We start from the raw sequence: 288,358 nt of genomic DNA, 5'->3' as shown, positions 1-288,358 counted from the left end.
CAATCCGTCAGTTCTGTTAGCAGACACTTAGCAAAAAACTTTGCTTCACAATCCATTAAAGCTATAAGTCTATATTTAGCAGGATCCGAGACTTGACCAGCTTTGTAAATCGGAGCAAAAATTGAGCCCCTCCACTTGTCTGGGACTTCTTCCTTCCATAAAACATTATTGAACAAGTTTGACAAGGTATTTGCCCAATATTGTGGTTTTTCTTTAAATAGTGCTTGAGGGAGGCCATTTGGCCCCGGTGCACTACTCCGTCTGCTGGAACTTATGATTTTTTTCCACTGTTGTCCGCTGGATCATTTGCTGGGTGTTTTTCCTTTCATTATCATTAACCTTTGTATTTTCTACTGAATTTACTTCTGTTAGCTCTATTCTATTTCTGGTGTAACCCGTCATTGATCCCAAATGCTTCTCCCAAACTTCTTCCAATATATTTGTAATAAGTTGTTGTTGTTTCCCACCATTGGCTTGATTGACCAGTCTCCAAAATTCACGTGCATCTTTACGTTTTGCTGCATAATTAATTTACACCAGAACAGATCAAGCTCAGATTTTGTTTGTATCCATGTTTATAGAGTGACCACAGTTTTGGTAATATCTTACTCCTGACATTAGAGGATGGTCGATTTCTAAGGACCCTCAGCGCATTGTTCAATTTTCTTTTTGCTATCTTAAGTTGAACAGTCATTTTTTGGGGAAAAGATGTAGCTGATATTACCATGCCTTTTGAACGCACAGCATTTTTCTCCACTAGATTAGTTATGAACTGCTCCCAGTGGGTCAATGGATTTTGCTCTTCTTTTCCTTTTTTCCTAGATGTTTTTTTATTACTTATTGTGTTTACTTGTCCTTTATTATGCTGTTTTTCTTCATTCACCTTGTAGATCAGGTATTTATTAAATGTAATGTTGTTGATATAATTCAGAGTTATTGCATGGAATATGAAAGGTTTTAGTAATCCCACACAATGACAGAGAGGTCTTTCGCATTTGGGTGGGTTTAACCCAGACATGGCTCTTCTTCAGGAAACTCATCTTACTGAATTAGAAGCTTTGAAACTTGAATGAGGTTGGGGGGAATGCATCTGGTTTCCCCTATCCTTAATAACAAAAATGTTGTTATTACTCTTTGTAATAAGTGATTGAATTTTACTATTGTTTCTCAAGACATCGATAGTGATGGCAGATGGATAATTGTACATTTTTTGATTAATACCATTTCTTTAACCATTTTAATGAATGTGGCCCCACTAAGATTGATCAAAATTTCTGGACTGATGTGGAAGGAAATGCCTTCAGTATGCAATGACTATTTCATACTGGGAGTTGACTGTAATCATATCATCTACCCTTTTCTTGACCGGCAATCATCCAGCAAATGTTTAACACACTAAATTCATTAACAATTCTATGCCATTGTCTCTCAGAGAGCAATGATCGACTCATGGAGGTTTTGTAAACCATACTTCCAGATAATATATACTTTAAACTCCATTGTTCATGGCACTCTCTCTAGCTTAGATCATCTTTTTATTTTGGAGCAAAAGTTTATATCAAAATATTGGCTCTTCTGAAATTGGGTCCATTCTGATTCCAGATCACACCCCAGTCATTGTTGATTTGAATATGATCCTGGATCAAAAACAAGAAGGAAGATGGAGGTTTAATGATGGTTTCTTAAAAGACGGATAATTTTCTTCATAGCTTTCCTCATCTGTTCTGGAGTTGTTTCACATTCACAATGATCCTAATCTATCTGTTGAATTGGTATGGGATACTTTTAAATCTTTGGCTCTTCAGGCACTAAAAGCAACTGTAGTATCGGGTTTCCAAGGCCTACATGCTCCGAAGATAACCCACTTACATCGAAAGAACTGTTGGCACGGAAACTGAAAAATTCAAAGAACAAGTTTATTAAGACCCCATTGGCTGGTGGTACATGCCTACAGCACCCTTCGGTAATGCAAGAAGTATCACACCGAACATCGGTGTGACTCGCTCTTTTATACAATTTGCAGGTAATAAAACAATAGGCGGTACAAAGTTACAAAGCGTTATGTACATATATGGTCATCTTTTGGAACACAGCCAGCTCATTGGAGGGGTTACAACTCCGCTGGTCAGTTTGGCGGCACATTCCTGAGGGGTGACTGGTCAGTGGGGACTGCGCATGTACGGGCTTGACCAGTACTAAAAATAGCCTGTTGCTGGGCAAACTCGAGAGGTCAATGGCACGGACAACGGACTAAAGGCCATGCTGGCCACGAGGCCGCTTATGATCTAAGATGGCCGCCGTAACACACAAAATGGCGTTTCCGAGTATAGTCAAGTTAAGCGGGAAAACGTGTAGCACAGCTAAGCGCTAACTCGGCCATCGCCAAATTACGACAGACGACCCTTTTAGCGTTTAGCTGAAGCTACCTCATAGTGAACATAATCAGGGTGTTCATCTTCAATATCGATTAGCATTATTTGGGTTACTTCTTTATGAAGCATCATTTTATCATGGGCAAGAGCTCGTCTTGATGGTATGTAAGCCGATAAGCACATAGAACATAAAGCAGGGCCACATTGAATACATAAGCATACACCAAACAGTATCCCCACAATGATGCATAAAATTGTTAGCAATTTCCAACCCCAAGAGGTAAGCATTGACCAGAACCACCCTGAAAGAGTCCAAGTTCCATTATCCGGGTGTATTTCAGCAGCTATCTTATGCAATTTCGAAATGGCATCATAAACAGATGGTGAATTGTCAGGTACATATACACAACAGCTGCTTCCGATGATTCTACATGCCCCCCCACGGTCAGCTGGAACTACATCTAGAACCATTCGGTTCTGGAGCGTAACAATCCTAGAAATCTGAAGTTCTTCAGTAATATTCCCTAATGCGATGGCAGTATCGTTTGCTACAGCCTCAACTACACGGGTCAGTCGTCGTATCTTTCGACTATTTAACGCAGCCCCAACAAAGGAAAACAGTCCCAAATTGAAGTCCACATACTGTTGCAAAGCAGTGTCCGTCTGGTCGATGTCGTCCAGAACAACAGCACGTTTAGCACGATTCAGCACGAAATCATGATACAGAATATAATCATTATGATACATCGGTGGGGCAATAAATACAGGGGATAGTACAAAAGATACATAGCAAGTGCCTAACCATCCCAACGGGAGCTGATGATAACCCTTCGTTCCACAAATAAAATACGTATTTCGAGATGCTACAAACGATATGCCATTCGGGCTGTCAAACGTGAATGTAGTATTGCATTCGCTTTTCCCAACCGATATTGTACCTTTACTGCGTATACACAAATCAGCTTTAGTGGCAATAACATTAATAACATGTGAGCTAGAGACATTAATGTTACGTTGGTTGCTGTAAACACGTGGGGCAGACACATTATCGGGGCGGTACTCCTCCCATTCAAATCGAGTACCCTCAGCTCGTGGATACCCATCCCGGTCATGGTAACATACTTTATTCAAACGGAAAAGCACCCACCCTTTTGTTGGCCATCTCAAAGTGAAGAGGAGAGTATACCAGGCATTGCAGGATCCATTATGTGAGAACGGGAGTGGAATGAGTGGAGTGCCCCCTTTCTTCTGGTGCCCAGGCAACATCCCACACACCCAGCAATTAGACGTGTTTGTCATGTTATGCGTATGATGCAGGATTTGAATAAAACTATTGTTCAAATAAGTCTGTCGGTGCCGTTCTTCATGGTAAGGCAAAGTGAAATGAAAATGTTCAGATGGAGCCGGGGTAGTCGGCAGCAAATGTTCACGTGCAGGCACCACAAGTTCAACTACCCAAGCTATCACTGCTATTACCACAATCGTTAAGACAAAGAGGATGGCACCAAGTATTCTTTTGTCCCGTGATGCAGAAGACGCCATAGTTCAATTATTTTCCAAAGTCTTAAATAGTTCAGAGAGTTCACAAATTCTCAAATGTACATATGTGTGTATTACACCTAAAAAAGAAAAATACGGTGCTGAGCTCCAAGGTAGCCGTTGTTTTCTTCTCCGGGGTCAAGACGGGTGTCGCTACTCTTGGCAGAACTGATCCCCCCCCCTTGAGATTCCCGGCTTCCGTTTCACAAACCCCAGAGCGGTAACCAACCAGTCTCGAAAACCCCAAAAATCTTCTTATCGTGGCCGCAGATTATAGCGCTCTCGTCCAGAAGCAGTGTGGTCCGGGAAGGCTCCCTCAACTTCGGCCAATGTCACAGCTGGGCTCTTTTCTTTCTCCAAAATCTCTTGGAAGTCGGTCAACACAGCAGGATTCACCAGATCAGGAGAGACACGACGGCAGTGTGTTGAATGTATCCACCGCTTCCTATTGGTCACTCGTACAGCTGTTCGAGTCGCCAGGAGGACCTGCTCGGGGCCTTTCCACCTCGGTTCCAAGCTGTTCGCCCTCTCAAACGATTTAATCATGACGTGGTCACCAGGGCGAAGATCATGGCCTTCTCCAGTAGAGTTGTCAGGGAGCGCTTCTCCAACCTGTTGGTGAATAGAAAGTAAATCATTTGTTAATCGTGCCAGATAATCGTTCATCATTATACAAGGCACATCATGTATCAATCGCGGCTTAGGCACCCCCCAAATATTCATAGGCCTTCCAAACACCACTTCATATGGTGTGAGGCCTGTTCGAGAGTGGGGGACCGATCTGAGAGAGAGCAATGCTAGCGGTAAGGCATCCGGCCATTTCAATGACGTGGACGCCACAATCTTAACCAGTTTTAGTTTCAACGTGGCATTATACCGCTCGACAAGACCTGCTGACTGAGGGTGGAACACAGCATGAAACTTCTGCTGAATCCCCAAGCCTTTCAACACATACTCCACAATTTTCCCGACAAAATGAGGCCCATTATCGCTCCACAAAAATTTGCAAACTCCATATCGAGGGAAATACTCCTTGAGCAAAACCTTAGCTGTTGTCAAAGCTGTATTATCTTTCGTGGGGAAGGCCTCAACCCATTTGCTAAAAGCACACACCACCACTAAGACATACTTAAGGTTATTGCAGCGCTCAAGCTGGATGTAATCCATTTGAAGTACCTCGAATGGTGCAGAAGGTGGAACAAACCCTCCTTTCGGAGTATGGGTCCCCTTTGCAGGATTGTGCTGCAAACAAATCAGGCAGGTCTGCACTACTCTCTTGGCAGTATTAGCAATCTCGGGATGCTCCCAAACTCGTGTTAACAGTCGAGTAATTGCAAGAGCCCCCACGTGCGCCAACCCATGTGTCATCTGGACCATCGCTTGCAAGTAAGCTGCAGGCAATTTCCATTTCTCCATGTCCTTGCTTCTCCAACACCCTTCATCATCTAGCACCCCATCTGCTGCCTATGCCGCAAGTGCTGATTCAGTAGCTGATTTCTGAATATCCAATATCTCCGCTCTAGCATCATTCCATCGCTCAGCTTGGGATTTTGTCACGTACATGGGGGAGTCAGTTCGGGACATAGCCGTTTGTCTCGCTATACTGTCCGCAAAGGCATTTCCTTGACCCACTTCATCGGTGATCTTTTTATGGGCGCTACATTTTATTATCGCTACTTTCTTTGGACAAAGCAACGCATTTAGGAGATCACGCACCAATTCTCCGTGCATAATGTGTACTCCATGAGAAGTCAAAAACCCACGCTCTCTCCAGAGTAGGCCGAAGTCATGTGCTACTCCGAAGGCGTACCGGCTGTCTGCGTATATGTTCACACATAGGCCAACACTCAGTTCGCAGGCTCTTGTCAAAGCTATCAGCTCTGCTGCTTGAGCCGATTTCTGTGGTATTCTAGCTGTTTCCACCACTGTCTTAAGTGTCGTGATCGCATAGGCTGCGGAAGTCGTGCCATCTGGCAGCCTTAACCTCTTGGCTGCTAATGACAAGGGTAACTCGTCATGGACTTTCCATTGATTTCAATGGAAAACAAAGAGGCCTTCAAATCTTGCCTTAGCAGTAAAGGGGTTAAACACGACCCATCAACCCACAGTTCCCCATCCACATCTGGAAGTGGCATATCCTGTAAGTCAACACGACCCTTTGTCTGTTCCTCGGTCAGGAAAACACAGTCATGATGTTTTTCTTCCTGACCCTCCTCGACCGGATAGGGCAATAAAGTGGCAGGGTTCAGGGTAGCACATCTTTTCAATGTGATATGTGGCGCCAACAGTGTAAGCTCATATCCTGTTAACCGTGCACTCGTGAGATATTGGGTCTTTGTTTGATTTAACAGGGCATCTACTGCGTGGGGAACTAACACCAACAATTTGTGCGATAACACTATTCCCTCACTCTGCCGTATAGCTACTGCTGTTGCTGCAACTGCTCGAAAACACCCTGGTAACCCTTGTGCTACAGGATCAAGGATGGCAGAAAAATACGCACATGGCCTCTGCTTGCCCCCGTGTGTCTGCACTAACACTGATAACGCGCACCCATCTTTCTCGTGTACGTACAATGTGAAAATCTTCGTGTAATCTGGTGTACCTAATACGGGGGCAGAGCAAAGGGCCTGTCTCAATTGTTCAAAAGCATTTTGACATTCATCTGTCCATTCAAGAGGCATTGGCGTAGCTTTGGACAGTAACGCTAGCAAGGGTTTTATAATGTGCGAAAACCCCATGTTCCACTGCCTACAAAAGGACGTTAACCCTATGAAGGCGCGTACATCTCTCTGTGTGCGGGGGACTGGTGTATCTAAAATCGCCTGAATTCGATCTGATGTTAATGCACGCCCCTCCTTAGACAAAAGATGACCGAGGTAGGTCACCTTGGGTCTACAGTATTGTAGCTTTTTCTTAGAAACCTTGTGATTATTCTGTGCCAGAAAAGAAAGCAGCGCAATCGTACTCTCCTCACATTGTGCATAACAATCTGCAGCAAGCAGAAGGTCATCCACATATTGGATAAGGACAACCCCCGATTGTAACTCAAAGGAATCAAGTTGTCTTTTCAAAGCCTGGCTGTAGATACTCGGGCTCTCAGTGTAACCTTGAGGAACACGACAAAATCTATACGATTTATTATTTAACGTGAAGCCAAACAGATATCTGCTATCGGGATGGACAGGGATGGAAAAGAAAGCATTTTTCAAGTCAATTACACTAAAGGTCGTTGCCGTTGGTGGTACCAACGTGAGCAAGGTCGCAATATCGGACACCACCGGGTATTGGGGAATGACAATTTTGTTAATTTCCCTCAAGTCAATAATAAACCGATAGACTTTGTCATCAGTATCTCTCTTAAGGATCGGAAGAATGGGGCTGTTACAGACATTATAAGGAACTTCTTCCACCACTCCTGCAGTTATCAAATCTTGAACAATATGAGTCAGGGCAATTTCACCTTCCCTCGAAATCTTATACTGTGGCACCCGTGGCAGAGAGGCTCCCTCCTTAACAGTAATATGAATAGGTGGAATACGCATCTCCCCCACATCCGTGTCTGAGGTCGCCCATAACGTGTGCGGGAGAGAGGCCAAAGCTGGAACGTCTAGTATAGTATAAAACCTATTTGGGTCAGGGTAATTGTCATTCAGGATGACCCGCACTCCCTCAGGAGCACACCGTATCGTTGCTCGAAAATATTTAAGCAAATCAATGCCCAGGATATTATCTGGTGTATAGGGCGATAGCAAAAATTGACCAAAACTAAAAAATTGGTCAAGACAGAGTGCAAGGGGTTTTGACAATGGGCTAGGGGAGGGTGTGCCATCGAACCCTACACATGTTGCGCCAAGAAACCGCCCAGGTGTACGTTGCGCTTAACAAATATTTTAAACTTAAACTATGTTATCATTTCGCCAGACAGGGGAGCCCTCGGAACCAATTTCTTTGACAAAGCGCTACGAGTAGCTCCGGTGTCGACTAGGAATTGATCAGTAGAACCCAAAATGCCCGCTGTTACATATGGACCCTCCTGATCTACCGGCACTTCAATTGGTTCCGCACCCCATCCTACGCAGTCCTATGCATGCACATAATCCTGGTGCTCCACATTCTCACCCTCCAATATCTGATATTGGTTTCGTCTATCAAAAGTATTTCGTTCGTCCTGGCCACGGCCCCTCTCCTCAGCCCTTCCACGATCACCTCCACCACCTCTCGCCCCCGTATAACCGCCCCGCGACCTACCGCCTCCTCGCCCACGCTGGCTACGTTGTTCACGAAGTACCGGACAATCCTCAGCCCAATGCCCAAACTCTTTACAATAAGCGCATTGATCCTCCGCTATATCCGTACGACCATATGACGTATTTCCTCCACCTCGTCTACCTCTTTCATTCCCTCTACCCTGTGTTCCAGGAACCTGTGCCAACATCACCTTCGTTTTCAATTCTTTCGCTTTTTTATCAACACTTTCTTTAGCCTCCAACTCCTGCCGCTCATAATACTGAGCCATAGTCAACAAAGACGCAGGGGTCGCCGTGGCCCAGGAACTCTCACTCGATTTTAATCGCTTTGCAATCTCCGGCAGGAGATTGGCCACATACTTATCTACAAACAAATGCCGACCTGTATCGTCTGTTAAAGATTGACCACTGTAATCATGAAACGCCTCTTCGAAGCGTGTAAAGAAATCTGAAACCGTTTCATCTGGCTTTTGTTTGCACGAGGCTAACATAGTCCAATCGATCTTTTTAGAAGGTACGAGCGTTTTTAATTTAATTAAAATAGCCGCCGGGAGGTCTAAAATCAACTGGCAAGGCTTACATGCCGGTTCCCTATCTAAATCAGCTGCATTTATTTCTTTCCATGTTCCCCCAAGTATTGTTTCATCATTATTTTTACGAATTTGTCTCCACATATCAGGCGGAAGTATTAACCCAAAAAACAGGTCTATGTCAACAAGAGTCATCACACAAGACGAAATAGCCCCTTCCACCCCTTCCTAGAACGCTGCCGGATTTTTACGAAGGTCAGGTAAAGAATTTTTCAACGCCATAACATCCGCTCTATTCCAAGGCGTACACACCCAGTTATATATAAAATACCCCTTCGCATCCTTTGACATTTAATCATCATCTGTACCTTCCCCTTTTGGTGGAACATACAAAGGTGCGGCTTCACGCATAGGCATAACATGCATCGCAGAACTCTTATCTGAACCCCGGAGAGAACACTCCTTAGATTACCCACTAGACTCCGGCCCGGACTCCTTATTCTTTTTCCGCTCCTCCCGCAATCTGGCAGTCTCATCTCGCAGCTGGATCAGTTGCTTGTAAAAGGCATCGACATCTGCAAAATCAAATAAACCTTTATCCAAATTCTCATGATGAAATGACACAGCCTTAGGTTCTAATGTAAAATTGACGATATGCGGTAACAGCTTCATTTGCCAAAGTAGCCAAAAAATACAGTAATTCTTGTTCTGTCCAATTACCCCTTTCAGTAACAAGTTCAGACTGAGAAACAAAATTCGTATTCACTCTACGAGCCCAACTACGTAAATGTGCGGATCTCTCCGCAGAAAACCTGACACCAGATACACCCTTCTTTCCCGGCTTATCCTGTCCGTCCTCGTCCGAGTCTGCAGTTGGAGCAGTGGGCGAAACGTACGGAGGCGGTGATCGATCTAGCAATGAAAAATCATCAATTTCATTATTAAGGACAGGATAAAGTGGTCGACGAATAGGGAATTGACCAGTCGTTTGCAATTTGCGCTCCCGTTCCTCCCTCTCTTTCTGTTCCTGAGCCTCCTTTTCCTCAAGCTGTAAAGCCTTATCTCGAGCAGCCTTACGCTGCTCTTTGTCCGCCAAGGCAACTTCACGTTTCATTCGCTCACGCACCGCTTTCTCCCACATTCGTACACAATCAAACATGTTTTGTCTAGACCTTCGTTGAAACAAACATTGCTCCACAAACTGTACTTTACGCAAATCGAACGACCCATGTAGAGGCCATTGCAATTCAGGATCCGATTTAGTGTACTTATTCCATAATTTACTGTACATTATATGTGGAAGGCCAAATTTAATATACATGTCCCTATTTGGTGTTCCTTCTGGGGGAGCCGGCTGTGCTTCCGCTAACCTAATTGTGGTACCATTTCCAAGACAGCACATCCCTCGGAGTGTGCTTAAAACAGGCATGTTCAAAAAGTATCACGAAAGCGCGATACCGTATAAAATGGCACTTACAGTTCTTCACACAAATGTGCCGCTCAAAGGAAAAAAACAAAATTAGAGAAACATCTCTACATGCCTGCCTATGTGAAGTGCACTACACATATATATTCAAAGTTCACAAATTCACAAATGTTAGCTAACTCAAATCAAAGTCATAGGTCAGAGAACTTCGGTAAGCGTCCGAGGACTACCTTACCGATCACAAATCATAGAACTTCAGTAAGCATCCGCAGACTACCTTACCGATCACAAATCTTACCCAAAGTATCAAAGGTCCAGGTTCCAACTGCCAAGGTCTTTTTAATCGAATCAGCCAAACGGCACTTTATCCAGCAACACAGACGATCGAAAACTCAGTCGGAGACCGGCGCCACCTGGAAGGTCAGATCGGAAGGGAAGGAAGAAACACCGTGGTTGCCAAGACTCGGGTCACTCAGTGGCAGCGCGCGTCCATGGCGAGTGTCCAAACCTTCGTCACGACCTCTCCTTCGGGCATCCGAGTCGCCGATGAGTCCCTTCGTGGTCGCCAATTTGTAGTATCGGGTTTCCAAGGCCTACATGCTCCGAAGATAACCCACTTACATCGAAAGAACTGTTGGCACGGAAACTGAAAAATTCAAAGAACAAGTTTATTAAGACCCCATGGGGTGGTGGTACATTCCTACAGCACCCTTCGGTAATGCAAGAAGTATCACACCGAACATCGGTGTGACTCGCTCTTTTATACAATTTGCAGGTAATAAAACAATAGGCGGTACAAAGTTACAAAGCGTTATGTACATATATGGTCATCTTTTGGAACACAGCCAGCTCATTGGAGGGGTTACAACTCCGCTGGTCAGTTTGGCGGCACATTCCTGAGGGGTGACTGGTCAGTGGGGACTGCGCATGTACGGGCTTGACCAGTACTAAAAATAGCCTGTTGCTGGGCAAACTCGAGTGGTCAATGGCACGGACAACGGACTAAAGGCCATGCTGGCCACGAGGCCGCTTATGATCTAAGATGGCCGCCGTAACACACAAAATGGCGTTTCCGAGTATAGTCAAGTTAAGCGGGAAAACGTGTAGCACAGCTAAGCGCTAACTCGGCCATCGCCAAATTACGACACAACTGTCAAAATCATTGGTTTTACTCTTTCAAATCCATTCTAATACTAAAGGAACTAGTTAGATCTAGTAATATATTACACTGAATATTCTTCCTTTGAACAAATGTAGGTATAACAATAACAAATGTAATAATAGCTTGAAACTGTTGTTATAGGCAAGAGTGTGCCCCTGAAATGAAATCTCGATGTGAGGTGCCTCCGCCATTCTTCTCAAAAGTAGTGCTTATTATTATAGGGGTTCTAATAAAGCTGGTGAGTTATTGGTAAATTATTTGAAAGTTAAACAACAATGGACAAGAATATATCACTTGCAGGATGCTCAAGGTTCTTCTATTTTCAAAGAACAGGAAATCTTTCTGAATTTGAACATTTCTATAAATATGTATATAGCCCAGATATTATTCCTCAACAAGGTGATATTACTAATTACTTAAGCACAGTTGTATGTCCTACAGCTGCAGATGTCAATTTATCCTCTCTGGGATCAAATATTGCCTGACAGAAAAAAATTCAGACCATCTCCTTACTTAAAAAGGGCAAAGTCTCTGGTCCTGATGGTGTCACAGTGAAAGTGACGGAGCACGGCGTTCGCCTGCTTGGCTTAAAGCAGTGCTCTGCCACTCTTGAAATGCAGGGCTGCACTATATTTAGAACAATACGGTGCAGCCCTGCGTTTCCCCCTGGTGCTAATTACAGCTGCCTTTTGCCAACGCAGGCACCTTTGCACCATGGTGCAAGGTTGTCTGAGTTGTGGGACTGGTTGTTTATGTACAGGAAGGTGACCCTTCCTGCACAAAACAATCTTAAATGGTGATTTGCAGCTTCTATGTGTGCTGCTTTGTGCAGCACACATAGAAGTTGCAACTCGTCATTTTCAAAATGATTGTTTATGTGCAGGAAGGAAAGACCTTCCTACACATAAACAATCATGCATGACATTTTGCTGATTTTATGGGTGCTGCACAATGCAGCACATACAAAAACAGCAAAAATTAGGATAAATATAGCATTGCTCCTCAGTGCGCCAGGTTAAGACCAGGTTTTTTTGGTCTTCATTTTGGAGCTGCCCCATATTTAAGCCACCCTTGTAAATATGGTGCATCATCAAAACCAATGGGCATTGAGGCGGAACGCCCACCGCAACACCCATTGCTCACCCTAAGTATAGCATTTAAGGGTGCCATATTTACAAGGCAGCGTTAAGCCAATTCAAGTGGTTTAAGGCTGCTTGTAAATAAGGCAAAGCCCATATCGCCACAGGAACGTCAATAAAAGTGATTTCCTGTGGCAATAGGGGCTCGTAAATATGCCCCTATATGTCTTCTTCCTGAAAATGTAAGGAACCTACCTTTTGTAAACATGAGTTCCCCAACTCTCTTGTTAGCGTTGATTATAAAATAAAGGCAAACATTTTGACTTTGCTTCTAGTCTCCTTTTTACCTACACTAATTGGGAAAGAACAGTCAGGGTTCATTATGGATAGACTAGCATCCAATACGCATTTATTTTTCAATGTTCTTGGTTAATCTCCCAATTTGTCTTATGCATTAGCAGCAAAAAATTATTGATGTGGAGAAAGCCTTTGATAGATTGTGTTGAGGTTTCTATGCTGTCAGGCTTAAGATGGCATGGTTTTGGACTTTATATCCTTATATATATCTAGAAAAGCTTCTCTGATAGTGAATGGCATAGTATCTCTCTACTTTTCACTTCTGAGATGTGTCTGCCAAAGCTGCCCTCTTTCGCCACTTTTCTTCTTGCATTGGAACCTTTCCTTTCTTCCATTGGGAATAAATTGCTGATATTGGGCTTTAAATATGGTGATAATCTCTTTAAATTAGTAGCTTATGTTGTCTCTAATCCTGATACCTCACTCCCAGCTTTACTGAATTAGTTGTCATTACCCTCATTGATATCTGGGTATGAAATTGATACTAATAAAATGGAAATACTCCCTTTAAATAGTTATGCACTGAACATCCTTTGGACTCCTCTGGCTTTCTCTTGACTTCTTCCATGATCAAATACGTGGGTCTTTGGCTCACTAATTCTATCACTGAGACAAAACGCATTAATCCTAAGAATATTTTGTCCACATCAGCTTTCCTTCATCCGAACTGTAATCCTCCATTTCTGTCCTGGTGGGTTGCTTAGATGGTATCAAATTACTAAAGTTACCAATTTTACTCTATACGATCTTAATGATACCTGTGAAAATTCCTGTACCTCATTTCAAGAGAATTGACTCCTTTATTACTGCCTTTTTATGCCAGAAGAAACATTCTCAAATCTCATTGTCCTTACTCCAAAAACCTATATGTGAGGGAGTAGTTAACCTACCTGACTTCCGTCAATATCAGAAGGCATTTTGCCTTCGCTAAGCTTCGTTTTGGATATGAAAGACTTCTTCTCATTTCTCCCCTCTTTGATTTACAGTTGAGAAATCCTTACTCACCCCTTCTCTTTTGAAGAAGGTATTTCTGTTTTCGTCTAAAACTGTGGTTGTCAATCACTCTGTGTTTAGACACACATGTTCACTGTTGTCCTCATGTTTCACCTTGACACCCTCATCTGCCACGTTTTTTCTCAGATTTGTTATAATAAACTTATTAAACTTCATAATAGACAACTCTTTTGGGAGACATGGAGAGAACAGGGCATTATCTAGGGTTTGGACCTCCTTCAGGATGGACACCCTATCTCATTCCCTCAATTTCACTCACATTTCTAATGCCCCATTAAATTTAAATCTAAGTTCTTCTTTCTAAAGAATTTAGTCTTAGATGTTCTTTTATCTTTGGAGATTACTTCTGATATATATATTCCTACAGGTGGTCTGCCTCAGCTTTTACATTCTCTCCCCAGAGCTCCCTTATATATAAACTTCTTTCCTCTCCTCCCCAACTAAGACCAACATCAAGGATTGGGCTTTTCTGGGAGAAGGGAGAAAGATTATGACCTTGTCTGTCCAACTGCTCTTTCGGACAAACTATGGCTTACACCATCAGTATCGCTACCATATTTCTAGGTAGTTTAGCTGATCCCACATATGAGCACTCACTTAACAACAAATAGTCTGATCTTTTATTTGTTATCTCTTTCAACAAATAATGTTTATTTGGAAGGTTTTCTCAAATATGTCCTTTAAAGCATGGTGTCTTGCAGTTTGTTATCATCATGTTCTTGTTCATAGAGAAAGTTATGGAAGAATGTGGGAGTGGGGAGAATTCTGGGAACTGACAGTTCGAGAACTGCTGGCAGGCGAGCTGGAGGTTGCTGTATCTTAGAAGATATTAGAAGATTAAACAGTACATTGTGTACAAAGATTATTATGGATTCTTTTCAACTACAGGTCTAGTAAAGAGGAAACTGAGGTTTTTCTCAGTGGTTCCGACTCTGAGTATACTTTCGGCCACTCTTTAGTTTGCAGTGATGTTACACTTCACATCGCTTTTAATCCTTCAAGAGCAAACTTAGCTTGTTATCTGAAGGATTCCCTAGCTGCTGTAATTCGTCTGTCATTCAGATTACTTTCTAATGAAAGTTATTTGATGTTCAACGTCCAAGGTTGATGTGGGATGACATCGGGAGTACCCTATGTAGTCAGGGGTTCCTGGGTTGTGACTTGTTGTGTTAATGTGCTTTTTTTCACTGGCTAGAACAGTTAGAGGCGTGACGGTTTTGCTTTCAATTACTATTTTTAGTGTGAACTTTGATAGTCTGAGCAGGCTGAAAGCCTTATTGTTCCAGAAGGAAGTTTCTTTAGCATCTGCAAGAGATACTGTGAGCTTCAAGTTGTAAGGTCTTCTTAAAATACAATTGTTACTATGCACTTACCTCCCTTGAAACTTCAGGGAATTTGTGCACTGCATATTTAATGCTTCAAATACTGCGGGAGTACATTAATGTTTTTCAAAGCGGTTGGGTCTGGATATGCTAGTACCTTCCAGACTGTCTTCGGAATGATTCCATCTTTTATACACTCCTTGGTTTCCAGTGTTTTTGGGGGCATACCTCTTATTCCATTTCTGGATATCGGGAATCTCCTACTATTTTTGCTTCTCTGTAATGGATGTTCTACCATGCAGCCAAATGGAAACGGCACTACCACACGTGCTGATTGCTCATCACTACATGGTACAGTACTTTGGCACACTCTTACTTCAGTACTTGAATGACAACTGGTCCTAGTCCTTTCGACGTGTATCGTTACATTGCATACAGCCTTTGTTCCACTGTCTGCTGTTCACTGTTGAGTGTGTCTTGGATATGTGCTTTGGAATGCAATCAGTACAACCTACGGGTGTGGAACTGCTGATCTGTTAAGAATCCATTTTCAAAGATTTCCTATGAGATTTCCGTTGCTGAAAAATACATATTACGAGCCTTCTGTGGATGCCTTGGCTCCGGATTTTTAGGATCCTGGCTCATCCACTGTGGAATCACTACTGGCTGTCAAACCTTCAGTGGCTGCTGATTGGGCTGGAAATTATCATGCTTGTTCTTTGGAACTTGTGATTGAGGTACCAATGAGAACATCGTTTACGGAAACTAGGAACACCATGGTTCCTTATGACTCTCGAAACATTTGAAAAATTCTTGGAGTTTCCAGAATTTATATATTTGAATTTTGTTATTAGGGCAGGCGCCTGTTCTGCACCAGACTGGTCTCTAGATGAAACACGAACACACATAAATGTGGAGTTAGACCCCTCCAAGGTATCCTGCAAAACCACATTCACTCTATGCTCTCTGGGATAGGAAGTACTAGACAGGAATCTATTACACATATTCATGTATTTACTGCAACAATTATAAAGGTTGAATTATTCATCTTTCTCAGCATTCATGTAATGTTGGTTACAATGATCTGTTTCCGTCTACTATCATTGCAGTGCACATATTTTACACAAGAATCCAACTACTTCAAAAATGTTTGAAATGCCAATTTGTGTATTGCTTGTGTCTCCTTCATACCATAGATAACGATAAAAGGGTAGATCTGTTTAAACAATTTCCTTAGGGGTTTTAGGGTTGTCATGTTGTGAGGTTGCAGACACCATGCACTACCCTGTGAGGTGAAGGGGTCCAGATGGCACACTGTGAATTAGCCAGGAATCAGGCCAACATAATCTGATGGTATGAGTGGACTCAGTCCCCATGGGGTTGACACTTATTTTGCCCAAACAGACAATCTTACTGAATTAGTAGGAACTGTGTGACACCAGAAACACTCTCTGATCTGGATGGATCAGGGAGCCTAAGTGCTATAATTTTCATAGAGTTCATAATCTGCATTTAAAAATCTAATAAGCCAAATGAAACCGGGGTATACTGCTGATTTATCTTTACTCAAGATACTAATAAGAATCAACTCTGAAAAAGAAGATGGCACTAGAACCCCCTCTAAGACCGAATTAAAAAGTTTAAAACATAATATACCTTGAAGCTTGGGGAAGAAAATCTTATAAACTTTTATTAGGAGTCCATGGCTACACACCTCTTTCCCATTCTCATGACTGTCTAAACTTAGCTTAATTTATTTTGCTGAAATTGAGCCCATAAGAATTGAGCTTGGGGTTGAAGACAAGTTAGGAATTGTGAGATTTTGTAAAAAATCTGAGATTCTATTGTGATCCCTGGTATTATTTGCATTGTAAAGTTCTGTATAGTGATCTAAAAAAACTCTGTATAAGATGAGGATCAGATACAAGCTGTTTAGTTTATGCATCCTAAATTATTTTCACAAAGTTAGCATTAGTTTTAGCCTTAAGGGAGAATGATAGTAATCTTCCAGCATGTTCACCCCTCTGCTGTCCAACACTTTCCCTACTGTTGCACTCACCGGAGTGGGATTAACATTTTTTACTCCTCTGCTATCCAACACTTATCCTACTGTTGCATTCAGTGGAGTGGGAATAGTAGTTTCTACCCCTACGCTATTCAACACTTTCTCTACTCTTGCACTCTTTGCAATGAGAATAGTAATGTTTGTCCCTCCGCTATCCAACACTTTCCCTACCGTTGCACTCACTGGAGTGGGAATAGTGATTTTTACCCCTTCGCTATCCAACACTTTCCCTACTGTTGCACTCACTGGAATGTGAATAGTAATTTTTCCCCTCCACTATCCAACACTTATGCTACTGTTGCACTCAGTGGAGTGGGTATAGTGTAGTTTACCCCTCCGCTATCCAACACTTTCCCTACAGTTGCACTCTTTGCAGTGGGAATAGTAATTGTTACCCATCCGCTATCCAATACTTTCCCTACTGTTGCACTCTTTGGAGAGGGAATAGTAATTTTTTCCCCTCTGCTATCCAACACTTTCCCTACAGTTGCACTCACTGGAGTTGGAATCGTAAATTGAATTCCTCTGCTATCCAACACTTACCCTACATTTGTACTAATTGGAGTGGGGATAGTTATTTTTACCCCTTTGCTATCCAGCACTTTCCCTACTGTTGCACTGATTGTGTTGTGAAATGTAAGTTTAAATATTTTTTAATAGTTTCATATTTTAATTTGTTATAGATTTTAGTTTTTTTATATTTTACATGGTTAATATGAATTGTTATTTTTTATATTATTTTAAACTTTTAACATGAATTAAAAATAATAGTTTATTAATTGTTTAAAGTAAATATATATGTATAAATTATTAGGTGTGTGTTTCTTTTTCATAATGTTTATTTGTTATATATTATTAAAATGTATATTAAATGTATTTTATTTTGATAAAATTATACTTAATATTTAATATATTTTTTTTATTTTATATTTATATAAAAGTCAATATTTTATACATCTATATTTTTTACATCAATATTTTTTAGTCAATATTTTTGTACTTACCTGTTTAAGTATAGGAGTCGATATTTTTGTTGTCTATATTTTGTACTCAATATTTTCTACTATCTTTTTACATCAATGTTGTGTTAGTGAACCTGACCATAGGAAGTCACTAGATCCTCAAAGGTCAAATCCTTTCTCAACAAACACAGCAGCACCGGACAGGGGCAAGACACCAACGATCACCATAAACCCTTGAAGACCAACCCACAATGAAAGTCAAATTACCACGATCGATCACGACAGCCTCCACGCTAGGAGCTAATTGTCACAATCAGCAAGAAATAGTCAGAGAAAAGTTGAGAAAGACTGCTGTGCCAAAAAACAAAGGGGAATATTCTACTACATCCACCCAACTTCCACTCACAGCTCCCTTAAATGTAACTCTCCAAATAGCTGGAGCTCACCACCTAATCTAGTAAAAAGCCTGATGGTCCCCTCACAGGATAGAATGCCTTACTTAAGATAACTGTTACTAAGATAATGGATGGTGAATTATCAAAATTCAAACCTCAAGTCTCTGGAGCACACCCCTCATCCTACCTGCACCAGCAGAGATCCCAGATTCTCTGAATCCACAATACAGTAACCTACTCCAAACCATTTCCAAGGCCACACTTGATCTGAAGAATATTGTGCACCTCACAGAAAACTCACTATCCTAATTCAAGAGTATTCAAGAGGCAGTACTCTCAATACATAACAATATGAAAGCTACACCAATGTCTCTATCAAAGAGATAACATTTGCCACGCAAACACCCCAATTATCTATCTGAGGAGGAAACGCAAGTCCTACTGCAATCCTACAAACCACCTCAGACCACAACCAATGTATCCAACAAGTGCGATGAAAATATAATCAGCTCCATCCCAATCAACGCCTTTAGAGAATTCAGGCCTAGTAACAGAAAGCTAAACTTGAATAACCTTGAAGAGAATAGCGCTAACCAACTTGAATCAAGACACTACCCTGCATACACAGAAACTGCTCACAGGACTACTAATCAACTACTGCTCAGCAGTGAAATATGCGTCCAACATCACTGATCTTATCTTGAATCAGGAGATCAACGTAGCAATCCTATCTGAAACATGGCTCACAGAATCATCCTTGTCATGTTTGGATCTATTGGGGCCCCCCTACTATAACATTGTGAGGCTAGCCCTCTGGTTACTAAATTACCTTCCAAACTTCTTGGCTCATCTGAATTCTTTGCACTTTCCATAAAAAACACAGAGAAACATACATGCAAGGGCCATGCCTTCTATCACCCACCCGGAACCTTTTATTGACCACCTAATGGAGATCATCAGTGATCACAGTAAACTCCTTCCCAGACTCCAATGACATATTCCTAGGGACTGCAACCTCCACTGGAACAATCCTAGTGACCTCCAGGTCAACATCATTAAAGACTTAGCAGATCAAAACCTAGTGCAAGCATGCATGCTACTAACTCACAAGAAAGGCTCCACGCTAGACTGGATCATCTCCAAAGAAAATGCTGTGAACTTAACCTCAATTGTGCCTTGCCACTGGTCAGTAAGGAGTTACAATTTAGCAAGAGATAACAATATAGACCACATTCAGTACTATATTTTTCGACGCCCAGCCGGGCGAGGAGTAGTTTATTCAGGAATAACACAGAATTTCATTGACCTGGAGAGGGTCAAATATGAACATCAAGATAGGGTACAATCCTGTACCTATCCCAAGAAGGTAGAAAAACCAAAAGAATCAAGAAAGGTGGAAGGAAGGAAAGAGGTTTTGCAGGCAAGAAAAAAGTTCTTTGGAGCCAAAGAGTGGCTTGCGATTTCAATAAACAATTCCGCAAAACACACTCAACAGTGTCAACAATTGAATATATACACTAAGTTACATGTTACACTGTTTTAAAGCGTCAACATTTCGATCCCTAAAGGCTCTTAGTGAAACGGGATCATCATCAGGACAATTTAAGATCACTGCCTGTTTACAATGCGAACGCCTTCACGGTTCCTGGGTCAAGGTTGTGATGGCATGATTGTTCCTCGTTGGGGAATTGATTGAGAAGTCAGCATTGAGCCTGCGGACCAATAAAGGAGGCAACCTACTCCACAAAACGGGAAGAAACCATTGCGTTCCACTTCCCACCCACGGCTGCTCAAATTGTAGCCAGCAATCAGCTCCCAGAGCCGGAAAGAGAATTGAATTCAACACCTTCCCCTCTGTATCTCTGTCTTTACATGCTAAAATGCATATAGCCATTAAAGTGAAAATGAAAATTTAGCAAGCAGTGAGGTGATGATTTTGAGATCCTCCCTAACCTAGGGAGAGAACCAAGCAGATGCCTTGAAAACAAAGAGCACATCCTGCTGAACGATTGGTGGTCCCATCCTCCTAGGACCACCCCAAGCACAGTTATGGGCAAAAAAACAATCCCAACCAAAGGCCCTGCAAAGCATTATGGGTCAAGATTAGCAGTGGGCAGTGAATATTATAGTATCCAATATCAAAATAATTCTACAAAGAGCTGCAGTTCAACTAGTCGTTACTAGGTGTCCCTCACAAGTCAAATGCAAAAGCATTGAAATTATTACATCAAGCTGCAGTTCAACTAGCTGTTACAAGGTGTCCCTCACGTGTCAAATGCGAAATCATTAAAACCCTTTCATGAAGCTGCAGTTTCACTAATCGTTACTAGGTGTCCCTCTTGAGTCAAATGCAAAAGCATTGAAATTATTACATCAAGCTAGAGTTCCACTAGTCTTTACTAGGTGTCCCTCACGAGTCAAGATAGGTTGGAGGGTTTTGTGTGTGTTCTTGGCAGTGCAGAATGCACAACAAATGTACAAACTGAATGTTGATTCATAATATATTTGGATTTTCTTAATTTTAAGGTTTGTATGATTTCCCAATCACCCAGGCGTAGGGATGTATACATACATAGATTGATGATTAAAATAATTGGCTGTTGCAAAAGTATTTTACCTTCCATGCTTTTCCTATGCTTTAGAACATGGATGTGTTCTACTTTATGTTATTTTTATTGTTTGTGGGAGCTTTGGAGTACATCTTAATATATCAAGTGCAGTGACATATACTTGCCTCCTTCCGTCGGCAGATTGCAGCTATATACTGTTCATACTAGCCTTGAGTATTGAAAATACCTATATTTAAATTTTCTTTCCCTTTCTTTTATTGCCTATTCACTATTTTCTTGTTCCCTAGAACTTAAAATTCCATAAATGTGTTCATGAGAAAGAAATACTTGTATGTGTGAATCAGACACTATAGGGTGAGTAGAGCATGGGGATCTTTTTGTTCAGGTAGGGACACCGCCTGGCATGTGTAATATGGAGTTTGGGAAAGGAACAGACAAGTTTAGTAGGATGTAAAGAAAATGATGAGATGGGAAAGGGACAGAAAGTAGGAAAACATTTTATGTGATTGAGAAACTGAAGTAGATGCAGGTGGGTGCAACAATGATATTGATATGGACATGGACTATGCAATAATGGTTGGCTTTTCACGTTGATTTGCTTCTCCAATTCTATCACAACTTATTCCTTCTCAAGTATAATTCGAGAAGTTTATGTTGCAAATATTGCATCCAGCAGTCACCAGAGAAAGAGAAGTAATAGAGTTACCAAGAAGGAAATGGAACGCGTATCTGTTGAAATTGAATAGCAACAAAAGAGAAATGAAACACAGATCTCAATTTGGCCTAGCACTGACGTCTACATTAATATGCCTCTACAGGAGACATCAGCCAGTTCAACAAAACCTGCTGAGCTGCCACAGATAGATTAAACTGCATCTGCCTTTTTCATCGGTTTTTACACCTTCTCTCTGGATCTAAGTGAACCTGAGTCAACGCCAGCTCCAGTTTCTTGCAAGAAACAACTTCATGGTTTCTACCTTTGGCTGAAAAAGACATACCTTGTTTCGCCCTGGCTACAGCTATGGATAGCAATTGGTCTACTGTTCCTAGTCCTCTGGATAGGATTAGTAACTGTCTTTTTCTTACTACTGAACGGATATTATCTCCTAGAACGCTACGCAGTATAACATGTGATCTTGGTCCTAAAACCACAAGCATCATCCCATCGTCAAGAAAGAGACCTGCCCTTTGTGAACATTACAGCAGTTGCTTTTCCTGAAGGAATAGTTTGGGATAGGGTTTCATATAATGTATTTGGTCCCACTGAACTTTGAAAATACTGCATGTATTTAAAATTTCTTTGATTGATAGCATCACCTCCAGTACATTCTCTGATGATTAGGACATGGAAACTGTAAAGAGTATGCTGTCTGATTTAGAACAATCTGCTGCATTCTCAGAAAATGAAATATATGATGATATGTCTGATTTTGATACCATGGGGCAGATTCACGAGTACGTGCCACGGCGCACTTTCAAAGCACAGGAATGCAACATATTTACAATAATATGTTGCATTCCTGTGCTCTCCCATGCACTGGCACACAAACAGCTGCCATGTGCTGTTGCAGGCACCCTTGCACCATGGTGCAAGGATGCCTGTATCATGGGGAGATTGTGTTTATGTGTGTAAAGGGGTTGTATTTACAAGGACAGGAAAGTTACGCAGGGTGGCTTTTCCTGTCTTTGTAAATATGGGGCAGAGAAATGCGCTTTCAGTATGTCACAAAAATTAACCTACTGGCAGTGCAAGGGGCTTGTAAATCTGCCCCCATGTATTTTTAACAACATTATGGTCATCATTTTTTGCATAAAACAAGTACTCCATGTAATGTTTTCACATACCACTAATGGGAACATTGCCCAACACCACAAACATTTGCGCAGAAGTATGCTTATTTTTCTGGGCTTAACACATCAGATCTGTGCTCATATAATTATAAACTTGCACCTACATCTGCAAAGAAAAATATGCTCTTGAACAGGAAACAAATACCCTCTGCTTCCTTTATTTCCCAACTGTCTGAACAGGGTTTCGACTTATGGAAAGAAACTATAGACATAAAATCGTTCTAGGGAACTACAGAATGGCAGGTTCAGGGAACTGAGGTATTATTTAGAGCGTGCCTCACACCACAGCAAATTACCTTTCTGAATGAGACCGTGCAACAAAGTTCCTTGGACTTCAACACACCTCGTATTCCCACAATTTCATCCTTTGAGGGATGGCTTAATTATAGAGAACATAGTGGGGGTATGCTAGATTACATCATGCAATCCCGGATTCCCCCCACTGTTGCCCACATTGTCGGGAGGATGAGGCTGGACTCCTCCACATGTTATGGACATGTCCACATTTGCAGAGTTACTGGGCGGAGATTTGTCAGGCTCTGCGTAACGTGACTAACCTGCCGGAGGAAGCTTTGTACTGTCTAGTGGGGTCCCGTAAACGTCCCAAAGCACAAAAAGCTAAACTGAAATTTCTAGATTTGGCGCTATTACTAGCAGTCAGAGCATTGCCGATGCGATGGAAGTCCCCCAGACAACCTAGAACGTCTTTGTGGCAGACAGATCTAGTGAAGTGGGACAAGGCGGAGGGTGTGGCGCTTTGACAGGAGGAAGAGAGAGGCCAGTGGAAGTATCCCTTAGCACAGGACTGGGAGGTCATGCTGTTAGACTTAGAAGGGATGGAACTGGTAACATCACAAGTAGATAGGCCGTAACAACGAATACATTGTGCGGCTGAATGTGTAGTTGAAGTGAGTAGAAGCCCACATACGCGCAGGCTATTCGACACCCTTACAATGTAATGTGTTTGTTCGACATCACTGTTGAGGAGTGACACATACTGGATTTACCGCAACCAGGAGGGAGGGGTCTGAAATGCGGGGTGGAGGGAGAAATGGGGGTTACGGTTCCTTTGGTTTTTAAATGACGTGTTGTACTGAATAACAACGCTCCTGCTGGTGATATTACGGAGAAATGTCTTGAATGGTATACCACTTTTAGCTACCCGATGTGCCATGATGTTTATGTAACTGGTCATTATGTTCAGTTGGGAGAAAACGAGAAAATGACTATGCTGTACAGAATGTAAGTTCGACATGATGTAATTAATATTGTGCAGTCGAGAATAAAGAGTTATAAAAAAAAAAAGATTACATCATGCAAGAGGTTTCATACAATTCATCGGACCCAATTGAAAGGGATGGGTATTTTGACCTATTGACACAAATAGGTGTCAGTCAAGATTCAAGGGTGCCACCAAAGGGTTTAGTATCCACAGGCTTGACCTACGATATGTACAATGAGAACATCCGGGGGTGGCGGCATCATACGGTTTTGGGATGTTATGCCTAGATTGGCTAAGCACCTCAACACTATCTTAGGTGAAACAACACTTGTCCTTACTCTCAGATGACATGGATTTAGGAGATTTTTTGCTAGGTTCCCGGAAACCATGACGTAAATGCTTCTTATAAGCTATTTACAATGAAGTTTGTAAAATCTCTCAACAGGAAGGTGCAGAGCAATTGCGTGAAATTGATAGGGTTAACCTAGAAAAGCCTTTGACAGTGGTCGACAATGGCATGACCAAACTAACATCCAGAATGTATTCACTCTGCAACATTGTGTCTTCTGCTATATATATAATGGAACAGGATCTGTTCGTCCTATAAAATGGGGAATTGCAGTTACGGTCCATTCTATTATTATGTTGGATGCTACTATCATTGCGCTCTGGTTATGTGCCCTGGCGATATATTAACAGTATGTTTCTGTTTTCTGCATATAAACTAACAGTACGGCAGCCAACAGTGGCACAAAGAAATGCAAGATATAAAATGCTGCACATTGAAAAACTGGACCAATTACCTTTTACTGTTGCAGAGTCACCGTCCACAGAATGGTTAATTCATACTCATATTACATTGCCGGTAACAACATTCTAATTTAAATATTGCCTAGACAACCACTGGGTAGGCAGGTATGAAGCAATGGGAAAGGACTACATCCATGAATTTTGGGAGTTACCAGATAGATTCAGATGCAGAAATGGGGACACTGAAGTATTTCTCAGCGGTACAGATTGTGAGACTTCGTTAAGTGGGTCTCTTATTTTTCAGGCTATTATGCTTTACAGAGCTTTTAATGTTTCAGTTGCAAACTTATCCTGTCATTTAAAAGGATCCCCAGCTGCCATGGTTAATCCAGTGTTCAGGCTGTTCTTGAATGGGAGTTACTTAATGCTGAATGAACAAGGTTGTTGTGGGATGCTTCCAGGCATTCTATATCTTGTCACAGTAAGTTCCAGGGTTACTTGTTGTATGCAAGTATTATTTAAACCGACCCACACCATCAGGGTTGCGCCGTTATGACCTTCACTGAGTCAACTGAAAGCCATGCTTTTACAGAAGGATGTGCCCTTAACAACGGCGTGGGAGACTTTTGATCTTCAGGTTGCAAGTTCCTCAGCTGAATACAGGCACTAGTACGAACAAATTGCCCTTTCCATTTCAGAGAAATGGTACACTGTATTTTTAACATGTCTGATACGAAGTGAATAGTACACCTATTTAAGACCATAGGTTCTGGACAGTTAAGCACATTTCAGACAGTCTTTGGAGTGATTCCAGCTTTTATACACTCCAAATTAGGAATTGTTTTTGAAGGGCTTCAGCTAATCCTGCTACTTGTATTTGGTATCCTGAATTTAAGTTATTCTGCTACGAAATGGATGTTCCGATCACCAGAGAGATGGAAAAAGTGCTCTGAGAGCAACGTTGCAGTGACCGCATGGTACTCTATCTGGGGGCACAGCTCGGCTTCGGGAGCTAAGTGAGTTTTGGTTCCTATCATTCTGACCAGTCTGGATTGACTGTGTTTTGCCTGTTCTCAGCTGCCTAATCTGCGGGCAAGAGTGTGTGTTGGACCTCTGTCTAACACTTCCATCGGTTATGCCTCCTGACGTGGATGTATTGCTAGACCTGGTAAAGTCCCAAGTAGTGCAGTGTTCTCAGCATATTCCCATGTGGATGTTGGCATTCTTAGAGTGACCACAGTATGCATCAGCTCCTGTTGGTTTGGACACTGGCTTTACTTCAGCCACACAGGCTTTGGATGTTGCAAATACTTCCCCAGGATCAGCTGTGGGAACAGGAGAAGATCACCTTTGCTCTATTGACCTGATCAATGAGGTGGTACAGGGACCGTCATCTGTGAAGGCAAGCAGCAGTGATTAGATGTGCACAAAGAAAAGGGGCGGGTTTAACAGATTTACCCCATACAACAATGAGCTGTTTCCATCACAGTATGACTTTTTCTGCAGACCCTCACAAGCTAAGAGACTACAAGACTTATTAACACCATTAGATTAGGATTTTCATTGTATTAGAATTTTTCCCCAAATGTCTGCAACAATTACAATGAACTAGAGATATACTAGGCAAAAGCACAGTGGACTTGAAGTGTGGCCATATTAAGGAGTTCTTGAATTCTAACAATGAACCAGCGTTTTTTTCCAAAGTGATCAAAGGTCTATGCAACGGGCTTGGGAATACGCAAAAGTGCCCTGTGCCTATCATCCTCCAGCAGCAGGTGGAGCAAGAATTGTGCATCAACTGAGCTGTCCTGGATTGATGGACTATCACTTGTTCTGACCCCACACACAACTCCGACCTCATGCTAGACCCCATCTTCACCTTCAGCAACCGTATCAGGTACAGCCGCACCACATAACATAACATCACCAGCTCACTTACTTCCACCCCCAGTTTGCCCAATGCACCCAACCACAGCTGGTGCAAAGTCTCAAAAGACACATGGATCAATGCCCTCAACACTACCTGTCCCATCTCCTCGCACGCTCTAGATCGGCAGCAACATCCACAGATGGTCCACCAAGCAGGATAGCCGGTACACTGAAGACCTCAGGCCTGCTAAACGAAACTGTAAATTAATGGAAAGGAGATGGTGTACCAGCAAGAACACCTTCAAGAAAGCCCTCAATCTCTACCACAGACAGTTGAGAGAAGCAAAGCCTCAGTCTCATGCATCGACTCAAGCTCCAATTATGGTAAAGAACTCTTCAACATTGTCAAAGAATTTTCAACTGCACAGCCGCAACAACCAACATTACCAGCTGAAATGCCCAACTAATCTATAATCCACACCCAAAAGGAGGTAATTGGTAAAATTGGCCGCCATATTACTTGTATGGATGCGTGAGTACAGGCAATAGCGAGAGTCGCAAACGCTATTTTGCGAGTCACTGACTCACAAAATAGTGTTTGTACGTGCCAGGATCCTTTTTTTTGTTCGCAAACGGGCCGATTACCCGATTGTCATACATCTGGCCCTAGGGGTGGTGTTTGGGTTGGTGCTAAGGGTAAGACTAAAGGGTTGGACTGGGGTGCACATTTATACCTAGGATTGATGACCTGTTATTCCAATCATGGATTTAACAGGTCTTTTATATGGTTTACAAATATATATATATATATATATATATTTTTTTTTTTGGTGATGTTTGGTACCCTTTGGAACACACATCACTGTCTCCTAGTCGCCTTATCTTTCCGAAGTGGGACTGGGGTGTGCCTTCATTGTGTCTACCAACCCTATTATGGCCGTATAATTTTGATCGGTAATAAGGCGTCCATTTTTGACGACGCTCCCTTAACACCGGATGCATTCACCCCGTTTAAATATGTTATTCGTTTTGGGTACCTTTTATCCCAACAGGCCCCTTCCACCTTGATCAAGGATGTCGCGATTTGTTATCCATATGCATGTCTGCCTTTTATATGTTTACTTGCCTATCCAATGGATATGGACGCATCCATACATGCAATGTGTCGGCTGATTATACCAACTACTTCCTTTTGTGGTGTGGACTACAGATTAGTTAGGCGTGCCCATTTACTCAGGTGTGCCACATTCTGTTTCCTACACTGGAGCCTTTAAATTGAACCCGTCATTGAAGTTCAGCTTAGATACTCTAATCATCAGATGAGCAGGGGTGTGACAAGTAAAGATGGACACATGCCCGAACTGGCTGTTGCGGGCACCGGCCAATCCCCCGGTGCGCCGCACGGGTGGGGGTCGGTTTTGGGCCCAGGGGGCCGTTTTTGTTACAGGGCTGTTTTTGCAGCATAGCTGCAAAAGCTGCCCTGTAACAAAATCGGCCGAAAACCGGCTCGACAAAGAGCTTGGTCGCACCCTCAGGGGGTTGGCCGAGCACTTTGCCAGGGCCGGTTTTGGTTCTTAGTCCGCCCCTGGGTGGACATGGTAAGCGGAGTACCACTACGTGGAATTCTGTGGAATTAATCAAAAGCTCCACTCAGCAACTCCGATCTGTCTCACCCTAATTAATAAAACAGAAACCTCACACACCCTTAATAATACAAGTAACTCTATCATTACATAAAAAATACATATAGTCATCTCACAAAAGTGAAAATGAAAATTGAGCAAGCAGTGAGAGAGGTGATGATTTTGGTGTCCTCACTAACCCAGGTAGAGGACCAAGCAGATGCCTTGAACATAAAGAGAAAAGAAGGATTTTTTGCCGGGCGCACAGCGTTTTTTAATAAGTTTTTAAGTTTGTGTGGATCTCCAGAGTATCGCCTTCTGTCTAGAGGCGTAGTATACTGAAAATAAGGGTTGCACTCTCAACACTGAGAGATGTCCTCTAGGATCCAGAAATGTCCTTGAATCAAGGTTTCACAAAAAGATTATGACTCTACTCCAAAAGTTGTAGTCTGAATATTTTATTCACGTATGTTCATGGCTTGTTATGTTCACAAGCATTTGCTACTGTTCCTGTTCCATTAACATTTTGCACTCATACCATCCCAATGCATTTCGGCATTTCCATTATGCCTTCATCTGGGGATATATTTCTAAAAACGAAGAAATGCTTGTATTTTATATCATGTAAAAAAAATGGTTCATAGGCTACCTAATGCATGCTAAATAATTATACATCAGCAAGTTCATGCGGTGTAAATGGTGAACAAACTGGTCTGTTACAATAAAGGGTGATATAGCGTGAAAGAAACAATAAAGTCTAAAATGCGAGGTAAAAATAACATGCGCCTTATGTGGCTAACTCGTGCTGTTAGGAAAATAACGCGTGCATTTCAGCTGCTTCACTAACGTAGACGGAGTGCTGTGAATGATGTAAAAGTATAGGCGAGAATTTAACATATGAGATTCCTTAAGCTTAGCATTAATTAAACACCTCGGTGTCTTGCAGATTCCGTGGCTAAGGGAAACGCTTACCGCAAAAGTATAAATGCGCGTCTGTGACGGTGAAAGCTGTAGCTGGGTTCGGCAAAGGTCTGTGACCCGGAACTGAATATACAAAAAAGGTTGCGTGAGGGCGCGACCTGGTAGGGACTGTGTACAAAATAAAACACACAGGTGAAAACGGGTAGGGAGTGCATTAAAAAAGTCGGATATTTAAAGATGGTGAAAAGACGTTTTGAATGAAAACCGGTGGTTTGCTAGGAATGACAATTAATTATGATGCTAAAACTGACATGTAGTATAATAATATTAGGCCATATGAACAAACTAATATGATTAAACATGAATTACAGGCTTTGAATGATAAAATGAAAAAACCACTCTGCGCGGATAAGGAGTCATTGGCTGGGGCCCCAGCTCTTCAAAGATAACATAAATATTCCACTCGGTCATTTAGGCCGAATGGTTTCATGCTGCTTAAGGTGAAAATCCAATAATTTTCCCTTTTTAATAATTCCTGGTGATTGTCTTTACCCTCTTGTTGTTTCACAGTTTCCAACACACAATATCTTAGCTGGCTGATGCCATGACCAGCTTCCAAGAAATGTTGAGCTACGGTGGATGTAAGACGTTTATTCCTTATGTTAGATTTATGCTCGTTCAGTCTTATCTTGAGTTTTCTCTGGGTTTGTCCGACATAAATCTTGCCGCATGGGCATTTCAACATGTACACCGCGTTGCTGGTGTCGCAGGTTGCTGTAGCTCTTACTTTGATCTTGTTGCCCCTCATGGGGTGGTTAACTGTAATCCCTTGGATGACATTATTGCAGTGATTGCAGTTTCTGCATGGGATTGTTCCTTTGTATTCCATGTTGGTTGAGGGAGTTTTTAACAGTTCTCCTAGGTTTCTTGCTCTTGTAAAAGCAAAGGTAGGTTGAATGTCAAAGATTTTGTTGAAGTCAGGCTCTATCCTTAAGATTTCCCAATGTTTTCTGATTATTTGTTTGAATTGGTGACTTGCTGTAGAATATTTAGAAACTATGGTGATTGCTTCTGTATCAGTTGTTGCAGTGTAAGACAGCAGTTGACTTCTGGTTTTGGTTTCCGATCGTTGGATAGCCTGCTCGAGGACATGGTGTGGGTACCCTCGGGCTTTGAATCTCAGTAGAGTAGTTTGCATCTCTTGATGGAATTGATGGTTTTCCGAGGTGATTCTTTTGGCTCTGATGATCTGACTGTATGGTAAGTGATCTTTTAATGGTTGTGGGTGAAAGCTAGAATAGTGTAATGTGTTGTTCCTGTCTGTTTTTTTCCGAAATAGACTGGTGGTGAATCCTGTGGGAGTATTGGTGATTTTGACATCAAGAAAAGTTATAAATTCCTTGTGGAGTTCATATGTGAATTGAATACGTTGGTCTATGGTGTTTAATAGTGACAGTTGTTCTTGCAGGATGTTTTCAGGGCCTTGCCAAATCAAAAAGATGTCATCTATGAATCTCACAAATATTTTTAGGTGATCCGTCCATTCAGTTTTGTTGAGTATGTGGTCTTCTTCGAATCTATGCATAAAAATATTTGCATAGGCCGGTGCTGTAGAATTGCCCATAGATGTTCCTGTTAATTGCTGGTACCAGTCATCCTTCCATGTAAAATAGCTGTAAAACAATGTAAATTGGAGGAGTTCCATGAGAAAAAGTTTTAGATGATTGTCCAGATCACTTCTCAGTAAACAGTACTCAATGGCTTCAATTCCCATTGAATGTGGGATGGATGTATATAGGGACGATACATCAACTGTGCACAAAAATATTTGACCATGATCATCAATTTGTACTTGGTTTAGTTTGTTGATAAAATCCGTGGTGTCACGGATGTACGTAGGAAAAGAGATAACGATGGGTTGAAAGTATCTGTCAAGAAATTTACCCACAGGATCGTGGATGCTGCCACATGTCGATACAATAGGCCTGCAGGGAGGCGTTTGTGGATTTTTGTGTATCTTGGGAACCAAAAAGAATTTTGGACTTTTAGGATGCTTGGTAGTGAGATACTTGTTAGTTTTCTCAGAGATTGTGCTATTCTCAACAGCTTTGTTGAGTATTGTGTCAAGTTTTTCTTTGAATTGTACGGTGGGGTTATTGGGTAGTTTCAAATAAGTCTTGGAATCCGAGAGGTGAATCATCGCTTGTTGATCATAGTAAGAGGTGTTCAGAATTACTATGGCGCCACCCTTGTCAGCTTTGACACATGTCACTTGCTTGTTATTAGCAATGGATTTGATAGTGCTGATCTCCTTGACAGTGAAGTTTTTGTGTTTAGGTTGACGGTTACAGTTCAATTTGGATAAGTCGTTTCGAACTAAGGTCTCATAGGTGTCGAGAGTCTTATGTGAGACTGGTGCAAGAAAGTTGCTTTTGGGACGTAGTCCTCTGAGTTGATCTTCTTGGGGGTCTGTAGGTGTTTGTACAATGTTTTGAAAAAAGTGTTTTAACCGAAGTTTCCTCATGAGCTTGTAAAATGAGATTTCTAGCTCTAGTTTGTTGGTTCGGGCCGTAGGTATAAACGAAGTTCCTCTTTGTAGGATTTTCATTTGGATTTCACTGAAATGATAGTCCGAGATGTTGATTACCAGGTTGTCAGTTATTTCCCTTTGGTCTTCTTGATTGTTGCTGTCCTGGTTTGTGGAGGTTCTCTTGTTTTTTCTTGTTCTTTTGGACCTCCTGGGTCTTCGCGTTGATCCTGGCCTACCTCTAAAAAAGGGTCGGCTGATGTTGATGGTGCTTCCGAAGAAATTGCATTATCTGGGGGGTTAGGTGTTGTTTTCTGCGGTGGAGGTCGATTTCGTCTTCCTTGTGGGTTTGTGATGTCATCTTCGGAGGAGGAAGTTTCAGTGTTTGCTGTGTAGGGTTTGTTTTGTCGCCGTTTAGCATAAATATCGGCCCATGTATATACCTCGCCCATTTTATAATCTATGGTGTCCCTTTTTAGTTTACGGATCTTACGTTCAGTGACTTCAGCAGTATGTTTGGTTAGTTGGGTATTTATATCTTCCATGATCTACACAAACTTAAAAACTTATTAAAAAACGCTGTGCGCCCGGCAAAAAATCCTTCTTTTCATCTACATTAGTCTGTTCTACTGCTGGACAGCACGCACAGAACATGGAGGAAATATTTAATCTTACCGATGCAAGAGCAGAAACATTTGCGTATTCCAATGAGGAAGTCAACAGAATATACGCACTCATCAGCGAAGAAACTACTGAATCAACCGCAAACTGCAGTAAGGAGCAAAACATTAAACAATTATTATACCTGTCAAAGAAAATAATCAACGAACGCCTGCATGCGAGCACCATGGTTAAGTACCATAAGGCACAGAGAATACCGAGAGGCTTAAGAATACCATTAAAACCATCTCTATGCAAAAACGTCCAAAGATTCAAGGATAGATGGTATGCCATTCTTAATAAGTGCAGCCTCGACTTAATATTGTTGATTATCGAAGAATTATCAACCATCTTGGAAGAACTTGCCACTGAAATCTCTCACGTGAAGACAGAATTGGAAAATAGTTACACAACTGAAGAACTTAACAAGATCATGGAAGATATAAATACCCAACTAACCAAACATACTGCTGAAGTCACTGAACGTAAGATCCGTAAACTAAAAAGGGACACCATAGATTATAAAATGGGCGAGGTATATACATGGGCCGATATTTATGCTAAACGGCGACAAAACAAACCCTACACAGCAAACACTGAAACCTCCTCCTCCGAAGATGACATCACAAACCCACAAGGAAGACGAAATCGACCTCCACCGCAGAAAACAACACCTAACCCCCCAGATAATGCAATTTCTTCGGAAGCACCATCAACATCAGCCGACCGTTTTTTAGAGGTAGGCCAGGATCAACGCGAAGACCCAGGAGGTCCAAAAGAACAAGAAAAAACAAGAGAACCTCCACAAACCAGGACAGCAACAATCAAGAAGACCAAAGGGAAATAACTGACAACCTGGTAATCAACATCTCGGACTATCATTTCAGTGAAATCCAAATGAAAATCCTACAAAGAGGAACTTCGTTTATACCTACGGCCCGAACCAACAAACTAGAGCTAGAAATCTCATTTTACAAGCTCATGAGGAAACTTCGGTTAAAACACTTTTTTCAAAACATTGTACAAACACCTACAGACCCCCAAGAAGATCAACTCAGAGGACTACGTCCCAAAAGCAACTTTCTTGCACCAGTCTCACATAAGACTCTCGACACCTATGAGACCTTAGTTCGAAACGACTTATCCAAATTGAACTGTAACCGACAACCTAAACACAAAAACTTCACTGTCAAGGAGATCAGCACTATCAAATCCATTGCTAATAACAAGCAAGTGACATGTGTCAAAGCTGACAAGGGTGGCGCCATAGTAATTCTGAACACCTCTTACTATGATCAACAAGCGATGATTCACCTCTCGGATTCCAAGACTTATTTGAAACTACCCAATAACCCCACCGTACAATTCAAAGAAAAACTTGACACAATACTCAACAAAGCTGTTGAGAATAGCACAATCTCTGAGAAAACTAACAAGTATCTCACTACCAAGCATCCTAAAAGTCCAAAATTATTTTTGGTTCCCAAGATACACAAAAATCCACAAACGCCTCCCTGCAGGCCTATTGTATCGACATGTGGCAGCATCCACGATCCTGTGGGTAAATTTCTTGACAGATACTTTCAACCCATCGTTATCTCTTTTCCTACGTACATCCGTGACACCACGGATTTTATCAACAAACTAAACCAAGTACAAATTGATGATCATGGTCAAATATTTTTGTGCACAGTTGATGTATCGTCCCTATATACATCCATCCCACATTCAATGGGAATTGAAGCCATTGAGTACTGTTTACTGAGAAGTGATCTGGACAATCATCTAAAACTTTTTCTCATGGAACTCCTACAATTTACATTCTTTTACAGCTATTTTACATGGAAGGATGACTGGTACCAGCAATTAACAGGAACATCTATGGGCAATTCTACAGCACCGGCCTATGCAAATATTTTTATGCATAGATTCGAAGAAGACCACATACTCAACAAAACTGAATGGACGGATCACCTAAAAATATTTGTGAGATTCATAGATGACATCTTTTTGATTTGGCAAGGCCCTGAAAACATCCTGCAAGAACAACTGGCACTATTAAACATCATAGACCAACATATTCAATTCACATATGAACTCCACAAGGAATTTATAACTTTTCTTGATGTCAAAATCACCAATACTCCCACAGGATTCACCACCAGTCTATTTCGGAAAAAAACAGACAGGAACAACACATTACACTATTCTAGCTTTCACCCACAACCATTAAAAGATCACTTACCATACAGTCAGATCATCAGAGCCAAAAGAATCACCTCGGAAAACCATCAATTCCATCAAGAGATGCAAACTACTCTACTGAGATTCAAAGCCCGAGGGTACCCACACCATGTCCTCGAGCAGGCTATCCAACGATCGGAAACCAAAACCAGAAGTCAACTGCTGTCTTACACTGCAACAACTGATACAGAAGCAATCACCATAGTTTCTAAATATTCTACAGCAAGTCACCAATTCAAACAAATAATCAGAAAACATTGGGAAATCTTAAGGATAGAGCCTGACTTCAACAAAATCTTTGACATTCAACCTACCTTTGCTTTTACAAGAGCAAGAAACCTAGGAGAACTGTTAAAAACTCCCTCAACCAACATGGAATACAAAGGAACAATCCCATGCAGAAACTGCAACCACTGCAACAATGTTATCCAAGGGATTACAGTCAATCACCCCATGAAGGGCAACAAAATCAAAGTAAGAGCTACAGCAACCTGCGACACCAGCAACGCGGTGTACATGTTGAAATGCCCATGCGGCAAGATTTATGTCGGACAAACCCAGAGAAAACTCAAGATAAGACTGAACGAGCATAAATCTAACATAAGGAAAAAATGTCTTACATCCACCGTAGCTCAACATTTCTTGGAAGCTGGTCATGGCATCAGCCAGCTAAGATATTGTGTGTTGGAAACTGTGAAACAACAAGAGGGTAAAGACAATCACCAGGAATTATTAAAAAGGGAAAATTATTGGATTTTCACCTTAAGCAGCATGAAACCATTCGGCCTAAATGACCGAGTGGAATATTTATGTTATCTTTGAAGAGCTGGGGCCCCAGCCAATGACTCCTTATCCGCGCAGAGTGGTTTTTTCATTTTATCATTCAAAGCCTGTAATTCATGTTTAATCATATTAGTTTGTTCATATGGCCTAATAATATTATACTACATGTCAGTTTTAGCATCATAATTAATTGTCATTTCTAGCAAACCACCGGTTTTCATTCAAAACGTCTTTTCACCATCTTTAAATATCCAACTTTTTTAATGCACTCCCTACCCGTTTTCACCTGTGTGTTTTATTTTGTACACAGTCCCTACCAGGTCGCGCCCTCACGCAACCTTTTTTGTATATTCAGTTTCGGGTCACAGACCTTTGCCGAACCCAGCTACAGCTTTCACCGTCACAGACGCGCATTTATACTTTTGCGGTAAGCGTTTCCCTTAGCCACGGAATCTGCAAGACACCGAGGTGTTTAATTAATGCTAAGCTTAAGGAATCTCATATGTTAAATTCTCGCCTATACTTTTACATCATTCACAGCACTCCGTCTACGTTAGTGAAGCAGCTGAAATGCACGCGTTATTTTCCTAACAGCACGAGTTAGCCACATAAGGCACATGTTATTTTTACCTCGCATTTTAGACTTTATTGTTTCTTTCACGCTATATCACCCTTTATTGTAACAGACCAGTTTGTTCACCATTTACACCGCATGAACTTGCTGATGTATAATTATTTAGCATGCATTAGGTAGCCTATGAACCATTTTTTTTACATGATATAAAATACAAGCATTTCTTCGTTTTTAGAAATATATCCTCAGATGAAGGCATAATGGAAATGCCGAAATGCATTGGGATGGTATGAGTGCAAAATGTTAATGGAACAGGAACAGTAGCAAATGCTTGTGAACATAACAAGCCATGAACATACGTGAATAAAATATTCAGACTACAACTTTTGGAGTAGAGTCATAATCTTTTTGTGAAACCTTGATTCAAGGACATTTCTGGATCCTAGAGGACATCTCTCAGTGTTGAGAGTGCAACCCTTATTTTGAACATAAAGAGCACATCATGCTGAACAATTGGTGGTGGTCCACCCCAAGCACAGTTACAATCCCAACCAAAGGCCCTGCAAAGCATTATGGGACGAGATATCTAGAGTACACTGAATATTATAGTATTCAGTATTAAAACATTCCTCAAGGGGCAGGATCTCCAGGCTCAGCTGAGAGCTAATACTATAATATTCACTGCACTTGAGAATCTCGCTTTGGTTGGCATTGTATTTTTGCCCATAACTTTGCTTGGGGTGGTCCTAGGAGAATGGGACCACCACAATCATTGACCATTGAAATTATTACATCAAGCTGTAGTTCCACTTGTCGTTAGTAGGTGTCCCTCACAAGTCAAATGCAAAAGCATTGAAACTCTTTCATGAAGCTGCAGTTCCACTAGTTGTTACTAGGTGTCCCTCATGAGTCAACAGTTTTATGTAATAATTTCAATGCTTTTGCATTTGACTCGTAAGGGACACCTGGTAATGACTAGTTGAACTGAAGCTCTTGGTAGAATTATTATGATATTGGATACTATAATAATCACTGCCCACTGCTAATCTCGTCCCATAATGCTTTGCAGGGCCTTTGGTTGGAATTGTATTTTTGCCCATAACTGTGCTAGGGGTGGCCCCAAGAGGTTGGGTACACCACTAAATCGTTCAGCACGATATGCTCTTTGTGTTCAAGGCATCTGCTTGGTCCTCCCCCTAGGTTAGGGGAGACCCCAAAATCATCACCTCTCTCATTGCCTAATATGTTTCATTTCCAAAGTTCACTTTTGTGAATTGGTTAAATCCTTTTTAGCATGTAAAGTTGCTTTATCAAAGGATTTGTGGGTGCAGTTTAGCAGCTGACTCTGCTACGTGGAGGAACAGAGTTTTTGCCTGAATTCTGTGTTTTTAATGGAATGTGTAGTAAGCAATTCTACACAAACTCTAGTAGGAGCAGAGTTCATTACCTAGGGTTAATCTCCAGCCGACTGGACTATGGAAATGCTCTATCAGCAGGGAAATGCAGCTCCCCTGCTCTGATGACTACAGACCATACAGAACCCAACAGCCAGACTCGTCTTGGATCTCCCTAGACAAAGCTACATCACCCCGACCTCAAGAGAATTTCACTGGCTCCTTGTACAGAGAAATGCAGTGCAAGCTCCTGACCCATGCACACAAGGCCCTACAGTACGGCGGACCTGCCTAATTGAACCAGACACCTCTGCTCTACATCCCTCTGTTTAACGCCCACCCCCTGCATTCAATGCAGCAAATGGTGAGGGCACTCCACCTCCTACCTAGCAGTGAAGACATGGAACGATCTATAGTTTCAACTACGGATTTCCACATCACTTTCAGAGTTCCAAAAGTCCCTGAAGATCTGGCTGTTTGGCTAATCAAGTGGGCCCTTCCAGCACCTGGATACCCTCACAGATGACAAGTAGCACTCTACAAATCTACTGATTGATTTAATCCCCCTACGGTGCGTGCCCTCCTTTGCCACCCTCCTTATCCACACCTAGGGTGACTCCAGGAGTCTCCCAAAAACCCAGGAGCCCTGGGCATGGCCTTGAATCCGGCATGAGTAGGCCTTTCTTCCCTGCCTCTCTGGGGATGATACCCCAACAGTGTGTGCCCTCCTTTACCACCGTCTTTATGCTCACATGGTGTGGTCCCGGGACCCTCCACACCCCAGGAGCCCTGGGCCTTGCCTGCAGGATGGTCCCTGAACTCCCTGCCATGAGTTTGCCATTCCATTAGTTTGCTATTTTCACTCTTACATCCATTCACAGAAAAACCATGCACTGTTACTTCACTCTCCGAGGCACTGTTCGTGAACACATTCCTCCTCCTTGGTTTCCAATTATTTAAATGAGTCACTTTGATTGCAAGAATCAGAACGCAATTATGAAAGTGGCAACTCATGCATTCCTTCCCTGGCAGGGACACCTCACGCGCCCTGGAGTGCAGTGCAGCAGGGAGAGGTGCCCTCATGGCAGGACAGCTCCTTATCTCCACAGCTCTGTCACCAGGAGGCCTCTCCCACTCTATATAAGCACTCTCACCTGGCACAGCTGACACTTGGCCTGGGTTGCTGGGAGGGATACTCAGAACTCACAGCACACCAAGGATTTACCTCCTGTTCCCAGCAGAAGACAGAAGAGGGCAGCACACACCGTCTGCATCCAGGTAAGAAGTCGGTTCTATGTGTATTTACATAGCGGTTAAGCAAACCGTCCTACTTCTAGTAGGCATTTTAGGGCACAATCCATGAGCACCCCAATACTAAATGGTGTGCCATATCGCTTGACACTGTTTCCTGAAGTCCCAGTGTATCCTGCACTCTAGGCCACACCACCCACATGCACATCTTTGCCACAACATTCAAGGGCAAGAGAAATCAATGTGTGGGAAAACTTGGGCACATGCCCATCCTTGCTCCAATGCGGATGCCTGTGTCCAGGTGTGCCAACGCTTGGGAGGGATGGAATTAGGGCAGTGTAGTATGTAGTCTAGTCAATGTGGGTGGACATGTTTTATAGTATTTCCTGCCATTGGCTTTCAGCTTCAAAGCACTATAAGTAATACATTTTAATCAACCACAATCAGCAGCAATCATTTTATCTACTGTAGCAAATCAAAGGCCCAATAAACATGCTGGAGATCCAAACTGAGACCCAACAGGCAGCATACAGACCACAGCAGCAGGCACCGCTCCCACTATGCTACTTTCCTCCCATCCTTGTGCCAGACAACAGATTGGTGGGGGCACACAGAGCATCTCTCAGGGCTAGTAGAGAGGGGGGGTCAGCACATAGAGGCATCTCTCTAGGGTCAGCAGAGAAGGGGGCAGCACATAGAGGCATCTCTCTAGGGCCAATGGAAAAGGGGGGCACATGGAGATATCTCTCTAGGGCCAGCAGATAAGGCGGCACATATAGAGGCATCTCTCTACTAGTGGCAGGGAGGAGGGCAGTACGTAGAGCATCTCTCTAGGGTCAGCAGAGAAAGTGGGGCACATAGAGGAATCGCTCTAGGGCCGGCAGAGAAGGGGGGGGGGGCACATAGAGACATCCTTCTAGGGCCAGCATAAATGGAGAGGGGTCACATAGAGATATCGCTAAAAGGCCAGCAGTGAAGGGGGGCAAATAGAGGCATATCTCCAGGACCAGCAGAGAAGGGGGGTACCATATAGAGACATCTTTCTAGGTCGAGCAGAGAAGACACAAGTATATAGAGGTATCTCAATGGGGTCAGCAGAGAAGGAGGCAGCACATAGAGACATCTCTCTAGGGTCAGGAAAGGGGGATACATAGAGAAATCTCTCTAGGGCTAGCAATAAGGGGGACAGCATTAAGCGCATCTCTCTAGGACCAGCAGAGAAGGGGGCAGCACATAGAGCATCTATCTCTCTAGGACCAGCCAAGAAAGGGGGACACATAGAGGCATCTCTCTAGGGTCATGAAAGGGGAATACATAGAAATATCTCTCTAGGGCTAGCAATAAGGGGGCAACATTAAGAGCATCTCTCTAGGGTCAGCAGAGAACGGGGGCAGCAAACAGAGGTATCTCTCTAGGGCCAGCAGTGAAGGGAGGCAGCACATAGAGCATCTCTCTAGGACCAGCCAAGAAGGGGTGGCACATAGAGGCCTCTCTCTAGGGCCAGCAGACAAGGGGGCAGTACTTAGAGCATCTCTATAGGGCAAAGTCACAGGACATCTTGAGAAAGTCCCAGTGTGCTGCAGGAGGCAGCCTAGGCCTGGAGCCATAGAGTGAGCCTCAGGAGATAGTCTGGTTCGGAAGTCATAGAGTGTGCCTGAGGAGCCAGTCTGGGTACACAGTCATAGCGAGTGCCTCAGCAGGCAGGGTGTCCCTGGGAGAATAGAGTATGTCTGAGGAGGCAGGGTGTCCCTGGAAGAATAGAATGTATATGAGGAGATAAGCTGTCTCTTCGGGCATAGAGTGAGTATGATGAGGTAGGCTTGCCCTAGGGGCATAGTCCATAGGTATCAACACATTTTCCCATAGACAAAGAATGGGAAAGAAACCCTTTCATGCATCTGACCCATAGAGTTTGTCTAATGAGGTAGGCTAGACCTGAGGGCATAGAGCATATCTGAGGAGGAAGGATGGCCCTGAGGGCAGAGGGTATGTCTGAGAAGGCAGGCTGGCCCTGGTGGCATAGAGGTCCCAGTGATACCTCTGTGTTCTTTGTTTCATTCAACATCCCTGGTAATATCTAAGTGTGCTTTGTATTCTTGAACATCCCTGATGATACCCCATGTGCTTTGTTTTTTTAAACATATCAGGTGATACCTCTGGATGCTTTGTTTTCTTAAAAATATCAGGTGATACCTCTGGGTGCTTTGTTTCATTGAACATCCCTAGTGACCTCAGTGAGCTTTGTTTCCGTGATCCTCTTTGGTGATAGTTGGCCCTTTGAACATCCCTGGTGATAGCTCAGCATCCTTTGTTTCTTTGATCTTTAGTGGTGATACCTCAGCAGGCTTTGTTTCTTTGATCTTCAGTGGTGATACATCAGTGTGCTTTGTTTCTTTAATCTTCAGTGGTGATACCTCAGTGTGATTTGCTTCTTTGATCTCCTGGGGTGATACCTCAGTGTGCTTTGTTTCTTTGAGCATTTTTGGTGATACCGCAATGTGCTTTATTTCATTCACTTTCCACAGTGATAGCTCAGTGTGCTTTGCTTCTTTGAATATCCTCGGTAATACCTCAGTGTGCTTTGTTTCTGTGAGCATTTTTGGTGATACCACAGTGTGCTTTGTTTCATTGACTTTCAACAGTGATACTGCAGTGTGCTTTATTTCCTTCAACAGCCATGCTGATTCCTCAGTATGTTTGTTTTATTGATGTCAGTGTTGATAACTCAGTGTACTTTGTTTTATTGAACATTCACGGTTTTACTTTAGGGTGCGTTGCTTCATTGATTTTCCATGATGATACAACAGTCTGCTTTGTTTCCTTGAAAATCTGTAGTTATACTTTGGTATGTTTTGTTTTCTTGATCCTCTGTGGTGATACCTCAGTGTATTTTGTTTTCTTGATCCTCTGTGGTGATACCTCAGTGTGTTTTGTTTTCTTGATCCTCTGTGGTGATACCTCAGTGTGTTTTCTTTTCTTGATCCTCGGGGGTGATACCTAACTGTGCTTTGTTTCCTTGACAGTCCATGGTGATACCCAAGTGTCCTTTGTTTTATCAGCTCATTGAACCACAGTTGCATTGCTGACCTGTTTGGTGCCAATCAGTGTCGGGGCAGGTTACCGGGAGGGGGCTCTAAGTAGAGTGCCTTGCCCTGGATTTTTGGGTGGTGGGGAACCAGTGCAGTGAAGGCAGGGCAGGGCCTTCAGGCTATTTCTGATATGTAATAATGATTAATCACCAACCTAATTAAAAAGTTTTGATTACGCACATCAGCAGCTGTCATTAATTAACGCATATGGTATGTGCACAACGTTTACTGGTGCCGGAATGCTACTCCTAACCACTCCCTCTGTACTGACAGATAGAGACAGATAGAAATGTTCCAGAATCACACAGTGAGTCATTTGGTAGCAATGAGTCCTAGCATCTGATAGAGACTTCTAGCCACAGATTCCTTACTTTAGAATTATTCCCAGGTGTCAGACAAGATCCATCAATTGTTCATGAGCAGTACCCGTGCGCTTTATTTCCTTCAGCATCCACAGTCCTTCTGTGGCCTGAGGAAGGTGAATGATTATTCTGTGTCTCACAGAAATGTTCATCAGCATGGAAGCAATATAAACAACTGACTGAAGGATGACAACAGGGGTTACAACAGATTTATAACAAAGGAAAAGGATCAGTAGGTGAAGACGATATAATAACCAGAGGGTATAACGGGTTATGAATAGGTAAAGAGGGGGATATTTTTCACTTGATGACAATCCCCATTGGTATATGATTGATAATCGTATAATTAAATAAAGAAATACTTTTTTGTTAAACATATTTATTTGAAATATATGTATTGAGCTGTTTTGTGATTTTAAGTGCTGGTTGAATGGAGTATAAGTGGTATGAGTGGATTTGATTCATGGGTGTGATGGCAGGGTAAGAGAAAATGAGAAAATCAAAAATGAGTCAATCTGTATTATTTATGATGTTATGAATATCATATGAATTCAATATCAATATCTTTGTATAAATGTGCATAATAAATGATGAATCATTAATATGTAGTGAAATATCTGTGATTTCTTTTTTGATGCTGTATATAGTAATGGAGGCGGGTGTTGTATTTGTTGTTTTCTTTGAGTACCCCTCTCTTTTAAATCAGGGCCCCGCTTTTTCTCTTTGATATTCAGGTGCTTGGCCTTTCCATGGCCCCTTGCTACTCCCAGATTGCTTTTTGCTCCTTTTGTGGCCAAGGAAGGAGCTTCCAGGCACGCCACTAGCCTCACAGCCACCACAGCACACAAGCTTCTCAGCCCCTGCATGGAAGAGGATGAGGTGCCCTCAGACCACGTGGGTCAGGCAGCCAAAGGTCTGTGGGGTTCACCCCTCACCCCTCAGCCACAGCCTCTAAGCTTCTTTAGTTTACCCTACAACCATCATGGGCACCCAGTGAAAGGCAGCATACACCATCACCTGCATTGCTGGAGATCAATAACATCCGACAACTGGGTTCTACAGATTGTCCCAAGGGGCTACTCTCTCCTCTCTGTGAGTACCCCGTCCCCCACTTGTGACAGGCTGATGGAGGGCAGTCTTTCCATACTCAAGCAGGAAGTGGCTGCTCTCTTGGTCGAGGGAGCTATTGAGGGGGTACCAGCAGCAGTAGTAGGTTGTGGTTGCTATTCCTGCCACTTTCCGGTGCCAAAGAAGGACAAAGGCCTTTATCCTATCCAACACCTTTGCCATCTCAATATCTTCCTGAAAAAGGAGAAATTCAAATGTGTACGTTCACTCAAGTCCTGTCTACCCAGGATTTGAAGACTGGATGGCAGTGTTGAACTTGCAGGACACATACTTCCACATTCCCTTCCTGCCTGCCTGCAGACGTTACCCGCAATTCATGGTAGGTCATGAGCAATTTTAGTTCACCATTCTCCCTTTTGACCTTACCAGTACTTTTTCATTGTTCACCAAATCTTCCTCTATCTCAACCACTGGCTGTTGAAGGCATGCTTGTCCCAGGCAGTCGTCTTCTATCTGCAGGCTACGGCAGATCTCCTGCATTCACCAGGGTTCAGTATAAAAGTCGCAACTAATACCTTCTCAAATGCTCCCTTTCATTGGAGCTGTTCTGGGCTTAATGTGATTTAAGGCCTCTACTCCACAACAGTGAGTCCGAGATATTTAGGCTATGATACAAATGTTTTAGCCTCTATCCTGGTTTTTGGTGAGACTGACTCTGAAGCTGCTGGGTCTCATGGATGGCCTGCTGCATCCTGCTTGTGACACATGCCTGCTGGCATATGCGGGCCCTGCAGTGGGACCTGAATTTCCAGTTGGTGCAGCAATGAGGGAATCTGTCCGACATGGTCCAGATCTTGCTAAAGCTCTAAAGTGGTGGTTAATGACCGGTTATTGGGTCAGCATCAGACCCCACTCTTTTCACCCACCAGATCTGACAGTAGTGACATATGCGCCATTCCTGGGATGTGGTGGAGCTCAGAGGCCACTATTCTCCTGTGGAATGCGGATATCACATCGACCTGTTGGAGCTCCGAGCGATCGAGCTGGCATTGAAAGCCTCTCTACCCCACTTCAAGGGAAGACCAGTGCAGGTATTCTCGGACAACACCATCGCAATTTGATACAGCAACAAATAGGGATGGGTGGGGTCGTGGACTCTTTGTCAAGAGGCCCTGTGCCTCTGGAAATGGCTGAAACATCAGGATATTTCCCTAGTGGTTCAACATCAGGGTGGGTCTCCGAACCTCAGGGTGGACGAACTCAGCCAAAGATGCTTAGCAGATCATGACAGACGTCTCAATTCAGCAGTGGGAGAGTTTGGTTAGCTCTGTTTGCCACCGCTGAGAATGCGTAATGTCAACAGTTATGCACAATGGAGTTTCCAAGGCTGCTCTAGCTTGGAGACACTTTTTAGCTCAAGTGGAGCTCAGGCCTCCTGTATGCCTTTCCGCCCATACCACTTCTGCCCAGAGTTCTCAAAAAGTTTCGGAATGACCGGGCCCAAGTCATCCTTGTGGCACCAGACTGGGCTAGTGAGACTTTGGTACCATGAGCAGTTGAGCAGGCTGCCTCTTCAGGAGGATCTACTGTTGCAGCATCAGGGGAAGTTTCTTCAACCGAACCGAGCAACCCGCCACCTTCATGCGTGGAGATTGAGTGGCAACAGTTGACCGCTTTTGACCTTCCACCCAAAGTCTGTGACATTATCTTGGAAGTTTGGCGTGCCTCTACCAAAACGGTATATGCCGGCCATTGGAATAAATTAGGGACGTGTTGTGCTGAGAAACAGATTGTTCCCTTATCTGCTCTCCTTTCCCAAATTCTTTTGTTTATCCTTACCCTGGCCCAGCAGGGCTCTGCATTGGGCATTTGAAAGGCTAATTATCTTCCATCTCTGCATTTCTGCAGCTACAAGATCAACCTTCTCTCTGTCTTCTAAATAGGGTCATTAAAGATTTACAGCATGTTTCCCCCAGATCCCTTTGTATTGTCTCATTGGGACCTTAACTTGGCTCTTACTTTTTTAATGTGCACTCCCTTCGACCCAATTCATTCTATTCCTTTTAGGCTCTTCACCACCAAGACAGCCTTTCTGATGGCATTTATATCTGCCCGAAGGGTCAGTGAGCTACAGGCACTGTCCTCTCAGCCTCCCTACATCTTGCTTTTACCTTTCAAACTGGTCATTTTGAATTAAGCATCCTTCTTGCTGAACGTAGTCACCCAGGTTGACGTAGGCCAGTCCATCATTTTACCTAAATTTTTAGCTCTGCCTCATTCCTCTAAGAAAGAGAAAAAGGCTCCACCAGCTGGACCACAAAAAGCGTTGTGATTCTACCTTGAATGCACCAAACCATTGCAGGTGCACAGTCAACTCTTCGTGGGGTATGTTGGGCCAAGAACGGTAAAGCCATGCAGAAATGGACCATCTTCTGATGGATTGTGCTCTGCATTAAAATCTGCTATGCATTGGCCAAGAAGCGACCCCCCCCCATGAATTTATATGCTCATTCCACCAGAGCAAATGCTGTGACCACTGATCTAGCTATGCAGAGCTCTTAGTTCAATAGTGGATTCTGATACTGGGTTATCATATTCGACCAGTGGTGTTTGTTCCCATATTGTGGCAAAATCATTTGGTTCCGTATTAGGCTCCCATACTCTGGCCTAAAACTTAGTCAGTTCCAATACCCTGTTCTCATACTCTGATTCCATACTTTGCCTTCCAACTCAGTTCCATACCCGGGCCTCATACTCGGTTCTTCTACTCCTATCCCACAGTCTGATTACAGCCTCAGCTTTCATGCTCAGTTCTCAAACTTTGACCCCATATCTGGCTTCAATCTCAGTTCCCATGCTCAGTTTTCATACTCAGGTCCCTTACTAAGGCCTCAAACTTGGCTCCTATTTTCAGGTCTCATACTCAGGACCTACAATAAATTCCCATACTCTGGCCTCCAATGTGATTCCTACATTCACTTTTCATACTCAGGTCCCATACTCAGGCCTTAAACTCGGCTCCCAAACTCAGGTCTCATACCCAAATCCCTTACTTGGTTCCCATACTTCGGCCTCAGACTTGATTCCCATATTCAGTGTTCATACTTGTGTCCTCAGACTCGGTTAGCATAAACAGATCTCATACTCTGGTTCCAAACTCCCTTACTGTACTCCGGCCTAAAACTTGTTTCCGATATTCTGTTTTTATACTTGGGTCCCATACTATGGTCTGAAACCTGCTTCCAACACTCATTTTTCGTAATCTGGTCCTGTACCCAAGTCCTATACTCATTTCCCATAGTATGACTGAGGCATCCGTTTCCATAGTTTGATCTCATAGGGCCCAATTCACAGAATGAACTTAAGACTCAATCCTAAACTTACTACTATTTTGGTATTCACAGAATGCACTTACTAATTTTGGCATTCAGAGAATGCACTTACTACTTTTGGTATTCACAGAATGAACTTACTACTTTTGGTATTCACAGAAGTTAGGATTTTGTCTTAAGTTTGTCTTAAGACAAACTTAAGACAGACTTAAGACAAACTTAAGACAAAATCCTAACTTCTGTGAATTCCAGAAGTAGTAAGTTCATTCTGTGAATACCAAAAGTAGTAAGTTCATTCTGTGAATACCAAAATAGTAGTAAGTTTAGGATTGAGTCTTAAGTTCATTCTGTGAATGGGCCCATACTCTTTGATCATACTCTCATCATAACTTCTAACACTTGATTCCAATAGTGGGTTCTAATATTGGGACCTCATACTCGACCCATGGTCTCTGTTCCTATATTCTGGGCCTCTAGTCAATTCTTAAATTCTGGCCCCCATCCTTGATTTGCATAAACAATTCCTGTACTCTGGGCCCAAAATTATGGGAGAGACTTGTTTCCTTAATTTTAGCCCATGCATAGTCACTTTACTTGTTTCCCATATTCTTTTTCTGAAATTCATCTTCTGTATTCAGTGGGGGAGCTTCTATATTGTTCCCAATTCCTCATAACTTTGGTTTGGTTCTCATGTTCTCAGTTCACACTTGGATCATGTTGGAAATTGGGTTCCTGTCAGTGATGGGCCATCCAGGCACAACAAATCCCTCTATTGCGTGGCTGTCTGGGAGGAATAAACAGAAAACTACTGCCATCTACACACAGTTATGTGAAACACTTGATAGTTAACAAACAAAACAGGTGATGGACCGAATGTGGATCAATGTCACACATTCATCCCAGTCAAAAGATCTGGGCCCAAATCCATCGTTTTTTTGCACTCCACACCACCCTGGGTTAGACAATGGCGATATGCAAATCAGCTCTGACCCTGTGCCCCATGGGAACAGTCCAGTCCGAACTACAAAAGCCATGTCCTTCCCAGAACGGAATCAAGCATCCGATGACCGGACCGGTTTCGAGGTAACACCTCTCATCAGCCCGGCTAGCTTGACTCCAGTGGTGTGGAGTGCCTGGGACCCACTTCTGAGCATCCCCAGCGCACTTATGGCGGCATTTGCAAACAAAACAGGAGATGGACCGAATGTGGATCAATGTCACACATTCATCCCAGTCAAAAGATCTCGGGGTGGTGTGGAGTGCAAAAAAATGATGGATTTAGGCCCAGATCTGTGGACTGGGGTGAGTGTGTGACATTGATCCACATTCGGTCCATCACCTGTTGTGTTTACACTTGATAGTTAAGGCAGGAAAATGCCAACTTTCTAAGAGAGACATTTTCAGAATTGTGACTTAAAATCCGACTTTACCATTAAAGAGGGTTTTAAATTACAATTCTTTAGAGACCAAACTCACCATTCCTACTTGCTCCCAATTGAAAGTTGGCACTTATCAAATGTAAAAATTTTACCCAATGGTATCCCATGGGAGCGGTAGGCAGTTGTGAAAAATGAATTTAAGGGTTTTTCACTACCAGGACATGCAAAAGTTAAAAGTACATGTACAACTTTTTAAGTACACTGTGGGATGCTTAGGGCCTACACTGGGGTAACTTGCATGTATTAAAAAGGAAGGTTAAGGCCTGGCAAAACGTTTATTTTGAACTGTGGACCCAGGCTGCAATGGCAGGCTTGAGAAATGTTTAAAAGGCTGCTCAAGTGGCTAGCACTCAGTTCTCTTACTCGATTCCCCTGGCCTTTTTCCATACTTGGTTCTCATGTCTTTGGTTCACACTTGGATCTCATAACGGTTCTCAAAAATCAGTTCTCATACTGGATTCCCATGGCCTTTCACCATACTTGGTTCTCATGTTCTCGGTTGACAGTTGTAGCTCATATTCAGTTCTCACACTCTGTTCTCATACTCGATTCCCATTGCCTTTTTACTATACTTGGTTCTCATGTTCTCAGGTTGTAATTGGACTCCGTACTCTGTTCTCAAACCTGATTCTATTACATGGTTAATACACTCAATTCCAGTGGTGTTTTCTCGTGCTTGGTGCTCATGTTCTTAGTTCATACTTAGACCCCCTAATTTGCTCTCATACTCGGTTTGTATACTCGGTTCTTAAACTGGATTCCCACTGTTTCACCCAGACACCCTTCTCATGTTCTCGGTTTATACGTGGATCTCATACTAAGTTACCATGCTCAGTTCCCATACTTGGCTTCCCTACTATGTTCCCATACCCAGTTTCTATACATTGTTTCCAAACTTGATCCCAACTCTCTCTTCCCATACTCGCCTCCCTTGCTTGTTTTCCATACTTGGTTCCTTACTTGGCTCCCATACTCGGTACCCCTATTCAGTCCCCATACTCGATTCCCATGCTCAGTTCCCATACTTGGCTCCCTTACTCAGTTACTATACTTGGTTCACATGATCATTTCCCATACTCACTCCCATACTCGGTTTTCTTACTAACTTCTGTTGTTACCTTAACAGTCCTGTAGGAAAGTGCCTCTTTTGAAATGGTCAGCCCCACGTTTTGCTTGATGCCTAGCGTGATTTTGAACTATAAGTGTACTGTGTTTCTGCTGGCCAGGATCCCAGTTTCAGATCCTTTTCCAAAAACTGTAGCATGTTTGGCATAATTTCAGTCACCTATGTAAGTTTCTAGTAAAAGGTACCCCCGGTGCCTAAGGCATGGATACTGAAGAGGTTCCTGTAGGGCTGAAGCATGTATTATGCCAACCTAGGGGGACCTCACCAAGACCATGCACACTGCTACTGCAGGCTGCGTGTCTAGGTGCAGAGAAATCCAAACAGTCAACATGGCACATACACAACATGAGATATAGGTAAGTCATCCCCCCTGTAGGCCTTTCAGTCCTAAGTCAGGGTGCACTATATCCCATGTGTGGACAATTCTGGATGAGCAGATATGACAATGCAATATTTGAGTCTTTCTTGGATATTGTAAGTGACCAGGGAAGCCATAAAGAGTACACAGGCTGGATATCTGTCATTACGTGTTTCCTGGCTCCAGGATGGCTTCACTGTATCATAAGATGTTTGGTACAAAACAACTTGTCTTAATACATTCTCACTGAATCCAGTGTGGGGTGTATTAATAAATGCACACAGGATACCCTTTAGAGGGTCCCCTGAAAACCTACCAAGCACCGGTGTGGTCTCTGACTAGTTATAGCCAGACTGCCACCACCAGACATGTTTCTGACCTCATGGGGTTAGTCTGTGCTCTAAGAGGCCAGAAAAAAAGCCTGTTCTAGGCAGAGATGTTTCACACCTCCTCCAGCTTGGAATGGCCTTCCAAAGCATGGAGCTTTAAAATTGTTGCTGACTTTGAAGTTCAGCCCAGGCTTCCCCAAATAGTGGGGGATGCCAACCCCACTGTCCTGCTCCACATTTGGCACAAACGCATGTCGGAATTTAGTTAGATGAGGAGGAGTGTTCACATTCAGCAAGCAAGGTGTGGCAAGCAATGTGAACCCCTCTTCTGAAAATCCACCATCTTGAGATTGTGGAGAAACAACCTATCAGGTGTAGGTAGTGTTTCTTCTCACAGGAAGTGGTCACTTAGAGTTTATAGACACCCTAAAAGTAGGCAGCCCATTGGCTACTACCTGTCACTTCATTTAAGGTCCCTAAATCTAGTATTTAGGTGGCATCACTAGACGTAGAAATCTAGATATGGTAGACAAGAAAAAGAAAAGGACAAAGAAGACCCGCTGCCCGAGAACTGAAGCCCTGCTACAGAAGAAATTGGTGCCAACCCCTGCCTGCTGCCAATAGGACTCAACAAATTGGGTGTGCTGCGTCATCCTGAACCTGTGAAGACTCCTGGAACCCCAGAGCTCCTGCTGCCTTCAAGAAATCTCCAAGAATCTCCCATGGAGTGAAGGTATCACTGCCTTGCACACCGCAGACACCAATTCCGCTGAGTCCAGTTTGTTGACGCGCCGCTACCTGAAGACTTTGACGTAGCACCCAGACCAAAAGAGGTACATCAGCTCCAGAGGGTTAGATATGTCAGCCCACAAAGTTTGGAGACACATAAACCCATCTGAGCTGCACCGTACAAACACCCGGGCGACCGGACCCCCTACAGCAAACAGCGAGCCGAAGACTCCAACTACCACAGAAGCAGGCACCCGTCAAGAGATGTTGAGACCCCTGAGACCCACATCCTGAGTGGCCCAGCTGTCCCGAAATTCCCTCTCACGGTTGCATGCTCTTGACTGCGAGGGCCTGTCCCACTGGCCCTGGTAGCGATGTACCAGCTGTGCTCACATGGTCCTGCAATCCTTGTGACCTCCTCCCTCCAGTGAGACCCACTGGACCTTCCTGTAAGTCCTCCTGCAGAGTGTCTCTTCAGGTGGCCCCTTTCTTCATAGAGCACCAATTACCAACACCTTCTGTACCCTGCTCCTGGCTGAATCCGGGATGATCTCAATCTTCTGCTGCTAGACCTTTGGTCCTAGTCCTGCTATTGACTTAAAAGGAGAAGAGGAACTTCGTGAAAGCATTGCCTGATTTTATCTGAATTTTTCTGCTTTTCGCTATTGACTTCAGTGGTGTGTAATTGCGCACAAAAGTGATATATTTTCCGAACTCTTTAAAATCGTAGCTCCAACAGTACTTACTGTAGTTCAAAGTTCTTGGTATTCACAAAATACATAAAAATCGCCATTTTTTGTTTAATTGGTCTGGGAATTATTCTTGAGTGTTTGTCTCAGTTATTGCCTTTGTGTGTACAACAAATGCTTAGCACTGCCCTCTGATGAGCCTAACTGCTCGCCCACACTACCACAAATAGAGCGTTAATATTATATACTTTAACCCGTGTACCAGTAAGGGATCCGCTGGACTCTGCACAGTGTACTTGGCATTAGTATACTATATAGCGAGCCAGCTTCCTACAAGTCCTCTGAATTCACTCTGCGGCTTACAGGGCGCAGAAAGAGACTTTTTCGAAGTAAGACATTTTCATGTATCAGGTACAGAGGTGGAACCTTGCTGACCGAGATACCAAAAACAAGCACCGCCAGCTGCTTTAGGATTCACTGAGGCCCCAAATCTCGGTAGATTATAAGCACCAATCAGAGCTGCCCACCAGAGAGGAGGATCCTGCGAGTTTCACTTGTTCATGCAGCCAATGGGACAAGAAGACAGGAGAACTGCTAGTGAGGGGGTGTGTGGGGGAGGGACATCAGCAGAAGCATTGTCTCATTCTGTCATGTCTCCCAAGGTCACAGGGGTCAGAGCTAGAGTAAGACTGGAAGGACTGAGCAAAATGATCCCTCTAAAAGCAAAAGGGATGCAATCCAGCTCTCCTCTTAAATTCCATTAGTGGCCAAGATTGGGTTTTACATGACCTTCTAAACCCACTCTGCAGAAGCAGGAAGACAATTGAAAGGAACCGGATGCTGTTCATAAACCAAGAACACCGTCCGCCCCAAGCTGGCTGTGCCTCCATTGGCCAGCCCAACAGCCATTCAAAACGGCCTAAACACAGGGACCGATTCTGATTGGAAGGCTCATGGAAGGAGGCTATCTCAACAAGCATTGCAAAGTCAAAGGGCCTGGATTGTATTGTGGCTGCCAAATGCCTTGAGGACATTTTTTAAAATGTTTTAAAAAAAAAGAAAAAAGGATAATAAAAAATAAACTAACGGTTGTATATAATACTCTTACTGGCCTAAGCAAAACATGCTACTATTGGCTTTAAATTACTGTACCCAGAATACATAATTTAATCACTCAAGGATAATTAAAAAAGGTAAATAATGGAAAGAAAAAAAGCATTGGTGATGTTAAATATTGGCCCAGAAGCCCTGGTATTGAAGTGCACTGCTTTTCATGGAGATGCTCACTTGTGATCAGGCAATATGCCATCTCTTACCGCGCCAGAGAGCTCATTGCTAATGCGGACGGACCCAGTGGATCATGAGTATGCTGTGGTGGGCAGAAGCAAAATGTGAATGAAAGTTGAAGAGACCAATGAATGAAGAGGACTGGTCCTAAGCACCTCTATGCCTGTATAGAGGCCTATATATGTATGTATCATTGTCTGGTGAGGCATAAGCCAGACTTAATCAATCCTTCGGCAGTAACAACCAAAAGCAAAAGAATGACTACTTTTTCAATACAATGCATCTATGAGATAAATATTTCATGTGACATTATTCAGTGTACTTTTGAGATGTAAATCAATGCAATCACTCCCTGAGAGGAGGAATCTTACATCGAAAACAGCCAATAGGATGTGAAGAGTCCAAATTCGCTCTATGTATTTTTTGAGGAATGGTAACAACAGGTCTTTGAAGACCTGTTCTGTCAAGCTAGACTTGGTCAAGAGAGGTGCAGACTGCCCACAGATATTCTGATTGGCTACCCAGCAAACGAATAGCCAATCACAAGGATTTAAACAGAGCAAGCTGTTGATAGCCCTATGAAAGGAGGAGTTTGCATTATAAAATGATCTACCTTAGGAAGAAGCTGCCTGCATAATCCATGCACATGGCTAGTCAACATGATAACAAAGGGGCCAATTCTGATTACTAGCCCCTTACAAGGAAGTTGTCTTATAAATTGATCTCCCCCGAGGAGCATCAAAGTATTCGTACCAGCCCGGGGCGCAGAACAGGCTACCCGTGGTCATGGTGCCAGTCCTCGGTGGCCCTGACCACCCCATAGGCAGCAATAAAGTGTAAAAGGGTGCAAAATGGTGCTTATGCCGCAATGAGTAGACTACACCAACATGAACAAAGAAGCATGAAGTTAAGACTTGTTCTGCCTTGAATCTCCAAAACTTGAAGCCTGCCAACCCTAGAACCAATCCTCCCCAGGTGTGGCGACTGGTTCTGGAGGGTCCCCTTCCCCCAACAGGACTTCAGACTCAGGCCTCACAAATTCAAACTCACTTTTCTCGCCACTTTTTCAACTGATTGAAGTTTCTCTTCCTCTGCTGTCAGTTCAGTCTGTTTGCTCATCGCGCTCTAAGCAATGAAACTTTCCCGTGAACTTTGTATGTTACTAATTGTTGCTTGGCTTCGTGCATAGCTCACTAAAGCCCCTATGCTGCAGATGCGTAAATCCTTCTGTAATACAGATCACGCTGGCACACGTGCTCCAATACAATCTGAAGGGGCTGTTCCCTCATTTGCATGGGGGGTGCTTACTTTGCCTCTTCGCCCATACCGTATTACAAACACGGGTGCAGAGGCAAAGCTGCTGTTAAGGAGTGCAGTCACTGCACTGCATTGAGTGGCTGCACCCACCTGCAGGGGAAGGTCTGGGACCTCCCACGGACCCTCTTTCCCCCCTTCAGTGGGTGTCCTTGGAAACCTCACTGGCTGTGCACCTCTTCTATCTAGTGCACAGTCAGTGCGCCTCCTAGGGGTGTGTTTGCCTCTGTCCCACATCTGTAATATGGCGCTGGCGCAAAGGCAGCCTCCTCTTGAGATCAACGGCGCAAAATGTGCACAGTGCAGTCCGCATTGTGGAAGGAGCAATTTAAGCATCTGTGACCCCTTTTATAAGACCATAGTGCCCCAGTGATGCAAGGAGAGGGCTGAAATGCTTGTTGCCCCCCCAGGGCACTTATCGTAATATGCCCTAGGTGTTCTAATGCAAACTATTTCACCTTGATGCCACAAAGAGCAACGTACTGTCCTTACTAACCCAAAAAAAACACAACATACCTCCTGAGCTTTGGCAGAAGAAGGGCTCCATGATGGGTGCTGCCCAAGGCGAAGCAAAGTCTGGGTGCTGAGCCGCCTTTGGGAAGTGCCTGTTTCATCCACAGCGGTGAGACCTCCCTCAGAGATGGTGTCTGGTTCACTTTAGAAGACTTCGGGCACAGAGGAGGACATTTTACCGGATAAGAAGGATTCTGTGAGGACAAGAGCAGCCTGCATGAATATAGGTCAGTGAGGAGAAGGAAGCAGGACTTGGACCGGGTCACCGCCACTGGGTCACCACTACAGTGTCACCATAATTGGATCATCACTACTAGGTCACCGCCACTAGGTCACCACTACTGGGTAACCCCCACCAGATCGCCGCTATTGGGTAGCCACCACTGGATCACCACCACAGAGCACCCTCTACCAGGTTACCACTACCGGGTCACTACTATTGAGTCCCAACTACCAGGCCACCACCATCGGATCAACATCACCAGGTCACCACCCCGGGTCACCACCGCAGGCTCACTGCCATTGGATCACCACCACCAGAGGACCACTAATGGGTCACTGCCACTGGGTCGCCACCAGCTCACCGCCATTGGATCACAACCACCAGAGGACCACTAATGGATCACTGCCACTGGGTCGCCATTGGATCAGCACCACCAGAGGACAACTAATGGGTCACCACCACTGGGTCGCCAGCGGCTCACCGCCATTGTATCATAACCACCAGAGGACCACTAATGGGTCACTGCCACTGGGTCGCCACCGGCTCACTGCCATTGGATCACCACCACCAGAGGACCACTAATGGGTCACCGCCACTGGGTCACCACCGGCTCTCCGCCATTGGATCACAACCACCAGAGGACCACTAATGGGTCACCGCCACTGGGTCGCCACTGGCTCACCACCATTGGATCACAACCCCAGAGGACCACTAATGGGTCACCACCATGGGGTCGCCACCGGCTCACCGCCATTGGATTACAACCACCAGAGGACCACTAATGGGTCACCGCCACTGGGTCGCCACCGACTCACTGCCATTGGATCACCACCACCAGAGGACCACTAATGGGTCAACACCACTGGGTTGCCACCGGCTCACCGCCATTGAATCACAACCATCAGAGGACCACTAATGGGTCACCGCTACTGGGTCGCCACCGGCTCACCGCCATTGGATCACCACCACCTGAGGACCACTAATGGGTCACCACCACTGGGTCACCGCCATTCGATCACCACCGCTAAGTTACCATTACCAGGTCACGATTGGCTCACTGCCATTGGAAGACCACAACCAGGTCGCCACCACTGGGTCACCACCATTCAATCACCACCACCAGGTCACAACCACCGAGTCACTGGTACCATGAATATCAAGATGTCTGATGTCATGGTATGAATTAATGAGAGTTCGAAGGGCGTGAACGAGGAGATTGAGTAAGAGGACTCAGTTAATTAAAGAGTATTCTGTGCTACAAATAATAATCAGCACTCACCAGGTATGATTGCAGTTTATGACAGCGGTGCCTGAGCTAATGAGGCAATTTTTAGAAAGTCACTCGTTAGCGAAAAGGGTGTGCACAGCTTTTAATCCAGCTATAACATTATTCACAAAGGTTATTTGAAAACTATCTGCTTCTAAAAGGATTCTTTTAATGATGTTTTGTAATTCTCACTTTCAGTCTTTCCAATGAACTGTTATCAAGAATTACATATTTTGCTATGTCCAATCACAGCCCTCTGTGGTAGGCCAGACCAGCAGGGGATATAAAATCACAGAACAAGAGCAGCATTGACCCAGAGAGAGTCATTGAGTTGAGGACACACAGGTTGGAGAGTGACAGACACCAGATCACAGGTGATGAAGGGGTAACGCTGTGACTTCATCCTCATCCTGCTCTCCTGCCTCTCTCCAATGAGATACAAATCCAGGAAGCAGGGGGCCTGCAACAACTTCACTATGAAAAGCTACAAAGATTTCAGCCCTGTCTTGAGTTGCTGGGACAGCGGGTGAGGCACTAGGACTGGGCGGTGAGGCGCTAGGACTGAGCGGTGAGGCAGTAGGACTGAGCGGTGAGGCACTAGGACTGAGTGGTGAGGCACTAGGACTGAGGGGTGAGGCGCTAAGACGGATCTGTGAAGCGCTAGGACTGAGGGGTAAGGTGCTAGTACTGAGGGGTGAGGCGCTAGGACCAAGACATTAAGCCCTAGGACTGAGCCGTAAGGCACTAGGACTGAGCCGTAAGGCACTAGGACTGAGCCGTGAGGCACTAGCACTGAGCCATGCGGCGATAGGACCGAGGGGTAAGGTGCTAATACTGAGGGTGAGGCGCTAGGACCAAGGCAGCAGACGTTAGGACTGAGCCGTAAGGCACAAGGACTGAGATGTGAGGCACTAGGACTGAGCTGTGAGGCGCTAGGACTGAGCTGTGAGGCGCTAGGACTGAGCAGTGAGGCGCTAGGACTGAGCAGTGAGGCACTAGGACTGAGCCGTGAGGCGCTAGGACTGAGCAGTGAGGCGCTGGGACTGAGCCGTGAGGTGCTGGGACTGAGCAGTGGGCAGGACACTAGCATAAGTGCTGTCAGGCACAATGTCTAAATAACCTAATTTGTGATGTGTGATGACCCAGCCCTTGGTCCCAGAGCAGCATTACTCTGTACACTGCACACAGGTAATTGGTTAGGGAAGCAGGGTAAGGAAGCAGGGGCCCCCAACCGATAATGATAGGTGCCAACGTCTGGTGGCCACTGGCCAGCTCTGGAAACCACCTCCATGGCGTTTCAGGGCCCAGGCTCTTGGTCCCACAGGAGATTTGCACTGTACATAAGACACAGGCTACAGATAGGGAAGCAAGGTAAGGAAGCAGGGGCTCCCAAGTTGATAATGAGAGGTGGCCACTTCTGGTAGCTACCTCTGGAAGCCCTAGCCATGGTATCTGATGACCCAGGCTCTTGGTCCCACAGGAGATTTGCACTGTACATAATACACAGGCTACAGATAGGGAAGCAAGGTAAGGAAGCAGGGGCTCCCAAGTTGATAATGAGAGGTGGCCACTTCTGGTAGCTACCTCTGGAAGCCCTAGCCATGGTGTCTGACGACCCAGGCTCTTGGTCCCAGAGGAGCATCGCACTGTAAACAATACACAGGCTACAGATGGGGAAGCAAGGTAAGGAAGCAGGGGCTCCCAAGTTGATAATGAGAGGTGGCCACTTCTGGTAGCTACCTCTGGAAGCCCTAGCCATGGTGTCTGATGACCCAGGCTCTTGGTCCCAGAGGAGCATCGCAATGTACACAATACACAGGCTACAGATGGGGAAGCAAGGTAAGGAAGCAGGGGCTCCCAAGTTGATAATGAGAGGTGGCCACTTCTGGTAGCTACCTCTGGAAGCCCTAGTCATGGAGTCTGAAGACCTAGGATCTAGGTCTCAGGGGAGCATCGCACTGTACACAGCACACAGGCTCCCGATGGGGACCGCTATAGGGAAGCAGGGGTTCCTTAGAAGAAAATGAGGTGGCACTTATGGTAGCCAACTCTGGAAGCCCTATCCGTGATATCCCATGACCCAGGCTCTTGGTCTCAGGGCAGCATTGCAGTATACACCACACACAGGATCCAGATGGGGAAGTAGGGCAGAGAAGCAGAGGGTTCTAAGTAGATAATGAGGTACATATTACTAGCTCTGAAAGCTCTATCCATGATATCTCATGATCTAGGCTCTTGGTCCTGTGGAAGCATTGCACTGTAAACGGTACACTGGATCGTGGCGGTGAAGCAGGGTAGGGAAGCAGGGGGTCTCGAATAGATAATGAAATGTGGCCAGTTCTGGAAGCCCTAGCCATGGAGAATGAGGAACCAAGCTCTTGGTCTCACGAACGTGCTTCACTATACATAGCACATGGGCGCCAAATGGGGAACACGGTAGAGAAGCAGGGGCTCCCAAAAGACAATGAGGGGTGCCCACTTGTGGTGGCCAGCCCTGGAAGCGCTATCCATGGTATCTCATGACCCAGCCTCTTCGTCTCAGGGAGCATTGCACTGTACACAGCACACAGGCTCCATATGGGGAAGCAGGGTAGAGAAGCAGGGGTTCCTAAGTAGATAATGAGGTACATATCACCAGTTCTAAACGCCCTATCCATGATATCTCATGGCCCAGGCTCTTGATCCCATGGAAGAATTGCACTGTACACATCACACAGGCTCCATATGGGGAAGCAGGGCAGAGAAGCAGGGGTTCCTAAGTAGATAATGAGGTACATATAACCAGCTCTGGAAGCCCTATCCATGATATCTCAAGGCCCAGGTTCCTGGTCCCATGGAAGCATTGCACTGTACATGGTACACTGGAACCTGGTAAAGCGCGGGCCTGTCCTGCACCCGTCAGCGCCAGGAAGAGGCAGAGCTGCCCCCCCATAATATCTCCTAGCAAAGGTACTGGCACCTGCACATATGTGCACAAAAACGTGTGGGTGTATCATTATCAGCGTGATAGACTCTTTGGGGGACTCTGAAAGGCATGTTTTTTTAAAACTTTTTTAAATCTTTTTTATGAGCATTCTTTTATGTATGTTTATGCAATAGCACAATGCACTTTATGTGATGGGAATCCCCCTCAATCTATGCTGCACCTTTTTCTTAAACCTATTGTAGTTTTATAGGGATCTTCATTTAATAGCACAATGCACCTTACGAACCTATTAATACAGGTCACTTTGATTGTTTTGCATATTTTATCAGGACATATAATATCAGTTTGCACTTTTTTCACCTATATGACATAGGTTATTATTTGCACTACGTATTATGTAATGTGTATTGTACGTTGATTTATTGACTGAGCTGACACGTTGTTGTTTTTAAATTCGACTGTATACTCTCAGTTTTAAAAGAAAAATTGTAACCGATCCCTCCGATTAGAATGCTTTTATGGTGGTATACTTTGCACCGAATAAAGTTTGTTTGACTTTGACTTATACTAGAAGGCTGTGAGTGCTGGCTGTTTTATTAGGTTTCTTGCAAGGAACAAAACCCTTTTACTAATGGTATGATATTTGTAGTGGGTAATAATTGTTCTGGCATAGGGAAATTATCAGCATTTTCCAATTGCAATTTTTCTCTTCCCTTACTTAACCCTCTTTTCCCTATATTTTGTCAACAAACATGGGCAAAAGGAAGGCAGGAGAGGGTGTAAGTGGTCCAAGAAAAATGAAGAAAATTACAAAATAATTAAGAGCAGCAGGAGGCAATTGTGGAATTGATCATATAGACGACCTTTTTGGTTGAGTGCGAAGAATTATTAAATCTTGACCCAGTGCAGCCTACTGCTGCCTGCCTAATGAGGGAATCCCCAATGTCAGTCATTTCAAATCCACAAAAAGTACAAATTCTCAACATGCTTTGAATTCTAAAAATCAGACTCAGATAGCACCACTCAACTGGGCCCTAATATAAATCTTCTACTGCTATTTCCTCATTCCATACTTCCCCCCTTGGAGGAATATATCTCTTCACAATGCAGATTTTACTCTGCGCTGCAAACACAACGTGGTCGTCACAACGCATTACCTTTACAACGCAAGTCGTTACAACGACTTACGCTACATGACGTACTGGACATAGGAATAGTATGATTTACTATTCCAACTCCAGTGTGTGCAACACTAGGGAAAGTGTTGGAATATCCTACTATTCCTTATCCTAGAGCGCCATCTAGTGCAAGTCGTTGTAATAACTTACGTTGTAAAGTTGTGCGTTGTGACAACGCGGTCGTTGTAATGACTGTGTTCTGTTTGCATTGCAGAGTAAAATATGCAATGTAAACGTTGTTTCCTCCCTTTGAGTCGTTCTCCCTTACGGTAATCGGTTTTTACCAGTGCTTGAGTTAACTGACGAATCATTACTCTCTTCTACGTGTTCTCCCATCGCTGCAGTAGTTCCTTCCATTCCTTCTAACGCTGATTGTATCTCTTCGATCATGGAGCTGAAGGCTGAGGTGGGAGAGCTTAAAACCATTATTTATCACCTACAATAAAGAAACTCCAGGTGATTAAAGATAGTAATGCGCCTATCCCTCAGCTCAATGTTCAGCCAAAGGCTCAGCAGACGAAACCACAACCGAACACCGCACATTTACGTGCTGTAACCAGTGCAGGGCAAAGTGCATCAGGGCCCGATTCACAAAAGTAGTCTGAGACAAAATCCTAACTTTACGACTTTCGGTATTCACAAAAGGCATTTAGGAGAAGTATAGTTAGGATGTTGTCTTAAGTTTGTCTTAAGTTTTGGTCTTAAGTTTAACTTAAGTTAGGATTTCATCTTAAGTCCAAAACTTAAGACAAATTTGAGACAAAATCCTAACTTTACTACTCCTTAATCGGGCTCATAGCAAGGAGTAATCTTGATTGGCAATCAAAGAGTACGTTTGAGCATGTATATTCTAGCTGTGAATGGGCTACAGGGGGGTGGAGACAAAAGCCAGCTGTTTATTCTGTTTGGAGGCACAATTACTTTAAGAAAAGAATTGCAAAGATTAAAAACCCGAAACCACCTTCTCATGGTAGACCCTCTCATCAACAAGGTAATACACTGGATTAGGCACGTTAGGGGTTGCCGTTTGGTGATTCGCGAAGATATTCTTAGCGCCTGGAGGAGTCCAACAGAGACTCCACTGTACAATATGATCGAGCTGGACTTGAAAGATGGGAGGATAGGGGATCATTTGGTTGCCTTTGATGTAGGTGTAGCTGAACCAATATGTAACATACAAGGACCCCCTGATAAAGGTAGATTTCCTGGGTCAAACAGAGAAAATAACGCACCCAGGCAAAAACAAATATACTGGCGAGGTTCAAGTAACGACAAATTAGTAAAAGATAATCAGGCACAAAATTAGCATTTGAGGATTTAGTTTAATAAAATCGATAAAAGGAGTCCCGAGGATAATCAATGACATGCGAACAAAATAAAAAATTACAGTAAAACTCTTTCATTAGAAGTTCGATATATGCAAATTATCGTGTGTACAAAAAATCCCAATGATCTGAAGGGAAGATGGTTTTCATCTACGCGTTTCAACACATGAAAAGTGTCTTCCTCCGGACGCTACCATCTTGTAGCTAAAAATAGATAAAACATATTTGAAAGAACTGTTTATGTTTATGCTAAAAATGTGCACATGATCAATACATCAGCTTAAGCATATAACTTGAACATATTGGCCAGAGAAATGATAGTATCACATGATGTACCGCTTTATAACAATTCATTGTACAGAACTAATTGTGAGATATAGTACAGTGGCACACATCAATATCATTTGGTTGTACAGGAAGTAAACATTATACCTAAAGGACAAAAGAGGATGTGCAGGGATCAAGAAAAATATAGACCAGAAATAAGAAATTAGTTATGCAGCAAAGATGACTAGTTGAGCTCAAACCGACAAAAATGATGTTTTATTTTATTTTGTTGAATGAAGAATTCCCTTTTACCCTGCCTATTTAAAGGTGTGTCAATTATTGAGATATCTATGCTTCCTTTTAAATAAATCTAATTAGGATTAACTGTATTTATGCCATAAGAGTGACTCACACTGAAAAATAATGGCATATTTATTTTGTTAAGTTGGAAGTTATTTTTCCTACTTGTTTTGAAGTGTTCTAGCTATTGGACGATAACAGCATGGAAAGGCTCCTCTTTTTGAATAAATATGGTGGGGGTTGGCTATGATATTCATAAAGCAGAAGAGAAAAGAGAGTACTTACCATATATAGGTGCTTTAAGATGTTGAAAGAAAAACCATGTAGAGACAGGTCCAACCGGGGTCTCTGCACCAGATCTTCTGTGGGCACATGCATCATTGTAGGAATTTGCATTTCCTAAATTGCGAAAATTAAGGAATCGCAATTTAAGAATTGCAAAATCCTATGCATCAAGAAATCCTAACATTTTTTAGGAATTCCTAATTTTTGGAATTTGCGATTCCTTAATTGCGAATCGCAATTAAGGGATGGCATTACATTGATTCCTAGAGGCCCATAGTAATCAATGCCGTTTTGCATTTCTATTTTTTGGAATTCCCAAATTGTTGATGCATTGCAAGGGTGCAGAGGGAGGTCCAAAGGACCCCCCCTGCACCCCTGAAATGTATTTTAAAGTGCATGTTTCACACACACATGTCCTAAGGACATGTGTGTCTGTAACATGACACTTTCCAAAATGCATTTTTGTGCTTTTTTAAAGAATTTCGCAAATTAACACAAGGGTCAACCTTGTGTTAATTTGCACTTCCTATTTCAAAATTCGCATTTTAAAAAAAATTGATGCATTGCATTTAAGGAATCGCACAAATGCGATTCCTTAAATGCATTCACATTTTTAGGAAATGCAAAAAAAAGCGAATTTTGAAAAATTGTTTCATGCATCCCAAAAACGTATTTAGGAAGCGCAAACGGCCGAATTTACCGATTCGCACCGTTTGCCCTTCCTAAATAGGTTGATGCATGTGCCCCTTAGTCTATATGAGTCCGCAAAAGAAAGTCAAAGGCCAACAGGTTAACTATTCTGTTGGTATTGAAGTGAAAAGCTCGGCCTATCTGATTCAGTGAAAGGGCATATGTTTATAAAGTCATAAACTGAAAAAATGTCTAACTGAATGCCTGATCTCTTTCATGTGGTTGTTGTTAAATACGCGCCTACCTACAGGGAATAATTGCCAACCAACAATTCTAGCTTTCAGTTTCAATATTGTAGACCCGGCAGTGACCTGCTCTCTGGCCCAGCATAGAGCGAGTATGCTAACACAACTGACAGATAACTCGATTGACTTGAGGCATTCACTCATCCTGCACCCCAACAAATACCTTCAAGACCTGAGGATTCTTACAGACAGACTGGAACTGGGTCCGATAGCCTTTCAACTCTTCGGTCTTGCACCAACTCTTCTGATGCTGAGTTTAAATCGTGTCACTTTCTTGAAATGTGCAGTTCTACTGCCCTGAGTGGCTGTAAGCATTGCTCCATTTACTGAGAATCTTATTGTCCAAGAGGTTACTCCTGTTCCTGAGGATCTCCTTCCCCCAGGGCAATCTTCAAATAATGCATGCCAATCGACAATGTTTTTTTCATTTAAAAAGCCCAGTGATGTCTCATCTACTACCTCTCTTAATTCAAAAAAAATCACTAGTAATGGCCTTATAAAGTTCATTTTATCATTGATGCTAATTACAAATTTGAAGGCGGGGTCTCTTTTTGTACTGTTGCGGTAGACCCTGAAGTTCATTCTAGCCTGTCCATTATTTCATGAAATTTGGCAGGGATTTACTCAAAATCTCTGACCCAGGGTGGTTTACTTTTATTGAAGGAAATTACATTTGCATCTTCCAAGAGACATGGGCTGGTGACAGGCTATTTTATTGATGGCGACACCACATATAGGGCCATATTATCAAGGACAGGCGATACATTATCGCCGCTTTTATAGGCAGGAAACTGCCGATAAAGCGGCGATAATGTATCGCTTGTCCTTGATAATATGCCCCATAGTGTTGCAGCACCAGCTCCAAAAAAATCAGGAAGAGCCAGCGGAGGCCTAGACATTTCTGTAAAGAATCCCGTTGCTTGTGCCCAGAAACAGTTGCTGATTAAATCACATGATCTAAGGGGGATCCAGATAACTTTTCCTCTATACTTAGTTTTGACTATTTTCAATGTTTACGTTAGGTCTGTTTCCAAAGGGACCGATTCACCAGTTTTGACTATGTTAGATGATCTGATCGGTACTCTTCAGCACCAGACCTACATTTTGGTAGCAGGGGGTTTCAATGTTACGTTTGAACCATCTCCTTTAATCAGTATTCTGACCGAGAACGAAGATGAGTTCCGAGGAATCCTCAACCTAACACATAGAGCAGGCTGCCATCACTCTACTAATGCTGCCTTCCAGCTTACGTCACTGATTGTTGGGAAGAGCCTACGAGCTTGCAATGATAGGACTCGATCAGACCTGGACAGGCAGACTACCGTCAAGAGAGGTTTTAGTCTTAGTGTTATTGATTACATCCTGGTGGACGTTAGAATTTGGCAACTGGTGGGTGACATCATAATTCCTTTTCGGCCCAATAGCGACCACAACCCCCTGATTTTAACTATGGGAGGTACTCCTTTCAAAAGGAAGGCAATCAACACCACAAGAACCCCTACTAACAAACAATGTTAGAAGAATGTCTTGGCCTAAGATCCAGGAGGATAGCAAACTGCATTCAAAGATATACGATTTATTCTTACAATATTTTACCAATGTAGATAAAGACATCTTATCACCTGAGCTAATTTTAAAAGCCCATGGAGAATTGTTCGAGGCATTGAAAGCTGTGTTTCAAACAAAACCAGCTGGGAAGAAACTCATTGAAAGGAGGCAATGTATATGCTTCAACCTCGAGTGCCAACAGGCTAAGCATGAGTTGTAGATGGCTATGTTATGTTAATATGTTTTGTATAGCGCACAGCTGCCTCAGCAAAGAGACGTTCCAGTGCTGAAGCCGAACATAGAGGCTGGAAGTCAGAAAAAGCACGCGGCTGTGGTGAAGAGATGGGTTTTAATAGCTCTGCGAAAGACCATGTAATTCTCCATGGCACGCATGGAGTATGGTAGAGCATTCCATAGCTTAGCACCAAGGGACGGAAAGAACGTCCGAGAGGATGGTTGCCTAGATGTGGTACTGGCATGAAATAGATATAAATCTGCCCTCCCTAGATCTAAGCCTGATTGGGCCGATACGAATTGGCAGGACTTGCTGGCTGCTGCCGGGTGTAATGATAATCGCTCGTTCTGGCACATTATAGCCCATGGGAGCTTGTATGGTGGTACTACTCCTTGTTATTACATCCAGCAGGAGAAATGGGTTGACCATTTTACCACGTTTTCTGACAAGGGAGAAGTTATTCCTCCTGAGGATGTTACTGGGGACCCAGTCAAACATCCATCTATTGGTACGGCCATTAAAAACTGTGTATACTCTGTATGCCAGCTCGGGCCTCTTACGGTTTCTGACCATCCTGAATGTCCCCTCAACCCTTACACAGACATACATACTGTGTAATATTTAGAATTGTATGATGCAACCATGATGCAGTGGAATTGCATCACAGTTAATGTTCCAATGTTAACCAGTATTGACTTGTACAGCTGAGGGTTGCTGCATGATATCTGTACTCCATTAAGAGTACTTTATGAACTTATATAAAGCTTCATGCGTGGATTACTACACATACCTTTAGCACAACCTGTATAACACCTCGGCCCTCTTACGGCTTTTGCAGTTTCTGTTGTATGTAATGATCTGCCTAGTTGTGTTCTTAACCCTGTAATTACTTATGGCTGAATTGTTTATCTTAAACCATCTATAACTTGCATGCAACGAAATATCTCTCCTGTAAGGCACTCTAGCACCTTTGGGTAATGTCTGAGCAGCATAAATATGAATGAAAAAATTAATGAAGAAATGGATTACTCGAGGTGTGGGCTAACGTACACGTCTCTCTCTCTCTCTCATGGTGCACGTTGCTGTACCTCGTTGACCGGTTTCGTCTGTGAATATCCCTTTATTGTGTGGATATTGTTGTGTTGTGCTGATACTATTGCCTTGCAGAACTGTTGGGTCTTGTGTTTGCACTCCGCTACTCGATGCTGCAAGTGGGTTAATATTTGAGGTAACTGCTCCCTGTAGGGGAAGGTGTGTCTGTGCGAGTGTACGAGCGAGTGAGTGGCAATATGCGCGCCCACGTACGTGCGAATGTGCTTGCGTGATTGTGTGCGTGTGAGTGTGCTCGCGCGTGCCCTCTCTCCAGGCAGTTGCAGTGCGCTCCTGTAAATGCTTGTTCCGTCTGCAGGTGTTTGTGCCATCTGCTTGTGAGTGCGTGTTTAGGCGTGTGTGCCCTCTCTCACGGCAGTGGACCCCCTGAAGTTGTTGGCTCTGCACATGTGCGTGCCATCTGCTTGTGGGCGAGTGTTTGTGCGTGTGTGCCCTCTCTCCCGGCAGTGGACTCCCTGCAGTTGTTGCCTCTGCACGGGTGCCTGACGTCTGCTTGTGGGCACGTGTTTTTGCGCGTGTGCCCTCTCTCTCGGCAGTGGACTCCCTGCAGTTGTTGCCTCTGCACGTGTGCGTGCCGTCTGCTTGTGGGCGCGTGGTTGTGCGTGTGTGCCCGCTCTCCCAGCAGTGAACCCCCTGCAGTTATTGCCTCTGCACGTGTGCGTGACGTCTGCTTGTGGGCACGTGTTTGTGCATGTGTGCCCTCTCTCCCAGCAGTGGACTCCCTGTAGTTGTTGCCTCTGCACGTTTGCGTGCCGTCTGCTTGTGGGCGTGTGTTTGTGCGTGTGTGCCCTCTCTCCCGGCAGTGGACTCCCTGCAGTTATTGCCTCTGCATGTGTGCGTGCCGTCTGTTGTGGGCGTGTGTTTGTGCGTGTGTGCCCTCTCTCCCGGCAGTGGACTCCCTGCAGTTGTTGCCTCTGCACGTGTGCGTGCCGTCTGCTTGTGGGTGCGTGTTTGTGCTTGTGTGCCCTCTCTCCCGGCAGTGGACTCCCTGAAGTTGTTGCCTCTGCACGTGTGCTTGCCGTCTGCTTGCGGGTGCGTATTTGTGCGTGTGTGCCCTATCTCCCAGCAGTACACTCCCTGCAGTTGTTGCCTCTGCCCGTGTGCTTGCCGTCTGCTTGCGGGTGCGTATTTGTGCGTGTGTGCCCTCTCTCTCTGCAGTGGACTCCCTGCAGTTGTTGCCTCTGCACGTGTGCGTGCCGTCTGCTTGTGGGCGCGTGGTTGTGCGTGTGTGCCCGCTCTCCCCGCAGTGGACCCCCTGCAGTTATTGCCTCTGCACGTGTGCGTGCCGTCTGCTTGTGGGCACGTGTTTGTTCATGTGTGCCCTCTCTCCCAGCAGTGGACTCCCTGTAGTTGTTGCCTCTGCACGTTTGCGTGCCGTCTGCTTGTGGGCGCGTGTTTGTGCGTGTGTGCCCTCTCTCCCGGCAGTGAACTCCCTGCAGTTGTTGCCTCTGCATGTGTGCGTGCCGTCTGTTGTGGGCGTGTGTTTGTGCGTGTGTGCCCTCTCTCCTGGTAGTGGACTCCCTGCAGTTGTTGCCTCTGCACGTGTGCGTGCCGTCTGCTTGTGGGTGCGTGTTTGTGCTTGTGTGCCCTCTCTCCCGGCAGTGGACTCCCTGAAGTTGTTGCCTCTGCACGTGTGCGTGCTGTCTGCTTGTGGGCATGTGTTTGTGTGTGTGTGCCCTCTCTCCCGGCAGTGGACTCCCTGCAGTTGTTGCCTCTGCACGTGTGCGTGTCATCTGCTTGTGGGCGCGTGTTTGTGCGTGTGTGCCCTCTCTCCTGGCAGTGGACTCCCTACAGTTTTTGCCTCTGCACGTGTGCGTGCCGTCTGTTGTGGGCGTGTGTTTGTGCGGGTGTGCCCTCTCTCCCGGCAGTGGACTCCCTGCAGTTGTTGCCTCTGCACGTGTGCGTGCTGTCTGCTTGTGGGCGCGTGTTTGTGCGTGTGTGCCCTCTCTCCCGGCAGTGGACACCCTGCAGTTGTTGCCTCTGCACGTGTGCGTACCGTCTGTTGTGGGCGTGTGTTTGTGCTTGTGTGGCCTCTCTCCCAGCAGTGGAGTCCCTGATGTTGTTGCCTCTGCACGTGTGCGTGCTGTCTGCTTGTGGGTGTGTGTTTGTGCGTGTGTGCCCTCTCTCCCGGCAGTGGACTCCCTGCAGTTGTTGCCCCTGCACGTGTGCGTGTCGTCTGCTTGTGGGCGCGTGTTTGTGCGTGTGTGCCCTCTCTCCCGGCAGTGGACACCCTGCAGTTGTTGCCTCTGCACGTGTGCGTACCGTCTGTTGTGGGCGTGTGTTTGTGCGTGTGTGCCCTCTCTCCCGGCAGTGGACTCCCTGCAGTTGTTGCCTCTGCACGTGTGCGTGCTGTCTGCTTGTGGATGCCTGTTTGTGCTTGTGTGGCCTCTCTCCCAGCAGTGGAGTCCCTGATGTTGTTGCCTCTGCACGTGTGCGTGCCGTCTGCATGGGGGCGCGTGTTTGTGCGCGTGTGCCCTCTCTCCCGGCAGTGGACTCCCTGCAGTTGTTGCCTCTGCACGTGTGCGTGCCGTCTGCTGTGGGTGCGTGTTTGTGCGTGTGTGCCCTCTCTCATGGCAGTGAAATCCCTGAAGTTGTTGCCTCTGCACGTATGCGTGCCGTCTGCTTGTGGGTGCGTGTTTGGGCGTGTGTGCCCTCTGTCCCAACAGTGGACCCCCTGCAGTTGTTGCCACTGCACGGGTGCGTGCCGTCTGCTTGTGCGTGCTGTCTGCTTATGCGTGCTCTCCCAGCAGGTGCATGAGCACAGAATCACCTTGTAACGACCTCCCTTCCTTCCTTTGCAGGGCTGCACCCATGCCCCTCTGCAGGCATCTGAGATTCACACTTACAATGAGGGGGCCGAAGCTCAGAAGCGCCTTGATTGCCCTCTTCTTGTCAGGTAAGCGCTTTTTCACACACTGGCTCTTTGTGGCGTCTATGTCACTCAGTTTGTTTTCACACACTGGTTCGTATTGGCGGTAATGTCATGCTGTGTCCTTGCAGGGCACTGGCTGTTTGTATCAGCTGCATCACAATTTGTCACATTCATATTTGAGCTTTTTTTCATGACAACCATGCCAACCGTACACATCTGCGTGCTGCCCACTTCTGACAGCCATGTCACTCTGTGTCATATATGCACACAGGCCCTTTGTCATGACCATGTTGCTCTGTGTCCTAGGGTGTGCTGTCACGCTGTGTCCCGTCCGCACACTAGAATTTAGACATGTCACTCCGAGTCCCGAACGCTCACTAGGTATTTGTGTAGGACATGTCACTCTGTGTCTGCCTTTGCATCACGCGGGGTGGCACAAGGCAATGCAACAGCTTCAGTGAGATTTAGTAAGCCATGCTAAGCCACTTTGTGTTGCCCTATGTGGCTTAGTAAATCTAGAGTACCACAAGGCAGCGCAAGTCATCTGTCTACACACTGTTTGGGGCCGCAGCAGCACTCTGGTCCTGCCCGCACACTAGTTCGTTGTGGAGGCCAGGCGTGTCTGCAACCTGGCATTTGTGGTGACAATATCATTCAGTGTCCCGCCCACATACTATGTTTTTGTGGCTGACATGTCACTCTGCACCCTTCTCCCTAGTCGGTGTTTGTGGTGGATACATCACTCTGCAACCCATCTGCACACCAGCTTCATGTGGTGGACACACCACTCCGTGCCCCATCTGCACACTAGGTGTTTGTGGCTGTGATGTCACTCCGTGTCCTGTCTGCACTCTTGGGGCCCGATTCACAAAGGTAAACTCAGACCAAAAGTTAAAGTTTTCAACTTTCGGTATTCACAAAGGTAAACTTAGACGAAAAGTCTACGTTTAGGACTTTCAGTATTCACAAAGGTAAAAGTAGACCAAAATTCTAAGTTTACGACTTTCGGTATTCACAAAGGTAAACTTAGACGAAAAGTCTACGTTTAGGACTTTCAGTATTCACAAAGGTAAAAGTAGACCAAAATTCTAAGTTTACGACTTTCGGTATTCACAAAGGTAAAAGTAGACCAAAAGTCTAAGTTTACGACTTTCGGTATTCACAAAGGTAAACTTAGACGAAAAGTCTAAGTTTACGACTTTCAGTATTCACAAAGGTAAAAGTAGACCAAAAGTCTAAGTTTACGACTTTCGGTAGTCACAAAGGTAAACTTAGACCAAAAGTCTAAGTTTACGTCTTTCAGTATTCACTAAGGTAAGTTACGATTATTATCTTTACGTTCAAACTCGGGTGGAATCTCTGCCCAAGTGCGGAGATCCACTCCACACCCGAAGTGGAGTCTGCACACTTGGGATGGAGTTGGAGATTCCTCTCTGGGGCGGGGTGGAATTCCCACACTTAGGGCTGAGATTCTATCCAAAGTTTGGAGATTCCGCTCGAGTGTGAACATAAAGATACTACTCGTAACGTGCCTTTGTGAATACCAAAAGTCCTAAACTTAGGGGCATATCAACATAGTGCCACCAGAGAGTCACCTTTTCAGATGCCCAGGTGACGCTGTGCCCTGCTCCATATTTACATGGCGGCACTAAGCTTAATGCAGCTTGTAAATAAGGCCCTCCACGAATGCAGTTTTCTGCAGCAAAGTGGTGTACAATGGGAAGTGGCGGCTTCTCTTCTGCCAGCAGTCAAAAAAATAAAAAATAAAATGATAATTAACCTGTTTTATCATTGTTTAATTTTTCTCCTTATCGTCATCTAGTGGGTGGGGACATAGGAATGACAGGCAGAGGGGGAGTGGTAGGTGCACTGGTTGTCAGTGTGCATGACGTTTTGCCCGGCCGTCTGAAGTTGGCCAATCCATCATGAGCACTGAAGCTCTCTCCAATCCGAGCTGCATCGCCGGGTTGGAGAGAGCAGGCACAGGCTCCCAGACTCACTGAGAGTACAAAACATTGGCACGCAGGCAAATCCTGATTTTATGCAGCATGAAATCAGCTCCAGGGTTAGCCCAGGGGATTCTGGGAGCCTATGCCTGCAGTAAACGGTGTTGGTCACAGAGAGGAGTGTCGGACCGTCGAACAGGTAAGTTCTTTTATTATCATTTTATTTTGGGTGCGTCCTAGGTCCCCCCTCTTCCTCTGTTACTCTGTGTTCAGTCGACACACTAGATGTTTGTGGTGGATATGTCACACTAGGGGCCAGATGTCCCAAAAAATCAGTTTGTGATTTTCTAAATGCAAAATTTTGTGATTCGCAAACAGGAAATCGCAAACACCCATGCACAGAGCGTGTCTTCGACACATTTTGCAATTCCCACTGGGTTGCAAATAGACCTACCTCATTGACATTTATGAGGTATGTCTCGCTTTGCGACCCATTGGTATTGGCCTACACTCACAAGTAGGGGTGGGCGGAAGTAGCGTAAGGGACTTTCGCGGAGATGCACGGAGATTGAACCAATCTGCGTGCCTCTCCGCAAATTTCCGTTTCGTGGCACCCGCCTCCCGCCTGCCTCCGGCCCGCAATATTAAACAGATTAAAGCCAAAAATAAGATTTAATAACACTTACCTTATCGGGTGGTCATCTTCCCGGTCTATCGCGCCTTCTTCTTGAAACTGCGCATGCGCGGGAGCCTGCCCATGCGCAGTTTCAAGAAGAAGGCGCAACTTCCGTTCCGCCCCCGACTGTGCAGAGATTTGCTTGTTTTTCCGCCTTCTTTGCGGAAGGCGGAAGGGGCAAATCTCCGCCCATTCCGTGGGCGGAATGGAAATGTCTGCCCACCCTTAACTCACAAGGATGGTGGCCTGTTGGGGTCAGCAGGCCACCATGTCGTGATTACTTTTTAAATAAAGCTATTTCTTTTTTGCAATGCAACCCCTTTTCCATTAAGGAAAACGGGATCCATTTCAAAAACAAAAACGAAAAGCTACCTTTTCATTTCATAAGAGTAGGCACATTCACAAAGTTGCGATTGGGTTACCACCAACTTGAAGTTGGTGGAAAGTAGGAATGTTTTGCAACTACATTCTCGTTTGCACATCATTCCTACATACCCTTGTGACTCGCTATTGAAGAGGGAAACCCTTCACTCGCCCCTTCCTAATAGGCTCTCACAAACCCTATTTTGCGAGTCGGTAATAGGTAATAGGTTACCATTGGAAAATAGGGTTGGTAAATGGCAAAATGCATTATACCGATCGCAAACAGCCCAATGGGCCATTTATGACCTGTAAGATGCTTCGTACATATGGACCTTGATGTTTGTGGCGGACATATGACTCTTTGTCTCGTCTTCACACTAGGGCCCTGATTACGGGTGAGCCATTAAATTCCAACCAGTATTCTTAATATGATTATCCAATGCGTTAAATACCTCAGCTCTTGTTAGATTTTGGCAGGTTAAACCTGTTGAAATTTAACAGGGAAAACTGTACGGTATTTACCGTAACATGCAGATTTTGGTGCATTAAACACCAGAATTCACATGGTATTCCCCACAAACTCATGATAGGTGATATTTATCGCACGTGACAAATAATATACTCTGTGGTATCGTTATTTATCATGTGCAATAAATAACCCTTAAACTCGTAATCAGGTTCTAGGTAGGTGGTAGACATGTCAGGTTCTAGGTTTGTGGTGCACATGTCACTCCATGTCCTGTCCACATACTAGCTGTTTGTGGCAGACACATCATTCTGTGTTCCATTCACATACTAAGTGATTGTGGCAGACATGTCACTCGATGTTCCATACACACACTAGATGTTTGTGGCAGACATGTCACTCCATGTTCCATACACACACTTGATATTTGTGGCAGACATAGCACACTGTTGCATCACTTCTGTGAGGCAGCGGCGTCGTAAACAATGTGCCATCATGCAACAGATTTACAACGTGACACATCTAGTGAGATGCATCACATTGTAAACACCTGCACTACATTATACCTGCGTCAGGTATAATATATGCACTGTGGGTGTTCCGTCGCAAGGAAGACCTGTAAAAGCGATGCAGTGAAATCAACAAAATTTCACGGAGTCACTTTTACGTCCTGCAGCGGAAAAACCTTACACCTGCTTGAACTGCTTGAAGCAGGCGTAAGGAGTGACGCAGCACTTTCAGTATGGGCCGCCCTGAGCAGTGTTAGAGTTGCGTCGCGCTTGTGACACAACTCCAGCACTACGTCTCCTATACGCTGGCAGATGCGTCACACATTTGTCTGTCTTTGCACCACGGTGCGCCGCATTGTAAATACGGCGCATCCATGGTGGCGCAAGAGGTTCCTAATGTCACGCAAAATAACTAGCGCAGCCCTGCTGATCTGTAGGGATGCACCTGTTATTGTAAATCTGCCCCAATATGTTTTTCTGGCAGACATATCACTCTGTGTCCCTTCCACTCAGTAGGTGTTTGTGGCAGTAATGTCACTCCATGTCCCATCTGTGCATTGAATGTTTGAGGTGCACGCAACACGCAGTGTCCCACACCCATGTTTATGTTGGTTACGTCACTCCAGGACCCGTCCTTGCACTAGGTTTTTGTGTTGGTGACGTCACTCCATGTCCTTTTTGCACACTAGGTGTTTGTTCCAGACAAGTAACTCTGCGTCCAATCTACAAACTAGGGGGCTTATTTACCAGTCACCACTGGGTCACTTTTAATACAGCAAAAAGTGATGCACTGGCAGAGCAAGGGGCTTGTAAATAGAGTTGCAAACTCTTCCGATTTAATGCAGGTTGATGCAAGTTCCCTTTGGGTTCTGCCTTGACCTCCTAAGTTCCTGCTTGAATGTTGTGTGCAGAGGCCACAATAGCCTCCAAGACACAATTAGGCCTGGGCGGAGTTCGCAAACTTGTGCTCACGCTCGTGAACTTACAGTTCGCAATTGCATACTTATCGTTCGCACTCGCGAGCGGGGAAAAAAATCCAATGCAAAACGCCAACCCCGCGTGGTGCAAAAAACTCCACAAACTCTGCGAACCGAGCGAAGTTCACCGCCAAGGCCTACAGACGATGTGCAAAGAAACAAAAAAGCATGCAACATGCCTTGCCCATCTTTGAACCCAGGATCTGAAGTAAAATCAACATATATGGCAGGAGCGCCGCAACCCTGCTCCAGTTTAGAAGTACTTTACAAAGCGCCACATCACGATGCAGGAACAGCCCACATCTGTTCCCAGAAGTCAGCCAGCTCTCCAGTCACCTCTTGACTGCATGGTGGTCTCTGACCCTAAGCTGTGCTCCAGCCTTTTGTCTGTCTTTGTCCCCTACAAGTGACACATGCACAGGTACACACCTACTATAGGTTCAACAGACTGTGGCCTTTTTTAAGATGTGCCCATTGGACAAGCAGAGGCAAAAGAGAAGCATGAATTGCAGTTGCATATATTGCTTTCTTAAAGAGACCATACACTCATATTGCTTTTGAAAGAGCTGTGCATTGAACAACACTTTCAAATTGTGCAAGGACTTTTCCACGAGGGGAGAGGGAGTAAAATGCATATAATGATACCATTATGTCATTAAAAATTCCAGGCCATTCTCTAAGGAGAAGTTCCTTGAGGTCTGACCTGATGAATTAGTCCTTACAAAAATTCTGAATTCCTCCTGCAGTAATATATATCACATGATATTACACCAGTAGTGGTAATTGCAGCCTGGACAGAAGCCCAACCCAGTGGTATTAAGGAGACACTTAGATGGACAGCTATAGAACAGGATCTTGTGACCAAACTGTGCAACATGCAACCCCAAACATCACATTTGTTTACACAGATGAGCCTACCGACAGTGGCCACCCATTACCAATGCTAGCAACATCCAACACCACCTACCAATGGGCAGCTTAGTGACAGAATAAGTTGGTTTGCACCCATTAGGCAAAAAATGTTTTTTTAATGCTAAGGAACACTTTAGAAACAACTGAATCACACAATAAAATGTAAAAGTAATATACTTGGAGGAAGTTCATTATTAAACTGTAACAAGGAACAACACATTGCAAATAAGTTATGTGGTAATCTCAATATAATGGGATGTTGTACAAACCCCAAATATAACACAATTAAAAGTATAATAATTCTTGAGAGCATTTCTAGTTGTCCAAACTTTACATGTTGTCAACGTTTCGGCTCACCAAAGATTAGAAGTTGTCATCATCAGGACATCAACGGTTCCTGTATATGTGAGGGTACAGACATACAGCTGTAAAAAGAATTAGTTTATCACTAATAGTAGGGTTCCGTGGATGTCTGGGAATTCTACACTAGAAACGTTTACTTTAGTCCAAACCTCAAAATGTGGTAGGAGTCATCACAAGGTCCTCTGAGACGTCTACCTCAAAAAACTCCTCCTGCGGGAATTTGATTAAAACAAAAGGGCCTTTAAAATTAGAGCAATAAAAGATGACAAATGTACTTGAGCTGTAGGCTCCCCAATGGTTCAGCTGAAAAAAGGTTACAGGGAAAGACTGATGGTTTAAAAAGCGATGGACAGGATGTGAGATCATGCAAGAGAAATAGTGGTGCGAATCTGGCTCCCAGGAGCATATACATTTTCCTTCTGACCTTGGGCCAGGTCCCTGAAGACATGAGCCCTTTAGTATCCTCTGTCCAAGGGTATAGAGGGAAATCTTGTGAGTCCGGCGACCATCAGCGTTGTGTCCCCTGTCTCAGAGCCGCGTGCCCTGGTAATGTCTGTGGATGCGGGACAATAAAGAGACACAGGGCCATGCTGTGGCCAGCCTGGCCTACTCTGACAAAACTTCCCAGAAATAATGTCTAAAAACCTCTTACACCTCGGTGAGCAGAATTGAATATTCTCCCACTCTACCCAAACCAGGGTGACCCTGAGGAGGAGTAACACCACACCTCCAAAAATAAACACGGATTCCTCATGTAAAACACTCCTTGGTCTGAATGAAATGCAAACATATGATAGGGCCCTATCAGGGATATATCTATTCAGTGCCTGTGCGCAGGAGCAGAATGGAGTTGCATGCCTGTTTCTAAAGACATTGTGCCTTCTACAGGCATTAGCATCCAACTGGTACCCAGTCAGTACAGATACAGGCAGGAGCAGGGCCTAAAGACACCGAGCAGTGGTCACCACTCTGAGTTTCCTAGCTATGATGTCTTGAGCTCATAGTGCCTAGTACGGAATCACTAAGTTCAGACGTTCTTCTTTCTCCCAGCACAATTTCTTCAGAACGGCGCAGAGCTCTCTTCAGCGCCTCGGGGGTCACTTTGTGCAGCATTTGCGCACTTGCCGTCAACAGCAGGGACCACCACCCTCTTCCCTCACACATGCAGCTTCATCAATACGCATGCACAGATTTCCAAACCAGTGCATATGAGTGCAGCAGAAACATGTGCACTGGAGTCCAAGAAAGACATGGTTATAAGAGGATATGGGCACTATTTTCCCACAAATCCACACTATAACTACTGGTGCTCAGTCACACTGACAGCCGTGCTCTTGGGGTTCCCAGTGAGACCCCAAAGTAAATACCAGAGGACTGATTTACAAAGGAGGTTTCAGGTCTAAGGCAGTGTTAAGACTATCAGAAAAGAGAGTCGGAGACTTGCTGAGCCAGTAAGGAGAATCTTAATACTGTAAGACAAGGCCTCGCATATATCAAGACAGTCTTAGGCTACGGAAACTCTTCAGTAAATCCGGTGTGGTGTCTGCTCGCCTCCCCGGCCCTAGCAGCGGTCAGTGGACAACACTATAGTGACTCCACACATCCCATGTCATACCCTGGTATGTGGCCATCCCTTGCACATAGCCTGGCTTCTTCAGACAGTAAGGTTCCCATGTGAGGCTATCATGGTAATGTGAACTTTCTTGTTGCCCATCAGTGCTGTTAATGCTTGACATTTTTACATAGACTCATTCTCATCTTTCTCTCATGTCCCCCCTCCCTCCAGGACTGCTCTCAGGAACACAGGCCCAGAACACCTCAACAACAGCACCAACAACAGTCCCAGCAACAACAGCTGCAACAACAGCTGCAACAACTGTAGCAACTACAGCTGCAACAACTGCAAAAACAACAACTGCAACAACAGCAGCAACAACAACTGCAACAACTGTAGTTACAACACCTGCAACAACTGCAGCTGCAACAACTGCTGCAACAACAGCTGCAACAACTGCAGCAACAACAGCTGCAACAACAGCAGCAACAACAGCTGCAACAACTGCAGCAACAACAGCTGCAACAACTCCAGCTACAACACCTGCCACAACTGCTGCTACAACAGCTGCAACAACTGTAGCAACAACAGTTGCAACAACTGCAGCAACAACAGCTGCAACAACTGCAGCCACAACAGCTGGAACAACAGCTGCAACAACTGCAGCAACAACAGCTGCAACAACTGCAGCCACAACAGCTACAACAACAGCTGCAACAACTGCAGCAACAACTGCAGCAACAACAGCTGCAACAACAGCTGCAACAACCCCAGCTACAACACCTGCCACAACTGCAGCTACAACTGTAGCAACAACAGCTGCAACGACTGCAGCAACAACAGCAGCAACAACTGCAGCAACAACAGCTGCAACAACTGCAGCAACAACAGCTGCAACAACAGCTGCAACAACTCCAGCTACAACACCTGCCACAACTGCTGCTACAACAGCTGCAACAACTCCAGCTACAACACCTGCCACAACTGCTTCTACAACAGCTGCAACAACTGCTGTAACAACAGCTGCAGCCACAACAGCTGCAACAACTGCTGCAACAACTGCTGGAACAACAGCTGCAACAACTGCAGAAACAACAGCTGCAACAACTGCAGCCACAACAGCTGCAACAACTGCTGCAACAACAGCTGCAACAACAGCCACAACAACTGCAGCAACAACAGCTGCAACAACTCCAGCTACAACAGCTGCAACAACAGCTGCAACAACAGCTGCAACAACTCCAGCTACAACACCTGCCACAACTGCTGCTACAACAGCTGCAACAACTGCCGTAACAACAGCTGCAACAACTGCAGCAACAACAGCTGCAACAACTCCAGCTACAACACCTGCCACAACTGCAGCTACAACTGTAGCAACAACAGCTGCAATGACTGCAGCAACAACAGCTGCAACAACAGCTGCAACAACTGCAGCAACAACAGCTGCAACAACTGCAGCCACAACAGCTGCAACAACAGCTGCAACAACTGCAGCAACAACAGCTGAAACAACTCCATCTACAACAGCTGCAACAACAGCTGCAACAACTGCAGCAACAACAGCTGCAACAACAGCTGCAACAACTCCAGCTACAACACCTGCCACAACTGCTGCTACAACAGCTGCAACAACTGCAGTAACAACAGCTGCAACAACTGCAGCAACAACAGCTGCAACAACTCCAGCTACAACACCTGCAACAACTGCTGCAACAACAGCTGAAACAACTGCAGCAACAACAGCTGCAACAACAGCAGAAACAACAGCTGCAACAACTTCAGCAACAGCTTCAGCAACAACAGCTGCAACAACTCCCGCTACAACACCTGCCACAACTGCTGCTACAACAGCTGCAACAACTGTAGCTACAACACCTGCAACAACTGCAGCTGCAACAACTGCTGCAACAACAGCTGCAACAACAGCTGCAACAACTGCAGCAACAACAGCTACAACAACAGCAGAAACAACACCTGCAACAACTGCAGCAACAACAGCTGCAACAACAGCTGCAACAACTCCAGCTACAACACCTGCCTCAACTGCCGCTACAAAAGGTGCAACAACTGCTGTAACAACTGCTGCAACAACTGCAGCAACAACAGCTGCAACAACAGATGCACCAACTCCAGCTACAAAACCTGCCACAACTGCTGCTACAACAGCTGCAACTACTGCTGTAACAACAGCTGCAACGACAGCAGCTGCAACAACAGCAGCAGCAACAACAGCTGCAACAACAGCTGCAACAACTGTAGCAACAACAGTTGCAACCACTGCAGCAACAACAGCTGCAACCACTGCAGCAACAACAGCTGCAACAACTGCAGAAACAACAGCTGCAACAACAGCTGCAACAACTGCATCTACAACAGCTGCCACAACTGCAGCTACAACAGCTGCAACAACTGCTGCAACAACAGCTGCAACAACTGCTGCAACAACAGCTGCAACAACTGCAGCCACAACAGCTGCAACAACAGCTGCAACAACAGCTGCAACAACCCCAGCTACAACACCTGTCACAACTGCAGCTACAACTGTAGCAACAACAGCTGCAACGACTGCAGCAACAACAGCAGCAACAACTGCAGCAACAACAGCTGCAACAACAGCTGCAACAACTGCAGCAACAACAGCTGCAACAACAGCTGCAACAACTCCAGCTACAACACCTGCCACAACTGCTGCTACAACAACTGAAACAACAGCTGTAACGACTGCAGGAACAACAGCTGCAACAACAGCTGAAACAACAGCTGCAACAACAGTAGCAGCAACCGCTCCAACATCTGCTACAACAGCAGCAGCCACAACAGCATTAACCACTTCGACAACAGCCGCAACAACAGGAACAACAGGTGGGTCTACAAAAGGTATAGCTGCTGTAGAAATAGTTGGAGCATCAGCGCTTACATAGACCACATACATAGCAGTCCTTTAGAGGCAATTCCAAAGCACACTGACATTTCAGAGAGACTACTTTAAACTGATTTGGTTGGCTTTGGGTTTTATGAAGTGTAGCTTCTATTTCTTTTCTCTAATTAACGCAATCTTTTGGTTTTCACCACCTTGTGTTTTCTCTGAAATAGTGGGATTTATCTGTTTTACTGCAGTGTTCAGTTTTAACCATAACTCTACCTGATGTTTTTTCCTAGCAACATATATCGCCAGCCTTTTTTACTGAAAAACTACTTTTCTTAATTTTTGCCCCATTTGTCAGTATAGGGACATAGCCATTATGGCTCAAGCGTTTAGAGGGACGTTTGCATATGCAGTGATCACTGTCATAACATGAACATTACAAACAAACCTTTGGCTGCATATGTTTGATTTTCATACTATGTTCAAGCCTATGGCAGTTCAATATTCTATGTATTAAGCGATTGCGCATTCCTTCTATTTGCTTACATAGGATCGGATATATCCATGATCATGCTGCATGTGGTGGTTTTTTGTTTATTTTGATTCTTCATCCACAATACAAAAAACACAGCCAACTTGTTTCGCCTTTCAATGTCTTCCTCAGGGCAATATTATCAGTTCACTGATTTTCCAAAGTGAAAGTCTGTAAATATGCTTCAGTCAATATGTTCCACTTTAACAGCCATAACATCGAAGGATGCATTTAAGCCAGGAGTCCGTGGTCAATCCTCACAAATAATTTATGTGCATAAGAAAATAAAAAATCTCATAGTATTATATCCACGGTTTCTCTACTAGACTTTGCAAAGGCGCAGTGAGCACAAAGGCCCCCTTACCTGAAGGTTTGAGGGGTCATCTAGTGCGGATGTGTACGGCACAGACAGTCGCGATCCAATATGGTCCACTGTAGTTGTTGAAGTAGTGTTATGAGTTCTTTTTGGAGAACTAGCGAACTGATAATATTGAAAAAACACAAAAAAAGAGAGACAAGGGAGTGAGCCTTCTCTAACTCCCCTCACAAAAGCATTGAAACTCACAAAAAGAGAAGGACTACGAACTACAACAGAGACCCTGCTGCAATGCGCTACGTCCGTGCCTCTATCCTAAAATTGTCAATACAAAGAAAGGATTAAAGAAGAGGGATGGAAAGGAAAAACAACAGATTGTTTAATACTGCCCTCAAACTAATAATATTGCCCTGAGGAAGCTTTTGTAATGCAAAATGCGCCTGCTACATTTTTTCTATTGTGGATGAAGAATTAAAATAAAGAAAAAACTACCACTGCGGCAAGGACCTACGAGTCACAATTTGCGCTCATTGCTAAAATATAATCAGATGTGTTTGTTGCCTCTCTTATTTGTGAAAACAAGTTTTTAAATGTATGGTCAATGAGTAGCTAGCCATTAAAGGTGGTCAGTGTGGGTATACTGATACTGTGATTACTCCAGGCAATGCAGCATTTGGTCCCCTGGCTGCTTTTTTGTTCAGTTACTACTGAGATCATTGTGTCAACAGTAGACAAAAGTAGTTAAATCAAGCACTAGCCTCTCATCCTTCTATAGTCAGTCAAGTCAGTACCAGGTTAGATAGGAGTTTAATTGTGTGCAGAAATTCTTCATGTAAAGAGCCTGCAATGTGCCTTCCAAAGAATACATACAGTCATAAAAGCCATAGAAAGGTAGATATCTATATAAGGGATTTATTCCCACGTAGGGGCTACAATGTAGATTTGATGGTAGAAAATTGTCTTTTTCACAGCTGTCCATCTACAATTTGAATTTGTGAATTCCCTGCTCCCAAATGCAATCTAACAACATGAGCAGTGGTATACCGCCACAACACAAAGATATGTGTGCATTGGAATGAAGGGCGGGCGTGGGGGTTAAAAATAATTTTTTTAAATGTAGCTTTTCCTAGCAGCCTCTGACAGCTCCCACAGCCTTGGATCTCTCCCTGCAGTCTCTGGGAATGCAGAGGCTGCTCAGCCAACACTGGTGCTGCTCTGGGAGACCAGCGCCAGGATTGGTCTGAGTGGTCTGCTCTGCTGCTCAGCCAATACTGGCACTTCTCTGGGAGACCAGGGCCAGGATTGGTCTGAGTGGTCTGCTCTGCTGCTCAGCCAATACTGGCACTTCTCTGGGAGACCAGCGCCAGGATTGGTCTGAGTGGTCTGCTCTGCTGCTCAGCCAATACTGGCGCTGCGCTGGGAGACCAGCGTCAGGATTGGTCTGATTGGTCTGCTCTGCTGCTCAGCCAATACTGGCACTTCACTGGGAGACCAGCGCCAGGATTGGTCTGAGTAGTCCGCTCTGCTGCTCAGCTAAAACTGGTGCTGCTCTGGGAGACCAGCGCCAGGATTGGTCTGAGTGGTCTGCTCTGCCACTCAGACAATGCCCGTGAGCCTTCAGAATTTCTCGAACCCGACTGTGAACACAGCTGGGTTAGAGAAATAGAAGTACGCATGTATGTTTAGCCGGCCTAGGACGGCCAGCCAAACATGTATGCACACTTCTAAGTGTCACCATTTGCCTGTCATGACCCAGCAGCCGCCCTGCATGCAAGTCAGAATCAGTCAAAAAAAAAAAAATTATAATAATTCCTTGTTGATTTATTTTTCTCTGACTGACTCTGACGAGTGGGCGACGCTCCTCCACCATTAGGAAGGAGATGCCCCAGGACATGAGTCTGGCTCGCAGAAGGTGAGTAACAAGGCTGTTCCCATTTCTGGCAGCTTGCAAAGTGTTCTGCCCTCTTAACTTTACATAATTTAATAAAACTCAGTAGATACTGTCCTTTCACTTTCACTTTCACTACCACCACCCTCTAAGCCAGAGGTCTTTTAGTGGTAAGGCGTGTCCCCTTGGAGGTCTGTGGCTGCATTCCCAGGTCATCTTCATTTACATGCAGAGGGTGAAGTGCAGAAGGAAGTGTGGGGACTGGGATCTTGAGGGCCCTTGGGCTGGATCAGTGAGGGGGTGGTGGGGGGTCAAAGATGTGACTACGAGGAAATGTAACTATTGTGTTATTTTTTCACTATCAGGTAACTGCATATAACTATATATATATATATATATATATATATATATATATATATATAAATCGAGTTTGGATTGAGATTCATGGTGTCAGCGCCTTCTTCGTATCGGATGAGTTTGGCAAGATTGGATATATATATATATATATATATATATATATATATATATATATATATATATATATATATATATATATATATATATATATATATATATATATATGTATATATATATATATATATGTTAAATGAAAAATTACACATTACATTAAACATTAATGCAAGTTAAACAAATCGGTGGAAAATGTGCTCTTGTACATTGTGAAACCTCAGTTGGCTAATGCAGTCAGTGCAGATTTCTGTGTGTGACCAGAGAGTCACAGAATTGAATCCTGGTTGGCGCAGAGAGTAGCAGCCTGTGTATTTATAGTGCTTTGAGGTCCCAGCCTGTTTCATAAACTAATGTAAATCATTATTTATATCTATATATCTTAGTAATAAGTAATCAGGCTATACCTATATACATCTTTATAAGCGTCCATTAAAAGGACTCACTCCAGAACTCAGTTGGACCGCCCTTTAATTATCTCTCAAGAAGGATAAATGGTTGTCACGGTGCAGCTCCACGTGACTCCGCCAGTTAAAGCCTATACTCACTCCAAAGCAGCCTTTCCATTTGCTGATTACAGAATTATACACATTTACATTTCTTTTAGGTAGCAAGCACCCTGGTAAGGAGAGTTGCCTCTTCTTTAGTTTTCTGTCCCTCCCACAGATTCCCAGCACAGAACCTCCAACCCCCACCCCCGAAGAGCTTTCCCCTTCAGGCAGAGGCATCACAAGGTCAATCTTAACCTTTCAGGTATGGTTGATTTTTGTAAAGGGTGATTCCAGGGCAGTTGATTAGCAAAACTTGAGGGGGCGCCCTCCTGCAAGGTACATGGAGGGATCCCCGTTCCGGATGTAATCAGGAGCTCTCAGGGCAGACTACTGTTTTTTTTGTCAACTTTATTTCTATTGCGTTCCAGAACATAGTGCAGCAATCGAGCTGGGCCTTATCTTGCCTCCCACCTGCCCTCCAAGTAACTACCTGAACCAACGGGAGATCCGCTCGTTCGTTAAATGTACCGGATTGCCGATGGAGCCACTGCATAAGCTAGGTTCTCCTAGCGGAAACTCACTTTCCCAAAAAGAACTAAAAAAAGGAACCCCCAAGACCCCTCCCCGTCCCACCTCACCCAGAACCGGTGTGCCCAAGGGAGTCCCATTGTGGGTCCATCCATACGTAGCAAGTATCCACCTATCCCCTCGTGTTTCCTTCCGGATTAGGAGAGTCAGAGAGCCTGAGCAAACGTACGGATTTCGGGCATGTAACTTTATTGAATTCTGACGACAGGAGTGCAAGCATCAGTTGCCAAGTGGTCACAAAAGTTGACAGGGACTGGGTGAGGGAAGCCTGGATACGCTCCATGCCCGCTATGTACCAAAGTCTGTGAAGCCACCCTAAGTGGGTCGGCCATTTCTGTGTGCCCCAAAGTGATAGTATGTGCTGTACTGCTGCTCCCAAGACCAGGCCCATATGTTTGCCTCAAATGGATTTCAGGGGAAAAGTAATTTTGGTGGGTAGGCCTAGGAGTGTGTATGCTGGAAACCTAGGTATTTCGGTGTCAAAGTGTCTGTCAACTTCATTGAGAACTTCTTCTCAGAATTCCTCCACCTCCCGACAACGCCACAGCAGATGGGTTAGAGTGCCTTCCTTCCCACAGCCCCTCCAGCAATCAGCACTCCGGCATGGATTATCCCTATTCAAACGGACCGGGGTCAGGTACCAGTAGGTGACTATTTTGACCGCCGCCTCCCTACTCGCAGTGTTCCTTGCAGTGTGGTTTGCTCTGTAGTATATGGCCTGCCATTCCTGATCAGAAAGAGCCCTGCCCAGTGCACTCTCCCACCGCTTCTGACCCGCGGAGCGCGATGTGGGGGTCTCAGGGTAAAGCATACGATGGATCTCTGAGATTAGTTTCCGATCGGATTCCTTAGTGATAAGCCACTTCTCGAGGGCCAACAATTTCCGACCCACCAGCAGGTTTACCTCCGGATGCATCAACCAATGTCAAAGTTGAAAGTACTGGTACCTGTGTGGGTTGGGAAGGTCATAGTACCGAATAATGTCTGACAATTGCATGAAGCCTTCAAGATCGAATAGGTGGCCAGCGGACCTACATGCGGATGTGCGCCATTGTGGGAAGGCCAGCTTATACATCCCAGGCTCAAATTCCAGGTTCTCAAACAGCGGTGTCAGCAGAGAGGGAAATGTAGTGAGTCCCTTCCAGGAAGCGACAGCATCCCAAACCCGCATGATTGTGCGCGTTACAAGGGATTTGTTGAGATATTTCGGCCTATCCACGTGCCTCAAGAACGGAATCCTCCATAAGGCAGTTTGTGCCATTGCACAATCTTGAAAAAGCCACTGCTTTTCCGACTCAGGCCGGCTCCATTCCACCAAATACCGGAGTTGGGCTGCCTGAAAATACTGTAGGTTAGGGATACCCAGTCCACCCTCGTCTGGAGGTCGATGGGATAAGTGCCTGCGCAGCCGCGGCCTTTTCCCTGGCCAGATGAACTGTTGAATGGCATCCTGTATGCTCCTGTGTGGGGCCCAACTGGGATGGTTTAGAATACGTATAAGATTTTGGGCAAGATGGACATCTTTATCGCTGCAATGCGACCCAGCAGGGACAGCGAGTGTTGTTGCATCCTACGCAGATCTCCTTGAATTTGAGAGATGAGCTGCCCATAATTTGAGGAAACTGGTTTCTCTGTGGATGGGGTCAAAGTTATTCCTAGGTAAGGGATTTCTGGGTAAACGCGCAAGACCCCAAAGTCCGAAGGGGTATGCACGGGCCCTGAGGCATTGGTACCCAAGGGAAGAAGCATGGATTTTCCCGTGTTAACTTTAAAACCCGACACCGTCTCGAAGGCTTCCAGTTCTCATAAAAACGTGGGCACCGACCGCCGAGGTGAATCCAGAGCTGCCAGGATATTATCAGTGTAGTGACTGAGCGCGTGCTTCTCCCCCCCAAAGGAAACCCCCTGGATGTAAGGGTTGTCCTGAATTCGTTGGGCGAGGGGTTCCACAAAGCGCGAACAAGAGAGAGGACAAAAGGCACCCTGCCTCGTGCCCCACTGGATGTCAAATGGTCTGGAAGTCGTGCCATTCACCCAGATCGATGTCCTCGGCCTATCGTAACAACTCGCGACCCAGGCCCTGTAGGGATCTCCAATGCCAAAGTGTGCTAGCATCTTGTCTAGGAACCCCCAGTCCACCCGATCAAATGCCTTCTCAGCATCAATTGATAGTAGCATGGCATCCGATTGATTATAATGGGTTTTATCAATAAGATAGAGGAGGCGCTTGGTATTGTCGCCACATTTGCGGTTCGGAATGAAACCAGACTGATCCGGCTCAATGATGCCAGGGAGACGTGGACCCAACCTGTAAGCTAAGCCCCCTGTGACCAATTTTAAGTCAAGGTTTAGTAAGGAGATGGGGCTATACCCGGAGCATTGAGCGGCATCCTTGCCTGGTTTAGGCAGCACAATAATGTCCGCTTCTAACAAATCCGGAGGGATAGAGTCCGGCCCCTGGAAAGAATTGAAGAGCCGGGTTAAAATTGGCTCTAGCAACGGGCAAAGTGACTAGTAGAAGCACGCCGAGAAGCCATCAGGCCCCGGGGATTTCAAAGGTTTGAGTCTAGATATCGCTCCGATGACCTCCTATAACCAGATAGGTGCACCCAAATCTGCCGCCCCGGCAGCGTTGATGGCCGTGGTCGCCCCTTGACTAAGATAGGCCTCTTTCGCTGTGTCTACAGTCTGATCCCTGCTGTACAGGGACGTGTAGTACTCCCTAAAAGCATCAGCAATCTGATTGTCGGTGGCGACCTTCGCATCCCGGATGGTAGTAACCTTGGCTTGTTAGGTACGGGCTCTAAGTTTGCTTGCCAGAAGTCGCACTGTTTTGTTGCCCCCCACATAATAGGTGTGTTTAAGCCGCAATGCCGCAAATTCCGGGCGGTCTAAATCTAAACCCACTAGCTGCACCCTTGCCACCTTTAATTGCCGCAAGACCCTAGGGGCCTTGGCCGTGAGGAGTCCTATCCGTTCCGCACGCTCCCTCTTTTCAGCTGCGGAGAGTGCTATCAGCTCCCCCCTCACACTGCTTTCAGTGCCTCCCACAGTGCTGGAAAGGGGACATTGGGCTGATGATTAAGTGAGAGATAATCGGTGATACCTTACCTAAGCTGCTGGAGCACCTCATCTCTGTGTAATAAGGATTCTCGCAACCTCCATCTGTCCTTAGGTCTATGTGTATGGGGGTCTGTGAGGGAGAGTGACAAGGCATCATGGTCTGAAAGTGCAGCAGGAATTATTTCCACATCATCTATCAACGGGTAAAGTTCTGAGGTACTGAGGAAATGGTCAAGCCGTGCATACGTGTGGTGTAAGTGTAAGTAGAATGTATATTGAGTACTCTGGGGGTGGACCTCCCGCAAAACATCCAAGAGCCCTCTCTGGCTCAACCAAGCCCTCCCATCAAGTGAAATCGCCCCAGTCATGCCATAGCGGTGCCCCGACCTGTCTCTGTCCCGGTGCATAACAAGTTTGAGGTCTCCCCCTATCAGAACATATTTATCTTGAGACTGTAAGATGTCCGACACTGCACCCTTAAGAGAGGATTCCTGCCCTGCGTTGGGAACATAAAGAGATCCCACTATTATAGTTATGTCTTCCATTGTGACCTTATGAGCCAACAGCCGACCTTTAACCTCCGCCACGCTCTCCCCCACCGAGCCCTGGAAGTGTTTGGCCACCAGAATGGCAACCCCCATCTTTTTATCTGCAGTGGAGGAGTAGTATTGATGTGGAAAGGTGCGAGAACGTATCCTGTGCCAGTCCTTTGAGAGTAAGTTTGTTTCTTGAATGAGACAAATGGAAGCACCCGAGTTCTCCAGGTATGACAAAATGGCTCTGCGTTTGATGGGATTATTGAGACCCTTAGCGTTGAGGGTCACTATCTTCATGGTGGGGCCCGACACAATGGCATGACCCGGCAACCTCGCAACCTCCAGGGGGACCTATGCACCTTAAGCCACCCCAAGGCAGATCCTCCCTCCTGCAGACACACCGGTTCAACCTCCCCCTTCCCACCCCCCAGCCTTTGACCCTGCCCCCGCCCCCCAGACCCACTCCTTCCCCCTCCTTTTTCCCAACTCCTCCAATCCCCCACTCCCCCACCCTAACCCCAACTGAACATCCCCAACAGTCAATCAGTGTCCCATGTCTACCGTCCAACCTCGCAGACATGTGGAAAGGTAAGTGTTAGCGGGTGCAACCTCGACCCCTAGCGGCCCCCTACTCCCACCCCAGCCGCTATGACTTAGTGCTACTGTGGCCCCCGCTAGATGTTCATTCAGGCTTCAGGAGAAGTGTGTTTGAGTTCCGCCATCACCGCTGCCTCTCGTACTTGCGACACGGTGGCCAGGTCAGGTTTCAAGCTTGTTGCTGGTGAGGATTGTCGTCTGCGCACAGTTTGCCATCCGCCATCGCGGGGTTGCTAGGACCGGGGTGGCGAACCCCCTGAATCCGTGTGGCCGAGACCCAAAAGGTCGCAGGTTTCCCGGAGGGCCCTCATCTGATTCAGCATGCCATACCACTTAAAATCTGTCTGAACGGGTGGCCCTAGGCATATGCAACTCTTTTTCCTCTGAGAAAGGATGTGACCTCCTTGAACGCCTTTCTTTTCTGATGTTATGGCGGAGAGGTCTTGAAAGAGTGCCACCGCTTGCCCCCGGTATTGTAGTGGTTGTTTCCGCCTAGCTTCCTTGAGAATCTTTTCTTTCAGGGGGCAATCCGGCAGAAAAGCGAGGATGTCCGGCGGAGGGGTCGAGGCCTGCCGTAGCTGGCCCACCCTATGCGCCCTGTCAATCCGAATGTCCACCTCCGAGCCGGCACCAAGGATGTCCCTGAATAGGCCCTGTAGGTAAGAGGCCACCTCAGATCCTTATGCGGATGATGGAACTCCCCGGAACTCGTATGTTGTTCCTGCGTGATCTATTCTCAAGATCCTCTGCATGGGCTTGCAGATCTACCTGTTGTTCCTTGAGACAGATCAATTTCTGTTAGAGTTGTTCCACTTACGCACTCCTGGCTTGAACATTGCCTTCTAGTGCAGCCACTCTTTCCCCCAGACCGTCCACTTCTCGTCGTATCTCCCTCACTTCGCCTGCTACCTCTTGTTTGAGCATCTGAAAGTCCTCTCTAAGTGAATTAAAGAGCATCTGAAGAAATGTACGGGTGATTGAAGCCTCCCCTGTAGCGTCCTCCGGCTGCGGCTTGGTTGGGGATGCGGCGGGGGGGCCTTTATCACCTTTGGAGTGGCCCTTGACAAGTATGTCCGTGAGGGTTCGCTCTCTTTTTTTGCGCACCGAGGACATGATGGTCCAACCACCACCAGCGGCAGGCGCTCAAGTCTCTTGTGGTGGGCCTCTTTCTGTGGGTCCCTTCCTGACGGAGACCCTAAAGGCTGCTGCCAAGTAGACCTGGTGGTCGACACGGGTGCCCAATGGCCACAGTTATCAATCTGCAGTAGGCTATGGCCCCCCTCTAAGGCGCGTGGTCCGACCTCCACCACCGGTCTAGGACACCTCCTCTGTGCGTCCTGCTGTTATGAAAGATAGCAGGGTGGCCGGCAGTGCGGGGAATTGTGGACCAGCCCCCCTCTATCCCTGCAAGTGATGGCTGCTTGTGGTGCGGGGGGCGAGAAACCCACAAAGAGGCGGCGAAAAGCTGGGCCAGCCGCCAGACTATGGGCCCCCGCGGCCCGGTCACCAGAACTCACCGGTCTGTTCTCCGGGTGTTCACCCCTGTGGGCCCTCCACCGTCTAAACGCTCTCCAGCGACGTAGCGCTCCTCCGGGAGTAATGCTGTGGGGCCTCGTTCAGGACAATTACAATTGCGGCGGGGCAGGTCTTGCTGTACCTGACCTGCGGGTCCACCTCTCTTTTCGGGCCAGGCCCCCTGCTCCAGCCGATACCAGCACACCACCACACGGGGGTCCCTTCCTCCGCCCGGCCCGCTACAACAGGCAGCTCGTCTCAGCACTGCAGAGAATTACCCAGGCAGGGGGGAAACAGTAAGGCCCCCCCCACCGATGCCAAACCTCTCGGGCACCCCCAGCGCCATGCTGTATTGTTAGGATCCGGTCCGGCGGCGCCCTGGCCTTCATTCAGCCACCATTACAGAGACCTTGCGGGATGTCTGCCATGGATAGGCAAAGGAGGCCTATGCGTCAGCTTCCCGGGACCGGGCCATCCCCGCCTAGAGGGCCGCGGTGCCTGGCTACGGCTGCTTGCTGTGTCTCTGGGCTTCTCAGAGCGTAGCTGCGCTGTGCTGGTGTCCCAACCCCAGGCATGATGGGCGTCCACTCCTCACCTCAGGGTATCGCGTAGGGGCAGGTGCAGCCGGAATCCAGAAGGTCGGCCGCCTATAGGCTGGCCCGGCAGCCTCGGCCTCGATTTTCACGACTCCGGCGATAGGAGCCAGCAGGTCCCTCCAGCTTCTCGTGTTGGGCGGCAGTGGGGTCAACAGCACACCCCTCGCCACCTATTCGCCGCTGCACTCTCGCCACCTCTCCCGCGATGATCAGGCACACAGAGGGGGCGCAGCCAGGCTCAGGGGTACCTCCGCAAAGCTGAAGTCCGCCACCCCGCAGTTTCTCAGATGGTGGGCAGCATGATGCACAGTGCAGATGGCCCCATCAGCCGCTTTGTCGTCTCTCAGTGCCCCAAAGCCCGCCTCTGTGAGTAGCTCCCACACCTCCACATTCCAAAAAAACTATACTTTTGGGGGCAATAAAGCTAGAATTGGCCCAGGGAGGGAGCCTGGAGCAGGGAGCCTCACGAAAGCACGTCCGACTAATCCACCATCTTCCAGACTACTGTTTTGAGGAGGTCCCCTGATCTCTGCCCCCCCGGCACTGATGGGGGCCTTGAGGGCCTGTGTTACGCCACTGTTGCAGGGGTGCAGGGAGTAGCTCAGCAGGGTTGCATTTGCCTTCAGAGCCCTGCTCCTCCCGGACTTGGGGGACCTGAGAGTAGGGGTGGGCGGAATTTGCATAGTCGCGCTACGCAAAGCTCCGCGAAATGGTAAAAAATTTCTACGAGCACACAGAGTTCCGCGGACACGCAGAATTGCTTGTTTTGCCCATTCGCTATGCCTAATTCCTGTTCACGAACGCTGTTTGCGTGCTTGGGGAGAAATATCTTACGAATATGCATTTTGAAAGCGCGAACAAGGAAACAATTACACAGATCGCAGAACTTTTAGCAATTCTGCTTTCTCCACAGAAAGCGAAATTCCGCGAGCAGAACGGAATTTACCGCCCAGGCCTAACTGAGAGTAAAAGCCCAGGCGCAGATCCATGGATTGTCAAAGAGATGTGGGGGCTCGTTTGTTTGTTTTAAATGGACACAAACAACATGCTCTGAGAAATGCACTTGGGGAAAGAGGGGCAATATATGTAGTCTTTTGTTCAGGGGGCATTCACTACTAGTAGTGCAGCAGGTGATGTAGCACTGGTGCCAGGCGTGTTAGTGGCCTTGGCACCCAAGGTATGACTGTCTTACTACCAAAAAGAGGAGTGGGGTCCATTTGTTCCTATTATAGCCTAGGTCATGCTTCCTGAGTACGGAACAGGCCCAAGCAATGGTGGGTGGTGGAGTTGCAATATGTGGGTCTTTTTTCCTTGTTTTTCTTTTTTTTGGATAAGGGGGCAGAAAGCCTTAATTTCTGCCTACAGCCTAGGAACGATGGTCCAGTGGAGTGAGAAGAGCTGGCTGCCTGCTTCACAGAGCTGTAGACAACATTGGTGCTCCAGGGTATTGCAGTAAGAGGGGCAAACTAAACCCCAGTTATGACAGTTTTACAATCCTTCCTTGCAAGTATTAGGGCCCAGTGCACAATTTCAGGACCAGTGTTGCTTTGGGGTTTCCCGTAGAGGTGTGGAGGCAAAATTGAAGGGGGGGAGACATCTTAGTTTGGGCATCAGAGAGATGGCAGGGACCAGCACTTATTTTTCTTCATCAGACTTTGACCCAGAGAACAAGGGTGAAAATCACACAAGGGGTAAAGAAGAAAGAGAAAGCTTGAAAAATTATGACAAAGGGAGAAAGCAGGAACGAAAAACAACCCACAAGAATGAGATAAAGGAAAAGGGAGTGACTGGTGGTAGAATCAAGACTTTACAGCCTTGGTACCCTGCATGCCAACATTCAGTAGTGCCCACAGTGGGATTCTGAGCAAAATCTTGGGCCCGGTTCTTATTCCTGGAATTTCTAGCACTGATTCTGTATCACTCATATCCAAAGGCCACGTCAAATTCTGACCCTTCTGTCCAAAGAGTCACGTCAGCCTCTGAGCCTTTTATCCCCCTCATATCCAAACTTTTCACACCAGCCTCCGACCCTATAATTTCCCTCATTTGTAAAGATCCACCCCTCCCAAGCTTTCTGTTCCCTTTATATCCCAAGGCCTACACCCCCTCCTAGCCTTCTTCCTTCCTCACATCCAAAGGGCCACACCCGAGCCTTCTGTCCTCCTAATACAAAGGTCCACACCCCTCTCGTCATACTTCATACCACAGCAATGATACAAGATAATAACACCCCATGCTCTAACTTTCCATACCTCAGCAAAGATGTAAGATAGTAAAACAGTAACACTCCATACCTCACCAATGATCTAACATACTATACTAGAAATGCTCCATACCTCACAATGATGTAACATGCTATACTATTATCTCTCTATACATCACCAATGATATAACATAAGGATGTAATATACTATACTAGAAACACTCCATACATCGCCAATGATGTAGCATGCTATACTAGGAACTCTCCATACCTCAGCAAAGATGTAAAATAGTATAACAGTAACACTCAACAGCAATATTCAATCTGTGGCCTCAGGAAGGCATCGCTTTCCGCTCTAGAAGCTGAACAATAGAGGACTTCAGCCAATCAGAACTCTGTCTGCACCAGTGTATGGCAGACTGCTTTCTTGACATGAATGCATCAATTAGGAGTGCAGACGAGGGGCACATGTCCATGTTCATTCTCACTGTATTAATGTAATCGACCCACACTGCAGCTTCCTTTACATTTCCTGTTGTGGTGAATGACCCTTCGCTGCTCCGAAAAACGTAATTTCCTGGGTCATAGTCTCCAACCCCTCTTGTGGTGCGGAGACCATCACTTGCACTAATGCACACATACCCCAAGCAATATGGTGTCCAGATTCTCAAGGTGGAGCAGGGTCCATAGGTTTGTTAATGTAAGGGCGCCCGGTGTCTTATCATGTGCAAACTTCTGCTGGAAGTAGGAAGCATAAGTTCACTAACGCACTGATCCCCCTTGGAGAATCGTGTCCAGTCAGTCAGTCAATGATACTTTTATTTAATTTCGTTAAAAAAATCGTAAAAGATTGTAAAAACACGTTATACACAGTAATTAAAAGCAATGATTTAAAAGATGCAAAGAGGTAAAAAAACACTGCTGTCATTACGCAATCCCTGTTAACATTTAAAATAAGAAATGTTATGTTTATAATCAGTGCGGTATTAAAGTGCTAGGATATTTCGTTGAGGAACGATCAAAAATGAGTGCATGAAAAGGTGAGGTCCATCAGTCTGTCTTGTGAGGGCCACTCACGTTGATTCTTGTGATTTATCTAGTTCTTTGGCTGCCATTTCCAAAAACGTCATAGCTTTGCAGGACCGTTGCACTGACAGGCCTCCCAGACTTTCTATGACAGCAGCTCTGCATGTCCTTAATTGTTTTTTCCTAAAAAACTCACGAAGGATGATTTTCCGGCTTTCTAAAAGCGAGGGGCAGATGCATAAGAGGTGAAGTAGTGTCTCATCTCCCTGTCCGCACAGTCTGCATTCTTTCGCCGGCCATGTGCGTTTCCATTTCGGGGTCAAATCCTTCGTGGGGAAGTGTCCCAACTGTAGCATCGTCAGGTAGAGCTTTTTGTGGTATGAGAAGTGTTCTGACAAGTATTGTTGTGGTTTCAGCGTCTGATACGATTGAAACACTGCCCATGCATGTTTTTTTGTTGCAAATGCTCTAACAAAGACCTTTGTTTTGCTGCCGTGCTCGCCACTTTTTGAACACAAAATAGGAGGTGATTGTATGTCAGGCCTCTTCAAGGTGTAGGTCTGCAAGTGATTCTTTTTGTATGCTGACGATGGAATTATTTTGTCTCTCTTGCTGTTCAATTTCTGCCCAGCAAGAGTGGGCTAAGGTGTTTTCTTCTGCTTGCCTCATCCGCCAGTAATATTTGACCACCACTCCTTGTCGGGCTGGTTTCTGTTTTTTGAGCCCATATTCCAATCGAATCTGTGGCTGAGAGATGTATCGTGGAATTGAAAATAGATTCTAAAAGATAGTCGACTGGGCTTGGTTTAAAGCGGCTGCATCTTTTGTATTCATCAGTTCTGAGCAATAAGAAATAGTTGGAATGAATTTTGCTGCAATTACCTTTAACAGGTGACCCATTGAGCAGCCTTTTAACTTCCTCTTTAGAATTTTAAAGGCGTAGTGGAGTTGTTTTGCCCCATTTTTTCCTTGGTTCAACTAGTTGTTAAAGTTGAGGTTGTGTTTGAGTTGAAACCCAAGGTATTTATATGAATTCAACTGGGATATTGGATTGCCCTCTAGATTCCAGATGAATTTACCTTTTGACCCTGTTTTCCGATGTTTGGAAAAACATAGCACCTTTGTTTTCTTGTGATTTATTGTTAATTGGGCTGTGATCATGTATGCTCCTAGTTGGGCCATCGATCGCTGCAGGCCCATAGGTGTTTGAGATAGGAGAACAATGTCGTCTGCATATTGAAGGCTAGTGATTGGCGTGTTGCCCAATTTAGGGGGTTCGGTTTGAACTTGTTGGAGATGTTTCTCAAGGTCAGTAGTATAGATGTTAAAAAGGCAGGGGGCCAACACACACCCCTGTTTTAGTCCATTTTTTGTTGGAATCTTCCTTGTTATACTGCGTCCGTCTCCTTTCTTTACTTGTAATCACGTTTTTGTACAAAGGTTCATTATCGGCGCCAGAAGTTTGGTTGGTAACCCCCAATTTTGCATTTTGGCCCATAACCTTGCTCTTGGTACTTTATCGAACGCTGCTTTAAGATCGATGAAGCACGCGTGCAGAGTCCGTGATTTTGCGTCTGCTTGTTTCGCTAGAAGAGTAACCACTGAGATGTTTGTGAGGGTGCACATTCCAGTCCGAAATCCGGATGGTGTATTTGCCATTAGATTTGTATGGCTCACCCAATTCTTCTAGATCTGCCAGCAGGTTCGAAGCATAAATCTTTGTCTCAACGTCAATTAGTGCAATCATTCTATATTTGCCGGGGTCCGAGCGTGAGCCTGATTTATATATATGGTTGAAGATGCTTCCTATCCAGGAGTCAGGGATTATGCCTGATGTTAGCGCGTGTGAGAAGAGCGGAGTAAGAATACCTGACCAGAACAGGGGGTTGTGCCGGAATAAAGCGTTTGGCAAACCGTTGGGCCCTGGATCTCCTTCAGGCCTTAGATTTTTTGTGATGTTTAGGACCTGCTCTTGTGCGATCTCCAATGTGAAATCAGGGTGTTCTGTCTTTGCTGTGTCATGGGATATTCCTACATTAGAGACTCCGTAAATTGCAATATTGGTGGGTGGAATGGCGTTGTATGTATGTTCGATGTGTGCTCTCCAGGCATCCTCCATTATTTCTGAGTTGAAATGGCGATTCTTGCCGTTTGATATCTGGTTAATGACATCTCAGAAGCGCTTGGAGTCTCTTGGTTTGGTGGCATTATGGAGTTTTGCCCAAAGCAGTTCACTATAGTTTTTCTTAGCCACCTTGATGTCCCTTTTTAAGTTTTTCTTTAATTTTGATATTAGGGAGAGAATGCCCTCTGAAGGGTCTGAACCTCGAGTTCGTAGTTGTCTTAAATGTTTATTCAGTTGTTTTTTTTGTTTCCCTAAGTTATTATTAAACCACGCTGACTCCGCTGACCTTCCTACTTTGTGGCCGATGTCCTTTCTTGTGAATTCCATATTTAGATCATGTGTGAAGGATACCCAGGCTGTTATACATGATGGTTAGACCTTAAAGTTTTCCAGAAGGGCAGTGCATGTGGCCATGATATTGATGGAGCGGTAATTTCTTCTGGTAATTTCTCAATGCAAAACCCTCATGCTACCTCTAATTTACCGCTCAAAAGGTGTTGGGCCCTTCACACCATGTAATACCTTCAGGAGACTTTAAATAAAGATGAACAGTCAAAAATGCAATTATTATTTTAAGCCAATAAAGAGAGTTGTTGAGTGTTTAAAGGGTTTTATTTTCTAGTAAAAAGTTAATTTTTCTCTGACCCTTTATTCATTAGTAAAATATCAATCAGGTTACAGAATTTGAAAACCAGGAAAAATAGCATTAATACAGAACACATTACAGTCTGCATATAGGCATAACATGTAGGAATGTAGCGCAAAATGTCATTCAAGACTCAAGGAGTTTCTAAGAAAAATATAGTCTTGCAAGGCTAATCAAAAATCAAATAGTTTGCAAAAATCTCCCATTAAGAAAATAAATGCATAAGTCAAATAAATCTTTTCAGACCTAATTAATTTGTCTAAGCATAACTTGAAGTTTAGCATCTAATTCTATTTAATCAGCTGTTCTTCTGCATCTGTCTGTGTCTAAAGAGCAAGCAGGGAGGGAGACAGCCCGCCCTTCACGAGACCTCAAAGGAATGTGGCCAAGATATGACGTGGACGCAAGAAACCTCCCCCTGATACTCCTCGGACGCAAACCCTCAGCAATCTCCCGGGACGTTTCTCGTACCTAACCCATAGAAGCCTAAGCCAAAATGAGCAAGAAGCCAGCTGAGCTGAGAAAGCCAGCCCCTGTCAGTTTATATACACACAATTTTGGCAGACTACACAAAATGTTGCTTTTCAGGAAAACCTGTATGTTGATTGGTCAATCATGGTGGCATGAGTTTTCATCACCCTGACGCATTCTAAAAACCTGACCATGCCAGTTTTTAACAAATGAAGCACACATAATAAATACATTTTGTAAGTTTGCAACAATTGCTAGGGAAAATTTTCAATAGTCTTCCTTCCTGCCAAAGCGCAGTCAGATGGACACTTTTAACTAACACTGGTACATTTGCAGAATCACAAGGATGTACAGTTCAAGGTGTTCTTGACTTCTTGGCATGAGGAAAGCTGCCACAGTCTGCGCATGCTCCCTTCTCATTCAAAGCAAGCCATAGCTTTTGATGGTTTCACAGGCAGCCATTTAATGGTAGGCCCCAAAAATAAACAAAAAGATAATGTTAATTTCATGTAAATCAGCACATTATGTTTCCAAACTCCATACTAATACTCATTATAAATGTTTTCCTAGCCAAGCTACTAGTGTAAAGCAGCTTTTCTATTATTTATGACAACATGTAAAATAAATGTGCAATGTGCAACAAAGTAAAAGAGGTGTTATTAACTGAAAATATTTATCAAAATATGCAACAAGTCAAAGTCTATTAAGACAGAAATAGTAAATTTAGACTGCAAGGGATGAGCTGGGAAGAGAGAAACACATTCTATTAATCTTCAAAGCTAAAAAAGGCCACTTTTCTCTACATTGCAAAAACACAGGTTAATTCAGCAGAAGCATTTCAGACTAAATAGGCCTCACTTTCATGTTTTTCATGTGCCATGTTTTTAACTTGCACCAAGATGTGCGTGGCAATTTAAATGCAGTCTGTCTGAAGCACAAAAAATAAAACAATGCCTGACTGCAGATGAAATCCGCTCCATCAATCCACCCTTCTGATGATTCAAATCATAATAAATTGATTTATAATTCATCACACATATTTCATTTTCACAAGTGACATTTTTTAAAATTGCAAAAGCTGAGCATATAACAATTTTACTTCTATTTCTAAGGCAAACACAAGTCTATCTGTAATCAGATCATATATAGCCAAGCTCAAATGTTTTAGTGCAGAGTTCTGTAAGTAGCTTCTTGGAACAGTTAGTCTTCTTTAAAATAAGTAACTAAAATAATAAAAAAGGAATTCAACAGGACAGTTTCAGAATTTCTTTTCTCTTTGTCATCAGCTTGCCATCAGAATGGCTCATTGGCATTCTGTACCTTTTTCAATGCAAATTAGACTACTTAGGTGCTGAGAAACTCGGACAGAGCACCATCAATCCTTGGCACTTTTTCAATCAATGCCTTTCACTCTTATTTTCACTTTGATCAGATTCAGATGATTCACCACTTCATCTCTCAGACCAAAGCCGTTGCACCATCCATTATGCAGATCTTGTGTAGCAGCTGCAATCTGGTGAGAAACTGCACACTGTACATCAACCTGACCTACACAGCCATGGCTAGTGTTCTCCTCAGTATTTTCCACAAGTGCATTTGCATATGCATTGGTGAGACACCGTCTTTTGCAAAGGTAACTCAGTGCTGCCATTGTGTTGCTTTATTATGCTTGACATTTCTGGCAGATAGCTACAATCCATTCCTTGTCCAATCTGTTGTTCTGCACTAATTATCTTTGAGACCTCATTATAATCTGATTTCAGAGAAACTGGCAATCTATACCTGGGCATCAGTCTTTGCAATAACACTTTTGCCACTTTGCATTTGTCACTTTTCCCAAAAATAGTTCTGATACAACCCTGTTGTGCTGCTTCAAAAACATTTTCTTGAGCCTCTTTTAATTCACCTGTGAAGATTCCATAGAATGTACATGCTAATAGAACACAAATGTGTGCAACTGAATAAGCATTTCTCTCTCCCATGACAACAGTGACTCTCATTTGAGCAGATATACTGCATGTTATGGTAAGGGCAATCAATTTCGAATTTTGGGCTGGGGCAACTACCGAGAGCCATGAAGCTTTGACAACATAATGCATAAGGAGCACAGCATGTGCTGCTTTTAATGTGTCACCTTTCAAACATGGGCCATCTACAAAGTGGACATTGTTGGGCTGACTCAGACGTTCATCATTAAAGTCTGAATTTGGCTTTATGCATATTTTCATGATATTTAGACACTCATAATCATTATCATCACAAACCAAATCATTTGCTGACATTTTTGTAAAGTTCGGGTCAAAGGTCATTGGGCAATACATCACAGACCTTTGAACACAGTCATCTTTTTGAATAGGCAATGAGAGAGTGCAGCCCTCCCTCTCACTGCAAATTGGTATATTTTCTTTTAAATAAACTTTCATTCCTAGTGCTGGGGCGCAACATTCTTTCTCTTTCAACTCTAGGAATGCTTTTGTGCAATTGTTGTCCAATGGAAGCGGATCAGACACATCCTCATGTGTCAGCCTCAGTAAAGGCTTAGCCACTAGGGAAAGGTTTGGTAACCACTCTCTACAGCAGCTAACCATTCCCAAAAATGTCCTGACTTCTTTCTGAATTTGAGGTGGATTCATCTTGGAAATTATTTCCACCCTCTCTGGTGACACCTTTCTACCTCCCTTTACAATTTTGTGTCCCAGGTATTCGTCTTCTTTTTGACAGTACTCCTTACTATTCTCATGCATTGGCACTGTTACATGGACTTTGCAAAAATCAATAAAAGTAAGCCATTCTTCAGCACATGGAATGTGAAAAAATATATTGGCTGGATTCGGTACCACAGGACAACATGGAAAAAATATGCTTTTAATCTCCTGCACTATTCTGTTCTTTTCATTTATTTTCTGTGAACCTGTGATCAGAAAGTTACACAAACTTCCAATCAAGTCCATCAAAAATCCTTTTATTGGTAAAATTCCTGCAACTGATGGTATTCTTGAATACATGTCATTTGGTTCTAATTCTAATAAGACATGTTCTGCACATTTTATTAATTTGGCATCCTTCTCTGCGAACTCTCTTATTTCTGTGTTTATTATTTTTTCAAAATCAGAAGGTAATTTTTCAACTGTCTTTTCTGAAAATAATGCTACATCAGTTTCTTGTTGGGCCGTTTTAAAATGTACATCCTCATCAGGAAACTGAAAAATAACATTATCTGATGTACAGTAATCTGTGCTGCTTAGTTTGCAAAATAATTGTTTTTCTGCTAGGCCAGAGTCACAGACAACAGTTTTGCAGTTTTCCTCAAATGGGCCTAATTTTGGTGCACATTTTTCTAAAACTGGGTTTGTAATTTGTTTGTTTAAAACTCCTGCATTTGAATCTGGGCTTTCCACTGCCTCCACAATGGACTTGGTAAATTCAGAATTGTGAGGGTTAAAACTCTCATTTTCAAACACAGCAACCTGATGGACTGGGTTCTTATTTTGTCTCTGGAAATAATTCACATTTGCTCTGGACACCTTATTTAAATTAATGTTAGCATTTTCCATATTTTGTGGGACCATCTTTGCTTGGGCTTGGAAAATTCCTGCCATATGTACCTGTCTCTGAACTGACATTTGCATTTGCTTAGCTTGCATATTTTGCATCTGCATTTCTCCATGTTTTTGTGCATCATGTTTAAATTTATTTTTCTTCTTCCAATGCTCAAATCTGTCATAAAGATGGCAAAAGGACACATTTTCCAGCAGTACAACATCCATACATGAATTTTCACAAACCAAAACACATTTACTTCCATCCTGTGTTCTTTTAATCTGTACCCAATCAACATCCTTTGCCGGCACTCCACCCTTCAGGAAAATAATCACTGCTATATTTTCCTCCATAACAACAGAAAATGATGGTGCCTTCATGCAAACCCTTTTCATTGTCTCTTCACCTGGCCCTTGAACAACATTAGATTCAAACCACAATTTAGTCAGCATAGCAATGTAAAAGAACATTTCCAAATTAATGCACAACTCCTTTAAAATGTCAACAAATCCATCAATTTGTGGATACCACAGCATAATTCCGTCTCTCAAGTGTGGGAATGTGTTCAGAAATGCTGCAAGTTCACTTTTATTCTGTAGCATAGGAACATGCACTTCTCCTACCATTTCTCTCAATGAGTAAGCAAAAGCTTCTCCCTCATTCTGCTTATTAATTTTCTCAACTAAATCCGGTGGCTTCTTTTCCTTATCCAGTCTCCTTGCTAGGTCTGGTGGTTTCTTTTTCTTCTCATGTTTTCTTGCCCATTTGTCTCCTAATTTCTCAAACCCATTGCAATTAAAAATATACTTTATTTCTGCAATGTGCAATTGCATTCCTGAAGAACACATTATCTCATTTGCTTCATCATCCATATGTACCCTAAAACTTTTCTGAAATGGGAAACTTCCTGAAACATCAATTTCATAATTTTGAGCCAAATCTGTCAGGCCATTATGGGTAGTTAATGCACATGCAACTGTTTCCTTACTCAGGGAAATTAATTCTTTTTCCTGACACTTGTTCACATTTTCATTATTTAAACAGCATGGACTGTTATTTTCTCCATGTTCAAGTGCTGAATTTAAAACACTACGCTGTTTCTCTTTTTCAGGGCCTGTGTTAATATGTTCTCCCATGTTTTCTATCTTTTTAATCACTGCTGCTTCCTCTAAGCAGGTTTGAAAAATAACATTTTCAATTACATTTATTTTATTCTGAGCTGTAGATGTTGTAAAGGCCATTTTTCCCTCACCCTTCAGTGCTTGGGGTAATTTCTGTTCAATAATCTGTGTATTCTGAGTTTCTGAAATAAACTCTGCCATAATCACTCCTTCTGCAGCTCTTTGAACCTTTTCAGTAGGGACCATATTAATTGGGACAGTCATAATGTTTCTATGCATTATCTGTGCATCTGCATTTTGCAATTCCTGGACTGAATCAGGCACATTTGAAGCAGTAACACCTGGAGGTATCACTGTCAGTGCTGAATCAACAGGTAATGGGTCAATATAAAATGTTTGCACAGTTTTCTCAATCTGTGTTTTTCTCTGCTCAACAGAAGCAGTAGCCACTGTAGTGCTTACTAGTACACTATTTTTAGTATTTTTAATGGGAACCACATAAAGTGGTGGACACTCAGTTAACAATGCATCCATTATTTTATCCCCTGAATCATTATTTATTTGAAGCACTTTATCATCATTAATTCTCTTCTCCTGCATTTGGTGCTTTACCTTTTTATCCTCACTTGCTTTCTCTCTTGCTGTCTTTTCCCACATGCTTAAGGCCTCAAATTGTGCAGCTTTAGATGGTGTATTTATTTCACATAACACTTCCCTTAATTTGTCAATAATTTGCAGTTCAAAAGTACCATCTTTTGGAAACCTCAAAATACCCTCTTTTTCAGTAATCTTGCACCATTGGTGAACCCACATACATGTATTTTGTCCCGAATTGGTAGACATAAAATGCACAGGTGTTCCTTCAGGAGCATCACCAATAAAAAACGAATTTTTCACTTTACCTCCTAACAGCTTCTTTAAACCTTCAAACATTTTCATTTTTGCAATAGTTCAATGCAATTTCTCTTTTACAAAGCTGTCAGTCTCAATTTCAGTCAGTTTTACTCCTACTACTGAACCTCCACAAAATCTTACTGCAATATTTCTCTGAATCAATACCTCTGTTAGTAACAACATAAATACATTCGCTACTCTGTCTGTTGTGCTAAATAAAGGATAGATTTATATTCACTGCGAGTAACACATTCCGCTTACCCTTCACAAAGTAAGACCTTCCGTTTACTCTTCAAACACTACAGGTAAATCCCTTCCGCTTACCTGTCACACAAGCTCAGAAGAACCTGCTACTCCTTTGGACTTATCCTTCAGGATATATCTTAGGCCAAAGTTTCACCAGCGAACCCTTTTGCTGTCAATCAAGCTCAGAAGAACCTGCTACTCCTTCAGTGTGACCCTTTCTAGGTGATATCAGACTAAAGTTTCACCAGCGAACTCTTTGCTATCAATCACTCACACAGAAAATAGTCCCTAATTTAACACTGCCAGCCCTACCTAGCTTCTCAGTGTTATTCCAACAGACGAGTAACCTCAGTGCAGTGTGGCTTCCATTTACCACCCGCTATTCCTTCCCGGGATTCCACAGGTGTGCATACCTGCGTGTTCCAGACAACATAGAACAAGACCCTTACTTGCATTAAGAGTTAAAACATGTAATCAATAACCAAAAATTATGTCCTATGAAATTACCAATATAATCAATAACACCATCAATTCAAAATGAGCAAAATGTCACCAACAGTAAAAATCCTTACTATTTTCAACACTTCAAAAATACATCCTAGCATATTAACAACATTTCACAACCCTATTGATACTCACACCACTTCTTGCATCACCTTCTAGTACTGCTTTGCCAGTCTTCAGGTTCTGAGCATTGGAGTCAGGAATCAGGACTTGGACATTTATCTAACTTGGGCAATTATTTTATTTCCCTCTTAAGGTCAATGATCCATTAGTTGAGTAGTTGATGGTGAAATCAATAATCATTAATCACCAAACTAATCAATAATGACCATCCTCTGATTACCAAAAACTGATGGAGCGGTAATTTCTTCTGGTAATTTCTCAATGCAAAACCCTCATGCTACCTCTAATTTACCGCTCAAAAGGTGTTGGGCCCTTCACACCATGTAATACCTTCAGGAGACTTTAAATAAAGATGAACAGTCAAAAATGCAATTATTATTTTAAGCCAATAAAGAGAGTTGTTGAGTGTTTAAAGGGTTTTATTTTCTAGTAAAAAGTTAATTTTTCTCTGACCCTTTATTCATTAGTAAAATATCAATCAGGTTACAGAATTTGAAAACCAGGAAAAATAGCATTAATACAGAACACATTACAGTCTGCATATAGGCATAACATGTAGGAATGTGGCGCAAAATGTCATTCAAGACTCAAGGAGTTTCTAAGAAAAATATAGTCTTGCAAGGCTAATCAAAAATCAAATAGTTTGCAAAAATCTCCCATTAAGAAAATAAATGCATAAGTCAAATAAATCTTTTCAGACCTAATTAATTTGTCTAAGCATAACTTGAAGTTTAGCATCTAATTCTATTTAATCAGCTGTTCTTCTGCATCTGCCTGTGTCTAAAGAGCAAGCAGGGAGGGAGACAGCCCGCCCTTCACGAGACCTCAAAGGAATGTGGCCAAGATATGACGTGGAAGCAAGAAACCTCCCCCTGATACTCCTCGGACGCAAACCCTCAGCAATCTCCCGGGACGTTTCTCGTACCTAACCCATAGAAGCCTAAGCCAAAATGAGCAAGAAGCCAGCTGAGCTGAGAAAGCCAGCCCCTGTCAGTTTTTATACACAAAATTTTGGCAGACTACACAAAATGTTGCTTTTCAGGAAAACCTGTATGTTGATTGGTCAATCATGGTGGCATGAGTTTTCATCACCCTGACGCATTCTAAAAACCTGACCATGCCAGTTTTTAACAAATGAAGCACACATAATAAATACATTTTATAAGTTTGCAACAATTGCTAGGGAAAATTTTCAATAGTCTTCTTCCTGCCAAAGCGCAGTCAGATGGACACTTTTAACTAACACTGGTACATTTGCAGAATCACAAGGATGTACAGTTCAAGGTGTTCTTGACTTCTTGGCATGAGGAAAGCTGCCACAGTCTGCGCATGCTCCCTTCTCATTCAAAGCAAGCCATAGCTTTTGATGGTTTCACAGGCAGCCATTTAATGGTAGGCCCCAAAAATAAACAAAAAGATAATGTTAATTTCATGTAAATCAGCACATTATGTTTCCAAACTCCATACTAATACTCATTATAAATGTTTTCCTAGCCAAGCTACTAGTGTAAAGCAGCTTTTCTATTATTTATGACAACATGTAAAATAAATGTGCAATGTGCAACAAAGTAAAAGAGGTGTTATTAACTGAAAATATTTATCAAAATATGCAACAAGTCAAAGTCTATTAAGACAGAAATAGTAAATTTAGACTGCAAGGGATGAGCTGGGAAGAGAGAAACACATTCTATTAATCTTCAAAGCTAAAAAAGGCCACTTTTCTCTACATTGCAAAAACACATGTTAATTCAGCAGAAGCATTTCAGACTAAATAGGCCTCACTTTCATGTTTTTTTTAAGTGCCATGTTTTTAACTTGCACCAAGATGTGCGTGGCAATTTAAATGCAGTCTGTCTGAAGCACAAAAAATAAAACAATGCCTGACTGCAGATGAAATCCGCTCCATCAATATCACCTATATTTTCCCTATTCCACGCGAGTCATTTCAGGTTGTAACATTGTGTTTGTTGGGACACTGCTTTGTCTGGTATTGGAATTGCCGTGCTTATGTGCAAGGAGAAGGTTTGAGGATAATGGTCACTTTCTGTCCTTTCTATTATTTGGAAATTTGAGATGTGTGAGAGGATGTCGTGATCTGTTAATGTATAATCAATGGTAGATCCTGTTTTTTGCGTGACTCTGGTGTATGCTGGGAGATACCCCAGCGAGACTTGTCCGTTTAATATGCACATAGACTGTTCCTCCAGCAGGGATGCGCATCTATTACCGTGAGTATCACCTCGCTTGCTAGGTCGAGTGTGGCCTGTTGATCTTTTTTTGCTGACTTGTAGTAGATTCATGTTGAAATCTCCTGACAGTATGATATTGGCCTGAGGGTGGGCAAGTTTAAGGGTAGCTAGTGTTGCTGATAAGGTCTCGATACATGCTCTCTTTTGTTTCAGTGATGGATGGATGTAGACATTCAATATTAGCAGGCTAAAAGAGGGTGCGGCCTCTAGTTTGAGATATAACATCCAAGCTGAGTCGAGGTCTACTTCAGAAACTTGCCATGAGATGTATGTCGAGACAAAGATAGAAAGGACCCCTTTTGCTCTTCCGTGTTTTGATTCCCTTTTTGAAGGAATTAGATATTCTTTGTATCACACCATTTGTGAGGGGTTTATCTGCCACGTCTCTTGAAAAAGAAGAAGGTCATACTGTTGAATGAATTCCATGAAGTCGGGATCTTCTAGTTTTGTGCTTAGGCCATTGACGTTCCAGGAACAAATGATACAGTCTTTGTCTGGTTTTATTCCTCTGGTTGAATTTATTCATGCCATTCTGTTGATGGTTCCGGTTGTGTTTGTCTGCCTATGACCAGTATGCTTGTTTGCTTCAGGATGAGCAAACGTGATGGTGCTTTTCCTTCCAGTTTGGATTGTGCTCTTTGTTGTACTGTGTTCATCCGGGCCTTTCGCGCCTCTCAGCATACTCTCTGGTGGGTTTGATAGTTGTAGCGGACTCGGGTAACGGGGAGGAGACTGATTTTTTATTTCTATGCCCCATTTTGCAAATGACTCCTGCTGCCGCCAGATCCGCTCGATGGTAGGATTATCCGTGAAAGTAGCTGTGGTGATTTAGTGGCCTGTTGGGTCGGATTAAGCTTAAACTCTAAGCTTTCTAGGTTGCTGGTGTTGATGTGACTCAAGGAAGGAAGTCCTTTAAATAGTTTTAGTAATACACTTCTATTAAGAATATTGTGGGTTCCACTTGAGAAGTAGTGGGGGATAAAATCCAACTTTTTATAGTCAATGATGAGGTCAGGCGAAACCAGCCTCTGTTCAATTTCCACAAGGTTTCCGATTTGTTTCTCCTCCGTGATTTGTCCCGGAATGATCGGATCAGGATTATGAACATTTTGATCATTAGATGTACTATTTTGGTTGTATGTGTCATTATACTTTACAATCGTTGCTGCGCCACTTTCCCTGCGGTGATTGGCTGTTATTTTATGATTGGTCCTGACCTTGTTGTCGCCCTCCTTGTGCGGGATGGAATCCTTTGCACTGGTTGAGGTGACTTCTGACGTATTTAGACCCATTGTGGTGGAGGTTTTTATCGTTTGTGTGGCCTGGGTTGATGCGTGAAGTTTCTTTTCTTTTTTTATGGGCTTGAATATGCTGTATATGTTTGGTGACTGTGAGTGTCCTGTTATGGGTTCGATTTGACTTATTGAAATAGAGATCTTATTAGTGGATGGTGAAGTTTCAACCTCTAGGCTCACACCCTCAAAGTTTTTTGATATTGTCTCAACTTCGCTTTGAGTCTCGTCTTGCGTCTTCGTGATGCTGGATGCGTGCTGTGCCTGTCTTTGTTTTTTCACATTTCTAGCATTTCTCAAGCGTTTTCTTTCCCGCTTGGATAGTGGAGCTGTTCTTTTTGGTCACTTGGTGCTATGATCAGTTGATGAAGTGGCCGGGGGGCCTGGGTTGCTTATGACTTCTGTTGGTGGAGATTTATTAATGTTTCCCGGTGTTTGGGCTAGGTTGGACTCCAGTGCTTCTGCAATTTGCTCCTTTAGAGGGCTAGGACAAGCCGGTTCCTCTTCCCTCAGTGTTTCTTTCACTTTGCTGACCGGTGGATTGGTCTTTAATGCGATGTCCCTGGAGACCCCAATAATTCAGACATTAAACCTGGGACTACAGATAATTGATCTATTATTTGAGTGCAATGGCAATGATATATTTGAAAAGTGGTTTCTTGGTCTTGCCGCCCCCTCATGATCATGTCACTGAATTTTGCCACTTTTGGTCAACACCCTGTACGTGGGTAGCTAGGATGCTTAAGAGATCCACTTGGGTGTCTAACTTGTCAGTGTGATAGATCATAGCTTTACCAATGGTGTCCAGGGTATTTAACAAGTGCGTCCAGACTATTGTCGGTGGTGATCTAGCTTTCTCCTCATGTGATAATTGGAGTTCGGGAGACAGTAAATTCAGTGAATCCGGAATCGTACTTGATTTTTCCCTTTTTTGTGAATATGGCACAATGGGGGAATTTTCACAGTTTTTAAAATTGAAGGACGTGTCATCATATGGGTTAGAAAATGGGAGATCCTGGCCACTTTGACACACTGTTGCCAATAAGTGTTGAGGAGTAGTGTGTTGGTATTGCTTCTTGTTATTTATTTCAACAAGGTCCATGTCGTCTATAGGCGTAGGTATATGTTTGTTTCCAAATGGACTGAGGATGTTTAAACTCGTCTCATGTGTTGGAACTACCTCATTTCTGCAGTGACGGCTAAGTGCTGTTTGTTTTTCCTGCTGCAAATGAGATTCTGAAATGAGTGGGTGATAATGGTAGTGTATTAATGCCTCTGTGGCTTTGGTTTTGTGGCTTTGTCCCCTATCTAGAGGACTTTGGTTATGTGGACTTTACTGTTTGCCGCATTTTGGTGGCCTGGACCCGTTTCCCGAAAATCCCTTATTTCATGATTTTGGCTCTCACCGCTGCTTCTCTTCCGGAGAGGCTTTGTGGCGACTTCACTTTGAGTGCCAGAGGTATGTTTGCTGATTTTGTAATATTCAGGGCGTTCGAGTTCGGTCTGATCCTGTTTAGTCTTGATGGTTTTTGTCGCCACTTTTAAGAAATCAGTGATCAGTGCCCATTTACTGCTACTCGGGCATGAATGGTGCCTGGATGGTACCGGTGCAGTGCCTTTCTTTCCACCTTCGAGAGCTACGTGTGGGGCTGACTCATTGAATTTTTTGCTGGTGATAGGCTCGATGCTTGTCTTTGCAGGGGTCCCTGCGCTGATCGTTGATGAAACTCCAAACATGTTCTGCTTGTCGCAGTTTATTTGCGTTGGCTCTGTTTGGATCACTCCTCCCAGCGAGGAGCCAGGTAGACTGCCGGTTTCCTCCGCAGTCAACACCGGGGTGTCTTCCTTTTCCGCGTCTTTTTTGGAGTTAGCTAACAAATGTTGGTCTTTTTTCTCCCCACCTCTTGTCCTTCCTGACCTCATGGTGCATTTGATGCCCTTTCACCTAGTGATTCGTGATTGTGTGCTTGGTCAGTGTCTCTTGGGGAGGGGTTTGCTTGACTAGTTTTGGTGTTTGGGTCGCTTGCCGGAGCTTCCTGCAGCTTCCAGTGACTCCCGTGATACAAGAACTCTGTACCTGCTCCACTAACTCAGGTCTGTAAGGTGCTGAGGAAGTTTTTCCAGAGTGAGATGGGAAGTGAGATAAGTGAGATGGGGAAAGTCCAGTGCTCACCTCACCACGGGCCTCAGCACTTTAGTTTTCACTCAGGGTGTCCTGGTTAGGGCTCTGGTAGGGATTCTCCAAAATGGGTCTTTCCCTATGCCTGTCTGACTGCCTTAGTTCCTGATGGTTGTGCCACCTGGCTAGTAGAGCAAGATGGTGGAGGGTGCAGACCAGAAGGGGGTAGAGGCAGAGATTTCCAGTCTGTTGTTTGTTCACTCCTACTACCCCCAGTTGCCCCGTAATCTCACCTCAGTTCGCTACGCGGTGTGTGGTGTGGGGTGGAAGACGGCAAGCTGGGGGTACTGCTGCTAGGGCCCTCGTTGCCCTCACTGCGGCTGTTGTGGCTGCTGAAAATACCTCAATTTTCCGTCCGTCGCTGCTGCTGCTCTTTTAATAGTTAGCAGCAGGTTTCCTGTTTCCTGTTTCCAGGTTTCCTCTGCTTTCCTGTGGCTTGCAATACCGGGGGTCTGGAGCCTGGGCACCACACTTTGTGTCCTCCTTTTCCTGCACTCTCCCACTTATAGCGCCCAGCTCCTGGCGCTCCAAGCGATCCACAAGTCCTGGCCTCAGCTCCTTGGAATTGACAAAGCACGCTAAGTGCGCACCCGCGCCGCAGGACACAAGCCCCCCTCGCAGCTCTCACCTCACCTCACCTCCGAAGCTCCAGGAGTTAGATTCAACCGCTGGCACTGCTGGTCGCCTGCACTGCAACACCATACTATCCAGTCCGCGCCAGTCCGGTCCAATCTGGAAGGCAGTGGACGTGTGACGGCAGGGAAGGGGTGCCAGGCAGGTTGCGGGCCGCAAGCAGTGGGAAACTGTGAGTAGCGGCAGGCAGGGTGGGGGGGTGCAAGCCGCAAACAAACTGAGCAGCAAAGGCGGGCGTGGGCTGCAACAGTGATGGCGTGTGACTCCTCCTCCTTCGATTTGCTTCAGCTCTTCCTTGGCAATGTTCCAAAGATGCATATGTATAGAAGCGCGACATTTCTTCACTATTCTCCACTGTTCCTGCACACTGGAGGACTGACTCCTGACAAACAGTCAGCAGTCTGTTGTATCAGGCTTTTTGCGGCCTTCAGCAAAAGGTCGCCCTCAGCACAGTCGCAGTTGGTCCCAGGCCTGATCCCAGGGCCTCGGGCTGCCGCGGTACGGTTTTCGGCCGATTTTCGGGTCGTTTTAGGCCGTTTTCGGGCGATACACTCTTTCCACGTCTCCTGCAATTCACGGCTCCCGTGGCCCCTCCTCCTTGCGTCAGTACGTCTCACGTCTCAGTACGGCAGACAATCTTCAGTCTAATAGGCTTGCTGGATATACAAACATCTCTTCAGCATGAAGCTTTAACAATCTAAGCTACCTTCAAGGGAGGTTTGTTTGTGACCAATATAGTATGAGAGCCGGAGTCATAGTGTCCAGACCCTACTCTGCAGCAGGAGCACTTACCGCAGACCACGCTGTATTGTGTGTCTGGCCCTCTGCTACAGTGCAGGAGCCATTACTGCTTGAATGAATGTGACCCCTGGTTCATCCTGTGCAACTCAGAGTGGGGAACATGAAAGCCAGCTGCACTAATGCATGGCTCCCTCTACTGCACCATATCCAAATCATAACTGTATGAATGCACTGAGTCATCCTATCCAATGTCCTGCTGTGGAGCAGGAAGCGGTGCTGCACCAATGCAAGGGATCCCCTGGGTCTTAATGGCCACCCCCTGCTCTGAGCAGGAAGCACTGCTGCATCAATGCATGGGGTCCCCTGGGTCTTCATGCTCACCCCCTGTTCTGAGCAGGAAGCGCTGCTGCGCTAATGCATGGGATGCATGGATCTTAATGCCTAACCCCCCTTTGTGAGCAGGAAGCACTGCTGCACTAATGCATGGGTTCCCGGGTCTTCATGCCTACCCCCTGCTGTGAGAAGGAAGCACTGATCACTGCTGCATCAATGCAAGGGATCCCCTTGGTCTTAATGGCCACGCCCTGCTCTGATGCTCTGAGCAGGAAGCACTGCTGCACCAATGCAAGGGATCCCCTGGGTCTTAATGGCCACCCCCTGCTCTGAGCAGGAAGCACTGCTGCATCAATGCATGGGGTCCCCTGGGTCTTCATGCTCACCCCCTGTTCTGAGCAGGAAGCGCTGCTGCGCTAATGCATGGGATGCATGGATCTTAATGCCTAACCCCCCTTTGTGAGCAGGAAGCACTGCTGCACTAATGCATGGGTTCCCGGGTCTTCATGCCTACCCCCTGCTGTGAGAAGGAAGCACTGATCACTGCTGCATCAATGCAAGGGATCCCCTTGGTCTTAATGGTCACGCCCTGCTCTGATGCTCTGAGCAGGAAGCACTGCTGCACCAATGCAAGGGATCCCCTGGGTCTTAATGGCCACCCCCTGCTCTGAGCAGGAAGCACTGCTGCACTAATGCATGGGATCCCATGGATCTTAATGCGTAACCCCCTGCTGTGAGCAGGAAGCACTGCTGCACCAATGCAAGGGATCCCCTGGGCCTTCATGCTCACCCCCTGCTCTGAGCAGGAAGCGCTGCTGCACTAATGCATGGGATCCCATGGATCTTAATGCCTAACCCCCCGCTGTGAGCAGGAAGCACTGCTGCACTAATGCATGAGATCCCGGGTCTTCATGCCTACCCCATGGTGAGAGCAGGAAGCAGCGCTACACTAATGCATGGGATCCCTGGGTTTTCATGTGTATCCCCCTGCTGCGGAGCAGGAAGCACTGCTGCACTAATGCATGGGATTCCTGAGTTTTCATGTGTATCCCCTGCTGCGGAGCAGGAAGCACTGCTGCACTAATGCATGGGCCCCCTGGGTCTTCAGGCCTAACCCCTGCTTTGAGCAGGAAGCGCTGCTGCACTAATGCATGGGATCCCTGGGTCTTCATGCCCACCCCCTGCTCTGAGCAGGAAGCACTGCTGCACCAATGCAAGGGATCCCCTGGATCTTCATGCCCACCCCCTGCTCTGGCAGGAAGCGCTGCTGCACCAATGCATGGGATCCCTGGGTCTTCATGCCCACCCCCTGCTGTGAGCAGGAAGCACTGCTGCACCAATGCATGGGATCAACCTGGGTCTTCATGCCTAACCCCCTGCTGTGAGCAGGAAGCACTGCTGCACTAATGCATGGGATCCCTGGGTCTTCATGCCTAACCCCCTGCTCTGGCAGGAAGCGCTGCTGCACCAATGCATGGGATCCCTGGGTCTTCATACCCACCCCCTGCTGTGAGCAGGAAGCACTGCTGCACCAATGCATGGGATCAACCTGGGTCTTCATGCCTAACCCCCTGCTGTGAGCAGGAAGCACTGTTGCATCAATGGTTAGGACCCCTGGCATTTCATGCCTTTCCCCCTGCTCTGAGCAGGATGCACTGCTGGACTAAAGAGTGCTACAGTTGAAGCCACGTCCCTGATGGAATGCACCCTCTCTCTTCACTGGAGAGGACGCTTGGCTTTGGCATGATAGAAAGAAATACAGAGAGCCACTGAGCTTTCCCCTGTTTGGACAGGGCATGACCTTTTCGTGGTTGACCAAACAACACAAATAGCTGTTCTGATGAGTGTATGTCTCTTGTCTTGTCTATATAGAATATGAGACATCTACACAAGTCTAGAGAATGTAATGACCTTTCTGTTGTTGGAAATAAGGATTTAGGCATGACAGGTTCACTTAGGTGAAAGCCAGGAGGAACCTTTGGAATGAATATAGCGTTGGTTCTGAGAATTACTTTGTCCTTCATGAACTGGAGAAAAGGTTCCCTGATGGGGAATGCTTACATCTCTCCCACTCTCCTGTCAGATGTCAGAGTAAGGAGTAGTAATCATTTTCATGAGACAAATTTTAAGTTGCTGTATGTATAGGCTCAAGAAGAAGCAACATCAGCTGACCAAGGACTGTATTACGTTCCCTTAGAACCAGAGGATGGAAATGCTCTATAGAGCCCTTTCATACACTGTTTAACCCCTTGCATGCTGATGACGGCCCCCAGCCATCATGCACTACGGTGCTCGTGTGCTGATGACGGCTGGGGGCCGTCATAAACCCGCCCACTCGCGATTCTGCCGCACAGGCGCAGAATCGCGGCCGCATGGAAGGGGTTAATGATTCTTTGGGAAAACAGAGTACACGTGGATGTTTAAGCTCTCCTAAAGTTTGAGAGTGCAGCAAGATGGACGCTGACTGAAGAATAATGGAGCTCACTCTTGGCTAACTTTAACAAATACGGAAAGATTTCAAAATGTTTTACTTGAAGTGGATGACAACCATTATTCCTGCCAATGCCAAAGTTGGAGAATTTGAGTTACAGGAAAGTGACTAATTTCTTTCATGCAGCGGGGTAAGATCTTCTGCTGCATTGATCAGATGGCCCCAGGGTAATCCTTAATTTGTTTGAATGCATTTATGTTGTTTTTTTGTAGTGCTGTGAGACCCAACACCCTGTTGTGGAGCAGGAGCCATCGCTGTAGGGGAAAGGGAATCAAGGGCCCGATTCACAGAGCTAACTTAAGACAAAATCCTAAACTTACTACTTTTGGTATTCACAGAAGTTAGGATTTTGTCTTAAGACAGACTTAAGTTAGGATTCTGTCTTAAGTCTGTCTTTTTTTTTTTTAAACCTTTATTTTAATTTTGCAACAATACATTTGTGGGCCTACAACCACAGGGGCCGGCCGCCACTAAAATAAAACAAAAACTTGGTATTGCATCAATACACAGCTCTTCAGCCGACAGCCCGGGGGCCCGGCAGTGATTCAGCATACAGTTCTTGTGAATCGTAGGATATTGCACAGGATGAGGCTAAGGTTTTACATTTTAAATATACATATTTAAAGAATAAATAAACCAAAACTAACGAGGCAAAAGAAGCTATGCAGTAGGTGTCTGCTCCAGGGGGGAAGAGCCGCGCCAAGAAACAATGTATGCAGCAATAATAGTTGAAAAAGTGGGAAAGGGGGCAGGGAGCAAGTAATCACAGTGTCAACAAGGATCTATACAGTACAAGGAATGCTCGGTTATGGGGACTGCGACATTTCCAGAGTGTCTACAAAAGGAGGAGTACACATCTCCCCTCGGTATGAATTCCATTGGTCCCATATTCTCCCCCACTTCTTAGGTCTACCACGTGCAACATACACTGTTTTTTCCCTGAACATGCACCAGTCCATGTTTTCTTTCCACGCTGAGATCGTGGGTGCTCTTTGGGACCCCCACAATTGTGCTATATCTCTTTTATATACCATATTCCCAAGGGTAGCCCATTGAGTCTGTGACATATTATAATCATTCGGTTCCCATACATTCAATAGACAGCGTCGGGCTTCAGGCAATAACGAAACTCCCGTAACCTCTTCCATAACTGCATGCACACGGTTCCAGAACACAACCACCTCTGGGCATTCCCAGATGATATGGAGAAAAGTACCCATCAAACCGCACCCACGCTTACACAACCCATCCACGGAATAACCCATAAGGAGCAGACGGGGACCCGTTATATAGATACGATGTAGGATCTTTAATTGCACCAGCCGGAGACGGGCCGGGATCGTGACTTCTTTAGGAGAGGATATCGCAGCCTGCCAGTCTTCATCATCCAATTCCAGTCCAACCCTGATCCAAGCCTCCCGAAGCTGCAGTAGTAGATCCCTTCGGTGGTTAATTAACATTTTGTATAGTAAAGAAATAGTGCTATCCGGGACATGCCCATCAAGCACTCTATCTTCGAGAGGTGAAGATTCTGGAATCGCGGTCCCGGCTGGGAAAACCGAACCAAGCGCGTGACGGATCTGCAGATAGCGAAAATACTCCCTATCACTGAGCGCATACTCCGACTGCAGCTCTTCAAAGGTCTTAATCCTGTCCTTGACCCAAAGATCCCCGACCCTACTGATACCGATGAGGTCCCACTTCTCAAAGCCCTTCGTTGTCCACAAGCTACCCAGTCTTTCAGCCACGTAAAGCGGGGTAGCTCGGGTCAATATGTCCGACCACCCCATTGCAGCGTTCACGCTATGCCACACCCGCACCGCCACCCCAGTGGGTCCCAGTCGCTTCCTGCCAGCTGATTTAGAGTATAACGCCCTGTTATAGTTCCCACCCGGTAACTGCCACTTATCCATTTCAAAGGCGAGATTTGACGTAGGGCCGTACATGGCATGATTGATTGCACTCAATTGAGATGCCCAGTAATAGCGCTTGATTTCCGGTAACGTAATGCCCCCATCGTACCAAGGCAGTGTCAATTTCGCTAGGGCAATAAGAGGACGCCCGCCCCATACCAACTGTCTCTGTAAGCTCTCTATCTCACGGATATAACTCGCAGGTACGAGATCAAGCGTGTTTTGAAGGGCATACAGAAATCGAGGCAGGGACATCATCTTAAAAAGGGCTGCCCTCCCGACCGGGGACAACGGCAAGCCACACCAGGCCGCTACGTCGGATTTAAGCCGAAGAAGCGGAGGAAGCAGGTTACGTTCATATCGAACAGCGGGGCTTAGTGATATAAAAATCCCCAAATATTTAAAACCAATCTGTGATATCTGTATCGGACAGATACGCGGCAAGGGGGGTGTATCTCCAGTGAGAACATAGCCACAGGATTTAGCCCAATTAATCACTAGACCAGAGTTCCTTCCGAATGAACTGAGCACGTCAAACAGTACTATTAGTGACTTCGGGGGGGAAGTGAGGTATAGCAGAATATCATCTGCGTATAGCGATATGCGGTCTTCAATGTCAGGGGTGCACCTAATACCCTTAAGCGATGGTTCCCACCGCAACCAAGCAGCTAGGGGTTCCAAGGCGAGCGCGAAAAGCAAAGGAGACAATGGGCACTCTTGTTGCGTGCCCCTCCCGAGAACGAAGGATTCCGAGACCCTGCCGTTTACAACCACCTGGGCCAGCGGTTCCTCATATAGGAGTTTGACCCAACCGATAAACCCTGGGCCAAAACCGAACTTTGCGAGGGCAGCCCACAAATATGGCCATTCCACAGTGTCAAAGGCCATCGTGGCATCCAAGGAGACCAAGATGGCCGGCTCACGCAGCGACTCCGCTCTCGCGAGGACGCCATGAAGACGACACAGGTTCAGCGCGGTATTACGGTGTGGAATAAACCCAGACTGGTCCAGGTGTATCAAGTCGCCGATCACTTTTATTAGCCGATTTGCCAGCAGTTTTGCCAAAATTTTAGGTTCAGCATTTGAAAATGATATCGGTCTGTAAGACGCACGCAGGTCTTGGGGTTTCCCTTCTTTATGGATCACAACAATGGATGCAAGTCTCTGATCTCGGGGAGGTACCCCACATCTCGCGACTCCATAAACATCTCACGGAGATACAGCGCCATTTTATCTGGGCGCAACTTGTATAGCTCAATGGGGATACCATTTGGGCCCATAGCTTTCCCAGAGCGGATGGAGCGGATAGCGAGCGCTACTTCATCGTCGGAAAATTCTGCATCCATAAGCTCTCTATCGGAGTCAGACAAACAAGGCAGCGCAATATCTCTCAGCAATAAATGCGAGTCCTCCTCCAGTCTGTCTGAGACTGGCGCATACACCTTTTGAAAATGGTATGCGAAACACTTTACTATCTCCACGGGGTCCACACCTCGCACTCCATCAGCTCTCTCAATCACAGGCACAACACGATTCAATCTTTCCTTTTTATCCAACCAGGCAATCAGCTTCCCTGCTTTATCCCCAACATCATACAGCCGCCCCTGTTGCTCACGACTCATAGCTTTAGCCGCATCGGTCACCAAGGCTCTATAGTCAAACTATTTGAGGTTTAGAGCGTGCAGCTTATCCTGTGTGGCACCAGACTCCAACTCTCCCTCCAATTCAGTGACTTCAGCCTCTAGCCGTACTACCTCCTTATTCTTTCTTTTCTTTGTGCAAGCAATCAACGACAAAGCTTGACCACGGATTACCGTCTTGAAGGCTTCCCATAGTGAAAGAGAGTAGGATACCGACCCCACATTTTCAGTGAAGTAGTGATCAATAGACTTAACTACTCCCGCCCGGGTCTTAGGGTTACGAAGATGCCAGGGATTAATCAGAGCCACTCGACCCGCCGCTCCCAGCTGTATATCAATAGAGAGCCACAGTGGGGAGTGGTCCGAAATACCCCTAGCTAGGTGCCTGACCTCCCTCACTGAGACGACCTGTACTGCCGGCATAAGGACATAATCGAGCCTAGCAAGGCTCCTGTGTGCACCAGAATGAAAGGTGTATTGTGCCTGTCCAGGGTGCATCAGTCTCCAACAATCCACCAGACCCAGTGTCTCCGGGAAGTTGCCCAGCCAAGACTGCGATCTCGCAAGGTCCCTAGTGGGGCTGCGATCCTCCCTACCACAGACAACAGAGTTGAAGTCTCCACCCACAACTAAGATACATTCGGGGAGTCCCAACACCACTCTCCCCAAATCAGCAAATGTCATAGTTTGCAGGCCTGGCGGAACATACACAGAGAGTATGGAAATCGTCTTCCCCTCCCATCTGCCCGTGATGGCGGCATAGCGTCCCCTGTCATCTAGGATGATATCATCTAACTCCAAGGGGAGGGAACTCCTGATTAGGATACCCGCCCCCCTAGATCCAGAAGTGAATCCTGAATGTGCAACTAAACGATAACCTCGCCGGTTCATTGCATGGCACGTGTTCCCTATCAAGTGTGTTTCCTGCAGCAATACTATATCAGGGGAAAGACGGTTCAAAAACTGTAGTACTACCCCTCGTTTTATCCTGTCCCCCAAACCATTGACATTCCAACTTAGTACCCTCAACCCCCTACCCCCATCCCAGAAATGAAGGCAGACTCCCTCCCACAGCGAACCAGACACCAAAATCAAAGTATGCAGTGATATATTGCCCGTAAACAAAAAGGAATAAAACAAAGTCCCCTCCCCCACCCCCCAGGAAGTCCCCTGAACACACCCCCTACCCTGCACCCCTGACTAAATAGCCACCCCAACTTGCAGTGTGCCTGTCGCCCTGACATAAAAACGAATCTACAAGAAGAAAGAACCCTGGAAGGAGAGAGAGCCACGTCTCCCCTACCGCCTCTGGGTATATACAAGTGTATGTAGAAACACAAAAAGTCATCAAACCACTGCTGCGAAGTCCATACATTGCTCGTGCCGGTCACCTTTCCCTACTCCGTTTCCAATGGGCCTCATTCTGCGCCCCCGAATGCTCCGGGCGGTCTCGATGTGTCTGCAGGGTGTCAAGCCAGTCACTAATGACCTCAGGCCGATCAAAGAAGAATGTCCGTTCGTTGTATTCGACACGCAGTCGAGCAGGAAAGAGCATTGCGTACTTCAATCCCATGTCTCTTAATCTCCGTTTCACCCCCAAGAAACCCATCCTCTGCTTCTGCACGGATTGAGTGAAGTCTGGGTAGAAGCTAACCGTCACATTCTCAAATTTCGTGGGGCCATTGGCCCGCGATGCCTGCAGGATAGCGCCTCTGTCTCTAAAGTTGAAGATTCTAGCAATTATGGGCCGTGGTGTAGCGCCTGGTTTATGCTTCCCGCCCGGTACTCTGTGGGCACGTTCAACAGCAAAAAAGTTACTGAGGCCCTTGGGGGCCAGATGATTCAAAACCAAGTCCTCCACTAGGAAATCCGTAGTCAACTCGGTGGACTTCTCCGGAACCCCGATGATATGAACGTTATTGCGCCTTGCTCGACTTTCAAAATCTTCCAGCCGGCGGGCGAATAGGTCGTTGGAGGATCGTAGATTGCGAACCTCTGTTTGGAGATCGGACATGTCGGTCGTGAGGCTGGAGGTCTTGATATCCAGAGACTGGACCAGTTTGTTGGTCTTCGCCAGATCAGTCCTGATCAGGTTAACATCGATAGCCACAGTATCAAGCTTTAGAGCCAATGTCTCATATTGCTGGCCCATGGACGTCTTCATGCCCTCAATGGCGCCCATGACGTCTCGCAAAGTCAACTCACCCGTCGCTGAGGAGCCATCCCCGGTCTCTTCCAAGGTTTTACTGACACCACTGGGGGATCCTTTATGCCGAGTGTACCGATCCATGACATTTGATTGAATTGTGCCCCCTCGGTGCGTGACTTTGGTCGTCCGCTTCTTGCTATCTGGCTTGCTCGCCATGTTGAGCGATGTGCCCCGGAGGGGCCTCTGAGACTTGGTGAGAATGGCTCCTCACAAGTCGATCTTGGGAGAGTCTAGATATGAGACGCAACAGGCGACCGCACAATCCGAAGTTCAGTCCATGGGCCGCCGAAGTCAGATGGTGGCAAGTTTCGATAGGCAAAATCCAAAAATGAAACCGAAAGTACCTCAAGGGCACTGGTCTACTTCCACTGGCCATTGTTATTCAACTATCACCTGGGTCTCTCGGGGACTCGAGTCCCTGGCTGCTCCTCGGTGTAGGCCGTCAACTTTCGGAGTGGAATAAGTCTGGTTCCCGGCATCCAAATCGATTCCTGAAAAGAGCTTTTATGTCAGCAGGGTCATGTCCTTAATAACCCGTCGTCTTCATCAGGACTAGTGACAGGATATATGCGGGAGGCGGAGAGGGTCTCGGGAGCCCTGTGCTCAAGCGACCATCTTGGATGCGCGCTAAGCTCCTCCATCTTAGGTCTGTCTTAAGACAAAATCCTAACTTCTGTGAATACCAAAAGTAGTACGTTTAGAATTTTGTCTTAAGTTAGTTCTGTGAATCAGCCCCCAAGTTCTCAGGGTGGCGATTTCCAATAAACCCTATCTCAGGAGCAGTTCATCTGAGAGGAGGAACTCCAGATCCACATATTTTGTGCTAGAAAGACTGCCATGCAACCGCCTAGGCCATTGGAAAAGGTGCAAGACTCAATAGTACTATGCAAAAACCCTGCCACCGCTGACTGCGGACAGGCAGAGGCCTCAAGAGCCCAACCCCAATGGTGAGCCACCACGCAGAGGCAACCCACTGCAAATGCAACGTTGACACAGGGTGCGATGGAACGTCAGAAGGCTCCCTTGTCCCCCCTTATGGCACACATCTGTCAGGGTGTTCCAGACCCTTCAAACCATCCACCATCTGGTGCAGAACCCTGTATGGATGACACAACTACAGACCAGTGTCTGCACAAAGATCAGAGAGGCCAAGTCATTGGTGAATGCCACACTATACAAAAATCCAGTAACGTAACAAATTAATTCATAAAGCTCATAATTAAAATCTTGAATTGTCGAATTTGGCATGTTTTAGATTACAGGGTAACAGGGAAAAATCAATGTATGTGAAAGAGGGGATTAGACATCATTTCTTTTTATGTTAGAAGTTGCTGAAAAAAATCTAAACATAAAATCGTCCCCAAAATGCTTCCAGCTAAACCTACCGAGCTGCTCAACTCTGGTAATGGTGCAAGTAGTGCTTAATATGTAAACAATTAAGTCCCAGTACCCCTGTTTTTTTCACAGGGGTGCACTGCTGCTGGCACCACCCATAGCTCATGCCACTGCTGCAGTATGCCAATGCCAGTATTACCTACTAATGATCACATTCAAATAAGTGGGACATTTTTGAATATTGAAGGCCATCCCACACTGTAGGGGTGGCCTGGGAGAGCTGTTTTTCAACTAGTTACACACTCCACTGATGCACTCTCCTATAAGCATGGGCGAATTTTGCGAATCTGGCGTTAGCAAATTTGCGTATTTGCGAACTCGCAATCCGCAAAATCCTCAAATTCTCGCGAATTTGCAGATTTTGTTTTTTTTTTGTTCGCAAGGGTTTCTGCCAGTTCGTGAGGGTTTTGTACCAGTTCGCAATTGCGAACTTACTTGTCGGCTCGCAACGGTCGCGACTATGTTGTTTCTACGTCTGGTTCATCATCACAGGTTCCCAGCACCCTCTGTTTCACCACTGCCACCCTCTGTTTCACCCATGCCACCCTCTGGTACATCAATGCCACCCTCTGGTTCATCATCACTGTAGATTATGGGGGGGAAAGCAAGCACACCTGGCCTGCTTCAACTGACATGAATTAATTTGGGGTTGATTTATTAATGTGTCACTGTTTTAAAATTCCAGTCTGGCACCTGCTTCCTTATCTGTAATTTGCTTTCTGTTGCAGTGCAATTTTTTTTTCCAGGACCTTTGAGGCCTACTTGTAGCTATTCTATGAGCCTGCTGTGAGGGTCAGAGCAGGGTCATAAAATTGTTGCAACTAGCAACTGAACTCTGGAGGGGCCCCAGTCAGGAAGCACAACAGGGAATGGTTACTATTACTAATGATGAGTTTGAACTTTTGCACCTGCTGAGTGCTTTCAGTTTTGCAAAACTCGGTTTTCTGCAGAACAGCAACTGTAATGCCCCAAACAAACATAGGCAAGTGAACTCTGGAGGGGCCCCTCAGGAAGTACTACAGGGAATGGTTACTAATGATGAGTGAGCTTTTGCACCTGCTGAGTGCTTTCAGTTTTGCAAAACTCGTTTTTCTGCAGAACAGCAACTGTAATGCCCCAAACAAACTTACTTGTGAAAGTTGATTTCTGATCCAAAAGTGATCCAAAGAAAGTCAAAGGGCCTCAAATCCAAAAAAGGGCAGGCAAATGTCAACCTGAGGAGTTATTCTGATAAAATCATCATTTTCAGAAGGTCTATGCTGCTTGCTAGTGGATTTCTTGTGCAGAATTGCAAATTTTGTAATTTCGCGAGTGCGAGATTGTTGCTGCCCGCCGCACCTACATGTTCGCAATTGCGAACTCTCGCGATGCGTCGCCAAACTCCTGCGGGATCCCGCAGCAAGATCCAAAATGGCGCAGCACTCGCAAAATATCGAGAAAAACAACTCGGCAAACGCTGAATGACGGTAAGTGAACGCCGCACGCCGCAATATTGTATCACCAAGAAAAAAAATCCGCTGCGTGCGAATTTGCGGATTTTCGGTAAATTCGCGAGAGTTTGCGAATTGCGAATTTACCGAAAATCCGCAAAATCCGCGAGCGGAACGGATTTTCCGCCCATGCTTACTCTCCTACACAAACTAGCTACATAGCGCCCCCATGCTGTGGACTCTTACGTGTGCTAGTGTTCAGAAATAAGTACCGGTGTTGAGCACACGCAAACACCAGCATAAATGAAGCACTGAGTGCAAGCATGGGTGGAGAGCCCTGGCTGCCTGCATTTTACTGTGAACAAGCTTTGACCGTGTGACAGTAAACAAAGCCTACACTCTGTTGTGAACAAAATAGGATTGTGTTTTAAAGAGGGTTATTTCATACTGTAGGTCCAGTGAGGCTTCACTCTGCCCTGAACATGCTCTGATTGTGAAGCAGTAAAGGTTAACTCACAATGCAGGTCACTTATGTGCACCCCTCTGTGAGCGACCTCTGATTGTGTGACTGTAATGGTGAGCCCACAGTGCAAAGTCATCTAGCCTGCACTCTCCCATGAGCAACCTCTGATTGTGTGACAGTAAAAGTAAATTCACACTTCAGGCCCCCTAGATTGCACTCTGCTGTGACCAAGTTATAATTATGCAACAATGGCGGTTAACCCATTCTACAAAGGGAGGGGCCTGTAGTCTGCTGTGTCTAAGTCCTGCTTGTGTGGTGATAAAGGTGAACTATAGAGTTTGCAATCTGCAGTAACAAAGCTCTGATCGTGTGACAAGGAAGTTTAACTCACACTACAGGCTGAGGGACTTGCACTCTGCAGTGACAAAGCTCTGATCGTGTGACAAGAAGTTTAACTCACACTATAGGCTGAGGGACTTACACTCTGCAGTGACAAAGCTCTGCTTGTGTGACAGTAAAGGTGACCTCACAATACAACACTACAGAGGCTGCACTCTGCTGTGATCAACTTCTAATTGTGTGAAAAGGAAACTTAACTTACACTGCTGGCCCCCTGGACTGCACTCTGCTGTGAAATAGGAAAAATTGTGAGAGAGTAAAAGTGAGCTTACAGTGCAGTGACATTTAGGCTACTTCCAGCCTTCAACAAGTTCTGATTGAGCTGCAGAGTCGTTTAATTCTCATACTAGCCCATGGGGGTATTTACACTCACATAGGCTCGAAGACAAACTTCCTTTCTGCTTGTATAATATTTCTGTCATGCTATTGCTTATGCCAAAACATGTAAGGGGATAAAAAATAATCAGAGTACATATTTGTGTTTATTAGTCAATTAGTTCACACATAAAGCACACTCTCCAAAATTGACTGTATGTGGCCAGGTTTAACAGGTGTGAATCTTAATTATTATTCCTACCCAAATCATCCCACTACAGGTGTACCCTATAGTCTCCCTACAACTGCCCCCACAACTACGACAGCCTCAACTACAGAAGTCCCAACATCTGGAGCTACGGGCGGTACTACAGCAGCAACCACCTCAGGAACAACTAGTGGAACCACAGCAGCTTTAACCACTGAAACAACATCTGGAACAACAACCACAGCAATGAGAACCACTGGAGAGAGCATGTCTACATCCAGTGCAGCAACAGGGACTAGTGGGAGCTCGACGCCATCACAGGAACCCACCACACCCACCTCAGAACCCACATCTGTATCCAGTGCACCAACGGAGGCTGGTGGGAGCTCTACGCCATCACAGGCACCCACCACAGCCACCTCAGGGCCCACATCTGTATATGGTGCAACAACGGAGGCCAGCGGGAGCTCGACACCGTCACAGGCACCCACCACAGCCACCTCAGGACCCACATCTGTATATGGTGCAACAACGGAGGCCAGCGGGAGCTCGACACCGTCACAGGCACCCACCACAGCCACCTCAGGACCCACATCTGTATATGGTGCAACAACGGAGGCCAGCAGTATCGCCACACCGTCACAGGCTCCCACCACAGCCACCTCAGGACCCACATCTGTATATGGTGCAACAACGGAGGCCAGCGGTATCTCAACACCGTCACAGGCACCCACCACAGCCACCTCAGGACCCACATCTGTATATAGTGCAACAATGGAGGTCAGCGGGAGCTCGACACCGTCACAGACACCCACCACAGCCACCTCAGGACCCACATCTGTATATGGTGCAACAGCAGAGGCCAGCAGGAGCTCGACACTGTCACAGGCACCCACCACAGCCACCTCAGGACCCACATCTGTATATGGTGCAACAGCGGAGGCCAGCAGGAGCTCAACACCATCACAGGCACCCACCACAGCCACCTCAGGACCCACATCTGTATATGGTGCAACAATTGAGGCCAGCGGGAGCTTGACACCATCACAGGCACCCACCACAGCCACCTCAGGACCCACATCTGTATATGGTGCAACAACGGAGGCCAGCGGGAGCTCGACACCGTCACAGGCACCCACCACAGCCACCTCAGGACCCACATCTGTGTATGGTGCAACAACGGAGGCCAGTGGGAGCTCGACACCGTCACAGGCACCCACCACAGCCACCTCAGGGCCCACATCTGTATATGGTGCAACAGCGGAGGCCAGCGGGAGCTCGACACCGTCACAGGCACCCACCACAGCCACCTCAGGACCCACATCTGTATATGGTGCAACAACGGAGGCCAGCGGGAGCTCGACACCATCACAGGCACCCACCACAGCCACCTCTGGACCCACATCTGTATATGGTGCAACAACGGAGGCCAGCAGTATCTCCAAACCGTCACAGGAAGCCACCTCAGGACCCAGATCTGTATATGGTGCAACAACGGAGGCCAGCGGTGTCTCGCCACCGTCACAGGCACCCACCACAGCCACCTCAGGACCCACATCTGTATATGGTGCAACAACGGAGGTCAGAGGGAGCTCGACACTGTCACAGGCACCTACCACAGCCACCTCAGGACCCACATCTGTATATGGTGCAACAACGGAGGCCAGCGGGAGCTCGACACCGTCACAGGCACCCACCACAGCCACCTCAGGACCCACATCTGTATATGGTGCAACAGCGGAGGCCAGCAGGAGCTCGACACCATCACAGGCACCCACCACAGACACCTCAGGACCCACATCTGTATATGGTGCAACAGCGGAGGCCAGCAGGATCTCGACACCGTCACAGGCACCCACCACAGCCACCTCAGGACCCACATCTGTATATGGTGCAACAGCGGAGGCCAGCGGGAGCTCGACACCGTCACAGGCACCCACCACAGCCACCTCAGGACCCACATCTGTATATGGTGCAACAACGGAGGTCAGCGGGAGCTCGACACTGTCACAGGCACCCACCACAGCCACCTCAGGACCCACATCTGTATATGGTGCAACACCGGAGGCCAGCGGGAGCTCGACGCCGTCACAGGCACCCACCACAGCCACCTCAGGGCCCACATCTGTATATGGTGCAACAACGGAGGCTAGCGGGAGCACGACACCGTCACAGGCACCCACCACAGCCACCTCAGGACCCACATCTGTATATGGTGAAACAACGGAGGCCAGCGGGAGCTCGACACCATCACAGGCACCCACCACAGCCACCTCTGGACCTACATCTGTATATGGTGCAACAACGGAGGCCAGCGGTATCTCCACACCGTCACAGGAACCCACCACTGCCACCTCAGGACCCACATCTGTATATGGTGCAACAACAGAGGCCAGCGGTATCTCGACACCATCAAAGGCTCCCACCACAGCCACCTCAGGACCCACATCTGTATATGGTGCAACAATGGAGGCCAGCAGGAGCTCGACACCGTCACAGGCACCCACCACAGCCACCTCAGGATCCACATCTGTATATGGTGCAGCAGCGGAGGCCAGCGGGAGCTTGACACCATCACAGGTACCCACCAAAGCCACCTCAGGACCCACATCTGTATATGGTGCAACAGCGGAGGCCAGCGGGAGCTCGACACCGTCACAGGCACCCACCACAGCCACCTCAGGACCCACATCTGTATATGGTGCAACAGCGGAGGCCAGCGGGAGCTCGACACCGTCACAGGCACCCACCGCAGCCACCTCAGGACCCACATCTGTATATGGTGCAACAGCGGAGGCCAGTGGGAGCTCGACACCGTCACAGGCACCCACCACAGCCACCTTAGGACCCACATCTGTATATGGTGCAACAACGGAGGCCAGCGGGAGTTCGACACCGTCACAGACACCCACCACAGCCACCTCAGGACCCACATCTGTATATGGTGCAACAGCAGAGGCCAGCAGGAGCTCGACACTGTCACAGGCACCCACCACAGCCACCTCAGGACCCACATCTGTATATGGTGCAACAGCGGAGGCCAGCAGGAGCTCAACACCGTCACAGGCACCCACCACAGTCACCTCAGGACCCACATCTGTATATGGTGCAACAACGGAGGCCAGAGGGAGCTCGACACTGTCACAGGCACCCACCACAGCCACCTCTGGACCCACATCTGTATATGGTGCAACAGGGGAGGCCAGCAGGAGCTCAACACCGTCACAGGCACCCACCACAGTCACCTCAGGACCCACATCTGTATATGGTGCAACAACGGAGGCCAGAGGGAGCTCGACACCATCACAGGCACCCACCACAGCCACCTCTGGACCCAGATCTGTATATGGTGCAACAACGGAGGCCAGCAGTATCTCCAAACCGTCACAGGAACCCACCACAGCCACCTCAGGACCCACATCTGTATATGGTGCAACAACGGAGGCCAGCGGTATCTCAACACCGTCACAGGCACCTACCACAGCCACCTCAGGACCCACATCTGTATATGGTGCAACAACGGAGGCCAGCGGGAGCTCGACACCGTCACAGGCACCCACCACAGCCACCTCAGGACCCACATCTGTATATGGTGCAACAGCGGAGGCCAGCAGGAGCTCGACACCATCACAGGCACCCACCACAGACACCTCAGGACCCACATCTGTATATGGTGCAACAGCGGAGGCCAGCGGGATCTCGACACCGTCACAGGCACCCACCACAGCCACCTCAGGACCCACATCTGTATATGGTGCAACAGCGGAGGCCAGCGGGAGCTCGACACCGTCACAGGCACCCACCACAGCCACCTCAGGACCCACATCTGTATATGGTGCAACAACGGAGGTCAGCGGGAGCTCGACACTGTCACAGGCACCCACCACAGCCACCTCAGGACCCACATCTGTATATGGTGCAACAACGGAGGCCAGCAGGGGCTCGACACCGTCACAGGCACCCACCACAGACACCTCAGGGCCCACATCTGTATATGGTGCAACACCGGAGGCCAGCGGGAGCTCGACACCGTCACAGGCACCCACCACAGCCACCTCAGGGCCCACATCTGTATATGGTGCAACAACAGAGGCTAGCGGGAGCTCGACACCGTCACAGGCACCCACCACAGCCACCTCAGGACCCACATCTGTATATGGTGAAACAACGGAGGCCAGCGGGAGCTCGACACCATCACAGGCACCCACCACAGCCACCTCTGGACCTACATCTGTATATGGTGCAACAACGGAGGCCAGCGGTATCTCCACACCGTCACAGGAACCCACCACAGCCACCTCAGGACCCACATCTGTATATGGTGCAACAAAGGAGGCCAGGGGTATCTCGACACCATCACAGGCACCCACCACAGCCACCTCAGGACCCACATCTGTATATGGTGCAACAATGGAGGCCAGCAGGAGCTCGACACCGTCACAGGCACCCACCACAGCCACCTCAGGATCCACATCTGTATATGGTGCAACAGCGGAGGCCAGCGGGAGCTCGACACCATCACAGGTACCCACCAAAGTCACCTCAGGACCCACATCTGTATATGGTGCAACAGCGGAGGCCAGCGGGAGCTCGACACCGTCACAGGCACCCACCACAGCCACCTCAGGACCCACATCTGTATATGGTGCAACAGCGGAGGCCAGTGGGAGCTCGACACCGTCACAGGCACCCACCACAGCCACCTTAGGACCCACATCTGTATATGGTGCAACATCGGAGGCCAGCGGGAGTTCGACACCGTCACAGGCACCCACCACAGCCACCTCAGGACCCACATCTGTATATGGTGCAACAACGGAGGCCAGCGGGGGCTCGACACCGTCACAGGAACCCACAACTCCCACCTCAGGGCCCACATCTGTATATGGTGCAACAACGGAGGCCAGCGGGAGCTCGACGCCGTCACAGGCACCCACCAGAGCCACATCTGTATATGGTGCAACAACGGAGGCCAGCGGGAGCTCGACACCGTCACAGGCACCCACCACAGCCACCTTAGGGCCCACATCTGTATATGGTGCAACAACGGAGGCCAGCGGGAGCTCGACACCGTCACAGGCACCCACCAGAGTAACCTTAGGGCCCACATCTGTATATGGTGCAACAACGGAGGCCAGCGGGAGCTCGACACCGTCACAGGCACCCACCACAGTAACCTCAGGACCCACATCTGCATATGATGCAACAAAGGAGGCAAGCAGGAGCTCGACACCGTCACAGGCACCCACCACAGCCACCTCAGGGCCCACATCTGTATATGGTGCACCAGCGGAGGCCAGCAGGAGCTCGACACCGTCACAGGCACCCACCACAGCCACCTCAGGACCCACAGCTGTATATGGTGCAACAACGGTGGCCAGCGGGAGCTCGACACTGTCACAGGCACCCACCACAGCCACCTCAGGACCCACATCTGTATATGGTGCAACAACGGAGGCCAGAGGGAGCTCGATACCGTCACAGGCACCCACCACAGCCACCTCAGGGCCCACATCTGTATATGGTGCAAGAACGGAGGCCAGCAGGAGCTCAACACCATCACAGGCACCCACCACAGCCATCCCAGGACCCACATCTGCATATGGTGCAACAACGGAGGCCAGCAAGAGCTCGACACCATCACAGGCACCCACCACAGCCATCTCAGGACCCACATCTGTATATGGTGCAACAACGGAGGCCAGCAGGAGCTCAACACCATCACAGGCACCCACCACAGCCACCTCAGGACCCACATCTGCATATGGTGCAACAACGGAGGGCATCGGGAGCTTGACACTATCACAGGCACCCACTACAGCCACCTCAGGACCCACATCTATATCCGGTGCAAAAACGGGGGCTGGCGGGAGCTATACCTTATCAAATGCCCCCACCACAGCCACCTCAGAGTCAACAGCTGCATCCAGTACAACGGGGGCTGGAGGAAACACATCACCATCACAGACACCCACCACAGCAACCTCAGAAACTGCAGAAACAACAGCTGGAACCACTGCAGAAACAACAGCTGCGACAACTGCAGCAACGACAGCTGCAACATCTGCCAAAACAGCAGCAGGCACAACAGCTCTAACAACAGCATCAACTGCTGCAACATCTGCCACAACAACAGCATCAACCACTGCAACAACAGCCGCAACAACAGGAACAACAGGTGGGCCAACACAAAGTACAGCTGCCTTAGAAAAAGTTGGAGCATCGCCGCTTAAACAGCCCACATGCATAGCAGTCCTTTAGAGGCAAATTCCAAAGCACACTGACATTTCAGTCGGTCTACTGGAAACTGATTTGGTTGGCTTTGGGTTTTATGAAGTGTAGCTTCTTTTCTTTTCTCTAATTAACACAATCGTTTGGTTTTCACTACCTTGTGTTTTCTCTGAAAGAGTGGGATTTTTCTTTTTTACTACAGTTTTCAGTTTTAACCATAACTCTACCTGATGTTTTTCGCTAGCAACATATATTGCCATCCATTTGTACTGAAAAACAACTTTTCTTAAGTAATGCCCCATGTTTCAGTATAGGGACATAGCCACAATGGCACAAGTCCTAATGAATAAGTGGATGTTTGGAAGGGTGTTTGCATATGCAATGATCACTGTCATAACATGAAAGTTACATACATACCATTGGCTGCATATGTTTGATTTTCATATTATGTTCAAGTCTATGGCAGTCCATGATCATGCTGCATGTGGTTGTTTTTCCTTTATTTCGATTCTACATCCACAAAACAAAAAATGCAGCCAACTCGTTTCACCTTTCAAAGTCTTCCTCAGGGCAATATTATCAGTTCACTGATTCTCCAAAGTGACAGTCTGTAAGTATGCATCAGTCAGAACGGCATGGAGTCGAAGGATGCATTTAAGCCGGATGCCCGTAGTCAATCCTCACAAATAATTTATGTGCATAAGAAAACAAAAAAACTCATGTTATAGTGTCCACGGAATCTCTCCTAGACTTTGCAAAGGCGCAGTGAGCACAAAGGCCCCCTTACCTGAAGGTTCAAGGGTTCATCTAGTGCGGATGTGTACGGCACAGTCGCGATCCAGTATGGTCTACTGTAGTTGTTGAAGTAGTGTTAGGAGTTCTTTTTGGAGAACAGGTGAATTGATAATATCGAAAAACCACAAAAAAGAGAGACAAGGCAGTGAGCCTTCACTAACTCCCCTCACGAAAGCATCGAAACTCACAAAAATAGAAGGACTACAAACTACAACAGAGACCCTGCTGCAATGAGCTACGTCTGTGCCTCTATCCTAAAAAAGTCAACAGATTTTTTAATACTGCCCTCAAACTAATAATATTGCCCTGAGGAATCTTTTGCAATGCGTAAAGCGTCTGCTGCATTTTTTGTACGGTGGATGAAGAATCAAAATAAAGAAAAAACTACCACTGTGACAAGGACCTACGAGTCACAATTTGCGCTCATTGATAAAAGATAATCAGATGTGTTTGTTCACTCTCTTCCTTGTGAAATAAAAGGTGTTTAAATGTATGGTCAATAGGAGGCTGGCCATTAGAGGTGGTCAGTGTGGGTATACTGATACTGGGGCTGATTCACAGAACTAACTTAATACAAAATCCTAAACTTACTACTTCTTGTATTCACAGAAGTTAGGATTTTGTCTTAAGACAGACTTAAGACCGACTTAAGACAGAATCCTAACTTAAGTCTGTCTTAAGACAAAATCCTAACTTCTGTGAATACCAATAGTAGTAAGTTTAGAATTTTGTCTTAAGTTAGTTCTGTGAATCGGGCCCAACGTGATTACTCCAGGTAATGTGGCATTAGGTCCCCTAGCTGTTTTTTTTGTTCAGTTACTACTGAGATCATTGTGTCAACAGTAGACAAGAGTGGTTAAATCAAGCATTAGCCTCTCATCCTTCCATAGTCAGTCAAGTCAGTACCAGGTTAGATAGGAGTTTAATTGTGTGCAGAAATTCTTCATGTAAAGAGCCTGCAATGTGCCTTCCAAAGATCACTTACAGTCATAAAAGCCATCAAAAGGTAGGTATCTATATCAGGGATTTTTTCCCACGTAGGGGCTCCAGTTTAGATTCTGTCGTGGAAAAGTGCCCTTTTCAGAGTTGTCCATTTACAATTTGAATTTGTGAATTCCCGCCCCCAAATGCAAGCTGACAACATGAGCAGTGGTAAACCGCCACAACACGAAGATTGGGGTGCGGGGACTGATGGGCGGGCGTGGGGGTGGAAAATTAATTTTTAGAAACGTATCTTTTCCCAGCAGCCTCGGTGAGCTCCCACAGCCTCTGAGCTCTCCCTGCAGTCTCTGGGAATGCAGCTGCTGCTCAGCCAATACTGGGATACAACAGGGGATGATGGACCGTTTGAGCAAATCAAACATTCACCCCCCGTCAACTGATCTGGGTTTAATCCATCACCATTCTTTATCTCACTCTGCCACCCAAGGTCAGACATGGCCATATGCTGATCAGTCTGACCCTGTGCCTCATGGGAACAGTCCAGCCCGATTTGCCAAGCCATGTCTTCCCTGGACAGGAAACAAGCACCTGGGACCAGTTTTTGATTGATAATCCTCATCACCCAGGCTATCTTGAATCCAGTGGCAAAGTGAGCAAGGGACTCACGTCTGAGCATACCCTGCCAACTTAGGGCGAACAAAGCGATACAAAAGGAGATGATGGAAGGAGCGTTTGAGCAAATGAAACACTCACCCCCAGTCAACTGATCTGGGATTAATCCATCACCATTTTTTAGCTCACTCCGCCACCCCAGTTCAGACATGGCCATTTGCAAATCAGTCTGATCCTGTGCCTCATGGGAACTGTCCAGCCCGAACTGCCAAGCCATGTCTTCCCTGGACCGGAAACAAGCATCCTGGGACCAGTTTCGGATTCATAATCCTTATCAGCCAGGCTATCTTGAATCCAGTAGCAAAGTGAGCAAGGGACTCACGTCTGAGCATACCCTGCCAACCTAGGGCGAACAAAGCGATACAAAAGGGGATGATGGACGGAGCGTTTGAGCAAATCAAACACTCACCCCAGTGAACTGATCTGGGTTTAATTCATCACCATTCTTTAGCTCACTCCGCCACCCCAGTTCAGACATGGCCATATGCAATTCAGTCTGACCCTGTGCCTCATGGGAACAGTCCAGCCCGAACTGCCAAGCCATGTCTTTCCTTGACCGGAAACAAGCATCCTGGGACAAAAAAACGATGGATTTAGGCCCAGATCTCTGTACTGGGGTGAATCTATGACATTGTTCTGCATTCTGGCCATCACCTGTTGTTTTCGCATTTGTCACCCCGAGTGGGGACGGGTATGCTCAGACATGAGTTTGTGCTCTCCATGAGTTTGTGCTGGAATCAAGCTATCCAGGCAGATGAGGGATGAAAGCCCAAAACCGGTCCTTGGATGCTTGTTTCCAGTCCAGAGAGGACCAGGCTTGGCAGTTCGGGCTGGACTGTTCCCATGGGGCACAGGGTCAAGACTGATTTGCATATGGCCGGGTTCAAACTGGAATGGCATGGTGAGCAAAAAAACAATGGATTCACGCCCAGATCTCTGTACTGGGGTGAATGTATGACATTGTTCTGCATTCTGTCCATCACCTGTTGTTTTTGCATTTGTCACCCAGATTGGGACGGGTATGCTCAGACGTGAGTCCCGTGCTCTCCATGCCACTAAAATCAAGCTATCCAGGCTCATGAGGGCTGAAAGCCCAAAACCAGTCCTTGGATGCGTGTTTCCCGTACAGGGAGGACTTGACTTGGCAGTTCGGGCTGGACTGTTCCCATGGGGTATAGGGTCAAGACTGATTTGCATATGGCCGGGTTCAAACTGGAATGGCATGGTGAGCAAAAAAACGATGGATTTAGGCCCAGATCTCTGTACTGTATGACATTGTTCTGCATTCTGGCCATCACCTGTTGTTTTTGCATTGCTCAGCCTATACTGCTGCTGCTCTGGGAGAGCAGCGGCAGGATTGGTCTGAGTGGTCTGCTCTGCTGCTCAGCCAATACTGGCGCTGCTCTGGGAGAGTACCGCCAGGATTGGTCTGAGTGGTCTGCTCTGCTTCTCAGAAAATACTGCTCTGCTCTGGGAGAGCAGCGGCAGGATTGGTCTAAGTTGTCTGCTCTGCTGCTCAGCCAATACTGGCGCTGCTCTGGGAGAGTACCGCCAGGATTGGTCTGAGTGGTCTGCTCTGCTGCTCAGAAAATACTGCTCTGCTCTGGGAGAGCAGTGACAGGATTGGTCTGAGGTGTCTGCTCTGCTCCTCAGCCAATACTGGTGCTGCTCTGGGAGAGCTGCGGCAAGATTGGTCTGAGTGGTCTGCTCTGCTGCTCAGCCAATACTCGCACTGCTCTGGGAGAGTACCGCCAGGATTGGTCTGAGTGGTCTGCACTGCTCTGCTGCTTAGCCAATACTGGTGCTGCTCTGGGGAGCAGCGGCAGGATTGGTCTGAGTGGTCTGCTCTGCTGCTCAGCAATACTGGTGCTGCTCTGGGGGAGCAGCGGCAGGATTGGTCTGAGTTGTCTGCTCTGCTTCTCAGCCAATACTGCGCTGCTCTGGGAGAGTACCGCCAGGATTGGTCTGCTCTGCTGCTCAGCCAATACTGGCGCTGCTCCGGGAGACCGATTCAGAAAAGGGGGTGGTGATGAACAGAGTGTCTGAATTAAGCAGACCACTCTTACCCAGTCCAAAGATCAGGGCTTGATCCAGCACCGTTATTTATCTCACTGCACCATCCCAGTTCAGAACCCGGCTATATGCAAATCAGTCTGTCCCTGGCCCAGTGCATCATGGGAACAGGGCAGACTAAACTACCAAGCCAAGTCTTCACCAGAAAGGAGACAAGCTACCGGGGACCGGTTTCTGGCATTTCAGCCGTCTTCGGCCCGGCTTGCTTGAATCCTGATGGTGCAGTGAGAAAGGGACTCATGTCTGAGTATACCCTGCCACACCTATAGTGGCCAAAAACGATTCAGAAAAGGGGGTGGTGATGAATAGAGTGTCTGAATTAGGCAGACCACTCTTACCCAGTCCAAAGATCAGGGCTTGATCCATCACCGTTATTTATCTCACTGCACCATCCCAGTTCAGAACCCGGCTATATGCAAATCAGTCTGTCCCTGGCCCAGTGCATCATGGGAACAGGGCAGACTAAACTACCAAGCCAATTCTTCACCAGAAAGGAGACAAGCTACCGGGGACCGGTTTCTGGCATTTCGAGCAGGGGGAGCAGCGGCAGGATTGGTCTGAGTGGTCTGCTCTGCTGCTCAGCCAATACTGCGCTGCTCTGGGAGAGTACCACCAGGATTGGTCTGAGAGGTCTGCTCTGCTGCTCAGCCAATACTGGCGCTGCTCCGGGAGACCAGCGCCAGTATTGGTCTGAGTGGTCTGCTCTGCTGCTCAGACAATACTGTGCTGCTCTGGGAGACTACTGCCAGAATTGGTCTGAGTGGACTGCTCTGCTGCTCAGCCAATACTGGCGGTGCTCTGGGAGAGTACCGCCAGGATTGGTCTGAGTGGTCTTCTCTGCTGTTCATACAATACTGTGTTGCTCTGGGAGAGCAACGCCAGGACTGGTCTGAGTGGTCTGCTCTGCTGCTCAGCCAATACTGGCGCTGCTCTGGGAGACCAGCGCCAGGATTGGTCTGAGTGGTCTGCTCTGCTGCTCAGACAATACTGTGCTGCTGTGGGAGAGTACCACCAGGATTGGTCTGAGAGGTCTGCTCTGCTGCTCAGCCAATACTGGCGCTGCTCCGGGAGACCAGCGCCAGGATTGGTCTGAGTGGTCTGCTCTGCTGCTCAGACAATACTGTGCTGCTCTGGGAGAGTACTGCCAGGATTGGTCTGAGTGGACTGCTCTGCTGCTTAGTCAATACTGGCGCTGCTCTGGGAGAGTACCGCCAGGATTGGTCTGAGTGGTCGTCTCTGCTGCTCATGCAATACTGTGCTGCTCTGGGAGAGCAACGCCAGGACTGGTCTGCTCTGCTGCTCAGCCAACACTGGTGCTGCTCTGGGAGAGCAGCACCAGGATTAGTCTGAGTGGTCTGCTCTGCTGCTCAGCCAATACTGCTGCTGCTCTGGGAGAGTACCGCCAGGATTGGTCTGAGTGGTCGTCTCTGCTGCTCATACAATACTGTGCTGCTCTGGGAGAGCAACGCCAGGACTAGTCTGCTCTGCTGCTCAGCTAATACTGGTGCTGCTCTGGGAGAGCAGCACCAGGATTAGTCTGAGTGGTCTGCTCTGCTGCTCAGCCAATACTGGCGCTACTCTGGGAGAGCAGCACCAGGATTAGTCTGAGTGGTCTGCTCTGCTGCTCAGGCAATACTGCAATGCCTGTGAGCCTGCGGAATTTCTCGAAACTGGCTGTGATCACAGCTGGGTTTGAGAAATAGTAGTACGCATGTATGTTGAGCCGGCCTAGGACGGCCAGCCAAACATGCATGCACACTTCTAAGTGCCACCATTTGCCTTTCATGGCCCAGCCCTGCCCTGCACGCAACTCAGAATCAGTCAAAGAAAAATAAAACGATATTGTTTCGTTGTCGTTTTATTTTTCTCTGACTGACTCTGACGAGTGGGCCGACGCTCCTCCACCATTACGGAGGAGCCGCCCCTGAACATGAGTCTGGCTCGGCGAGGGCGAGTAACAAGGCTGTTCCCATTTCTGCCAGCTTGCAAAGCGTTCTGCCGTCTTAACTTCACATTGTTTTTTAAAACTCAGTAGAGTCACCTTCCCCACCACCCTCTAAGCCAGAGGTCTTTTAGTTGTGGGGTGTGTCCCCTTGGGGATCTGTGGCTGCATTCCCAGGTCATCTTCATTTACATGCAGAGGGTGAAGTGCAGAAGGAAGTGTGGGGACTGGGATCTTGAGGGCCCTTGGGCTGGATCAGTGAGTGGGGTGGTGGGGGTTAAAGATGTGACTACGGAGAAATGTAACTATTGTGTTATTTTTTCACTATCAGGTAACTGCATATAAAAATATATATACATGTGTTAAATGAAAAACAACACATTAAACTAAAAATAAATGCAAGTTAAACGAATCGGTGGAAAATGTGCTCTTGTATATATTGAAACCTCAGTTGGCTCATGCAGTCAGTGCAGATGTCTGTGTGTGGCCAGAGAGTCACAGAATTGAATCCTGGTTGGCGCAGAGAGTAGCAGCTTGTGTATTTATAGTGCTTTGAGGTCCCAGCCTGTGCCATAAACTAATGTAAATCATTATTTATATCTATATATCTTAGTAATAAGTAATCAGGCTATACCTATATACATCTTTATAAGCGTCCATTAAAAAGACTCACTCCAGAACTCAGTTGGACCGCCCTTCAATTATCTCTCAAGAAGGATAAATGGTTGTCACGGTGCAGCTCCACGTGACTCCGCCAGTTAAAGCCTATACTCGCTCCCAAGCAGCCTTACATTTGCTGATTAAAGAATTATACACATTTACATTTTCTTTTAGGTAGCAAGCACCCTGGTAAGAAGAGTTGCCTCTTCTTTAGTTTTCTGTCCCTCCCACAGATTCCCAGCACAGAACCTCCAACCCCCACCCCCGACCTGCTCTCCCACTCAGGCAGAGGCATCACAAGGTCAATCTTAACCTTTCGGGTACATGGAGGGATCCCCGTTCCAGATTTAATCAGGAGCTCTCAGGCCAGACTACTGTTTTGGGGAGGCCCCCTGCAGCTAGGGCCCCTCAGCACTGCGGGGGCCGTGAGGCATGTGTTAGGCCTCTGTTGCAGGGGTAGAGGGAGTGGTCAGCAGGGTTGCATTTATATACAGAGCACTGCTCCCTCCCGGCCAAGGGGACCTGAGAGTAAAAGCCCCGGCGCGAGATGGAGGGAGCCAGATCCATGCAGGGTTGGATTGGGATTAAAAATCGACATAGGCAAGCAAAAAAAAAAGTGGCCCACATTTGCATATTGCCTTTCCACAAACCACTGCTTCTGTGAAAATGTATAAAAAAGGGGGCGGGCGGTGGGGGTTTCAAGCAAACACACAGATTAGTTTACACAGGTGAAATACACCTGAAAACAAGTGAGGCCACTTTTGCTCAGGCCCCCGCTCAATATGCATATATTAAAGGACCGGCCCAGAAAAAAGAAAGGGAGTGACACCTCTGCCCATTGATAAAAAGGAGGTAATGGACGCCCATCTGCCTCCAGAAAGGCCACTCAGGCACCCACTAGGCTGCTGGCGGTATCGAAAAACGCAGAAACCACCCACATCGGCCCCCTGGCTGCTTAAAAAAGCAGGCCACAGCTGGAATTCAGATACCGGCCCCTCAGGCATTGCCCGACTGCCCGCATTACTAATCCGACGCTGGATCCATGGATAGAATTAAAGAGATGTGGGGGCTCGTTTGTTTAATTACAAATGGACAGAAACAACATCCTCTGACAAATGCCCTTGAGGAAGGGGGGCAATGTATGGGGTCTTTTGTTTATAGGGCTTTCCCTACTAGTAGGTCATGTGGCACTACTGACAGGCGTGTTAGAGGCCACAGCACCCAAGTTATGACTGTCTTACTACCAAAAAGAGGAGTGGGGTCCATTTGCTCCAATTATGGCCCAGGTCACGTTTCCTGAGTGCGGAACAGGCCCAGCAATGGTGGGTGGCGGGGGTTCAATATGTAGGTCATTTTGCCTTATTTTTCTTTTTTTGGGACAAAGGGGCAGACACCTTAATTTGTGCCTACGGCCTAGGAACGATGGTCCAATGGAGTGAGAAGAGATGGCAGCCTGCTTCACAGAGCTGTAGACAACATGTGTGCTGCAGGTGCAGGGGCACCAGGGTAGTGCAGTAAACCCCAGTTATGACAGTTTTACAATCCTTCCTTGCATGTGTTAGGGCCCAGTGCACACTTTCAGGGCCAGTGTTGCTTTGGGGTTTCCCGTAGAGGTGTGGAGGCAAAGTTGAAGCAGAGGAGACGTCTTAGTTTGGGCATCAGAGGGATGGCAGGGACAGGCACTCATTTTTCCTCCTCAGACTTTGACCCAGAGAACGAGAGAGAAAAACACTCAAGGGGTAAAGAAGAAAGAGAAAGCCTGAAAATTTGTGACAGAGCGATAAAGCAGGAATGAAAAACAACCCACAAGAATGAGATAAAGGAAGAGGGAGTGTCTGGTGGTGGAATCAAGACTTTACAGCCTTGGTACCCTGCATGCCAACAATCAGTAGTGCCCGCAGTGGGATTCTGAGCAAAACCTTGGGCCCCGGTGCTTATTCCTGGAATATTAAGCAGTGATTCTGTGCCACTCGTATCCAAAGGCCACGTCAAATTCTGACCGTTCTGTCCCCCTTCTGTCCAAAGACAGAAGGGCAGAGTGGAGTGGTGTGGCTCACTGGTTAGAGGCGGCAGACCCGTAAGCAGAAGACGGCCCGGGACCAGGGTTCGATTCCCGACGCGGCAGGGTCGTGGACCAGGGTCAGCGGGCTCGATAATTCTCGCCTCGGTGCCTACTCCAGTCAGGGACCACACTCGGCAACTCTGGGCATTAGCTTGCCTCATCTTCACAGCGGCCCCCCAGACCGCCGGGGATGCTTGGTCGCACCTTAGAGATACCCATTAGGGACCATCTCTCAGGGTGAGCCAGGACGGGTTCCCCAGGGTTGAAGCGCGGAGATACTCCTCCGGGAGTCGATCCTAGCGCTATATAAACCCGCAATTAAATTAAATTAAATTAATTAAAGAGTCCACCACCCTCTGAGCTTTCTATCCCCCTCATATCCTATCCAAACTTTTCACACCAGCCTCCGACCCTATAATTTCCCTCATTTGTAAAGGTCCACCCCTCCCAAGCTTTCTGTTCCCCTCATATCCCAAGGCCTACACCCCCTCCTAGCCTTCTTCCTTCCTCACATCCAAAGGGCCACACCCGAGCCTTCTGTCCCCCTAATACAAAGGTCCACACCCCTCTCTTCATACTTCATACCACAGCAATGATACAAGATAAGATAATAACACCCCATGCTCTAACTTTCCATACTTCAGCAAAGATGTAAGATACTAGACTATTATCACTCCATACCTCACCAATAATCTAACATACTAGACTATTATCACTCTATACCTCACCAATGATATAACATACTATACTAGGAACTCTCCGTACCTCAGCAATGATGTAAAATACTATACTAGAAACGCTCCATACCTCACCAATGATGTAACATGCTAAACTAGGAACTCTCCATACCTTAGCAAAGATGTAAGATAGAATAACAGTAACCCTCCATACCTCAGCAATGATGTAACATGCTATACTAGGAACACTCCATACCTCAGCAATGGTGTAAGATACTATACTAGAAACGCTCCATACCTCACCAATGATGTAACATGCTATACTAGGAACTCTCCGTACCTCAGCAATGATGTAAAATACTATACTAGAAACGCTCCATACCTCACCAATGATGTAACATGCTATACTAGGAACTCTCCGTACCTCAGCAATGATGTAAAATACTATACTAGAAACGCTCCATACCTCACCAATGATGTAACATGCTATACTAGGAACACTCCATACCTCAGCAATGATGTAAAATACTATACTAGAAACGCTCCATACCTCACCAATGATGTAACATGCTATACTAGGAACTCTCCGTACCTCAGCAATGATGTAAAATACTATACTAGAAACGCTCCATACCTCACCAATGATGTAACATGCTAAACTAGGAACTCTCCATACCTTAGCAAAGATGTAAGATAGAATAACAGTAACACTCCATACCTCAGCAATGATGTAACATACTATACTAGAAACGATCCATACCTCACCAATGATGCAACATGCTATACTAGGAACTCTCCGTACCTCAGCAATGATGTAAAGTACTATACTAGAAACACTCCATACCTCACCCTTGATGTAACATACTAGACTAGTATCTCTCCGTACCTCACAATGGTGCAACATACTACACTGGTATCATTTAATACCTCAGCAATGATGTTAGATATAACAAACTTCAGGAATCATGTTGCATTTTAATGCCGGTAATGCCACACATGAGTGAATGTATGAGATATGATAGTAACACCCCATACCTGATCAATGACAGAAGAAATGACAGTAGTTCTTCTTACCTGAGCTATGATGAGATGTGACAGTAACACAACAGCTTGTAGATGATGTGAGCTACAACAATAACACTCCTTACCTCAAAGATGATGTAAGCACTCATGCCAGTAATACTTCATACCTCAGCTATGATGAGATGGACACTAACACACCAGGTTATAGAAGATGTAAGAAACTACAAAAGTAAAATATGACAGCCCTAAAGGTCAGAACAAAGTCACGTTCAGGCCCACCTGCCAGGAAGTAGAGTGAAGGAGGGAAGGCCAGCATTAATCATGAATTCTGCTTTACTCTTACAGGTGTGCCCACCACCACAGCCACAACAACTACCAAGTCTTCTGCAAACACTGGTACAAGATATGTGAAATGCACATTTACAGATCAATGGGACCCGGAATACGCCGACCCTACGACAACCAAGCATAAGGAGCGCTGTCAGAAGATATCACAAGAGGTAAGAAAATAGTCATTCTGAAGGTTGAACTTCACTTTAGTTGTCAGCGCACAGGAATAATTAAAGAGAACATGGCACATACCGTCCAGCTGTTATTTGGGAGGGGCCTAACATCTGCAGGGTGCCCCACTTCTGGGGTCGCTGTCTGTGACCGATGACTGATACCCTCGGGTCACTGTGGTTGAGGACTGATCACCTGAGGTTACTGTTTGTGACTGAGGACTGATCTCCCGGGGTCACTGTTTGTGATTGAGGACCGATCTCCTATGGTCACTGTCTGTAACTAAAGACTGATCTCCTGGGGTCACTGTTTGTAACTAAAGACTGATCACCTGGGGTTACTATCTGTGAGTAAGGACTGATATCCTGGTGTAACTGAGAACTGATCTCTTGGTGCCAATGTCTGTGACTGAGGACTGATCACCTGAGGTTACTGTATGTGACTGATCTCTTGGCGTTACTATCTGTGACTGAGGACTGCTTTCCTGGGGTCACCGTCTGTGTTTGAAAACTGATCTCCTGAGCTCAGTGTATGAGACCAAGGACTGATCTCCTGAGGTCAATGGCTGTGATAGACCACTGGTCTCCTGGAGTCACTGTCTATGACTAGGATAGATCTGACTGGATCATTATCTGGAACTGACAACTTATCTCCTATGGTCACTTTCTATAACAGAAGACTGACCTACTGTCTGGTATCTCTATCTGTGACTGAGGACCAAATTCCTAGAATAACTCTCTGTGACTGATGACTGACCTTCTGCACAGCGTCACTGTTTGTGATTGATGACTGATTTCTTGGGGCCACTGTCTGTGACTGATGACTGATCTCCTGAGCTCACTGACTGAGAACCAATATCCTACTGTCACTGTATATCACAGAGAGCGTATTGCCTGTGATCATTGCCTTAGATTGATAGCTCATCTCCTGGGGTCGCTGGCTGTTGATTTCCCATCATCTATGTCTGTGAGTCAGGAATGATCTTCTGAAGTAACTCTGGCTGAGGATGGATCTCCTGAATCACTGCCTGTGACCAAGGACTGATCTCCTGGTGTTACTGATTGTGGCTGAGGGATAATATCATGGGGTCATTATCTTTGATTGACAATTGATATCCTGGAATCACAGTCTGCGATTGACGAAGGATCTCCAATTATCACAGTCTGTGACTGACCTACTGCCTAATGTCCCTTTCTGTGGCTGAGTCCTAATCTCCTGAGGTCACTCTCTGTGATTGTCGAGTGATCTACTGATATCAACGACTGTGACTGAAGAATGAAAACTGATCTCCTGAGGTCGGTGTCCGTGACTGAGGGCTGACCTTCTGGGGTAACTATCTGTGACTGAGGGCTGACGTACCGCCCAGCATCACTGTTTGTGACTGAGGACTAATGTCCCTGGGTTACTGTCTGTGACAGATGACTGATCTCTGTTCCCACATTATCTGTGACTGACCTACTGCCCGCTGTCATTCTCGGTGACTAAAGAGTGATATCCTGGTCTTACTCTGAGTGCAGAGGATTGACCTACTGCAGAGAGTAACTGTCTATGACTGAGGTCTCATCTCCTGGGTGCCTTATCCATGACTAAAGACTGACCTACTTCTCAATGCCTCTGTCTGTGACTTAGGACTGATCTCCAGTGCCGTTACTGTAACTAGGAATAATCTCCTTGGATCACTATATGTGACTTACCCCCAGTCCAACCTCACGGTATGTGCCTGAGGCTGATCTCCTAATGTCACATTCAGTGGCTGAGAATTGACCTACTGCCCACTTCACTGTCTATGACTGACTTATGCCCAGTGCTATTGTCTGTGACTGATCAATAATCTCTTCGAGTCACTGTTTGTGATTGATGACTGATTTCCTGTGCTCAAGGTCTTTGACTGAGGGGTCAATGAGGACATAGCTCCTTGGGCTATTGTCTATGACAAAGGACTGATCTCCTTGTGTCACTGTCTGTGAGTGATGACTGATATTGGGATATTCTGTGATAACTGTCTGCTATTGATTTATATCCCAGTGTCAGAGTCTGTGTCTGAGGACTGATATCCCTTGCTTACTGTCTGTGACTTATGACTGATCTCCTGAGCTTACTCCGTGTGACTGAGGATGGATCTCTGCATAGCACAACTGTATGTGACTATGACCTCCTGGGCTGATTGTGACTGACCTACTGCGCATTGTCACTGTCTATGACTGGGGTTTGATCTCCTGGGGTAGCTGTCTGTGATTGTAGACTGACCTACTGCCCATTGTCACTGTCTATGACTGGGGTTTGATCTCCTAGGGTAGCTGTCTGTGATTGTAGACTGACCCACTGCCCATTGTCACTGTCTATGACTGGGGTTTGATCTACTGCCCATTGTCACTGTCTATGATTGGGTTTGATCTCCTAGGGTAGCTGTCTGTGATTGTAGACTGACCCACTGCCCATTGTCACTGTCTATGACTGGGGTTTGACCTACTGCCCATTGTCACTGTCTATGATTGGGTTTGATCTCCTGGGGTAGCTGTCTGTGATTGTAGACTGACCTACTGCCCATTGTCACTGTCTATGACTGGGGTTTGATCTCCTAGGGTAGCTGTCTGTGATTGTAGACTGACCTACAGTCCACTGTCACTGTCTATGACTGGGGTTGGATCTCCTGGGGTAGCTGTCTGTGATTGTAGACTGACCTACTGCCCATTGTCACTGTCTATGACTGGGGTTTGATCTCCTAGGGTATCTGTCTGTGATTGTAGACTGACCTACTGCCCATTGTCACTGTCTATGACTGGGGTTTGACCTACTGCCCATTGTCACTGTCTATGACTGGGGTTTAATCTCCTATGGTAGCTGTCTGTGATTGTAGACTGACCTACTGCCCATTGTCACTGTCTATGACTGGGGTTTGATCTCCTGGGGTAGCTGTCTGTGATTGTAGACTGACCTACTGCCCACTGTCACTGTCTATGGCTGGGGTTTGATCTCATGGGGTAGCTGTCTGTGATTTTAGACTGACCTACTGCCTATATCACTTTTCATTGCTGACGAATAATCTCCTGGGGTCACTGACTGTGACTGACACAACTGATCTAGTGTCACTGTCTTTAATTCAAGAATTGAAGACTAATGTTCTGCCCAGTGTCAATGACTGATTGACAACTGATCTCCTGTCCTGGTGTCATTGTCTGTCACTGTAATAATGCCCTTCACTTGGTTGTTTAACAATATCCTGACTACAGCATGCTCAAGCCTCTAATGCTGACACTATACTTTGGAGCAGCCCCTACTGCTCCCAGTCGCTCTAATGCCAACATTAACCCCTCTGGCACTGATGCCTCTAATGTAGACTTTACCCCGGACCCTAATCCCCTGCTACTCACTGCCCCAAAAATGCTCACAATACGTCCACTGAACATCTCTCCTTGTATTCACTGTCCCAAAAATGCTGACACTACCCCTTGAGCCTACCCATGTACTCACTGACCGGACCGACTGATACTTCCACTACCCCCTGGGCATGCCACGTACTCGCTGCCCTTCTAATGCTCACACTGCCTCTAAGCATGTCCCTTGAACAGTCTGGCATGCCCCTAGCGTCCCCCTGTACTCATCTACCAACTAATGCTTACTCTATGCCCAGAGCATGCTCCCATGTACTCTCTGCCCTTCTGATGCTGGCACTGCACACCCTTAAGCATCTTCCTATTATTCACTACTCCTCTAATGATGAAACTTGCCTCTAAGTATCTCCTCCGTGCTCACCGTCTCTCTAATGCTGACACTAGGCGTAAGCATGGCTCCTTGTGCTCACTGCCCCTCTAATGCTGACACTACCCCCTTAGCAAAGCTCCTTGTACTCACTGCCCCTCTAATGCTGACACTACACGTTTAGCAAGGCTCCTTGCACTCACCGTCCCTCTAATGCTGACACTACCCCTTTAGCAAGGCTCCTTGCACTCACTGTCCCTCTAATGCTGGCACTACCCCTTTAGCAAGGCTCCTTGTACCCACTGCCCCTCTAATGCTGGCAATACCCCGTTAGCAAGGCTCCTTGCACTCACTTTCCCTCTAATGCTGACATTATCCCCTTAGCAAGACTCCTTGCACTCACTGCCCCTCTAATGCTGACACTACCCCTTTAGCAAGGCTGCTTGTACCCACTGCCCCTCTAATGCTGACACTACCCCTTTAGCAAGGCTCCTTGCACTCACTGTCCCTCTAATGCTGACACTACCCCTTTAGCAAGGCTCCCTGTACCCACTGTCCGTCTAATGCTGACACTCCCCCCTTTAGCAAGGCTCCTTGCACTCACTGTCCCCTAATGCTGACACTACCACCTTAGCAAGGCTCCTTGCACTCACTGCCCCTCTAATGCTGACACTACCCCTTTAGCAAGGCTCCTTGTACCCACTGCCCCTCTAATGCTAACACTACCCCTTTAGCAAGGCTCCTTGCACTCACTGTCCCTCTAATGCTGACAATACCCCCTTAGCAAGGCTCCTTGAACTCACTGTCCCTCTATTGCTGACACTACCCCTTTAGCAAGGCTCCTTGTACCCACTGTCCCTCTAATGCTGACACTACCCCTTTAGCAAGGCTCCTTGCACTCACTGTCCCTCTAATGCTGACACTACCCCTTTAGCAAGGCTCCTTGTACCCACTGTCCCTCTAATGCTGACACTACCCCTTTAGCAAGGCTCCTTGCACTCACTGTCCCTCTAATGCTGACACTACCACTTTAGCAAGGCTCCTCGCACTCACTGTCCCTCTAATGCTGACACTACCCCCTTAACAAGGCTCCTTGCACTCAATGTCCCTCTAATGCCGACACTACCCCCTTAGCAAGGCTCCTTGCACTCACTGTCCCTCTAATGCTGACACCACCCCCTTAACAAGGGGGTGGTGTCCATTAGAAGCGGTCGCTCCCCACGCTCCCAGGTCTTCCTTGGTATCGTTGGGCTTGCTCGCATTGCTTGTTGCTGTAAAGAATTGCTGCCTGCCTAGATTGATGCCTGCTTGGATTTCGTAGCTTGTGCATTGTAATATCGTGGCGCTCTATTGCTCATTTGCGCATTGTGGTTTTCGTGGCGCTCTATAGCTCATTGCTGCATTGTCGTGGAGCTCGCATTGCATTGCAGGAAATAATTGTTGGTGCCTGATTGTGCCGGTGCCACTGACTGTGCCCCAGCCTGTTTCGGTTTTGCTTTTGCTGCCATCCATTTTGTTGTTGTGCCTCGGAGCCCGTCCTCTCCACCCCGCTCCAGCCTCCCAGCTTTCTCCTCCCTCGCTCCGCCCCCCTCCACTACCCACTTATGTCAGATGCACTTAGGTGCAGCGTTCACGCGCAGTGGTCGCGCCCCATGCGCGCCGAAGGCGCGCCAAAGGTAAGGCTGTCTACGCCCGTCCGCGCCTGGATGGCGCCCAGCGCCAAACCCCCTGGCCCCCGCAAAATCCACTCCACCCGCATAACGTACGACACCGCAACCCTTAACCCCGGCCGACCACCAAACTGCCACCAAGCCGCCCCAGGACACACCCATGGACCCTTCACCTGCCACTCCTGCAAGTTCGACTGCATCAAGACCCACACCAAATCCTCCAACTCCAAACAGAGGTCCGACACTAACCACCTGAAGTGCATCCTGCTCAACACCCGCTCGGTCCACAGACACGCCATTGACCTTTGGAACCTTCTCAACACCACATCGCCGGACGTCGCCATTCTCACAGAAACCTGGATGAACTCCTCATCAGCGCCCGACATCGCCATAGCCATCCCGGACGGATACAAGATCATTCGAAAGGACCGCATCAACCAAACAGGAGGAGGCATCGCCATCGTCCACAAGAACACCACCTGGATGAACTCCTCATCAGCGCCCGACATCGCCATAGCCATCCCGGACGGATACAAGATCATTCGAAAGGACCGCATCAACCAAACAGGAGGAGGCATCGCCATCGTCCACAAGAACACCATCCGCATCTCGACCAGTTCCGACGATAACCTCGCAGCCGCCGAACATCTTCACTTCCAGATCCACACCGACCCCAAGACCACACTCAGAGGCACCCTCATCTACAGGCCACCAGGACCCCGCACACACTTCAGCGAAGACATCACTGACTTCATCAGCCCACACGCCCTCCCCTTCGAGGACTACATTCTACTGGGAGACCTCAACTTCCACCTGGAAAAGAACAACGACAGCAACACCACCACCCTTCTGGACAACCGCGCCAATCTCGGACTCAAACAACTTGTTAACACCCCCACCCACTATGCCGGACACACGCTCGACCCAATCTTCACCTCCAGCAAGCACATCTCCTTCAATCACACCACAGCTCTCCATTGGATAGACCACAGCTGCGTTCACTTCAACTACAAAAAGACTACGAACCACAATCACCCACAACCAATTCCCCGCAGAAACTGGAACAAAATTACCACCGACCAACTCTTCACATCGCTTCACCAAAACCCTCCTGCAAAATCATCAAACCCAAACCTTGCAGCCACCAACCTCACACAATGGATCACCCACAGCGCTGACAAATTAGCACCCTTGAAAAATCATCAAATCAAGCAAGGTAGCAAAAAAGCCCCCTGGTTCAACGATGACCTTAAGAAATCCAAGAAGTTCTGTCGCACCCTCGAGAAAACATGGAGAAAAAACCCAACCACCGACAACCTAGCCACCTTCAAGAACGCCACCCGCAAACACCACCAACTGATCCGATCCACCAAGAAATCAGCATTCAAGGATCGACTTGACAACGACGCCCACAACAGCAAGGAACTATTCAACATCGTCAAAGAATTTACCAACCCCACCGCCGGCACCAACGACATCACTCCCTCCCAAGACCTCTGCGACTCCCTAGCCTCATTCTTCCACAACAAAATCGCTGACATACATAACAGCTTTGAAAACCAGTCCGGAGACCAGTACACCCCACCCACCTCCGAACTAAAACCCCCCTCCAACAACCTCTGCGCCTGGAACCCAATCACCACTGAAGACACCATCCGCCTGATGAACTCCATCCACTCAGGATCGCCAACCGACCCATGTCCCCACCACATTTTCAACAAAGCAGACTCCATTATCGCACCCCATCTCCGAGATGTCATCAACTGCTCCCCCAACTCCGCTACCTTCCCGGAAAGCTGGAAACATGCCGAACTCAGTGCCCTCCTGAAGAAACCTACAGCAGACCCCACTGAACTTAAGAACTACCGCCCCATCTCGCTCCTCCCAATCCCTGCCAAAGTCATTGAGAAAGCCATCAACAGTCAGCTCGCCGCCTTCCTCGAATCCAACAAATCCCTCGACCCTTCACAGTCCGGCTTCCGAGCCAAACACAGCACCGAGACCGCCCTCATCGCAGCAACAGACGACATTCGAACACTACTGGACAACGGAGAAACAGCTGCCCTCATCCTACTTGACCTCTCCGCAGCCTTCGACACAGTCGGTCATAGCACCCTTATACAACGCCTCAGCAACGTCGGAATACAAGGAAAAGCATTGAACTGGATCATCTCGTTCCTCGCCGGAAGAACCCAGAGAGTCCGCCTCCCCCCTTTTAGATCAGAGGCCACCGAAGTCATCTGCGGCGTACCACAAGGTTCATCACTCAGTCCCATCCTCTTCAACGTATACATGAGTCTCCTCGCATCCATCGCACGCCAACACAACCTCAACATCATCTCCTACGCAGACGACACCCAACTGATCCTCTCCCTCACCAAAGACCCAAACACCGCCAAAACCAACCTACACGAAGGGATGAAGAACAGCCGTTTAAAACTGAACTCGAACAAAACGGAAGTCCTCATCTTAGGTTCATCCCCCTCCGCCTGGGACAACTCATGGTGGCCACCAGCCCTGGGAAACGCACCCACACCTACGGACCATGCACGTAACCTGGGCTTCATCCTGGACTCCTCCCTCTCGATGACCAGACAAGTCAACGCTGTCTCATCATCATGCTTCAACATCTTACGCATGCTCAAAAAAATCTTCCGTTGGATCCCCACCGAAACAAGAAAGACTGTCACCCACGCACTGGTCACAAGCCGACTGGACTACGGAAACACCCTATACGCCGGAACCACAGCCAAACTACAGAAAAAACTCCAACGCATCCAAAACGCCTCAGCCAGACTCATACTAGACATCCCCCGCCAAGCTCACATTTCCAGTCACCTGAAAGACCTCCACTGGCTCCCCGTCAACAAGAGAATAACGTTCCGTCTCCTCACCCACGCACACAAAGCCATCTACGACCTAGGACCCGAATGCCTCAATACGCGCCTGTCCTTTTACACCCCCACCCGTCAACTACGATCATCCAATCAAGCCCTCGCCGCAATCCCACGCATCCATAGATCCACCATGGGGGGAAGATCCTTCTCCTACTTAGCGGCCAAAACCTGGAATTCTCTCCCTACCCACCTCCGCCTTACACAGAACCACCTCTCCTTCAGAAAACAACTAAAAACTTGGATATTCGATAAGTAAAGTACCCTCCTCCCTCAAGCGCCTTGAGACCCTCTGGGTGAGTAGTGCGCTATACAAATGTTTAAACTTAAACTTAAACTTAAACTCCTTGCACTCACTGTGCCTCTAATGCGGAGAACAACCCCATTTCTTTTTTACAGCGAAACAAAGGGAAAATAAAATAAAAATAACTTGCATTATTATCATTTTATTTACTCCTACTTGCGCCCACAGCTTTGCGTGAGGGGATGGGGAGAGGAGAGGATGGTAGCACCCTCCTTAAGCGCGCAATGACTGCTTGGCCTGCCCTCTCGGGCCACCCAAAACAGTCCTGCACTCCTTGCATGTCCTCTATTCAGGCTGCATTACAGCCTACGTGGAGAACATGCCCAGGCCCCCAGTCAGTGACTGGGCGCCTTCCCTCGCATCCTAGCCCCCCTACCTGCTGCGTCCTCCTCCTTCCCACCCTCCTACCTCTGATCCATCCCAGCCGCGGCTGCTGACACTACCCCCTTGTACTCTCTTCCCCTCTAGTACTGACATTACCCCCTCAGCAAGACCCCATGTGCTCTCTGCCCTTCTAATGTTTACACTGCCCCCTAAGCAAGGCTCCTTGTACTTACTGATTCTCAAATGCTAACACTACTTCTGAGGATCTCCCCTTATTTATTTATTTATTTAACTTATAGAGCGCACTATCACCTTACAGGCATCCTGGCGGTAAGCAACTCAGAGTACAGAAAAGAATGTGTCCGAAATATAGGCAGGTAACTATGTCTTGGGGAACAACCAAGTTTTCAAACTCCTTCTAAACAGAAAGAGCTCCTTAATTTGTCTAATCTCCCACGGGAGTTGGTTCCAAAGTTTGGCCGCTGCTACACCAAAAGATCTACCACTTGACCTGACTTTCCTAAGCCTCGGTACCTTCACCAATCTCGCTGATGAGGACCGGATACTTCTCATGGGCTCATGGGAACATACCATTGAAATTTTCTCAGCATGAGCGCAGGTCCCAGCCCATGAAGCTCCTTAAAGACAAGGCAAAGAGACTTAAACTGAACTCTCTGTCTCAACGGGAGCCAATGCAGCTCTGCCAAAGCCGTGGAAGAAGAGGACCTTCTGGGCAGCCCTAGAGCTAACTTGGCCGCCGCTGACTGGATCCTCTGTAATCTGTCCAAAAGAAACTTTGGAGAATCAAGCAACAGGGCATTACAGTAATCTAGCCTGCTAAGAATCGTACTGTTTGCCACTACCGCAAGTGCCTGAGGGGGCAGCAAAGGGAAGATTTTCTGCAGAGATCTGATAATCGCAAAACCACAGGCCGCCGTTTTTGTAACCTGGGCTTCCATAGTAAGTTTGTTATCAAACATAATGCCCAGGTTACAGACCGTTTTAACAGGCCGGACTGCAGTCGAGGCATCAGAAGGCCAGAAGTTGCTGGGCAAGACATGAGGAATCCTGTTCGCTTAACAGAACATCACCTCAGTCTTACCTGCATTAAATGGTAGCGAGTTGTCCTTTAACCAATAGGCCGTTTCCTGCATGCAATTGTGAAACACTTCCACTGAGGTAAACTCCTCTTCCTCAAAGGAGAGAATCAACTGCGTGTCATCAGCATAATTTACAATTTCAATATTGTATTCTTTGATGACCGCAATCAGGGGTTTCAGATAAATATTTAAAAAAATCGGGCTGATTGTCGAGCCCTGTGGCACACCATGCGAAACATTGGAGAAGGTAGATTGAAAGGGAGGGAGGGACACAGCCTGCTGTCTGCCCTGTAACAAAGACTAGACCCATCATAGGGTACAACCCCTGACCCCCGCCTCTCAATCTTCTAAGCAGGATCACATGGTTGACTGTATCAAAGTTGAAGTTCATCCATAACGGTCATCAAGGCCGTCTCGGTACCGTGGGATAGCCGGAATCGAAACTGAACCTTCTCCAGTAGATTATGTTTCTCCAGGTGCCTAGAAAGAGTGTTACTAACCTCGCGTTCTACAATCTTAGCCGGGAAAGTCAATAGGGAGACAGGCCTGTAGTTCTAAGAACACTTGGGATCAAGGGAAGGCTGCTTCAGCAGAGATGTCACCAGTGCTTGCCTCCATTGAGGTGGAACCACTCCGTTAGCTAGAGACTGGTTACAAACCAAGCTGAGAGTTTTTGTGTGGTACCGGGTCCAGAGGAGAACCAGAGGAGATACCTCGTGCCAACCTACTGAAATCCTCCACTGCTAGAGGCATGAACTCCGATAGATAGTTAATGGCCAAACAAGCAGGGCTGGTACCCCCACCCTCTGAGCCCCTATACTTGCAGACTCGCTAATGCTGACACTACACCCTAAGCACTGCCCCTCTAATGCTTAAAATACCCCCTCAACACGTCTGCTGGTACTCACTGTCCTTCCAATGCTGTCAGTACTCCAAATATGTCTCCTTGTACTCACTGTCCCTCTAATGCTGACATTGTCCTCTAAGCAAGGCTTATTTTACTCACTGCCCCTCTAATGCGGACACCACCCCCTAAGCAAGGCGCCATTAACTCACTGCCCTTCTAATGCTGACACTACCCCTAAGCAAGGCTCCTTGTACTCACTGCATCTCTAATGCTGACACTACCCCTAAGCAAGGCTCCTTGTACTCACTGCCTCTCTAATGCTGGCGCTACCCCTAAGCAAGTTTCCTCGTACTCACTGAACCCTCTAATGCTGCCCTACCCCTAAGCAAGGCTCCTTGTACTTACTGCCCCTCTAATGCTGGCACTACTCCTAAGCAAGGCTCATTGTACTCACTGCCCTTCTAATGCTGACACTACCCCCTTAGCAAGGCTCCTTGCACTCACTGTCCTTCTAATGCTGACACTACCCCCTTAGCAAGGCTCCTTGCACTCACTGTCCTTCTAATGCTGACACTATCCCCTTAGCAAGGCTCCTTGCACTCACTGTCCCTCTAATGCTGACACTACTCCCTTAAGCAAGGCTCCTTGTACTCACTGCCCTCTAATACTAATACTCACACTACCCGTAAACAAGACTCCTTGCACTCACTGCCCCTTGCCTGCGTTTCCCCTGACGTATTTGTGCTTATTGTTTATCTCGACCTTAAAAGTAACTATGTGGCCATGTTCTAATAACTGTGTAGCCTTTGTAACAATGTAACCTGTCACTATGATCTGATGCTCATGTAAAGCGCTCTGATACCTCCGGGTCTAGCCAGCGCTATATAAAACCTTTAAAATAAAATAAATAAAAATGTTGAGACTACTCCCCTAAGCAATGATCCTTGTACTCACTGCCCCTCTAATGATGACACTACCCCCTAAGCAAGGCTCATTGTACTCACTGCCCCTCTAATGGTGACACTGCCCTCTAAGAGATGCTTCAAAACTCACTGTCCCTCTAATGCTGGCACTGCACACCCTTACGCATTGCCCTATTATTCACTACTCTGCATCTCCCACTGTGCTCACTGCCCCTCTAATGCTGACACTACTTCCTGAGGATGTCCCCTATACTCACTGATCCTCTAATGCTGATACTTCCCCCTAAGCAAGACACAGTGTACTCACTTATCCTCTCTGCCCCCCAGGGGATCTTCCTAATATTCACTACACCTCTAATGCTGAAAGCTACCTCTAGGTATCTACCCTTGTGCTTACTGTCTCTCTAATGCAGAAACTCCCCCCTAAGCAAGACCCCTTATACTCACTGCCCTGCTAATGTTGACACAAGCCCATAAGCAAGGCTCCTTGTACTCATTGCCCCACTAATGCTGACACTGCCCCCTAAGCAAGACCCATTATACTCACTGCCCTTCTAATGCTGACACTAGCCACTTAGCAAGGACCCTTCATCTCACTGATTCTCTAATGCTGACACTACATCCTGAAGATGTCCCCTATGCTCACTACCCCTCTAATGCTGACACGACTCCAAAAGCAAGACCCCTAGTACTCTATGTCCTTCTAATGCTGACACTACCTCGTGAAGATGTCCCCTACGCTCACTACCCCTCTAATGCTGACACTACTCCCTAAGTAAGGCTCTGTGTACTCACTGCATCTCTAATGCTGACACTACCCTTCAGCATTTCTCCTTGTACTCATTGTCCCTCTAATGCTGACAACACCCCCAAGCAAGGCTTCTTGTTCTCACTGCCCTTCTAATGCTGACACTACCCCCCTAAGCAAGGCTTCGTGTACTCACTGCCCTACTAATGCTGACACTACCCCTAAGCAAGGTGCATTGTACTCACTGCCCTTCTAATGCTGACACTACCCCTAAGCAAGGCTCCTTGTACTCACTGCCCCTCTAATGCTGACACTGCCCCTAAACAAGGCTACTTGTACTCACTGCCCCTCTAATGCTGACACTACCCCTAAGCAAGGCTCATTGTACTCACTGCCCTTCTAATGCTGACACTACCCCTAAGCAAGGCTCCTTGTACTCACTGCCCCTCTAATGCTGACACTACCCCTAAGCAAGGCTCATTGTACTCACTGCCCTTCTAATGCTGACACTACCCCTAAGCAAGGCTCCTTGTACTCACTGCCCCTCTAATGCTGACACTGCCCCTAAACAAGGCTACTTGTACTCACTGCCCCTCTAATGCTGACACTACCCCTAAGCAAGGCTCATTGTACTCACTGCCCTTCTAATGCTGACACTACCCCTAAGCAAGGCTCATTGTACTCACTGCCTTTCTAATTCTGGCACTACCCTCTATGCACATTGCCTGTGCTTGCTGCTCTTGTGACAGATCATGTGATATAGTTGTCATGTTTGTCTCATTTCAGATTGAGGCCATCTTCCAGAAGTCTAATAAGAGTCCTGTAAAGGTGAAGAAATGTAATTTCCGGTAAGGATTGCTGATCACCCACCCATCCACCATCCCACGTCCTATGTCTGAAGCATGGTTCAAGCTGCCACCGCCTCCAAGTATCCAGTGTACTTACTGTTACAGTCACTCCACCTGTGTCGCTCGCCGTTTGAATATTTGTGATTTGTTGGACTTGAGTGCAATGTCATATCTAATGAGTTGTGTTTTATTTTTGTGGCATCTGCTGGTGGATGGTGCAATTGGGTGCAAAGTGATGGCTGACTTTAAGGCTGATCTTTACTATTTTAGATATGTGCCAGTTGTCATGCCTGTTCTGTTCTGCTATGTTACTATGCAATGCTTATGTTACTCTAAGTGAAATTACTGCTGACTGTCTTGAATGTATGTGTGTGTGCTTTACCTTAGTGTGTGGATACTCTTTGTGGCTAGTTGCCAATCGCTGGCCAGTAATCTTCATTTCTGATAGACATCTAACCACAGATTCATCACTTTTTGAATATTTCACTAAGTATCAGACTGGATCTAGAAACTTTTCATCTGTACCCCTGTGCACCGGTAAGTGGGGTCTTGTGACTCCACAACTGCGTCATTCCACTCCAGAAGAGAAATGCAGATTCATATATAGGAGCCCTTGGTTCGCATTGATGTCACTTCCTTTCTTTCCATGCCAGCAGATTCTGATCTGGAGCCACTTCTTGTTTCTTTGAGACTGTTTTCTTTCTAGAATTCTAGTACCAGTATGCAAAGGAAATGTCACCACCCAAAACTTCAGGGATTGAACCATGTAGGGACTGTTGCAAACAAATGTATTTGACAGATCCCCATCAGGTTTGCCTATAGTGTCTGGGGTCAGGTGACGACTCCAAAGCCTGCAGTCAATAGGCCTTAATTAATTGTAAGGCCATTCAGGATTGGGAAGCGAAGCTCTACATTGTGAAACATCGAAAGACTCCATGAAGTGACCAGTTGAGGTCCAAGAGAATATCCCATTCAAGTTCCCAAAGTTGTTCCAGTCTCAGATTGTTGTTGCAGTCGAATTCTAAGAAGAACCGAAATAAGTCAAAGTGGGATTCAGCCTCCTTTTATCACTCACGATCTCCAAAGAAGGCACAATGGTGTCAACGTGCCTCCCAGTCTCAGTTCTGCAGCCAATCTTTAGAGCTGATTCAGACCAATATTCTGTGGCTACCCAAGTTTCCTGAGGCAACCGCGACTCCTCACTACATACAGGAGTTTTGTGAGGCAATGCTTCTCTTCTTCAGGACATTATCAGCTCCCTCTGGCACACCTTCAGGCCCCACGGAACCGCAAAGCTTCCCAACTGGTCTAACCCTGGCAGGAGTGCCCTCACTGGGTCCTCTGGCCTGATATGATTTCTGTAACCACATTGATGCCAAATCCCATCCCGGCAGCACAACCCTCCATGCCTCCAAACATGTCCTTATTGGCACACAGCCACTCTGCCAGAGTAGGAAACAGTCACAAGTGGGTCCTGCAAATTGACCAGTGGGGTTAGACTTTATTGATTTGTAGCTGCCCGCCATACCTTCCACCCTCCTCAGAGCGGCTGATGGAGGACAATCTGTACCTCTTGCAGGAGGAAGTGAAGGTCCTTTTAGCCAAAGGAGCCATAGAGAGGGTGCCAAGCAGCAGAAGTAGGCTGTGGTTTGTATTGCCTCTACTTTTTGGTGCAAAAGTAGGACAAACACCTTTGTCCTATTTTAGATCTTTGATCTCTCGATGCTGAAGGAAAGATTTAAAGATGCTCACCTTGACGCAGGTCTCGTCTGCCCTCAGCCCTGTACACTGGATGGTAGCATTGGTGCTTATTTCCACATCCCTGTATTGCAGACCCACAGACATTCCTGCGGTACAGAGTTGGCCAGTAGCATTTTTAGTTTGCTTCGCTCCCCTTTGGCTCCACCAATGCCCCTTTGGCATGCACAAAAGTGATGTTAGTGGTAGTAGGACATCTTCAGAGGGCAGGGTCCTAGCCTTCACCTACCTCAACAACTTGCTGCTGAGGATAGGCTCACCCCAGGCAATCATCACCCACCTCCAGAAAACCAAGAACCACCTAACACCTTTGGGGTTCACTATCAACAAGCCAAAGTCACACCTGTCTCCTTCACAGATGCTCCAGGACATTCGGGCTATGAACCTGATATTGTGGCCTCTGTTATGGATCTCAGTGAGGATGACTCTGAGGCTGCTGGGACTGATGGCCTCCTGCATTCTGCCAGTGAAGCACACCAGGTGGCATATGCAGGCTCAGCAGTCGGATCCGAAGTCCCAATGGGCACAACATCGGGGGATTTCTACAATCATGTCCAGATTTTGGAGGTGTCTATAAAAGAGCTGCAGTTGTGGCTGCTGGACCACTATTGGGTCAATGGAAGACCCCTATCCCTATCAAATCCAGAGCTGACAGTGAATCATCAGTTGTGGGTTGGGGAGGCCACTTGGGAGAGGGGGAGATCAGAGGCATCTGGTCTCCAGCGCAGGATTGGATCCACATCAGCCTTTTGGAATTGCAGGCCATTTGCTTGGAAATGAAAGCTTTTCTGCTATCCATCAAAGGGAGGCTGGTACAGGTGTTCATAGACAACACCACTGCCATGTGGTACTGTAACAAGCAGGGTGGGGTGGGGTTGTTGACTCTGTGTCAGGAGGCTCTGTGCCTCTAGAAGTGGCTGGAACATCTGGTGGGATTACTGCCAGGGTGGACAAACTCAGCTATTGACGCCTACCCAAACACTAATGACAGCTATACCCACAGGTGGCCCAGAGTCTCTTTTGCAAATGGGGAGAACCCTAGCTTGATCTTTTCTCCACTGCGGAAAACTCACAATGTCAGCACTTTTGCACTTTGGTGTTTCCAAAGCATCGCTTGCCCGGGGGCACATTCTGCTTAGAATTCTGAAGAAGATCAGGAATGACTGGGTGAGAATCATCTTAGTGGCACTTGATTGGGCAAGGAGAGTATGGTACTCAGAACTCCTGGGCATTTGCCTCTAATTAAGCTGCCCCTGTGGAAAGATCTGTCACAGCAGCAGGGCATGGTCCTGTATCCGAACCTGCGCACACTCCACCTCCATGCTTGGAGATTAAGCGGCAGCAATTAATTGCCTTTGACATTCCTCTGAAAGTGGCCAATGTTATCTTTGGTGGCTAGAAAACGTTCAACTAAATCTGTGTACCTGTAATTGGGACACATTTGTAGCTTGCTGTGGCACCTGCCAATCTTTCCAAAGTTGCTGTTTACATTGTCCCTAGTCCAGCAAGGCTTTGCTTTCGTCACAGTTAAAGGGTACCTTAAAGTGCAAAAGCGGGTCTTTTTGAGTCAAGTTCAATCGCTGGCCTCTGGATTTTGGATTGTGTTAACTGTTTTCATGAAGCGCACTAGTCTGCAGGCTAATTGGATATCTTCTCGCTTGAAGCTGATCAACAGGGCTTGTCTGTGAGTTCGCACACCATTTTGATTCCAGAGCTGTGTTAGTTGGCCCCTTCGGGCACTGTCTAGAGCCTTACAGCTACATAACAAGTGCAAAACGTCCTCCTTTGGATTATCGCAAAGCCTACAGTTGGAATTAGTTTCCAGGCGTTTCCATGGGGGAAGATGTGCTTTTGACGGGATTACCCCCATCCTCAGCCGCAGGAAATCTTCCTTCACCTTCCTTGAGAAGCTGGTACCGAGGTATGGCTGAGGTAAGGCGAAAGTGTATCCTTGGATCACAAACCACCTGTGTGATCTCCTGGTTAGTGCTGCTTTGTCTTCTTCCATGGAAAGAATTTTCACTGACTTGTTGACCAGGTGCTTGAAGCACATATGTGAACAACTCGAGTCCCAAAGGTCTTTTAATGCAAGGGATATTATAGCTGCTTGGAGGTAGACCGTTGCGGGGGATCCCTTGTTTGTCTCCAGCTCTTTCCAAAGGTGGGCATTAAGGGAGTCTGTTACAGCGTTCTTTACATACAAGTGAGTTTTTGGTGCACAGTCCATCTCAAACTGAATTACTTTAAAGTGCTCTCAGCTATCACTATCAAGTAAATTAGACACATGAAGTAAATTGATTTGACTAAGTTCAAACAATTTAGCCATATAGGAAATCTGGAATTATAAAGCCAGACTTCACGGTTACACACAGCACACTTAAACAGCTGACTAGATTAATGTATGTTTCTCCATTCCCTTTAAAACCAGAATACGGTGTTTTTGTACAGCTTTGTAAGATGAATAGTAAACTGTGTTAAATAAATTCAGACCACGGACTAATCTGAAACAATATCATAATGAAGGTAAGGGAAGGCAGGACACCATATGCTAATATCACTGACTTTCTAGACATTATATAGCCATTCTTGAGGTGAGTGGTATACTGAAAGCTTGAGCCATGCTTGAGCCTGAAGCCTGTCTCCGGCTCAGCTCGAGGTCCTGTTGGGACCATGATCCCCTATCAAGCCGAGCTTTCATGTGGCTTCTGCCTACATCCGCCCCTCTACCCAGGGTGTGGTGTTAGGGACAGGGCTGCTGACTTTGGAACTGGGGAACCAGGTTCATGTCTCGGCAACGGTTCAACATCCTGTGATTCTGGACAAACCACTTAATCTCCACATGCCTAAAAACAATTAATGTGACCGCGTGTAATGTAAGTGGTGCTCATGTAAAGTGCTCCAATACCTTGGGGTCAAGTTTGCACTATATAAAAACTGCAGAGAAATGCACAAAGAAGTCGAAACAAAATCCTGAACATAAGGAAAGTCAAATCCATAATTCCTAATTGATTCGTGCAAAGTTATATTAGAAAACCGGGATAAATTGCAGCTTCGCTGTTTAAATTGTGTGATCTTAGGCAAATGTTTTACTTCACCAAAACTCTTTTTTCTTCATGAATGCATATGAAAGCACTTTGAAATATGTGAGAGTCGAATACCAGTAGTCCAAAAACCTATGGTATTTGATTTAATAGACTTTAATGTGACTTATTAAGGTCAATGCTTCAAATACACTTCTCTTGAATTATATCATATTTTACATGATTTTTGTTATTTAATTTACATAGCAACCATACCAGGGCTTGACTCGTGCACTGCACGGTCTCTAAGATTTTAGCCAGACCCTTGGCTAGCTCTCCTTGTTAATTTGTTAGCTGGCCCACCTGGAAGCTATGCCATGCAGCTGTTGAAGTGCATTAAAAGAGTATAGATACTGCCAGAGGGACGGGGTCAGTAGGCGCAGAGGCGGAATCAAAGGTGTGGCTGATAAAATAACGCTCTGAAAAATAATCAAAAGTTAAACTCATCTGTGGGAATGGCACTGTTTTATGTTTTGAAGCCGGGATTGGTCAATGTATATGTATTACAGATGTATGTGTGTGCAAACAGAGGCCCACAGAACGGAATCCTGTTTGATGAAGCACGGAAAAGCACTTGTGTATTATTAGAGCTCGGAGGTCCCTGAAAGCACTGGGAATCTTGAAGTCATTATTTTAAGCGTGCATCATACACAGTATAATAATACATTTAGGTTAAAGATAAACAGTGCTAGTAAAGTATATATTTCAATATATGCAGAGTATTGGTAGTGCAAACATTTAGTATAACTGTCCATTAAAAGCATGCACTCCAGCGCTGAACTTGGAACACGCTTACAGTGCCTCGCAAAAAGAAAGTATCTAGTCAACATGAAGCTGATTCCATCAATTAACCCTCCCAATCAGCCTTTACATCTAGCAAATAACCAATTGCACACATTTACATTTCTTTGGTAAGCAGGCACACTGACAAGAAAGCGTATTCTTGTTAGCCGCCTGCCCTCGGCACAAGAGGCCCCCCTGCACGCGGCTCAATCAAGCAGGAATCTAAATTGTGTGAATTAACTTTTGTTCTTGAGCTGAGAGGCTAAAATTATGGTCAAATGCCGTCTGTTAAAGCATTCATCATGGACACCGGACTTCAGGGATAATTTACGGACAGTCCCTGAAAATGAGGGATGGTTGGTCACCCTAGGGGTGTGCGTGGAGGTGGGGGCTGGTGTGATCCACTGAAACATTGACTCTTTCTGTATGCTTTTCCACAGCAAGGGGTCGGTGGAAACAGAGCTGGAACTGGAGGTTGACCCCTCCATCTCTCCCGCGCCCACCGCTGGGGAACTTGCCAAGGATCTCGGAGACGAAGTCGCAAAGAACAATAACATGCTGGCGGGCCTCCCTCTGGATCCAAGCACTATAACTGTTGATGGTGAGTGCAGAAACCCCTGGCCAGGGGTAGTACACGCTATACAAACACAATTACAACCCAACACAAACTCCCCGTCAGGGGTAGTACACGCTATACAAACACAATTACAACCCAACACAAACTCCCCGTCACGGTAGTAAGCGCTATACAAACACAATTACAATACACCTCGTCAGGGCTAGAAAGCGCTATACAAACACAATCACAATACAACACAAACAGCTCATTGGGGATAGTAAGCACTATGTAAATGTAATTACAGTACAACAACACACCTCATCAGGGTAATAAGCCCTATATAAATTCAATTATGATATTATCCAAACTCCTCCTCATCAGAGGTAGCAAGTGCTATAAAACTGCAATTAGCAAACAACACAAAACTCCTTGTCAAGGGTTCTAAGCACTATATCAATTGGATAAGGGTTTGACAATAAAACATTCAATGGTTTGTGCAATCTGCACATGTTAGACAATGCAGTTTCCTTTAAGATCAGGGTAGCAGTAACTGCACACTGGCGGCCGTTGTCTGAAGGATCTGCTGCTCGTTCTGCCCCTGTTCAATGCAGGGCACATCACACATTATCCGGAGGACCTGCTGTTCAATGCAGGGCACATCACTCTTTGTCTGGCGGACCTGGGGCAGGTTCTGCACCTGTTCAATGCAGGGCACATCACCCTTTGCCCGGAGGACCTGCAGCAGGTGCTGCATCTGTTCAATGCAGGGCACATCACTCTTTGTCTGGCGGACCTGCTGCAGGTTCTGCCCCTGTTCAATGCAGGGCACATCACACATTGTCTTGAGGATCTACTGTTCAATGCAGGGTACATCACCCTTTGCCCGCAGGACCTGCAGCAGGTGCTGCATCTGTTAAATGCAGGGCACATCACTCTTTGTCTGGCGGACCTGCGGCAGGTTCTGCACCTGTTCAATGCAGGGCACACCACCCTTTATCTGGAGGATCAGCAGCAGGTGTTGCACCTGTTCAATGCAGGGCACATCAAAGCTGTTTCAGGAGCTCCGTCTAAATTGCACCTCTGGGCAGAGGATGGGATCAGGAGCATGTGCTTAAGTTATGATACTTTCTTGATAGAAGGAATTTTTCCTGCCACATACATTTTCCAATGGTCCTCATAATTCAGGGCATGGGATTTCATTAAAAAAACGGTTGTGGGAGTTGTAAACTTGCTTAAGTTGAATTGAGCCAAGCAGCAGACCTCAACCAATGATTTGGGAAAGGAAGGCCCAGGATGTGGTCTAACAGCTAGAGTGGCCAACCTCAAAGCTGGGAATTTGGGTTCAAGTTTCGGGAGGAACACTCAACATTCTGTGAATCTCAGGGGCATATTTACAAACCCCTATTGCCACATGAACGTTAATTTTAGTGACGTTACTATGGCGATATGTGCTTCACCTTCACAAGGCAGAGTTGTGGCTTATTCGGCCTTGTAAATAAGGGCCCCTTTTTAACGCTATACTTAGAGTGAAAGCGGTGGGCAATGGGTGTTACGATGGGCGTTCCACCGCAACACCCATTGATTTTGGCGCTGCCCCATAGTTACAAAGGCGGCGTAAATATCGGGCAGCGCCAAAATGAAGACCAGGGAAAACCTGGTCTTAAACAGGCGCAACCAGGAAATATGTTTAATTTCTCCTGGTTTTGGTTGTTTCCATGTGTGCTGCGTTGCGCAGCGTACATAGAAACAGCAAAAAGCCTTTGATTGTGTGCAGGAAGGTCTCCCTTCCTGACCATGAGCAATCGATTAAAAAAAATTACGTTTTGCAACTTCTATGTGTGCTGCATTGAGAATTGCATTGTGCTAGTGTTCAGAAATATGTACCAGTGTTGAGCCCCCGCAAACACCAGCATAAATGAAGCACTGAGTGCAATCATGGGTGGAGAGCCCTGATTGTCTGCATTCTACTGTGAACAAGCTCTGTATGTGTGACAGTAAAACAAAGGCTACACTCTGTTGTGAACAAAATAGGATTGTGTTTTAAAGAGGGCTATTTCACACTGAAGGTCCAGGGAGGGTTGACTCTGCCCTGAACATGCTCTGATTGTGAGACAGTAAAGGTTAACTCACAATGCAGGCCACCTAGGTGCATCCCTCTGTGTGCAAGCTCTGGCTGTGTGACTGTAATAGTGAGCCAACAGTGCAATGCCATCTAGGTTGCACTCTGCCATGAGCAACCTCTGGTTGTGTGACAGTAAAAGTACATTCACACTTCAGGCCTCCTGGATTACACTTCGCTGTGACCAATTTCTAATTGTGTGACAATAGAGGTTAACCCACTCTACAAAGGAAGGGACCTGTACTACTGTGACAACGGTATACTTTATTGTTCAATTAATTCATTAGAATCATTACAATATACAATCATTTAAAAAGCTATTAGAAGGAGAAGAGTAAAACTATAGAGTTTGCACTCTGCAGTGACAAACCTCTGATCGGGTGACAAGAAGTTTAACTCACACTATAGGCTGAGGGACGTGCACTCTGCAGTGACAAAGCTCTGCTTGTGTGACAGTAACGGTGACCTCACAATACAACACTACAGAGGCTGCACTCTGCTGTGATCAACTTCTAATTGTGTGAAAAGGAAGCTTAACTTACACTGCTGGCCCCCTGGACTGCACTCTGCTGTGAAGTAGGACAAGAGAGTAAAAGTGAGCTTACAGTGCAGTGACATTTAGGCTACTTCCGGCCTTCAACAAGTTCTGATTGAGCTGCAGAGTCGTTTAATTCTCACACCAGCCCATGGGGGTATTTACACTCACAAAGGCTCGAAGACAAACTTCCTTTCTGCTTGTATGATATTTCTGTCATGCTATCGCTTATGCCAAAAAATGTAAGGGGATTAAAAATAATCAGAATACATATTTGTGTTTATTAGTCAATTAGTTCACACATAAAGCACACTCTCCAAAATTGACTGTTTGCGGCCAATTTTTACAGGCATGAATCTTAATTATTATTCCCATCTAAATCATCCCACTACAGGTGTACCGTTTATTGTCCCTACAACTGCCCCAACAACTACAACAGCCTCAACAACAGTAGTCACAACATCTGGAGCCACGGGCGGTACTACAGCAGCAACAACCTCAGGAACAACTAGTGGAACCACAGCAGCTTCAACCACTGAAACAACAGCTGGAACAACAACCACAGCGATGGGAACTACTGGAGAGAGCATGTCTACATCCAGTGCAGCAACAGGGACTAGTGGGAGCTCGACGCCATCACAGGCACCCACCACAGCCACCTCAGGACCCACATCTGCCTCCAGTGCAACAACGGGAGCTGGCGGGAGCTCTACGCCATCACAGGCACCCACCACAGCCACCTCAGGACCCACATCTGCCTCCAGTGCAAAAACGGGAGCTGGCGGGAGCTCTACGCCATCACAGGCACCCACCACAGCCACCTCAGGACCCACATCTGCCTCCAGTGCAACAACGGGAGCTGGCGGGAGCTCTACGCCATCACAGGCACCCACCACAGCCACCTCAGGACCCACATCTGCCTCCAGTGCAACAACAGGAGCTGGCGGGAGCTCTTCGCCATCACAGGCACCCACCACAGCCACCTCAGGACCCACATCTGCCTCCAGTGCAACAACGGGAGCTGGCGGGAGCTCTACGCCTTCACAGGCACCCACCACAGCCACCTCAGGACCCACATCTGCCTCCAGTGCAACAACGGGAGCTGGCGGGAGCTCTACGCCATCACAGGCACCCACCACAGCCACCTCAGGACCCACATCTGCCTCCAGTGCAACAACGGGAGCTGGCGGGAGCTCTACGCCATCACAGGCACCCACTACAGCCACCTCAAGACCCACATCTGCCTCCAGTGCAACAACGGGATCTGGCGGGAGCTCTACGCCATCACAGGCACCCACCACAGCCACCTCAGGACCCACATCTTCCTCCAGTGCAACAACGGGAGCTGGCGGGAGCTCTTCGCCATCACAGACACCCACCACAGCCACCTCAGGACCCACATCTGCCTCCAGTGCAACAACGGGAGCTGGCGGGAGCTCTACGCCTTCACAGGCACCCACCACAGCCACCTCAGGACCCACATCTGCCTCCAGTGCAACAACGGGAGGTGGCGGGAGCTCTACGCCATCACAGGCACCCACCACAGCCACCTCAGGACCCACATCTGCCTCCAGTGCAACAGTGGGAGCTGGCGGGAGCTCTACGCCATCACAGGCACCCACCACAGCCACCTCAGGACCCACATCTGCCTCCAGTGCAACAGTGGGTGCTGGTGGGAGCTCTACGCCATCACAGGCACCCACCACAGCCACCTCAGGACCCACATCTGCCTCCAGTGCAACAACGGGAGCTGGCGGGAGCTCTACGCCATCACAGGCACCCACCACAGCCACCTCAGGACCCACATCTGCATCCAGTGCAACAACGGGAGCTGGCGGGAGCTCTACACCATCACAACCCCCCTCCACAGTAACCTCACGATCCACATCTGCATCCAGTGCAACAACAGGGGTCAGTGGGAGCTCTACAGCATCACAGGCACCCACCACAGCCACCTCAGTTCCCACATCAGGTTCCAGTGGAACAACAGGGGCTGGTGGAAGGTCAACGGTGTCACAAGCACCCACAACAGCCACAGTGCCTGCTTCCAAGACAACAGCACCCCCTTCGTGCATTGATGTTGTAGCCCACCCACTGCAGTTCGATGTTCATAACCTACAATATACATCAGAAATGAGCGATGCGACCTCTCCAGATTTCCAAAGCATCAGAAAAATAACAGAACCCCAGGTAGGCTCCTCTCTTTATCACTTGTTTTACTGTCATCTCCCTCTCACTACTCGAATGCAACTCTACTCTTTCCCTCTGACTGATTTGTTCTTTTCACCTTACCTTTCTCCCACTGCTCTACCTTTTTCCTACCTTTTGCCGCATGGAAGTGCACGCATTCCTTTTCCCCACTCCCTTTACTTTTTCTCTCTACATTCCAAATGTCTCCATACTCTCTCCTGTCAGTCTATCATGCTCTCTCTTCTACCCTCTTAATCCTCCTTATATTCTTTACATCTTTTCCTTCACTATTTTATTCTGTACCACATTTCCTCCAGCTTCTCTCACTTTCCCCATTTGTTATCACCCCAATTCCGTCTCACAATCTCCCCATATTTTCTGTTTCCTAATTCTCTGTCTCACCTGTCACTCTCCCAGTGTCTCCCATATTCTCTCCATCTCTCACCTTGTTTCCCAATCACCTCACTTCTTGCTCCCCCTCACTGTCCCAAACCCACCTGGTTTTTCTGTCCTTTTACTGTTCCAATCCCCCATACTCTCTCAATCTCATATCCCATTCCCTGTCCGTCACTTTACACCAACAATCTCTCCTTGAATGTGCATGTCTACCGCCTGATCTATTTATCTTTCTACTCACTTTCCCTCTCTCCCCAACCCCACCTCTACCCTCTCTGTATTCCCTCTGTGCATTGATTGGCTCACCTTTCTATTGGTGAATTCTATCTTCCAATCTTTTTTCATCTTCTCATCCTTGTCCGGTCACAAGAACCCTCTCAATATTAGTCCCAGACACCAGTAGTCACAAGAGAGGGTACGTGAAACCCATGACAGTCTCTGCAGTCAATGAGTGATCTCCCAGGTGTTTCTCTGCTGTCATGAGGAGTAGAGACATGGAGCCCTTTTGCCCTGCCCCCATCCAATGGATATCAGCAAGGAATATCCGTCTCTACCATCCCTCTCTTTCCCCCCAGTTCTCAAGCAAATGCAATTCCATGGTCTAAGCTGGTCACAGAGAAGTGACCCTAGGGCATCAGTGGAAGTGTGGAGGCAGCCGCCTTTGCGGAAATGAAGGTAAAAGTGGGCACTGAGGAGCCTGCAATGGGATAGTACAGAAAAAAAATAATGTGAATGGCCAAACCAAGTTTAAGGGGCCGATTACGATGTTGTTCGGAAAGCCTCTGACCGCTTGTCAGAAGCTTTTTGAGCGTGATCGGAGGCTTTTCGACCAACTCGGCCAGTTCCTGGTCTGACAACGATGGGAGTCCAACCAAATAGTATCTGGAAGCATCCAGATGCACTATACCCCGTGGGTTGGACTCTCCCGATCTGATTCGGTTGGAAAACATTCCCAAATCCATTTGGTCTGGAAGATTTCCAAACCGCATCATAATCGGGCCCTTTGGTGTTTATAATAGAGTTTGTTAATTATTGTTATGTATTTTAGTATATATTTTAATGTATATGATGTTAATAATTTGTATAATTATTGTTTATGTTGTTTAATATATTTATTCAATTTTTAGTAGGTAATACATTTAAATTAATTACTTTTTGTGATTTGTAGTACCATAGCAGGTTGTGGGATTATAGGGGTAAAGGGAGGGAAGTAATTTAATTATAAGACATTCATTAATATTTTGTAGTGAATATTTTTTGTTTAATTAATAATTAAGTTATTTGTGCTATTCATTTTTATTTAATGCAAATGTTATGTGCTGATTTTGGGGTTAATAGGGGTACAGGGTAGGGGGTAATTTATGTTTAATAATTATTAATGAGTTGTTAATTATTATTAAGTAATTTATTGATCATTGATTATGTAAATTGTCTAATAATTGTATTGTAGGTGCTAGTTGTGGGGTTTATAGGGGTCAAGGGTTGGAAGTACATTTATTTAAATTAATTAGAAATTATTTGTTAAATAGTATTAATTATTTAATTGACAATTAATTATTTTTTTGTGCAATACATTTTTTTAAAGTTCAATTTTAGGTGCCAGTTGTGGGGTTTATAGAGGTAAAAGGAAGGAAGTTAAATATATAACGTAATAAATAGTTCATTTTTAGTTCATAACATTTATTTAACTGATAATTAATTATGTTAATTTAGCAATTATTATTTTCTTTTTAGATTTTAGATGTGGGTTGTGGGCTTTGTAAGGGTGTAGGATGGGTTGTAAAAAATTTTTTAGTAAGTAATAATATATTTTTAATTGATATTATTTATTACATTGATAATTACGTTAATTGCATAATTAATTTTCCATTAAACATTTGGTTGTGTGTTTTGTGGGGATATATTGTGGGAAGTAAATACATTACAATTAATTAATAATTAATATTTAATTACTGATAATTAGATAGTTGATAAGTATTTATATTAAGAGTGTAAATAATTTGCTTTTTAAAGTTAGTTTTTAGGTGCAGGTTGCAAGTTTTGTGGGGTATGGAGTGGGAAGTAACGAAATTAAAAATATTTAATATTTATTTTATTAATAAATAAATTGTAAATACAAATATGTATGTGTATGAAAATGATTTGTGTTATTAATTTATAATAATATTTGTCATTGTTTGTGATATGTATTTAATATGTATTTTATAATTTTTAATATTACATATATTTAAATGTATTTTCTACACATTTATATTTTTCTTTATTTACTTTTTTTTTTAACCCCTCCCATGCTGGTGACGAACCCCAGTCATCCCGCTCCGCAGTGCTCGTGTGCGGATGATGGCTGGGGTTCGTCACGGCCCCGCCCTGTTCTTTTGTTTACCGCACAGCGGAAAAATCGCGGCTGCATCGAAGGGGTTAAATTATGTTATTGTTTAGAAGATAATGTATTTGTTTTGATGTTGCACTGACTGGAGTGGGAATACTAAATATTTACCAGTCCGCAATCCAACACTTTGCCTATTGTTTGACTGACTGGAGTGGGAAAATTAAATTGTATTCCTCTGCATTCTCTTTGGAGTGGGAATAGTAAATTTTACCCCGCCGCAATCCAACACTTTCCCTCCTGTTGCAGTGATTGTAGTGGGAATAGAAGAAGCCAGAACCAGGAGGCCAGAGAAAGAAAAAGAATGGGACAGGCCAACCCAAACCAACAGGCAAAAATTAAAGAGAGGGATGGCTGGAGCCCATCTCCATCAGACTAGAAGAGACAAACAAAGCAACCAACCTGCACAACAAAGCTGTGCACAGCAAAAAGGCATAGAAGGGACAACTAGAGAATGAAAATGCCTCACATTGACAGACACAGGAGGACCAAAGGAAGGCAAAACAACCCCAGACCTCAAAAGGAAAAGAGGAAACCACCTCATCTGGAAATAAACTTGAAGAAACGTAGGGGAGGACAACAAAGTCTCAATTACTCCCACCCTTATGCAGAGGAAGCAGCTACAGAAACACAATCATGGCAGTAGGAAACTAGAAGGCATTCAACCCCAAAGATTCAAACTGAATATGCAGCAAACTGAACAGAATCCGACGCAAACCCAAGGAGGCACTGGGGAGAGAACAACCGGCTGCCGGAAAAAGCAAGGCTACAGCCTGCACAGCCCAAGACAGAGATTCCAGCCTGACTGCGGAAGTAAAGATCTGACTTGTAAATGAGATCTGTGAATACCAAAAGTCGTAAAGTTAGACTTTTGTCTCAGATTACCTTTGCGAATCGGGCCCAATATGCTTTACAAATACAGAATTAAAGATCAAAATACACAACATACACATATTCAAGGCAGGACCCATTGGCTTTGCCAATGCTTGTTTGATCCAAATGGACACATATTTCTAGTAGCTCTACTCATTCCTACTACCTCCTTTCTTTACGGCGTCTCCGTATTATCCTTTCATCGCTCCCCCATGCTGAGTCTCCCGATCTCTCCACCCCACCCAGCGCTTATCTCATGTCATCATGTTCAGCTGACCTCTATTCTACCTATGTATATTGTCCCTTCTTACTCAGTCCTTGATATCTCTCCTCTCACACCTCCCTATCTCTCTTCTCCCCTCCGTGCTTCTCCTATTTCCTCATGTTCAGCTTACCTCTATTGTCTCACTATATGTTCTCCCCTCTTACTCGGTCCTCAAGGTCTCTCCAGCGCACACTTCTTTCTCCCCATCACCCTCTCTCCCCACCTCTTCTCCCCTTGTCTTTACTTAATCTCTCTCCCGTTCACACTACTCCTCTTACATCCCTTTTCTCCTTTCACTCCACCTTTCTATTCCCTCTCCCTATCGCTCCATCCCCTCTCTCCCTTCTCACACTCCTCCTCTTGTAGCTCAATCGTTGCAGCAGTCTTCATCTCTCCCCTTCTCCATCCTTCACAGATTACTTCTCGCGTCCCTGTATGTCTCTCCCTCAAGCTCCTCCCCTGTCTCACCACTCTCCATCTCCTTGTTTCTCCTCTCTGTCCCATCTCAGTGAATGGACTGATGCTCACTCAATGTTTTTGTGACCAACAGGTGACAGAGATATATAGTAAAGCCGGGTCTTCCTGCGTCTCCTGTAAGCTGGTGGAACTTCGGTAAGAGGCAGAATTCTTATCTGTAGAAGAATGAAATGTGCTCTTGTGTTATCTTCTGTCTTTCTCACCTCTTACTGGTGGAAGTTGAGGTCTCTTCTTCACAGGCTCCATCTCCCTCTCCACACTCATGGAAGCTGCCCCTGGTGGAAGTTGGGGTCTCTTCTTCACAGGCTCCACCTTCCTCCCCACACTCATGGAAGCTGTCCCTGGTGGAAGTTGGGGTCTCTTCTTCACAAGCTCCCTCTCCACACTCATGGAAGCTGTCCCTGGTGGAAGTTGGGGTCTCTTCTTCACAGGCTCCATCTCCCTCTCCACACTCATGGAAGCTGCCCCTGGTTGAAGTTGGGGTCTCTTCTTCACAGGCTCCATCTCCTTCTCCACACTCATGGAATCTGCCCCTGGTGGAAGTTGGGGTCTCTTCTTCACAGGCTCCATCTCCCTCACAACACTCATGGAAGCTGCCCCTGGTGGAAGTTAGGGTCTCTTCTTCACAGGCTCCCTCTCCACACTCATGGAAGCTGTCCCTGGTGGAAGTTGGGGTCTCTTCTTCACAGGCTCCCTCTCCACATTCATGGAAGCTGTCCCTGGTGGAAGTTGGGGTCTCTCCTTCACAGGCTCCCTCTCCACACTCATGGAAGCTGCCCCTGGTGGAAGTTGGGGTCTCCTCTTCACAGGCTCCCTCTCCACACTCATGGAAGCTGTCCCTGGTGGAAGTTGGGGTCTCCTCTTCACAGGATCCATCTCCACACTCATGGAAGCTGTCCATGGTGGAAGTTGGGGTCTCTTCTTCACAGGCTCCATCTCCCTCTCCACACTCATGGAAGCTGTCCCTGGTGGAAGTTGGGGTCTCTTCTTCACAGGCTCCATCTCCCTCTCCACACTCATGGAAGCTGCCCCTGGTGGAAGTTGGGGTCTCTTCTTCACAGGCTCCATCTCCCTCTCCACACTCATGGAAGCTGTCCCTGGTGGAAGTTGGGGTCTCTTCTTCACAGGCTCCATCTCCCTCTCCACACTCATAGAAGCTGCCCCTGGTGGAAGTTGGGGTCTCTTCTTCACAGGCTCCATCTCCCTCTCCACACTCATGGAAGCTGTCCCTGGTGGAAGTTGGGGTCTCTTCTTCACAGGCTCCATCTCCCTCTCCACACTCATGGAAGCTGTCCCTGGTGGAAGTTGGGGTCTCTTCTTTACAGGCTCCCTCTCCACACTCATGGAAGTAGTCCCTGGTGGAAGTTGGGGTCTCTTCTTCACAGGCTCCATTTCCCTCTCCACACTCATGGAAGCTGCCCCCGGTGGAAGTTGGGGTCTCTTCTTCACAGGCTCCATCTCCCTCTCCACACTCATGGAAGCTGCCCCTGGTGGAAGTTAGGGTCTCTTCTTCACAGGCTCCATCTTCCTCTCCACACTCATGGAAGCTGTCCCTGGTGGAAGTTTGGGTCTCTTCTTCACAGGCTCCCTCTCCCTCTCCACACTCATGGAAGCTGTCCCTGGTGGAAGTTGGAGTCTCTTCTTCGCAGGCTCCCTCTCCACACTCATGGAAGCTGCCCCTGGTGGAAGTTGGGGTCTCTTCTTCACAGGCTCCATCTCCCTCTCCACACTCATGGAAGCTGTCCCTGGTGAAAGTTGGGGTCTCTTCTTCACAGGCTCCATCTCCCTCTCCACACTCATGGAAGCTGTCCCTGGTGGAAGTTGGGGTCTCTTCTTCACAGGCTCCATCTCCCTCTCCACACTCATGGAATCTGCCCCTGGTGGAAGTTGGGGTCTCTTCTTCACAGGCTCCATCTCCCTCTCCACACTCATGGAAGCTGTCCCTGGTGGAAGTTGGGGTCTCTTCTTCACAGACTCCCTCTCCACACTCATGGAAGCTGTCCCTGGTGGAAGTTGGGGTCTCTTCTTTACAGGCTCCCTCTCCACACTCATGGAAGCTGTCCCTGGTGGAAGTTGGGGTCTCTTCTTCACAGGCTCCCTCTCCACACTCATGGAAGCTGCCCCTGGTGGAAGTTGGGGTCTCTTCTTCACAGGCTCCCTCTCCACACTCATGGAAGCTGTCCCTGGTGGAAGTTGGGGTCTCTTCTTCACAGGCTCCGTCTCCCTCTCCACACTCATGGAAGCTGCCCCTGGTGGAAGTTGGGGTCTCTTCTTCACAGGCTCCATCTCCCTCTCCACACTCATGGAAGCTGCCCCTGGTGGAAGTTGGGGTCTCTTCTTCACAGGCTCCATCTCTTTCTCAACACTCATGGAAGCTGCCCCTGGTGGAAGTTGGGGTCTCTTCTTCACAGGCTCCCTCTCCACACTCATGGAAGCTGTCCCTGGTGGAAGTTGGGGTCTCTTCTTCACAGGCTCCCTCTCCACACTCATGGAAGCTGTCCCTGGTGGAAGTTGGGGTCTCTTCTTCACAGGCTCCCTCTCCACACTCATGGAAGCTGCCCCTGGTGGAAGTTGGGGTCTCTTCTTCACAGGCTCCCTCTCCACACTCATGGAAGCTGTCCCTGGTGGAAGTTGGGATCTCTTCTTCACAGGATCCATCTCCACACTGATGGAAGCTGTCCATGGTGGAAGTTGGGGTCTCTTCTTCACAGGCTCCATCTCCCTCTCCACACTCATGGAAGCTGTCCCTGGTGGAAGTTGGGGTCTCTTCTTCACAGGCTCCATCTCCCTCTCCACACTCATGGAAGATGCCCCTGGTGGAAGTTGGGGTCTCTTCTTCACAGGCTCCATCTCCCTCTCCACACTCATGGAAGCTGTCCCTGGTGGAAGTTGGGGTCTCTTCTTCACAGGCTCCATCTCCCTCTCCACACTCATGGAAGCTGCCCCTGGTGGAAGTTGGGAGTCTCTTCTTCTCAGGCTCCATCTCCCTCTCCACACTCATGGAAGCTGTCCCTGGTGGAAGTTGGGGTCTCTTCTTCACAGGCTCCATCTCCCTCTCCACACTCATGGAAGCTGTCCCTGGTGGAAGTTGGGGTCTCTTCTTCACAGGCTCCCTCTCCACACTCATGGAAGTAGTCCCTGGTGGAAGTTGGGGTCTCTTCTTCACAGGTTCCATCTCCCTCTCCACACTCATGGAAGCTGCCCCTGGTGGAAGTCTGGTGGAAGTTAGGGTCTCTTCTTCACAGGCTCCATCTTCCTCTCCACACTCATGGAAGCTGTCCCTGGTGGAAGTTGGGGACTCTTCTTCACAGGCTCCCTCTCCACACTCATGGAAGCTGTCCCTGGTGGAAGTTGGGGTATCTTCTTCACAGGCTCCCTCTCCACACTCATGGAAGCTGCCCCTGGTGGAAGTTGGGGTCTCTTCTTCACAGGCTCCATCTCCCTCTCCACACTCATGGAAGCTGTCCCTGGTGGAAGTTGGGGTCTCTTCTTCACAGGCTCCATCTCCCTCTCCACACTCATGGAAGCTGCCCCTGGGGGAAGTTGGGGTCTCTTCTTCACAGGCTCCCTCTCCACACTCATGGAAGCTGCCCCTGGTGGAAGTTGGGGTCTCTTCTTCACAGGCTCCATCTCCCCCTCCACACTCATGGAAGCTGTCCCTGGTAGAAGTTGGGGTCTCTTCTTCACAGGCTCCATCTCCCTCTCCACACTCATGGAAGCTGTCCCTGGTGGAAGTTGGGGTCTCTTCTTCACAGGCTCCATCTCCCTCTCCACACTCATGGAAGCTGTCCCTGGTGGAAGTTGGGGTCTCTTCTTCACAGGCTCCCTCTCCACACTCATGGAAGTAGTCCCTGGTGGAAGTTGGGGTCTCTTCTTCACAGGTTCCATCTCCCTCTCCACACTCATGGAAGCTGCCCCTGGTGGAAGTCTGGTGGAAGTTAGGGTCTCTTCTTCACAGGCTCCATCTTCCTCTCCACACTCATGGAAGCTGTCCCTGGTGGAAGTTGGGGACTCTTCTTCACAGGCTCCCTCTCCACACTCATGGAAGCTGTCCCTGGTGGAAGTTGGGGTATCTTCTTCACAGGCTCCCTCTCCACACTCATGGAAGCTGCCCCTGGTGGAAGTTGGGGTCTCTTCTTCACAGGCTCCATCTCCCTCTCCACACTCATGGAAGCTGTCCCTGGTGGAAGTTGGGGTCTCTTCTTCACAGGCTCCATCTCCCTCTCCACACTCATGGAAGCTGCCCCTGGGGGAAGTTGGGGTCTCTTCTTCACAGGCTCCCTCTCCACACTCATGGAAGCTGCCCCTGGTGGAAGTTGGGGTCTCTTCTTCACAGGCTCCATCTCCCCCTCCACACTCATGGAAGCTGTCCCTGGTAGAAGTTGGGGTCTCTTCTTCACAGGCTCCATCTCCCTCTCCACACTCATGGAAGCTGTCCCTGGTGGAAGTTGGGGTCTCTTCTTCACAGGCTCCCTCTCCACACTCATGGAAGCTGCCCCTGGTGGAAGTTGGGGTCACTTCTTCACAGGCTCCATCTCCCTCTCCACACTCATGGAAGCTGCCCCTGGTGGAAGTTGGGAGTCTCTTCTTCTCAGGCTCCATCTCCCTCTCCACACTCATGGAAGCTGTCCCTGGTGGAAGTTGGGGTCTCTTCTTCACAGGCTCCATCTCCCTCTCCACACTTATGGAAGCTGTCCCTGGTGGAAGTTGGGGTCTCTTCTTCACATGCTCCCTCTCCACACTCATGGAAGTAGTCCCTGGTGGAAGTTGGGGTCTCTTCTTCACAGGCTCCATCTCCCTCTCCACACTCATGGAAGCTGCCCCTGGTGGAAGTTGGGGTCTCTTCTTCACAGGCTCCATCTCCCTCTCCACACTCATGGAAGCTGCCCCTGGTGGAAGTTAGGGTCTCTTCTTCACAGGCTCCATCTTCCTCTCCACACTCATGGAAGCTGTCCCTGGTGGAAGTTGGGGACTCTTCTTCACAGGCTCCCTCTCCACACTCATGGAAGCTGTCCCTGGTGGAAGTTGGGGTCTCTTCTTCACAGGCTCCTCTCCACACTCATGGAAGCTGCCCCTGGTGGAAGTTGGGGTCTCTTCTTCACAGGCTCCCTCTCCACACTCATGGAAGCTGCCCCTGGTGGAAGTTGGGGTCTCTTCTTCACAGGCTCCATCTCCCTCTCCACACTCATGGAAGCTGCCCCTGGTGGAAGTTGGGGTCTCTTCTTCACAGGCTCCATCTCCCTCTCCACACTCATGGAAGCTGTCCCTGGTGGAAGTTGGGGTCTCTTCTTCACAGGCTCCATCTCCCTCTCCACACTCATGGAAGCTGTCCCTGGTGGAAGTTGGGGTCTCTTCTTCACAGGCTCCATCTCCCTCTCCACACTCATGGAAGCTGCCCCTGGGGGAAGTTGGGGTCTCTTCTTCACAGGCTCCCTCTCCACACTCATGGAAGCTGCCCCTGGTGGAAGTTGGGGTCTCTTCTTCACAGGCTCCATCTCCCCCTCCACACTCATGGAAGCTGTCCCTGGTAGAAGTTGGGGTCTCTTCTTCACAGGCTCCATCTCCCTCTCCACACTCATGGAAGCTGTCCCTGGTGGAAGTTGGGGTCTCTTCTTCACAGGCTCCCTCTCCACACTCATGGAAGCTGCCCCTGGTGGAAGTTGGGGTCTCTTCTTCACAGGCTCCATCTCCCTCTTCACACTCATGGAAGCTGTCCCTGGTGGAAGTTTGGGTCTCTTCTTCACAGGCTGCCTCTCCACAATCATGGAAGCTGCCCCTGGTGGAAGTTGGGGTCTCTTCTTCACAGGCTCCATCTCCCTCTCCACACTCATGGAAGCTGCCCCTGGTGGAAGTTGAGGTCTCTTCTTCACAGGCTCCATCTTCCTCTCCACACTCATGGAAGCTGTCCCTGGTGGAAGTTGGGGTCTCTTCTTCACAGGCTCCCTCTCCACACTCATGGAAGCTGTCCCTGGTGGAAGTTGGGGTCTCTTCTTCACAGGCTCCCTCTCCACATTCATGGAAGCTGTCCCTGGTGGAAGTTGGGGTCTCTTCTTCACAGGCTCCATCTCCCTCTCCACACTCATGGAAGCTGTCCCTGGTGGAAGTTGGGGTCTCTTCTTGACAGGCTCCATCTCCCTTTCCACATTCTTGGAAGCTGGCCCTGGTGGAAGTTGATATCTCTTCTCCGCAAGCTCTATTCGTCTCACCACACTCATGAATGCTTGGCCCCCATCTACTATCTTCCTCTGTTCCTTTAGTGAAAGCCGGGGTCTCATCCCTACAGGCTGACCGCCCGCTTCTCAGTGCACTGAAGGAAGGTGAGGTCTTCTCACTACAGGCTGCTTTGGCTCTTAATGGTGGAAAGTGATGTTTCTTCTTTACAGGCTCCTTCCTCTCCACTCACGATGGAAACTGCAGCCTCATGGTTACAGGCTGCTTTCTTCTCTGCTCACTGATGGAAGTTGGGTTCTCCTCTTTACATGCTCTTTACTTTCTTCTCAGTAATGGGAACTGATGTTTCTTCTTTACAGGCCCCCATATGTGGAATCTGATGTTTCTTCTTTACAGGCTTCCATTCTCTCTCCTCATTGGTGGAAGTTGATGTCTGTTCTTTACAGGCTCATATCCTCTCTCCTCATTGGTGGAAGCTGATGTTTCTTCTTTACAGGTTCCCACATGTGGAATCTGATGGTTCTTCTTTACAGGTTCTCATCCTCTCTCCTCATTGGTGGAAGTGCATGTCTGTTCTTTACAGGCTCATATCCTCTCTCCTCATTGGTGGAAGCTGATGTTTCTTCTTTACAGGTTCCCACATGTGGAATCTGATGTTTCTTCTTTACAGGTTCTCATCCTCTCTCCTCATTGGTGGAAGTGCATGTCTGTTCTTTACAGGCTCCTATCCTCTCTCCTCATTGGTGGAAGATGATGTTTCTTCTTTACAGGCTCCCACCCTCTCGCTTCACCGGGGGAAGCCAGTGTCTCTTTTTTACAGACTCCATCCTGTCTCCATATTGGTGGCACCCAATTTATTTTCATTCCTGGCTTTTTTCCTGTCTCCCCTCTGGTGGAAGCTTTGGTCTCGTCCCTACAGCCTCTCTTCTCACATCCTCACATTTCACAATAGTTCTTCCTGGCGCTCGACACGACTTGTTTCACTTGTGCACTTTTTCTTCTCACAGGCCCGGCGGCTCCGTGATCTTCTTCCTGTTGGTCTTCATGGACCCCAGCTTGTCCGACGAAGACATCTTAAACGTTTTCGTGGCAGCCGTGTCTTCTCCGAACAGCCCCTTGAAGATACTGGGCCAATTTATACTGACTGACATCAGAGTGGGCGGTGAGTGACAGCGTTCGTTAGCCAATGACTGAAAAGACCAGTATAAGAATTGGCTTGGTAGTTTGGTCTTCCCTGTTCCCATGATGCACTGGGCCAGGGTCAGACTAATTTGCATATAGCCAAGTTCTGAGCTGGGATGGTGCAGTGAGCTAAAAAACGGTGAAGGATCAAGCCCTGATCTTTGGACTGGGTAATAGTGGTCTGCTTAATTCAGACACTCTGTTCATCACTACCCCCTTTTCTGTATCATTTTTGTCCACCATAAGCGTGGAAGGGTATACTCAGATGTGAGTCCCTTGCTCATTGCACCATCAGGATTCAAGCAAGCCGGGCCGAAGACGGCTGAAATGCCAGAAACCGGTCCCCGGTAGCTTGTTTCCTTCCCAGTATAAGAATTGGCTTGGTAGTTTAGTCTGCCCTGTTCCCATGATGCACTGGGCCAGGGTCAGACTAATTTGCATATAGCCAAGTTCTGAGCTGGGATGGTGCAGTGAGCTAAAAAACGGTGAAGGATCAAGCCCTGATCTTTGGACTGGGTAATAGTGGTCTGCTTAATTCAGACACTCTGTTCATCACCACCCCCTTTTCTGTATCATTTTTGTCCACCATAAGCGTGAAAGGGTATACTCAGATGTGAGTCCCTTGCTCATTGCACCATCAGGATTCAAGCAAGCCGGGCCGAAGACGGCTGAAATGCCAGAAACCGGTCCCCGGTAGCTTGTTTCCTTCCCAGTATAAGAATTGGCTTGGTAGTTTAGTCTGCCCTGTTCCCATGATGCACTGGGCCAGGGTCAGACTAATTTGCATATAGCCAAGTTCTGAGCTGGGATGGTGCAGTGAGCTAAAAAACGGTGAAGGATCAAGCCCTGATCTTTGGACTGGGTAAGAGTGGTCTGCTTAATTCAGACACTCTGTTTATCACCACCCCCTTTTCTGTATCATTTTTGTCCACCATAAGCGTGGAAGGGTATACTCAGATGTGAGTCCCTTGCTCATTGCACCATCAGGATTCAAGCAAGCCGGGCCGAAGACGGCTGAAATGCCAGAAACCGGTCCCTGGTAGCTTGTTTCCTTCCCAGTATAAGAATTGGCTTGGTAGTTTGGTCTGCCCTGTTCCCATGATGCACTGGGCCAGGGTCAGACTAATTTGCATATAGCCAAGTTCTGAGCTGGGATGGTGCAGTGAGCTAAAAACGGTGAAGGATCAAGCCCTGATCTTTGGACTGGGTAAGAGTGGTCTGCTTAATTCAGACACTCTGTTCATCACCACCCCCTTTTCTGTATCATTTTTGTCCACCATAAGCGTGGAAGGGTATACTCAGATGTGAGTCCCTTGCTCATTGCACCATCAGGATTCAAGCAAGCCGGGCCGAAGACGGCTGAAATGCCAGAAACCGGTCCCCGGTAGCTTGTTTCCTTCCCAGTATAAGAATTGGCTTGGTAGTTTAGTCTGCCCTGTTCCCATGATGCACTGGGCCAGGGTCAGACTAATTTGCATATAGCCAAGTTCTGAGCTGGGATGGTGCAGTGAGCTAAAAAACGGTGAAGGATCAAGCCCTGATCTTTGGACTGGGTAAGAGTGGTCTGCTTAATTCAGACACTCTGTTCATCACCACCCCCTTTTCTGTATCATTTTTGTCCACCATAAGCGTGGAAGGGTATACTCAGATGTGAGTCCCTTGCTCATTGCACCATCAGGATTCAAGCAAGCCGGGCCGAAGACGGCTGAAATGCCAGAAACCGGTCCCCGGTAGCTTGTTTCCTTCCCACTATAAGAATTGGCTTGGTAGTTTAGTCTGCCCTGTTCCCATGATGCACTGGGCCAGGGTCAGACTAATTTGCATATAGCCAAGTTCTGAGCTGGGATGGTGCAGTGAGCTAAAAAACGGTGAAGGATCAAGCCCTGATCTTTGGACTGGGTAAGAGTGGTCTGCTTAATTCAGACACTCTGTTTATCACCACCCCCTTTTCTGTATCATTTTTGTCCACCATAAGCGTGGAAGGGTATACTCAGATGTGAGTCCCTTGCTCATTGCACCATCAGGATTCAAGCAAGCCGGGCCGAAGACGGCTGAAATGCCAGAAACCGGTCCCTGGTAGCTTGTTTCCTTCCCAGTATAAGAATTGGCTTGGTAGTTTGGTCTGCCCTGTTCCCATGATGCACTGGGCCAGGGTCAGACTAATTTGCATATAGCCAAGTTCTGAGCTGGGATGGTGCAGTGAGCTAAAAACGGTGAAGGATCAAGCCCTGATCTTTGGACTGGCATAAGAGTGGTCTGCTTAATTCAGACACTCTGTTCATCACCACCCCCTTTTCTGTATCATTTTTGTCCACCATAAGCGTGGAAGGGTATACTCAGATGTGAGTCCCTTGCTCATTGCACCATCAGGATTCAAGCAAGCCGGGCCGAAGACGGCTGAAATGCCAGAAACCGGTCCCCGGTAGCTTGTTTCCTTCCCAGTATAAGAATTGGCTTGGTAGTTTAGTCTGCCCTGTTCCCATGATGCACTGGGCCAGGGTCAGACTAATTTGCATATAGCCAAGTTCTGAGCTGGGATGGTGCAGTGAGCTAAAAAACGGTGAAGGATCAAGCCCTGATCTTTGGACTGGGTAAGAGTGGTCTGCTTAATTCAGACACTCTGTTCATCACCACCCCCTTTTCTGTATCATTTTTGTCCACCATAAGCGTGGAAGGGTATACTCAGATGTGAGTCCCTTGCTCATTGCACCATCAGGATTCAAGCAAGCCGGGCCGAAGACGGCTGAAATGCCAGAAACCGGTCCCCGGTAGCTTGTTTCCTTCCCAGTATAAGAATTGGCTTGGTAGTTTAGTCTGCCCTGTTCCCATGATGCACTGGGCCAGGGTCAGACTAATTTGCATATAGCCAAGTTCTGAGCTGGGATGGTGCAGTGAGCTAAAAAACGGTGAAGGATCAAGCCCTGATCTTTGGACTGGGTAAGAGTGGTCTGCTTAATTCAGACACTCTGTTTATCACCACCCCCTTTTCTGTATCATTTTTGTCCACCATAAGCGTGGAAGGGTATACTCAGATGTGAGTCCCTTGCTCATTGCACCATCAGGATTCAAGCAAGCCGGGCCGAAGACGGCTGAAATGCCAGAAACCGGTCCCTGGTAGCTTGTTTCCTTCCCAGTATAAGAATTGGCTTGGTAGTTTGGTCTGCCCTGTTCCCATGATGCACTGGGCCAGGGTCAGACTAATTTGCATATAGCCAAGTTCTGAGCTGGGATGGTGCAGTGAGCTAAAAACGGTGAAGGATCAAGCCCTGATCTTTGGACTGGCATAAGAGTGGTCTGCTTAATTCAGACACTCTGTTCATCACCACCCCCTTTTCTGTATCATTTTTGTCCACCATAAGCGTGGAAGGGTATACTCAGATGTGAGTCCCTTGCTCATTGCACCATCAGGATTCAAGCAAGCCGGGCCGAAGACGGCTGAAATGCCAGAAACCGGTCCCCGGTAGCTTGTTTCCTTCCCAGTATAAGAATTGGCTTGGTAGTTTGGTCTGCCCTGTTCCCATGATGCACTGGGCCAGGGTCAGACTAATTTGCATATAGCCAAGTTCTGAGCTGGGATGGTGCAGTGAGCTAAAAAACGGTGAAGGATCAAGCCCTGATCTTTGGACTGGGTAAGAGTGGTCTGCTTAATACAGACACTCTGTTCATCACCACCCCCTTTTCTGTATCATTTTTGTCCACCATAAGCGTGGAAGGGTATACTCAGATGTGAGTCCCTTGCTCATTGCACCATCAGGATTCAAGCAAGCCGGGCCGAAGACGGCTGAAATGCCAGAAACCGGTCCCCGGTAGCTTGTTTCCTTCCCAGTATAAGAATTGGCTTGGTAGTTTGGTCTTCCCTGTTCCCATGATGCACTGGGCCAGGGTCAGACTAATTTGCATATAGCCAAGTTCTGAGCTGGGATGGTGCAGTGAGCTAAAAAACGGTGAAGGATCAAGCCCTGATCTTTGGACTGGGTAATAGTGGTCTGCTTAATTCAGACACTCTGTTCATCACCACCCCCTTTTCTGTATCATTTTTGTCCACCATAAGCGTGGAAGGGTATACTCAGATGTGAGTCCCTTGCTCATTGCACCATCAGGATTCAAGCAAGCCGGGCCGAAGACGGCTGAAATGCCAGAAACCGGTCCCCGGTAGCTTGTTTCCTTCCCAGTATAAGAATTGGCTTGGTAGTTTAGTCTGCCCTGTTCCCATGATGCACTGGGCCAGGGTCAGACTAATTTGCATATAGCCAAGTTCTGAGCTGGGATGGTGCAGTGAGCTAAAAAACGGTGAAGGATCAAGCCCTGATCTTTGGACTGGGTAAGAGTGGTCTGCTTAATTCAGACACTCTGTTTATCACCACCCCCTTTTCTGTATCATTTTTGTCCACCATAAGCGTGGAAGGGTATACTCAGATGTGAGTCCCTTGCTCATTGCACCATCAGGATTCAAGCAAGCCGGGCCGAAGACGGCTGAAATGCCAGAAACCGGTCCCTGGTAGCTTGTTTCCTTCCCAGTATAAGAATTGGCTTGGTAGTTTGGTCTGCCCTGTTCCCATGATGCACTGGGCCAGGGTCAGACTAATTTGCATATAGCCAAGTTCTGAGCTGGGATGGTGCAGTGAGCTAAAAACAGTGAAGGATCAAGCCCTGATCTTTGGACTGGCATAAGAGTGGTCTGCTTAATTCAGACACTCTGTTCATCACCACCCCCTTTTCTGTATCATTTTTGTCCACCATAAGCGTGGAAGGGTATACTCAGATGTGAGTCCCTTGCTCATTGCACCATCAGGATTCAAGCAAGCCGGGCCGAAGACGGCTGAAATGCCAGAAACCGGTCCCCGGTAGCTTGTTTCCTTCCCAGTATAAGAATTGGCTTGGTAGTTTGGTCTGCCCTGTTCCCATGATGCACTGGGCCAGGGTCAGACTAATTTGCATATAGCCAAGTTCTGAGCTGGGATGGTGCAGTGAGCTAAAAAACGGTGAAGGATCAAGCCCTGATCTTTGGACTGGGTAAGAGTGGTCTGCTTAATACAGACACTCTGTTCATCACCACCCCCTTTTCTGTATCATTTTTGTCCACCATAAGCGTGGAAGGGTATACTCAGATGTGAGTCCCTTGCTCATTGCACCATCAGGATTCAAGCAAGCCGGGCCGAAGACGGCTGAAATGCCAGAAACCGGTCCCCGGTAGCTTGTTTCCTTCCCAGTATAAGAATTGGCTTGGTAGTTTGGTCTTCCCTGTTCCCATGATGCACTGGGCCAGGGTCAGACTAATTTGCATATAGCCAAGTTCTGAGCTGGGATGGTGCAGTGAGCTAAAAAATGGTGAAGGATCAAGCCCTGATCTTTGGACTGGGTAAGAGTGGTCTGCTTAATTCAGACACTCTGTTCATCACCACCCCCTTTTCTGTATCATTTTTGTCCACCATAAGCTTGGAAGGGTATACTCAGATGTGAGTCCCTTGCTCATTGCACCATCAGGATTCAAGCAAGCCGGGCCGAAGACGGCTGAAATGCCAGAAACCGGTCCCCGGTAGCTTGTTTCCTTCCCAGTATAAGAATTGGCTTGGTAGTTTGGTCTGCCCTGTTCCCATGATGCACTGGGCCAGGGTCAGACTAATTTGCATATAGCCAAGTTCTGAGCTGGGATGGTGCAGTGAGCTAAAAAACGGTGAAGGATCAAGCCCTGATCTTTGGACTGGGTAAGAGTGGTCTGCTAAATTCAGACACTCTGTTCATCACCACCCCCTTTTCTGTATCATTTTTGTCCACCATAAGCGTGGAAGGGTATACTCAGATGTGAGTCCCTTGCTCATTGCACCATCAGGATTCAAGCAAGCCGGGCCGAAGACGGCTGAAATGCCAGAAACCGGTCCCTGGTAGCTTGTTTCCTTCCCAGTATAAGAATTGGCTTGGTAGTTTGGTCTGCCCTGTTCCCATGATGCACTGGGCCAGGGTCAGACTAATTTGCATATAGCCACGTTCTGAGCTGGGATGGTGCAGTGAGCTAAAAACGGTGAAGGATCAAGCCCTGATCTTTGGACTGGCATGAGTGGTCTGCTTAATTCAGACACTCTGTTCATCACCACCCCCTTTTCTGTATCATTTTTGTCCACCATAAGCGTGGAAGGGTATACTCAGATGTGAGTCCCTTGCTCATTGCACCATCAGGATTCAAGCAAGCCGGGCCGAAGACGGCTGAAATGCCAGAAACCGGTCCCCGGTAGCTTGTTTCCTTCCCAGTATAAGAATTGGCTTGGTAGTTTGGTCTGCCCTGTTCCCATGATGCACTGGGCCAGGGTCAGACTAATTTGCATATAGCCAAGTTCTGAGCTGGGATGGTGCAGTGAGCTAAAAAACGGTGAAGGATCAAACCCTGATCTTTGGACTGGGTAAGAGTGGTCTGCTTAATACAGACACTCTGTTCATCACCACCCCCTTTTCTGTATCATTTTTGTCCACCATAAGCGTGGAAGGGTATACTCAGATGTGAGTCCCTTGCTCATTGCACCATCAGGATTCAAGCAAGCCGGGCCGAAGACGGCTGAAATGCCAGAAACCGGTCCCCGGTAGCTTGTTTCCTTCCCAGTATAAGAATTGGCTTGGTAGTTTGGTCTTCCCTGTTCCCATGATGCACTGGGCCAGGGTCAGACTAATTTGCATATAGCCAAGTTCTGAGCTGGGATGGTGCAGTGAGCTAAAAAACGGTGAAGGATCAAGCCCTGATCTTTGGACTGGGTAAGAGTGGTCTGCTTAATTCAGACACTCTGTTCATCACCACCCCCTTTTCTGTATCATTTTTGTCCACCATAAGCGTGGAAGGGTATACTCAGATGTGAGTCCCTTGCTCATTGCACCATCAGGATTCAAGCAAGGCGGGCCGAAGACGGCTGAAATGCCAGAAACCGGTCCCCGGTAGCTTGTTTCCTTCCCAGTATAAGAATTGGCTTGGTAGTTTGGTCTGCCCTGTTCCCATGATGCACTGGGCCAGGGTCAGACTAATTTGCATATAGCCAAGTTCTGAGCTGGGATGGTGCAGTGAGCTAAAAAACGGTGAAGGATCAAGCCCTGATCTTTGGACTGGGTAAGAGTGGTCTACTTAATTCAGACACTCTGTTCATCACCACCCCCTTTTCTGTATCATTTTTGTCCACCATAAGCGTGGAAGGGTATACTCAGATGTGAGTCCCTTGCTCATTGCACCATCAGGATTCAAGCAAGCCGGGCCGAAGACGGCTGAAATGCCAGAAACCGGTCCCCGGTAGCTTGTTTCGTTCCCAGTATAAGAATTGGCTTGGTAGTTTGGTCTGCCCTGTTCCCATGATGCACTGGGCCAGGGTCAGACTAATTTGCATATATCCAAGTTCTGAGCTGGGATGGTGCAGTGAGCTAAAAAACGGTGAAGGATCAAGCCCTGATCTTTGGACTGGGTAAGAGTGGTCTGCTAAATTCAGACACTCTGTTCATCACCACCCACTTTTCTGTATCATTTTTGTCCACCATAAGCGTGGAAGGGTATACTCAGATGTGAGTCCCTTGCTCATTGCACCATCAGGATTCAAGCAAGCCGGGCCGAAGACGACTGAAATGCCAGAAACCGGTCCCCGGTAGCTTGTTTCCTTCCCAGTATAAGAATTGGCTTGGTAATTTGGTCTGCCCTGTTCCCATGATGCACTGGGCCAGGGTCAGACTAATTTGCATATAGCCAAGTTCTGAGCTGGGATGGTGCAGTGAGCTAAAAACGGTGAAGGATCAAGCCCTGATCTTTGGACTGGCATAAGAGTGGTCTGCTTAATTCAGACACTCTGTTCATCACCACCCCCTTTTCTGTATCATTTTTGTCCACCATAAGCGTGGAAGGGTATACTCAGATGTGAGTCCCTTGCTCATTGCACCATCAGGATTCAAGCAAGCCGGGCCGAAGACGGCTGAAATGCCAGAAACCGGTCCCCGGTAGCTTGTTTCCTTCCCAGTATAAGAATTGGCTTGGTAGTTTGGTCTGCCCTGTTCCCATGATGCACTGGGCCAGGGTCAGACTAATTTGCATATAGCCAAGTTCTGAGCTGGGATGGTGCAGTGAGCTAAAAAACGGTGAAGGATCAAGCCCTGATCTTTGGACTGGGTAAGAGTGGTCTGCTTAATACAGACACTCTGTTCATCACCACCCCCTTTTCTGTATCATTTTTGTCCACCATAAGCGTGGAAGGGTATACTCAGATGTGAGTCCCTTGCTCATTGCACCATCAGGATTCAAGCAAGCCGGGCCGAAGACGGCTGAAATGCCAGAAACCGGTCCCCGGTAGCTTGTTTCCTTCCCAGTATAAGAATTGGCTTGGTAGTTTGGTCTTCCCTGTTCCCATGATGCACTGGGCCAGGGTCAGACTAATTTGCATATAGCCAAGTTCTGAGCTGGGATGGTGCAGTGAGCTAAAAAACGGTGAAGGATCAAGCCCTGATCTTTGGACTGGGTAAGAGTGGTCTGCTTAATTCAGACACTCTGTTCATCACCACCCCCTTTTCTGTATCATTTTTGTCCACCATAAGCGTGGAAGGGTATACTCAGATGTGAGTCCCTTGCTCATTGCACCATCAGGATTCAAGCAAGCCGGGCCGAAGACGGCTGAAATGCCAGAAACCGGTCCCCGGTAGCTTGTTTCCTTCCCAGTATAAGAATTGGCTTGGTAGTTTGGTCTGCCCTGTTCCCATGATGCACTGGGCCAGGGTCAGACTAATTTGCATATAGCCAAGTTCTGAGCTGGGATGGTGCAGTGAGCTAAAAAACGGTGAAGGATCAAGCCCTGATCTTTGGACTGGGTAAGAGTGGTCTACTTAATTCAGACACTCTGTTCATCACCACCCCCTTTTCTGTATCATTTTTGTCCACCATAAGCATGGAAGGGTATACTCAGATGTGAGTCCCTTGCTCATTGCACCATCAGGATTCAAGCAAGCCGGGCCGAAGACGGCTGAAATGCCAGAAACCGGTCCCCGGTAGCTTGTTTCCTTCCCAGTATAAGAATTGGCTTGGTAGTTTGGTCTGCCCTGTTCCCATGATGCACTGGGCCAGGGTCAGACTAATTTGCATATAGCCAAGTTCTGAGCTGGGATGGTGCAGTGAGCTAAAAAACGGTGAAGGATCAAGCCCTGATCTTTGGACTGGGTAAGAGTGGTCTGCTAAATTCAGACACTCTGTTCATCACCACCCCCTTTTCTGTATCATTTTTGTCCACCATAAGCGTGGAAGGGTATACTCAGATGTGAGTCCCTTGCTCATTGCACCATCAGGATTCAAGCAAGCCGGGCCGAAGACGGCTGAAATGCCAGAAACCGGTCCCCGTTAGCTTGTTTACTTCCCAGTATAAGAATTGGCTTGGTAATTTGGTCTGCCCTGTTCCCATGATGCACTGGGCCAGGGTCAGACTAATTTGCATATAGCCAAGTTCTGAGCTGGGATGGTGCAGTGAGCTAAAAAACGGTGAAGGATCAAGCCCTGATCTTTGGACTGGGTAATAGTGGTCTGCTTAATTCAGACACTCTGTTCATCACCACCCCCTTTTCTGTATCATTTTTGTCCACCATAAGCGTGGAAGGGTATACTCAGATGTGAGTCCCTTGCTCATTGCACCATCAGGATTCAAGCAAGCCGGGCCGAAGACGGCTGAAATGCCAGAAACCGGTCCCCGGTAGCTTGTTTCCTTCCCAGTATAAGAATTGGCTTGGTAGTTTGGTCTGCCCTGTTCCCATGATGCACTGGGCCAGCGTCAGACTAATTTGCATATAGCCAATTTCTGAGCTGGGATGGTGCAGTGAGCTAAAAAACGGTGAAGGATCAAGCCCTGATCTTTGGACTGGGTAAGAGTGGTCTGCTTAATTCAGACACTCTGTTCATCACCACCCCCTTTTTTGTATCATTGTTGTCCACCATAAGCGTGGAAGGGTATACTCAGATGTGAGTCCCTTGCTCATTGCACCATCAGGATTCAAGCAAGCCGGGCCGAAGACGGCTGAAATGCCAGAAACCGGTCCCCGGTAGCTTGTTTCCTTCCCAGTATAAGAATTGGCTTGGTAGTTTGGTCTGCCCTGTTCCCATGATGCACTGGGCCAGGGTCAGACTAATTTGCATATAGCCAAGTTCTGAGCTGGGATGGTGCAGTGAGCTAAAAAACGGTGAAGGATCAAGCCCTGATCTTTGGACTGGGTAAGAGTGGTCTGCTTAATTCAGACACTCTGTTCATCACCACCTCCTTTTCTGTATCATTTTTGTCCACCATAAGCGTGGAAGGGTATACTCAGATGTGAGTCCCTTGCTCATTGCACCATCAGGATTCAAGCAAGTCGGGCCGAAGACGGCTGAAATGCCAGAAACCGGTCCCCGGTAGCTTGTTTCCTTCCCAGTATAAGAATTGGCTTGGTAGTTTGGTCTGCCCTGTTCCCATGATGCACTGGGCCAGGGTCAGACTAATTTGCATATAGCCAAGTTCTGAGCTGGGATGGTGCAGTGAGCTAAAAAACGGTGAAGGATCAAGCCCTGATCATTGGACTGGGTAAGAGTGGTCTGCTTAATTCAGACACTCTGTTCATCACCACCCCCTTTTCTGTATCATTTTTGTCCACCATAAGCGTGGAAGGGTATACTCAGATGTGAGTCCCTTGCTCATTGCACCATCAGGATTCAAGCAAGCCGGGCCGAAGACGGCTGAAATGCCAGAAACCGGTCCCCGTTAGCTTGTTTACTTCCCAGTATAAGAATTGGCTTGGTAATTTGGTCTGCCCTGTTCCCATGATGCACTGGGCCAGGGTCAGACTAATTTGCATATAGCCAAGTTCTGAGCTGGGATGGTGCAGTGAGCTAAAAAACGGTGAAGGATCAAGCCCTGATCTTTGGACTGGGTAATAGTGGTCTGCTTAATTCAGACACTCTGTTCATCACCACCCCCTTTTCTGTATCATTTTTGTCCACCATAAGCGTGGAAGGGTATACTCAGATGTGAGTCCCTTGCTCATTGCACCATCAGGATTCAAGCAAGCCGGGCCGAAGACGGCTGAAATGCCAGAAACCGGTCCCCGGTAGCTTGTTTCCTTCCCAGTATAAGAATTGGCTTGGTAGTTTGGTCTGCCCTGTTCCCATGATGCACTGGGCCAGGGTCAGACTAATTTGCATATAGCCAATTTCTGAGCTGGGATGGTGCAGTGAGCTAAAAAACGGTGAAGGATCAAGCCCTGATCTTTGGACTGGGTAAGAGTGGTCTGCTTAATTCAGACACTCTGTTCATCACCACCCCCTTTTTTGTATCATTGTTGTCCACCATAAGCGTGGAAGGGTATACTCAGATGTGAGTCCCTTGCTCATTGCACCATCAGGATTCAAGCAAGCCGGGCCGAAGACGGCTGAAATGCCAGAAACCGGTCCCCGGTAGCTTGTTTCCTTCCCAGTATAAGAATTGGCTTGGTAGTTTGGTCTGCCCTGTTCCCATGATGCACTGGGCCAGGGTCAGACTAATTTGCATATAGCCAAGTTCTGAGCTGGGATGGTGCAGTGAGCTAAAAAACGGTGAAGGATCAAGCCCTGATCTTTGGACTGGGTAAGAGTGGTCTGCTTAATTCAGACACTCTGTTCATCACCACCTCCTTTTCTGTATCATTTTTGTCCACCATAAGCGTGGAAGGGTATACTCAGATGTGAGTCCCTTGCTCATTGCACCATCAGGATTCAAGCAAGTCGGGCCGAAGACGGCTGAAATGCCAGAAACCGGTCCCCGGTAGCTTGTTTCCTTCCCAGTATAAGAATTGGCTTGGTAGTTTGGTCTGCCCTGTTCCCATGATGCACTGGGCCAGGGTCAGACTAATTTGCATATAGCCAAGTTCTGAGCTGGGATGGTGCAGTGAGCTAAAAAACGGTGAAGGATCAAGCCCTGATCATTGGACTGGGTAAGAGTGGTCTGCTTAATTCAGACACTCTGTTCATCACCACCCCCTTTTCTGTATCATTTTTGTCCACCATAAGCGTGGAAGGGTATACTCAGATGTGAGTCCCTTGCTCATTGCACCATCAGGATTCAAGCAAGTCGGGCCGAAGACGGCTGAAATGCCAGAAACCGGTCCCCGGTAGCTTGTTTCCTTCCCAGTATAAGAATTGGCTTGGTAGTTTGGTCTGCCCTGTTCCCATGATGCACTGGGCCAGGGTCAGACTAATTTGCATATAGCCAAGTTCTGAGCTGGGATGGTGCAGTGAGCTAAAAAACGGTGAAGGATCAAGCCCTGATCATTGGACTGGGTAAGAGTGGTCTGCTTAATTCAGACACTCTGTTCATCACCACCCCCTTTTCTGTATCATTTTTGTCCACCATAAGCGTGGAAGGGTATACTCAGATGTGAGTCCCTTGCTCATTGCACCATCAGGATTCAAGCAAGCCGGGCCGAAGACGGCTGAAATGCCAGAAACCGGTCCCCGGTAGCTTGTTTCCTTCCCAGTATAAGAATTGGCTTGGTAGTTTGGTCTGCCCTGTTCCCATGATGCGCTGGGCCAGGGTCAGACTAATTTGCATATAGCCAAGTTCTGAGCTGGGATGGTGCAGTGAGCTAAAAAACGGTGAAGGATCAAGCCCTGATCTTTGGACTGGGTAAGAGTGGTCTGCTTAATTCAGACACTCTGTTCATCACCACCCCCTTTTCTGTATCATTTTTGTCCACCATAAGCGTGGAAGGGTATACTCAGATGTGAGTCCCTTGCTCATTGCACCATCAGGATTCAAGCAAGTCGGGCCGAAGATGGCTGAAATGCCAGAAACCGGTCCTCGGTAGCTTGTTTCCTTCCCAGTATAAGAATTGGCTTGGTAGTTTGGTCTGCCCTGTTCCCATGATGCACTGGGCCAGGGTCAGACTAATTTGCATATAGCCAAGTTCTGAGCTGGGATGGTGCAGTGAGCTAAAAAACAGTGAAGGATCAAGCCCTGATCTTTGGACTGGGTAAGAGTGGTCTGCTTAATTCAGACACTCTGTTCATCACCACCCCCTTTTCTGTATCATTTTTGTCCACCATAAGCGTGGAAGGGTATACTCAGATGTGAGTCCCTTGCTCATTGCACCATCAGGATTCAAGCAAGCCGGGCCGAAGACGGCTGAAATGCCAGAAACCGGTCCCCGGTAGCTTGTTTCCTTCCCAGTATAAGAATTGGCTTGGTAGTTTGGTCTGCCCTGTTCCCATGATGCACTGGGCCAGGGTCAGACTAATTTGCATATAGCCAAGTTCTGAGCTGGGATGGTGCAGTGAGCTAAAAAACGGTGAAGGATCAAGCCCTGATCTTTGGACTGGGTAAGAGTGGTCTGCTTAATTCAGACACTCTGTTCATCACCACCCCCTTTTCTGTATCATTTTTGTCCACCATAAGCGTGGAAGGGTATACTCAGATGTGAGTCCCTTGCTTATTGCACCATCAGGATTCAAGCAAGCCGGGCCGAAGACGGCTGAAATGCCAGAAACCGGTCCCCGGTAGCTTGTTTCCTTCCCAGTATAAGAATTGGCTTGGTAGTTTGGTCTGCCCTGTTCCCATGATGCACTGGGCCAGGGTCAGACTAATTTGCATATAGCCAAGATCTGAGCTGGGATGGTGCAGTGAGCTAAAAAACGGTTAAGGATCAAGCCCTGATCTTTGGACTGGGTAAGAGTGGTCTGCTTAATTCAGACACTCTGTTCATCACCACCCCCTTTTCTGTATCATTTTTGTCCACCATAAGCGTGGAAGGGTATACTCAGATGTGAGTCCCTTGCTCATTGCACCATCAGGATTCAAGCAAGCCGGGCCGAAGACGGCTGAAATGCCAGAAACCGGTCCCTGGTAGCTTGTTTCCTTCCCAGTATAAGAATTGGCTTGGTAGTTTGGTCTGCCCTGTTCCCATGATGCACTGGGCCAGGGTCAGACTAATTTGCATATAGCCAAGTTCTGAGCTGGGATGGTGCAGTGAGCTAAAAAACGGTGAAGGATCAAGCCCTGATCTTTGGACTGGCATAAGAGTGGTCTGCTTAATTCAGACACTCTGTTCATCACCACCCCCTTTTCTGTATCATTTTTGTCCACCATAAGCATGGAAGGGTATATTCAGATGTGAGTCCCTTACTCATTGCACCATCAGGATTCAAGCAAGCCGGGCCGAAGACGGCTGAAATGCCAGAAACCGGTCCCCGGTAGCTTGTTTCCTTCCCAGTATAAGAATTGGCTTGGTAGTTTGGTCTGCCCTGTTCCCATGATGCACTGGGCCATGGTCAGACTAATTTGCATATAGCCAAGTTCTGAGCTGGGATGGTGCAGTGAGCTAAAAAACGGTGAAGGATCAAGCCCTGATCTTTGGACTGGGTAAGAGTGGTCTGCTTAATTCAGACACTCTGTTCATCACCACCCCCTTTTCTGTATCATTTTTGTCCACCATAAGCGTGGAAGGGTATACTCAGATGTGAGTCCCTTGCTCATTGCACCATCAGGATTCAAGCAAGCCGGGCCGAAGACGGCTGAAATGCCAGAAACCGGTCCCCGGTAGCTTGTTTCCTTCCCAGTATAAGAATTGGCTTGGTAGTTTGGTCTGCCCTGTTCCCATGATGCACTGGGCCAGGGTCAGACTAATTTGCATATAGCCAAGTTCTGAGCTGGGATGGTGCAGTGAGCTAAAAAACGGTGAAGGATCAAGCCCTGATCTTTGGACTGGGTAAGAGTGGTCTGCTTAATTCAGACACTCTGTTCATCACCACCCCCTTTTCTGTATCATTTTTGTCCACCATAAGCGTGGAAGGGTATACTCAGATGTGAGTCCCTTGCTCATTGCACCATCAGGATTCAAGCAAGCCGGGCCAAAGACGGCTGAAATGCCAGAAACCGGTCCCCGGTAGCTTGTTTCCTTCCCAGTATAAGAATTGGCTTGGTAGTTTGGTCTGCCCTGTTCCCATGATGCACTGGGCCAGGGTCAGACTAATTTGCATATAGCCAAGTTCTGAGCTGGGATGGTGCAGTGAGCTAAAAAACGGTGAAGGATCAAGCCCTGATCTTTGGACTGGGTAAGAGTGGTCTGCTTAATTCAGACACTCTGTTCATCACCACCCCCTTTTCTGTATCATTTTTGTCCACCATAAGCGTGGAAGGGTATACTCAGATGTGAGTCCCTTGCTCATTGCACCATCAGGATTCAAGCAAGCCGGGCCGAAGACGGCTGAAATGCCAGAAACCGGTCCCCGGTAGCTTGTTTCCTTCCCAGTATAAGAATTGGCTTGGTAGTTTGGTCTGCCCTGTTCCCATGATGCACTGGGCCAGGGTCAGACTAATTTGCATATAGCCAAGTTCTGAGCTGGGATGGTGCAGTGAGCTAAAAAACGGTGAAGGATCAAGCCCCGATCTTTGGACTGGGTAAGAGTGGTCTGCTTAATTCAGACACTCTGTTCATCACCACCCCCTTTTTTGTATCATTTTTGTCCACCATAAGCGTGGAAGGGTATACTCAGATGTGAGTCCCTTGCTCATTGCACCATCAGGATTCAAGCAAGCCGGGCCGAAGACGGCTGAAATGCCAGAAACCGGTCCCCGGTAGCTTGTTTCCTTCCCAGTATAAGAATTGCCTTGGTAGTTTGGTCTGCCCTGTTCCCATGATGCACTGGGCCAGGGTCAGACTAATTTGCATATAGCCAAGTTCTGAGCTGGGATGGTGCAGTGAGCTAAAAAACGGTGAAGGATCAAGCCCTGATCTTTGGACTGGGTAAGAGTGGTCTGCTTAATTCAGACACTCTGTTCATCACCACCCCCTTTTCTGTATCATTTTTGTCCACCATAAGCGTGGAAGGGTATACTCAGATGTGAGTCCCTTGCTCATTGCACCATCAGGATTCAAGCAAGTCGGGCCGAAGACGGCTGAAATGCCAGAAACCGGTCCCCGGTAGCTTGTTTCCTTCCCAGTATAAGAATTGGCTTGGTAGTTTGTTCTGCCCTGTTCCCATGATGCACTGGGCCATGGTCAGACTAATTTGCATATAGCCAAGTTCTGAGCTGGGATGGTGCAGTGAGCTAAAAAACGGTGAAGGATCAAGCCCTGATCTTTGGACTGGGTAAGAGTGGTCTGCTTAATTCAGACACTCTGTTCATCACCACCCCCTTTTCTGTATCATTTTTGTCCACCATAAGCGTGGAAGGGTATACTCAGATGTGAGTCCCTTGCTCATTGCACCATCAGGATTCAAGCAAGCCGGGCCGAAGACGGCTGAAATGCCAGAAACCGGTCCCCGGTAGCTTGTTTCCTTCCCAGTATAAGAATTGGCTTGGTAGTTTGGTCTGCCCTGTTCCCATGATGCACTGGGCCAGGGTCAGACTAATTTGCATATAGCCAAGTTCTGAGCTGGGATGGTGCAGTGAGCTAAAAAACGGTGAAGGATCAAGCCCTGATCTTTGGACTGGGTAAGAGTGGTCTGCTTAATTCAGACACTCTGTTCATCACCACCCCCTTTTCTGTATCATTTTTGTCCACCATAAGCGTGGAAGGGTATACTCAGATGTGAGTCCCTTGCTCATTGCACCATCAGGATTCAAGCAAGCCGGGCCGAAGACGGCTGAAATGCCAGAAACCGGTCCCCGGTAGCTTGTTTCCTTCCCAGTATAAGAATTGGCTTGGTAGTTTGGTCTGCCCTGTTCCCATGATGCACTGGGCCAGGGTCAGACTAATTTGCATATAGCCAAGTTCTGAGCTGGGATGGTGCAGTGAGCTAAAAAACGGTGAAGGATCAAGCCCTGATCTTTGGACTGGGTAAGAGTGGTCTGCTTAATTCAGACACTCTGTTCATCACCACCCCCTTTTTTGTATCATTTTTGTCCACCATAAGCGTGGAAGGGTATACTCAGATGTGATTCCCTTGCTCATTGCACCATCAGGATTCAAGCAAGCCGGGCCGAAGACGGCTGAAATGCCAGAAACTGGTCCCCGGTAGCTTGTTTCCTTCCCAGTATAAGAATTGGCTTGGTAGTCTGGTCTGCCCTGTTCCCATGATGCACTGGGCCAGGGTCAGACTAATTTGCATATAGCCAAGTTCTGAGCTGGGATGGTGCAGTGAGCTAAAAAACGGTGAAGGATCAAGCCCTGATCTTTGGACTGGGTAAGAGTGGTCTGCTTAATTCAGACACTCTGTTCATCACCACCCCCTTTTCTGTATCATTTTTGTCCACCATAAGCGTGGAAGGGTATACTCAGATGTGAGTCCCTTGCTCATTGCACCATCAGGATTCAAGCAAGCCGGGCCGAAGACGGCTGAAATGCCAGAAACCGGTCCCCGGTAGCTTGTTTCCTTCCCAGTATAAGAATTGGCTTGGTAGTTTGGTCTGCCCTGTTCCCATGATGCACTTGGCCAGGGTCCGACTAATTTGCATATAGCCAAGTTCTGAGCTGGGATGGTGCAGTGAGCTAAAAAAACGGTGAAGGATCAAGCCCTGATCTTTGGACTGGGTAAGAGTTGTCTACCTAATTCAGACACTCTGTTCATCACCACCCCCTTTTTTGTATCATTTTTGTCCACCATAAGCGTGGAAGGGTATACTCAGATGTGAGTCCCTTGCTCATTGCACCATCAGGATTCAAGCAAGCCGGGCCGAAGACGGTTGAAATGCCAGAAACCGGTCCCCGGTAGCTTGTTTCCTTCCCAGTATAAGAATTGGCTTGGTAGTTTGGTCTGCCCTGTTCCCATGATGCACTGGGCCAGGGTCAGACTAATTTGCATATAGCCAAGTTCTGAGCTGGGATGGTGCAGTGAGCTAAAAAACGGTGAAGGATCAAGCCCTGATCTTTGGACTGGGTAAGAGTGGTCTGCTTAATTCAGACACTCTGTTCATCACCACCCCCTTTTCTGTATCATTTTTGTCCACCATAAGCGTGGAAGGGTATACTCAGATGTGAGTCCCTTGCTCATTGCACCATCAGGATTCAAGCAAGCCGGGCCGAAGACGGCTGAAATGCCAGAAACCGGTCCCCGGTAGCTTGTTTCCTTCCCAGTATAAGAATTGGCTTGGTAGTTTGGTCTGCCCTGTTCCCATGATGCACTGGGCCAGGGTCAGACTAATTTGCATATAGCCAAGTTCTGAGCTGGGATGGTGCAGTGAGCTAAAAAACGGTGAAGGATCAAGCCCCGATCTTTGGACTGGGTAAGAGTGGTCTGCTTAATTCAGACACTCTGTTCATCACCACCCCCTTTTTTGTATCATTTTTGTCCACCATAAGCGTGGAAGGGTATACTCAGATGTGAGTCCCTTGCTCATTGCACCATCAGGATTCAAGCAAGCCGGGCCGAAGACGGCTGAAATGCCAGAAACCGGTCCCCGGTAGCTTGTTTCCTTCCCAGTATAAGAATTGCCTTGGTAGTTTGGTCTGCCCTGTTCCCATGATGCACTGGGCCAGGGTCAGACTAATTTGCATATAGCCAAGTTCTGAGCTGGGATGGTGCAGTGAGCTAAAAAACGGTGAAGGATCAAGCCCTGATCTTTGGACTGGGTAAGAGTGGTCTGCTTAATTCAGACACTCTGTTCATCACCACCCCCTTTTCTGTATCATTTTTGTCCACCATAAGCGTGGAAGGGTATACTCAGATGTGAGTCCCTTGCTCATTGCACCATCAGGATTCAAGCAAGTCGGGCCGAAGACGGCTGAAATGCCAGAAACCGGTCCCCGGTAGCTTGTTTCCTTCCCAGTATAAGAATTGGCTTGGTAGTTTGGTCTGCCCTGTTCCCATGATGCACTGGGCCAGGGTCAGACTAATTTGCATATAGCCAAGTTCTGAGCTGGGATGGTGCAGTGAGCTAAAAAACGGTGAAGGATCAAGCCCTGATCTTTGGACTGGGTAAGAGTGGTCTGCTTATTTCAGACACTCTGTTCATCACCACCCCCTTTTCTGTATCATTTTTGTCCACCATAAGCGTGGAAGGGTATACTCAGATGTGAGTCCCTTGCTCATTGCACCATCAGGATTCAAGCAAGTCGGGCCGAAGACGGCTGAAATGCCAGAAACCGTTCCTCGGTAGCTTGTTTCCTTCCCAGTATAAGAATTGGCTTGGTAGTTTGGTCTGCCCTGTTCCCATGATGCACTGGGCCAGGGTCAGACTAATTTGCATATAGCCAAGTTCTGAGCTGGGATGGTGCAGTGAGCTAAAAAACGGTGAAGGATCAAGCCCTGATCTTTGGACTGGGTAAGAGTGGTCTGCTTAATTCAGACACTCTGTTCATCACCACCCCCTTTTCTGTATCATTTTTGTCCACCATAAGCGTGGAAGGGTATACTCAGATGTGAGTCCCTTGCTCATTGCACCATCAGGATTCAAGCAAGCCGGGCCGAAGACGGCTGAAATGCCAGAAACCGGTCCCCGGTAGCTTGTTTCCTTCCCAGTATAAGAATTGGCTTGGTAGTTTGGTCTGCCCTGTTCCCATGATGCACTGGGCCAGGGTCAGACTAATTTGCATATAGCCAAGTTCTGAGCTGGGATGGTGCAGTGAGCTAAAAAACGGTGAAGGATCAAGCCCTGATCTTTGGACTGGGTAAGAGTGGTCTGCTTAATTCAGACACTCTGTTCATCACCACCCCCTTTTCTGTATCATTTTTGTCCACCATAAGCGTGGAAGGGTATACTCAGATGTGAGTCCCTTGCTTATTGCACCATCAGGATTCAAGCAAGCCGGGCCGAAGACGGCTGAAATGCCAGAAACCGGTCCCCGGTAGCTTGTTTCCTTCCCAGTATAAGAATTGGCTTGGTAGTTTGGTCTGCCCGGTTCCCATGATGCACTGGGCCAGGGTCAGACTAATTTGCATATAGCCAAGTTCTGAGCTGGGATGGTGCAGTGAGCTAAAAACGGTGAAGGATCAAGCCCTGATCTTTGGACTGGGTAAGAGTGGTCTGCTTAATTCAGACACTCTGTTCATCACCACCCCCTTTTCTGTATCATTTTTGTCCACCATAAGCGTGGAAGGGTATACTCAGATGTGAGTCCCTTGCTCATTGCACCATCAGGATTCAAGCAAGCCGGGCCGAAGACGGCTGAAATGCCAGAAACCGGTCCCTGGTAGCTTGTTTCCTTCCCAGTATAAGAATTGGCTTGGTAGTTTGGTCTGCCCTGTTCCCATGATGCACTGGGCCAGGGTCAGACTAATTTGCATATAGCCAAGTTCTGAGCTGGGATGGTGCAGTGAGCTAAAAAACGGTGAAGGATCAAGCCCTGATCTTTGGACTGGGTAAGAGTGGTCTGCTTAATTCAGACACTCTGTTCATCACCACCCCCTTTTTTGTATCATTTTTGTCCACCATAAGCGTGGATGGGTATACTCAGATGTGAGTCCCTTGCTCATTGCACCATCAGGATTCAAGCAAGCCGGGCCGAAGACGGCTGAAATGCCAGAAACCGGTCCCCGGTAGCTTGTTTCCTTCCCAGTATAAGAATTGGCTTGGTAGTTTGGTCTGCCCTGTTCCCATGATGCACTGGGCCAGGGTCAGACTAATTTGCATATAGCCAAGTTCTGAGCTGGGATGGTGCAGTGAGCTAAAAAACGGTGAAGGATCAAGCCCTGATCTTTGGACTGGGTAAGAGTGGTCTGCTTAATTCAGACACTCTGTTCATCACCACCCCCTTTTTTGTATCATTTTTGTCCACCATAAGCGTGGAAGGGTATACTCAGATGTGATTCCCTTGCTCATTGCACCATCAGGATTCAAGCAAGCCGGGCCGAAGACGGCTGAAATGCCAGAAACCGGTCCCCGGTAGCTTGTTTCCTTCCCAGTATAAGAATTGGCTTGGTAGTCTGGTCTGCCCTGTTCCCATGATGCACTGGGCCAGGGTCAGACTAATTTGCATATAGCCAAGTTCTGAGCTGGGATGGTGCAGTGAGCTAAAAAACGGTGAAGGATCAAGCCCTGATCTTTGGACTGGGTAAGAGTGGTCTGCTTAATTCAGACACTCTGTTCATCACCACCCCCTTTTCTGTATCATTTTTGTCCACCATAAGCGTGGAAGGGTATACTCAGATGTGAGTCCCTTGCTCATTGCACCATCAGGATTCAAGCAAGCCGGGCCAAAGACGGCTGAAATGCCAGAAACCGGTCCCCGGTAGCTTGTTTCCTTCCCAGTATAAGAATTGGCTTGGTAGTTTGGTCTGCCCTGTTCCCATGATGCACTGGGCCAGGGTCAGACTAATTTGCATATAGCCAAGTTCTGAGCTGGGATGGTGCAGTGAGCTAAAAAACGGTGAAGGATCAAGCCCTGATCTTTGGACTGGGTAAGAGTGGTCTGCTTAATTCAGACACTCTGTTCATCACCACCCCCTTTTCTGTATCATTTTTGTCCACCATAAGCGTGGAAGGGTATACTCAGATGTGATTCCCTTGCTCATTGCACCATCAGGATTCAAGCAAGCCGGGCCGAAGACGGCTGAAATGCCAGAAACCGGTCCCCGGTAGCTTGTTTCCTTCCCAGTATAAGAATTGGCTTGGTAGTTTGGTCTGCCCTGTTCCCATGATGCACTGGGCCAGGGTCAGACTAATTTGCATATAGCCAAGTTCTGAGCTGGGATGGTGCAGTGAGCTAAAAAACGGTGAAGGATCAAGCCCTGATCTTTGGACTGGGTAAGAGTGGTCTGCTTAATTCAGACACTCTGTTCATCACCACCCCCTTTTCTGTATCATTTTTGTCCACCATAAGCGTGGAAGGGTATACTCAGATGTGAGTCCCTTGCTCATTGCACCATCAGGATTCAAGCAAGCCGGGCCAAAGACGGCTGAAATGCCAGAAACCGGTCCCCGGTAGCTTGTTTCCTTCCCAGTATAAGAATTGGCTTGGTAGTTTGGTCTGCCCTGTTCCCATGATGCACTGGGCCAGGGTCAGACAAATTTGCATATAGCCAAGTTCTGAGCTGGGATGGTGCAGTGAGCTAAAAAACGGTGAAGGATCAAGCCCTGATCTTTGGACTGGGTAAGAGTGGTCTGCTTAATTCAGACACTCTGTTCATCACCACCCCCTTTTCTGTATCATTTTTGTCCACCATTAGCGTGGAAGGGTATACTCAGATGTGAGTCCCTTGCTCATTGCACCATCAGGATTCAAGCAAGCCGGGCCGAAGACGGCTGAAATGCCAGAAACCGGTCCCCGGTAGCTTGTTTCCTTCCCAGTATAAGAATTGGCTTGGTAGTTTGGTCTGCCCTGTTCCCATGATGCACTGGGCCAGGGTCAGACTAATTTGCATATAGCCAAGTTCTGAGCTGGGATGGTGCAGTGAGCTAAAAAACGGTGAAGGATCAAGCCCTGATCTTTGGACTGGGTAAGAGTGGTCTGCTTAATTCAGACACTCTGTTCATCACCACCCCCTTTTCTGTATCATTTTTGTCCACCATAAGCGTGGAAGGGTATACTCAGATGTGAGTCCCTTGCTCATTGCACCATCAGGATTCAAGCAAGCCGGGCCGAAGACGGCTGAAATGCTAGAAACCGGTCCCCGGTAGCTTGTTTCCTTCCCAGTATAAGAATTGGCTTGGTAGTTTGGTCTGCCCTGTTCCCATGATGCACTGGGCCAGGGTCAGACTAATTTGCATATAGCCAAGTTCTGAGCTGGGATGGTGCAGTGAGCTAAAAAACGGTGAAGGATCAAGCCCTGATCTTTGGACTGGGTAAGAGTGGTCTGCTTAATTCAGACACTCTGTTCATCACCACCCCCTTTTCTGTATCATTTTTGTCCACCATAAGCGTGGAAGGGTATACTCAGATGTGAGTCCCTTGCTCATTGCACCATCAGGATTCAAGCAAGTCGGGCCGAAGACGGCTGAAATGCCAGAAACCGGTCCTCGGTAGCTTGTTTCCTTCCCAGTATAAGAATTGGCTTGGTAGTTTGGTCTGCCCTGTTCCCATGATGCACTGGGCCAGGGTCAGACTAATTTGCATATAGCCAAGTTCTGAGCTGGGATGGTGCAGTGAGCTAAAAAACGGTGAAGGATCAAGCCCTGATCTTTGGACTGGGTAAGAGTGGTCTGCTTAATTCAGACACTCTGTTCATCACCACCCCCTTTTCTGTATCATTTTTGTCCACCATAAGCGTGGAAGGGTATACTCAGATGTGAGTCCCTTGCTCATTGCACCATCAGGATTCAAGCAAGCCGGGCCGAAGACGGCTGAAATGCCAGAAACCGGTCCCCGGTAGCTTGTTTCCTTCCCAGTATAAGAATTGGCTTGGTAGTTTGGTCTGCCCTGTTCCCATGATGCACTGGGCCAGGGTCAGACTAATTTGCATATAGCCAAGTTCTGAGCTGGGATGGTGCAGTGAGCTAAAAAACGGTGAAGGATCAAGCCCTGATCTTTGGACTGGGTAAGAGTGGTCTGCTGAATTCAGACACTCTGTTCATCACCACCCCCTTTTCTGTATCATTTTTGTCCACCATAAGCGTGGAAGGGTATACTCAGATGTGAGTCCCTTGCTCATTGCACCATCAGGATTCAAGCAAGCCGGGCCGAAGACGGCTGAAATGCCAGAAACCGGTCCCCGGTAGCTTGTTTCCTTCCCAGTATAAGAATTGGCTTGGTAGTTTGGTCTGCCCTGTTCCCATGATGCACTGGGCCAGGGTCAGACTAATTTGCATATAGCCAAGTTCTGAGCTGGGATGGTGCAGTGAGCTAAAAAACGGTGAAGGATCAAGCCCTGATCTTTGGACTGGGTAAGAGTTGTCTGCTTAATTCAGACACTCTGTTCATCACCACCCCCTTTTCTGTATCATTTTTGTCCACCATAAGCGTGGAAGGGTATACTCAGATGTGAGTCCCTTGCTCATTGCACCATCAGGATTCAAGCAAGCCGGGCTGAAGACGGCTGAAATGCTAGAAACCGGTCCCCGGTAGCTTGTTTCCTTCCCAGTATAAGAATTGGCTTGGTAGTTTGGTCTGCCCTGTTCCCATGATGCACTGGGCCAAGGTCAGACTAATTTGCATATAGCCAAGTTCTGAGCTGGGATGGTGCAGTGAGCTAAAAAACGGTGAAGGATCAAGCCCTGATCTTTGGACTGGGTAAGAGTGGTCTGCTTAATTCAGACACTCTGTTCATCACCACCCCCTTTTCTGTATCATTTTTGTCCACCATAAGCGTGGAAGGGTATACCCAGATGTGAGTCCCTTGCTCATTGCACCATCAGGATTCAAGCAAGCCGGGCCGAAGACGGCTGAAATGCCAGAAACCGGTCCCCGGTAGCTTGTTTCCTTCCCAGTATAAGAATTGGCTTGGTAGTTTGGTCTGCCCTGTTCCCATGATGCATTGGGCCAGGGTCAGACTAATTTGCATATAGCCAAGTTCTGAGCTGGGATGGTGCAGTGAGCTAAAAAACGGTGAAGGATCAAGCCCTGATCTTTGGACTGGGTAAGAGTGGTCTGCTGAATTCAGACACTCTGTTCATCACCACCCCCTTTTCTGTATCATTTTTGTCCACCATAAGCGTGGAAGGGTATACTCAGATGTGAGTCCCTTGCTCATTGCACCATCAGGATTCAAGCAAGCCGGGCCGAAGACGGCTGAAATGCCAGAAACCGGTCCCCGGTAGCTTGTTTCCTTCCCAGTATAAGAATTGGCTTGGTAGTTTGGTCTGCCCTGTTCCCATGATGCACTGGGCCAGGGTCAGACTAATTTGCATATAGCCAAGTTCTGAGCTGGGATGGTGCAGTGAGCTAAAAAACGGTGAAGGATCAAGCCCTGATCTTTGGACTGGGTAAGAGTTGTCTGCTTAATTCAGACACTCTGTTCATCACCACCCCCTTTTCTGTATCATTTTTGTCCACCATAAGCGTGGAAGGGTATACTCAGATGTGAGTCCCTTGCTCATTGCACCATCAGGATTCAAGCAAGCCGGGCTGAAGACGGCTGAAATGCTAGAAACCGGTCCCCGGTAGCTTGTTTCCTTCCCAGTATAAGAATTGGCTTGGTAGTTTGGTCTGCCCTGTTCCCATGATGCACTGGGCCAAGGTCAGACTAATTTGCATATAGCCAAGTTCTGAGCTGGGATGGTGCAGTGAGCTAAAAAACGGTGAAGGATCAAGCCCTGATCTTTGGACTGGGTAAGAGTGGTCTGCTTAATTCAGACACTCAGTTCATCACTACCCCCTTTTCTGTATCATTTTTGTCCACCATAAGCGTGGAAGGGTATACTCAGATGTGAGTCCCTTGCTCATTGCACCATCAGGATTCAAGCAAGCCGGGCCGAAGACGGCTGAAATGCCAGAAACCGGTCCCCGGTAGCTTGTTTCCTTCCCAGTATAAGAATTGGCTTGGTAGTTTGGTCTGCCCTGTTCCCATGATGCATTGGGCCAGGGTCAGACTAATTTGCATATAGCCAAGTTCTGAGCTGGGATGGTGCAGTGAGCTAAAAAACGGTGAAGGATCAAGCCCTGATCTTTGGACTGGGTAAGAGTGGTCTGCTTAATTCAGACACTCTGTTCATCACCACCCCCTTTTCTGTATCGTTCCATGGAAAACAGCGATATCCCCGCTATAGCTGGAATTTTTATCGCCTCTGTGATACGCTTTGTTAATAACGCGCTAAACGGACAATAAATTCCCGCGATAGATGGCGATAAATAAAAAAGCGCTAAGTGCGCTTTGCAATATGTATCGCCGTCTATTGATAATATGTCCCTAAGCCTGTGAGGCAAACTGCCAGTACAGTGCATGCTGGGAAATGGAAGCTGCTGGCTCTCTTAAAGCTACTGTGTGCACTGAGTGCAGCAAATCCACTTTTGACCTGACAGGTGCCTTTTCCTTCATTTATTCTAGGCTATTTTTCATAATAAAGCACATTTCGAATTTAAATGCTGCAATGAAGTTTAGATTTTTAATGTTAATTATATTGCTATGGTCTTTTATACAAATAAAATGCAGGTAAAGTTGATCTGCGACGGACTTACGGGGGTGTCACCAGACTGTTAAACCTTGAAGTGGCTAACTCCGAAGTCAGAAAATATGTTTAAAGAGGTGTTCCGGGGGCAGGCAGGACTATTCTATATTCATGACTTCTTTGAGAATACCTATGATTCATAACTAGGGCTACACATGAGCTACATTTCCTTCTAACCTAAAAATTCACTCAAACATCCTCCATCTGACACTCACTCATTACGTACTTCACTCACTTATTCTCCCTCTGACGCTCACTCATTACTTACTTTACTCAAACATCTTCCATCTTACACTCACTCATTACGTACTTCATACACTCATCCTCCCTCTGACACTCACTCTTTACGTAATTCACTCAAGCATCCTCCATCTGACACTCACTCATTACGTACTTCACTCACTCATCCTCCCTCTGACACTTACTCATTACGTACTTCACTCAAGCATCCTCCATCTGACACTCACTCATTACGTACTTCACTCAAACATCCTCCATCTGACACTCACTCATTACGTACTTCACTCAAACAGCTTCCATCTGACACTCACTCATTACGTACTTCACTCATTACACTACCCAAATACTCAGTAAAGCCTTCACTTACACACTCAAACCAAATTGAATTCATTTTATTTTGGGCACACATGTGACCATAAGAGCACATGCAATAAACATCACAATCCAGCACAAAAAAAAAAAAAAAATATATATATATATATATATATACATATATATATATATCCAAGAGTCAGAGAATTAAAACACAATTTAAATGAAAAGCAGCAGCAAACAACAATTCCACCCAAATACATAAATTGGTCACAAAACAAACAACAGATTGCACACTAACTGTTATCTTACATAACAGGTGGATACATATAAAGTGCAGAGCGTAGTGCCAAAACACATGCTGAGCTCATTAAAGTGCATATGACTTCCATCATACAATGAGACCTTCCGGTTCAAACACTAATGTTTTCCTTCTGCTGACTGCACATTTTAAAAAAGAGCAAATGTTAACGCAGTTAGAGGGGGGATTTAGTTGTTGCAGATACACAAGGGCTAATCTGGAGGCTCTAATCCCCTGATTTCTTACAATCGAAATTACAAACTTTTTTGTAAAGTCAATAAAAACATTGCTAAATAAAGAAAATTGAAGGAGGCTTTGAGGGCAAGGCTTATCACATGAGCATAACAAGACTTTAGGGCACTCAAATTGGCCAAGGGGAAAACCAAGGTGCCACCTCACAAAACCTAACCTGACCCTAGTGAGCAGTAGATTGTCCCAGGAGCCATCCATCCACTCTAAGGGCCTGATTCTGATGCGGGTTGGAAAGTTTCCCGACTGAATTGGTTTGGAAATGGTTTCCGACCTACTCGGATCTGGAGAATTCGACCTACGGAGTATGATGCATCCGGATGCTTTCAGATACAATTTGGATGGAATCCCATTGACTTCAATGGGAGCATATCTTCCTAACCGTAACAGTATCAGACCCTAGGTGGGAATGCTTTCCTAACCGCATCGGAATCAGGCCCTAAGTATGGCTCCAGGGAAGGGGAAAGTGATTGTCCACATACTCTTTAACGGACCATTTATTGTAGTCATGGTCCTCCCTCAGAGCTCCCAACCTTGCCTTAAAATTGGTTCTGGACCACAAAACACAGTTTTTTTGGATTTTGGAAGGGTTGGTGAGAAGGCACGGTCTGCCCAACTTTGCTAGCTCTGTTTTGATATAATCAAACCAGGGGATATTCATAACTCTCTCACATACGAGGCAATCACAAATAATTTCCCTGTTTATCAATGCATTTGTATTTACCCAAATTGAACACCACAAAAGCAGAAGAGATAGCTAAATATACTATCCTAGGCGTACTCCATCCCAAGCCCCTGGCGTGCAATAAAGATAGAGCATGCAGATGGGGCACCCAGGAGTCGCCTGAGAACCTGAGCACCCAGGAGTTGCCTTAGCACCCTGTTTTGCTCCACTTGGAGGGGGGTTACATTTGAATACCCCCAAATGCCTATGCCAGAGGAATGGCTAGGGAGGCATTGCCTCTTGTAAACCTCCAAGAATGAGACTATGGGTTTTTTCCCAATTCATTTGGCCAAATTAACAATTTGGCCCACCACACAAAGTTTTGCCTCACCTTCATTACACATGGTCCCCAGTTACTCCTAGCATCCATTACTATTCCCAAGTAAATTCAAATTCACAATAAGCTTTATTCGATTTAAAATTATAAATCATGAAGGCACATTTTATCCCTTATTATTGCAGGCAACAAAACACATTGAAATAAAATGTGTTTAAAAGTAGTATAAATATCATATGTTAAAAGCCAGGTTCATATTCCACATTGTGTTCCTACATCTGATCACGCATTTCAAGTACATTGCTAAAGGGCTAGTGAACATTTCATACCGTAAAAGTTGTCTCAAACCTAATGTCTTTAGAGTGGGTACAATCCACCTTTTTTCTGGGAACAGTATAAAATTCACAGAATAAACAGATAATAAAACTGCACCATCTGTGTATAATAAAACTGGGACCCATTTCCTGCCCATTGAAGTAGCGTCTGAAACTGTTTTCGAGAGGGCTGTGCCAAGGCCATTAATGTGCAAAAAAACACAATATAGGGGCCAGGATGAAGCCCTGTTGCACCCCTCTCTCTATCTTAAAACTATCTATTTGTTCGCCTGCCCGGCCAAACCTTACTGATGTTGATAGTCATAATGAAGGGCCCTCAGGAATTGCACGAAATCATCCTCCATCCCCAGGTTGGATAAGATCCACCATAATTTGTACCTGACCACACTGTCAAGACTCAAACGCATGAGAAAGATCCATGAAGGCCAGGCAGACAGTGGCCTTGCTTGCGACAGTATATTTACTGACCAGCAGATGTAGATTTAGGCATTGCTCCATTGTGCCGAGCCGCTCACGGAACCCATATTGCGCCTCCGACAGCGTATCTGTTGCCTTAATCCAGCGAGGAGGTGCTCTAGAACAACTCTACCTGCCAACTTCATTGTTGAATCCAGCAAGGATATTGGCTGATAGAACCTGGGGGATTGCGTGTTCTCCTTAGCCACATGCGTGCTCATGATGAGCTCAGCTCGTCATGAGGCACAGTGGCCGTGTGCTCATGACGAGCTCAGCTCGTCATAACGGCGGCAACGCTTGCAAGCGGGCTAATTCCCCCGCTGTGCTGAGCGTTCCACAGAAACGGGTTTGGCCGTGACGAGCTCAGCTCGTCATGAGCACAGCGCCACCGTGCTGCGTGACGAGCTGAGCTCGTCACGAGTACCGGGAGGCTGTGTGCGCCCCCCTTCCCCCAGCACTGCGGGGGAATTACCCCCGCTGCGAAGGGGTTAAAACAAAAAATTGCACTATTACAACAGTGTGTCATGTTTGAGGGAGACCCACTTTACAAACAGCATTTAAATGTTGCAAAGTAGGGGGGCCCAGAGGTCTGATGCTGATTCATACAGGTCCATAGGGACACCGTCCGGACACAGAGCTTTAATGAATGGGCTCTTGCTAATAGCCTCCAATACTTTGTCGTGTGTGAATTCTGTTGCTAAAGGGAAGCCCACCTCCTCCTCTTCGTAACACTGGGCGGCCATCACACTGTAAACTCCTTAAAGTGTCTACCCAAGCTGATGGTAGTGACAACAAAGTTGAGCTTAGCACATACAGACCTAACCTTGTTTGCCTCAATCCAGAAGGCTCTAGTGTCCTTCAGCCTACATGCCATTATCAGTTTACCCCAATATTCATTTTGCAGTTTCTTCGTCCTATTCCGTAGTGCTGCCTTATACTCTACTCTACATCTTCGCATTTTATATGGATCCCTGGGTAACTCTTTTAGGGCCTCGTGATGCTCGGCAAAGGCTGATATGTTGGAATAATCCCTGCCACTCCTGTATGTCGAGTGTGAGGGCTGTGTGAATGTAAACCTCTGCCACAAACAACCTCGGGACCCACATATTAAAAGAGAATTGCTGCAATCTGTGGATCGCTACTGGTGGGATTGGGTTTTCATTTTGCCTACCCAAAATCTGTGCATAGTGCCAGCTTTTTTTCAGGCCCTCTCTAAGGTTTCTGAAATGCAAAATCTCAGAGATGAATAATGCTCGGGGTGGGCACATACCAGTAAACTCCGCCACACAAGGATGACAGAGATTTTTGCCAAATTACGTGATCGAAGTGAAGCGTGTGTTGGGAAAACTCCGCCAGCGGAGTAGAGTATACCCCCACCACTAGAACATAGTAACTCAAGTTACACTGCACCTCCTTTCGAACCCATTCATAATGCTTCAATACAACACCTTATTCGGAAGGCTGCTTTCCTAGTTGCTATCACGTCAGCAGGTAGAGTTAGTGAGATTCAAGCTTTATGCTCTCACAAACCTTTTACAGTATCCCTTAGCAGTAAAATGGTTATGAGTATTCATCCGAAATTCTTATCCAAAGTTGTTTTGGATTTTCATGTTAATCAATCCATTACGTCGACTACTTTCTTTCAGATCCCTTCCACTCCAGCAGAGAGAACTCTCCACACTTTAGATTGCAGACGGGTCTTAAAACTTTATCTAAACAAAACAAAAGACATATGCAAGTCTAATCAATTCTTTGTAAACTATCACCCTGTGCATCTAGATTTAGCGACATCTAAGGAATCCATATCCAGGTGGACAGATTCTTGCATCCTACTAGATCCTACCAGAAGGATTTTTTTTTCCGGTTGACCAAAAGTTCATTCCACTAGAGGAAAACAGCTACAGCCGCTTTGACTACTGCTAAAATATTCAAAGCAGCTTCGTGGAAGTGGTTTGACACTTTTATGAGACACTATTGGTTGGACTCAGATGCTAGAAATGATTTCTATTTATCCCCTTTTTCTCTTCTACCACAGTTTGTAGGGAGCAGCTTTCTTCTGTATTCAGAGCTTAAGATTATCAAATTATTATGGAGATCCCCTGAGAGAGTTTCTTACCTGTAATACTAGTTCTCTCTTTCGGTGATATCCATGGAAATTATAATCACCCTCCTCCCCCAGTGGAAGAGTCAGGGACAGTCTTCTTCCTTAGCAATACTATTGTTTTCTCTGTAAAAAAGAACTGAGGTAACTGCCACCTGCTGGGCATGATAGGATATTGGTGGTCTCTGAGCCCTTAAAGGCACAGAGTCACTTCTCAAAGTTGCAGAACTGCAGCCTATAGATCTACATTGTCCTCTTCCTTCTTGAGATTTATAAGGGCAAATTACTCAGCTCCTAATGATTTTCCTGTTTTTTAAATTATTTATTGACCCTTTTTTAAAGGTAAAATAAAGCAATTGGCCTAATATAGCCTTATGTATAGCCTGTAAAACATTTTAATGAATGAAGTGCTAAATCTGCCCTTCATGAAGTAAGGCATACAACTATACTTAAGAATATATATTGCAACGAAACAGATCTCAGATCACCGCATGTGGGCGGGACTATTCAGTGCTCATGATTTCAATGGAAATTCCCATGACATAGAACTAGGATTACAGGTAAGAAGCCAATCCTTCTTCAGTCACAAATGAATTTAGGCACTTCCTAAGTAAACCTACATGCACTTTGTCACTCATACTTCCACTCATGCATGTTTTCATCCACCCACCGACTCATTCTTGAATTCACCCTCCGACTCAACTGCAATAAAACAGGAACACAAATTTAACAAGTGTATGGAAGATAAAAGAATGAAACTAGAAACAAAACATGCCACCACTTCACATTAGTGGGTGTATGCTTCCACTACACAAACACTGTTAATCATAGTAGCAGGTGACCATCTTGCAGTGGTATTGTACATAGTGTACTTTTGTATTAAAGTTCCGATATCTCTGTCAGATTTAAAAGGCACATATCTTCCATTTGAGGGGCAAAAACAGTGATACCCTGCGCAGAATAGCATTCAAACTGGCCATCGTTCAATCCAAAAATGTATGGCGCATCACTGTTGTAAATGTAAATGTAGTGCTTTTATATAGTGCACGTATCACCCCCGAAGGGGTCTCAAGGCGCTGTGCACATACCGCTGTGGAACCCTTTCCTGGCCTTTCCCTGTGAAGTGCCCACTCCTGGGCACCCCCAAGGTGAAGCCAGGCATCCTAGCACTGTTGGGGCCGTTGTGGAGATTAAGAAAGCTATTGCCCAGAGTTGCAGAGTGGGACCCATGATTAGAATAGGCACGAGGCAAGAATATCAGGTCCGGGGAAATTGAGCCCAAGACCCACCGAGGCGGGAATTGTACCCTGGTCTGGGCCAGACCTCTGCATCAGGGTCTGCCGCTCTAACCATTGAATAACACAAACAGAGACTGTTTGAAAGCGACGCACTATGCACAGGCCCCCGCGGGGTGCTCTATAAACCACAGTGATACATGATATCAAATGTTAATGTTTCAAAACAATATATATACAGGTTCATTCCACCAAAATATTGTCCATATTCCTCTGCATCAAAAAAGTATAAACAAATCAAATGAAGAACATCATGTTTTAATGGTAATTTTCTTTTCCTGTACTTTGTTCTTCCTTCTTGTGGTACATTACTTCATGTACATCCATTCATCTTTTTCAGTTAATCCCAATGCATTTCGGTATAACAATACCTTCATCAGGGGAATACTGTAATCAAAATCAACACAATAACAATAATCAAAACTGGGGATTAGGGAGCCACAGACTCCACCTCGTGTGCATATCAGTTCTAGTGCAAGTTTGTCATAACAAGTGCCAGCTTAGCTTAGCCTTCACCAGGGTGTCTGAAAGCAAAGTATAAAAACCACCACGTAACACACTGTGTCCATATCCAAATGAATACTATAATAAGCGTGTACCTGACTCGATGCAATTCACGACTGTGCTGTAAACAGTATCGTATTCCTAAATTAGTAAAAAAAAGCTGGTAACTATCTATGCTGGCCATTTCTGAAAAGTCTAAAAACTAAAACAAGCTGCCTCCTACCTATGTCGATAAACGTTCTCCCATATGAGTGAGCGTCGATGCTGCCTGGCCACTCGTATTCTTTAACTGAAAAAGACACACAATGCCGTTAGTGCCCCGCTAACGAATCCTGTCTGCTTCCCACCCTTGACCCGCATCAGTGCCTCTCGTTACCTTGCTACCGGAATCGAGCACTTCTCTCGTCGTCTTGCGTTAAAGGCACTTACTCTCCACCGTCCTTATGAGCTACCTTCTATTTCCGCATAAACACAAAAGACGGACTCCATGCGCTACACTCTATGATGGGCGCCATTTTAAGCTAGTCAATAATCTGCTAGTGCGTGTGAACTTGCATTAAGGTGAATAACGAGACATATTGGACACTGTTAAAAAATGTGTGCATAATGTGTGCCAAAAATGAAATGGTAAAGTGCTGAAGATGCTAATTCATATGCCTCCACTAAGTAGGTCCTAGTTGTGACAAAGTTGCTGTTCATGCTGTCAATGATAATAACATTTATTATACACAGTGCATATGCTTGTTACAGAAAACACGCAAATTCAATTTTGTCGTTGAGTCCATACGGTTCTAGCGTATTCAAACTGCGAATCCAGTATGTTTCCCTTTGTGATAATTGGCGATTGGTGTCAGCATGTACCTCCTGATCTATACTTTCTAACACAGTGAATCGCAATTGTGGGATCGTGTGTTGTCGCTCTTTCCAATGCATTGCTAAGTTGGATTTAGGATTGCAAGTTCTTATCAGGCTTTTATGCTCCGTTATGCGGACCTTAACTTTTCTAGTGGTTTTCCCCACATATACCAGCCCGCAAGGGCATTTGATGGCAAAGACTATGAGTATGTCCAAGTAGTTAATTGCTTTTGCATCAATGGAATATGTGATCTTGATTTGGTCATGACAGCAATTTAACTCAGTCAGCAGGTTCTCTAGCACTTCATGTGTACCATCCCACACCATTAGGATGTCGTCAATATACCTGACGTAAAGCTTAAGATGTTGTGACCATTGGGAATTCTGCAGAATGTTTTCATTCTCATACTTTGCCATAGTCACAATATGCTCTAACCATTGAGCCACACTTCTCCACTGTTGTACTGATCTAAGGTGGACAATACAAAGATTATAAGATAGTGGAAATCTTTGAATGGTAAAACTGCGATACACTCGGACATTACCATTCCAAAGTGGCCATCCAGTTTAAAAACGTGGCTGCACAGAATGCAGCACACTGCCGATGAGATGTGCGGCAACCCCGCCTCCCCGGGAGAGAGTCTGACAGCGGGAGCTTCATGTTCAGATAAAAAGAAGGAAAGAAACGTAAGGGGCTCTGTAAAAGGAAACACATGTAAAACAGATTGCCCACCAGCCAAGGCACTGAAGCACACTAATTTTCAAGCAGACGTGCACATATGTTCAGGATACATGACATGTCTCACAGGGCCATAGAGTCAAAGGCAGAATTGGCTAGCCCGGGAAGAAGCAGAATGAAAACGACACTCGGACACGAGAGGGCTGACCAAACGACTGTATGAACATGTATGGAAAGATGTTTTCATTCTTTTTTTTTATTTTAAGAGCTTGCAAACAAGGAAATCTCAAAGGCCGTCCCAAGAAGGTTTGGCAAGGAGTATCACAGTGAAAATCTCCCAAATGCCTTGCTTACTATACTAATGTGTGAGCCTCTTGGCTTTAACATACTATGTTCACAATAACTAATGCTGCCTGCTGCTTTTGTTGTCATTTGTCATAATAAACAGATCAGACCCAGGGCATCTGACATAACATTTCCTAACGAATCACTCAGACCCATACCCTCTGTCATCGGCCCTTCACTGCAACTAACTCAGGCCTACTTATTAAGACTATGCTTTCTTACAAGGTAACCATCAAGTACACAGTCATAAAGTGACAACTGTGTACGACATTACTGTTGGAAAAGCAATATACAACCCGACTAAGAAGGTTAACAAGGAATATCGTAGTGCTAGTCTTCCACCCTAAGGCTTGATCCGAGGAACAGTTGGCAAAACAATATGCAACCACTCTGAAGAGAGCCTAACAAGGAGTATTGCATATCTTGCCCTTCAAGTGTTGGAGGATTAGTAAAATCCCCCATTAAAGGCCTATGTCTTTTACATGTGATTTACACAATAAATATGTCAGACCTACAGCTTTTGTCATGCATTTTCATTATCAAAAGATCAAACCAGTGGCTTCAGACATAAAAATGTGGTTTGTTGCTGGACAACGGCACTGCAGTCTCTGAATGAAAAACAGCAAACTAGCCTACTAATGAGGGTCGGCAGTTGTCCCACATTTTGTAGACATATCCGCAATCATAACCTCTGTCCCACTGCTCACTCAGAGCCACTGCAGGAAACCCCAGTGGCCCTGAATTTGGCTTCCCACTATGTTTAACCATCTTAAATGGCAAGCCTTAATAAACTGTAAAAGAGCTTCCTACTGGTGGCGGGGAGGGAGGAACTGTACCATTCTGGGTGGTCGCCTGCATTGTCAGCTCACTCAGTTCACCTAGAAGAACCCCCCTCTGATGTAGTGATGACATCACTAATGTGTTCCTGTGTTCTTTTTCCAGATCTTATTGCTACAAACAGCACAACAACAGCCTCTCCAACCACAACTGTCACAACAACAGTCTCGCCAACCACAACCGTCACAACAACAGCCTCTCCAACCACAACTGTCACAACAACAGCCTCTTCAACCACAACTGTCGCAACAACAGCCTCTCCAACCACAACTGTCGCAACAACAGCCTCTCCAACCACAACTGTCACAACTACAGCTCCAACTACAACTGTCACAACAGCCTCTCTAACCACAACTGTCGCAACAACAGCCTCTCCAACCACAACTGTCGCAACAACAGCCTCTCCAACCACAACTGTCACAACTGCAGCTCCAACTACAACTGTCACAACAGCCTCTCCAACCACAACTGTCGCAACAACAGCCTCTCCAACCACAACTGTCGCAACAACAGCCTCTCCAACCACAACTGTCGAAACAACAGCCTCTCCAACTACAACTGTCACAACTACAGCTCCAAATACAACTGTCACAACAGCCTCTCCAACCACAACTGTCGGAACAACAGCCTCTCCAACCACAACTGTCACAACTACAGCTCCAACTACAACTGTCACAACAGCCTCTCCAACCACAACTGTCGCAACAACAGCCTCTCTAACCACAACTGTCGCAACAACAGCCTCTCCAACCACAACTGTCGCAACAACAGCCTCTCCAACTACAACTGTCACAACTACAGCTCCAACTACAACTGTCACAACAGCCTCTCCAACCACAACTGTCGCAACAACAGCCTCTCCAACCACAACTGTCACAACAACAGCCTCTCCAACCACAACTGTCACAACAACAGCCTCTCCAACCACAACTGTCACAACAGCCTCTCCAACCACAACTGTCACAACAACAGCCTCTCCAACCACAAGTGTCACAACTACATTGTTGCCAACCACAACTATTATAACAACTGAAACTACAGCCTCACCAATCACTGCAACAACTGACACTGATACAACTAGCCCTGCTATGACCAGCACTGCAACAACCAGCAGTGCAACAACTGCCACTGCTACAACCAGAATTGAAACAACTGGCACTACTACAACTGGCCCTGCTATAACCAGCGCCAAAACAACTGGCACTGCTACAGCCAGCAGGGCTACAACCAGCACTACAACAGCTGGCATAACTGGATCATCTGCCAGCGCTGCAGCTACCAGCAGCGCAACAGGTGCAGCCGGCAGGACGGGTGGCACCACTACAGCCTTCACAACCCGTCCATCCAATACCGGTAAGCAAACCCTAACTAAGTTGTAACACTGAGAGGGCCTGCACAGCGCAGAGCCTCGAGGGGAGCTCCTCGAGGGGAATGTGTGTAGTACAAGCCGTGGTGTGCACCAGAGGTGCACTGGAACCCAGTGCCGGACAGAGTTCTTAGAGAAACCGTCTGGGATATCCTACAGTCAATGTGAACTTGGGATCCCTTACAGAATGTGTGGGGGAGATCCCCAAGAAAATGTGTATTGGTTGATTCTGTAGATTATGGAGAGTAAAGTATGTATTGGAAGAATTTATAGGAGCAATGAGACAATAAAGAATGCATATGCTGAGTGTTCAGAGAGAATAGTAGAGAAGAGACATAGCAAAGTGTTTCTGCAGAGTTCATAGTCAGTAAGGTTAGAGTACACAGAGAATCTATCTGTGGAGGGAGATGGAACCAAGGTGATGAATACAGAGAGAGAGGGAGAGAGCAGAGCACAGACTGAGGTGCCTCCAGCAGAGTGGGATTTCAGTGTGAGGTAATAACAGCTGAGAGATATCTCAGTGTGAGGTAATACCAGCAGAGATATCTCAGCGTGAGTTGACACCAGCAGAGGGATAACTCAATGTGAGGTGACTCCAGCAGAGATATATCTCTGTGTGAGGCGATGCCAGCAGAGACATATCTTAGTTTATGCTGGTAGCAGCAGATATCTCAGAGTGAAGTAACACCAGCAAAGAGATATCTCAGTGTGAGTTGACACCAGCAGAAAGATATATCAGTGTGAGGTGAAACCAGCAAAGATGTATCTCAATGCAATGTGATACCAGCAGACAGATATCTCTGTGTGAGGTGACTCCAGCAGAGATATCTCTGTGTGAGGTGACTCCAGCAGAGATATCTCTGTGTGAGGTGACTCCAGCAGAGATATCTCTGTGTGAGGTGACTCCAGCAGAGATATCTCAGTGTGAAGTGATTTCAGCAGAGAGATATATCAGAGTGAACTGACCCCACCTTAGTGCAAAGCGACACCAGAAGAGAGATATCTCAGTGCGAGGTGACACCAGCAAAGAAGTAGCTTAATGCGGAATGATACCAGCAGAGAGATATCTCAGTATGAGGTGATTCCGATAGAGATATCTGAGTGTGAAGTGACACACCTCCCTATGGGAATAACCTCACACTGAGATATCTCAGGGTGAGTTGATACCAGAAGAGATATTTCTGTGTGAGGTGACACCAGCAAAGAGATATCTCAGTTTGAAGTGATACCAACAGAGAGAGAGCTCAGTGTGAGGTGACACCAGCATAGAGACATCTCAGTATGAGGCCATACCGATACATATCTCAGTGTGGGGTGACACAAGCACAGAGATATCTCAGTGTAAGGCAATACCCGCACAGATATCTCTTTGTGAGGTGATACCAGCTAAGAGATATCTCAGAGAGAGGTGACACCACTAAAGAGATATCAGTGTGAGATGACACCACCAGGAAGATATCTCAGTGTAAGGCAACACCAGCAGAGAGATATTTCAGTATGAGGTGACCCCAGCAGAGAGATATTTCAGTATGAGGTGACCCCAGCAGAGAGATATCTCAGTGTGAGCTGACACAAGCAGAGAGATATCTCAGTGTGATTTGATACTAGCACAAAGATATCTCAGTGTGAGATGACACCGGCATAGAGATATCTCAGTGTGAGGCAATACCAGCTCTGAGTGCTGAGCAGCCACTGTGGTCTACACCAGCAGTTTTGTCGGAGTAGACTTTTGCATCGGTCTTCCATTTCCCCGTGTGAGATATTCACATGCTTCACATGGAGTGGTGTGGCTCACTGGTTAGAGGCGGCAGACCCGGAAGCAGTGGTCGGCCTGGGACCAGGGTTCGATTCCCGACACGGCAGGGTCTTGAGCCATGGTCAGCGGACTCGATAATTCTCACCTCGGTACCTACTCCAACCATGGATCCCATTCAGAAACTCTGGGCAATAGCTTGCTTAATCTCTACTAACGGCCCCATCAGCGCCGGGGATGCTTGTCTTCACCTTGGAGATGCCCAGGAGGGACCATCTCACAGGGAAAGCCAGGATGGGTTCCCCAGCGGTATACAGCGCCGGGACGCCTCTTTGCTGGGGCAGCTGTGCGCTTTACAAGTATACGACATTTAACATTTCTGGACCAATGCTCTGAAGGCGAGAGCTGACAGTTCATGCCAGTTTTTAGGCAAGCGAATTTTTGGACTATGCAGTCTAACCAATAAGAACATGATTTCTCCCCCAGAGGAACTGAATAGTCAGTCCCCAGGAGATCTTCCGCCAAGCCAGCCTTGCGAGCGCTCCATTGGCTCCCCATTGAGAGGAGAGTAAAGTTTAAGGCCCTTGCCACCTGCCACCGTATTTTGTATGGCAAGGCACCTCTCCCGCTCCAGAGCCTAGTAGCCTACTACGAGCCTACACGCAGTCTTCGGTCCTCACAGGTCGGGCTGTTAAAAGTACCAAGAATATTTAAAGCTCGTATGGGAGGCAGGTCCTTCAGATACCTTGCTCCCAAATGCTGGAACAAACTGCCACTGGAACTTCGGCTTGAGCCCTCCGAAATCCAGTTTAGGAAAAAACTTAAAACCTATCTTTTTCAGTAGATAGCTAGGTTAGGAGGAGGGGGGACAGTCATTCCACTTATCATAGCGGGGGGACACGCCAGTGGCGTAACCAGGCGCTTAATAAATGTCCAATAATAATAATAATAATAATAGTCCAGCACACGTGCGGGGATCATGGAGCACTTCTTTGCAATATTCATTCTTAAGTATAGATGATTGTATTTCTTCAGTTGGGCCAGGAAGAGCATTTCACTTATTAAAATGTTTTGCAGCCTATAAGTGAGGCTGCATTGGCCAATTGCTTTAATTTGCATTCTAAAAAGGGGTAATATATAATTAAAAAAACAAGAAAATTAGCAGGAGCTGTGCAAATTGTCCTTATAAATGTCATTCACAAATATTTTTTAAAGGAACATGGAGAAGAAGGCAAGGCAGACCTATAGGGTGCAGCTCTGTAGATATGTAAAGTGACTCTGTGTCTTAAGGGAGCACAGCCCACCGTATTCTATCGTGCCCAGTAGGTGGCAGGTACCTCAGTTAATTTTTCTAGCTCCTGGTAACAGGATCTTAGAGGACTGTGCTCAGCCTTTTTTGGAATGTTCCTTTAAAACTTTCACTCAGAATTTGTTGTCAACACCTTAACTCAATGGTTTCCAGCATTTTTCTGTCGATTTCCAACAGGAGAATAATTTTTCTAATCAAATAAAATGCCATCTTGATTTTACAAAAGGTCTATCTGTGACAGAAAGAAGGCCAAATCTGAACCTCATGATGTGTGTATTTTCTGCCTTCCTGTCAGTCACATCTATGATAGATGCACCCCAAGACCTTTTCCAGGTGTACCCTGAGGGACACAGAGAAGATTCGCCTTCATGGAGCTGAAGAGCGATGCAGAAAGCAGGAAGCTCAGTACAAAGGTAGGACATCACATGAGCGAGAAGAGGGTCAAACCTCTACCAGGACTCTTCCACCTTCCTCTGAGGACTCCAGGAGAAGAAGATCTAATGAGAAAAAATAGTTAAAAAGGATGCAATTCCAGGTTGACATCGACATGGTATGAGGTGCAGTGCCTCCATGCTCATCATCGAGAGCTGGGTCAAAGTCAAGAAGGAGATAACATTAAACATCAACACACAGGAGGTCAATGTCCAAGGTTTCCATGACGTCAAGACACAAGGGTCGCCCGACGACGAAAAGTCTGTCAACATCGAGACATAGAGGGAAATCGACATCGAAAAGCCTGCCAACATTGAGGCATACCAGATCTGTAAAAACGGTCAGGGGATTGAAAAAGAGAAGGTGGCCATCAACGCCTGGCTCAGAATATTTCAGGGCGTACACACCATCTTTGCTAGCCCTTCTTCTGGGCTTTCAATAGCCACACTCCACGGAGCATGCAGAGTTCCGAAAAACTCAGTTCTGCGGGACAGAGTTTTTTCCCCGCTCGTTAATGTTAAGTTGGCGAGCATGAGCAAGGAAAATCCAATGCTAGACCACCTCCCAGCAACAAATGGTTGCTACTGCTCGCATTTAGAAACCTTCTGTTCGCATTGAGGAAGCTGCCGCTCAAGTAAAGCATCTTCTCGAGCGGCAGAAAGAAGCAGTCAAAATCAGCGTGAATGGTGCGACCTAACACACTTTGCCACTTGCGGAATTCTGCGTAGCGCGGCAGGCTTTTTTGGTCATTACCCGGAATTCTGCATAGCGGAACTCTGCAAACTCTACCCAGACCTAATTGTGATCAAGTCCTTGTTCAGGAGAAACGTAAGGAGCAATGAATCCACCCTTACAAACTTTATGAAAGGCAGTTCTATCCACAATGGGTTCAAACCTCTCATTGGTTGCAAGGCCACCACCCACATTAGAAGCAAAGACCTTTCCAGCAGTACCAAAGGAGTCAACCAAAGAAAAGAGGTGGCTACCAATATCTACAAGGGGGAAACCTACAGGCTCCAAATAGTGAGCCCATCTGTTACCCACAATATCTGCCAGAGTGGAAATCCATCACAACGATGCCGGGGTTCTGAATATTGTATAGAATGGTTATAGCCTCATATTCACCAGTCTTTCACCAAATATTCCACTAAAATCCCCCAATCAATATCTGAAAATGCTGAGATCAGAAGTGAACATCTTGTACAGAAGTATACAATGGAGCTTGTACCTCTCAACCCATGGCGAACATGGATTTATTACCTTTATTTCATGGTCAAAAATAAAGGTCCCAAAAATGAATTCAGTCCCACACTAGATCAGAAAATTGCACACAAATGAATACAGAGAGAAAAATCCAGAATGTTATCATTACATCTAATTTATCCTCAACTCCATCAAGGAGACTGGCTGCGTTACATAGTTCCTCAGGAGACGTACTTTCACATTCTTATAGCCAGGAAACACAGCAAATTCCTGAGATTTGTAGTAGAACATGATCACTATAAGTACAGAGTACTCCCTTTTGGCCTAAAATCGGCCACCAAAGCTGTTTCGAAGTGTATCGCAGCGGTCGCCACACATCACAGGAAAAGCCGAATACTCATTTATCCATACCTAGATAACTGGATTATCAAGGCGTCAATGCAACAACAAGCACAACTTCATCATCTAATACCTATCTCTATTCCGAATAGGCTCAGGCCTCATTACGGTGAAACCCAGAAAGCCTCCTACCACAGGTTTGAGGATTTCCGAATCTCATCGCAGGTTTCACTTTCGACCGCCACATTATGATGCAGGCAGGTAAAACCAGCTGGTCATTCCGGCTGGATTCCAACAGGCTCAAAGAACCCATCGGTCAGTCGGAGGCCTGACCTTTATACCTATGGACAGCATTTCTGCCATAGGGATTACAATGTCAGTTTCCGACAGGCTTACCATGTCGGGCTTTCTGACGTGCAAAGTCTGTCGGAAATTGACCTTGGACCCCTAGCAGGGCCTCCTTAACCCTGTGGCCTCTGGTTGGGGGCTGAGGGGGCACCTATGGTGTCCCCTGCTAATCCCTGCTAATCCCTGCATCGAGTGGCAGGTACCTTGAGGTGCCTGCCACATGGTGCAGGGATGAACAGGTTCTCCCATTTCACCATGGGAGCTTGTGCTAAGGCCGGTTTATGGCAGCAGCACAAGCTCCCATAGAGAAATGGGAGTATGGTCCGATCGCATTGTAATGCCACAGTCGGGATCGTAATAAGACCCTCAGTCTTCATGTCAATCACAAGAACAATCTCGTAATCTGTTCAGTCTCTTCATTATCTAAGAGGAACTATAGACTGCATAAAAGCAAAAGTGTATCCTTGGAGAGACTTTTATCCATAAGTCTAAAATGTCAATCTCTCATTCAATGGTGGGAAAAGTATCTTCTCTTCTAAGCACGAAGGTATCTTGCATATTTCTGATGTCAAATGCCCATCTTCAGATGACACCATTACAAGAGTGTCTTGAGGGCCAGTGGAGTAAACGCTCAGGCAACCGTGAAGACAAGATCACACTTCTCCTCACAGCGAGGCAATCTTTCAAATGGTGGTGCAAGCCGAAAAACATCCAGCAAGGATGCATTTACATCAGGATATTCCCTCCCAGACGATAGTGACCTATGCCTCTCTGTTAGGTTGGGCGAGATAGATTTATTTGCAACTGCATAAAACAAAAAATTACCAAATTTTGCCTTGAGGTACTATCAACCAGGTACATCGTGGAATGCCCTATGGATCGGCTGGCCCGGCAAATTTCTCTTTGCTTTTCCTCTAATCCCCCTAATTCCATCAGTAATCATCAAGCTGTCTTACTCAAAGGCCAGAATGATTTTAATAGCTCCAGAGTGGCCCCAACAATGGTAGTTAATAGACCTTTTCCACATGTCAGAACATCCTCACCTGAAGCTGCTGTATAGACTGGAGGTTCCAATGAAATTTGGAGGTCAGATGCTTCATCCCAAATCTCTATTCTTTGAATTTGGCAGCATGGCTCCTGAGCTCGTAAAATATGGACATTTAAATATACCACAGGAATGCATCAACATTCTCAAAGAGGCTAAACGTGTTCAGCTTACTCTTTTAAATGGAGGAGATTCAGTGTCTGATGTTCTTAGAAGAACTTTGATCGAACTATTTGCCAAGAAGTAGCTGCACTTCCATACTTGCTTTATTTGGCCAATTCCGTCCTGCAATTGTGTTCTATTAGGGTCCATTTGCCAACTGTTACTGCCTATAGAAAATGTCCTTCACAAATCTCTGTTTTCCAAATCCCTGTTATTAAGGACCTCCTAGAGGGTATAAAGAAGTTTTTTTTGCCCAAAACACCCCCTTCCCTTCCTTGAGAATTGAACCTAGTACTCTCAATTCTCATGGCATCACCTTTTGAACCCATTCACAAAACCTCATTGCAACACCTTCCTTGAAAAGCCTTCTTTCTTAGTTGCTATCATGTCAGCACATAGGGTTAGTGAGAACCCAGCTTTATGTTCTCACAAACCATATACAGTATTCTATAGCAGTAAAGTGGTTATGAGGACCCATCCGAAATTCCTAAAAAAAATATAAAAAACACACAAAAGGGTCCATGATAACGCGGATATTCAGGAGAAGAAAGCAGGGAAAACTTTGAAGTCAGGAAATCATCCAAAAATACATATGTCCCATAGACCAATAATTTTCAAAATGTCATTATCAAAAAATATAAATACGTTTTATAAATTAATTTATGATATCACATATACACATCTAAAAAAACCCCATTAATATTGTACATCAATTGTTAAGGAGCCCCTTTAACATGATGAGGAGCAGTAAATGTAATAAAATATACACATCAGAAAACAACATAACAAAGGACAACAACAATTTCATATAGACACTGTTAGAAATGGGGATCGCTGGTTGGCTAAGGCTTGCGCCAAAGCTAGGCAGAAACCACCACTCTAGTCAGGGAAAGGGAGTTACACGCCAAAGATAACCCCTGCTCACCCCCTTGGTAGCTTGGCACAAGCAGCTAGGCTTATCTCGGTGGCGATGTGTAAAGCATTTGCACAACATACAAAGTAACAACACCCTAGGCACACCAAAAAAGGAACTCCACACAAGGTTATATAAAAATAGCCTTTCTACTATAATGGAAACACATCAGATAGTAATCACTCAATATACACTATGCCAACTGGCACGGGCAATATTTACAAGGGATTATTTACACATGACAGGGCCACGTGGGCCATTGTCAGAATTAGCACTTGGTAAAGAATAGTAAAAGTAAAAATATAGACGAACTTAGAACACAGCCAGTAATCACTGGCAGACACTATACTCAGCGTAAACCTGTAATATAAATCATAACAGGCACAGTATCACATAAGGCGGGAACTCAATTCTGCGCCAACCTCATAAGCTACAATAGGATAAACCACAATCTCCTAAACATAACTTGCATTAGGAAATAAACTTAAAAGCATAACCTTCAGTAGGGAATAAATCAAACATGGACCACAGTAGAGAAATAAAACAGTAGGTAAAACCTAGTAAGCATAAAAGCACATCTATGAGCATAAATCAAGGTGCATAAATCATACTATGAACATTACATTTCCTAGCACTTATAAAAATGACATTAAGGCCTTGCGCCCTACAAAACCTAAAAGTCCCCTGGACCAACTGGCCATCTCTAAGGGGCTCAAATGCCGTCTGTCCATAAAGTCAGGGCTGCTGCCTATGCAGCAACAGTCACTGGGGCGCAATTGGCGCAAACCTAAATGTGGCAGCTGCCCACTACTTGCTGGGCAGCTGGGAATCTCAATGAAGGGCCTAAACGTTGCAGCGGGCACAGTCTTAAAATTAGAATTTTTCTCCGTTTAGGAGTCCTAAAGTTAGGAGTCCTAACTTTACTACTACTACTAAATTGAGAAAAATCCTAAAGTTAAGACTTTCGGTATTCACAGAAGGCATTTAGGAGTCCTAAAGTTAGGAGCCATAACTTTACTACTACTAAATTGAGAAAAATCCTAATTTTAAGACTTTCGGTATTCACAGAGGCATTTAGGAGTCCTAAAGTTAGGAGTCCTAACTTTACTACTACTAAATTGAGAAAAATCCTAATTTTAAGACTTTCGGTATTCACAGAAGGCATTTAGGAGTCCTAAAGTTAGGAGTCATAACTTTACAACTACTAAATTGAGAAAAATCCTAATTTTAAGACTTTCGGTATTCACAGAAGGCATTTAGGAGTCCTAAAGTTAGGAGTCCTAACTTTACTACTACTAAATTGAGAAAAATCCTAATTTTAAGACTTTCGGTATTCACAGAAGGCATTTAGGAGTCCTAAAGTTAGGACTACTAACTTCTGCGAATACCGAAATGAGTAAGTGCATTCTGTGAATATCGAAATGAGTAAGTGCATTCAGTGAATACCGAAATGAGTAAGTGCATTCTGTGAATACCAAAATAGTAGTAAGTTTAGGATTGAGTCTTAAGTTCATTCTGTGAATCGGGCCAGAAGTCTACACTGGTTGAAGTAACAACATGTAAAAGGTGGCCTCAGTCACCACAGACTCGCGGGTCATAACATATATGTCAAGCAGATAAGAGGATGTGACCCCACCCGGTGAAAAAGCGACTTACTGAGATTTACAGCAGCCACAGGAAGTTAGCCCCACCACTGGGAAAAAATATAATACTAGTCGCAGTACGAACCCAGTTAGCACTAACCCAGGTGTCTGAAAGGATCTTACTGAATAGTCTGACTGGACCAGCTCCTAGATTAGTGATAGAGATTCTTGGTCCTGTGCTAAAGATAATTCTAAACAGGATAAACAGTATACACATAGGTACTAAGTACTGAAGCTACTCAAGGTAAATATAAAAAATATCATAATTCAGTGGAATGACTTACAGCCGAGACTAAAACTAGCATGAAAAGCCTGAAGACGTTTAAGGATTGGCCACTAGGTATGAACGGAAGTCGTAGATCCATTCATATGGGGGATATATAGTAAGCCATGATAGTTGACAGCCGCGATGATGTGTGAAAAAGGGGATGCACCTTAATGAAAAAGATATGCACACTAAATATAAGGTCATAAAGTAAATTCCTATCAGTACAGATTCCATACTGTACAATGGCCCTTCTCAACATAGTAAGAACTGTTAATCAGGTCGTGTGGACCCGGGAAACACTTTCAGTCAGAAAAAACACGGCCACCATATTTCAGGGGCAGGTATCTAAAATGCGAGGAACTCAATACAAATACGACAATGTCCCAGATATAGCTGACAGGTGTTCAGAGGGTAGATTACAATTTTAGAACATGCAAGTCCTACAGCAACAGTAGATGGAATCTAACAGTGCAAATTTATTCTTAACACTGGTAAATATGAGAGTGAGAAGGAACATGAAGTGCTCTATCAACAGCACATTGCCTACGGTCAAGACCACTAGTAAAGCTGAAAAAGAACAAATAATAAGAACCATACAGGCAAACATGCTGAACTTACTCAGCATGCATAAGGGTAATGGAAAAACATATTTACATTATGGCATTTTCCCATTGCAGATATTCATTAAGGCCGGTGATAGCGGTCTGGAGGTTATATATCCAAATCACTTCTCTCTTACGTCTCAGGCCATCAATATTGCCATCCTTCGGATTATGTATTCTCTCTAGAATAATCCATTTGAGATCTTTTTCTGAATGTTGTAGTTCATGCCAATACGCGACCATTGCAGCACCTATGCACTTATTTCTGATAGCGGATTTGTGCTCACTAAACCTAATTCTGAATTCTCTGGTCATTTCACCTACATAGCCCTATTTGCAGGGACATAAAATAAGATACACACCGTTGGTAGTACTGCAGTTGGTCTTTTTTTAATGAAATTTCTGTTTACCCCATTCTAGTTCTGATGATACAATAGGAAAGTTGAATACATGGCAATTGCCACATTTATGCGTGCCACAGATGGGGTTCTTTCCTGTGATAGATCTCTGAGCATGTTCCTTTTCTCCAGGAAGAACCGATTTGACTAATTAATTTGAAGATTGTTATTCCGCTGAAAAGCAAAAATTGGTCTGGGTAAAGAGTTGATTTGGTGGACTGAGTTAAAAATATGCTACTGCGAATTGATGATCTGGCGGAGTATGTTGTTAAAAGGAGAGTGTCAGGTAACACATACCAACTTGGTGTCATCTGCGTTGAGTTTGTTTTGAAGAAGTGCCTATCTATTGTAATACTTAGCCCTCATATAGGCTTCCCTGATGAGTCTATGGGGGTATCCTCTGTTAAGGAGTTTGCCTTTTAGTTGTTACGCATGTAGATCAAAATTCCTGATTTTAGTACAGTTTATGCGTAACCGCAGAAACTGACTGAACGGTATGCTGCCTTTCTAACACCGCGGGCGATAGCTCTCATATTGAAGGAGCGTGTTTCTTGCTGTGGGCTTAGTATAGAGAGAGACCTCGATAGTGTTGTCAATAACTTGGGTCCAAATATCAAGGAATTCAATCTTCTCTTTGCTCATTTTGGACTGAACCTGAAATGGGGATCACACAAGTTAATCCATAAAATAAACTCAGTGAGTTGTTCTTCTGGAACGCTACATATGAAAATAATGTCATCAATAAATCGATTGGCAATGTTGGATTTTTAAAAAAATGGTGCATTCTCGCAAAAAATGAATGGCTCTTTAAATGCACCAATAAAAATATTGGCTACATTTGGGGAGCAAGCCGTGCCCATACTCACGCCCTGAATTTGTTTGTAAATCGATTTGTTGAATGCGAAATAATTCTCCTGGAGTACTATGGCCAGACACTCTAGGATGAACAAATGGTCATCTTGGTTGTCACTTTTCTCAAGGGCGCTGTTTACTGCTTCTAGTGCCCCTCTTTGGGGGTTATCTGTATATAGCGCCTCAATGTCCATAGAGACTAAAACATCAGTATGGGAATTGAAGGCTATATATTCTATCTTCCCAACCAGATTGCCAGTGTCTCTAACATAGGCAGAAAGATCAGATACCAGGGGCTATAAAAACACATCAACGTTTTTAGACAGTGGTTCAGTTATAGACCCAATAGTAGATACAATTGGTCTAAACAGCGGTTTAGTAGTATTTTTATGGGTTTTGGGTACTCCACATCGAAGCGGAATGTTATTAAATGGTCTATTGAGGTACTCAAACTCCTGCGTGCAAATCAAGCCTTTCTCCAGGGCTCTCTGAGTGATGTTAAGAATTTTTGTTTTAATTCTCTGTTCTGGATATGTGTTAGTTCTTGAATAATGTTCAGGTACTTCCAACATTGCCTGAATTTTTTCTTTGTAATCCATAATGTCTAAAACCATAATACCACCACCCTTGTCACTGGGTTTGATGGCAACTACATTGTTAGAAGATAACTTTTTGAGGGCATGGTAGCCGAAAATCCTAACCAAAGTTGTTTTGGATTTTCACATTAATAAGTCCATTATTTTGCCTGCTTTCTTTCAGCACCCTTCCACTCCAACAGAAAGATCTCTCTACACTTTAGATGTTAGACTGGTCTTATCATTTTATCAAGACAAAACAAAAGACCTACACAAAACTAATCGATTATTTGTAAGCTATGGCCCTGTACGTACAGGTTTCGCCATGTATAAACAATCAATATCTAGGTGGATAGTTTCTTGCATCCTGTCCAGCTATGCTACCTGAAAGTGAATAAAGTTCTGTCTGGTAGACCAAAGCTCCTTCCACTAGAGGGAAAGTAGCTACAGCTGCTTTGATAAGAAAAAATAATATTGCTGTAATACACAAAGCAGCTATGTGGAAATCGGTTTACACTTTTACCAGACTCTATTGTTGGGACATATGCTCAAATAAGACAGGCTTCCCTGAGGAATCTCTTTGCCTAGCTTTCTCTATGGAATGTCTTTTTCTTCTTCCACCACAGTTTGTAGGAATGGACTTGCAACTCTGTTCAGTGCTTATGATTATCAATGGAGATCCCATGAGAGAGAACAATGGGTTCTTAATCCTGGTTCTGTCTCAGGGGAATCCCCATTGAGATCATAAGCAACCCACCCTCCTCCACGGTGGAAGAGACAGAGATGATTAGTAGGTGGTCTATTTCCTGAAGTAGTAGTACTGTTTGCTCGGTAAAAAAAGAACTGAGGTAACTGGCACCTACTCAGCATGATGGGATACTGGTGGGCCGTGATTCCTTATGGCACCAAGTCACTTTTCATAGATGCAAAACTAAAGCCTATAGGTTTACATTGTCCTCTTCATCTTCCTTTAAAAAATGTTTGTGAATGTGATTTATAGGGGCATATTACACAGCTCTTGCTCATATTCCTGTTTTTGTAAATTGTATATTACTCCCTTTTAAAATGCAAATTAAAGTAATTGGCTGACATAGCCTCATTTATAAGCTGCAACACATTTTAATAAATAAAATGCTTATCCTGGTCTTGATGAAGAAAGGGCGAACATCTACACTTAAGAATATATATTGTAAAGATGTACTCTGGGATACCCGCATGTGGGCTAGACTATTCTGTGCTTATGATTTCAATGGAGATTCCCCTGAGAGCAAACCAGGATTATAGGTAAGAAACCCTTTTTTCTTATGCATCATATTTCACCATTTTTGTTATTGTACAAATTACAGTTGCTGCTGGTGTTTCATCAGAAGAGACGGCTCCTTGGTGGGCCATTTTACTCATCGTCCTGTTCGGCCTGGTGATCCTTGTTGTGCCCTTCATTGTGTGGATGGTAAGTTACCTGGTCAGGTCTCCTGCAGTCACAGGAAATGTCTAGTGACAAATGTTATGTTGATTCAGTACCAGCTCACTAACTCAAAATGCAAGTATGGACAGTGCAATGTGTCTGACACATCCCTGAGTGTGCCTTAAGTCTCACGCTGTCTTATGGTGATTGTTTATGGGGGCAATCACACTTTTATGCCCATTACTCAAATACCCAGAAACAAAATACTCCATCACCCAGGTATGTTCTTTCATCAAATCCTGACCTCCACTGTTGGGACAACACCATAGGCCAAAAGAGAAGATGCAAGTATCCCAGGGTTCTTGCAATCATAGCCTGGGGTGTGCCTGTCGATGCACAGTCAGGAAGTAATTACTTTTCTGGTGCTTAAATTAGCGCTTACCTGGCACAAAATGTGGACTCTGAGGCATGAAGTCCCTAAGGCCCAAACAAAGAGGAGGAGTTCTACCATAGTGGAGGCCTTCATGAGACAGTCTATCAAGAATGCTTCCTCTGATAGAAGTGAAGTGTGGCGTGTGTTATATTCCTCAATGTAGCTAGGTTTCTCCTGGCATACTATTTTCCAATATACAATATTATGCCACCAGCTAAAATGTGTCGCAGGAAAGTGTGTTTAAAAGAGGAGGCTTGGGGTACAGTTAAACTACTGTGTTATATATAGGATGTCTTGCTCTTTCTGCTTAAATAAATGCTTCATTAAACTAATCACCTTGTTTCATTAGCAGCAAACATGACAAAAACATTCACTCATGAACCACTGCTGATTCACTATGTTCCTTGGCCGTGTCCTGATGGAAATATTATTATTGACCAGATAAAGATGAGAGTGGTGTCTTTTCATTCTGCCCTAGCTAGTACCAACCCTAGGCGGAGTTCGAGGAGTTGCGCTACACAGAACTCCGCGAAGTGGCAAAAAAACTCTGCCATGCTGCGCGGAGTGCCGAAAGCCGCCGAGTTCCATAGAAAAATGCTGTAGGCGGTGATTTCACGGTGCGGCTGCTAGTCCTCACTGTGCAATCATCACAAACGGCACATTGCACAGCGCAAGCAGTCCCTTCTTTCCCTTTTCTGCCGCTCGAGAAGATTTCTACTCGAGCGACAGCTTTCTCCACGCAAACAAGCAGTTTCGCATTGCGAGCCTACGCGACCACTCACAATGACAAACCTGACCACCCCGCGTTGAGAAATCTGGTTATTTTCCACAGTTGCGCTCGCCAACTTGATGTTGACAATCGAAAAACAAGGAAAAATCTGGCTGGGAGGTTTATTTTCCTAGCTCGCGGTCGCCAACTTGACTTTGATGATCACGAGCAAGGAAAAAAACTCTGGATCTTCGTGAGCTCCGTGTAACGGGGAGTGCGGGAAACTCCGCAAACTCCGCGAGTGGAGCGGAGTTCACCTCCTAGGCTAAGTTAGAACCTTCATTAATATCACCTTTGTGGAGCACTGTCAGATCCCGATGGAAATGTGCTGCTTTGCCCTTCACCCCCAGAAATACACCAATTGATCTTTCCTTATTAGGAATGCCAAAGCACAATGGTACATGTGACCACTTTCGATTTGATCATAATTTTATAGAGAGCAATATTTATCCAAGGGCATCAAGGTGCCATAGCTGACCGTCCAGCACTAAATCATGTGTATAAGCCCACGATAAAAGACAATGCTGCCTAGAGAGTATAGAGTTAGGTTTTGATTGCTTTTCTGAAAGGCAACAGCTCTGGAATAGCTGTCATGGTTTGTGGAAGATAGTTGCAGAGTCTACTTGCGTCGAATAGGCTCTATCTCCCTATATCTTCTTTTGGGTCCTAGGCACAGTGAGCAGATTAGTATGCCGAGCAATGGTTTCTACTTGGAATATACCAGTGAAACATATCTTTAATCCCCACTGGGCTAGGGAGAAAAGGGCCTTGAGCAACATAGAGACAATATGTTATGTTATGTTATAAATCCTTTTATTGCGCGCTCTATTACTCAGGAGTATCCTGGTGCGATGAGTACATGATAAAAAGGCGGGGCCACTAACACACCGAAGAGAGAGATTACAGAGTAATATTAAACAGGTATGTTTTGAGTCCCTTCTTGAACTGCGAAAGTGAGGAGGCAGTGCGAAGGGCCAAAGGAAGAACATTCCATACTCTAGCAGCCTTAACAGAGATGGATTTGCCTCCAGTTCTGGCAAGCTTAAATTTAGGCTGGACCATCTGACAAAGGTTAGCCGAGCGGAGAGCCCGTTTAGGAGCATAAAGAACAAATCTATTCCGCAAGTATACTGGGCCTTGCTGATTGATAGCCCGATATGCCAGGACCAGAATTTTAAACAAAATACGATTGGCAATAGGCAACCAATGAAGGCTGCGCAGATGTTCACGAACACTAGTTCTCCTGGGTAGTTGAAACATCAACCTGACTGCCGAGTTTTGAATAACCTGAAGTCGACGGACCATGTAATCAGGTAGGCCACTGAAGAGTGCATTTGCATAATCTAAGCGTGATAAAATCAACGCTCTAAGCACAGTCTCTCTAGCTTTGCCGGGAATGAGGGGAAAAAACCTTCTGAGGGCCTTTAGAGTGGCATAACAGGTACCGGTTAGTTTCTTAATATGCTCCCCGAACTTTAAATCCTGTCCGAACCAGACACCTAGGTTCTTTACAGGGGCACCTGATGAGTTCGGACAGGGTAGGTCGGAGGGCTAAATTTGTTCCCTGAAATTATCCGGAAAAGATCCATAGAGGAGGATCTCCGTCTTCTCCTCGTTACATTTAAGCTGGGCCATTGCCAGCCAGCGAAAAACCTGTGACAGGCAACTCTGAACGGTCAAGGGGTCTAGATGATTTTTTGGCCAGGTGAAGAGCAGCTGGGTATCATCAGCATAAGCCATTATTTTGGCACCCAGCTGCTCAGCTAGATAGACCAAAGGGGTCACATAAACATTAAAAAGCAAGGGGCTTAAGGTAGACCCCTGCGGGACTCCTGTGGTAAGTTCCTTAGCCTTAGATGCATAAGGGGGGACCCACACTTGCTGTAATCTATCTTTCAGAAATGAGGTCAACCAACCCAAAGCGCGGCCTGAAATACCGACAGCACCCAATCTGGCCAGAAGCAACGAATGGGGCACCGTATCGAAGGCGGCAGAGAGGTCTAGTAAGATCAGAACCGCCCTGCCGCCTCCATCCAGGCACTCCCGAATAGCCTCTGAAACCTCAATTAATGCTGTTTCGGTGCTGTAGGCCGCTCTGAACCCCGATTGAGCAGGGTGGAGCGCATGAGAAGACTCAATAAACCCTTCAAGTTGTCTAAAAACAATCTTTTCACATGTCTTAGCCAACGCTGGCAAAAGAGATATGGGCCGATAGCTAGAGGGCATAGTCGGGTCCAGGCCAGACTTCTTCAGTAATGGGAGGAGCTTGGCTTGCTTCCAACTCAGAGGCACAGAGGCCGAGCAAAGAGATAAGTTAACAATCCTAGTTACCTCCTGGCAGACTATCGCCGACACTCCTCCCAGAACTCTAGCAGGGCAGGGGTCGGCGGGCGAACCAGATTTAAGGGCAGACAGAATTGGTAAAACATCCTTTTCAGAGGCTGGGGAGAAGGAAGTAAACAGACCTTCCGAAGAAGCAACTTCCAATATAGGCAATGAAGTGGATGTCAGGGACTTGTTCAAGGCAGTTTGGAGATCTTGCTGGATCTTCAGAATCTTTTCAGAGAAAAAATCTGAAAGTTCATCGCACCATTGATTGGAAGAAGGTAGTGTAGGTAGCGCGGCTCTAGGAGAGAGAAAACTCTGGACTATAGCAAAAATTTCTTTGCTATTATTACTGGCTTTTTCAATGCGTCCAGCATAGTAATTACTTTTGGCCACCTTGATTTCATTATAGTACTCCTTTTGGGAGCAGCGCAGCCGTTTCTTCGCCTCCGACGAATAATCAAGCCGCCAAATCCTCTCCAGTTTCTTACACTTCAGCTTCTGCTCCTGTAGGCCATGGGTAAACCAGGGCTGGGACGGCAAGAAGCGGGGTCGGCAGACTCGTTTATTCTGCATAGAAACTGCCGAGCCACTAGCCATCCATGTGTTAAAAGCGTCAACTGCTGCATTAATTTCAGTAGTCAGCATCGGCTGGCAGCTAGAAAGAAATTCAGAAAAGGATGCAACATTGATACGTTGCTGATGGGCCTGAGACTGAGTTGGCATTAATCCAGAGCCGATAGTCAATGTCCAGGAAAATCTAACCAATTCATGGTCGGTCCAGGTCATGGCTTCTGGCCGCTCCATTATAATGTCAAAGTTAGAACAGACTAAATCAAGGACATGGCCCCCCGCATGCGTTGGAGTCTCCACCCATTGTTTAAGATGGGCCATTGAAAGAGTTTCTCCAAATCTAATTGCCTCACTGCAATCCGCCATATCCATATGGATATTAAAATCCCCCAAAAGGAGATAATTTGCAAACTGAAGTGTGCGGGGTATGATAGCTTCTTCAAGATCCCCAATGAAGTTGCCAATATAGCCTGGAGGACGGTACACAAGTGAGCCACCTAGTGTCCAGTGAGAATTAAAAGCAAGACTGAAGTGCAGGAGTTCTGCTTCATGAAAGCCTTCAAGGGGTTCACATAAAAGGGTCCAATGCTCTCTATAGATCACTGCGATCCCTCCCCCTCTGCCCTTGGGGCGATCTGCTCTAGAGATCTTAAACCCACGTGGGATTGCCAGTTCAACGACGGGAGCGCATGAGTCATTCATCCAGGTCTCTGTAACGAAGAGTAGGTCAAGCCTATTCTCCCCAAGGATATCAAATATAGCCGCAGCATGTCTCACTAGAGACCTAGCATTGATAAGCGCCGCTCGGATCCTACAGGTATCCAGGCTGGGTTGTACAGAGTGGACCTCAGGCTTAGGAAGATGATAACTACAAGCCGGACACACTTTGCCCTGACTTTCACTCACCAGCCACGAATGGCTCTCCACGCAGCCACGGGATTTAAGAGCCATCAGGTCTGCATGGGTATACCGCAGAGCAGCGTGGGGCTGATGCGATTGAAAACACCTTGGGGGCCCTGCCCTGGGCCCGTCCGGGACACGGACGGGCACAGACGGGCCCTCCTTTGGCGCTCCTTCGGCGCGCAGACGGCGCGCCCGCTGCGCGCGTCCGCTGCGCGGTCGCTGACACATAGCGTTATATGCGGTCGGGTGATCAGCCGACTAGAGCGTCAACCCCGGTGCAATGCGGTCCCGCCTCACTTCCGGGTACCGCTGGGGCCGAACGCTGAGAACGGCGCTAGGAAAGGGGCGTGTACTAAACAAACAATCCCCGTGCAAAATAGCAAGTAAAGCACCCCACTGGCTATTAAAGACAATATTAAACATAATGCGCTTTCTGATGGGAAGCCAGTGTAAGGCGCCCAGCCGCACAGTGGCTGATTGGCGCCAGGGAATATCAAGAATCATTCTTGCAATCACATTCTATACTACTTGCAGTTTGTGCTTAATGCTGATATTGGAGTCAAGATAGAGGGAGTTACAATAGGTCAGTCTGGACGTGACCAGGGCTAGTGTGACCTACTTTCGTGCAAGCAGGGGGATAAAAAGAAACATGTTCCTAAGCATCCTTATGAGCCAGAAGCAGGTTGCCACAGAGCAATTACCCTGGTCATTGAGTGTAAGTTCAGTATCTAGGATTACCCTGAGATTTCTAGCCTTGTCAACTGGGACAGGGCAGGCACCTAAAGTGGCTGGCCACCAATTGCTATTCAAACTCGAGGAGTGCGGGTTAAAGAGTACCACCTGGGTTTTATCACCATTTACTTTTTAGAAAGTCTGTCTCATCCAGTCTGCAACTGCTGACATGTATTGAGAAAAAGTATCTGTAGTGAAAGCAGAGTTCTTAGGAACCAACACAATGATCTGTGTGCCATCAGCAAATTATATCACATACATCCCATAGGCCCATATGATGGTAACAAGTGAAGACATATAGAGGTTGAAAAGCGTGGGGCTTAATGATGACCCCTGCAGCACGGCGGGGGGAAGACATCCAAATGGAGCTGCTTTAGCAACACCCTCTGTGCAGATCCCTAAAGAAGGAGGACAATAGGACCGGGCTGTTGTGTGATATCCATATCTTATCTAGATGGTCGTGGAGTCACTGAACCTACTCTAATAGAAAAGCGTTCATGTCCGGCTGTAGCCAAGGGGCTTTTGCAGGGAACTGCTTCCATTAACCCAGACATTAGTGAGAACAATTATTGTTCCTGCCTCCATATGAATGGTCTCTGTGGCCCCAGCAGAGGTGGGAATGCTGTTTTTACCCTCTTTTTAATTAATCATGTTTCTAACACCTGATTTAGTCCAGGTTCTGAAACTTCCCCGGTCTGGAATGTCCCTTATGAGCAGGTCCAGGTCCTATTAGCTCTGGAGTTGATTTTGGTTCAGGGTTCGATAATTCCTGGATTTTGTGTGGTACAGACTCTGACACTGGGTTAGTTGTGATACAGGTTATGATATCTCCTGGGCTCAGCAGGGTTCATATTCTGATGCATCCCATGTTCTTTATGTCCCAGGTTTCAGTACCTCCTGGGTAGAGTGTGGTCCAAGTTATGCCTTTTCTGTTGATTTGGTCCAAGTTCTGCTCCTGGTTTGTTTATGGTCCAGCCTGAGCTATGTATAGTCCAAGTTATGTTTTTTCATTGGCTGATTATTTTCCAAGTCTGGATAACTCCAGAGTTAGGTACTTTCCAAGTTCTAATTCCTCCTGATTTAGGTTTTATACAGGTTATGTTACCTTTTGGGTTCCATATGATCCAGATTCTTTACCTCTTGGGTTAACATTTGGGGTCAGTCCTTTGGTCATGAGGATTTGTCTTGTGCTCTAAAAGAAACCTTTCCATGAATTTACTCCAGTTTTTCTAGCACATTAAAGACTTAAAGGTGATCATGAGAGGGGGTTGTGTGAGAAGCTTGTGTTTGATGAAATTAACAGATATTGCCAAGTTGCAGGGATATGAATTCAAAGAAAGGGAGATTAAGACAGACATGAATTTAGAGACGTCTATTTATACAAGAGGCAAGCAGAAGGAAGAAGTGAGGGAGAGGGTCATTTAAGATAAATAAGAGAGGGAGAAGTTGAAAGCGTAAATCAAGGTCAATTTTCCATGCAGGGTTTTAGGAATATAGCGGGTATAGGTTAATGTGATCGCATGCAATCTGGATGTCAACCTGTTGATAGAAATTTTTTTTTAAAATTGTATTCTAAAGGAATGTGGCTTTTAACAATCTTTCTGTAAAGCTTTAACTCTCAAACGAGGGTTGAGATGCCTTTACGAGTGACCCTTAAGCAGTGCAACATTACAGCACTTCCCAGTCCCAATAATTACCATTTGATAACACCATTGCAAAGCTCCTGTGCACATCGCCCCAATATAGGTGTGACATAAACACTGGCACACTCAGAAAAGAACATGTGTGTATCTACTACAGCAGTCCAGTCAATGCTTTAAAGTATTACAGTTTATGCATGCAAATCCCTTTACACCTGACATAAACTACACATATAAATGTATATCTTATATAAAAACCTGACAACTTAATATTTAACAAGGTAATTAAAATCAAAAAACCCTCCAGAATCTGCCTTGCATTTTAGTAGAGCACATCGGGTCCTGGTTCTGATAGCTCCTGGGCTGGGTGTGGTTCCGTTTTTTGTCTCCTGGGTTCTCTATGGTCTAGGTTGGATGCTTCAGGGTTGGGAATGGCCTGGATTCAGATACCCTATGGGGTGGATGTGGTCCAGGTTCTTTTCTGATACTTCCTGGGTTGAGTTTGGTCTGGGATTGTTACTCCAGTATTGGATCTTTCATAGATTCACATGCTGGAATCCTTCCCCGTCGCACTGTACATTATAAAAGCAATGCAGTGATAGGTGTAGGCTAGGAAGGCCCTAGGCCCTTCAGTTTACTATCATAGTCATTTTGTCAAAAAAGAGATCAAACATAAGATTCAATCAATCAGGTTACCACCCTCTGGAATACTCCTGAGAGAAGCCCCAGTCGCTCAGATTTTCTACTGCACATCATGTGAGGGAGTCTCCACTGAGCTCTGCTCAGTTCTACCTGTTCAAGACTTGTTCTACAATAAATGTTAAGGTTATATCTCTACATATATATTCATAACCCAGTATATCTGTGTTTTTGTTTGCTCAAAATCTGACTTCCACATGTCAGAAAAAGCTTAGAAGAGCATATTCTGGGCCTGTGCTACCTGTGGTAAAAATAAACTTTATTCCGATGACCCATATCACGACTGAATCTACTGCTTGTATCCATCTCCTAAGGCAGGGGAATGTAAAGTATGTCGTACCTTCTCTACTAAAATATTGAAGGAACGTGGAGGGGAACTGTTGTCATGGCTCTAAAAACCTAAGAACAGAAAGAATCCTGTCATACAGTGACAAAAACGAGAGAGTTTCGACTAATTCTCATTCCTCTACGGAGCCAACCTACAAAATCCTCTAAAAAGACCACCCTTGAAGGTGAGGCTTCTTCAAAGCAAAAGGAGAAGAAACAATCATTTTTTCCTCAGAAAGATCTGAAATAATAAGGTCTCAGCCTCCTAAATCTCCACCTGAGGTTAGTCACTCCTTCAAAAAACCTTAATCTGTTCCGTCTATGGACAAATCAACAATGAGTTACTTACTGTCAATGAGAAAATCGTCATCGGCACGGTCCACTATGAAGACATTCACCGCAGCATCTACGACATCTACAACCAGTACCATTTGTACACTATCAATAACTTCGTCCTTCTCGATGACGACCTCCTTGTCGACAGTTCAATCCCCTTGACATCGACGATGATGATAACTACTTCAACCTTATCGACGACATCAACAAAGGCACACCCATCAACAACACACCCGCCGACGGCGGCACTCCTGTCAATGACGGTGATGAGTCTCCCGTCAACTGCAGCACCAGCTTCAGCGTTGTCCTCACATAAACCACTGTCGACAATAGCATCCTCGTCAACACTCTCATAGATGAGAGGAAAAAATTAAGAAAAATTGCAAAAGCAAGACAAATCAAAACAACTTATGCCTGCTCATACTTGTCCAAGCAAAGAATCACCATTACTGCCTGCCAACTTGTAAGACAAAGAAAATTCTAATGACGACTGTCCCTTTGGCGTGGTGCACAAACCATCAGAGTTGCATGTCAAATTTCAGGAGGGTGAATACGACGAGAGAGAATATTATGAACAAGAGTACTACGCCCCTCTGAAACAATTCTACCAGCAGTATCAGGAAGACATGGTATGGTTTGTTTTCCTTCATAATTGGTATCAGACCTACAGTTCCTGGTAGTTGATTACCAAAGGCATTTCCACCAACACGCCTACCTCTAGATGCACTTCCCCGCAAGTAAATTCTCCATCTGTGCACTCCACAAGCAAAAAAACATTACTACTTCCTACTTTTACACGGCACACTCCACAGACAGCTCTCCCCCAAGATCCCACATCGTCCGATGATGACAGGAAAGAGGGTGAGCTCTGTGACGCTCACACGGAAGGGAATGATTTTCTACTGCCAACACATCATCTTCAACACTGCCTCCTGTGGATTCCCCTCCTGAAGACATAGGGGAATTTCATAACCTTCTTGAAAGAGCAGCAAGAAGGTTCAAACTACCCATTCCCACGAAGCAGACAAGCAGACAAACTGCTTTATTTATGATTTTAAAGAGCCCTTTCATAAAAGCATTAGGATGTCTAGCTTCCTTGAATCCAACACCTGTCTGGACGTGGCCCAATTTGGATTTAGGCCGGCCCACGGCACGGAGTCAGCTTTGGTGACAGTCTTGGATAACTTACATTCGCGTGTCGACATGGGAAGAGCGGCATTCTTGGTGCTGCTCGACATGTCGGCCGCGTTCAATACGGTTGACCATGCTGTGCGACTAAGCAGGCTGCAGAAGGTCGGAGTGACCGGTCAGGCCTTGGACTGGTTGACCTAGATACCTCTGCAATAGGCCACAAACCATGGCTCTGCCACCTTTTCAGTCAGCTGTCAAAAAAGTAAATCAGGGCGTGCCTCAGGGCTCGGCTATCAGCCCGATCCTATTTAACCTGTATCTTCGCCCATTGATAAGATTGATTAAGTCATTCGGCATATCGGTCATCAATTATGCCAATGACACTCAACTTATTTTTTCTTTTGATGGCGAGGATGCGGTTTCTAGGGAAACATTTCATCGTTGCATGACCTAAACGGCAGATTGGCTGTGCCAGAACTCGCTCCAGTTTAATGGATCGAAAACGGAGGTTCTCCATTGTACTCTGGATCGGCTGCCCCGCCCTCTACCAGAGGAGTTCTGGCCTACTTCCATCCTAGGCACTGTGGCAGCTGCCGAGTCCGTGCGCAATTTGGGTGTCATGTTTGGGCCCAACCTTCAGTTGGATGCCTTTGTCAATAAAACCACGGCGACATGCATGCTATTGCTCCGTACATTACGGAAAATTCTGCCGCTATTTCCCCCTTCGGCTAGGACTGAAATAGTGCGTAGTATCATCGTCAGTAGGTTAGACTACTGCAACGCACTGCTTCTAGGGGCTCCCAACACTCTGCTCCTGAAGCTGCAGCGGGTCCATAATTACCTCAAAGGCTCCATAAGTCTAGGATTTCACAGAAGAGATAAATTATTATTATATCTGAAAAAAGAACAAATTTGATTAAGAACAATATATTCTACTGTCTGATACATCTAAAAGAACATATATTCCAGTTCATACCACCCAAAGGAGGAGAAGCATAATTGCGTAAACCCCCCATATATAGAATCATTTATAGGTAAGTAACCTATTTTCTTCTGGGACAGGTATGGTCAAGTTTCTGATACCTCATGCATTGGGTGTGGGCCAGTTTGATGCCTGCTAAGTTGGATGCGGTCCAGGTTCGGATGCATCCTGGGTTCTGTATGGTGTGGGTTCTGATTCCTACTGGGATGGGTGTCATCCAGGGTTGGGTGCTTCAGGGTTGGGTATGGTCTGGATTCGGATACCTCCTGTGTAGGTGTGATCCAGGCTTGGGTACAGCCCTGGTTCTGATACCACCTGGGTTGGGTGTGGTCAGGGTTTCGGGTGGTTCAGTGTTGAGTATTGTTCTGATTCTGATACCTCATGGGTTGGTTGTGGTCCAGGTTCTAATGCCTCCTGGGTTGGAATGGTCATGGTTCTGATACCAGCTGGGTTGGGTGTGGTCAGGAGTCGGGTCGTTCTGTGTTGGGTATGGTCCTGATTCTGATGCCTCAAGGGTTGAGTGTGGTGTAGTTTCTGTTCTGATACATCCTGGATTGTGTGTGGTCCAGGTTCTGATGCCTCCTGGGTTGGATATGGTGACGGTTCTGATACCTCCTGAGTTGGGTGTGGTCCAAGGCTGGGTATGGCGCTGGTTCTGATACATCATGGGTTGATACATCATGGGTTGAGTGTGGTCCATGTTCTAATGCTTCCTACGTTAAGTTTGGCATGTCTTCTGATACCTAAGATGTTGGGTATGGTCCAGGGTTGGGTGTTTCAGGGTTGGGTATGTTCTAGATTCCAATACCTCCTGTGTTGGTGTGATCCTGGCTTGGGGAAAGACTTGATTCTGATACCACCTGGGTTGGGTGTGGTCAGGGTTTAGGGTGGTTCAGTTTTGGGTATGGTCCTGATTCTGATAACTCATGAGTTGGGTGTGGTCCAGGTTCTAATGCCTCCTGGGTTGGGATGGTCATGGTTCTAATACCACCTGGGTTGGAATGGTCATGGTTCTGATACCACCTGCGTTGGGTGTGGTCCAGGGTTGGGATGATCATTGTTCTGATACGTCCTGGGTTGGGTGTGGTCCAGGGTTGGGTATGGTGCTGGCTCTAATTCCTCATGGGTTGAGTGTGGTCCAGTTTCTGAGGCCTCCTACATTGAGAATGGTATGTCTTCTGATCCCTACTGGGTTGGGTATTGTCTAGGGTTGGGTATTTCAGAGTTGAGTGTTGTCAGGAGTCGGGTCGTTCAGGGTTGGGTATGGTGCTGGTTCTGATACCTCAAGGGTTGGGTGTGGAGTAGGTTCTGTTCTGATACATCATGGATTGGGTGTGGTCCAGGTTCTGATGCCTCCAGGGTTGGATATGGTATAGGCTCTGATACGCCCCGGGTTGGGTGTGGTCCAGGGTTGGGTATGGTGCTGGTTCTGATACATCATGGGTTGAGCATGGTCCAGATTCGGATGCCTCCAACGTTGAGAATGGTATGTCTTCTGATACCTTCTGGGTTAGGTATGGTCCAGGGTTGGGTGTTTCTGGGTTGGGTGTGGTCCTGGTTCTGATACCTCATGGGTTAGGTGTAGTCCAGGTTCTGATGCTTTATATAGAGCAAAATAACCCGAAGGTATCATAGCGCTTTACATGAGCACCACTTGCGTTACAGAAGGACACATTCATTTTGTGAGGCACAGGAAAATTAAGTGATTTGCCCAGAATCACAAGATGTTGACCATCCCTGCCGAGACTTGAACCAGGTTCCCCAGCTTCAAGGTCCACCGCTCTGGCCATCAGGCCACATCCTCTCTCCTAAGGGTTGGGTGTGGTCTGGTTTCTGATAACTTCTAGGTTGTGTGTGGTTCAGTGTTAGATGCTTCAAGTTTGAGTATGATGGTCCCTGTTCTGCTACCTCATTAGTTGAGCGAGGACCAGGTTCTGATGACTCCTAGGTTAGAGCTAGTCCAGGATCATGGCTGGGACTCTTGAGACTGATGTAACCTGGTGATGGGGATTAGCAAATGATAAAAACCTGTGCTTCTCTCTCTGCCCAACCAGCTCTGCAGAAGAACACTCTTTATGAGTAGATTTATGGCGCTCTTGAGATCATCCCCAGTTGCTTCCTGATCTGGATTCCGTGCCCCGAACACTGGCTGGATGGTAAGTCTGCGCAAGCAACTAATAATGTGTAAAAAGAAGAAGAAAGATGAACTTTTATAAATTGCCATTTTTATACATAACATATCTTTTCCAAGTAAATGGATAAAAAAGTGAGAAGGGTTTGTAAATACTGAAGTCAATAGTAGGGCGAGTGAGGTATTAGAGCATTTTGCCACTCTTTTAGTGGCTATTTTACCCAGAGAGAAGAAGCCAAGCTGTTCCACAGGAGGTTCATAGACCTTAGAATAATGGTTTGAATTCTCAGCATATAGGGAATAGTGAAGATTTAGTAGCCTTCTGGCCAGTGCATAAAGTCTGGATGATAGTCTGAGTCCACAAGTAACAGGTGTGGCATAATGTCCTGATGATCAGCTGAGAAGACCAGGAGTCAGCTGATACATAAAGCCATCCTGACATTCTGTGTCAAAAGATAGCCAGATGAGAAGGAGTGTCCTGGTGAGAGTCTGGCCACTGGTAGCCACATGTGCCATGAAGTCATTATAAGAGGTTGACAAGACCGGTCATGATGCCCCATCCAGCTGAAGGAAGGGTGATGCAAAGTGGGACCCACCATGCTCAAATCCAGCTCATGCCCAGTGCATCATGCTAGCGATAGTGCATGGTGCATGGCAATGCTGATGTCACACACCTTCAGTGATCTGTGAAGAAGGCTCACATCACTGACCTTTGGATAATGTTTTCGTGACATTGCAGTCACTCACCTGAAGCCCACTTCCACCTCTTAGAAGGAGCCATGGTCCACCTTAAGCCTAATGATGGGTACTATAGCTAGTGAATCACACGTGTTGTGCAGGTGCCCAGAGTCAGTGTACTTCTGTGGACAAAACATACATGCAACACACATTCTGCCCCTCTACTCCACCCAACCACCATGTGTTCACTCTGCCTAGAGAGTGAATGATGCAGGGTCACTGCTCAGGAAGTGAGTAGTGCTGGCTAACAACTACCTAAATGTGTGTAGCACCTTCTAGCTGAGGGTCTGAAAGAGCTGATGTGTGTGCGTGTGTTTGCGTGCCCACGCACAGAGGGTTCTTTAATATCTTAATACTCACTTAGTGCAGCAGGTGCTTTTTTAGAATATCTGATTAATCAGTGAGTGCAAAGGCTGCTTGCTCATAGTATCCAAGTATTCAATAAGTACAGAAGGCACAGTCGTATGCTATCTGATCACTAAATGAGTGCAGAGTGTGCTTGCCTAGAGAGCCTGATAATCTCATGTACACTAATGCTGATTCCTTAACACGGTTCTGTTTTAATTTTCAGTCTGGACCATCTCAATGATCATCCAACTTGAAGACAAAACAAGGTGGAAGAATGACCCAACTAACAGCAAAAAGAAAAACTCTGAAGATGTGTATTGTTTACATTGCCACTATATGAATTCGTTCTACCCTCTGAGGGGGGTGAATGAAGGGACTGTGACAGAGAGCAAGTGATATCTCTTCCATTGGTTAAGCCCAGGCCTGACCCACTCAGTGACCAATTCCTTGACAAGGACTGTGCCCCTCCAATAGGTGCCCTCACCCCAAGCTCAAGACTCCCAGAGCTCTATAGCAGGGGGCAAACCAAAGAGCCATTTCCGGGGATTAGGTGGTAGGTGTTATCTGCTGGGTCCAGAACTAGCAGGCATTCTCACCTCCCTAGACATGCCTGACAAGAGCACATGGCCATTCAGAGATAGAAATGTGTGCAGGCAGTCCTTTGAGTGTGAGCAGTCAATCCAAGGAGTGGGGCCATCACTCCTAATAATGTGGCCAGCCAGCCAGGTCCTGAGATTGTGAACAGCCACTCCTCAGAATGTAGGCACCCACTTGTGGCAGTGCGGACTTTCACTCCTGGGAGTACTGGCAGCCACTCCTGGGAGTGTAGTCAGACACTCCTGGGATTGTAGTCAGGCATACTTGGGAGTGTAGTTAGATACAATTGGGACTGTAGTCAGACACTTCTGGGAGTGTAGTCAGACACTCCTGTGGTTGTAGACAGCCAATGCTGTGAATGGAGCCAGCCTGGGAAAGTAGGTTTCCTGAACTATGTCCTGCTGAGGTCCACTGCCACGGATGGCACGGAGACACAGGATCATCTCTCAATCTCTACTACAAATGCTAGTGTGGCGGGCCCCACCTTGCCAATTGCCCAAACAGCATATATTATATTTATACAGTATTATACTTTGGTAATATTATTTATTTATGGAACAAAGGCACTCTATTTTGTTAATAATATTGTTATTTGTTATTGCAACTACAGCTGCCTCCAAGTTGCATGCGCAGTCTGGCGTGGAATGGAAAGCCACATTGCACCAGTGGGTGGAGACCGGTTTCCTCCTAGACCGCTGTCCGAGATGGAGCCGAAGGTGCATGCTTCAGGTTATAAACAACGAGCACCTTCTTGGACTCCTGTTCAAGCTAGGGATGAAAGTTGAAGACCATGTCCCTCCTAGACTGAGATCCAGGTTGGAAGGGAAGTTACAACGCAATGCATCTGCTTGCAGAGGACCAGGCACGCCCTGGGCTATGGTTGGGATCTGGAGTGAAACGCTTGTAGAGCCCCTCATAGGGACCCACCCTCTTGGACTGACACCCAGATATGAGGGAATGAAGCATTCCTTGTGCAGCACTTGTAGTACTTGAAGAGACCCTCATAGCGAGCCCACCCCTCCTGGACTGAGAGCCAGACCTGAGGGGAGGAAGCGCCCCCAGCTCACCCCTTCCGAACTGAAGCCTATGTATGGAGAAGATATGATGGCCACCCTGCCTCAAGCCTTCCTCAACTAAAGACTAGGGACCCGAGTTATGAAGCCCATGTGCCACACAAGGGCACAGAAGGCAACCCAAGGGCTTAAGTCAGATTTACCAAGTAACACAAGGCAAGCTTGCGTGGCTCTGCGTGGATTAGTAAATCCAGAGTAACGCATGGTACTGCAAATTGCTGCCTTGTGTTGTTCTGCTTTAGGATGGCGCTCCATGGGTCAAGCATGGGCGTTTCCATGCATTCATCCATGAACTTTGGCGAATTCCCAGATTTTCAATTGTAAACCGGTGAATGCATCACAATGGTAGGCCTTCCTTTTTCTACGTGTGTTGCATTCTGCAGCACACATAGAAAGAGGAAAGTGCCTCAAAGGATTGTTTTTGTGCACAAAGGTATGCCTTCCTGCACAAAAACAATCCTTTGAGGCAATGCAGGCACCCTTGCACCATAGTGCAAGGGTGCTTGCGTTGGAGCTAGGCGTCCCTTCCTGCACAAAAACAGTCCTGCCTGTAATGCAGGCACCCTTGCACCATAGCACAAGGGTGCTTGCGTTGAAGCTAGGTGTCCCTTCCACGATAGTGCAAGGGTGCGTGCGTTGAAGCTAGGCGTCCCTTCCTGCACAAAAACAGTCCTGCCTGTAATGCAGGCACCCTTGCACCATAGCACAAGGGTGCTTGCGTTGAAGCTAGGTGTCCCTTCCACGATAGTGCAAGGGTGCGTGCGTTGAAGCTAGGCGTCCCTTCCTGCACAAAAACAGTCCTGCCTGTAATGCAGGCACCCTTGCACCATAGCACAAGGGTGCTTGCGTTGAAGCTAGGTGTCCCTTCCACGATAGTGCAAGGGTGCGTGCGTTGAAGCTAGGCGTCCCTTCCTGCACAAAAACAGTCCTGCCTGTAATGCAGGCACCCTTGCACCATAGCACAACGGTGCGTGCGTTGAAGCTAGGCGTCCCTTCCTGCACAAAAACAGTCCTGCCTGTAATGCAGGCACCCTTGCACCATAGCCAAGGGCGCCTGTGGTGGCACTAAACAGCCTGCAGTAAATCTGTACAGGGAAAGAGCAGGAGTGAGTCATATCTTAGTAGATATGCACAGCCCTGCTCTCTCCCTGTTACGGAGAGCAGCAAGTTGTCTTGCTGTGTTGCGTTGCGTGACTTTGTAATACATCTGCCCCAGGGATGGAGAAGACATGAAGGCCACAGAACCTCCGCTGAAGCCTTGGTATGGAGAATGTCAGAGTGCCTCTGGCCTTCCTTAGCGGCAGACTAGGTGTGTAGAAGACATGTTGGGCACAGCGCCTCGATCCTCTCTAAGCTGCAGACTAAGCACTGCATCGGTGAACGGCCGCTGTGCAGCTGCTGTATGAAGCCCAACCTGCCCCAGTGCAGCAATGGCAGGCTCCACATCCACTCCCAGACCCCAGAATACATGGAAAAGGGAGAATATTTTAGCCAGGCTGAAAACAAAGAAAAGACAAAGTGGGCCAAAGTACAGCTGATTTTGACAATTCTGTTCTTCCACTCTGCTCGGTTGCAGGAGCTTCAAAATGCATTTGTACATACGAGGGCATGGAGATGGTAATTGCACTGATATATGTTTTTAAAGATTTGTGCAAACAAAATGATGAATAAAGCACTTTAAAAAAACGCTGTTTTTGTATGAAGATCTGAGAAATCAGAAACAATGACTGCGTGTTGGGAGTTGAAAACACGGGCAGGAGTCTCTGTGCTCATGAGATGCTGAAATCATGTCTGCATCTGTGCGTGTGAGGATAAATATAGCAAGTGGTAGTAGCATTCAACAGGGACTAAGGGTGAAAGGTGGATGCTGTTACTATAGGGATGAGCTAAATTACATATGTGGGATATGGATACAAAACTGGCTGCACAAGAAGGTATTATTAGTAGAACTCAAAGCAGAACCAGGCGTGGGGTGAATGAATATCGGTAGGGACCCTAAGGAGACGCACATAGACAGTACTGCATGTTCTCCAGGAATGAATCTTTCATAGATTCACACACTCGAAGCAGAGCCCTGCGTGGGGTGAATAAATATCTGTACGGACCCCAGGGAGACGCACATAGACAGTACTGCATGTTCACAAGCACTGCATCTTTCATAGATTCACACACTCGAAGCAGAGCCAGGCGTGGGGTGAATAAATATCAGGACGTACCCTAGGGAGACACACATAGACAGTACTGCATGTTCTCCAGCATTGGATCTTTCATAGAGTCACACACTCGAAGCAGAGCCAGGCGTTGTGAATAAATATTGGTAGGGACCCTAGGGAGACACACATAGACAGTACTGCATGTTCACCAGCACTGGATCTTTCATAGATTCACACACTCCATGCAGAGCCCTGCGGGGGGTGAATAAATAGCGGTAGGGACCCTAGGGAGACGCACATAGACAGTACTGCATGTGCACCAGCACTGGATCTTCCATAGATTCACACACTCGAAGCACAGCCAGGCGTGGGGTGAATAAATATCGGTATTGACCCTAGCGAGACGCACATAGACAATACTGCATGTTCACCAGCACTGGATCTTTCATAGATTCAGACACTCGAAGCAGAGCCCAGCTTGAGGTTAATAAATATCGGTACGGACCCTAGGGGGAGGCACATAGACAGTACTGCATGTTCTTCAGCACGGTATCTTTCATTGATTCACACACCCAAAGCAGAGCCAGGCATGGGGTGAATAAATATCGGTAGGGACCCTAGGAAGACGTACATAGACAGTACTGCATGTTCACCTGCACTGGATCTTTCATAGATTCACACACTCGAAGCAGAGCCCTGCATGGGGTTAATAAATATCGGTACGGACCCTAGCGAGACACACATAGACAGTACTACATGTTCACCAGAACTGGATCTTTCATAGATTCACATATTCGAAGCAGAGCCCGGCGTGGGGTGAATAAATATCGGTAGAGACCCTAAGGAGACACACAGACAGTACTGCATGTTCTTCAGCACGGTATCTTTCATAGCTTCACAAACTCGAAGCAGAGACCAGCGTGGGATGAATAAATATCGGTACGGACCTAGGGAGACACACATAGGCAGTACTGCATGTTCTTCTGCACGGTATCTTTCATAGATTCACACACCCAAAGCAGAGCCAGGCGTGGGGTAGGGACCCTAGGGAGACACACAGACAGTTCTGCATGTTCACCATCACTGGATCTTTCATAGATTCACACACTCAAATTATTCCCCGTCGCCAGACTTGGAATCATCAGTAAAAATGTTATCATATCAGAGTAGAAAACTGAACAATTGCCAATACTGTTCTATTAAATCCTTCTCTTTTGACAACACATTTGAATTGAGCTCAATGTGGGTGTGAGACTTACACTTCACTCTGAATAATCACTTAGTTTATTTTCACTTTGAATACATTTGTTAATTAAATTTCACCAAATTTACATTTTCAACATCTACAATACAAATACAACAACATTTTGATAAAACATTGAGTTATACACAATCATTCAATACTCACAGTCACTCAACAAATCAACCATTCCACCACTTCACATTCACATACACAGCTAACACACTTTATTTACAATTGAATATTACTTACAATTTTATACAGCAACCATAGACATTGAGTTTGTCTAATTTTCTTAAGTTTGGAGCGATGTTTTTAATTTGAAGATCTTATGGCTCAACATAAAATGGACTACGCGTTTCGAACTCCTACTTGGTAGGGAGTTCTCATCAGGACCCAAAGCTTAACTGAAGAAAGCCTGGCTAGATTTTAGCCGACGCTCGACAAACAATCCAACTTCAGCCATACACTACTGACTTTGTACTTCCTGTCAGAGACCTATTTTCTAGATCGCCACTCCTTAATAACTTGTAGATGCGGGCCCTCAAGAAAGCCTCTGAGTACCGCTCGTGATCCCGGACCAGTAGGGTCAGTGTAGGCATTTGCTGAGGCCCTTGTGAACCACACATGCCGCTCCCCTGGTCCTGGTTTCCTGCAACACAGAATGGAGGGGAGAACTTTGATTACATGTGGTCCCAGTGCTCTACCTTAATTTTGTTGTAGTTGGCCTGGACTGCGGGGGCTCAGATGTCAACGGGCTCAGTTTACCTGTTACGCAATATGTTCCCACACACTGGTTAGAGTAGATAACAAGGAAGCCTGACTCCAGTTTGATTCCAGAAAAGTCACAAGGTTACAGGAGAATGTCACAGAAGGACGCTCCTCCAATGACCCAGAAACAACAGAGGTGGATAATGCTGAATTAGATATGCAAACCTAGTACTTGAGATGCCTTTGAAGGCAATGTTGCAGCCCTCACACACCTACTGGATGGGACGAAGGAGCAGCTCGATAAACACTCGACTTGCACTGCTATGACAGAATAACATATATTGGATAAAACTGTCCAAGACACAAAGAGAGATATTGAGTGATTTGGAATGTCTAAATCTGCGCAATTAAGATTTGGAGATCCAATCTCGTAGGCGGAATCTCCACATTCTGGGCATTCCTGAGACAATTGAGGAGTGAAAAATGAAATGCTATCTCAAATATGCTAGACACACTATTTGGACATGAGAATGTGTTGCCTAAGCATATGGTTGTGGGGGGAGACTGTTTGCCCCGAGGCCAATACCAGGTGCCCTGACATGCCCTCTTATTGCCAAGCTGCTATGCTACAGGAATCGGGATAACATTCTCCAATTAGCCAGGAAACAAAGGGACCTCACAGTTGTTGGCTCCAGAGTTTTGATATATGCTGACTTTACACATGAAGGAAGCATGCCACAGGTTCATATAGGTAGAGAAAAAATGTTAAGAACTGGACATTCTGCAGGGCTGGGATGTCCATTGGCTGTGAAAGTTCACATGCTCACTGATCTCCAGGTTTTGGTGGAATTCCTGAATTAGACTGGCCAATAAAAGGGAACAAACACAAGGCCTGGGACCTTTGTGCACAATGAACTCAGTGATGTGAAATGATGGACACTTGGATTAAAGAGCTCCAGGTCGCCACAGAGATGATGTGGTGACATTGTCCTGGATGCCTGTTTTATATTATTTGTTACTTTTTGGGGATCACTGGCCTCTCCTCTCATACAATCTGTTTCCAGACCTGCCTCTCTTCCCTTACACTATCTACTTACCTGCCTTCCTCTTACACCATCTGTTTCCAGATATGCCTGTCCTCTCAAGCTGTCTCCAAACCTGCCTCTCCTCTCACACTATCTATCTCCAGACCTGCCTCTCCACAGACTATCAGTTTACAGACATGCCTCTCCTCACACACTGTCTATAGACCTGCCTCTCCCCTCACGCTGTCTCCAGACATGCATCTCCTCTCACACTATCTGTCTCCAGACCTGCCTCTCCTCACACTATCAGTCTACAGACCTGCCTCTCCTCTCACACTGTCTCTAGACCTGCCTCTCACGCTGTCTCCAGACCTGCCTCTCCTCACACTATCAGTCTACAGACCTGTCTCTCCTCTCATTCTATCTCAAGACCCGCCTCTCCTCATACTATCTCTACAGACCTGCCTCTCCTCACACTATCAGTCTACAGACCTGCCTCTCCTCTCACACTATCTCTAAATCTACTTCTCTTCTCACACTACCTGTCTCAAGGCTGCCTCTCCTCTTACACTATCTGTCTCCAGACCTGCCTCTCCTCTCACATTCTCTCTAGAGCTGCCTCTCCTCTCACGCTGACTCTAGACCTGCCTCTCCTCCAACGCTGTCTCTAGACCTGCCTCTCCTCTCACACTGTCTCTAGACCTGCCTCTCCTCTCACGCTGTCTCTAGACCTGCCTCTCCTCTCACGCTTTCTCCAGACCTGCCTCTCCTCACACTATCAGTCTACAGACCTGCCTCTACTCTCACACTGTCTCTAGACCTGCCTCTCCTCTACCACTGTATATAGACCTTTTTCTAGAGCTGCCTCTCCTCTCACACTGTCTCTAGACCTGCCTCTCCTCTACCACTGTACATAGACCTTTCTCTAGAGCTGCCTCTCCTCTCACGCTGTCTCTAGATCTGCTTCTCTTCTCACACTACCTGTCTCAAGGCTGCCTCTCTTCTTACACTATCTGTCTCCAGACCAGCCTCTTCTCTCACACTATCAGTCTACAGACCTGGCTCCCCTCTCGCATTCTCTCTAGAGCTGCCTCTTCTCTCACGCTGTCTCCAGACCGGACTCTCCTCTCATGCTGAATCTAGACCTGCCTCTCCTCTAACGCTGTCTCTAGACCTGCCTCTCCTCTCACACTGTCTCTAGACCTGCCTCTCCTCTCACGCTCTCTAGACCTGCCTCTCCTCTAACGCTGTCTCCAGACCTGCCTCTCCTCACACTATCAGTCTACAGACCTGCCTCTCCTCTCACACTGTCTCTAGATCTGCCTCTCCTCTCAAACTGTCTCTAGACCTGCCTCTCCTCTCATACTGTCTCAAGACCTGCCTCTCCTCTCACGCTGTCTCCAGACCTGCCTTGCCTCTCACTATCAATCTACAGACCTGCCTCTCCTCACACTATCAGTCTACAGAACTGCCTCTCCTCTCACACTGTCTCTAGATCTGCTTCTCTTCTCACACTACCTGTCTCAAGGCTGCCTCTCCTCCTACACTATCTGTCTCCAGACATGCCTCTCCTCTCACACTATCAGTCTACAGACCTGCCTCTCCTCTCGCATTCTCTCTAGAGCTGCCTCTTCTCTCACGCTGTCTCCAGACCGGACTCTCCTCTCATGCGGACTCTAGACCTGCCTCTCCTCTAACGCTGTCTCTAGACCTGCCTCTCCTCTCACGCTGTCTCTAGACCTGCCTCTCCTCTCACGCTGTCTCCAGACCTGCCTCTCCACACACTATCAGTCTACAGACCTGCCTCTCATCTCACACTGTCTCTAGACCTGCCTCTCCTCTCATGCTGTCTCTAGACCTGCCTCTCCTCTAACGCTGCCTCTAGACCTGCCCCTCCTCTCATGCTGTCTCCAGACCTGCCTTTCTTCACACTATCAGTATACAGACCTGCCTCTCCTCTCACACTGTCTACAGACCTGCCTCTCCTCTCACACTATCTCTAGACCTTCCTCTCCTCTCACGCTGTCTCTAGACCTGTCTCTCCTCTCATGCTGTCTCCTGACCTGCCTCTCCTCACACTATCAGTCTACAGACCTGCCTCTCCTCTCACACTTTCAGTCTACAGAACTGCCTCTCCTCTCACACTATTTGTTTCCAGACCTGCCTCTCCTCTCACACTATTTGTTTCCAGACCTGCCTCTCCTCTCACACTGTCTCTAGACCTACCTCTCCTCTCACACTATCTGTCTACAGACCTGCCTCTCTTCTCACGCTGTCTTCAGACCTGCCTCTTCTCTCACGCTGTCTCCAGACCTACCTCTCCTCTCACACTATCTGTCTACAGACCTGCCTCTCTTCTCACGCTGTCTCTAGACCTGCCTTTCCTCTCATGCTGTCTCCAGACCTGCCTCTCCTCACACTATCAGTCTACAGACCTGCCTCTCCTACTGTCTCAAGACCCGCCTCTCCTCACACTATCAGTCTACAGACCTGCCTCGCCTCTCACGCTGTCTCCAGACCTGCCTCTTCTCACACTATCAGTCTACAGACCTGCCTCACCTCTCACGCTGTCTCCAGACCTCCCTCTTCTCACACTATCAGTCTACAGACCTGCCTCTTCTCACACTCTCAGTCTACAGACCTGCCTCTTCTCACACTATCAGTCTACAGAACTGCATCTCCTCTCACACGGTCTCAAGATCTGCCTCTCCTCTCACACTGTCTCTAGACCTGCCTCTCCTCTCATACTGTCTTAAGACCTGCCTCTCCTTTCACACTGTCTCCAGACCTGCTTCTCCTCTCACTATCAGTCTCCAGACCTGCCTCTCCTCACACTATCAGTCTACAGACCGGACTCTCCTCTCACACTGTCTCTAGATCTGCGTCTCTTCTCACACTACCTGTCTCAAGGCTGCCTCTCCTCTTACACTATCTGTCTCCAGACCTGCCTCTCCTCTCACACTATAGGTCTACAGACCTGCCTCTCCTCTCACATTCTCTCTAGAGCTGCCTCTCCTCTCACACTGTCTCTAGACCTGCCTCTCCTCTCACGTTGTCTCTAGACCTACCTCTCCTCTCACGCTGTCTCCAGACATGCCTGTCCTTGCACTATCAGTCTACAGACCTGCCTCTCCTCACACTGTCTCACGACCCACCTCTCCTCACACTATCAATCTACAGACCTGCCTCGACTCTCACGCTGTCTCCAGACCTGCCTCTCTTCACACTATCAGTCTTCAGACCTGCCTCTCCTCTCACACTGTCTCTAGACCTGCCTCCCCTCTCACACTGTCTCTAGACCTGCCTCTCCTCCCATGCTGCCTCCAGACCTGCCTCTCTTCACACTATCAGTCATCAGACCTGCTTCTCCTCTCACACTGTCTCTAGACCTGCCTCCCCCTCACACTGTCTCTAGACCTGCCTCTCCTCTAACACTGTATATAGACCTGCCTCTCCTCTCACGCTGTCTCCAGACCTGCCTCTCCTCACACTATCAGTCTACAGACATGCTTCTCCTCTCATACTGTCACAAGATCCTCTTGTCCTCACACTATAAGTCTACAGACCAGCCTCTCCTCACACTATCAGTCTACAGACCTGTCTCTCCTCTCACACTATCAGTCTACAGACCTGCGTCCCCTCTCACACTATCAGTCTACAGACGACACACAGATGGTAATCACTCTCACTGAGGTCCCCTCAACCTCTGCCAAGAGATCCAGGGATGGACTGGCTGCAGTCGCCCATTGGATGACGGGCAACTGCTTACAACTGAACGCAGGGAAAACTGAGGTGCTGCTCCTTGGCAAGAACCCCAGCTGTTGGAGCAATAAATGGTGGCCATCCTTACTGGGCCCCATTCCTCCCCCTAAATCCTTGGTAAAAAACCTGGAGTCTGGTTGGACTCCTCGTTGAGCTACCAAACACACACCAAAAGAGTAGCAGCTACGTGTGTTGGCCTACTAAGAAGCCTAAATCCCATTCTTGGGTTCTTCGATCCCAAAACACGTCAGCTCATAGTCCAATCCATCATCCTCTCCCGGCTGGACTATGCTAGCGTCCTACTGTTGGGCGCTAATAAAGCGGAGACAACTAGGCTTCAACGAATTCAGAATTCTGCGGCCAGAGCTATTGTTGGCCTTCCAAGAAGATGCTCTGCTAGAGCCACCATACGGAGACTCCACTGGCTCCCAGTGGAAGCCCGAATCCAATTTAAGGCCCTTACCACTGCCTTTAAAATCCTCAAGACCGATGGCCCGGAACTCCTCCGCCCGCTTCTAACACCCTACACCCCCCAGCGCAACTTGCGCTCCCTAGTTCAACATCTAGTAGTGATTCCCCGCACGAAACTCTGCAGTGTTGGGGGTCGCTCCTTTAGAGTTTTAGGAGCAAAACTCTGGAACTCCCTTCCCCCGAACATCCGCCGCCTTGACAATCTATCCGCTTTCCGCAAGGCAATAAAAACTCACCTGTTCCCACTGCCTTAAACCCTTGACCCCCCCCCCCCCCCCCCCCCCCCCCTCTCAGTAGGTTATGCTATGGTTTCTCAGCGCCGGGACGCCCCGTTGCTGGGGCAGCTGTCGCGCTTCAACAAACTCGCAACATAACATAACATAACATAACCTGCCTCTCCTCTCACACTGTCTTTAGACCTGCCTCTCCTCTCACACTATGTTTCCCGACCTGCCTCTCCTCTCACACTATCTGTCTACAGACCTGTCTCTCTTCTCACACTGTCTCTAGACCTGCCTATCCGCTCACACTATTTCCAGAACTGCCTCTCCTCACACTATCAGGCTACAGACCTGCCTCTCCTCTTGCACTGTCTCTAGAGCTGCCTCTCCTCTCACACTACCCGTCTCAAGGCTGCCACTTCTTTCACACTGTCTCTAGACCTGCCTCTCCTCTCACACTATTTGTTTCCAGACATGCCTCTCCTCTCACACTATCTGTCTACAGACCTGCCTCTCTTCTCACACTGTCTCTAGACCTGCCTCTCCTCTCACACTATTTGTTTTCAGATCTGCCTCTCCTTTCACACTGTCTCCAGAACTGCCTCTCCTCACACTATCAGTCTACAGACTTGCCTCTCCTCTCACACTGTCTCTAGACTTGCCTCTTCTCTCAGGCTGTCTCTAGACCTGCCTCTTCTCTCAGGCTGTCTCCAGACCTGCCTCTCCTCTCACACTACCTGTCTCCAGGCTGCTTCTCCTCACACTATCAGTTTACAGACCTGCCTCTCCTCTCACACTATCTGTCTATAGACCTGCCTCTCTTCTCACGCTGTCTCTAGACCTGCCTCTCCTCTCACACTGTCTCTAGACCCACCTCTCCTCACACTATCAGTCTACAGACCTGCCTCTCCTCACCATATCAGTATACAGACCTGCTTTGCCTCTCACGCTGTCTCCAGACCTGACTCTTCTCACACTATCAGTCTACAGAACTGTCTCTAGTCTCACACTGTCTCTAGATCTGGGTCTCTTCTCAAACTAACTGTCTCAAGGCGGCCTCTCCTCTTACACTATCTGTCTCCAGACCTGCCTCTCCTCTCACACTATCAGTCTACAGACCTGCCTCTCCTCTCACATTCTCTCTAGAGCTGCCTTTTCTCTCACGCTGTCTCCAGACCTGACTCTCCTCTCACGCTGACTCTAGACCTGCCTCTCCTCTAATACTGTCTCTAGACCCGCCTCTCCTCTCACACTGTCTCTAGACCTGCCTCTCCTCTCACGCTGTCTCTAGACCTGCCTCTCCCTATACTATCGGTCTACAGACCTGCCTCTCCTCACACTGTCTCTAGTCCTGCCTCTTCTCTCCCGCTGTCTCCAGACCTGCCTCTCCTCACACTATCAGTCTACAGACCTGCCTCTCCTCTCACACTGTCTCTAGACCTGCCTCTCCTCTCATGTTGTCTCTAGACCTGCCTCTCCTCTCACGCTGTCTCTAGACCTGCCTCTCCTCTCATGCTGTCTCCAGACCTGCCTCTCTTCACACTATCAGTCTACAGACCTGCCTCTCCTCACACTGTCTCTAGACCTGCCTCCCTTCTCACACTGTCTCTAGACCTGCCTCTCCTCTCACACTGTATATAGACCTGCCTCTCCTCTCACGCTGTCTCCAGACCTGCCTCTCCTCACACTATCAGTCTACAGACCTGCCTTTCCTCTCATACTGTCTCAAGACCCGCCTCTCCTCACAATATCAGTCTACAGACCTGCCTCTCCTCACACTATCAGTCTACAGACCTGCCTTTCCTCTCATACTGTCTCAAGACCCGCCTCCTCTCACATAATCAGACTACAGACCTGCCTCCCCTCTCACACTATTTGTTTCCAGACCTGCCTCTCCTCTCACACCATCTGTCTACAGACCTGCTTCTCTTCTCACACTGTCTCTAGACCTGCCTCTCCACTCACACTGTCTCCAGAACTGCCTCTCCTCACACTATCAGTCTACAGACCCGTTTCTCCTCTTGCACTTTCTTAAGAGCTGCCTCCCCTCTCACACTACCCATCTCAAGGCTCCCTCTTCTCTCACACTGTCTCCAGATCTGCCTCTACTCATACTCTATCAGTCTACAGACCTGCCTCTCCTCTCTTACTGTCTCAAGACCCACCTCTCCTCACACTATCAGTCTCCAGACCTGCCTCTCCTCACACTATCAGTCTACAGACCTGCCTCTCCTCTCACATTGTCTCTAGACCTGCCTCTCCTCTCATGCTGTCTATAGACCTGCCTCTCCTCTCGCGCTGTCTCTAGACCTGCCTCTCTTCTCATGTTGTCTCCAGACCTGCCTCTCTTCACACTATCAGTCTACAGACCTGCCTCTCCTCTCACACTGTCTCTAGACCTGCCTCCCCTCTCACACTGTCTCTAGACATGCCTCTCCTCTCACACTGTATATAGACCTGCCTCTCCTCTCACACTGTATATAGACCTGCCTCTCCTCTCACGCTGTCTCCAGACCTGCCTCTCCTCACACTATCAGTCTACAGACCTGCCTCTCTACACACACTATCAGTCTACAGACCTGCCTCCCCTCTCACACTATCAGTCTATAAACCTGCCTCTCCTCATGCACTGTCTCTCAAGCTGCCTCTCCTCTTACACTACCGTCTCAAGGCTGCCACTTCTCTCACACTGTCTCCAGATCAGCCTCTCCTCTTACTCTATCAGTCTACAGACCTGCCTCTCTACACACACTATCAGTCTACAGACCTGCCTCCCCTCTCACACTATCAGTCTACAAACTTGCCTCTCCTCTTGCACTATCCATCAAGCTGCCTCTCCTCTCACACTACCGTCTCAAGGCTGCCACTTCTCTCACACTGTCTCCAGATCAGCCTCTGCTCTAACTCTATCAGTCTATAGACCTGCCTTTCCTCTCACACTATGTCTAGAGCTTCCTCCCCTCACACAATCTGTCTACAGACCTGCCTCTCCTCTCACACTATGTCTAGAGCTGCCTCCCCTCACACTATCAGTCTACAGACCTGCCTCTCCTCTCACATTGTCTCTAGAGCTGCCTCTCCTCTCACGCTGTCTCCATGCCTGCCTCTCCTCTCACACTATGTCTAGAGCTGCCTCCCCTCACACAATCTGTGTACAGACCTGCCTCTACTCTCACACTATGTCTAGAGCTGCCTCCCCACATACTATCAGTCTACAGACCTGCCTCTCCTCTCACATTGTCTCTAGAGCTGCCACTCCTCTCACGCTGTCTCCAGACCTGACTCTCCTCTCACACTGTCTCCAGAGCTGCCTCTCCTCACACTATCAGTCTACAGACCTGTCTCTCCTCTCAACTGTCTCCAGACCTACCTCTCCTCTCAGGCTGTCCCCAGACCTGTCTCTAGAGCTGCCTCTCCTCTCACACTGTCTCCAGACCTGACTCTCCTCTCACGCTGTTTCCAGACCTGACTCTCCTCTCACACTGTCACTAGACCTGCATCTCCTCTCACGCTGTCTCCAGACCTGCCTCCCCTCACACTATCAGTCTACAGACCTGCCTCTCTGTTGGGATGTTCATAGTTGTGTTGTCATGCGGGGACCCACGCGTGGTTCCGCGTGTGACATGGTTGGCGATTCTGGTATGGTATGTGGGAATGCTTGGACGGCAGTTGCTGCCGGGACTGCTGTACACCAGACTGAATAAAGGAAGCTCCTCATCTTACCCCGTGTCGTCTTCCTTACATTGGCGACAGGATGGTCTGGTGCCAGCTCTTCCAACGATGTGTTGCTGGACGTCGTGGTCGTGTGTAATCTTCTAATATGAGGCAACTGGTGTGAGACGCTGATATCGAGCGAAGTCGGAAGGTATAAGCGCCGACCAACAACGAGTGCTGCCGGTAAACCTTCCGTGTATCCTATTAATGGACCTTTCTTTGGTGAGGTTTTTTTTTATCCTCAATTAACGCTGTTTTGCCTTCACCATTGCCTGGCTGCGCGTGCCTCTAACGCTGCCTTCCCTCTGTCATTCTCTGCGTGCACGAGCCTTGCGTCTTTGGACTTGTGACGCATTCCTAGATGCGTGTTGCCATGGCATCCGAATGACAACAAAGAGCGTGTGCACGTACCAAGCGGCAAGCAGCAAACAGGTATTTAATTGAAGGCAATTTCATGCATTGTACACGCGTTGCATAGCTAGTTTCCAGCCCTCTAACAAATGTGCCTGCTGTGTAATGAAAACTTTGAAGACTTCCTTTTAACAGTGTACCTTGTCAGTAATTCAGTACGCATTATACTGCTATTGCATTTTTAGAAAAGACATTCGTTTAATTTTGAAGAGAAGGTATCAATTTTTCTTCACCATTTCATCATTTTGCTTTGTGGGCAGCAACTCACCCACGCAAATGGAAAAGGTAGCCACGCAAACCTCCCTTTTTACAGTCACCCAGTCCTCCTCCCATGCTATGGAAACAATGGAAGGCCACATTTGAAGCTTACATCGAAGCAATTGAAGGTGAAACTTTCACTTCTAAAAAGAAAAAAGAGTTACTAGTGTACAATTTAGGTGCTGAAGGGAGATCCATCTTGGAGACATTACCTCTTGAAGAAGTGAGGATTAATGTTGGCACAGGTAATGATGGCGATTCACTAGTCATTGATGAGTATGCTTCACTCATAAAAACCCTTGACAAAAGATTTAATCCTAAACGCAATATAGTTTTGGAATGGCATAAGTTCTTACAACGGTCACAGTTGCCTGGCGAATCTATCAACGATTTTGTTGCAGCTTTGAGAATTTTAGCTGTCAACTGCAACTACAGAGAATTTAGAGATGAAATCATTCGAAATCAACTAATTGAACGTACTTGCGACAGGAAAGTTCAAGAAAGACTTTTATCCTCTGATGATCCAGACCTAGAAACTGCTCTGACCTTAGCGAAGAGTGTAGAACATTCTCAATTTTGCATGAAAGAGCTAAGTCCACTTCATCAAATGAAGTTAAATTAGTCAGTGCCAAACCCTCTGCAAAAACGTCCAAGGTTGTCAACACTAATGTTCCTAGAACTTCTCCTACGCTACTTTCTAGAACAAGAAATGATGGTCAAGGACTGTCATGTTATCGTTGTGGTAGCAGATCGCACTTGGGAAATTTTAAGTTCTGTTTCGCCATAAACCAATCTTGCTTCAAGTGTGGAAAAAAAGGGCATCTAGCACATATGTGCAAAGCGACTGCAGTACAGAAAGGACCGGCATGTACTGTAAAAAACATAGAAGATCAGAGTGTAGAATACAATGATGATGACATTTGTTATGAATTGTTGATATTATCTACTTCTCCTATGGAATCTGAGGGTGTCATTGAGATTGCGTCTATTGATGAATCTCAAAGAAGGAGATCTCCTGTGTACACTATTAGTTTGAATAACATTGATACTAAGTTTCTTGCAGATTCAGGTTCCCCTTTTACTCTAGTTAATGTCAAGGACTTTTACAGTCTAGGTGGAATTTCTATGACACAGTCATCTATTAAAATGTTTGCTTATGGAGGTAAAAGAGTAGAAGTTTTAGGCCAATTCAAAGGCAAGCTAGAATTCAAGGGTGACTGTACATCGGGTACAGTATACATTGTAAAAGAAGGTGCCAACTTATTAGGATGGCATGAACAAGGTGAGCTTGGAATCATCCTGGATCCTAATCATACTGACATGGTTTTATATAGACGTGAAGCTAAACAGTATTATGCTAATCTTTCTGATGTTTCGCCTGTACTTTCTGTCAGTACCAATTCATCAATTGAGAACGATTGGATTCACATTTATCCTGAAGTTTTCAATGATAAACTTAAAGGATTTTAACATCGCATTGTTTTGAAAGAAGGTGCTAGAGCAATAGCACGCAAAGTACGTAAAGTACCACTAAGCATGCAGAGTGAATTGAAACTTGAATTGGAGAGATTGTGTGCCTTGGGTGTAATTGAAGCAATTGAAGGTTCTGAATGGCTGTCTCCCATAGTATTAGCGCGGAAGGCAGATAAATCCCTTAGAATGTGTGTGGATTTGCGGGATTTGAATTCTTGCATATGGATAGATCGCCAACCTTTGCCCAACATCAATGAGATGTTGTCAACTTTGGAAGGTGCCAGGTATTTTTCTTCTCTCGACATATCCTCGGCATACCATCAGATTGAGTTGTGCAAAGATTCTAGGCACCTCACGTCATATGTAACTCCTGAAGGTGCATTCCGTTATTTACGAATACCGTTCGGATTGGCGTCGGCTTCTGCAGTGTTTCAACGCCTCATGGGCAATTTGTTTTAAGGCACTGTGAGAGTCATGTTCTTTCAGGACGACATTCTTATTTACGGTAAGACGGTACAAGAACACAATGCCAGAGTCAAGCAAGTTTTAGACATAGTGTGGTCTAGTGGTCTAACACTAAGAAAGAATAAGTGTAAATTTCTCAAGGATGGAGTAGATTACCTGGGCCACCACATTTCTGCTAAGGGGGTGGAACCCAAAATGAAGCTCTTGAAGCTATCCAAAATGCACCTGAACCCCAAAATAAAGACCAACTACGTTCTTTCTTGGGTTGGTTGAATATTATGCAAAATTTGTTTCAAACTTCTCTGATAGAACTGTGTGTTTGCGCAATCTATTGAAGAAAAATATGAAATATGTTTGGTCTGAGCAGTGTGCTAAGGATTTTGAATCATTGAAAGAAGCGATTGTGCAGGCACGTCGACTCAAATTGCTCAACATTAATGATCAATGTATTGTCATCACCGATGCCAGTAATGTGGGTCTTGGGGCTGTTCTGATGCAGAAGAGATCTGACAACAGGGAAGAGATTATCACTTTTGCTTCCAGAACACTCGGAGGTGCCGAGGAAACATATTCCACGATCGAAAAGGAAGCCCTGGCTTTATGGTGGGGTGTGCAATACTTTAGGAATTTTTTGTGGGGTAATTACTTCATTCTTAAAACTGATCACAAACCCTTAGTAGATCTCTTCACAACTACAGGTGGTGGTAGAGCTACACCTCGTATTGCTAAATGGCAGTACAGACTTAGTGAATTCAACTACTGATTAGAGTATGTACCTGGTGTAAAGAATTGTGTAGCCGATTGTTTGTCTAGGTTACCTCTTTCCCACGATGTCCTGGAAACAAAATGTGATCAATTGGAGATAGTGTGTGCTGTTAGTTCTGTAGCCAATCCAGTTACTGCTTTGTCAGAAGCTGATTGGAAGCTTGCTGTTTCTGAGGATGTTGACTTGTGCAGAGTAGTTTATTTTTTAACTCAAGGTTGGCCTAATGATAAGACTCATGCCCCTGAGTTAGTCCCCTTCAAGAGAATTGGTGATGAACTGTCTTTGGTGGATGGAATTTTGCGCAGGGGTGGTTTACTGGTTGTTCCTAAATCACTCTACAAAACAGTTTTGGATTTGGCTCATATAGGTCATTTGGGCATTCCTGCCATGAAACGGAGAGTACGAGAAGATTTTTGTTGGCCTGGTGTTGACAGGGCCATTGAACACTGTGTTCGTGATTGCGGAGCTTGCGTTTTGAGCGACAAAACTCAGGTCACTTGTCCTTCTTCCACCACTCCCATTTCAGTGAAGGAATAACCTTGGAATAAATTAGCGTTCGATGTGGCTGGTCCATTCAACGGTCTAGGTAGCACTCCTAAATATGCATTGGTTTTAATTGACTATATGTCAAAATGGCCTGAAGTTACATTTGTGGATGGCATCAATTCTGCCACAGTGATCATTTTTTTTAAAGAGGTTTTTCTTCAAGAAGGATTTCCAGAAGAATTAGTATCTGACAATGGTACCCAGATAGTTTCTGGAGAGATGCAACATTTTCTAAGAACACATGGAATTAAACACATTCTCACTTCTCTTTACCATCCCTGTAGTAATGGTTTAGTTGAACGCCTGAATCGTGTGATTAAAGACCAATTACAATTAGCTTCCATCAATGGTTTTCACTGGAAACAAGTAATTTCTGACATGCTGTGGGCCATGAGAGTTACCCCTCATGCTAGTACAAGTGTATCACCTTTTACTTTGCTTAGGGGTAGAGTGGCAGGTTCTAAACTCAATAAGGATTGGATGTTGAGGAAAGATGTGGATGTGAATAGAATAGGAATGGTGGCTGATGTCAGGGCTGCAGCTCAAGCTAAATATGCACATGATAGCATCAGAACATCTCATGTGTGTCAAGGTGACTGGGTAAGAATCAAGAAACCTATTCTTGTGCACAAGGGGGATTCTCAATTTTCTGCCCTTGTCCGAGTCAAGGAAGTAAGAGATCATGTTGTTGTACTGGAAAATGGGAAAATCTGGAACAAGTTGTTCGTTTCTATTGTGCCCAAATCTAAAGTAGAATTTGTAAAAGACAAATTTGGAGTAAGCACTCAAGATTCAATTCTTCCCACTAAGATTTTGACTCAAAGTGTATCAGTACCAAACAGAAATGTTGTTCTTCGTCAAAGCTCTTTAAGAACCAGATCTGCTCCTGTTAAGTATTGTGATTGTTACATATTGAATGATCAATTTTCTTTCTTTCCTTCCTTTCAGATTATTATTTAGCAATGTATTAGTGCTGTTATATATTTTGTTCTGTTATGTATTGGGTGGGTAGTTTAGTATCTTTTGTTTTAAGTGAAGGGAGGGGGATGTGTTGGGATGTTCATAGTTGTGTTGTCACGCGGGGACCTGCGCGTGGTTCAGCGTGTGACATGGTTGGGGATTCTGGTATGGTATGTGGGAATGCTTGGACGGCAGTTGCTGCCGGGACTGCTGTACACCAGACTGAACAAAGGAAGCTCCTCATCTTACCCCGTGTCGTCTTCCTTACACTCTCCTCTCACACTGTCATTAGACCTGCCTCTCCTCTCACGCTGTCTCCAGATCTGCCACTCCTCTTACTCTATCAGTCTATAGACCTGACTTTCCTCTCACACTATCTGTCTTCATACCTGCCTCTCCTCCCACACTATTTCTAGAGCTGCCTCCCCTGACACTATCAGTTTATAGACCTGCCTATCCTCCCACACTGTTTCCAGATATGCCTCTCCTCTGACGCGGTCTCCAGAACTGCCTCTCCTCACACTATCAGTCTCCAGACCAGCCTCTCCTCTCACATTGACTCTAGAGCTGCCTCTCCTCTCACACTGTCTCCAGACCTGCCTCTCACGCTGTCTCCAGACCTACCTCTCATTACACTATCAGTCTACAGACCTGCCTCTCCTCGCACATTGTCTCTAGAGCTGCCTCTCCTCTCATGCAGTCTCCAGACCTGGCTCTCCTCTCACACTATCTCCAGACCTGCCTCTCCTCACACTATCGGTCTCCAGACCTGCCTCTCCTCTCACACTGTTTCTAGACCTCCCTCTCCTCTGACGCTATCTCCAGACCTGCATCTCCTCACTCTATCAGTCTACAGACCTGCTTCTCCTCTCACACTGTCTCTAGACCTGCCTCTCCTCTCACGCTGTCTCCAGACCTGCCTCTCCTTACATTATCAGTCTACAGACCAGCTTCTCTTCTCACACTGTCTCTAGACCTGCCTCTCCCCTCACACTACCTGTCTCAAGGCTGCCTGGTGACAGATAGTGTGACAGGAGAGGCAGGTCTGGAGACAGTGTGAGAGGAGAGGGAAGTCTGGAAACAAATAGTGTGAGATGAGAGGCAGGTCTGGAGACATAGTGTGAGATGAGAGGCAGCCTAGAGACAGGTAGTGTGAGAGGAGAGGCAAGTCTGGAGACAGATAGTGTGAGAGGAGAGGTAGCCTTGAGACAAACAGTGTGAGAGGAGAGGCAGGTCTGGAGACAGATAGGTCGTGTGAGAGGAGAGGCAGGTCTGGAGACAGATAGTGTAAGAGGAGAGGCAGGTCTGGAGACAGCTAGTGAGAGAGGAGAGGTAGCCTTGAGACAGACAGTGTGAGAGGAGAGGCAGGTCTGGAGACAGGTAGTGTGAGAGGAGAGGCAGGTCTGGAGAAAGATAGTGTGAGAGGAGAGGCAGCCTAGAGACAGGTAGTGTGAGTAGAATGTCAGGTCTGTAGACAGTGTGAGAGGAGAGTCAGGTCTGTAGACAGATAGTGTGAGAGGAGAGGCAGCCTAGAGACAGGTAGTGTGAGAGGAGAGGCAGGTCTGGAGACCAATAGTGTGAGAGGAGAGGCAGGGACACCGCAGAGCAGGTGCGGTTGGGCTTCGGCAACATAGCAACCAAACTTGACGCCATCCTTGGGTGTGTAGCCCCGCTCCATGGTCTCCAACGAGCCCTGACTGACATCGCTGGAGTCATGACGCGGAGAGAAGTACACCTGTCCACCCAGAGTAGCACTAGCGATACCAGCCGTGGGCTGCCACACATGCGGAGGCTCATGGAGGACATGGTGCTGATAGAGGCGGAAAGGATGGCAGCCACCGCTGCACATCAGCAGAATGTAGCTGGGATCTACCATGCCCTGCAGATCCTCATCATGGCATTGCTGCCACAAGGTGTGGCGATGATGAATGCTGCTGCCCCCACACCATCCACATCTCTGCAGCCTGGTGTGTGTATGCCTCCCTGTGCAGCAGGTGTAACTACTCTGGCACCTGAAGTGTCAGTGGTACACAGTGTGGCGCCAATCCATCTCTGGCACCTGAGGTGTCAGTGGCACACAGTGCGGCCGCCAATCCTTCTCCGCCACCTGAGGTGTCAGTGGCATACAGTGTGGCTGCCAATCCACCTCCGGCACCTGAGGTGTCAGTGGCACACAGCGCGCCGCCAATCCACCTCCGGCACCTGAGGTGTCAGTGGCACACAGTGCCGCAGCCGGTACAGCAACACCCATAGGTAGGCACACAGCCGGGGACGAGGACGTGGATGGGCTTGTGATCAGAAGGACTCAGTAGCTTTAATTTCCGCCACCTGGCCTGTTACTGGTTGGTCTCCCACATGGCCTCATGACCTTCTAATGACCCCTGGTTCACTCAGATGCACTTACCTTACCTACTTACTCACACATCTTACCTTGGACAGCGACATGGACCGCCACATCCTGTTTGATGACCAATGACACAGCGACCAGACTGCGGACTGCACCCCTCCTCTTCCGCAGTACTTGTCTTCCACGGATGGACTCTGGCTGGCCCTCCACGGGCCCATATTGTGTAGTGTGCTCGGCATTGCCCTGTACCACTCCAGCTGCGGTTCTGCACTGGATGTGCAATAAACATCCAGTGACGCACTGCTGTGACATGTCTTTCATCATTCATGTATTCATGTATGTATGTGTGGATGAATGAGGGACAGTGATTTCCCGTGCGTCAATGATGCTCATCCTGTGGGATGCCAGTCAGAGGGTGCTACATAGCAATTTGTGTCACGGGTCCCGTGGACAACACAACAGGGGCACACGCATCAGCCACTTCCTTGTCCGGACATGGACTGAACCACGCCCAGTGCTCACAAGTCATTTTTGCAAGCCCTGCGCTGTTCCAGCGGACAAGCAGGCCAGACCACTCACCTGACGCGCCGAGGGAGGTCTTCATTGCTACCCGTCGCCGGCCTACTCGCTGGTATTGTGCAGGTCCCTGTTCTAGTTGTCAGCATGTCACAGCCACTCCCTGAGGGCAGGTTTGCACTCACACCACACCCACCCGGCACAGGCGTTACAGGCCATGTGACCCCGCAAATATCAGGGGCCGACGGCATCACATACCCACATAAAGCGCAGCTGTCGCCTTACAGGCATCCTGGCGCTAAAGCTCCACAAAGTGGCGAACCAAAGATGTGACAGAAAGGGTCCCAACAGGTTAAACCTTTGGAAACAGCCAGGTTTTAACACGTTTCCTAAAGAGGAGAAGTTCCTCCGTTTGACGAATTTCCAAGGGCAGACTGTTCCAGAGTTTGGCAGCAGCAACTCCAAAAGATCTACCCCCAGCCCTAGCTCTCTTAAATCTGGGTACTCTCACCAAACATGCAGTTGCTGAGCGAAGTGCTCTGGTTGGGGTGTACCAGACAAATTTCGCTTGCAGAGAGCTAGGCCCAAGCCCATGAAGGGCTTTAAAGACCAGGCAGAGGGATTTGAAAAATATTCTCTGCCTAAGCGGAAGCCAGTGGAGTTCAGCCAGCGCCGCTGAGGCAGAGGATCTTCTAGGCCAACCAAGAGCCAGCTTGGCGGCAGCGGACTGGATTCTTTAAAGTCTGTCTAGCAGCAGACCCGGTGACTCAAGCAGGAGGGCATTACAATAGTCGAGTCTGCTCAGGATGGTGCACCTGACTACCAAAGCCCGGGCCTGTAAAGGGAGTAGCGGTAAGATCTTTCAAAGGGACCTAATAAGGGCAAAACAGATGGACACCGTTTTCGCCACCTGAGCTTCCATGCTCAACTTATTGTCCAGCATAACGCCCAAATTGCGAACAGTAGTGACCGGTTGAGTTTCTATCAATGTTTCTGGAGGCCAGAAGTTGTCCGGGAAAGGACGAGGGATCCGACTTCCAGCACAGTACAACACCTCAGTCTTGCTAGCTTTGAACTGCAATGAGTTATTGTGTAGCCAGCTAGCCGTGTCTCGCAAACAATCATGAAATGTCTCCATCTGGATTGATTCCTCACCCTCCCAAGATAGGATGATTTGGGTATCATCTGCGTAGTTAATAGCATTGATCCGATGAGATTTTATCAATACAATCAGGGGTTTCAGATAAACGTTAAACAAGATCGGACTAACTGCCGAACCCTGAGGCACCCCATGAGACACCGGAGAGAATGCAGATTGAAAAGGGGGGAGAGACACCGCCTGCTTCCTGTTAAGCAGGATGGAGCGAAACTAAAGCAGGGCATCGCCACCCACCCTGGCCTCACTCAATCTTTTCAGGAGGATCACATGATTTACCGTATCAAATGCGGCAGACAGGTCAAGCAGAATCAAAGCTGCTGCCTGACCTCTGTCTGCACGCATTCGTAGATCATCCATGGCAGTGATCAGGGCCGTTTCGGTCCCATGGGCTGGGCGAAAGCCAAATTGTATTTCGTCCAAAAATTGATGTTGCTCCAGATGTTTAGAAAGGAGCGAGCTCCCCCAACGTTCAACGATTTTTGCCGGGAATGTTAACAAGGAGATTGGTCTATAGTTCTTTAGACAATCTGGGTTCAGGGAAGGTTTTTTTAGCAACGGGGAAACCAGAGCCTGTTTCTGAGATGCAGGAACAGTACCACTAGCCAACGATTGATTACAAATCCTACAGAGGGTAGGAAATAGTTCATCTCCATAGTCTTTCCAAATGTTATTAGGAATAGGGTCCAGAGGTGATCCCGATGAAATACCCCGAGCCAGCCTGCCGAGGTCCTCCTCCGTAATGGGGGGGAACTCCGAGAGTAAATCAGCAGGCTGCCAGTCAGGGCACCCATCTCCGTCCTCTGCATCCCCCTCCCCTAGACTAGTGGAGCAGGTCAGGTTGGAAGTGGTACTAAGATCATGAATAATGGCATCAATTTTCTCCTTGAAAAATAGAGCCAAGTTGTCACAAAGATCCTGCGTAGGAGGGGTCGACTTTTTAGAACAGTCGGGGCTAGTTAGACCGTTTAGAATCTGAAAGATGCTTTTAGAACTGTTTGATGCAGTACAGATCGTAGAGCAGAAGTAATCGGCTTTGGATTTATGAATCAGGGCTTTATATTCGGCAAGTTTAGCTTTCCAAAGTAGTCTGCTAGAGTTGTATAACCTTGCCTCCATTTCCTTTCGGCCTGTTTACAGACTAGTTTCAAAGCCTTTAAAGAATCATTAAACCAAGGAGCCGAAGCTCTGCCCTTGTACCTGCGTTTTTTTAGTGGGGCAAGATAATCTACCCTCGTAGTAATCCTGAGACACAAAGAAGCGTAGTTCTCATCAACCTGACAGTCTGGGAAAAAACTATCTCCAACCTTGAATACTGCATCAGTAGTTCTCAACCGGCCAAGGGCTCTCAAGTCCCTGCACATAAATTCAGTGGTAGCACCTTGAATCTGTGTTCGGGCCCCACTACTATTAACATAGAACTTGAGAAGGAAATGATCAGTCTAGTCCATGGGCAGAATTTCACTCAGATACACTAGCTGAGGGACCGAAAAGATCAGATCAAGCCGATGTCCTGCCCTGTGAGTGGCTTCCATAACATATTGGTGGAGACCAATACTTTCACAGGAATGGAGAAGGTTGAGCAGCCCTGCATCCAAGGAGCCCTTCAACCACAAGTTAAAATCTCCTAGAACTATCAGTTTATTGTGGGAGGCAGCCATATTGGTAAAGGTGGTAAGCAGCGACTGTTGTTGCTGGATACTAAAAGACCCGGGCGGTCTATAACAAATGATCCCCGTCAAAATAACCCCAGAGTGACTATTAATAGATAAGCCAAGCAGCTCAGCACCAATAACTGGGTCCATGTCAATGGTCTCAATATGCCAGGAAGCCCTTTAATGACCCCCACCCCATCACCACGTCCTTTAGGTCGAGGGAGGTGAAGAATTTTATAATCCTGCGGGCAGGCCCAACCCAACTCGATCTCACAATCAAGGTGAGTCCAGGTCTCGGTGATAAATAGGGCATCTAGCTGATGCGATTCCACCAGTAGTTGGATTTCCTCTGTATGTTTGGGCAGAGACCTAACGTTGAGAAGTCCACAGGATAAAAGACCCCCAGTCACAAAGTCACTCAATGGAAGAGCAGACTCCGCAAAGGAGAGATGTCCCTCATGCGTGTGCTCACCCAAGTTAAGCAGGGTCTCTCGGGAGTATTGTAGGGAGGCCACACCCGAGAGAGGGATACTTCCGCTGCTGAAATGAGCAGCATAACTGGCACTGGGCGCGGCCTTGGCGCGGAAGGGCGCAGACGGGCTTGACTTTGGCGCGCCTTCGACACGCAATCGGCGCGCCCGCTGCGCGCGTTCGCCCCAGTGTCGTTATATGGAGCCTGCTCACCAACCACCAGACCGCGAGCGAGGGCCACCCTCAAAATGGCGGGTCCGCTCGCACGGACGAACCCGGCCACAGTAGGCAGAACGCAGGAGCAGGGCCGCTCCGGCTCCAACGATGTCAAAAACACAACAAACACAGCAAAAAGTTGCAACCCACTCTAAAACACCGTCAGAAGAAAACCATTGCCGCTAGTGAAAGGCAGGCAACCACGCCGGCAGAGCCCGCCCACACACGTCACCACCTCGGGAGCCAATAGAGTTGATTGCGCGCTCGCCCCAGAGTCGTTATATGGAGCCTGCTCACCAACCACTAGACCGCGAGTGAGGGCTACCCTCAAAATGGCGGGTCCGCTCGCACGGACGAACCTGGCCACAGTAGGTAGAACGCAGGAGCAGGGCCGCTCTGGTTCCGACGATGTTAAAAACACAATAAACACAGTAAAACGTTGTAATTCACTTTAAAATACAGTTAGAAGAAAAATATCACCGCTAGTGAAAGGCAGGCAACCGTGCTGGCAGAGTGCTGGCCACCTCGGGAGCCAATAGAGTTGATTGCGCTCTCGCCCCAGTGTCGTTATATGGAGCCTGCTCACCAACCACTAGACTGCGAGTGAGGGCTACCCTCAAAATGGCGGGTCCGCTCGCACTGAGGAACATGGCCACAGTAGGTAGAACGCAGGAGCAGGGTCGCTCTGGTTTCGACGATGTTAAAAACACAATAAACACAGTAAAAAGTTGTAATTCACTTTAAAATACAGTTAGAAGAAAAATATCACCGCTAGTGAAAGGCAGGCAACCGTGCTGGCAGAGCCCTACCACACACGTCACCACCTCGGGAGCCTTGAGGCTGGCACGGGCCTACCACCACGTGGCGCTGGTTGGGGTTGAACACGGTTTGTGGCGCACGCTGCATTGCGGCTGGCACAGGCATCCCACCACAGGACGGTGACTTTGGGTGCACTGAGTCATTGGCAACTTGAGCTGCTGAGCGGGTGTGCAGCCTGCGATGATGCCCCGTCCCAGTGGTCCAGCAGCTCAGAATTTGTGTGCCTTGCTGGACCGCAGTGTAGGCCGCGCCAGCGGGCTGCGTGGACCTACCGCCACGTGGCCCCGCTTCCGGGTTCACAGGGTTAGTGGCACCCATTGGGCTGATCGGCTGTGCAGGCTGCGATGTTGCCGGGTACCCTGGTATGTTCTATACCATTGTGTGATCAAGTCCTAGCACCAGACGTTTGACCTGGTGGCCTGCGCAGCGTGGATGTATGGTGGATGCATGGTGTGGAGGGTGCCATGTCTGCGTGCCCGGGCTTGTGGCTTGCAGCAGCACGTGGTGTGACTTGCCGTCTACTCGCCAGTGGTGGAAGGTGAGCAGTGAGGCCCGGGTGTGCATGGGCAGGCTTGCTCCAATAAGCGGCAAGAGGGGCCGGGATGCCTCTGCCTGGGTGTGCATGGGTATGTGCATGGGTAGGAGGGAGATGTTGTCTTGTGCAAGAGTGTGTACTGTGCCAGTCATGTCTCTGGACTCTCTTCTCTCTCCCCCTCTCTTCTTCTCTCTCTCTACCCCTCTCTTCTTCTCTCTCTCTCCTTTGCTCTCTCTCTGTCCTTTGATGTGCACAGGACACATCTTCTCATCGTGTTTTTTGTCTTGCAGGTTGTGACCGACGGATTGTGTTGAGGGGAGCCGCCATGTGGCTTCATTTAATTTCTGTGTTATTTTCAATAAAGTTTCATTGTTTTCTTCGAAAGTGAAAGTGTGATGCTCATTTCAGGGGACGACACATTTATGTCACCAGTTCTGATTGTGCAACATCAGGCAGATTATTTCTTACATGTTTCGGTGTGGCTGATGTGGCATGTCTTTGGTAGGGGGTGCCAGGGAGGGGTGGTCCTTTGAGTGGTGTCGGTGGATGTTGTGGCCCTCTAGGGTGCTGCATGTTCAGTTGCTCCATGGCATCTGTTGCCCTTCCCATGACGCCCTGGACTGGGATCCCTATTAATGCCATCCGACTTTACACCAGGTCAGAGCAGGTGTAAATTTCCTGCTGCTAACGCGCCTTATTGCGTGTTTTGTGTTCTTATCGCCAATCTGTCTGATCGTTGTGAATGTTGAGGTGTGGTGTTGTGGCTTTTTGCACTGGAACGCCTACTCTGCATCTCATTAGCGATAGTTGTGGGGGTCCTCTGTGGCGATGTTTTTTGCGGCTGCTATAGCAGGAAAACTGGTGCTGTGGGGTGTTAGCACCAGCTTGTGAATGGGGAGGTAAATTTATCACGACTTTGGCTTCGATAAAGTGCAGTTAATTCGCCTATAGCTCCTTGTGAATATGCCCCTTAATTTTAGGAACACCATCACTTGTAAAAACATCTTGCAGTAGAAGTAAAATAAAGCCTTTTACTAATTCGTTTACATGTGGGACCGTTTTACCTTAGTACATCAGATCGTAATCAGTGCATTGAGAAGTATTTTTTTTTTTAAGTGATAGTTTTCAAACATGAATTGAGAAACTTTCCTTCTTCCCTACACCCTGACGACAATACCAATAGTTTACGACGAGGAAAGTCAGTTGTCATGTGCACATTTTTGGGGCTGGGGTTTCTATTATACATGAACAACAAACAGTTTATTAAATCAAACACTGAAGAAGGTTTTGTACAACACACATCCTGAAGTCATGTATTTCGAGATCCTTATGAGCTAAAGAAGAACAAGCATTGTCATAGCCAATAGGTCTCGCCTTTGGGACATTATAAGTGTTTAGCCATGCAACAGCTGATGTTGTTTCACCAAGGATATTGTGCTGGAAAATGAAACACTTATAAGGTCCCAAAGGCGAGACCTATTGGCTATGCTTTTATCTTTAAGATATTGCCTACTTGTTATTTTCATACCTACAATATGAAATAACCTCTCTGCTAGAGAAGATAAATTAGCTCCAGAAGAAGAAAGAGGAGAGTTGTCAAACATTTTGATCTTACGGAAGATCATATAATGTTCATAGGAACACAGATTTTCAAATGCCAGGAGGACACTGCCATTTACAAAAGACCACGTTTAACTTCCGGAGGGAGATTTTCTCATTGAGGTGCAGACTTTCCAAATGTACCCAATAGAGCTTTCATAATCATGGACCTGAGGACAAGCCTGCATAAGGTGCTGCATGCCGCGCCACTTTCAGTACATTGTATTTTTCCATGTCCTACAGAGTCGCAAGGACAGCAAGTGACTGAGCTTACTGACATCAGGCTGACCAGCTTGTCAAGGTAGAGCACAGTACATGGCTGTTGGACCGACAAAGCCGGGAACTCGCGCGCGCACGGGGTCAAACAGACTGCACTAGAAATAGTTTAAAGAGTAAGACCTCAAACTGAACAACTCTGCATCGGTTCAAACCACCATAGTGCCATTGGAATAGTCAACGCTCACTTTAAAGAGCACTGGAGAGTGAAACAAACCTCAAGAACTCTACCTCAAGTGGCAACCTGGGAAAATAAGGCTGGTCCAGAAGATCTGAAAGAATGAAAGACCTTTGAAAGCAGAGGAACTGGAGGGAACACACAGCGCAGACCTTGTGACTGCTTGAATTAGGAGGTGCCCCCTAATGTTCACTACTTTCCGGCATTCTACATTCGTCACTTGAGCCTGGTACAGGTACGGAGAGCATGTGAAGTGAACCAAGGCATACTACATGCCCCAGTCAATAACTGACAGAACCACTGCTTGTATTGCCATGCAAAGCATCTGGGGGGTTGCACACAGGCAACCACTGATACATCGATCGTTCATCTACGTTTTTAAGGATCCCCGCCAGAATAAGGTACTGCATCCAAGACTGATCATCTCGAGTAACAAGTAATGAAACGCCCGGCTGCAACTCTCTGTGGAAGTTTACTCTCCGTTGTTGGGTTCTGACAGAAGTTGGCAACTGTGCTCAGAATAGTGCAGCAAGCTGAGAAAAGAGCACCATTCCACCATTTTGCAGGTTCCACAGTGGCTGGTATAGGAGAGATTGTCGTATCATCTCGTCTCCCGCTCCACAAAGCAGCCATAACAATTAGAACAAGCGCTCAAGGTAAAAAAAAAAAAAGTTTGACAGAGGTAGCAAGGGGAGGGAGAGCGGAGGGGGCCTGCACCTGTTTCCCTTGCGGGAGCGAGCAGGAACCATTTGTCAAAGCTCGTTCCCGCAAGGGAATCGCCCAAACGTGCACGTGTTGCCATTGAAGGCAAGGCAAAGCATGCACGCTTTTTGCTGAAAAGGCGAATCGATGGCTAAAGGTCTCCTTCTTATGCAGCGCATGAAAAGGCGAGACCTAAAAAGGAGGGAAAGTCAAACAAAATAATTACCTAGGATCACAAGGTTTGTTGAAGTGGAGAAGCCGGGATTAATACCAAGTTATTGGTTTCACATTGTGCAATTCAGACACAAGATTATACGCCTAACTTCCCTAACACCCCCCTTACCACAAACCCTGACCGCCACATTTCTGCTATCAATGTGGGCCTCGGTCACATCACAGACCACATTTTTGGCTCCAGAGAAAATGCTTATGAGGACCCATGCCCTAGTGAATGGTACTCATTTTCATCGACCTCGGAAGGATAAGCAGACCACAGACTCCTGCAGTGGTTACCCTTGGCCACTGGTCTCTAGCCGCATATAACTGCCTGTCCACGGTTATTCAATGTCCCTGTAACGCTTCCCCCTCATTGGGCAGGGACTCTTTGGAAACACTTGGCTCGGTGTCTCAGTTTCCATAAGAACATGGCGGGCTTTACCTTTACCTTCCCTTGACCAATCAATCACGCAAGGGCCACGTTTCCCTCCAGCGCAGCACGGTGGGTTCAAGCACTGCTCCATCTGTAGCACGAGGCCGCCTCAGTCTCACAGGTAGCTCAGCTGACTGACCTCCTGCCGCTGGGACCAATGTTGCTGACGGTAAATCAGCAACTGCCAGCTTTACATCCTAATGCACCGGAGGTTCTGAAGTCGTAAAAAAAATGACCTGATAAACTCCATTGTCACAAAAAAAGGAAACAAGCTGATACATGGCAACTGCGTGCACATGTGACCCGTTTAGTGATAAGGGATTCAAAAACACCAAAATACAGAACGAATAATATGACATTCTGTTCGAAGACAGGGCAAAATTACTTTTGGACTTTTTGCTTTTTAGGGCTTCCCTTCTTGAGAGCATTTGATGGGAATCTCGCACCCTCGTGTGCCTTCTTGTGGTAGTGCCCTAAGACAGCTGTATGGAATTGCTTTGTATTTAGCACCGACTCTGTTAATGTGAAAGTGACAGGTATTGTGGAAAAATATCACAAATGACATTCACCAACATAACATATAACTTTCCACACGCAACACATCTAACCAGCACGAAATTTACAAATACCTTTTCGCCACGCAACAATTCGGACCTTCATCAACATCACAAATAACCTTTCCAAAGAACACTTGTGAGCTTCGCAAACGTCACAAATACCAAAACAAAGAACAATTCTCAAACATCACAAATACCTTTACACATAGTGGGGCATATTCTCAAAGACGTATCGCTGAGCCATCGGCACTTTATCGCAGCCAAAGTGGTGATAAATGTATCGCCCCATTTACAAGCAAGTGTTAACAGCCCATATCACCAGTTTACCTGCGATAGCAGCCGCAAAAAACACAGCCACAGATGACCCCGGCAACTATCGCTATGAGATGCAGGTAATGCGTTCCCGTGCCAAAAGCCGCAACAACACCACTCCGCAACATTTGCAATGGCCAGCCAGATCAGCGATAAGAACCCAAAAGATGCGTTAAGGTATTAGCAGCAGCAAACTGACACCTGCTCTGACCTGGTGCAAAGTCAGACGATAGCCTGCACCACAAAAGGGAACCCAGCCCAGAGCCACACCTGAAGGGCAACAGATGCCATGGATCCAAAGATCATGCTCCAACAGGGCCACAACATTCACTGCCACCCTTCAAGGAGCCCCCTTCCCCGGGTACTCACCTCTCCCCCCCAGGGCAAAGACATGATACATCAACTATAAGAAACACGTACCAAATAATCAGCCTGATGTCGCACAATCAAATTTGGTGACATGCATGTGTCCTCATAAAAATGAGCATCACACATTCCCCTTCGAATTCGCAATCGTAAATTTATCAAAATAAACACAGAACAGAAATGAAGACACATGGCGGCTCTCCTCGGGACAACCTGTAGGTCACAGGTTAAAAGACAAAAATCCAGATGAGGTATGACTTGCGCTCATCAAAGGACAGAGAGAGAGCAAAGGAGAGAGAGAGAAACAGAGAGGGGGAGCGATAGAAAGACGGACAGAGAGGGGGAGCAAAAGAAAGATGGACAGAGAGGGGGAGCGAGAGAAAGACGGACAGAGAGGGGGAGCGAGAGCAAGACGGACAGAGGGGGAGCAAGAGAAAGACAGACAGAGAAGGGGAGCAAGAGAAAGACGGACAGAGAGGGGAGCGAGAGAAAGACGGACAGAGAGGGGGAGCGAGACATAGATAACAGAAGATATGGATAGGGAGAGAGAGTGTGCACACTGCACACCCAGGCCTCACTGCTCACCTGCTGACACTAGTGTGTCTCCAACCACGTGCTGGTATGTAGTGCAGTTCATTGGGCCCCACATCTGAAACAGAGTCCAGATACATGAATGGCAAAGTACATATAATTGCACACAACATCATCGCCCGTCCGCCCCTGTGCACCCAGGCAGATGCAACCCAGCTCCTCCCGCCGCCCAGCGTTGCATACCCGCCCCTGCGCACCCAGGCAGATCCACCCCAGCCCCTCCCGCCTCCCAGCATTGCATGCCCACCCCTGTGCACCCAGGCAGTTGCACCCCAGCCCCTCCAGCCACCCAGCGTTGCATGCCAGCCCCTGCACACCCAAGCGTTACTGCTCACCTTCCGCCTCCGGCATGTTGCAATGAGGGCCCACCATGTGCCGGTGCGGCCCCAAACCCAGGGCCCACGGACATGGCACCCTCCACATGAGTGAAGTAGTGTGGCTCACTGGTTAGAGGCGGCAGACCCGAGAGCAGAGGACGGCCCGGGACCAGGGTTCGATTCCCAGCGCGGCAGGTTTCTGGACCAGGGTCAGCAGACTCGATAATTCTCTCGCCTCAGTGCCCACTCTGATCAGCGATCACACTCGGCAACTCTGGGCATTAGCTTGCCTCATCTTCACTAACGGCCCCACCAGACCGCCGGGGATGCCTGGTCTCACCCTGGAGATACCCATTAAGGGACCATCTCTCAGGGAAGCCAGGAAGGGTTTCGCAGCGGTCGAAGCGCCTTGGGACCCTACGGGTAAGTAGTGTGCTATATAAATGCCAATACATCATGCAGCACCTGCTCAGTGGGCCACCATGTCTCACATTTGATTCTGGGTCTTGATTTCGCCATAGCAGAGGATATACCAGTGCACCCAGCATCATCGCAGGCTGCATACCTGCTCTGCCCTTGAGGTGCCACTAACTCTGTGATCCAGGAGGTGACGCCACATGGCAGTAGGCCCGAGCTGCCCGCTGGCTCTGGCCTACACTGCGGTCCAGCAGGGCACACAAATACTGAGCAGTCCGGACCACCAGGACGGGGCATCACCGCAGGCTGCACACCCGCTCAGCACTTAAAGTGCCCCAACCTCAGTACACCTAAAGTCACCGACCCGTGGCGGTGTCCCTGGGCGGGCCGCAGTGTATCCGGTGCCACCAAGTCTGTGCCCCGCAAGTCATGTACCCTATATGATTGGGTATCATGGTGCGGACGCCATCATGTCACCGCCGGGCCGGGGGATTGTGATGTTGCAGGGCCCTAAGCCCTCAGGCCTACATGAACACCACACGGATACACCCAGATAGAGAGTGGAAATGGCGTTGAGGACGTGCACCCGGCCCTTTTTATTGGCAGGGTCACATGTCCTGTGATGCGTATGCTGGATAGGTGTGGTGTGGGTGTATACCAGCTGTGAGGGAATGTCTGTGGCAAGCTGACAACTAGACCTGTGTGCTGGGAAGACCTGGAACATGTAGCGTTGCCACCCCCTCCCGTGAGGGTAAGCGTAGTGGGCTGACCAGGTGTATGCCAGTCCAGCGTAAGGGTTTGAACAATGACCACAGGGCTCTGGGTGTGGTTCCATATGCGGCTGCACAAGGAAGTAACTAATGCGTGCGTCCCTGTTGTTGTGTTGGCACCACCCGGACCGCATTCGGCAATGTGTCACCCTGTGACTCAAGTCCAACGACATGAGCCACATGGACGTAAGAGGAATTCACTGACCCTACATTCATCCATACTTCCACACTTGAAAGACCATAGACACGACACATCTGTGTAATTATGAATGTTTAATGCACATTCAGTGGATTGTTGCATCTGGAGCATGGAAAACCCCAAATGTCGATGTTGGCCCATGGAGGGCCAGCCAGAGTCCTTCAGGGAATGACAAATCCAAAAGAAGAGGAAGAGTTCAGTCCGCAGTCTGTTTGCTGTGTCATTGGTGATCAAACAGAATATGGCAGTCCATGTCGAGGTCCAAGGTGAGTGTCGCAGAGTACATCGGGGGACAGTGGAAGGTGATGATGCAGAGGGCAGAACCAAGCAAAAACCGGCCATATGGCGGAGATGAATGCTACAGTTTTCTTCGTGCTAGTAAGGCAGTTTCATCCACATCTTTGTCATCTGCTGTTTCATGTGGCTCACATGTGGGTGGTGGTGTTCTGTGTCATGCACTGTGTGGACCGGAAGTGGTATTTCTGCCGCACTGTTTTGCACTGACACTTCAGGGTGTGGAGATGTGGATGTAGTGGTAGCAGCAGCTTGCATCAGCACCAAGCTTTGTGGCAGCAATGCCATGAGGATGGTTTTGAGGTCATTGAGGAACACAGCTACCAATCGCTGGTGTGCAGCAGTGGGAGACGCTCTTTCCGCATTCACCTGCTCCATGGTCTCCATTAAACTCTGCATGTTTCCCAACTCCTGTGTGACATCGCTAGAGCCACTCTGACTGGACAGTTGTTCGATTTTCTGAGTCAGGTCTCCAGCGATGTCAGCCATGGTCCGTTGGAGAGCATGGAGTGGACTGTGGGTGTCCGTTAGGGATGTGAGTGGTCCCTGATGGGACTTAGACACCAACGTATGGCATCTAGTTTGTCTGACATGCGGTCGAAGCCCACCCGCAACTGTTCTGCCAGCTGCTCCTAGCAACCGAACACACGGCATTGTAAGGCCATGTGTTCTTCGTGGGGGTCCTGGGAGGCAGCTATAGTGGTGGGTGCTGCCAGCTGTGTGGTCTGTGTTGGGGGTGGGGGTCTCCTTGTAGTTGCTGGGCTGCCCAGCTCGGGGAATTGTGCTGCGTAGGCTCTTCACGAGCTGTTGAAGGGCGTCAGAGTCGAAGCTGTGGTGGTCCTCTTCATCATCAGAGAAAAGAGTTGGGCTGCTCTGCAGGAGGTGTTGATTCTCCCTCTGCCATATGAAGGGCAGATGCAGTTTAACAATGTATCCACATGTATGTTGTCGCATTGTACATGTTTTCATACGGACTCCATGACTGTGTACATTGTGGCTGTTTGGGAGGAGCTGCCTATTTGATGGGGGACAGTGGACATTTCGACAACAGACCTGTGTGTGTTTGTATTTGTACATTATCAACCCACATTTCCCTGCAATGTCAAATGTGATTGGCCAGTGTCTACACCCAAGCAGCACCAGTTGTGTCTTGGGTTCTGTTGTGGACGTGTTGCGGTTTGTACCACATTGTTGTCAGTGTTGATGTGCTCTGCGTTTTATGTGTGTGTGCTGCATTTTGGGGGAGTCGTCCCTGCAGCTATGATTTTTCTGCCCCTTTCATACAGTGTGCCTTTGATTTCTGTGCTTGTACACTGCTGAGATGTTGCATACTTGGGTACATTGGTCTCTTTGGGGCTGGGGCATGGTTTGTCCGCAGATGTGCTCAGCTCATTTGTACGTGTGTTCCATTGTGCCCATCTCCCCCCGTCCCCCCAGTCCCTGGTCGTTACTCACCCTGTTGCTGTTGTGTCTGGTCATGTTGAGCAGTGTCCGGTCCCCCAACTCCTGCCACCGTCTCCCCACTGATGACTGTGGATACCATTTCCTCCATATTGTCCAGCTCCTCCTGTGGCACAGGACTCCCACCTCCAGTCTGCATTGCTGCCTTCCGGTTGTTGGCCAGGTTGTTATGGCCTTAACATCATTCCAGCGCCTCTCGACCTCTTCCATCGTCCTCTTCCGCACTCCCACTGTATTCACCTTGTCCACGATGGACTGCCATTGTTTGGTTGCCAATGACACAGTGGAGGTGACGAACAGTTGTTGATGGTGTTCTACCACCTCCGTTATCAGGATCCTGTTTTCCTGCGGACTGAACAGCTTCTTCCTACTCTTCTCCTTGGCATTCCCTGACCCGAGGTCCCAGGCTGGTCCTCCGGGGGGCTTGTGGGGTTCTGGTTCTACTCCGTACTTGCTCCGGCAACATCCATTGTGCTTCGCTGTTGTTTGGCATATGTTTGTCTTTTTTTTTCTACTTTTATGGTGATTTTTTCCGCCTGACGAGTGTGAATTGCCGGCCTGTCACTGGTTTTTGCTAATTTTTCTATCGCGATTGGCCTCCTCGCAGCTATTTTTGCGTTTGTGTTTCGCATTTTTGAGGCGTGGCGCTGATTTTAATGCGGTCATTTGACGCATTATCTGGAGACTATCGCATGGTAGCGCCGTGTTTTGAATACTTGGTTAACACGCATAATTTTACTGCGATAGACTGCGATGTTGAAGGTTGCATTAAGTTACTTTTGCGATAGTTATCACGTTCTTGAGAATATCCCCCATAATATTTGTGACTTTTAATAATATTGCAAAATACCTTTTCACATGCAACACTTTCACTTTCACCAACATCACAATACCTTTTCTGTAACACGCGTGACTTTCAAGAACATCATAAATATAGTTGTACATGCAACATGAGTGACTTACACCAACATAAAACATACCTTTTCACATGCAACACGAGTAACTGTCACCAACAACACAAATACCTCTTCACATGCAACACAAGTGACTTTCACAAACAGCACTAATACCTTTTCACATGCAACACGAGTGGCTTTCACCAACATCACACATACCTTTTCACATGCAACATGAGTGACTTACACCAACTGCACAAATACCTCTCCACATGCAACACGAGTGACTTTCACCAACAGCACAAATACCTCTCCACATGCAACACAAGTGACTTTCACCAACAGCACAAATACCTTTTTCACATGCAAAACGAGTGACTTTCACCAACTTCACACATACCTTTTCACATGCAACAAGAGTGACTTTCACCAACATCACACATACCTTTACAGAAAAAGAACAAACGGCAGACCAGGGTCAAGCACATCAAATCCTTCTGTACATTCTATTATTTTAGTGGTGCAAACACTTCCTGCACCCGCCGTCCGGAGGTGCCAATAGTAGCCAAAGGTTCAAGAGAAATGGAAGGTGCACTTGTTGCAGAGTCAGTCACACAAGCCAAGTTTGCTCCAAGGTTACTTCATTTATTTTAACCATCTTTAGAACTGGCACAGAGTAGCCACGCCGTTTTGTTCCCAATTTGCCAGAGGGAACTTCGTCAGGGCTCTTCAATATCCAGCTGATTGATAAGTATGGTTAAAATGATTAGTGAGTATGGACCTCAGTGGGAACAGTCAGCCTCCAAAGAAGAACAAATATAAGATGGAAATCTCACACCCAAGGAGTGGAGAGTTCCACATTTCCAGAGTAAATATTAAAGATCAAGCAGGGTCCAAATCACCACTATTGATTCAGAGGACTTATTTTTGACTAACAGGTCCTTATATCCGTCCTGCTGCCTCGACGTCTCGGTGCTCAGCTCCTCTGCCATACACAGGCTCCCAGACTCCTGACCGTAAGGGTCTATAGCTTTGGAGGGAGCCTGTAAGGTGGACGGGATTTGTCATCAACTGAAAATGGTGAGACAAGAGAGTGACAATGGGGTGCACCAGGTTTTGGTTTAGCAGACTTGTGTCACACACTGATATGTAGAAAAGCTGCCAGGACAGGAGTGGCCATTTATATTTGACGCAGAGATGACATAAGATTGATACATCGGAGGGAGTGGACATTGATACACCAGAGTAAGTGGAGAGTGACACATCAGAAGGAGTGGAGATTGATACATTAGAGGAAGTGGAGATTGATACACCAGATGGAGTGGAGATTGATACATCAGAGGGCGGGGGGATTGATACACCAGAGGGAGTTGAGATTGATACATCAGAGGGGGGGGGATTGCCACATCAGAGGAATGTAAATCTAAATGTACAGGAATTTATATAGCGCAAATCACAGAGCGGTTTCTAAGCGCTTGCTTAGGGAACCCGTCCTGGTATTCCCCTGTGAGATAACCCCGGCAGGGTATCCGCAAGGTGAAAGCCAGGCATCCCGCCGCGAGGGGCCATTGTGGAGATTAAGCAAGCTATTGCCCAGAGTCGCAGAGTGTAAACCCGTGAATCGAGTAGGCACCGGATCAAGTCCATGGACATTTTAGGACTCAAGACCCCGCCGAGCCGGGAATTGAACCCTGGTCCCAGGCTGACCTTTGCTTCCAGGTCTGCCTCCTCTAACCAGTGAGCCACACTTCTCCACTATGGACATTGATACACCAGAGTAAGTGGAGAGTGACACATCAGAGGAAGTGGAGATCGATACATCATAGGGAGGCGAAATTGATACACCAGAGGGAGTGGAGATGGATACATCAGAGGGCGGGGGGATTGCCACATCAGAGGAAGTGGAGATTAATGCATCAGAGGGAGGGGGGATTGATACATCAGAGGAAGTTGAGATTGATACACCAGAGGGGGTGGAGGGGGTGGAGATTGATATATCAGATGGGGTGGAGATTGACACAACAGAGGAAGTGGAGATTATTATTATTATTATTATTATGTTTCTTATATAGCACCAGAATCGACCCCCGAAGGGGTATCTCCACGCTTGCCTTGGGAACCCATCCTGGCTTTTCCCCGTGAGATAGTCCCTACAGGGCATCCCCAAGGTGAAAGCCAGGCATCCCGCCGCGGGGGGGGGGGGGCGTTGTGGAGATTAAGCAAGCTTAATGCCCAGAGTTGCAGAGTGTGAACCCATGATTAAGTCAGGCACCGAAGCGAGAATTATCGAGTCCATGGACATTTGAGCTCAAGACCCTGCCGCACCGGGAATCGAACCCTGGTCCTGGGTCTGACCTCTGCTTCAGGGTCTGCCTGCTCTAACCAGTGAGCCACACTTCTCCACTGATTGATACATCGGAGGGAATGGAGATTGACACATCAAAGGATGTGGAGATTGATACACCAGAGGGAGTAGAGATTGATATATCAGAGGGGGTGGAGACTGATACATCAGAGGAAGTGGAGATCGATACATCATAGGGAGGCGAAATTGATACACCAGAGGGAGTGGAGATTGATACATCAGAGGGAGTGGAGATTGATACATCGGAGGGAATGGAGATTGGCACATCAGAGGAAGTGGAGATCGATACATCATAGGGAGGTGAAATTGATACACCTAAGGGAGTGGAGATTGATACATCTAAGGGCGGGGGGATTGCCACATCAGAGGAAGTGGAGATTGATGCATCAGAGGGAGGGGGATTGACACATCAGAGGAAGTGGATGCTGATACATCAGAGGGAGGGGTGATTGACACATCAGAGGGAGGGGAGAATGACACATCAGAGGGAGGGGAGATTGACACATCAGAGGGAGGGGAGATTGACACATCAGAGGGAGGGGAGATGACACATCAGAGGGAGGGGAGATGACACATCAGAAGAAGTGGAGATTGATACATCATAGGGAGGAGAAATTGATAAACCAGAGAGAGTGGAGATTGATACATCATGAGGGAGGGGGGATTGCCACAACAGAGGAAGTGGATGCTGATACATCAGAGGGAGGGGAGATTGACACATCAGAGGGAGGGGAGACTGATACATCAGAAGGAGGGGAGATTGATACATAGGAGGGAGGGGAGATTGCCACATCAGAGGAAGTGGAGATTGATACATGTTTATTATACAGTTTTATAGAGCGCGAACCAGAGCCGTGAGGGTATTAGAGCGCTTTACAGGATTAAGGGTGGTATACAAAGAGTTAGGAAGGAAGGGAACAATTGGGTAAAAAAGGTAGATACATTATACATGAAAAAAGAGCACGCAGTCTAAGGTCCCGGCTACATATGGGATAAAAAAGAAAAACAGGGCGAGACATTAAAAAAGAAGGCAGTCTCAACTCTTGGGTGGGATGCCCAGGAGTGCAGGATAGGTATCATCCGTAAAAACCATGGATAATGCCGACGTGGAGGGTGGGAAGGAAAAGAAGGGAACCCTACTCAATTGGAGCCTGGGTATAAAGCTTTAGGGAAACAACAACGGCTCCGGTGGATAGATATAAAACACTTATAATAAGTATTTATGCACAATGGCAATGTGGGAGGAATGTTGGACGTCAAAGAAAGAAGCTGTCTGCACATTTGATCAGTTTGTTAGTGCAGTTTCATAGTTTATACGAACATAGACAGATAATTATTTACATAATATACAAAATATTTACATATAAGATATAACAAGTGACGTGTGCCCCAAGTGAATATATCAAAGAACCTACACTTCTATAGTGAAAAATAAGATAGAAAAAGGAAGGTTTCTATTTTTTAATTGGTTTTCATCAGAAAGAGGCGACCAAGTAAAATATATCCAATTGATGTACAACAGTTGGCAATATAGGCAACTATTGTTCACGATCTGTCTCTTTTTAACTGTCGATGACGTTTCGACCCATGGTGGATGTTGGGTCTCCTCAGGACTTGTCAATGTGGGGACACCTGAAGGGGGCTTGCGCTGCTAGGTATCACAAAAATATGTGAAGAACAAATATAAGATGGAAATCTCACACCCAAGGAGTGGAGAGTTCCACATTTCCAGAGTAAATATTAAAGATCAAGCAGGGTCCAAATCACCACTATTGATTCAGAGGACTTATTTTTGACTAACAGGTCCTTATATCCGTCCTGCTGCCTCGACGTCTCGGTGCTCAGCTCCTCTGCCATACACAAGCTCCCAGACTCCTGACCGTAAGGGTCTATAGCTTTGGAGGGAGCCTGTAAGGTGGACGGGATTTGTCATCAACTGAAAATGGTGAGACAAGAGAGTGACAATGGGGTGCACCAGGTTTTGGTTTAGCAGACTTGTGTCACACACTGATATGTAGAAAAGCTGCCAGGACAGGAGTGGCCATTTATATTTGACGCAGAGATGACATAAGATTGATACATCGGAGGGAGTGGACATTGATACACCAGAGTAAGTGGAGAGTGACACATCAGAAGGAGTGGAGATTGATACATTAGAGGAAGTGGAGATTGATACACCAGATGGAGTGGAGATTGATACATCAGAGGGCGGGGGGATTGATACACCAGAGGGAGTTGAGATTGATACATCAGAGGGGGGGGGATTGCCACATCAGAGGAATGTAAATCTACATGTACAGGAATTTATATAGCGCAAATCACCGAGCGGTTTCTAAGCGCTTGCTTAGGGAACCCGTCCTGGTATTCCCCTGTGAGATAACCCCGGCAGGGTATCCGCAAGGTGAAAGCCAGGCATCCCGCCGCGAGGGGCCATTGTGGAGATTAAGCAAGCTATTGCCCAGAGTCGCAGAGTGTAAACCCGTGAATCGAGTAGGCACCGGATCAAGTCCATGGACATTTTAGGACTCAAGACCCCGCCGAGCCGGGAATTGAACCCTGGTCCCAGGCTGACCTTTGCTTCCAGGTCTGCCTCCTCTAACCAGTGAGCCACACTTCTCCACTATGGACATTGATACACCAGAGTAAGTGGAGAGTGACACATCAGAGGAAGTGGAGATCGATACATCATAGGGAGGCGAAATTGATACACCAGAGGGAGTGGAGATGGATACATCAGAGGGCGGGGGGATTGCCACATCAGAGGAAGTGGAGATTAATGCATCAGAGGGAGGGGGGATTGATACATCAGAGGAAGTTGAGATTGATACACCAGAGGGGGTGGAGATTGATATATCAGATGGGGTGGAGATTGACACAACAGAGGAAGTGGAGATTATTATTATTATTATTATGTTTCTTATATAGCACCAGAATCGACCCCCGAAGGGGTATCTCCACGCTTGCCTTGGGAACCCATCCTGGCTTTTCCCCGTGAGATAGTCCCTACAGGGCATCCCCAAGGTGAAAGCCAGGCATCCCGCCGCGGGGGGGGGGCGTTGTGGAGATTAAGCAAGCTTAATGCCCAGAGTTGCAGAGTGTGAACCCATGATTAAGTCAGGCACCGAAGCGAGAATTATCGAGTCCATGGACATTTGAGCTCAAGACCCTGCCGCGCCGGGAATCGAACCCTGGTCCTGGGTCTGACCTCTGCTTCAGGGTCTGCCTGCTCTAACCAGTGAGCCACACTTCTCCACTGATTGATACATCGGAGGGAATGGAGATTGACACATCAAAGGATGTGGAGATTGATACACCAGAGGGAGTAGAGATTGATATATCAGAGGGGGTGGAGACTGATACATCAGAGGAAGTGGAGATCGATACATCATAGGGAGGCGAAATTGATACACCAGAGGGAGTGGAGATTGATACATCAGAGGGAGTGGAGATTGATACATCGGAGGGAATGGAGATTGGCACATCAGAGGAAGTGGAGATCGATACATCATAGGGAGGTGAAATTGATACACCTAAGGGAGTGGAGATTGATACATCTAAGGGCGGGGGGATTGCCACATCAGAGGAAGTGGAGATTGATGCATCAGAGGGAGGGGGATTGACACATCAGAGGAAGTGGATGCTGATACATCAGAGGGAGGGGTGATTGACACATCAGAGGGAGGGGAGAATGACACATCAGAGGGAGGGGAGATTGACACATCAGAGGGAGGGGAGATTGACACATCAGAGGGAGGGGAGATGACACATCAGAAGAAGTGGAGATTGATACATCATAGGGAGGAGAAATTGATAAACCAGAGAGAGTGGAGATTGATACATCATGAGGGAGGGGGGATTGCCACAACAGAGGAAGTGGATGCTGATACATCAGAGGGAGGGGAGATTGACACATCAGAGGGAGGGGAGACTGATACATCAGAAGGAGGGGAGATTGATACATAGGAGGGAGGGGAGATTGCCACATCAGAGGAAGTGGAGATTGATACATGTTTATTATACAGTTTTATAGAGCGCGAACCAGAGCCGTGAGGGTATTAGAGCGCTTTACAGGATTAAGGGTGGTATACAAAGAGTTAGGAAGGAAGGGAACAATTGGGTAAAAAAGGTAGATACATTATACATGAAAAAAGAGCACGCAGTCTAAGGTCCCGGCTACATATGGGATAAAAAAGAAAAACAGGGCGAGACATTAAAAAAGAAGGCAGTCTCAACTCTTGGGTGGGATGCCCAGGAGTGCAGGATAGGTATCATCCGTAAAAACCATGGATAATGCCGACGTGGAGGGTGGGAAGGAAAAGAAGGGAACCCTACTCAATTGGAGCCTGGGTATAAAGCTTTAGGGAAACAACAACGGCTCCGGTGGATAGATATAAAACACTTATAATAAGTATTTATGCACAATGGCAATGTGGGTGGAATGTTGGACGTCAAAGAAAGAAGCTGTCTGCACATTTGATCAGTTTGTTAGTGCAGTTTCATAGTTTATACGAACATAGACAGATAATTATTTACATAATATACAAAATATTTACATATAAGATATAACAAGTGACGTGTGCCCCAAGTGAATATATCAAAGAACCTACACTTCTATAGTGAAAAATAAGATAGAAAAAGGAAGGTTTCTATTTTTTAATTGGTTTTCATCAGAAAGAGGCGACCAAGTAAAATATATCCAATTGATGTACAACAGTTGGCAATATAGGCAACTATTGTTCACGATCTGTCTCTTTTTAACTGTCGATGACGTTTCGACCCATGGTGGATGTTGGGTCTCCTCAGGACTTGTCAATGTGGGGACACCTGAAGGGGGCTTGCGCTGCTAGGTATCACAAAAATATGTGAAGAACAAATATAAGATGGAAATCTCACACCCAAGGAGTGGAGAGTTCCACATTTCCAGAGTAAATATTAAAGATCAAGCAGGGTCCAAATCACCACTATTGATTCAGAGGACTTATTTTTGACTAACAGGTCCTTATATCCGTCCTGCTGCCTCGACGTCTCGGTGCTCAGCTCCTCTGCCATACACAAGCTCCCAGACTCCTGACCGTAAGGGTCTATAGCTTTGGAGGGAGCCTGTAAGGTGGACGGGATTTGTCATCAACTGAAAATGGTGAGACAAGAGAGTGACAATGGGGTGCACCAGGTTTTGGTTTAGCAGACTTGTGTCACACACTGATATGTAGAAAAGCTGCCAGGACAGGAGTGGCCATTTATATTTGACGCAGAGATGACATAAGATTGATACATCGGAGGGAGTGGACATTGATACACCAGAGTAAGTGGAGAGTGACACATCAGAAGGAGTGGAGATTGATACATTAGAGGAAGTGGAGATTGATACACCAGATGGAGTGGAGATTGATACATCAGAGGGCGGGGGGATTGATACACCAGAGGGAGTTGAGATTGATACATCAGAGGGGGGGGGATTGCCACATCAGAGGAATGTAAATCTACATGTACAGGAATTTATATAGCGCAAATCACCGAGCGGTTTCTAAGCGCTTGCTTAGGGAACCCGTCCTGGTATTCCCCTGTGAGATAACCCCGGCAGGGTATCCGCAAGGTGAAAGCCAGGCATCCCGCCGCGAGGGGCCATTGTGGAGATTAAGCAAGCTATTGCCCAGAGTCGCAGAGTGTAAACCCGTGAATCGAGTAGGCACCGGATCAAGTCCATGGACATTTTAGGACTCAAGACCCCGCCGAGCCGGGAATTGAACCCTGGTCCCAGGCTGACCTTTGCTTCCAGGTCTGCCTCCTCTAACCAGTGAGCCACACTTCTCCACTATGGACATTGATACACCAGAGTAAGTGGAGAGTGACACATCAGAGGAAGTGGAGATCGATACATCATAGGGAGGCGAAATTGATACACCAGAGGGAGTGGAGATGGATACATCAGAGGGCGGGGGGATTGCCACATCAGAGGAAGTGGAGATTAATGCATCAGAGGGAGGGGGGATTGATACATCAGAGGAAGTTGAGATTGATACACCAGAGGGGGTGGAGATTGATATATCAGATGGGGTGGAGATTGACACAACAGAGGAAGTGGAGATTATTATTATTATTATTATGTTTCTTATATAGCACCAGAATCGACCCCCGAAGGGGTATCTCCACGCTTGCCTTGGGAACCCATCCTGGCTTTTCCCCGTGAGATAGTCCCTACAGGGCATCCCCAAGGTGAAAGCCAGGCATCCTGCCGCGGGGGGGGGCGTTGTGGAGATTAAGCAAGCTTAATGCCCAGAGTTGCAGAGTGTGAACCCATGATTAAGTCAGGCACCGAAGCGAGAATTATCGAGTCCATGGACATTTGAGCTCAAGACCCTGCCGCGCCGGGAATCGAACCCTGGTCCTGGGTCTGACCTCTGCTTCAGGGTCTGCCTGCTCTAACCAGTGAGCCACACTTCTCCACTGATTGATACATCGGAGGGAATGGAGATTGACACATCAAAGGATGTGGAGATTGATACACCAGAGGGAGTAGAGATTGATATATCAGAGGGGGTGGAGACTGATACATCAGAGGAAGTGGAGATCGATACATCATAGGGAGGCGAAATTGATACACCAGAGGGAGTGGAGATTGATACATCAGAGGGAGTGGAGATTGATACATCGGAGGGAATGGAGATTGGCACATCAGAGGAAGTGGAGATCGATACATCATAGGGAGGTGAAATTGATACACCTAAGGGAGTGGAGATTGATACATCTAAGGGCGGGGGGATTGCCACATCAGAGGAAGTGGAGATTGATGCATCAGAGGGAGGGGGATTGACACATCAGAGGAAGTGGATGCTGATACATCAGAGGGAGGGGTGATTGACACATCAGAGGGAGGGGAGAATGACACATCAGAGGGAGGGGAGATTGACACATCAGAGGGAGGGGAGATTGACACATCAGAGGGAGGGGAGATGACACATCAGAAGAAGTGGAGATTGATACATCATAGGGAGGAGAAATTGATAAACCAGAGAGAGTGGAGATTGATACATCATGAGGGAGGGGGGATTGCCACAACAGAGGAAGTGGATGCTGATACATCAGAGGGAGGGGAGATTGACACATCAGAGGGAGGGGAGACTGATACATCAGAAGGAGGGGAGATTGATACATAGGAGGGAGGGGAGATTGCCACATCAGAGGAAGTGGAGATTGATACATGTTTATTATACAGTTTTATAGAGCGCGAACCAGAGCCGTGAGGGTATTAGAGCGCTTTACAGGATTAAGGGTGGTATACAAAGAGTTAGGAAGGAAGGGAACAATTGGGTAAAAAAGGTAGATACATTATACATGAAAAAAGAGCACGCAGTCTAAGGTCCCGGCTACATATGGGATAAAAAAGAAAAACAGGGCGAGACATTAAAAAAGAAGGCAGTCTCAACTCTTGGGTGGGATGCCCAGGAGTGCAGGATAGGTATCATCCGTAAAAACCATGGATAATGCCGACGTGGAGGGTGGGAAGGAAAAGAAGGGAACCCTACTCAATTGGAGCCTGGGTATAAAGCTTTAGGGAAACAACAACGGCTCCGGTGGATAGATATAAAACACTTATAATAAGTATTTATGCACAATGGCAATGTGGGTGGAATGTTGGACGTCAAAGAAAGAAGCTGTCTGCACATTTGATCAGTTTGTTAGTGCAGTTTCATAGTTTATACGAACATAGACAGATAATTATTTACATAATATACAAAATATTTACATATAAGATATAACAAGTGACGTGTGCCCCAAGTGAATATATCAAAGAACCTACACTTCTATAGTGAAAAATAAGATAGAAAAAGGAAGGTTTCTATTTTTTAATTGGTTTTCATCAGAAAGAGGCGACCAAGTAAAATATATCCAATTGATGTACAACAGTTGGCAATATAGGCAACTATTGTTCACGATCTGTCTCTTTTTAACTGTCGATGACGTTTCGACCCATGGTGGATGTTGGGTCTCCTCAGGACTTGTCAATGTGGGGACACCTGAAGGGGGCTTGCGCTGCTAGGTATCACAAAAATATGTGGTGGCACCGTGTAGTAGAAGTGAAAAAAAGACTCACAGGGAGCCCTTAGAAGGGTGTAGTGAGCAGGCAAACATGTGTAAATGGCCGGTCTGGTGGATCCGTAGTGAACTCGAGCGTGGAGTAGCAGGAGAGGCAGGGGACAAGA

The 288,358-nt window shown here is 46.7% G+C and overlaps 2 protein-coding genes across 2 annotated transcripts; both read left to right on the top strand.

Moving 5' to 3' along the window:
- Positions 1–64,111: 64,111 nt before the first annotated feature.
- LOC147740890 (uncharacterized) lies at positions 64,112–105,796 on the top strand. Its single transcript, XM_086925040.1, has 4 exons — positions 64,112–64,508; positions 76,816–77,957; positions 78,009–78,905; positions 105,782–105,796. Exons 1-4 carry the CDS (start codon positions 64,112–64,114, stop codon positions 105,794–105,796), a joined length of 2,451 nt encoding a protein of 816 aa, XP_086781166.1.
- A 34,287-nt stretch (positions 105,797–140,083) lies between these two features.
- Positions 140,084–228,314, top strand: LOC147740889 (uncharacterized). The gene is made up of 10 exons (XM_086925039.1): positions 140,084–140,138; positions 140,255–140,409; positions 153,706–153,767; positions 159,829–159,989; positions 162,996–164,791; positions 169,262–169,323; positions 176,367–176,521; positions 212,073–213,320; positions 226,522–226,625; positions 228,219–228,314. The coding sequence occupies exons 1-10, from the start codon at positions 140,084–140,086 to the stop codon at positions 228,312–228,314; spliced, it is 3,894 nt and encodes a 1,297-aa protein (XP_086781165.1).
- Positions 228,315–288,358: the final 60,044 nt, after the last annotated feature.

This window comes from Lissotriton vulgaris, chromosome 1_1 (genome assembly GCF_964263255.1).
Source record: "Lissotriton vulgaris chromosome 1_1, aLisVul1.2, whole genome shotgun sequence".
NCBI lineage: Eukaryota > Metazoa > Chordata > Amphibia > Caudata > Salamandridae > Lissotriton > Lissotriton vulgaris.
The sequence above is the reverse complement of the archived record's forward strand: the minus strand, read 5'-3'. Positions and strand labels throughout refer to the sequence as shown.

What these genes read in the sequence shown, in the direction of transcription:
- LOC147740890 (XM_086925040.1), top strand. Translation starts at nt 64,112, where the DNA reads ATGTTAGATGATCTGATCGGTACTCTTCAGCACCAGACCTACATTTTG. An exon ending in CCTGATTTTAACTATGGGAG is followed by an intron (nt 64,509 to 76,815) that starts GTACTCCTTTCA and finishes CCCTCCCTCCAG; the next exon opens with GACTGCTCTCAGGAACACAG. An exon ending in CCACAACTGCAGCTACAACT is followed by an intron (nt 77,958 to 78,008) that starts GTAGCAACAACA and finishes GCAACAACAGCT; the next exon opens with GCAACAACTGCAGCAACAAC.
- LOC147740889 (XM_086925039.1), top strand. Translation starts at nt 140,084, where the DNA reads ATGATGAGATGGACACTAACACACCAGGTTATAGAAGATGTAAGAAAC. An exon ending in AAGCACTATAACTGTTGATG is followed by an intron (nt 159,990 to 162,995) that starts GTGAGTGCAGAA and finishes ATCCCACTACAG; the next exon opens with GTGTACCGTTTATTGTCCCT. An exon ending in GAAAAATAACAGAACCCCAG is followed by an intron (nt 164,792 to 169,261) that starts GTAGGCTCCTCT and finishes TGTGACCAACAG; the next exon opens with GTGACAGAGATATATAGTAA.